General features: G+C 42.0%; 13 protein-coding genes across 28 annotated transcripts in view; 6 read left to right on the top strand and 7 right to left on the bottom strand.

Moving 5' to 3' along the window:
- The window catches only part of c4b (complement C4B (Chido/Rodgers blood group)), a 21,501-nt gene extending 11,546 nt beyond the window's left edge, over positions 1-9,955 (bottom strand). Inside the window, exons 1-14 of the mRNA XM_064946811.1 lie at positions 9,814-9,955; positions 8,366-8,555; positions 8,079-8,244; positions 7,691-7,761; positions 7,414-7,505; positions 7,164-7,246; positions 6,897-6,984; positions 5,434-5,560; positions 5,084-5,225; positions 4,847-4,959; positions 4,589-4,750; positions 4,255-4,425; positions 3,526-3,717; positions 1,468-1,611 (exon numbers count right to left, since the gene is read on the bottom strand). Of these exons, the coding sequence (XP_064802883.1) occupies positions 1,468-1,611; positions 3,526-3,717; positions 4,255-4,425; positions 4,589-4,750; positions 4,847-4,959; positions 5,084-5,225; positions 5,434-5,560; positions 6,897-6,984; positions 7,164-7,246; positions 7,414-7,505; positions 7,691-7,761; positions 8,079-8,244; positions 8,366-8,555; positions 9,814-9,881 (1,809 nt within the window). The 5' untranslated portion in view covers positions 9,882-9,955. The remainder of the gene's footprint in view (positions 1-1,467; positions 1,612-3,525; positions 3,718-4,254; positions 4,426-4,588; positions 4,751-4,846; positions 4,960-5,083; positions 5,226-5,433; positions 5,561-6,896; positions 6,985-7,163; positions 7,247-7,413; positions 7,506-7,690; positions 7,762-8,078; positions 8,245-8,365; positions 8,556-9,813) is intronic.
- A 7,700-nt stretch (positions 9,956-17,655) lies between these two features.
- Positions 17,656-44,661, top strand: tnxba (tenascin XBa). Its single transcript, XM_064945034.1, has 16 exons — positions 17,656-17,714; positions 29,205-29,946; positions 30,060-31,432; positions 31,642-31,779; positions 32,013-33,356; positions 34,031-34,153; positions 36,715-36,858; positions 37,094-37,213; positions 39,104-39,259; positions 39,485-39,597; positions 40,102-40,234; positions 40,690-40,841; positions 41,335-41,431; positions 42,066-42,227; positions 43,257-43,420; positions 44,110-44,661. The coding sequence occupies exons 2-16, from the start codon at positions 29,309-29,311 to the stop codon at positions 44,206-44,208; spliced, it is 4,956 nt and encodes a 1,651-aa protein (XP_064801106.1). The 5' UTR covers positions 17,656-17,714; positions 29,205-29,308; the 3' UTR covers positions 44,209-44,661.
- Positions 44,662-53,174: 8,513 nt separating this feature from the next.
- LOC135520934 (steroid 21-hydroxylase) lies at positions 53,175-69,234 on the top strand. The gene is made up of 12 exons (XM_064946810.1): positions 53,175-53,511; positions 54,338-54,529; positions 54,670-54,759; positions 54,997-55,151; positions 56,080-56,175; positions 59,111-59,221; positions 59,385-59,471; positions 59,628-59,723; positions 60,408-60,521; positions 67,045-67,211; positions 68,215-68,318; positions 68,503-69,234. The coding sequence occupies exons 1-12, from the start codon at positions 53,379-53,381 to the stop codon at positions 68,748-68,750; spliced, it is 1,593 nt and encodes a 530-aa protein (XP_064802882.1). The 5' UTR covers positions 53,175-53,378; the 3' UTR covers positions 68,751-69,234.
- On the bottom strand, positions 68,996-99,414 carry LOC135520933 (choline transporter-like protein 4). Its single transcript, XM_064946809.1, has 22 exons — positions 99,375-99,414; positions 97,703-97,751; positions 97,259-97,332; positions 96,893-96,971; positions 94,524-94,623; positions 93,747-93,878; positions 92,956-93,016; positions 92,623-92,737; positions 92,365-92,448; positions 90,396-90,508; positions 89,947-90,069; positions 89,514-89,613; positions 89,332-89,424; positions 87,442-87,547; positions 87,020-87,279; positions 86,250-86,344; positions 85,944-86,047; positions 85,709-85,782; positions 85,480-85,550; positions 85,126-85,220; positions 84,342-84,426; positions 68,996-69,171 (listed from the first exon to the last, which is right to left on the bottom strand). Exons 1-22 carry the CDS (start codon positions 99,412-99,414, stop codon positions 69,059-69,061), a joined length of 2,166 nt encoding a protein of 721 aa, XP_064802881.1. The 3' UTR covers positions 68,996-69,058.
- Positions 99,415-100,015: 601 nt separating this feature from the next.
- On the top strand, positions 100,016-103,912 carry LOC135520932 (uncharacterized). The gene is made up of 9 exons (XM_064946808.1): positions 100,016-100,150; positions 100,362-100,559; positions 100,654-100,953; positions 101,053-101,325; positions 101,466-101,722; positions 102,326-102,430; positions 102,597-102,628; positions 102,782-103,561; positions 103,675-103,912. The coding sequence occupies exons 1-5, from the start codon at positions 100,042-100,044 to the stop codon at positions 101,615-101,617; spliced, it is 1,032 nt and encodes a 343-aa protein (XP_064802880.1). The 5' UTR covers positions 100,016-100,041; the 3' UTR covers positions 101,618-101,722; positions 102,326-102,430; positions 102,597-102,628; positions 102,782-103,561; positions 103,675-103,912.
- Positions 103,163-109,242, bottom strand: LOC135519821 (uncharacterized). Its single transcript, XM_064945033.1, has 9 exons — positions 109,115-109,242; positions 108,630-108,977; positions 108,210-108,539; positions 105,334-105,393; positions 104,998-105,141; positions 104,842-104,889; positions 104,693-104,755; positions 104,372-104,382; positions 103,163-103,270 (listed from the first exon to the last, which is right to left on the bottom strand). Exons 1-9 carry the CDS (start codon positions 109,221-109,223, stop codon positions 103,163-103,165), a joined length of 1,221 nt encoding a protein of 406 aa, XP_064801105.1. The 5' UTR covers positions 109,224-109,242.
- A 1,476-nt stretch (positions 109,243-110,718) lies between these two features.
- On the top strand, positions 110,719-117,261 carry LOC135520931 (allograft inflammatory factor 1-like). Its single transcript, XM_064946806.1, is given in 7 exon segments — positions 110,719-110,866; positions 111,107-111,168; positions 115,969-116,035; positions 116,144-116,185; positions 116,738-116,903; positions 117,072-117,099; positions 117,102-117,261. Coding segments are annotated over 7 exon segments (441 nt in total). The 5' UTR covers positions 110,719-110,847; the 3' UTR covers positions 117,159-117,261.
- Positions 117,262-126,664: 9,403 nt separating this feature from the next.
- LOC135520930 (casein kinase II subunit beta-like) lies at positions 126,665-131,622 on the top strand. Its single transcript, XM_064946805.1, has 7 exons — positions 126,665-127,013; positions 127,544-127,618; positions 128,099-128,201; positions 128,529-128,644; positions 129,626-129,701; positions 129,930-130,119; positions 130,354-131,622. The coding sequence occupies exons 2-7, from the start codon at positions 127,547-127,549 to the stop codon at positions 130,442-130,444; spliced, it is 648 nt and encodes a 215-aa protein (XP_064802877.1). The 5' UTR covers positions 126,665-127,013; positions 127,544-127,546; the 3' UTR covers positions 130,445-131,622.
- Positions 131,623-131,697: 75 nt separating this feature from the next.
- LOC135520929 (titin-like) lies at positions 131,698-188,408 on the bottom strand. Of its 16 annotated transcripts, none has more exons than XM_064946788.1 (34): positions 188,178-188,408; positions 185,524-185,581; positions 163,909-165,617; positions 160,174-160,461; positions 159,762-159,866; positions 159,419-159,461; positions 159,255-159,330; positions 158,584-158,802; positions 154,515-154,602; positions 153,898-154,148; positions 151,232-151,407; positions 150,998-151,111; positions 149,948-150,160; positions 149,455-149,592; positions 147,922-149,256; positions 147,444-147,686; positions 146,914-147,294; positions 146,478-146,699; positions 146,046-146,261; positions 145,646-145,897; positions 144,148-144,351; positions 143,730-143,942; positions 143,411-143,623; positions 143,020-143,214; positions 142,586-142,753; positions 141,610-141,812; positions 141,194-141,235; positions 140,300-140,362; positions 138,663-138,845; positions 135,999-136,406; positions 134,535-134,657; positions 134,220-134,348; positions 134,074-134,148; positions 131,698-133,932 (listed from the first exon to the last, which is right to left on the bottom strand). In XM_064946788.1, the coding sequence occupies exons 2-34, from the start codon at positions 185,534-185,536 to the stop codon at positions 133,903-133,905; spliced, it is 8,331 nt and encodes a 2,776-aa protein (XP_064802860.1). In that variant the 5' UTR covers positions 185,537-185,581; positions 188,178-188,408; the 3' UTR covers positions 131,698-133,902. The 16 variants fall into 16 exon arrangements, with proteins under 16 accessions (XP_064802860.1, XP_064802867.1, XP_064802868.1 ...); XM_064946795.1 differs by having other exon boundaries at positions 145,646-145,786; XM_064946796.1 differs by lacking the exon at positions 134,535-134,657.
- A 5,579-nt stretch (positions 188,409-193,987) lies between these two features.
- Positions 193,988-199,031, top strand: LOC135520928 (potassium channel subfamily K member 5-like). Its single transcript, XM_064946786.1, has 5 exons — positions 193,988-194,456; positions 196,670-196,781; positions 196,931-197,097; positions 197,560-197,728; positions 197,941-199,031. Exons 1-5 carry the CDS (start codon positions 194,271-194,273, stop codon positions 198,660-198,662), a joined length of 1,356 nt encoding a protein of 451 aa, XP_064802858.1. The 5' UTR covers positions 193,988-194,270; the 3' UTR covers positions 198,663-199,031.
- A 5,452-nt stretch (positions 199,032-204,483) lies between these two features.
- On the bottom strand, positions 204,484-209,553 carry LOC135520927 (serum paraoxonase/arylesterase 2-like). Its single transcript, XM_064946785.1, has 9 exons — positions 209,439-209,553; positions 209,067-209,137; positions 208,594-208,649; positions 208,109-208,274; positions 207,089-207,218; positions 206,749-206,949; positions 206,534-206,615; positions 206,264-206,392; positions 204,484-205,033 (listed from the first exon to the last, which is right to left on the bottom strand). The coding sequence occupies exons 1-9, from the start codon at positions 209,510-209,512 to the stop codon at positions 204,872-204,874; spliced, it is 1,071 nt and encodes a 356-aa protein (XP_064802857.1). The 5' UTR covers positions 209,513-209,553; the 3' UTR covers positions 204,484-204,871.
- A 1,001-nt stretch (positions 209,554-210,554) lies between these two features.
- Positions 210,555-218,381, bottom strand: LOC135520926 (serum paraoxonase/arylesterase 2-like). Its single transcript, XM_064946784.1, has 9 exons — positions 218,074-218,381; positions 217,509-217,579; positions 217,275-217,330; positions 216,984-217,152; positions 216,618-216,744; positions 215,904-216,104; positions 215,406-215,487; positions 214,113-214,241; positions 210,555-212,837 (listed from the first exon to the last, which is right to left on the bottom strand). The coding sequence occupies exons 1-9, from the start codon at positions 218,148-218,150 to the stop codon at positions 212,664-212,666; spliced, it is 1,086 nt and encodes a 361-aa protein (XP_064802856.1). The 5' UTR covers positions 218,151-218,381; the 3' UTR covers positions 210,555-212,663.
- A 2,448-nt stretch (positions 218,382-220,829) lies between these two features.
- On the bottom strand, positions 220,830-230,814 carry LOC135520925 (casein kinase II subunit alpha-like). Its single transcript, XM_064946783.1, has 12 exons — positions 230,665-230,814; positions 230,412-230,523; positions 230,185-230,286; positions 228,688-228,738; positions 228,518-228,577; positions 227,912-227,995; positions 227,548-227,658; positions 227,278-227,379; positions 226,767-226,867; positions 226,209-226,363; positions 221,948-222,037; positions 220,830-221,012 (listed from the first exon to the last, which is right to left on the bottom strand). Exons 1-12 carry the CDS (start codon positions 230,763-230,765, stop codon positions 220,909-220,911), a joined length of 1,173 nt encoding a protein of 390 aa, XP_064802855.1. The 5' UTR covers positions 230,766-230,814; the 3' UTR covers positions 220,830-220,908.
- Positions 230,815-231,492: the final 678 nt, after the last annotated feature.

The following is a 231,492-nucleotide window of genomic DNA, read 5'->3' as shown; positions in this document are numbered from 1 at the left end:
GCAGAGGATAAGTTACCAGCCTCAGACTGCAGCCCAAATAAATGCTTCACAGAGTTCAAGTAACAGACATCTAAACAGCAACTGTTCAGAGGAGATCAGGCCTTCATGGTCAAATTGCTGCAAAGAAACCATTACTAAAGGACACCAACAAGAAGAAGAGACTTGCTTGGGTAAAGAAACACGAGCAATGGACATTAGATCAGATGGAAATCTGTCTTTTGGTTTGATGAGTCCAAAGTTGAGATTTTTGGTTCCAACCGCCGTGTTTTTGTGAGACGCAGAGTAGGTGAACGGATGATCTCCGCAAGTGTGGTTCCCACCCTGAAGCATGGAGGAGGTGTGATGGGGTGGGGGTGCTTTGCTGGTGACACTGTTGATGATTTATTTAAAATTCAATGCATACTTAACCAGCATGGCTACCACAGCATTCTTCAAAGATACGCCATCCCATCTGGTTTGCGCTTAGTGGGACTATCATTTGTTTTTCAACAGGACAATGGCCCAAAACACACCTCCAGGCTGTGTAAGGGCTATTTGTGATGGAGCGCATCAGATGACCTGGCCTCAACAATAACCCAACCTCAACCCAATTGAGATGGTTTGGGATGACTTGGACAGCAGAGTGAAGGAAAAACAGCCAACAAGTCACCAGCATATGTGGGAACTCCTTCAAGACTGTTGGAAAAACATTCCTCATGAAGCTGATTGAGACAATGCTAAGAGTGTGCAAAGCTGTCATAAAGGCAAAGGGTGGTTACTTTGAAGAATCTAAAATCTAAAATATATTTTGATTTGTTTAACACTGTCACGACTTCTGCCGAAGTCATTGCCTCTCCTTGTTCGGGCGGTGCTCGGCATTCGACGTCACCGGTCTTCTAGCCATCATTGATCCTTTTTTCATTTTCCATTGGTTTTGTCTTGTCTTACCACACACCTGTTGTCAATCCCATTCATTACCTGTTGTGTATTTAACCCTCTGTTTCCCCTCATGTCTTTGTCAGAGATTGTTTTATTGTCAGTGTAGTGTGATTGTTGTATAGGTGCGCGTCGGGTCCTCGTACCCATGTTTGTTTTTTTATGTACATTTAGTGTTATGGAGCATACTCCGTGAACTTTATTAAAAGACTCCATTTTACTCTCCTGCGCCTGACTTCCCTGCCACCTATTACACCTATGCATGACAAACACTTTTTTGGTTGCTATATGATTCCATGTGTGTTTTTTTCATAGTTTCTATGTCTTACCTTTATTCTATAATTTGAATATAGCAAAAATAAAGAACACCCTTGAATGAGTAGGTGTTCTAAAACTTCTGACTGGTACTGTATATTCCCCAAAAAAATATATAAGGGGATTAGAAGTTATGCAGACAATTACATTGATGGAAGCTACAATATTTCTGCAATATTAAAGCTGATGTGCCCCCTCCCCAACAAATAAAATAATAATATTAAAATAATAGCTTACCTGTTTGGGGGTGAGTTTGTTGTGGGCATTGAGAGCATAAATAGCCTTGTCCACAGCCAGCAAGGCAACTTTGGCCTTCTGACCATTTAAGTCTATCTCCAGCTTTGCCGTGTTTCCAGGTAGATATTCATCTTTTGATTTTACCTAGAGCATATAAATATACATATACCTACAGCATATACAGTGCCTTGCGAAAGTATTCGCCCCCCTTGAACTTTACGACCTTTTGCCACATTTCAGGCTTCAAACATAAAGATATAAAACTGTATTTTTTTGTGAAGAATCAACAACAAGTGGGACACAATCATGAAGTGGAATGACATTTATTGGATATTTCAAACTTTTTTAACAAATCAAAAACTGAAAAATTGGGCGTGCAAAATTATTCAGCCCCTTTACTTTCAGTGCAGCAAACTCTCTCCAGAAGTTCAGTGAGGATCTCTGAATGATCCAATGTTGACCTAAATGACTAATGATGATAAATACAATCCACCTGTGTGTAATCAAGTCTCCATATAAATGCACCTGCACTGTGATATTCTCCACAGAGGTCCGTTAAAAGCGCAAAGAGCATCATGAAGAACAAGGAACACACCAGGCAGGTCCGAGATACTGTTGTGAAGAAGTTTGAAGCCGGATTTGGATACAAAAAGATTTCCCAAGCTTTAAACATCCCAAGGAGCACTGTGCAAGCGATAATATTGGAATGGAAGGAGTATCAGACCACTGCAAATCTACCAAGACCTGGCCGTCCCTCTAAACTTTCAACTCATACAAGGAGAAGACTGATCAGAGATGCAGCCAAGAGGCCCATGATCACTCTGGATGAACTGCAGAGATCTACAGCTGAGGTGGGAGACTCTGTCCATAGGACAACAATCAGTCGTATATTGCACAAATCTGGCCTTTATGGAAGAGTGGCAAGAAGAAAGCCATTTCTTAAAGATATCCATAAAAAGTGTTGTTTAAAGTTTGCCACAAGCCACCTGGGAGACACACCAAACATGTGGAAGAAGGTGCTCTGGTCAGATGAAACCAAAATTGAACTTTTTGGCAACAATGCAAAACGTTATGTTTGGCGTAAAAGCAACACAGCTCATCACCCTGAACACACCATCCCCACTGTCAAACATGGTGGTGGCAGCATCATGGTTTGGGCCTGCTTTTCTTCTGCAGGGACAGGGAAGATGGTTAAAATTGATGGGAAGATGGATGGAGCCAAATACAGGACCATTCTGGAAGAAAACCTGATGGAGTCTGCAAAAGACCTGAGACTGGGACGGAGATTTGTCTTCCAACAAGACAATGATCCAAAACATAAAGCAAAATCTACAATGGAATGGTTCAAAAATAAACATATCCAGGTGTTAGAATGGCCAAGTCAAAGTCCAGACCTGAATCCAATCGAGAATCTGTGGAAAGAACTGAAAACTGCTGTTCACAAATGCTCTCCATCCAACCTCACTGAGCTCGAACTGTTTTGCAAGGAGGAATGGGAAAAAATGTCAGTCTCTCGATGTGCAAAACTGATAGAGACATACCCCAAGCGACTTACAGCTGTAATCGCAGCAAAAGGTGGCGCTACAAAGTATTAACTTAAGGGGGCTGAATAATTTTGCACGCCCAATTTTTCAGTTTTTGATTTGTTAAAAAAGTTTGAAATATCCAATAAGTGTCGTTCCACTTCATGATTGTGTCCCACTTGTTGTTGATTCTTCATCAAAAAAATACAGTTTTATATCTTTAAGTTTGAAGCCTGAAATGTGGCAAAAGGTCGCAAAGTTCAAGGGGGCCGAATACTTTCGCAAGGCACTGTACATATACCTAGAGCATATAAATATACATAGGAAGAGATTAGGATGATAACACCAAATACGTATCATTAGTAAATGACTCTGAACTGAATTGTAACTTATTAACAGTCAGCATAGATTAAACCTTTTATTTCTCTTTCTTTGTTTTGTGTTTCTAACAGGCTTTGGCCACATTGCTGTCTTATTCTCCAGAACTCTCTCGGTCAATGCTGATGCTGATCTACTCCAGTCGCTGTTCACTCACCTTCACTGTCCCCTCACAAGCATCTTCGACGTCTACCCACACAGAGTCAGTAATGATGTCACCTTTCTGATCATAGTAGTAGCCAATCAGACGGAAGGAGGGGGTCATATCAGGCGTGATTGGAAGCTGAACCTTTGTTAAGTCTCCTGATTTGACAGAACCCTGTTTTGTTAGCACTCCACGGCTGAACACCTGACGATTAAAAACAGAGAAGTGATTGTTTTTCCTCTCAGTTACAGAACTTTTCCACCATGTCCTGTTCCTTGTGATTTCAATTCAATTCAATTCAAGGGGCTTTATTGGCATTGGAAACATGTTAACATTGCCAAAGCAAGTGAAGTAGATAATATACAAAAGTGAAATAAACAATCAAATGAACAGTAAACATTACACTCACAGAACTTCCAAAATAATTAAGATATTACAATTGTCATATTATGTACATATACAGTGTTATAATGATGTACAAATGGTTAAAGTACAAAAGTGAAAATAAATAAGCATAAATATGGGTTGTATTTACAATGGTGTTTGTTCTTCACTGGTTGACCTTTACTTGTGGCAACAAGTCACAAAGTTTGCTGCTGTGATGGCACACTGTGGTATTTCACCCAGTAGATATGAGAGTTTATCAAAATCGAGTTGGTTTTCAATTTTTTTGTGGATCTGTGTAATCTGAGGGAAATATGTGTCTCTAGTATGGTCATACATTGGGCATATATCTCTCACCATGTAGTAAATAAACCCATCATCTGGTGGCCCATTGAAGACTTTGAATACAACGGAAAGGGTTTGACCCAGCGTCAGAATCGCTTGGCTCACGCTCACGCTCAGATAGGTGTTGCCAGGAGACGATGTACGTTTGACGTCTTTGGTTATTTTCTGGTCATCTACAGTCACCTGATGGAAACAGAGAGGGGAAAACAAGGGATAGAAGAAGAGAGAACCTTTAGTCTTTACTTTCATGTGATTCCTTCAGTGTTTAGTTCACAGCCTGTTGCTGTATTGCTTGAAGCTACTGCTAGAAGCTACAGTTTTATTTGGACTATTTTGTTATATTTACCTCCACAGTAATGTCACGATCAAGATTGGGAAGGTTAAAATCGTGCCACACTGCGCCCTGCTGGTTAGTCTTTACAGTTTGGTCTCCATCCTGGAGTTCTGGCAGATGCATTCTCACTGGCTCTCCAACAGCTGGGGAACCATTTGGGAGACGGACCACCACCTAACAGATCACCGGACAAAACAATATACCGTTTATCATTTCACAGATAGACATTGTTCAATCTAACGTATCTCTGTCATCCAAATTGAGGCTTACCACTACACTGAGAGGAACTCCGGGGATGTAGTGAGAGCGGGTACGGGACACGTCTACAGTGTAACGCTGGGAAACAACAGGAAGAAACACCTCTGCTTCCTGTAGCTCACCACCTGGTGAAGGGATAAAGTCAGTACACTACCAATATCGTTTAGTTGTCTTGTACCTACTGTATGACTGTACCACATTTCAAAAGTCTCTTTTTGGTCAAACTAAGAACAACAACTGATGCCTTACTGATGATGTCAGTGACAGACACGGCCATGTAAAGCTGTGCTTCTCTCTGGACCACGTCTGAGAGGGTGGTGTTGAGGTTGGATTTGAGTTGCTCTCGGAGCTTGGATTCCTGGAGAACCGCCGACCCCTCTCCATCTTGTATCTGAGAGAAAAAGGCAAGCGACAGGTTTTTGGTCAAACCATAACTCAAGCTTTGCTTAAACCAAAACGTTGTAACTTTATGTAGAAATAGGTTGGCCGCCACGTCAGTTGTCCTTCAGAGCTCCCAGAGCTTTAGTCTTTGTGAGTCTTCTTCTCTGATCGAAGAGTACAGATATTTTGATTGAAATATGCCACATTTATCCTCTCACCGATCCAGTCAGCTCCAATCCTCTGATGAAGACGATCTTGTCTTTTTCACCATCTGGCCCGAGTGTTTTCTCCTTCAGTCCAAACCGGCAGTGGAAAGCTCCCTTTATACTCTCACCATAGGAGTAGCTGAGGGGGGATACAGTGAAGTCAGACCAACTGACAGAGTTCTAGAACATATTCAGAGATTTCATAAACATTTAGAGGACTTGTACTTGGGTGAATGTCTCAATGAGAACCACATAGCCCAAACTAAAGTTACATTTGCGTGCTCAGTCCCCTCCTGTACTCCCTGTTCACTCATGACTGCACGGCCAGGCACGACTCCAACACCATCATTAAGTTGGCTGATGACACAACAGTATTAGGCCTGATCACAGACAACGATGAGACAGCTTATAGGGAGGAGGTCAGAGACCTGGCCGTGTGGTGCAAGGACAACAACCTCTCTCTCAACATCATCAAGACAAAGGAGATGATTGTGGACTACAGGAAAAGGAGGACCGAGCACGTCCCCATTCTCATCGACGGGGCTGTAGTGGAGCAGGTTGAGAGCCTCAAGTTCCTTGGTGTCCACATCACCAACAATCTAACATGGTCCAAGCACACCAAGACAGTCGTGAACAGGGCACAACAAAACCTAATCACCCTCAGGAGACTTGCCAAGATTTGGCATGGTCCTCAGATCCTCAAAATGTTTTACAGCTGCACCATCGAGAGCATCCTGATGGGTTGCATCACTGCCTGGTATGGCAACTGCTCGGCCTCCGACTGCAGGGCACTACAGAGGGTAGTGCGTACGGCCCAGTACATCACCGGGGCCAAGCTTCTTGCCATCCAGGACCTCTATACCAGACGGTGTCAGAGGAAGGCCCTAAAAATTGTCAAAGACTAGAGCCTCCCTAGTCATAGACTGTTCTCTCTGCTACCACACGGCAAGCGGTACAGGAGCATGAAGTCTAGGTCCAAAAGGCCTCTAAACAGCTTCTACTCCCAAGCCATAAGACTCCTGAACATTTAATCAAATGGCTACCCTGAAAGTCTACCCAGACCCCCCCCCCCCTTCTACGCTGCTGCTACTCTCTGTTATTATCTATGCATAGTCACTTTAATAACTCTACCTACATGTACATACTACCTCAATTACCTTGACACAGGTGCCCCCACACATTCACTCTGTACTTTACCTCCTGTATATAGCACCGTATTGTTATTTACTGCTGCTCTTCAATGATTTGTTATTCTTACTTATCTCTTACTTTTTTTGTTGGTATTTTCTTAAAACTGCATTGTTGGTTAAGGGCTTGTAAGTAAGCATTTCCCTGTAAGGTCTACTATACCTGTTGTATTCGGCGCAAGTGGCAAATGCAATTTGATTTGACATTTTATTTTCAGCACTTTGTAAGAAGCTAGATGTTGTAGTGGGGAAACAGTTGATATCAGGATTAAATCTTACTTGGCTTACTTGGCTAAAATTGTGAAGGTGAACTGTTCAGTGTTCAATAGAAAGTAGCTTTGCTTAGGTATGACGGTCACCTCAAAGCTCGGCAGCACTGAAACAAAACAACAAAACATTTCTTATCCTTTCTCCATGTGTAAGAAAATGTATAAATAATAGCATGAATACAATTTCAGTAAAATATTTTAAGAAAGATTGACTTTAATCTTGAAATATTCAAATGGTAAATAGAGAGTAAGTTGAGCAAAGGAGATAAAAAGAGAAAATATGAACCAAATTTCTTGACTTGAAATTCTCGAGTAACAGCATTCTTTTCATCTCCTTGGTAATGAGCCACGATCCTCCACACACCCATTCTAAAATAAAAACACATCAGGTATGATATTCGGTTGTCTTATTATAATGTATTGTAAATCATGCCATCAATTGACCAAATAAGGATAGTTGCACAATATCAGTCAATTAATAGATGCTAACATTGAATAATTGTGGAATTTCTATAGCAAATAATATGCGACTGTACTCTGAGACATCAGGGATATTAAAGGGGATATTGGTGAATATTCCATCTGTAGCTCTCTTAAGAGTCTTCATTATCCGGTTGCCCTCCGCATTCTACCAAGGAGATACAAATCAGTTACAATACAAATCAGTTACTATTTCACAACTCTTTCAAACATCAAAACAAGCTTTTTGGCATCAGAGATCTCCACCACAATGATAAACATTTTAACACTTCATCGAATGAAATGGAATGTGTAACAATGGAATGTGGTCAAAAATGTCAAGTTTGTACTCACAAAAATAGAGATCTGAAAAACGTCATCATGGGGCTTCATTGAGTGGTTGAGGGTAAATATCCTGTATCTCACTGGTAAAGAAAATATCCTAATATAATATCTTCATTGTAAACCTTTGACCAATATTAAAGTTGTACTTGGGGACTTTGGCAGTGAGGTCCTTGATCTTCTTCCCCAGAGTCAGATGTCTATAGGTGTCTTAGCAGATACGCTAGTTAGCATTGGCTCCTGAAACTACCTCTAACTTGCTTCATACTGGACACAGACACATAAAAATGATACCCACCAGTTCATCTGACTCTGGGGGAAGTAGATAAGGGGCCTCATTGCCAAAATCCCAAGTATCCCTTTAAGATGGGGTTCTATTTCATGTAGACTGTAGATGTACCTTGCTGTTTAGGGTTGTAGATAGGCTGGTCAGTCTGAATGAAGATGTAGCCTCTGTGTTGGGAGACGAGGACCCTCACCATCTTTCTGTCTGACACCCCATCCATCTCAGCCACCAGCAGAAGATAGGGAATATCCACAAAGGTGGGCAGCTTGTCCCTTTCTACCTGCAAGGTGGGAAAAGCATTGAAATTAAACCAATGAGACCTAGTGTATCTCCTTTTTCTGGTTTGTGATATAGTCTGTATGGTCATTCATTTTATCAAGGCAAGTCTCACTAAGTCATACCTCTAGTTCCACAGTTTGGATCTGTCCCTCCTCAGTACACACAGTGCTGCTCTTTTGAGACATCAGATGTGTAGTTTCCTCATGCTCCAGGTAGAGGGTAACACGTTTATTCAGGAGGGCTTTACCCAGCTGGACATAAACACGCTCCTTCACCCCCACATGGAACACATTGGGAGCTGAGATAAAGAACCTGAGCCAAGAGAAGGTAGCATTTAGAAGACTGTATCTACCACCCAATACTACAATGGAAAGTATCACTTTAAGGGCAGAGACAAAAACCTAAAGATGTTTTATGTTTGTCCAACAGCAGTATATCAAAAGGCTAAATGTGCAAGTCATTCAGAGGCATTGAAGTACTCAGATTAATCTGAGTTGAAACATTAGATTAGAATACAACTAATATAAACGTCTCGCACTGTAAAACATATTGTGTTAGTTCCACTTTAAAAAATGTAGGCAACTATTTCCATCAGCTTTTTGAGGATTTCCAACATGAGGTATTTTTAGGTATAATATACTTACATTTTAGTGTTTCACAAACACTAATATATTAAGTCTAGCATGAAAATGACTAAGAGACAACTTAGTGACTTAGTGACTAAGAGACAACTTCATTTGATCTACTTAATCTTTCTGTTTAGTTACTTTCATTGATCGTGTTAAACAGTGTTTGTGCTAAATATGTCTTTATGTATTTCATCGCTTGGCATCTTTATCCCCTGAAACAGGAATTGTTGAGAGCAGAGCTTATTCCACTAGCACTAACTGGAGGTAAAGTTGTAAGCATTGTAGATTTAGGTATTTGCCTCTGTCAAGAGTGGGGCGCATGATCTAACTAATAGTGAGAATGGGTGGTCACATCATTGAATGTCAATTTGCCCTACGGTTTGGATATCCGTTCATCTTGATCCATTACACCTCATAGCATGACAAACTGTTTGATACTAATGTGGAAATGGGATTTTTTCATTCTTCAAACGTGCAAACAACATTGTGTAAAAGTATCGTAAAGTTTTTAAAAAAGAGCCACATGACAAGTTGTTGGAAGAACTTACAATTCTTTAGTTGAAAGGAAATACTATGATAATTGAGTAAGTTAAACACAATTTTCCTTGTAGTTGTTTTTATACACAAACAGTTGTGTAGATGCTGCATTTATCTCATGCTGATTTCATTATTTTTTTTGGGGGGGGGGGTTGATAGAACAAGTAATGTAAAGTACTAATTATATTCAAGTAAAGATGACAACTACGCTTTTTTATGTCAAAATAATTATATTTTCAAGTGTAATTGACTAACCACCTGAATCCTTTTTTACAGTGCATGTGAACATGCTAAAACATAAGTACAAGTCAGTTCAAGTTAAAGCTACATGCACATACAGGACACAGGAAGGCACTGATATTGCATGGTGAAATGTTTCATGAAGATATTGTTGAAACATTTACCTGTCCTGTCCATGTACAGACTCAGCAGCCAAAATGAAGAGCACCACAAGACAGACGGGAGAGCCCATGGTTCTTGTTCACTGTCTCTCCTCCTGCTCTGTCCACAGACCCTATCTTCACAGTTTTATTCACTCAGCTTATATAGATCTCTCCTGTTTCTCTCTTTCTCAATCCCCATGTCAATCTCTTATGCTCCTCCCTTCCCCTCTCCCTCTGAGACAAAAGTTTAAAAAGTTATGTAATTTGTAGTCACTGCCTGATTGAGGCAGGATGCCACTTACTGTCAATCATCAATAATCAAGAAATTGGCACAACTTCATTGAAAAGACAACTGTTCTATAGTTCTCTTCAACTGGTTGGTTCAAGATGGGCAAAAAAGGATTACAACTAAAATAAGAAAGTCATCTTTGGGATATTATTATTCAAAATCCTCTTCACAGGATTAGATCTGGTGTTACAAACAGAGCAGTTTATTTAACTGTTTGGCTGAAGCGGTCAAAACCTGGGGAACTTTGGCGAGAGATTCTTCCATTTCACAATCACAGTCTATTCTCCCATTGGTCAGTGCAATTGTGCTTTTCCCTGAGATCATGTGATTTCTTAGATTTCTGAGGCCTGTTCTAGTCAGTGCCAGCATGATACTATTCTCTGTGTTCTAGTCAGTGCCAGCATGATACTATTCTCTGTGTTCTAGTCAGTGCCAGCATGATACTATTCTCTGTGTTCTAGTCAGTGCCAGCATGATACTATTCTCTGTGTTCTAGTCAGTGCCAGCATGATACTATTCTCTGTGTTCTAGTCAGTGCCAGCATGATACTATTCTCTGTGTTCTAGTCAGTGCCAGCATGATACTATTCTCTGTGTTCTAGTCAGTGCCAGCATGATACTATTCTCTGTGTTCTAGTCAGTGCCAGCATGATACTATTCTCTGTGTTCTAGTCAGTGCCAGCATGATACTATTCTCTGTGTTCTAGTCAGTGCCAGCATGATACTATTCTCTGTGTTCTAGTCAGTGCCAGCATGATACTATTCTCTGTGTTCTAGTCAGTGCCAGCATGATACTATTCTCTGTGTTCTAGTCAGTGCCAGCATAATAATATTCTCTGTGTTCTAGTCAGTGCCAACATGATACTATTCTCTGTGTTCTAGTCAGTGCCAGCATGATACTATTCTCTGTGTTCTAGTCAGTGCCAACATGATACTATTCTCTGTGTTCTAGTCAGTGCCAGCATGATACTATTCTCTGTGTTCTAGTCAGTGCCAACATGATACTATTCTCTGTGTTCTAGTCAGTGCCAGCATGATACTATTCTCTGTGTTCTAGTCAGTGCCAACATGATACTATTCTCTGTGTTCTAGTCAGTGCCAACATGATACTATTCTCTGTGTTCTAGTTAGTGCCAACATGATACTATTCTCTGTGTTCTAGTCAGTGCCAGCATGATACTATTCTCTGTGTTCTAGTCAGTGCCAGCATGATACTATTCTCTGTGTTCTAGTCAGTGCCAGCATGATACTATTCTCTGTGTTCTAGTCAGTGCCAGCATGATACTATTCTCTGTGTTCTAGTCAGTGCCAGCATGATACTATTCTCTGTGTTCTAGTCAGTGCCAGCATGATACTATTCTCTGTGTTCTAGTCAGTGCCAGCATGATACTATTCTCTGTGTTCTAGTCAGTGCCAGCATGATACTATTCTCTGTGTTCTAGTCAGTGCCAGCATGATACTATTCTCTGTGTTCTAGTCAGTGCCAGCATAATAATATTCTCTGTGTTCTAGTCAGTGCCAACATGATACTATTCTCTGTGTTCTAGTCAGTGCCAGCATGATACTATTCTCTGTGTTCTAGTCAGTGCCAACATGATACTATTCTCTGTGTTCTAGTCAGTGCCAACATGATACTATTCTCTGTGTTCTAGTCAGTGCCAGCATGATACTATTCTCTGTGTTCTAGTCAGTGCCAGCATGATACTATTCTCTGTGTTCTAGTCAGTGCCAGCATGATAATATTCTCTGTGTTCTAGTCAGTGCCAGCATGATAATATTCTCTGTGTTCTAGTCAGTGCCAACATGATACTATTCTCTGTGTTCTAGTCAGTGCCAGCATGATACTATTCTCTGTGTTCTAGTCAGTGCCAGCATGATACTATTCTCTGTGTTCTAGTCAGTGCCAGCATGATAATATTCTCTGTGTTCTAGTTAGTGCCAACATGATACTATTCTCTGTGGTCTAGTCAGTGCCAGCATGATACTATTCTCTGTGTTCTAGTCAGTGCCAGCATGATACTATTCTCTGTGTTCTAGTCAGTGCCAGCATGATACTATTCTCTGTGTTCTAGTCAGTGCCAGCATGATACTATTCTCTGTGTTCTAGTCAGTGCCAGCATGATACTATTCTCTGTGTTCTAGTCAGTGCCAACATGATACTATTCTCTGTGTTCTAGTCAGTGCCAGCATGATACTATTCTCTGTGTTCTAGTCAGTGCCAGCATGATACTATTCTCTGTGTTCTAGTCAGTGCCAACATGATACTATTCTCTGTGTTCTAGTCAGTGTCAGCATGATACTATTCTCTGTGTTCTAGTCAGTGCCAGCATGATACTATTCTCTGTGTTCTAGTCAGTGCCAGCATGATACTATTCTCTGTGGTCTAGTCAGTGCCAACATGATACTATTCTCTGTGTTCTAGTCAGTGCCAACATGATACTATTCTCTGTGTTCTAGTCAGTGCCAGCATGATACTATTCTCTGTGTTCTAGTCAGTGCCAGCATGATACTATTCTCTGTGGTCTAGTCAGTGCCAGCATGATACTATTCTCTGTGTTCTAGTCAGTGCCAGCATGATACTATTCTCTGTGTTCTAGTCAGTGCCAGCATGATACTATTCTCTGTGTTCTAGTCAGTGCCAGCATGATACTATTCTCTGTGGTCTAGTCAGTGCCAGCATGATACTATTCTCTGTGTTCTAGTCAGTGCCAGCATGATACTATTCTCTGTGTTCTAGTTAGTGCCAGCATAATAATATTCTCTGGGGCAAAGTAAAGCAGTAGAGTTGCACTTTTAGGATCAACAGTTAAATGGGTTTTGTTTTATATTCTCTTATTCAATTCCACAATACCTTACAATTTACATGAATCAAAAGCCAATCCTGTTAATTATGTTAGTTAAGGCTATTTTGTTTGTATGGGACATTATGTGTGTTCTTAGATTCCTGGTACCATTACATTTAAAAACAAGTGTGTATCTGCTCTGGTTATGGTTATGTGATTCATCCAATGACAAACTCTGGAAACTTTCACTTGTCTGTTGCTGTTATCACACAAATGCCAGTCGGGTGAATGCCAAACTCCGTCTGTCTAAAGTGTAAATATACCTTTGCCCTATAACTGTCAATATCACAGGCCTGTAATGGCTGCAAAAACTGAGCAATATCAGTTGAGCAATGCATCTGTCTGTGCAACAAACAAAACCTGTTGACATTATCCTGTCCTAGGCCGTGGTGTATATATATATTTGTACCTTTATTTAACTAGGCAAGTCAGTTAAGAACAAATTCTTATTTTCAATGACGGCCTACCAGGGAACAGTGGGTTAACTGCCTTGTTCAGGGGCAGAACGACAGATTTGTACATTGTCAGCTCGGGGATTTGTTCTTGCAACCATTCGGTTACTAGTCCAACGCTCTGACCACTACGCTACCTGCCGCCCCATATAAAGTCACATAATAATTGAATTGGATAAAAGTGCAACCAGCATTACATATCACTAATTTCTGGCCAGACACAGCTAAAACTCTACCTCTAACATACTGTATATAGGAGAGTAAAAACTCTACCTCTAACATACTGTATATGGGAGAGTAAAAACTACCTCTAACATACTGTATATAGGAGAGTAAAAACTACCACTAACATACTGTATATAGGAGAGTAAAAACTACCACTAACATACTGTATATAGGAGAGTAAAAACTACCACTAACATTCTGTATATAGAAGAGTAAAAACTACCACAAACATACTGTAAATAGGAGAGTAAAAACTACCACTAACATACTGTATATAGGAGAGTAAAAACTACCACTAACATACTGTATACAGTGAAGAAGAGTAAAAACTCTACCACTAACATACTGCATACAGTGAAGGAGAGTAAAAGCTCTACCTCTAACATACTGCACACAGTGAAGGAGAATAAAAACTCTACCTCTAACATACTGCATACAGTGAATGAGAGTAAAAACTCTACCACTAACATACTGCATACAGTGAAGGAGAGTAAAAACTCTACCTCTAACATACTGTATATAGGAGAGTAAAAACTCTACCTCTAACATACTGTATATAGGAGAGTAAAAACTCTACCTCTAACATACTGTATATAGGAGAGTAAAAACTACCACTAACTTACTGTATATAGGAGAGTAAAAACTCTACCTCTAACATACTGCATGCAGTGAATGAGAGTAAAAACTCTACCACTAACATACTACATACAGTGAAGGAGAGTAAAAACTCTACCACTAACATACTGCATACAGTGAAGGAGAGTAAAAACTACCACTAACATACTGTATATAGGAGAGTAAAAACTCTACCACTAACATACTGCATGCAGTGAAGGAGAGTAAAAACTCTACCACTAACATACTGCATACAGTGAAGGGGAAAAAAGTCCCATCCATGTACACCCTCTCCTCCCCTTTCATGCTTCGCCAGTAATTTAAATTCTGTCCAGTTGACTGGTGTAATTTAGCTTTTACGCCAAACATACTGTACTTATTTTTGTATGTAGTTTTTTCTCTCTCTCTCCTCGAGGCAGTTGAGGACCTGAGAGAGAGAGCTCTCTGTACTCACAGTAAGCCCCCCCCTCCTCCACTACCCTTTACCACCCTCTGCCAACCCCACCACCTTTCCCAGCATCTCGGGTCAGGGTGGGGTAGCTAACACACTACTGTATTGACAGTCAGTCAGTGGATGAATCATTAACTTACAAGACCTAACACTGGGACTGACATACAGGTAAGCAAGCAAACAGTTCAGATATCCTTTATTGAGATGAGGAGAGAGGGAGTGAGGGGGAAAAGGAGGGGTGGAGAGAGAAAGAATGAGAGATAGAGAGAGAGAGGGAAAGAGAGAGGAAAAGAGAGAGAGAGAGAGAGAGGGAGGGAGAGAGAGAGAGAGAGGGAAAGAGAGAGAGAGGAAAAGAGAGAGAGAGAGTGAGAGAGAAAGAGGGAGAGAGAGAGAGTGAGAGCGAAAGAGAGAGGAAAAGAGAGAGAGAGAGGGAGGGAGAGAGAGAGGGAGAGAGAGGGAGAGAGAGAGAGCGAGAGAGAGAGAGAGAGAGAGAGAGTGAGAGCGAAAGAGAGAGAGAAGAGAAAAGAGAGAAGAGAGGGAGGGAAGAAGGAGGGTTATGGGTGGAGCTGCAGAGGAACAGTCCAGGGTTTATATGCTGATATTATTTTAATGTCAGAACCCCGTTCCAATGTAAGCAGCATGGGAGTACTGGCCATCACTTCAATCATAGCCAGGTCAATGGCCGTACTGTTTTTGCCATCGCCATTAGACTTCTCATTAAACGTGAATCAATAAAGGGTAAGCAAATACACACATACCTCAACATCACACATGTTCACTTCAGACAAACCTTATTTGGCTGTTTCTCAACTAACACCTTCAGCACATCTCAAATTCATACATGTTTATTTTTTTCTCCTAAATGGTTTGAATCTAGAATTTGCATCCTGGCATCCACCAGGCTGTCTATGTTGTCTGTGTTTATGCTACTGTACAGTAAACGCTAAGGTGTGTTTCTCTATATACAATATCATCTACATAGAATGTCATTACCTTGACCTTGATCAAACCTCTGTGGTTCTTTGCATGTTATACAATGCCAGACTGTTTGGTGTGTGTCAGAAGTTGGATGATGCTGTATTCACATTACTTGTATAAACATTCCACACAAAAATGGATTCCCAATAACTAGGCCAAGAACAAAGTAGTAGGCATATTCACAATTAAGAGTAGTCATTGGTCCCATTCAGTAGGACTCGATAATAACAATGACGTCAGGACAGATAAAACGACTGACATCTTCTTTCACCACAAGATCTCTAATCAAAGATTCCCAAAGTGCAGTCGACTGCTGAACCAGAACCACGGGACATGCTTGTGATGTCGTCTATAGTGCATTCAGCCATGCCTGTCTGGTTTCACCCATCCTCCAAATGCCAAGGCAAGGTCAGCAGTTGGCGGGTGGTCCATGGTGAGTTAGAGAGAGGAGAGACAGATTGAGAGAGAGAGAGGTGTAGAGAGAGTGAGAGAGAGAGTGATGGAGGGAGAACGATGTGGATGGAGAGAGCGAGAGAGAGATGGGGAGAGAGGTCGGAGTCGCTGTTGGAAGTTGCCACCAGATGGAGGTGCTGCTGAGAACAGACCACCCAAGTGGAGCGTGTGTGAGGTTGACCCAGTTAATTTTATCACTGGAGTCATTGGCTGCATCCCATAGGGACGAGGGTGCCATTAGGGACGGAGCGATGTCTCACCCATAGGGGGATATTATATTGAGGCTGTAGTTTTCCAGTATGTTTCCAGTGTGTTTTCAGTGCAGGTCATTGAGATAAAGGCATTGAAAATGGTCCGGGGGACATTCTGGTGTCGGGAGTGTTTTCAAGAGGCAGGGAGGTGTAAAGATCCATTGTACTGTACCATAACCACTCAGGTTTGTGCAGGTGTTGGTGTGTGGGGGGTATTTGTGTATGTTTGTACCCATTTTGTGCTGTGTCTGTGTGTGTTTATGTGTGTCTGCGTACGCAAATGTGTTTGATTGTGCAAATACGGGTGCGTGCAGGCGTGCGCAGGTGAAGTGTGTGTATGTGGTTTACAAAAGATGGGCTGGTGGGTGGTAATGTGGGTAAAAGACGCAATGCCTCCTTCATACAGCATCTGTTAGATCTGCTAGCTATTCAGTCACTTACATAACACCCCTGCAGTTCTATCCTATTACCTCCAACAGAAACGCCATTCACACAGACAGTACTGCAGGTCTGTGGCACAAGCTCGCCGGCCAATACCTGCGGTTCATTTTCTGCTATTCAACACAGAGAACATTTTGCAGTTTTAAAGCAAATTTCCTGTATTTCAAAAAACATTGCATTGCTTATGACCTATTCATTTGCTATCTGGGGGGACCACCCCCCCCCAAACTAAAAACAGGAGTATTATTATTTTGGGGGGCGGAGAGGGGTTGTGGGCCCCCACGCCTTGTGGGGGCTGTGTGTGTGTGTGTGCTAAATATGCAGTCGTGTTGTTGTTTCACACTCTAGCTAAACATGTTTCTGACTGAACAAGGCTCTAGTCTTAGAGACTAGAGGATGGTGTCTGGATCAGGCTTTCTTTTATTGATGGCTGTAATACATCAGGTTTGATGATGCTGAGTAAAAAACAACACCTGTTGACTGTGAGATGTTTATGTACATGTAAGTGTAGTGTAGAGTAGCATGAACAGTATGGCCAAGTATGGGGGTATATAAGTAGGAGCAGACTTTACCCTCTTTCTAGTGGTGGTCCTATCTCTCTCTCTCTCTCTCTCTCCATCTCTCTCTCTCTCTCCATCTCTCTCTCTCTCTCTCCTTCTCTCTTTTCTCTCTCTCTCCATCTCTCTCTCTCTCTCTCTCTCCATCTCTCTCTCTTTCTCTCTCCCTCCATCTCTCTCTCTCTCTCCCTCCATCTCTCTCCTCTCTCCTCTCCATCTCTCTCCATCTCTCTCTCTCTCTCTCTCTCTCCCTCCATCTCTCTCTCTCTCTCTCCTCTTTCCTCCTCCCACCTTCATGCCTGGGCAGAAGTCTATATGAGGTGGAAAAGACTGGTACACACTAAGTCAAGGAGGGAATTATTGTCCAGGTAAGTTTCACCTTTTCCTACAAACTTATGGATGATCATGTTATTCAAACGTTTTTTTAAATTAATGAATGAACAATTAAAATAACATAGAGTCAAGCATCTATAGTTAAATAAAGTCATAGGAATACTACATTTTAAATACAATGAAATATGGTCATCATCAGTCTATGTTCTTAAATCTGTGGGGTATGTGAGAAGAGAGGCCAGTGCTGAATGATCAATGATCTACATCATTCCAAGTCAGTACTAATGTTAATTGTCATTAATTTACTATTATTGTTCTCCAATTACAAAAGGTTAATGTACTTACTAACGAGTTGTAATCTAATTTCAGAACTTAGTTGTCCATGTAATTAGTTGAGGTACAGTACAATGGAACATCAATGCATGAATAGGGGTGAGAAGCATGGTTGTAGTCTGGGTGTTTTAGTAACGCTTTATCAGTAGCCATAAAACTGTCCCAAAAAAAATATTAAATTAAATTAATTTATTTAACACAGTAGTTGTGGACAACCTTCATAAATGTCATTATATTACAGATGCTCTGTATGCTCCTAATGTACTAGCTACTGCATAGCTATGTGCTTCCTCATTCAATTAATTCCCGAGATTTAAGAAATACATTTAATCTGAACATATTTCTCCTGGTGGTTTTCATAAGGCGCGGGTGTATATGGTGTAAGACATTCATTAGTCAAAGACGCACAGTGAGCAGCATACAGTAAGGCTCTGTTCCACCTCTGCACAGCCTCACCACCGACAGGGCAGCAAGACCAACTAGGTCTCAGTTCCCAGTCCTGACACCTTTTCCTACTACAAAATGAAGTAACTTGCTAGCCTAGGAGGTGACCTGGCCCTATCATTTAATCAGCCATTGGAGTTAGCCATCCAGTGAGAGAAATATTTGTTATTTCTGTCATCAGAGTATCGATGTCTATGTGTAAAATGCTTTCCAGATATTCCCTTGCTTGCCCAAGCTCTTTAACTGTACTGCACTGTACTAAGCATCAGTGGAGGCTGCTGAGGGGAGGACGGCTCACAATAACGTCTGGAACGGACTAAATGGAATGGAATACAAAAGAATTGAAATCATGAGTTTGATGTATATTATTTACATTCCACCCATTTAAAAAACTGGAAGCCTCTTACACTTCAATGTTGTGATCAAAAATCCTGGCGAAATGCATAGCACATAGAATGAAAAGGTTTTACCAGATGTTGTTCATCCTGATCAGACAGATAATATACGGCAATTACTTGAAACAATTGAACATTATGAAACATCAATGATACCAGACCTGGTCTTCATGGCAGATTTTGAAAAGGCGTTTGATAAAGTATGACTAGAATTTATAAATAAATGCCTGGGTTACTTTAATATCCGCAAATCTCTTATACAATGAGTTAAAGTTATGTACAGCAACCCCAGATGTAAAAGAGTAAATAATGGTTACTTCTCAGAAAGTACAGTGCCTTGCGAAAGTATTCGGCCCCCTTGAACTTTGCGACCTTTTGCCACATTTCAGGCTTCAAACATAAAGATATAAAACTGTATTTTTTTGTGAAGAATCAACAACAAGTGGGGCACAATCATGAAGTGGAACGACATTTATTGGATATTTCAAACTTTTTTAACAAATCAAAAACTGAAAAATTGGGCGTGCAAAATTATTCAGCCCCTTTACTTTCAGTGCAGCAAACTCTCTCCAGAAGTTCAGTGAGGATCTCTGAATGATCCAATGTTGACCTAAATGACTAATGATGATAAATACAATCCACCTGTGTGTAATCAAGTCTCCGTATAAATGCACCTGCACTGTGATAGTCTCAGAGGTCCGTTAAAAGCGCAGAGAGCATCATGAAGAACAAGGAACACACCAGGCAGGTCCGAGATACTGTTGTGAAGAAGTTTAACGCCGGATTTGGATACAAAAAGATTTCCCAAGCTTTAAACATCCCAAGGAAAACTGTGCAAGCGATAATATTGAAATGGAAGGAGTATCAGACCACTGCAAATCTACCAAGACCTGGCCGTCCCTCTGAACCTTCAGCTGATACAAGGAGAAGACTGATCAGAGATGCAGCCAAGAGGCCCATGATCACTCTGGATGAACTGCAGAGATCTACAGCTGAGGTGGGAGACTCTGTCCATAGGACAACAATCAGTCGTATATTGCACAAATCTGACCTTTATGGAAGAGTGGCAAGAAGAAAGCCATTTCTTAAAGATATCCATAAAAAGTGTTGTTTAAAGTTTGCCACAAGCCACCTGGGAGACACACCAAACATGTGGAAGAAGGTGCTCTGGTCAGATGAAACCAAAATTAAACTTTTTGGCAACAATGCAAAACGTTATGTTTGGCGTAAAAGCAACACAGCTCATAACCCTGAACACACCATCCCCACTGTCAAACATGGTGGTGGCAGCATCATGGTTTGGGCCTGCTTTTCTTCAGCAGGGACAGGGAAGATGGTTAAAATTGATGGGAAGATGGATGGAGCCAAATACAGGACCATTCTCGAAGAAAACCTGATGGAGTCTGCAAAAGACCTGAGACTGGGACGGAGATTTGTCTTCCAAAAAGACAATGATCCAAAACATAAAGCAAAATCTACAATGGAATGGTTCAAAAATAAACATATCCAGGTGTTAGAATGGCCAAGTCAAAGTCCAGACCTGAATCCAATCAAGAATCTGTGGAAAGAACTGAAAACTGCTGTTAACAAATGCTCTCCATCCAACCTCACTGAGCTCGAGCTGTTTTGCAAGGAGGAAAGGGAAAAAAATTCAGTCTCTCGATGTGCAAAACTGATAGAGACATACCCCAAGCGACTTACAGCTGTAATCGCAGCAAAAGGTGGCACTACAAAGTATTAACTTAAGGAGGCTGAATAATTTTGCACGCCCAATTTTTCAGTTTTTGATTTGTTAAAAAAGTTTGAAATATCCAATAAATTTCGTTCCACTTCATGATTGTGTCCCACTTGTTGTTGATTCTTCACAAAAAAATACAGTTTTATATCTTTATGTTTGAAGCCTGAAATGTGGCAAAAGGTCGCAAAGTTCAAGGGGGCCGAATACTTTCACAAGGCACTGTATTGAGTTTTAAGAGGAGTAAAACAAGGCTGTTCGTTGTCTCCATGTCTATTTATAATGGCCATTGAAATGTTGCTATTAAAATGAGATCCAACAAGAACATCAAAGGGTTAGAAATCCAGGGGATAAAAACAGTGTCAATGTATACCGACGACTCAAGTCCACAATCTGGATCCCTGCACAGATCACTTTTCTAGCCTCTCTGGACTAAAACCTAATTATGACAAGTGTACCATATTATATATTGGATCGTTAAAAAATACATTGTTTACACTACCTTGTAGTGTACCACTTTAATGGGCAGATGGAGAAGTAGACATACTTGGTATAAAAAAAAACACTTTCCACAATCAATTTCAATAGAAAGTTAGCAAAAATAGATACAATTCTGCAACCATGTAACTACTTGTCTATTTATGGAAAAACACATTGAATAACTCTTTGGTTTTATCACAGTTAACTTACTTACTAATGGCACTGCCTACTCTAGAAGACTCATTTTTTAAATCATATGAGCAGAAAATATTTCATTTTATTTGGAATGCTAAGCCAGACAAAATGAAACGTGCCTATTTATATCATGAATATGAGTTTGGGGGGATAACATGATTAAATATTAAAGCTTAAACCTCTCATTAAAAGCTTCACTCTTACCTAAATTATACTAAACCCAAAATGGTTCTCCAGTAGATTATTAAGAAAGGCTCATCCTTTGTTAAAAAATTGCCTTTTTGCCTTTATACAGATTACAACTTCTCATTTCTGACTAATTGAAAATGAAATTTTGTTTAAAGTATTGGCCTTTCTTAAACAAGCCATACAAAGATGGTTACAATTTCAGTTTTATCCTCCAGAAAAGATAAAGCAAATATTACAACAAATGTTATGCTTAAACTCAAACACACTGATTAAAAAAAAAACATCTTAATGGAAAAAATGTTTAAAAATGGTATTATATTTATTCATGATATTATGAATAGAAACGGAGGAGTTATATATATATATGGGAATATCTGCTCAATCCAAACGTACAAATAACTGATTGCAGCACTACCACAAAAATGGAGGCAAGTGGAAAACAGAAATTGAATAATGTGTCCCTGAACAAAGAGGGGGTCAAAATCAAAAGTAACAGTTTGGCCACCAGCTGCATTAAGTACTGCAGAGCATCCCCTCCTCGTGGACTACACCAGATTTGCCAGTTCTTGCTGTGAGATGTTACCCCACTCCTCCATCAAGGCACCTGCAAGTTCCCGGACATTTCTGGGGGGAATGGCCCACGCCCTCACCCTCCGATCCAACATGTCCCAGACGTGCTCAATGGGATTGAGATCCGGGCTCTTCGCTGGCCATGGCAGAACACTGACATACCTGTCTTGCAGGAAATCATGCACAGAACGAGCAGTATGGCTGGTGGCATTGTCATGCTGGAGGGTCATGTCAGGATTAGCCTGCAGGAAGGGTACCACATGAGGGAGGAAGATGTCTTCCCTGTAACGCACAGCATTGAGATTGCCTGCAACGACAACAAGCTCAGTCCGATGATGCTGTGACACACCGCCCCAGACCACGACGGACCCTCCACCTCCAAATCGATCCTGCTCCAGAGTACAGGCCTCAGTGTAACGCTCACTCCTTCGACAATAAACGTGTTTCCTACCATCACCCGTGGTGAGACAAAACCGCAACTCGTCAGTGTAGAGCACTTTTTCCAGTCCTGTCTGGTCAAGCGACGGTGGGTTTGTGCCCATAGGCAACGTTGTTGCTGATGATGTCTGGTGAGGACCTGCCTTACAACAGGCCTACAACCCTCAGACCAGCCTCTCTCAGCCTATCACGGACAGTCTGAGCACTGATTGAGGGATTGTGTGTTCCTGGTGTAACTCGTGCAGTTGTTGTTGCCATCCTGTACCTGTCCCGCAGGTGTGATGTTCGGATGTACCGATCCTGTGCAGATGTTGTTACACGTGGTCTGTCACTGTGAGGAAGATCAGCTGTCCGTCCTGTCTTAGGTGTCTTAGGTGTCTCACAGTATGGACATGGCAATTTATTGCCCTGGCCACATCTGCAGTCCTCATGCCTCCTTGCAGAATGCCTAAGGCACATTCACGCAGATGAGCAGGGACCCTGGGAATCTTTCTTTTGGTGTTTTTCAGAGTTAGTAGAAAGGCCTCTTTAGTGTCCTACGTTTTCATAACTGTGACCTTAATTGCCTACCGTCTGTAAGCTGTTAGTGTCTTAAGGACCGTTCCACAGGAGCATGTTCATTAATTGTTTATGGTTCATTGAACAAGGATGGGTAACAGTGTTTAAACCCTTTACAATGAAGATCTGTCAAGTTATTTGGATTGCTACAAATTATCTTTGAAAGACAGGGTCCTGAAAAAGGGAAGTTTCTTTTTTTGCTGAGTTTATATATATGGGGCATACAACAATCTCAGCTCTGTAGATTTTGCTGCAAAGAGACAGAATGAATATATAATTTATTCTGGTATTGCCCCTATGTAGCTTGTTTCTGGTCATAGGTTCAGGAATGGTTCAAAAATAACAACATGCACTTAAAATGGATCTTACAAATAGCAGTGTTTGGTGATTTGGAAAGCCATAATCAGTTAATAAATAATATAATAATACTCGTAGGAAAGGTTTTCATCTTTAGCTCACAATCTGTAGATACTATACAATTAGAAAGGTTAAAACGTATGTAAAACATCACAGGACAATTGAAAAATATATGGAAACCAATTGAGAGTGGTCTATGGTGATAGATGGGATGGACTGAGAGTGGCTGAGGGGTGGGATTAAAGAGCTGAGGTCTATGGTGATAGGTGGGATGGGCTGAGAGTGGCTGAGGGGTGGGATTAAAGAGCTGAGGTCTATGGTGATAGGTGGGATGGGCTGAGAGTGGCAGAGGGGTGGGATTAAAGAGCTGAGGTCTATGGTGATAGGTGGGATGGGCTGAGAGTGGCTGAGGGTGGGATTAAAGAGCTGAGGTCTATGGTGATAGGTGGGATGGGCTGAGAGTGGCTGAGGGGTGGGATTAAAGAGCTGAGGTCTATGGTGATAGGTGGGATGGGCTGAGAGTGGCAGAGGGGTGGGATTAAAGAGCTGAGGTCTATGGTGATAGGTGGGATGGGCTGAGAGTGGCAGAGGGGTGGGATTAAAGAGCTGAGGTCTATGGTGATAGATGGGATGGGCTGAGAGTGGCTGAGGGGTGGGATTAAAGAGCTGAGGTCTATGGTGATAGATGGGATGGACTGAGAGTGGCTGAGGGGTGGGATTAAAGAGCTGAGGTCTATGGTGATAGGTGGGATGGGCTGAGAGTGGCAGAGGGGTGGGATTAAAGAGCTGAGGTCTATGGTGATAGGTGGGATGGGCTGAGAGTGGCAGAGGGGTGGGATTAAAGAGCTGAGGTCTATGGTGATAGGTGGGATGGACTGAGAGTGGCAGAGGGGTGGGATTAAAGAGCTGAGGTCTATGGTGATAGGTGGGATGGGCTGAGGAGGGGTGGGATTAAAGAGCTGAGGTCTATGGTGATAGGTGGGATGGCTGAGAGTGGCTGAGGGGTGGGATTAAAGAGCTGAGGTCTATGGTGATAGATGGGATGGGCTGAGAGTGGCTGAGGGGTGGGATTAAAGAGCTGAGGTCTATGGTGATAGATGGGATGGGCTGAGAGTGGCAGAGGGGTGGGATTAAAGAGCTGAGGTCTATGGTGATAGGTGGGATGGGCTGAGAGTGGCTGAGGGGTGGGATTAAAGAGCTGAGGTCTATGGTGATAGGTGGGATGGGCTGAGGTCTATGGTGATAGGTGGGATGGGCTGAGAGTGGCTGAGGGGTGGGATTAAAGAGCTGAGGTCTATGGTGATAGGTGGGATGGGCTGAGGTCTATGGTGATAGGTGGGATGGGCTGAGAGTGGCAGAGGGGTGGGATTAAAGAGCTGAGATCTATGGTGATAGGTGGGATGGGCTGAGAGTGGCAGAGGGGTGGGATTAAAGAGCTGAGGTCTATGGTGATAGGTGGGATGGGCTGAGAGTGGCTGAGGGGTGGGATTAAAGAGCTGAGGTCTATGGTGATAGGTGGGATGGGCTGAGGTCTATGGTGATAGGTGGGATGGGCTGAGAGTGGCTGAGGGGTGGGATTAAAGAGCTGAGGTCTATGGTGATAGGTGGGATGGATGTGGCTGAGGGGTGGGATTAAAGAGCTGAGGTCTATGGTGATAGGTGGGATGGACTGAGAGTGGTCTATGGTGATAGGTGGGATGGGCTGAGAGTGGTCTATGGTGATAGGTGGGATGGATGAGAGGGTCTATGGTGATAGGTGGGATGGGCTGAGAGTGGCAGAGGGGTGGGATTAAAGAGCTGAGGTCTATGGTGATAGGTGGGATGGGCTGAGAGTGGCTGAGGGGTGGGATTAAAGAGCTGAGGTCTATGGTGATAGGTGGGATGGGCTGAGAGTGGCTGAGGGGTGGGATTAAAGAGCTGAGGTCTATGGTGATAGGTGGGATGGACTGAGAGTGGCTGAGGGGTGGGATTAAAGAGCTGAGGTCTATGGTGATAGGTGGGATGAGAGTGGCTGAGGGGTGGGATTAAAGAGCTGAGGTCTATGGTGATAGGTGGGATGGGCTGAGAGTGGCTGAGGGGTGGGATTAAAGAGCTGAGGTCTATGGTGATAGGTGGGATGGGCTGAGAGTGGCAGAGGGGTGGGATTAAAGAGCTGAGGTCTATGGTGATAGGTGGGATGGGCTGAGAGTGGCTGAGGGGTGGGATTAAAGAGCTGAGGTCTATGGTGATAGGTGGGATGGGCTGAGAGAGGCAGAGGGGTGGGATTAAAGAGCTGAGGTCTATGGTGATAGGTGGGATGGGCTGAGAGTGGCAGAGGGGTGGGATTAAAGAGCTGAGGTCTATGGTGATAGGTGGGATGGGCTGAGAGTGGCTGAGGGGTGGGATTAAAGAGCTGAGGTCTATGGTGATAGGTGGGATGGGCTGAGAGTGGCAGAGGGGTGGGATTAAAGAGCTGAGGTCTATGGTGATAGGTGGGATGGGCTGAGAGTGGCTGAGGGGTGGGATTAAAGAGCTGAGATCTATGGTGATAGGTGGGATGGGCTGAGAGTGGCTGAGGGGTGGGATTAAAGAGCTGAGGTCTATGGTGATAGGTGGGATGGGCTGAGAGTGGTCTATGGTGATAGGTGGGATGGGCTGAGAGTGGTCTATGGTGATAGGTGGGATGGGCTGAGAGTGGTCTATGGTGATAGGTGGGATGGGCTGAGAGTGGTCTATGGTGATAGGTGGGATGGGCTGAGAGTGGTCTATGGTGATAGGTGGGATGGGCTGAGAGTGGTCTATGGTGATAGGTGGGATGGGCTGAGAGTGGCAGAGGGGTGGGATTAAAGAGCTGAGGTCTATGGTGATAGGTGGGATGGGCTGAGAGTGGCTGAGGGGTGGGATTAAAGAGCTGAGGTCTATGGTGATAGGTGGGATGGGCTGAGAGTGGCTGAGGGGTGGGATTAAAGAGCTGAGGTCTATGGTGATAGGTGGGATGGACTGAGAGTGGCTGAGGGGTGGGATTAAAGAGCTGAGGTCTATGGTGATAGGTGGGATGTGGTCTATGGTGATAGGTGGGATGGGCTGAGTGGTCTATGGTGATGGTGGGATGGGCTGAGAGTGGTCTATGGTGAGGTGGGATGGGCTGAGAGTGGTCTATGGTGATAGGTGGGATGGGCTGAGATGATAGGTGGGATGGGCTGAGAGTGGCAGAGGGGTGGGATTAAAGAGCTGAGGTCTATGGTGATAGGTGGGATGGGCTGAGAGTGGCTGAGGGGTGGGATTAAAGAGCTGAGGTCTATGGTGATAGGTGGGATGGACTGAGAGTGGCTGAGGGGTGGGATTAAAGAGCTGGGGTCTATGGTGATAGGTGGGAACTGAGAGTGGCTGAGGGGTGGGATTAAAGAGCTGAGGTCTATGGTGATAGGTGGGATGGGCTGAGAGTGGCTGAGGGGTGGGATTAAAGAGCTGAGGTCTATGGTGATAGGTGGGATGGGCTGAGAGTGGGAGGGGTGGGATTAAAGAGCTGAGGTCTATGGTGATAGGTGGGATGGGCTGAGAGTGGCAGAGGGGTGGGGGATTATGGTGAAGAGTGGGATGGGCTGAGGTCTGGGATTGGTGAGGTCTATGGTGATAGGTGGGATGGGCTGAGAGTGGCTGAGGGGTGGGATTAAAGAGCTGAGGTCTATGGTGATGGTGGGATGGGCTGAGAGTGGCTGAGGGGTGGGATTAAAGAGCTGAGGTCTATGGTGATAGGTGGGATGGGCTGAGAGTGGCTGAGGGGTGGGATTAAAGAGCTGAGGTCTATGGTGATAGGTGGGATGGCTGAGAGTGGCTATGGTGATAGGTGGGACTGATGGGTGGGATTAAAGAGCTGAGGTCTATGGTGATAGGTGGGATGGACTGAGAGTGGCAGAGGGGTGGGATTAAAGAGCTGAGGTCTATGGTGATAGGTGGGATGGACTGAGAGTGGCTGAGGGGTGGGATTAAAGAGCTGAGGTCTATGGTGATAGGTGGGATGGACTGAGAGTGGCAGAGGGGTGGGATTAAAGAGGAGGTTAAAGGTGGGAGCTGAGGTGGCTGAGGGGTGGGATTGGTGATGGTGATAGGTGGGATGGGCTGAGAGTGGCAGAGGGGTGGGATTAAAGAGCTGAGGTCTATGGTGATAGGTGGGATGGGCTGAGATGAGGGGTGGGATTAAAGAGCTGAGGTCTATGGTGATAGGTGGGATGGGCTGAGAGTGGCTGAGGGGTGGGATTAAAGAGCTGAGGTCTATGGTGATAGGTGGGATGGGCTGAGAGTGGCTGAGGGGTGGGATTAAAGAGCTGAGGTCTATGGTGATAGGTGGGATGGGCTGAGAGTGGCTGAGGGGTGGGATTAAAGAGCTGAGGTCTATGGTGATAGGTGGGATGGGCTGAGAGTGGCTGAGGGGTGGGATTAAAGAGCTGAGGTCTATGGTGATAGGTGGGATGGGATGGGCTGAGAGCTGAGGTCTATGGTGAGGGGTGGGATTAAAGAGCTGGGATTAAAGGTCTATGGTGATAGGTGGGATGGGCTGAGAGTGGCTGAGGGGTGGGATTAAAGAGCTGAGGTCTATGGTGATAGGTGGGATGGGCTGAGAGTGGCTGAGGGGTGGGATTAAAGAGCTGAGGTCTATGGTGATAGGTCTGAGAGTGGCTGAGGGGTGGGATTAAAGAGTGAGGTCTATGGTGGGATGGGGGTGGCTGAGGGGTGGGATTAAAGAGCTGAGGTCTATGGTGATAGGTGGGATGGGCTGAGGTGGCTGAGGGGTGGGATTAAAGAGCTGAGGTCTATGGTGATAGGTGGGATGGGCTGAGAGTGGCTGAGGGGTGGGATTAAAGAGCTGAGGTCTACGGTGATAGGTGGGATGGGCTGAGAGTGGCTGAGGGGTGGGATTAAAGAGCTGAGGTCTATGGTGATAGGTGGGATGGGCTGAGAGTGGCTGAGGGGTGGGATTAAAGAGCTGAGGTCTATGGTGATGGGAGGTGGGATGGGCTGAGAGTGGCTGAGGGGTGGGATTAAAGAGCTGAGGTCTATGGTGATAGGTGGGATGGGCTGAGAGTGGCTGAGGGGTGGGATTAAAGAGCTGAGGTCTATGGTGATAGGTGGGATGGGCTGAGAGAGGCAGAGGGGTGGGATTAAAGAGCTGATGTTTGGTAATGTATTATTTTTATGTGACTGCTTTATATGTATGTAAAATGTGTATGTGAAATGTGTATGTAAAATGTATATGTAAAATGTATGTATATGTAAAAAAATATATATATATTTTTCCTCAAAATGGGTTAATAACAAAAAAAGATGTGCCACTGATTCCGCTCCAGCCTTTTCCACCAGCCTGTCCTCCCTAATTAAGGTGCTACCAACCTCCTGTGTTAAGCATAATGTTCTCATTGAAAGCATTCCAAATAATCTTTGTCAGTTTGGATGTGGGGGTTTGACCTCAAGGAGGACTTCTGGAGAGAGCTACTACAAGTAGTTGGGTTTGTACGGTATAATAGCCCCTTTCTTCACCTGGTGAGGGAGCAAAAAACGAATAGTTTAGGAGCAAAGTGAGGAAAGGGTTCAGTGTATGTGTTTGGAGAAGGAGAGAGGAAACGTCCAGTGAAAATGTATAGCAGCACCGCAGAATATACTACTAGTAGTGAACACAGTGCTTATCTGTTGTGCTCTGAGCCTCTGGCTCGTAGTCACTACATACCTCTACAGCCAATGGCCACAGCACAAACCTAACTTTATGACTTGGTTCCAGAATGGCTTTGCATATGTTAATAAACTGTAATCTGAGTATACACGTCTTGGCTGACTTGTTTTTTCTTTTTCATTTGTAGGATAACTCTGGTGGATTGTCTAGCCTCCTCTCCACTGAGACACTGGGGAAGGAGTTTATAGAACTGTTGGAATTCGGACCCTCCAAAAACTATTCTGCCTCAAAATGCTGTTTTCTCTAGCCCTCCTCTTCCTGCTAACCCCGTTCCCCTCCCTTCAAACTCCAGTAACCAATGAGAAAAGAAACGCCACAGGAACAGGAAGTGAACCGAAACCCTACGTCCTACTCACCCTCTCCCTCGCAAAACCAAAAACCACAGCCACGCTCGTGAAAGTCACCAAAGAGACCCCTAAGCCCACTCTGAAAGCCCTAAACCCAAATGCAGCCAATCAGACACATCCAGCCTCCTCAAGCCCCCTCAAACCTCCAACAGCCACGCTCGTCAAACTCACCAAAGAGACCCCTAAGTCCACTCTGAAAGCCCTAAACCCAACTGCAGCCAATCAGACACATCCAGCCCCCTCAAGCCCCCTCAAACCTCCAACAGCCACGCTCATCAAACTCACCAAAGAGACCCCTAAGCCCACTCTGAAAGCCCTAAACCCAACTGCAGCCAATCAGACACACCCGGCCCCCTCAAGCCCCCTCAAACCTCCAACAGCCACGCTCGTCAAACTCTCCAAAGAGACCCCTAAGTCCACTCTGAAAGCCCTAAACCCAACTGCAGCCAATCAGACACATCCAGCCCCCTCAAGCCCCCTCAAACCTCAACAGCCACTCAAACTCACCAAAGAGACCCCTAAGTCCACTCTGAAAGCCCTAAACCCAACTGCAGCCAATCAGATCCACATCCAGCCCCCTCAAACTCACCAAAAGACCCCTAAGTCCCTCTGAAAGCCCAAACAACTCCAATCAGACACATCCAGCCCCCTCAAGCCCCCTCAAACCTCCAACAGCCACCAATCAAACTCACCAAAGAGACCCCTAAGCCCACTCTGAAAGCCCTAAACCCAACTGCAGCCAATCAGACACATCCAGCCCCCTCAAGCCCCCTCAAACCTCCAACAGCCACGCTCGTCAAACTCACCAAAGAGACCCCTACGCCCTCTCTGAAAGCCCTAAACCCAACTGCATTCAATCAGACACATCCAGCCCCCTCAAGCCCCCTCCAACCTCCAACAGCCACGTTTATCAAACTCACCAAAGAGACCCCTAAGCCCACTGTGAAAGCCCTAAGCCCAACTGCAGCCAATCAAACACATCCAGCCCCCTCAAGCCCCCTCAAACCTCCAACAGCCACGCTCGTCAAACTCACCAAAGAGACCCCTAAGCCCTCTCTGAAAGCCCTAAAGCCAACTGCATTCAATGAGACACATCCAGCCCCCTCAAGCCCCATCAAACCTCCAACAGCCACGTTTATCAAACTCACCAAAGAGACACCTAAGCCCACTGTGAAAGCCCTAAGCCCAACTGCAGCCAATCAGACACATCCAGCCCCCTCTACCCCCCTCAAACCTCCAACAGCCACGCTCGTCAAACTCACCAAAGAGACCCCTAAGCCCACTCTGAAAACCCTAAGCCCAGCTGCAGCGAATCAGACACATCCAGCCCCCTTGACCCCCCTCAAGCCTCCAACAGCCACGTTCATCAAACTCACCAAAGAGACCCCTAAGCCCACTGTGAAAGCCCTAAGCCCAACTGCAGCCACTCAGACACATCCAGCCCCCTCTACCCCCATCAAACCTCCAACAGCCATGTTCATCAAACTCAACAAAGAGACCCCTAAGCCCACTGTGAAAGCCTTAAGCCCAACTGCAGCCAATCAGACACATCCAGCCCCCTCTACCCCCCTCAAACCTCCAACAGCCATGTTCATCAAACTCAACAAAGAGACCCCTAAGCCCACTGTGAAAACCCTAAGCCCAACTGCAGCCAATCAGACACATCCAGCCCCTTCAACCCCTCTCAAGCCTCTCACAGCCAGTGGTCCAAAGATCACAACCAAAGACAAACCCTCCATCACACTGCCGCATCCCATCCCCATCAAGGTGCTCATCACTTCTGACTCTGGCTGCATCGGTAAGGACACCCAGAGCGACGCTAGCAACCGCAACAAGGAGCAGACCCAGACCCATGAGCTGAAGCTGAAGCCTGGCTTTCCTCTAACCCTGACCCACCGCATCAGTCTGGCTCCTACCTCCTGCACCGGGGGATGTGTGGCTGAGATGGCAGCACTGAAAGGGCGTGTTGGCAGGCTGGAGAAAGAGATGTCCCTCATGAAGAGTAAATGTACGACTGGTCTTATTTAGTTACACATAACCGTAACCTCCTAGTCGCAAACCTCTTTCATATAATAACTTCATTCTGATATGGAGATTATCCATGTGGCTAGTTTGAAATAAATCCAACGTCTTTCTGGTAACCAACATTAACATTTCATCTTTTGATGTTTGCTCTGTCTGGTTTCATAGTGTATACTCTCTTCCCCTTCCTACCAGGTGCTTCCTGCTCCAAAGGCCCATGTCCCAATGACTGCAGTGCGAAAGGGAAATGTGAGAAGGGAAAGTGTGTCTGCCTCCCAGGGTTCCTTGGTCTCGACTGCAGTAAATGTACAGCTGGAGCTGACTGCAGTAAAAGTCAGTTACTGTGCCTTCTTCATTTGATCTGACTTGTCTTCTTTGATCTGATTTTCTTCATTGCAATTCAGCTAGAGACATACTAGCAACTCATAATCTAAGGTTAACTTCCATCGCCACACACAAGCACACCACTTAGAATGCCTAATTAGAATGTCTAATATACATTCCTTCATTCTAAGTTGTATGCTTGTGTGTTAATTGGAACACATGTTTTTTTCTCTCATCTCCAGAAGGTACCAAAGACAACATCCAGATAACGGTGCAGTCGGTGGCGTTGAAGGTATCACCTGAGAGCAATGCTATCACAGAGAGTCTGCAGGGGAAGAAGACCAAGGCTGACCAAGTCCTCTTCCAGAAGAAAACAGTGCAAAACAAACCCACAGCCGCCAAAGAGGATGGTGACATCAAAAGCAAAACAAAAGGGACCACAAGTGTAAAAGCAGGGCTCACCAAGACACAAGCCAAACAAGGGGTTACTGTCACTAAAACCAAAACCACCCATTCCAATGCTACCAAGACTGGACTGGGCCGACCAACCGTCGGACAGGTTCTGTTGAAACACCATGGAGGAAGAAAGCAAGAGAGCAAAGGCAGAACGACAGTTATAAAGAAGCAGTCTAAACCTGACCTGAAGTTGAAAGGAACAGTAAAGGAGGAATCTGCAGGTAAAGCCAATGCTGAAGCTGGCAACCTCCAAGACCAGCCTCAAGCCAATGTCACCCAAAGCACTGTGAAGACGTTTGTGAACAAAACCCGGTCAGGAAAAGAGACTCTGGAGCAGTCGACGTTGGCTGAGAAGAATGTGACTCTAACATCTGAAAAGAAAACAGTCAAAAAGGTGAAATTAGTTCAGGGGACTATGAACGTTACGAAGGTGTCATTGGCTTTTGATATCACTAAGGCTGGGACAGGCAAGATCACCCTTACAAAGGACATTAAGACAGAGGCAGACATCTCCTCAGGCACATCTAAAACTACTGTGAAGACAGGGTCAGGCAAAGGGAAGCCAGTCCCACGGAAGAGTCAGTATGTTGTGAACATGACCACTGTGGAGACCACCTCTGAAGTCAAAGTCTTCAGCAACAAGACAACAACTATCCAGTCTTCCAAAAATAGCACCAGGAAAGCAGGAACAGGAGTGGGCCGTGGACTTGGCTCTGTGAAGGTTCAGAACATCACCACGTACGGCTTCACCCTCACATGGTCGGCCCCAACAGCCATGTTTAAGAACTTCACTGTGTCCAGAAGAGAGCACAGGGCAGAGGGTGAGGAAGAGGAGGAGGAAGAGGCGGAGGAGGGAGCTGCTCTCGGGTATGAGGACAGAGTAGCCGGAGTCATAAACTCTACCATTGAGATCCGAAAACAGAGCCCTAATGGAACTGTGGCTTTCCCCACTAAAGCTCCCGGTAGCTCCAGAGGTAAAGCTCACACAAAGAGGGTGTCCGTTGTTCTCCCTGGCAGCGTTCGCTCTGTGGAGTTCAGTAACCTGCGACCTCAGACCCGATACTCCCTGCACATATGTGGCACCACTCCCGGATCCCGCTCCAAGATTCACAGAGTAACCACCATGACAGGTAATTAGGAGAACCAAACCCACATAGAGACTTATTCATAATATTTCACCATAACTTTTTATGAATAACTCCTATAGTAATGTATCTTTTCATTCAATGTGCTTGTTCATGTATTGGATAGCCTGCATGTCTCTCTTTCATTTAAACTGTGGCCGCACTAAATCATCACTTGTGTTGAGACAGAATATCCCATTGTATCTATATTTTCTATACTTCAAATGTACTGGGACTTTAGTGACTTTTGAACCTTTTCCTCCACCACGTTTCAGCCTCATGTTCGTTGCCTCCAGTACAATACCAGTGTTGACATATGTGAAAACGGTGCATTTCCACCTTTTGTAGAAGAAGAAAAATAGAGTCAAAAAATGATCAAAAGGTAACCGTTTTAAAAACACAATGACATTCACTGTGACCTGGGGAGCAAGAAAAGACCCTCCTTCTGGCTAGAAACTCCTTTTGAAAATCACCATTTTTATTACTTTTAATCCAACCCTGTGATGTCACCGAGAAGCAGTTTATAGGGCCTTTCATCTCGTCTTTTTAACACACAGAATATAGAAACTGTTTTCACACATGTTGACACTGGTGTGGTGCTGGAGACAATGAATATGAGGTTCCTTTAAATGTCCTCTTCTGGCCTCTCCTCTTCCTTATTCATTTTCTTCCCCATGCAGGACCTGAGCCACCCACCGAGCTGGTGTTTAGTAACGTGACAGAAGCCTCTCTTTCTGTGTCCTGGTCCAAACCAAAGAACAACATCTCCGGCTTCAAAATCACATACTCTCACTCAGTCACGGGTAAGTTACTGTCACCTTGGCTTTTATCCTGTTATCTACCTCTAAGTCAGGGTTTTTATCCTGTTATCTACCTCTAAGTCAGGGTTTTTATCCTGTTATCTACCTCTAAGTCAGGGCTTTTATCCTGTTATCTACCTCTAAGTCAGGGCTTTTATCCTGTTATCTACCTCTAAGTCAGGGCTTTTATCCTGTTATCTACCTCTAAGTCAGGGCTTTTATCCTGTTATCTACCTCTAAGTCAGGGCTTTTATCCTGTTATCTACCTCTACGTCAGGGCTTTTATCCTGTTATCTACCTCTAAGTCAGGGCTTTTATCCTGTTATCTACCTCTAAGTCAGGGTTTTTATCCTGTTATCTACCTCTAAGTCAGGGCTTTTATCCTGTTATCTACCTCTAAGTCAGGGTTTTTATCCTGTTATCTACCTCTAAGTCAGGGTTTTTATCCTGTTATCTACCTCTAAGTCAGGGTTTTTATCCTGTTATCTACCTCTAAGTCAGGGCTTTTATCCTGTTATCTACCTCTAAGTCAGGGCTTTTATCCTGTTATCTACCTCTAAGTCAGGGTTTTTATCCTGTTATCTACCTCTAAGTCAGGGCTTTTATCCTGTTATCTACCTCTAAGTCAGGGCTTTAAGGGTTTTTTCTGTTATCTACCTCTAAGTCAGGGCTGTTTTTATCCTGTTATCTACCTCTAAGTCAGGGCTTTTATCCTGTTATCTACCTCTAAGTCAGGGCTTTTATCCTGTTATCTACCTCTAAGGGCTTTTATCCTGTTATCTACCTCTAAGTCAGGGTTTTTATCCTGTTATCTACCTCTAAGTCAGGGCTTTTATCCTGTTATCTACCTCTAAGTCAGGGTTTTTATCCTGTTATCTACCTCTAAGTCAGGGCTTTTATCCTGTTATCTACCTCTAAGTCAGGGTTTTTATCCTGTTATCTACCTCTAAGTCAGGGCTTTTATCCTGTTATCTACCTCTAAGTCAGGGCTTTTATCCTGTTATCTACCTCTAAGTCAGGCTTTTTTTTATTCTGTTATCTACCTCTAAGTCAGGGTTTTTATCCTGTTATCTACCTCTAAGTCAGGGTTTTTATCCTGTTATCTACCTCTAAGTCAGGGCTTTTATCCTGTTATCTACCTCTAAGTCAGGGTTTTTATCCTGTTATCTACCTCTAAGTCAGGGCTTTTATCCTGTTATCTACCTCTAAGTCAGGGTTTTTATCCTGTTATCTACCTCTAAGTCAGGGTTTTTATCCTGTTATCTACCTCTAAGTCAGGGTTTTCTAAAACTCGGTCCTAGGGCCCCTCCTTGACAATGAGTTGAGTATTTGAATCCGCTGTGTAGTGCTAGGGCAGGTTTGGGAAACCCTACTATAAGTGACAAGGTGATGAAACTTTGAACACTTTAAAAATAGTTTTTTCACACCCCATTTGTCAGCACAAGGGCTTCACCAGAATCATTCAAGTGGAAGATACAACTTTTGTAGCATTCTTGTGTGCTCCATTAATGGATGACAGATCAGCTGTTCAGTCAAAATACCTCCGTCATCCCCAAACACTGACACTGTTTAAGTGTCAATCATGACAGAAGAGAGTGGTTCTGTGTCTACAGTATGTCTGTCATCAAGACAGAATAGAGTGGTTCTGTGTCTACAGTATGTCTGTCATCATGACAGAAGAGAGTGGTTTTGTGTCTACAGTATGTCTGTCATCATGACAGAAGAGAGTGGTTTTGTGTCTACAGTATGTCTGTCATCATGACAGGAGAGAGTGGTTCTGTGTCTACAGTATGTCTGTCATCATGACAGAATAGAGTGGTTCTGTGTCTACAGTATGTCTGTGATCATGACAGAAGAGAGTGGTTCTGTGTCTACAGTATGTCTGTCATCATGACAGGAGAGAGTGGTTCTGTGTCTACAGTATGTCTGTCATCATGACAGAAGAGAGTGGTTCTGTGTCTGTCATCATGACAGAGAGAGTGGTTCTGTGTCTACAGTATGTCTGTCATCATGACAGGAGAGAGTGATTCTGTGTCTACAGTATGTCTGTCATCATGACAGGAGAGAGTGGTTCTGTGTCTACAGTATGTCTGTCATCATGACAGGAGAGAGTGATTCTGTGTCTACAGTATGTCTGTCATCATGACAGAGAGAGTGGTTCTGTGTCTACAGTATGTCTGTCATCATGACAGGAGAGGGTGATTCTGTGTCTACAGTATGTCTGTCATCATGACAGAAGAGAGTGGTTCTGTGTCTACAGTATGTCTGTCATCATGACAGGAGAGAGAGGTTCTGTTTCTACAGTATGTCTGTCATCATGACAGGAGAGAGTGGTTCTGTGTCTGTCATCCTGACAGGAGAGAGTGGTTCTGTGTCTGTCATCATGACAGGAGAGAGTGGTTCTGTGTCTGTCATCATGACAGGAGAGAGTGGTTCTGTGTCTACAGTGTGTCTGTCATCCTGACAGGAGAGAGTGGTTCTGTCTGTCATCCTGACAGGAGAGAGTGGTTGTGTGTCTGTCATCCTGACAGGAGAGAGTGGTTGTGTGTCTGTCATCCTGACAGGAGAGAGTGGTTCTGTGTCTGTGGATTCCCTGCAGTCCCAGGTGTCTCTGTCCAAGCTGTCCTCGGGGGCCACGTACGAGGTCAGTGTGATGTCCACCATGGGGAAGAGAGAGAGTGATCCCCTCATTGCCATCATGACCACAGGTGATCACCACACTTACCTAGATATAATGTGCTGTAGCAACTCACCATTACAGTACATCATCATGCATTCTGCTTGGATGTGGAATGCAGAACGATCCAGAGGGCATTGGCCTTATTTTTACCCACAGTTTCAGTTGTCTTGCCCTACAATATGACAACAATTAAGTGTTTTAAAACATGACATAAAGGCATAACAATAATTCACCATGTAAAACACATTGTCTTTGGACTGTAGTACCTGCCCCTCCAACTGTTCTCCAAGCAACTAACGTAACAGATACCAAGGCAGTGCTGCAATGGACCCCCGCCATGGGCCAAGTAGACCGCTTCATCATCAGTTATGAGTCTGCAAAAAGTGAGTTCCCTGATGAAAAGATACGGTGAACATACATACAGTAGTAGAACTATAGTTATACAGTTCCTTCAGAAAGTATTCAGACCCCTTGACTTTTTACACATTTTGTCACATTACAATCTTATTATAAAAACAAAATCCTCAGCGATCTACACACAATAACCCATAATGACTAAGTGAAAACAGGTTTTTAGACATGTTTGCTATGAGACTCGAAATTGAGCTCAGGTGCATCCTATTTCCATTGATCATCCTAGTTAAAAAAATAATATAACAACTTGATTGGAGTCCACCTGTGGTAAATTCAATTGATTGGACATGATTTGGAAAGGCACACACCTGTATATATAAGGTCCCACAGTTGACAGTGCATGTCACGGCAAAAACCAAGCCATGAGGTCAAAGGAATTGTCCATAGAGCTCAGAGACAGGATTGTGTCGAGGCACAGATCTGCGGAAGGGTACCAAAAACTGTCTGCAGAATTGAAGATCCCCAAGAACACAGTGGCCTCCATCACTCTTAAATGAAGAAGTTTGGAATCACCAAGACTCTTCCTAGAGCTGGCCACCTGACCAAACTGACCAATCGGGGGAAAAGAGCCTTGGTCAGGGTTGTGACCAAGAACCCGATGGTCACTCTGACAGAGCTCCGAGTTCATCTGTGGAGATGGGAGAAGGACAACCATCTCTGCTGCACTCCACCAATCAGGCCTTTATGGTAGAGTGGCCAGATGGAAACCACTCCTCAGTAAAAGGCACATGACAGCCCGCTTGGAGTTTGCCAAAAGGCACCTAAAGACTCTCAGACCATGAGAAACAAGATTCTCTGGTCTGATGAAACCAAGATTTAACTCTTTGGCTTGAATGCCAAGCGTCACATCTGGAGGAAACCTGGCACCATCCCTACAGTGAAGCATGGTGGAGGCAGCATCATGCTGTGGGGATGTTTTCAGCGGCAGGGACTGGGAGACTAGTCAGGATCAAGGAAAAGATTAATGGAGCAAAGTACAGAGAGAACCTTGATAAAAACCTGCTCCAGAGCACTCAGGACCTCAGACCGGGGCGAAGGTTCACCTTCCAACAGGACAACAACCCTAAGCACACAGCCAAAACAATACAGGAGTGGCTTCAGGACAAGTCTCTGAATGTCCTTGAGTGGCCCAGCCAGAGCCTGGACTTGAACCCGATCGAACATCTCTGGAGAGACCTGAAAATAGCGGTGCAGCAACGCTGCCAATCAAACCTGACAGAAACTCTCCAAAAACAAGTGTGCCAAGCTTGTAGCATCAGACCCAAGTAGACTTGATGCTGTAATCACTGACAAAGTTGCTTCAACAAAGTACTGAGTAAAGGTTCTGAATACATATGTAAATGTGATATATAGACAGTATATATATATGTACTGTCTATATATCACATTTACATGAAAGTATTCAGACCCCTTGACTTTTTCCACATATAGTTACGTTACAGCCTTATTATAAAATTGATTCAATAGTTTTTTCCCTAATCAATCGACACACAATACCCCATAATGACAAAACAATAATATATAGATATTTTTGTTTTGGCATTATGGGGTATTGTGTGTCGATTGATTAGTGAAAAAACTATTGAATCAATTTGAATCAAGGCTGCAGAGGGGAGGACGACTCACAACAGTGGCTGGAAGGGAGCAAAGGGAATGGCATCAAACACATAGGAACTGCTCCAGCCATTACCACGAGCCCGTCCTCCCCAATTAAGGTGCCACCAACCTCATGTAGTATATACTATGTACCATAGCTAGTATAACTACACCTGTACATTATATACTGTTTTACTCACGTTCCAAGCTGTAATCCAGCCTAAGCTGCATCCCCTGTCCCTCCTCCCTCATCTCTCCCACAGCTCCCAATGTAACAGTGACAGTGATGGTGTCTGGTAACTCAGTAGAGCAGCAGCTGAGAGGGCTGCAGAGAGACACCCTGTACACAGTCAAAGCCCTGAGTCAGAAAGACAGTCTGCAGAGCACAGCCATCACTACCACCTTCACAACGGCCAGTGGTGAGTACACAGGGGGGAAACACACTGCACAACATCACATGTAACTACAGCATAGAACCTCAAAGATCTGAAGCTCAGAGTTACGGACTGACTGGTCAAAGTTACAAACATTTCAGTGCTCCACACGACCTCTATTCCCGACTCGTTGGTATTTCTGAGGTCCTACTGTATAGGGAAAAGAACCAGGACAGAACGTACCTGTATGTGTGATGGTTTGTCCTTCAGCTGTAAAGGCCGGTGAGGTGGGCGCTCGCTCTGCTGTTGTATCATGGAAATCCCCCAGTGTTGCGTTCAGCAGATACAGAGTGACCTATCAGACGGCAGGAGAGGAGGTCAAGGTGAGCTTTATTTCTCACATGATACATTCGTATGAACTTAATACCACAACTATACTGCTACTATATTGTGTACCAATGCTACAGATGTAGGATCTTCATTTGAGCCAGTTTGCTACAGCAGGAAAATAATCCTGCCACAACAGAAACTGTGAATTATGTTTATTATAAGTAATGGACATTTTTATAAGGGCTGATACATTTTTTCTTAAGGGAAAATCATGTCTGAAATTGGAAATTACAAGCTTCAGAAGACTTTTTAAACCTCAAATTCCAAACATTTTTTTAAAAATACTATCAAATGAAGATCCTGCATCTGTATACAATGATGCGTCCCAAATGACCATATTCCTAGAGTGTACTACTTTTACCCAGGGCCCATAGTCAGAAGTAGTGCACTATATAGGAAATAGGGTGCCATTTGGGACGGACTATATGAGGAGAAACAACAGTGCATGAGGTAAGACAGTTTCAAACATCTGTTTCTCTGGCCCTCTATCTCCCCAGGAGGTGATTCTGGACTCCACGGTGACGGAGTACAAGCTGACTGGACTGTTCTCTATGTCTAAGTACACAGTGCTGGTACAGGGAGAGAGAGAGGGGCAGTACACATCTATTGTCACCACTGAGTTTATCACAGGTAGGTGTTACAGACCAGCAGTGAATTCTGAAAATGTACTTTGCACATGAGTCTCTCCATTTCATCAACTCAAGGCAACAGGGTTACTTATCTTTTACAGAGAATATAGTAATTGTATAGTAATGTTGTAGTAATCTTATAGTAATCGTATAGTAATCGTATAGTAATTGTACAGTAATGTTGTAGTAATTGTATAGTAATCTTATAGTAATCGTATAGTAATTGTATAGTAATCTTATAGTAATTGTATAGTAATCTTGTACTAATTGTATAGTAATCTTATAGTAATTGTATAGTAATGTTGTAGTAATTGTATAGTAATCTTATAGTAATTGTATAGTAATGTTGTAGTAATTGTATAGTAATCTTATAGTAATTGTATAGTAATCTTATAGTAATTTATAGTAATTGTATAGTAATGTTGTAGTAATTGTATAGTAATTGTATCCCCTCAGGAAAACTGCGCTTCCCATTCCCCACGGAGTGTTCCCAGGAGCTGCTGAACGGAGCGCTCCAGTCAGGAGAGGTGGATCTTTACCCAGAGGGCAAGGAAGGGAAGGCAGTCAGAGTCTACTGTGACATGGAGACTGAGGGAGGAGGCTGGACGGTAAGATACATGGCCTCTCTCTCTCTGTCTCTCTCTGTCTCTTTGTCTCTCTGTCTCTCTCTCTCTCTCTCTCTCTCTGTCTCTGTCTCTCTGTCTCTCTCTCTCTCTGTCTCTCTCCTCTGTCTCTCTCTCTCTCTCTCTGTCTCTCTGTCTCTCTCTCTCTCTGTCTCTCTGTCTCTCTGTCTCTCTGTCTCTCTCTGTCTCTCTCTGTCTCTGTCTCTGTCTCTCTGTCTCTCTCTCTCTGTCTCTCTGTCTCTCTCTGTCTCTGTCTCTCTCTGTCTCTGTCTCTCTGTCTCTCTCTCTCTCTCTCTCTCTCTCATGGGTTTCAATGGGATTGAATCATCAGCCATCTGATTCCAAAGGTTGACAATCACATTTCCTTTTGAATAGCTGGATTTTGTTGGACATAGTACGTGGGGGAATGATAGAATGACTATGAATGTGAGTCTGTCTGTTTCCAATATCAGCTTTGTGAATGTGTTGCATACTGTAGGTGTTCCAGAGGAGAATGAACGGGAAGACAGATTTCTTCAGAACCTGGAGTGACTACACTACCGGCTTTGGAAACCTCAGCGAGGAGTTCTGGCTCGGTAAGGTTCAGCTCACTGCTGCTGATCCACTCAAAGTCCTCAGAAGAGGACAAACAGGAAACTGTAGTTCAGGGATGGGGTCATTTCTATTATCATTTCAGTCAATTCAGGAAGTAAACAAATACATTTTCCAATTTTCTTTAATCCTTCTCTATGAGAACATATTTAAATTGAATTGACTGAATAGAGGACATGCATGAAGATGGTGGCCCCCATGGTACTTACCACAAATACCTCATTTGCTAAGTTCTTCCTATTATACAGTGGTTTCCATTATTCTTGTTTGGAATCTGCATTAGCTTCAGTAAATCTCCAAGATGGTGGCAATTTGAAAAAAAAATGAAAAAGTAAATTGTGCTGATTTACTGGCATATTGAGCCATGTCGCGCTCCGTAGTTTAAAAACTCTGTGAGTAATGGTAAAACAATAACTGCATATCCAGATTCCTCCTTCTTTACGCACCCTCACCATTGAAATGGAATTGACCCCAACAATGCTAACTGCATCAAAAGGGAGGCTACTACCAAAGCGTACAGTATGTACTCTACATAGCTCACAGCTTGAACATAGAGTACATAGTATATGTTTTAAATGATGTCCTAATCTTCTCTCTCTCTATCTCTCATTCATCCAGGTAATGAGCTGCTTCACAACCTGACCAGCATGGGCCCAGTGAGCCTGAGAGTGGACCTGCGTTCAGGCAACGAGACGACCTACGCCCATTACTCCAGCTTCACCATCGACTCAGTGGACAAACACTACGCCATCGAGGTGTCTGGATACACCGGCACTGCAGGTAAAAGGATGTACACTAGCCAAGATAGAATGTGAGGACAGAGCCTAGCAGAGCAGAATGTACACTAGCCAAGATAGAATGTGAGGACAGAGCCTAGCAGAGCAGAATGTACACTAGCCAAGATAGAATGTGAGGACAGAGCCTAGCAGAGCAGAATGTACACTAGCCAAGATAGAATGTGAGGACAGAGCCTAGCAGAGCAGAATGTACACTAGCCAAGATAGAATGTGAGGACAGAGCCGAGCAGTACAGCAAGATAGAATGTGAGGACAGAGCCTAGCAGAGCAGAATGATAGAATGTGAGGACAGAGCCTAGCAGAGCAGAATGTACACTAGCCAAGATAGAATGTGAGGACAGAGCCTAGCAGAGCAGAATGTACACTAGCCAAGATAGAATGTGAGGACAGAGCCTAGCAGAGCAGAATGTACACTAGCCAAGATAGAATGTGAGGACAGAGCCTAGCAGAGCAGAATGTACACAGCCAAGCAGAATGTGAGGACAGACTAGCCAGAAGATAGAATGTGAGGACAGAGCCTAGCAGAGCAGAATGTACACTAGCCAAGATAGAATGTGAGGACAGAGCTAGCCAAGATAGAATGTGAGGACAGAGCAGAGCAGAATGTACACTAGCCAAGATAGAATGTGAGGACAGAGCCTAGCAGAGCAGAATGTACACTAGCCAAGATAGAATGTGAGGACAGAGCCTAGCAGTGCAGAATGTACACTAGCCAAGATAGAATGTGAGGACAGAGCCGAGCAGAGCAGAATGTACACTAGCCAAGATAGAATGTGAGGACAGAGCCTAGCAGTGCAGAATGTACACTAGCCAAGATAGAATGTGAGGACAGAGCCGAGCAGAGCAGAATGTACACTAGCCAAGATAGAATGTGAGGACAGAGCCTAGCAGAGCAGGTGCTTAAGGTTGAGGAACCAAGTTAACATTTTACTGAAGTGGAGGGTGGTATTGATCCCTCACTCTACAAATCCTGAATTGTACTTGTTTCTTTCTTCCCCATCACGTCTATAAGGTGACTCCATGAGGTACCACAACGGGCGCCCATTTTCCACCAGAGACAAGGAACCCCTCCCCCTGGGCATCCACTGTGCCAGGGCCTACATGGGCGGCTGGTGGTACAAAAACTGCTACAAGACCAACCTCAACGGCCTCTATGGCACCAACAGGAACAACCAGGTACCACTAGTACCAGTATCATCCCACTAAGTGCTTTTGTCGTTGCTTTGACATTTTGATTACAGTACCTTTCCTGGTCACTGCTATTGCAAGACAGCACCCCAATGCTGATATGCTATAAACACTGCACCACTTCTCCAGTGTTTCAATTTGATCCATAGAGAATGATAGAGGACTCTTCTTTGTATCTGTTCAATTATGGCATTTGTGAGGGCATGGGCAGCACCATTAAGGCCATCTTCATTTTGAATTCGTTATTTTTTAAATTCTACTACTTCTATGAGTTGGTAAACAAACTGAAAAGGTGCACACTGCCACATGGAGTGTGTTGTTTGAATAGATATAAAGCCAAGGTTGGTGATCTACTGCCACCTGCAGTTATGGAATGTTTGCTCGTGTATAATTCATTGGCTGATCCCTCAGATGGAATTATGTGATCCTTCATTAACCCATAGGAAGTTCCACCCAGTTGACTACTTCAAAATGGTGAAATTTCTCAATGACGATGCCCATGCTAAGACGGGCTTTTAGGCACTAGAGTCCTCTATCTATCTCTATGATTTGAACAGACTTCTTATTTGATGTTGTGTCATCTGCTATCAACTCCTTTCAACTAATGTAACTGAATTTAAGTTTTGTCAACTCAACTTAATCTACTAAATGAACGTAACTCTTGTGCTGTGTTATAGGGTGTGGTGTGGATAGACTGGAAGGGCAAAGACTCGTCCATCCCCTTTACTGAGATGAAGTTCCGATCGGCCGGGATCTCCATCACAACCCACGGATAAGACTGTCCTCTGACTCGTCCACCCCTAAAACCCTTTCTTTGAGAAACAGGAAAGTGGAGCACCAAGAGACCATAAACGTGTGGATGTCGCACTTCCTGGATCTCAAATTCCACCTCAACTTGCATGTCCAGTGGTCTTAACAGCCGTCACGACAGACAGCGTATCAGTCTGTACTTGTACTGTACAGTGCAGTGCACCAGGCTCCTGTTCTGCTGTATCATGCTGTCTCTCTCAGCTGTATTTGTAGACAGGAAATATTTGTGATTGCAGCATTTTGTATAGTATTGTTTTATGACCCAACTCTTTCCGTCTCCAACTCAATGACTGTTCTACTGCTCTGACCCAAAAGCATCTCTACCTGATGCACAACACAAGGTTACCACCCCACTACTACTGTAATAAAACATGCACTGTCTCACTCTATTGCAATAAATGAGGCAAACGAATGCCTGGATGGAGATGGGTTTTTTGTACTCAACTATGTGAGTGGTGTTGTGTGTGTGTGTGACTAATCTGCTAACACGATTATGCAGGTGTTGTCAAGGTTACTCATCACCATGTGTAGTTCACCTGTGCTAGACATGCTTATTTCACATATTTCAGTTCTGTTCACAAATACAGTATTTTGTGAACTGATTTGAAACATTTAGACAAGAAGAGAGAGAGTGCAGGATATGGCCTCGGACGGGTTAGTATCAGTAATAAGATGGTGAAATCATCATTACTAAACACATTTCCAGTTGACAGTTATGCAATATGACACGCACACTCAGGTTGCGGCCCTAATGGCACCCTATTCCCTATGCAGTGCACTACTTTTGATCAGGGCCCATAGGGAATAGGGTGTATATGGCCTATAGGGAATAGGATGCCACCTACACAAACTGAGGCTATACATCCCTGGTGTGTTTCTGTCACCATCAGCATTTTCAATCAGTGACAATCTAACACAATCTAATTCAATTCTCCCTCCTCCAATAGGCATTTAGTTCCTGATCTAACAACTCAGCACACTCTGCTCTGAAATGTCCACTTATCAATGACTCACAGGAAAGAAGATGAATCGATATGGAGCTCAACTCCGTGAGGTGTCTAGCACTGCAGCATCCAGGGGAAAGATAAATGAGGGTGAACGTATTGAACTATTGACCAGACATTTTGCAGCAGAATGGCTTCAGTCACAAAGCTCAGCATTCTACTGGCCGTTGATGCCTATGAAATGAAAGAACAAGGTGAAGAATGCACCTTTTACACGACTCCTGTGGGTGAAGACTACTGGTTGATCACCAGATCCTCAGCTAAAGAGAGTCTGCTGCTGTAAATACCTCTAACCCTTCACCTGAAGAGAGTCTGCTGCTGTGAATACCTCTAACCCTTCACCTGAAGAGAGTCTGCTGCTGTGAATACCTCTAACCCTTCACCTGAAGAGAGTCTGCTGCTGTGAATACCTCTAACCCTTCACCTGAAGAGAGTCTGCTGCTGTGAATACCTCTAGCCCTTCACCTGAAGAGAGTCTGCTGCTGTGAATACCTCTAACCCTTCACCTGAAGAGAGTCTGCTGCTGTGAATACCTCTAACCCTTCAGCTGAAGAGAGTCTGCTGCTGTGAATACCTCTAACCCTTCACCTGAAGAGAGTCTGCTGCTGTGAATACCTCTAACCCTTCACCTGAAGAGAGTCTGCTGCTGTGAATACCTCTAACCCTTCACCTGAAGATAGTCTGCTGCTGTGAATACCTCTAACCCTTCACATGAAGAGAGTCTGCTGCTGTGAATACCTCTAACCCTTCACCTGAAGAGAGTCTGCTGCTGTGAATACCTCTAACCCTTCACCTGAAGAGAGTCTGCTGCTGTGAATACCTCTAACCTTTCACCTGAAGAGAGTCTGCTGCTGTAAATACCTCTAACCCTTCACTTGAATAGAGTCTGCTTTTGTAAATACCTCTAACCCTTCACCTGAAGAGAGTCTGCTTTTGTAAATACCTCTAACCCTTCACCTGAAGAGAGTCTGCTGCTGTAAATACCTCTAACCCTTCACCTGAAGAGAGTCTGCTGCTGTGAATACCTCTAACCCTTCACCTGAAGAGAGTCTGCTGCTGTGAAGAGAGTCTGCTGCTGTGAATACCTCTAACCCTTCACCTGAAGATAGTCTGCTGCTGTGAATACCTCTAACCCTTCACCTGAAGAGAGTCTGCTGCTGTGAATACCTCTAACCCTTCACCTGAAGAGAGTCTGCTGCTGTGAATACCTCTAACCCTTCACCTGAAGAGAGTCTGCTGCTGTGAATACCTCTAACCTTTCACCTGAAGAGAGTCTGCTGCTGTAAATACCTCTAACCCTTCACTTGAATAGAGTCTGCTTTTGTAAATACCTCTAACCCTTCACCTGAAGAGAGTCTGCTTTTGTAAATACCTCTAACCCTTCACCTGAAGAGAGTCTGCTGCTGTAAATACCTCTAACCCTTCACCTGAAGAGAGTCTGCTTTTGTAAATACCTCTAACCCTTCACCTGAAGAGAGTCTGCTGCTGTAAATACCTCTAACCCTTCACTTGAAGAGAGTCTGCTTTTGTAAATACCTCTAACCCTTCACCTGAAGAGAGTCTGCTTTTGTAAATACCTCTAACCCTTCACCTGAAGAGAGTCTGCTGCTGTGAATACCTCTAACCCTTCACCTGAAGAGAGTCTGCTGCTGTGAATACCTCTAACCCTTCACCTGAAGAGAGTCTGCTGCTGTGAATACCTCTAACCCTTCACCTGAAGAGAGTCTGCTGCTGTGAATTCCTCTAACCCTTCACCTGAAGAGAGTCTGCTGCTGTGAATACCTCTAACCCTTCACCTGAAGAGAGTCTGCTGCTGTGAATACCTCTAACCCTTCACCTGAAGAGAGTCTGCTGCTGTGAATACCTCTAACCCTTCACCTGAAGATAGTCTGCTGCTGTGAATACCTCTAACCCTTCACCTGAAGAGAGTATGCTGCTGTGAATACCTCTAACCCTTCACCTGAAGAGAGTCTGCTGCTGTAAATACCTCTAACCCTTCACCTGAAGAGAGTCTGTCTGCTTTTCACCTGAAGATACCTCTAACCCTTCACCTGAAGATAGTCTGCTGCTGTGAATACCTCTAACCCTTCACCTGAAGAGAGTCTGCTGCTGTGAATACCTCTAACCCTTCACCTGAAGAGAGTCTGCTGCTGTGAATACCTCTAACCCTTCAGCTGAAGAGAGTCTGCTGCTGTGAATACCTCTAACCCTTCACCTGAAGAGAGTCTGCTGCTGTGAATAACCCTCACCTAACCCTTCACAGCTGAAGAGAGTCTGCTGCTGTGAATACCTCTAACCCTTCACCTGAAGAGAGTCTGCTGCTGTGAATACCTCTAACCCTTCACCTGAAGAGAGTCTGCTGCTGTGAATACCTCTAACCCTTCACCTGAGAATTCCACCCTGGGTGCAGACTTATGGGATCGTCTAAAAGCTTTCTGTGAATCTGAGGAACAATTCTTATCTCCAGATCAACAACCTCACTCAGTCAGACTCTGGGCATTACAAGGTGTGCTGGACAAATGGCACAGAAGCCAGTTGTGCCATTTATCCAGTTAGGAGAGACAGTAGACCTGTTGTGTGGGACGGCAAGGGGTGGTGACAATGTGACCATCCGGTGGTTATATTTGAACATTTGGGACATCATTAGTTCCCTAGCACATTTCTTGGAGGATGAAATGGGATGGCAAATGGTTGAGAACAGCTCCACTCTACGTATCACCAACTTCACCACTGAGGACAAGATATCTTTTGTTTTAATGGTACTGGAGCCCCAGCAATGTGTTTACAGGGAGTTGATGGAAGTGAGGCCTGAGGCAATGTATCTCCATTGCACATTGGGAGAAAATGCACTGCCTGTCTTTAACACTGACCCCAGTGGAGAAGAGTTGCATACTGGCAGATTTAGATTTAGAATAGCAGTGTGAAAGCACCTCAGAGGAAAACCTCACTGGCCAAGGGGAACAAATGTACATGGTGGATGGAAGAGTGTCAGGGAATTACACCCTGGTCATCCCATCACTGAGGCTGAACCAAACAGGCTTCTGTTTATGTTTTAGGGGTTTCAGGATACTTCAATGCTGTGACCTGCTGGTGTGCTGCAAGTCAGAGTCTTCTCAGAGGGAAGTGAAGCTGCTCTCGGCTGTAATGCGGATTTCACTCAGCCTGCTGAGGTTGTATGGTACAGACAGAGCGATCTGGTGGACGATGTTATCATGGACACACAAAACACACTGTATGTCTGCCAACGCAGAAATGATTTGCGGTATGGAGGGCCGAATGAATGCGTCTCGTCCTCACTCCTCTTTGGTGCTCTCTAACATCTCACTGGAGGACCGTGGGAAGTATTAGTGTGCTGTCATCTATGACGACGTGTCTGTCAGTGACTAAGACCCATCTGATTTACGTTGAGAGAGATCCCTTTGTTGTCGATTCCACTTTCTATGCAGTGTTCTCGTCATTGCTGGGCTGTGTTCTGCTGAGGATGGTCTGCACTGTGATCACTGTGAACATGAAGACCATGAGAAGAGACTGTGCGTCTCTACAAACTCTGAGGACTGCAGCCCAGACACAGGGACAACAAAGCAATGGAGAGGAAGAGGAGAGGGAGGAGAGAGAGGAAAGGGAAGAGAGGGAGGAGAGGGAAGAGAGAGTGGAAAGGATAGAGAGTGAAGAAAGTGAGTTATGAGCGAAGAGAGAGGGGAGGAAGAGAGAGGTGAAGGAAGAGAGAGAGGAGGAAGAGAGAGGGGAACAAAGAGAGGGGGGAGGAAGAGAGAGGGGAAGGAAGAGAGAGGGGAGGGAGAGAGAGGGGAGGGAGGGAGGGTGGAAGAGATAGGAGAGTGAAGAGAGAGGGAAGGAAGAGAGAGGGGAGAAAGAGAGAGGAGAGAAAGAGAGGGGAGAAAGAGAGAGGAGAGAAAGAGAGGAGAGAAAGAGAGATAGGAGGAAGAGAGAGGTGAGGAAGAGAGGAGAGAAAGAGAGGTAGGAGGAAGAGAGAGAGGAGGAAGAGAGGAGAGAAAGAGAGGTAGGAGGAAGAGAGAGGGGGAGGAAGAGAGATAGGAGGAAAAGAGAGGAGGAAGAGAGAGGAGAGAAAGAGAGATAGTAGGAAGAGAGGAGAGAAAGAGAGGTAGGAGGAAGAGAGAGGGGGAGGAAGAGAGAGAGGAGAAAGAGAGATAGGAGGAAGATAGAGGAGGAAGAGAGAGGAGAGAAAGGGAGATATGAGGAAGAGAGAGAGGAGGAAGAGAGATAGGAAGAAAAGAGAGGAGGAAGAGAGAGGAGAGAAAGAGATAGGAGGAAGAGAGAGAGGAGGAAGAGAGAGGGGAGAAAGAGAGAGAGGAGAAAGAGAGAGGAGGAAGAAAGAGGAGAGAAAGAGATAAGAGGAAGAGAGAGAGGAGAAAGAGAGAGGAGAGAAAGAGAGGAGGAAGAGAGAGAGGAGGAAGAGAGAGGAGAGAAAGAGAGAGAGGAGGAAGAGAGAGGAGAGAAAGAGAGAGAGGAGGGAAGAGAGAGGAGGAAGAGAGAGGGGAGAAAGAGAGAGGAGAGAAAGAGAGGAGGAAGAGAGAGAGGAGGAAGAGAGAGGAGAGAAAGAGAGAGAGGAGGAAGAGAGAGGAGAGAAAGAGAGAGAGGAGGGAAGAGAGAGGAGGAAGAGAGAGGGGAGAAAGAGAGAGAGGAGGGAAGAGAGAGGGGAGGATCAAGTTATGAGAGGTGGAGGGAAGAGAGAGGACAGGATAGAGTTATGAGAGAGGGGAGGGAAGAGAGAGGATTGTGCAGATCATTCTCAAAACTCAGCTGAAAACATTTATTTTTCAAATTGCCTTGAATGATTCCTATTAATATTTTTCAATGTGATACTTTGGTCCCATCTTTTGACTTACTTCTATGTGAACTCATGCTGTATAGGTCCCACCTCTGTTCTTATCTGAGTCTCTCCAGCAAAGTAAACATCATCCTCTTTAAAATCACATGTCCTTCAGAAAGATCCTGCCGTGGTGCAACCTAACCTCGGCTGACCAAAGAACTTCAATCATCCTCTTTAAAATCACATGTCCTTCAGAAAGGACTTCAATCATCCTCTTTAAAATCACATGTCCTTCATAAAGACCCTGCCGTGGTGCAACCTAACCTGGGCTGACCAAAGGACATCATAAAGACCCTGCCGTGGTGCAACCTAACCTGGGCTGACCAAAGGACTTCATAAAGACCCTGCCGTGGTGCAACCTAACCTGGGCTGACCAAAGGACATCATAAAGACCCTGCCGTGGTGCAACCTAACCTGGGCTGACCAAAGGACTTCAGAAAGACCCTGCTGTGGTGCAACCTAACCTGGGCTGACCAAAGGACATCATAAAGACCCTGCCGTGGTGCAACCTAACCTGGGCTGATCAAAGGACTTCATAAAGACCCTGCCGTAGTGCAACCTAACCTGGGCTGACCAAAGGACTTCAGAAAGACCCTGCCGTGGTGCAACCTAACCTGGGCTGACCAAAGGACTTCATAAAGATCCTGCCGTGGTGCAACCTAACCTGGGCTGACCAAAGGACTTCATAAAGACCCTGCCGTGGTGCAACCTAACCTGGGCTGACCAAAGGACTTCATAAAGACTCTGCCGTGGTGCAACCTAACCTGGGCTGACCAAAGGACATCATAAAGACCCTGCCGTAGTGCAACCTAACCTGGGCTGACCAAAGGACTACATAAAGACCCTGCCGTAGTGCAACCTAACCTGGGCTGACCAAGGGACTACATAAAGACCCTGCCGTAGTGCAACCTAACCTGGGCTGATCAAAGGACTACATAAAGACCCTGCCGTGGTGCAACCTAACCTGGGCTGACCAAAGGACATCATAAAGACCCTGCCGTGGTGCAACCTAACCTGGGCTGACCAAAGGACATCATAAAGACCCTGCCGTGGTGCAACCTAACCTGGGCTGACCAAAGGACTACATAAAGACCCTGCCGTAGTGCAACCTAACCTGGGCTGACCAAAAGACTTCATAAAGACCCTGCCGTGGTGCAACCTAACCTGGGCTGACCAAAAGACTTCATAAAGACCCTGCCGTGGTGCAACCTAACCTGGGCTGACCAAAGGACATCATAAAGACCCTGCCGTGGTGCAACCTAACCTGGGCTGACCAAAGGACATCATAAAGACCCTGTTGTGGTGCAACCTAACCTGGGCTGACCAAAGGACATCATAAAGACCCTGCCGTGGTGCAACCTAACCTGGGCTGACCAAAGGACATCATAAAGACCCTGCCGTGGTGCAACCTAACCTGGGCTGACCAAAGGACATCATAAAGACCCTGCCGTGGTGCAACCTAACCTGGGCTGACCAAAGGACATCATAAAGACCCTGCCGTGGTGCAACCTAACCTGGGCTGACCAAAGGACATCATAAAGACCCTGTTGTGGTGCAACCTAACCTGGGCTGACCAAAGGACATCATAAAGACCCTGCCGTGGTGGAACCTAACCTGGGCTGACCAAAGGACATCATAAAGACCCTGCCGTGGTGCAACCTAACCTGGGCTGACCAAAGGACTTCATAAAGACCCTGCCGTGGTGCAACCTAACCTGGGCTGATCAAAGGACTTCAGAAAGACCCTGCCGTGGTGCAACCTAACCTGGGCTGACCAAAGGACTTCAGAAAGATCCTGCCGTGGTGCAACCTAACCTGGGCTGACCAAAGGACTTCAGAAAGACCCTGCCGTGGTGCAACCTAACCTGGGCTGACCAAAGGACATCATAAAGACCCTGCCGTGGTGCAACCTAACCTGGGCTGATCAAAGGACTTCATAAAGACCCTGTTGTGGTGCAACCTAACCTGGGCTGACCAAAGGACATCATAAAGACCCTGCCGTGGTGCAACCTAACCTGGGCTGACCAAAGGACTTCATAAAGATCCTGCCGTGGTGCAACCTAACCTGGGCTGACCAAAGGACTTCATAAAGATCCTGCCGTGGTGCAACCTAACCTGGGCTGATCAAAGGACTTCATAAAGACCCTGCCGTGGTGCAACCTAACCTGGGCTGACCAAAGGACATCATAAAGACCCTGCCGTGGTGCAACCTAACCTGGGCTGACCAAAGGACATCATAAAGACCCTGCCGTGGTGCAACCTAACCTGGGCTGACCAAAGGACATCATAAAGACCCTGCCGTAGTGCAACCTAACCTGGGCTGACCAAAGGACATCATAAAGACCCTGCCGTGGTGCAACCTAACCTGGGCTGACCAAAGGACTTCATAAAGACCCTGCCATGGTGCAACCTAACCTGGGCTGACCAAAGGACTACATAAAGACCCTGCCGTAGTGCAACCTAACCTGGGCTGACCAAAGGACTTCAATCATCCTCCAACTGGGAGCCATATTTCCACCCAAATGCTGACCAAAGAACAATCATAAAGACCCAGTGCTTTGGTGTCAGGTCAACATGGGCTGACCAAAGGACATCATAAAGATCCTGCCGTGGTGCAATTTCTCAGCTGTTATTTTTTTCCACCATATAAATACATTGAAATAATAGTTGGTTATCCAGAGGGTCAAGACAAGACAATATTTACCATGGGCTTGACCAAAGGACCATAAAGATCCTGCTGTGGTGCAACCTAACCTGGGCTGACCAAAGGCTTCATAAAGAAGACCAGAGTGAAAGGTGATTTTTGGGGGGACCAGGGAAGGACATCTTAAAGACCCTGCATAATGACAGCATATGCTGACCAGTGGTGATTGATGGGTGCTGTGGTCAACCTAACCTGGGCTGACCAAAGGACTTCAATCATCCTCCAACTGGGAGCCATATTTCCACCCAAATGCACCATGAGAACAAGCCAAATACCTTCAGTGCTTTGGTGTGTCAGGTCAACATGTTACTGAGATATCCAATGGATTTCTTCCTGTATGTACTGTACAATGTCCTCAGGTAATATACAATTTTTTCTTCCATATAAATACATTGAAATAATAGTTGGTTATCCAGAGGGTCAAGACAAGACAATATTTACCCATCCTTGAGCAGGACCATACCAACACTGAAGAGGGGTGGCACATGCAGGGTCTGTCAGGAGTCCTGTATAAAAGGGAAGACCAGAGTGAAAGGTGATTTTTGGGGGGACAGGGAGAGTGAGACTTAAAGCCTGCATAATGACAGCATATGTGTCAGTGGTGATTGTGGGTGCTGTGGTCATGCTTACACTGTTATGGATCCTGCTCATCTACCTCCCTGGAAAAGGAGACAAAGTTACACAGGGAGAACCCAATGGATGTCAGTCAGCAGGTAATCAATACAATGCTCTTTCTTCCTGTATGTACTGTACAGTCTATGTCCTACAGGTAATCAATACAATGCTCTTTCTTCCTGTATGTACTGTACAGTCTATGTCCTACAGGTAATCAATACAATGCTCTTTCTTCCTGTATGTACTGTACAGTCTATGTCCTACAGGTAATCAATACAATGCTCTTTCTTCCTGTATGTACTGTACTGTCTATGTCCTACATGTAAAGGGCCAACTAGCTGTTGAAACACAGACAAAGTCCTCTTCCCACCACTGTTTGATGTGGCTGGAGAAATGCCATCTCTCTCAAATTCATAGACGGAGCTATCCATGATATCAACATGATAGTTGTAACCATGTTTTGATGCTCTACGGTGTTTGTTGACATTCACTTTGTTTACAAACATTGGAGTAAAACAATCTAATATTTTGGGTTCTGATTGGGGAACGACAGTGGAACTAAGCTCATTAAGGCATTTCTAAGTTATATTCTTTAAGAATCAATGGGTACATATCCTTAATATCATACATATGATGGATGTATCAACTGCTGATTGGCCCTTCAAGGGTCCAGGACAATCTATGAGTCTGTTCAACAATCTATCTCAAAAGCTGCTTAACCTGGAACTCTGCTTATCATCAGATTATAGGCTATGAATGGGCCTTATGTAAACCTCAATGTAAATGGTAGTAGGACAAGTCATTTTCCATATGGGCACGTGGCTTCGCTTGATTAGCAATGGTCAGCAGTAACATCATGAAGAGAATAACAACCAACTTTCCCTTTGTGTTCCTACTGTATGTTATCCACCTCCTCCATCCCAGCTGTTGGGTCTAGACTTCTGCACTCTTTCTATCAGTTCTTTCCCCGTTCTCTCTCTCCCTCTCTCCCTGGCCCTCTCTCTCTCCCTCTGCTGGGCAACATGCTGGAGCTGGCACACGACCACCTGCCCAGTCACCTGACCTCCCTGGCACGTCGCTATGGCAACATCTACCGCCTCAAGTGTGGCAACACCAGTAATGAAGTCACTTCACTCAAGTTAACTCTGTTTCAAGACAGTTAGAATAGTTGTTTATACATGTAATATCCTCAGTATGTGAATGTTTTCAGTATTACAGTACGTTTGTCTTGACTCTGTATGTTGTGTTTGCTGCAGCCATGGTGGTATTAAACAGTGGTGACATCATCAGAGAAGCCTTGGTGAAGAAATGGTCGGACTTTGCTGGGAGACCACATTCTTACACTGGTGAAGAACATGTTACTAGAACCACCCGAGTTTTCCCAGCAACCATCACTCACTTCTGTTACTCTGAGCCAACAGTGCTTTTGATTCAAATGATTTACCCTTCACCTCACTCTCTTTCTCCGCCCTCCATTTCGCCCCACCCCATCTCATCGCTCCCTCCATCTCTTCCTACCTACCTACCTCTCTCTCTCCTTCTCTCTCTCTACCCCCCTCCCTCCCTCCCTACCGGTCTCTCAGGAGACGTGGTGTCAGGGGGAGGCCGCTCCATCTCTCTGGGGGACTACAGTGAGGAGTGGAGGGCCCATCGCCGTCTGGCCCATAATGCACTGCAACGCTGCTCCCAGCAGTCGCTCCATGGGGTCATCCAGAAACAGGCCCTCCACCTGAGACAAGTAGAGATGAAACACATGACAGTTCTAAACCTGTTTTTGCTTTGTCATTATGGGGTAGTGTGTGTAGATTGATAAAATGTGTATTTATTTAGATTAAGGCTGTAACGTAACAACATTGGGGAAAGAGAAAGGGTCTGAATACTTTCAGAATGACCTGTATATGTACAAATTCATTGTTTTACACAATATTTGAACACATTTGATCAGTTTCTCAAAGGAAAGATTCCCTGACCAAGATGGATGAATGTGTGTCATGTTGCTAGGATCCTAATCTGGGTTAAACCAGAACTAAAATATTTTGTCATTTGTTCAGATGCTTGATTAGGTTCTGGTGGTAAGCCAGTTAGAAATAAAGATTTTGGATTTGTGAAGTATCCACCCTCACAAAAAGAATCTCTCAGCTTCAGCATTCTAGAGTTCTATATGTAATTATATGGTTGTATGCTCCTGTATGGTTTATTCAAATGTTAACTCCACGAAGACCTTTGACCTTTCTGGGGGTCAAAACATTGTAATGAACTATAATGGAGCATACACCAATGTGCAGGTATTTTGAACCCTTACACAGAACACATAACACTTTCTCTACCAAGGGAGGGAACAGCAGCATGGAACAAATACACTGTGTTCTGAGAAGGAATGTAAACCAGCATGTACCAGTACACTGACTGACTCAACTGGAGATTACACAATGCAACACAACCTCAGCAACATGCCAACCACAACTTAATGATGTATCACTTGTTGTACTTCTTGTTTGTGGCCCTGTGTAATGACGATGTAGTGGTTTCAAATTGGAAAAGTTGCAACCCCCAAAAAGTTGAAGTTACAAGTCAGCGGGGTAACTCATCTTCTTAAGTTGAGGCAATCAATATTTAGTTTACCGTGAGGAAGTTTATATCTGACTATGTAACCTGTGATCCATCAGGTGCTGCTGGACTATAACGGCAGAGCTGCGGATCTCTCTGAGGATTTCACTGTAGCAGCCAGTAACATCATCACCACACTGGCCTTTGGGAAAGAGGTGAGGATCACACCTGGGTTCAAATAGTATTTGTTGTCTGCACTTGATTGAGCTTTCCTGGCACAACGGAATCAATGGAACAGTCCCAAAAAAAGAAACCACACCCATTTGATCCGGCTGCTCCAGGCAGGCTCAATCAAGTATCTGGAAGAAACACACTATTTGAAGCCGGCTATCTGTCAGTTCTTTGAGTCTGTACAGTGTATACACCAGGACTGGCACCCTATTCCCTATATAGTGCACTACTTGGGCTTTGGTGAAAATCTAGTGCACTATATAGGTAATAGGGTGTTATTTGGGACATAACCCAGAATTAGAATGAAGAGAGACACCAGGTTTGGCCAAGGGATAACCATGACGGAAATATAGTCATGTATTTTATTAACCACTGCGTGGGTAAGCTATCTAAAAGCAGAGACACCATAAGCAGTTATATATCACAGTTGGAAAATTGAACCAGGCTGGTTATCTAGTGGGGTTGGTGATCAAATCAAATCAAATCGCATTTGTCACATGTGCCGAATACAGCAGGTGTAGACTTTACAGTGAAATGCTTACTTACAAGCCCTTAACCAACAATGCAGTTTTAAGATAAATACCCAAATAAATAAATAATAAAAGTAACAAATCATTAAAGAGCAGCAGTAAAATAGCAATAGCGAGGCCATATACAGGGGGTACCGGTACAGAGTCAATGTGTGGGGGAACCAGTTAGTCGAGGTAATTCAGGTCATATGTACTTGTAGGTAGAGTTATTAAAGTGACTATGCATAGATAATAACAGAGAAGCAGGCAGGAAGCTTGGTCCCAGTGTTGTACTGGGCTGTACGGACTACCCCTGTAGTGCCTTGCGGTCGGGGGCCGAACAGTTGCCATACCAGGCAGAGATGCAACCTGTCAGGATGTCCTCGATGGTGCAGCTGTAGAACCTTTTGACGATCTGAGGACCAATGCCAAATCTTTGAGGGGGAATAGCCGTTGGGCGAATAGCCGTTGTCGTGCCCTCTTGCGACTGTCTTGGTGTGCTTGCACCATGTTAGATTGTTGGTGATGTGGACACCAAGGATCTTGAAGCTCTCAACCTGCTCCACTGCAGCCCCGTCGATGAGAATGGGGACGTGCTCGGTCCCCCTTTTCCTGTAGTCCGCAATCATCTCCTTTGTCTTGATCACGTTGAAGAAGAGGTTGTTGTCCTTGCATCACACGGCCAGGTCTCTGACCTCCTCCCTATAGGCTGTCTCGTTGCTGTCGGTGATCAGGCCTATCACTGTTGTGTCATCGGCAAACTTAATGATGGTGTTGGAGTCGTGCCTGGCCGTGCAGTCATGAGTGAACAAGGAGTACAGGAGGGGACTGAGCACGCACCTCTGAGTGGCCCACGTATTGAGGATCAGCGTGGTGGATGTGTTGTTACCTACCCTCACCACCTGGGGGGCAGCCCTTCAGAAAGTCCAGAATCCAGTTGCAATGGGAGGTGTTTAGTCCCAGGGCCCTTAGCTTAGTGATGAGCTTTGAGGGCACTATGGTGTTGAACGCTGGGCTGTAGTCAATGAATAGCATTCTCACATAGGCGTTCCTTTTGTCCAGGTGCAAAAGGGCAGTGTGGAGTGCAATAGAGATTGCATCATCTGTGGATCTGTTGGGGCAGTATGCAAATTGGAGTGGGTCTAGGGTTTCTGGGATAATAGTGTTGATGTGATCCATGACCAGCCTTTCAAAGCACTTCATGGCTACAGATGTGAGTGCTACGGGTCAGTAGTCATTTAGACAGGTTACCTTAGTGTTCTTGGGCACAGAGACTATGGTGGTCTGCTTGAAACATGTTGGTATTACAGACTCAGACAGGGAAAGGTTGAAAATGTCAGTGAAGACACTTGCCAGTTGGTCAACGCATGCTCGGAATACACGCCCTGGTAATCCATCTGGCCCCGCAGCCTTGTGTATGTTGACCTGTTTAAAGGTCTTACTCACATCGGCTGTAGAGAGCGTGATCACACAGTCGTCCATGTGTTTTGTGTATGTGGGTGGTGTGCGTACTGTAATAGCCATGCATGGTTTGTTTACTGTTAAGGTTGTGCAACTTTACGCAATGAATGACATCAAATTGACCAACAACACATTTTGATCCAATAAACTTCCCACTGGGCAAAAACTGGTTGAATCAACATTGTTTCCATGTCATTTCAACGCAAAGAAATCTATGTGATGAAGTTGAATCAACTTGGAAAACTAATTGGATTTGCAAAAACTCATCAATGTAAGGGATTTATTTATCCTTTTACCCAACTTTAACCAACTTTAACCTAAATCCAATGACAAGGTGACATTTTTAGTTGATTTCACATTGAATGAACTCAAAACAATGTTGAACTGATGTCTGTGCCCAGTGGGTTATGTAATAGTACTGTATATTGTTTCAGTGATGAAGTAATATCTCATTATATCCCAGTTGAATCTAACAACAACCTGAAAGGGTTTATCAATCCTTTAGGAAAGAAAAACCTATTGGTGCTTTATGAATAATGTAAAATCATGTTATAGAAGGTGGAAAAGGGTTATGCCACATATGGTAAAGCTCTACTGTACTACTGTGTGTACTGTAAATAATAATCATGTTGATAATAATTATGATAATACTAGGATAATGATAATAATAATAATTATGATAATACTAGGATAATGATAATAATAATAATTATGATAATACTAGGATAATGATAATAATAATAATTATGATAATACTAGGATAATGATAATAATAATAATTATGATAATGATAATAACATTAACAAATGGGATTTTTTTAAATAACTTTTCAAGGAAACAAAGACGCTTTACATACAGTAGTATCAAATGGTAAAAGTGGGACTTCCTGTAATATATTGATTCATTTGTCGGTGTTTGTGACCTTTGTCTATTTGTCTGTGTCTTTTAGTATGAGAAGAGTTCTGCAGAGCTGCAGACACTGCATGGCTGTCTTAATGAGATCGTGTCTCTATGGGGCTCTCCCTGGATCTCTGCTCTGGACTCCTTCCCACTGCTCAGGGTCGGTCAAGTTTATACACTCATACTACACTATCTGACAGGGAAACTGCATGCACAGACAGCTACTCTGATACACAAATTAAAATGTCTAAAATGGTGCAAACAAAAGTGGGAATATGTGATTCTATTGTGGAGTTATATTGATCTGTTCCCATTTGTCCAAGAAATTGCCCAATCCTCCGTTCTCCCGTCTTCTGAAAGAGGTGGCCAGGAGAGATGACATCATCAGAACACATCTGGATGAGTACAAGGTTGGTGTGAATACTGTAGCTTCTTTTTCAAACGTATGTTCAAGTAGCCAGCAGCAAACACAAAGACAATCATGTCAAAGTTTGTAAAAAGCATCTATAATGTAATATGGGTCCATTGGTAGCATATGGAAGATATGAAATGTATTGCTGCCACAGATGCAGGTACCGAGCAAAACATCAGAGGAAGACATGGCCATCACAAGCCTTCTCCTCAACGGCCTTGGGAAGCCCCAGGACACAACACAGGGAGTGGTAGGTTCTTATCATGGTTTACAACCTGAACTCAGATGTAGACGTAAGATAGTGAAGTGAATCCAGGACACTACAATTAGTATTATAGGTTACATTTTCTATAGTATGTATAAACTGAAATTCGTACAATATGTTATGAATTTGCAAAAAGTATGATATGTTGCGTATTCTAATTTGTTGTGGCTAACGTTAGCTAGGTGGCTAAGGCTAACGTTAGAAAGGCTTGGGGTTAGGGTTAGGGGTTAAGGTTTGGAGTTAGATTAAAGGGTTAAAGTTTTGGTTAGGGGAAGGGTTAGCAAACATGCTAAGTAGTTGCAAAGCATCTAAAAAGTAGTAAGTAGTTGCACAGTTGCTGATTAGATAAAAGTTATCCGTGACGAGATTCAAACACACAACCCTTGGGTTGCTAGACATTCGCGTTAAGTTACTTTCTTTCTTATGTAACCACACCAAACGTAACATATCATACTAATTTGGATTTTCCAGATTAACGGTTACTATGTCATGTCTCGTCTATGAGACCAGGCTGTGGTTTATTGTGGTAATCAATCGAAATGACATTGCAAATGCTTACAATATAAGCCTACTAATTGCTATAAATGTGTAATATTAAGTGTTATATTGCGCATCCGAATTGGCACCCATATGCTCATGGTCTGCAGTAAGGACATGGTCCATTCACAGGTCCTGACAGACACTCACGTCCACATGGCCACTGTGGACCTTCTGATCGGGGGAACAGAGACAACAGCTGCCTGGCTAAGCTGGACTGTGGCCTTTCTACTGCACAGGCCTGAGGTACACTACAGAACTCTATACACTACACTACACCACAGAACACAATACACTACGCAACACTACAGAACTCAATACAATAAACGACACTACAGAACTCTATACACTACACTACAGAACTCAATACACTACACTACAGAACTCAATACACTATACTACAGAACTCAATACACTACACTACAGAACTCAATACACTATACTACAGAACTCAATACAATACGCAACACTACAAAACTCAATACACTACACTACACTACACTAAATAACTCAGTACACTACACTATAGAATTCTATACACTACACTACATAACTCCATACACTACACTACAGAACGCAATACTCTACACCACAGAACTCTATACACTACCATACAGAACTCTATTCACTACCATACAGAACTCTACACACTACACTACAGAACTCTACACACTACACTACAGAACTCTACACACTACACTACAGAACTCTACACACTACACTACAGAACTCTACACACTACACTACAGAACTCTATACACTACCATACAGAACTCTACACACTACACTACAGAACTCTACACACTACACTACAGAACTCTATACACTACCATACAGAACTCTACACACTACACTACAGAACTCTACACACTACACTACAGAACTCTACACACTACACTACAGAACTCTATACACTAACACTACATAACTCAATAGACTACACAACAGAACTCTATACAATACACTACACTACAGTATACTACAGAACTCTATACACTACACTACAGAACTCTATACACTACAGAATTAGATACACTATACTACACTACACTACACTACACTACAGAATTAGATGCACTATACTACAGAACTCTATACACTGCACTACAGAATTAGATGCACTATACTACACTACAGAACTCTATACAATACACTACACTACACTACAGAATTAGATACACTATACTACACTACAATACAGAACTCTATACACTACACTACAGAATTAGATACACTATACTACACTACAGAACTCTATACAATACACTACACTACAGAATTAGATACACTATACTACACTACACTACAGAACTCTATACACTACAGAATTAGATACACTATACTACACTACAGAATTAGATACACTATACTTGTCACGTTCTGACCTTTATTTCCTTTGTTTTGTCATTGTTTAGTATGGTCAGGGCGTGAGTTGGGGTGGGCAGTCTATGTTTGTTTTCCTATGATTTGGGTATTTCTATGTTTCGGCCTAGTATGGTTCTCAATCAGAGGCAGGTGTCATTAGTTGTCTCTGATTGAGAATCATACTTAGGTAGCCTGGGTTTCACTGTGTGTGGGTGGGTGATTGTTCCTGTCTCTGTGTTTGCACCAGATAGGGCTGTTTTTGGTTTTCCACATTTATTGTTTTGTAGTGTTCGTGTTTATCTTGTTTTTTTTAAACATGAATCAATATAACCACACTGCGTTTTGGTCCGCCTCTCCTTCAAGTAATGAAAACCGTTACAATACTACACTACACTACATAATTAGATACTCTATACTACACTACAGAATTAGATACACTATACTACACTACAAAATGAGATACTCTATACTACACTACACTACAGAATTAGATACTCTATACTACACTACACTACAGAATTAGATACACTATACTACACTACAGAATTAGATACACTATACTACACTACATAATTAGATGCACTATACTACACTACACTACAGCATTAGATACACTATACTACACTACACTACAGAACTCTATACACTACACTACAGAATTAGATACACTATACTACACTACACTACATAACTCTGTACACTATACTACACTACAGAACTCTATACACTATACTACACTACAGAACTCTATACACTACAGAATTAGATACACTATACTACACTACACTACATAACTCTGTACACTATACTACACTACAGAACTCTATACACTATACTACACTACACTACAGAACTCTATACACTATACTACACTACAGAACCCTATACACTACACTACACTACAGAATTAGATACACTATACTACACTACATAACTCTATACACTATACTACACTACACTACATAACTCTATACACTATACTACACTACAGAACTCGAAACACTACACTACAGAATTAGATACACTATACTACACTACAGAATGAGATACGCTATACTACACTACACTACAGAATTAGATACACTATACTACACTACATAATTAGATGCACTATACTACACTACACTACAGCATTAGATACACTATACTACACTACACTACAGAACTCTATACACTACACTACAGAATTAGATACACTATACTACACTACAGAACTCTATACACTATACTACACTACAGAACTCTATACACTACACTACAGAATTAGATACACTATACTACACTACAGAACTCTGTACACTATACTACACTACAGAACTCTATACACTATACTACACTACACTACACTACAGAACTCTATACACTATACTACACTACATAATTAGATACACTATACTACACTACACTACATAACTCTATACACTATACTACACTACACTACACTACATAACTTTATACACTATACTACACTACAGAACTCGAAACACTACACTACACTACAGAATTAGATACACTATACTACACTACAGAATGAGATACGCTATACTACACTACACTACATAATTAGATACACTATACTACACTACAGAATTAGATACACTATACTACACTACATAATTAGATGCACTATACTACACTACACTACAGCATTAGATACACTATACTACACTACACTACAGAACTCTATACACTACACTACAGAATTAGATACACTATACTACACTACACTACAGAACTCTGTACACTATACTACACTACAGAACTCTATACACTATACTACACTACAGAACTCTATACACTATACTACACTACAGAATTAGATACACTATACTACACTACATAACTCTATACACTATACTACACTACACTACACTACACTACATAACTTTATACACTATACTACACTACAGAACTCGAAACACTACACTACACTACAGAATTAGATACACTATACTACACTACACTACATAACTCTATACACTATACTACACTACACTACACTACAGAACTCTATACACTATACTACACTACAGAACTCGAAACACTACACTACACTACAGAATAAGATACACTATACTACCACCAGGGATACGAACAATGTCGTCTGGAGTACGTCAAATAAAAATGTGATTCACACTTTTTAAAAATGTTTTCTGCTTCACATTTTCAAACAGTCCAACGGGGTTATACATTTGGATGAGGTTTTTTCCTCGCCTGATTAACCTTGTTTCACTGCCAAAAATAAAATTCAACCATCTAGTGGTTAACAACACAATGTCAAATACAGGTATCCTAGTCAAATAATTAACATCCAATCACATGAACCGTTATTCTCTCGTTGGAATTCCACTAACGGTCCGTAGCTGCTGCTCATGTTGGTATCTGTACTGATGGCGCAAAAGCCATGACAGGGAGACATAGTGGAGTGGTAACGCGCAGGCAAGCAGTTGCTCCCGATGCCACTTGGCTACACTGCAGCATCCACCGAGAGGCTCTTCCTGCCAAGGGAATGCTTGACAGCTTGAAAGACGTTTTGGACACTACAGTGAAAATGGTTAACTTTGTTAAAGCAAGGTCCCTGAACTCTCATGTATTTTCTGCACTATGCAAAGATATGGGCAGCGACCATGTAACGCTTTTACAACATACAGAAGTGCGCTGGTTATGAAGGGGCAATGTATTGGCATGTTTTTTGGAATTGAGAGACGAGCTTAAAGTTTTCTTTACTGACCATAATTTTCACTTGTCTGACAAGTTTCTCACATGACTGGCCTATCTGGGTGATGTATTGTCTCGCCTGACTGATCTGAATCTAGGATTACAGGGACTCTCCACAACTATATTCAATGTGCGGGACAAAATCAGGGCTATGATGAAGAAGTTGGAGCTCTTCTCTGTCTGCTTTAACAAGGACAACACACAGGTCTTTCCATCATTTTTTGATTTTTTGTGTGAAAATGAACTCAAGCTTACGGACAATGTCAAATGTGATATAGCCAAGCACCTGAGTGAGTTGGGTGCGCAATTACACAGGTACTTTCCGAAGTGGATGACACAAACAACTGGATTGGTTATCCCTTTCATGCCCTGCCTCCAGTCCACTTACCATATCTGAACAAGAGAGCCTCATCGAAATTACAACAAGCTGTTCTGGGAAAATTGAATTGAATCAGAATCAGAAGCCCCTGCCAGATTTCTGGATTGGGCTGCGCTCAGAGTATCCTGCCTTGGCAAATCCAGCTGTTAAGACACGGATGCCCTTTGCAACCACGTGAGAGTGGATTCTCGGCCCTCATGAAAACTAAATAAAGGCACAGACTGTGTGGAAAATGATTTAAGACTGAGACTTTCTCCAATACAACCCAACATTGCAGAGTTATGTGCATCCTTTCAAGCAAACCTTTCTCATTAACCTGTGGTGAGTTATTCACAATTTTAGATTAAGGTTTTAAATAAGGTTTTATACGTAAGATGGTTAAATAACGAGCAAAATGATTGATGATGATTATTATATTATTATTTGTGCCCTGGTCCTATAAGAGCTATTTGTCACTTCCCCCGAGCCGGGTTGTGACAGAAACTCACACTCATTCTTATGTTTAATAAATGTATTATACAGTGTGTGTGTGTGGCAGGCTTACAATGATGGCAAAAGACATTAATATGATGCTAGAGGGGGTACAGCTGGAGGTTGAATGTTTGTAGGGGACTAATAAAAGTGTGGGAACCACTGCACTACACTACAGAACTCTATTCACTACACTGACCTACACTACAGAACTAGATACACTACATATCACTACACTACAGAACTCTATACACTACACTGACCTACACTACAGAACTCTATTCACTACACTGACCTACACTACAGAACTAGATACACTACACATCACTACACTACAGAACTCTATACACTACACTGCACTACACTACAGAACTCACACTACACATCACTACACTACAGAACTCTATACACTACACTGCACTACACTACAGAACTCTATTCACTACACTGACCTACACTACAGAACTAGATACACTACACATCACTACACTACAGAACTCTATACACTACACTGCACTACACTACAGAACTCACACTACACATCACTACACTACAGAACTCTATACACTACACTGCACTACACTACAGAACTCGATACACTACACATCACTACACTACAGAACTCTATTCACTACACTGCACTACACTACAGAACTAGATACACTACACATCTCAATACACTACACTGCACTACACTACAGAACTCTATAGACTACACTGACCTACACTACAGAACTAGATACACTACACATCACTACACTACAGAACTCTATACACTACACTGCACTACACTACAGAACTCTATTCACTACACTGACCTACACTACAGAACTAGATACACTACACATCACTACACTACAGAACTCTATACACTACACTGCACTACACTACAGAACTCGATACACTACACATCACTACACTACAGAACTCAATACACTACACTGCACTACACTACAGAACTAGATACACTACATATTATATACACTACACATCACTACACTATATAACTCTATACACTACACTACACTACACTGCTCTATACCACACTATAATACAATGCATTACACTACACTACACTACAATACACTACACTACTCTACACACTATACTACAATACAATACACTACACTACACTACAGAATTAGATACACTACAGAAGTATATACACTACACTATATAACTCTATACACTACACTACACTACACTACTACACTACACTACACTGCTCTATACCACACTATAATACAATGCATTACACTACACTACACTACGCTACTCTACACATTATACTACATTACAATACACTACACTACAGAAGTATATACACTACACTGCTCTATACCACACTATAATACAATGCATTACACAACACTACTCTACACACTATACTACAATAACCTACACTACACTACAATACAATACAATGCACTGTATTCACCAGTGTCCTCAGACCTTTGATATATGCTTTTACATAGTATTCTATAGAGATGGAACTAGACTGAAACCCACAGATGTGTTGTTGGCTTGCATTCCATTATAGACTGTAAGTCAAAACTTACGTTTGAGATCACTTCACATGGTGAGATGCTTCTCTCTTTCTCTCTCACTCAATCTCTCTCACTCTCTCTCCCTTTATCTCTCCCTCTGTCTCTCTTACTCTCTTTCTCTCTCACTCAATCTCTCTCACTCTCTCTCCCTTTATCTCTCCCTCCATCGCTCTCTCTCTTTCTCTCTCCCTCTGTCTCTCTTACTCTCTCCCTCCATCTCTCTCTCTCTTTCTCTCTCCCTCCGTCTCTCTTACTCTCTCCCTCCATCTCTCTCTTTCCTCCTCCCTAGGTGCAGTACAGAGTGTATGATGAGTTGTGTTCGGTGCTGGACGGGCGCTACCCTCAGTACAGTGACAGACACAGGCTGCCAGTGCTGTGTGCTGTGATCAGTGAGGTGCTCAGACTCAGACCTGTGGCTCCGCTAGCCGTTCCTCACAGAGCCATCAGAGACAGCAGGTGAATAGAAGCTATACCAGGGGAGGCTGGTGGGAAGAGCTATAGTAGGACGGGCTAAAATTGAATAAATGGAACAGAGTCAAACATTTCCATTTACTTGATGTGTTCCATCAAATCCATTCCAGCCATTACAATGAGCCTGTCCTCCTATAACCCCTCCCACCAGTCTCCTCTGAGATATACTTACTGTAGTACAGTATAGCATTACTGTATATCTCTACTCTATATCATTACTGTATATCATTACTGTATAACATTACTCTACAGAGCATCTCAATCAATGCACTATGGGAAAGTACTGTACAGTTATGTGTAACTTTCACCATCCTAAGGGAGCTTATGTTTTCATGCTGTTACTCTGCTTTGTACAGTACATTTGCCTTGCCAACTTCCCTTCTGTGCCGTTTTTCTACCTAAATGTAATACCTCATCATACAGAACTAATGCATGTTTATACACTGAGTATACAAAACATTAAGAACACCTGCTCATTCCAAATCACAGACTGACCAGGCGAATCCAGGCAGACCAGGCGAATCAGTCTAGATGAAGGGGAGGAGACAGGTTAAAGAAGGATTTTTAAGCCTTGAGACAATTGGGACGTGGATTGTGTATGTGTGCCATTCAGAAGGTGAATGGGCAAGACAAAATATTCCATTGCCTTTAAATGGGGTATGGTAGTAGGTGCCAGGCGCATCAGTTTGTGTTAAGAACTGCAACGCTGCTGGGTTTTTCACTGTCAACAATTACCTGTGTGTATCAAGCATCGTCCACCTCTCAAAGGACATCCAGCCAACTTGACACAACTGTGGGAAACATTGGAGTAAACATGGGCCAGCATCCCTGTGGAACGCTTTCGACACCTTGTAGTCCATGTCCCAATGAATTGAGGCTGTTCTGAGGGAGGGGGGGTACAACTCAATATTAGGAAGGTGTTTCTAATGTTTGATATACTCAATGTATTTGCAATGTATAATTTTGTGTCTTTTCCATATGTGTTCAGTATTGCAGGCTACTTCATCCCTAAGAACACTGTCATCATCCCCAATTTGTTTGGGGCGCATCATGACCCTGCAGTGTGGACGGATCCCTATTCCTTCAAACCAGGTGCTGGGCTATTGAGTGTACTGGCAATGTCCCAAATGGCATCCTATTCCCTATAAGGTTCAGGTTAAAAGCAGTGCACTATATAGGGAATAGGGTACCATTTGGGATGTAGCCTAGCATTGCTTTCACTTGGCTCAGCAACATAGTTCCAGCAGCAGCTAACAGTAGACCCTCTCTCTTTCAGAGCGGTTCCTGGAGGGTGGGGGGGCCTCGACGCGTGCTCTCCTGCCTTTCGGAGGGGGCGCTCGGCTGTGTTTGGGGGAGGCCGTGGCCAAAATGGAATTGTTTCTGTTCACCGCCTACTTGTTGCGAGATTTCCAGTTCGTACCTGCTGAAAGCCAGACCTCTCTACCAGACCTGATAGGAGTAGCCAGTGTGGTACTCAAAGCCAAGGCCTACTCAGTCATAGCACTGCCCAGACCTGGGCCTTGACCTCTCACAGAGTTTGTTCATGTACAGTGATCACATTACATTTCTATCAATCATTCGGCTCTAGAGGAAGTATTCTTATAAGAGAAGTCATATATTGTGTAGTATTGTGCAGTAATGGTGAAGTAATTGGAATGTATAGAATAATATTTTCTATTTCGTATAAATACTTCCTCTTTTAACAACGAAGGATGCATGTCTGACTCCCTAAATAGATACACCATAGGTAGCCAGAATAAGAATGCTGATAGGTTTATTGGAAGAGGGTTGGGCTAAAGGTTAGGGGTTAACTCAGGGGTTAAAGGTTACTACTACTCTGGCAGGGCTGTAACAAACGGTTTGGGTTTGCGGAGGATCCTCATCAGGTTCCTGGACATGTAATAAGGCTTCTGCATTGTTCCATCATTCCTCTCTAGATCTTCCACTGTATGATGGAGAAACACTGGAGTCACTCTACTACTCTACTATAACTTACCATACCTTAATATATTATACCTTACTATACTGTACCTTACCATACCTTAATATATTATACCTTACTATACTGTACCTTACCATACCTTAATATATTATACCTTACTATACTATACCTTACCATACCTTAATATATTATACCTTACTATACTGTACCTTACCATACCTTAATATATTATACCTTACTATACTATACCTTACCATACCTTAATATATTATACCTTACTATACTGTACCTTACCATACCTTAATGTATTATACCTTACTATACTGTACCTTACCATACCTTAATATATTATACCTTACTATACTGTACCTTACCATACCTTAATATATTATACCTTACTATACTATACCTTACCATACCTTAATGTATTATACCTTACTATACTATACCTTACCATACCTTAATATATTATACCTTACTATACTATACCTTACCATACCTTAATATATTATACCTTACTATACTGTACCTTACCATACCTTAATGTATTATACCTTACTATACTATACCTTACCATACCTTAATATATTATACCTTACTATACTATACCTTACCATACCTTAATATATTATACCTTACTATACTGTACCTTACCATACCTTAATATATTATACCTTACTATACTGTACCTTACCATACCTTAATGTATTATACCTTACTATACTGTACCTTACCATACCTTAATGTATTATACCTTACTATACTGTACCTTACCATACCTTAATGTATTATACCTTACTATACTGTACCTTACCATACCTTAATATATTATACCTTACTATATTACCTTACCATACCTTAATATATTATACCTTACTATACCTTACCATACCTTAATATATTATACCTTACTATACTGTACCTTACAATACTGTACCTTACCATACCTTACTATACTGTACCTTACTATACTGTACCTTACTATACTGTACCTTACCATACCTTAATATATTATACCTTACTATACTGTGCCTTACCATACCTTAATGTATTATACCTTACTATACTGTACCTTACAATACTGTACCTTACCATACCTTAATATATTATACCATACTATACTGTACCTTACCATATCTTAATATATTATACCTTACTATACTGTACCTTACCATACCTTAATATATTATACCTTACTATACTGTACCTTACCATACTGTACCTTACCATACCTTAATATATTACACCATACTATACTGTACCTTACCATACCTTAATATATTATACCTTACTATACTGTACCTTACCATACCTTAATGTATTATACCTTACTATACTGTACCTTACAATACTGTACCTTACCATACCTTAATATATTATACCTTACTATACCTTACCATACCTTAATATATTATACCATACTATACTGTACCTTACCATACCTTAATGTATTATACCTTACTATACTGTACCTTACCATACCTTAATATATTATACCTTACTATACTGTACCTTACCATACCTTAATATATTATACCTTACTATACCTTACCATACCTTAATATATTATACCTTACTATACTGTACCTTACAATACTGTACCTTACCATACCTTACTATACCTTACTATACTGTACCTTACCATACCTTACTATACTGTACCTTACTATACTGTACCTTACTATACTGTACCTTACCATACCTTAATATATTATACCTTACTATACTGTACCTTACCATACCTTAATATATTATACCTTACTATACTGTACCTTACCATACCTTAATATATTATACCTTACTATACTGTGCCTTACCATACCTTAATGTATTATACCTTACTATACTGTACCTTACCATACCTTAATATATTATACCTTACTATACTGTACCTTACCATACTGTACCTTACCATACCTTAATATATTATACCTTACTATACCTTACCATACCTTAATATATTATACCTTACTATACTGTACCTTACCATACTGTACCTTACCATACCTTAATATATTATACCATACTATACTGTACCTTACCATACCTTAATATATTATACCTTACTATACTGTACCTTACCATACTGTAATATATTATACCTTAATATATTATACCATACTATACTGTACCTTACCATACCTTAATATATTATACCTTACTATACTGTACCTTACCATACCTTAATATATTATACCTTACTATACTGTGCCTTACCATACCTTAATGTATTATACCTTACTATACTATACCTTACCATACCTTAATATATTATACCTTACTATACTGTACCTTACCATACCTTAATATATTATACCTTACTATACTGTACCTTACCATACCTTAATATATTATACCTTACTATACTGTACCTTACCATACTGTACCTTACCATACCTTAATATATTATACCTTACTATACTGTACCTTACCATACCTTAATGTATTATACCTTACTATACTGTACCTTACAATACTGTACCTTACCATACCTTAATATATTATACCTTACTATACCTTACCATACCTTAATATATTATACCTTACTATACTGTACCTTACCATACCTTAACGTATTATACCTTACTATACTGTACCTTACCATACCTTAATATATTATACCTTACTATACTGTACCTTACCATACCTTAATGTATTATACCTTACTATACTGTACCTTACTATACTGTACCTTACCATACCTTAATATATTATACCTTACTATACTATACCTTACTATACTGTACCTTACCATACCTTAATATATTATACCTTACTATACTGTACCTTACTATACTGTACCTTACCATACCTTAATATATTATACCATACTATACTGTACCTTACTATACTGTACCTTACCATACCTTAATATATTATACCTTACTATACTGTACCTTACCATACCTTAATATATTATACCTTACTATACTGTACCTTACTATACTGTACCTTACCATACCTTAATATATTATACCTTACTATACTATACCTTACTATACTGTACCTTACCATACCTTAATATATTATACCTTACTATACTGTACCTTACTATACTGTTACCATACCTTAATATATTATACCATACTATACTGTACCTTACTATACTGTACCTTACCATACCTTAATATATTATACCTTACTATACTGTACCTTACCATACCTTAATATATTATACCTTACTATACTGTACCTTACTATACTGTATTACCATACCTTAATATATTATATACTGTACCTTACCATACCTTAATATATTATACCTTACCATACTGTACCTTACCATACCTTAATATATTATACCTTACTATACTGTACCTTACCATACCTTAATGTATTATACCTTACTATACTGTACCTAACCATACCTTAATATATTATACCTTACTATACTGTACCTTACCATACCTTAATATATTATACCTTACTATACTGTACCTTACCATACCTTAATATATTATACCTTACTGTATTATACCTTACTATACTGTACCTTACCATACCTTAATATATTATACCTTACTATACTGTACCTTACCATACCTTAATATATTATACCTTACTATACTGTACCTTACTATACTGTACCTTACCATACCTTAATATATTATACCTTACTATACTGTACCTTACCATACCTTAATATATTATACCTTACTATACTGTACCTTACCATACCTTAATATATTATTATACCTTACTATACCTTACTATACTGTACCTTACCATACCTTAATATATTATACCTTACTATACTGTACCTTACCATACCTTAATATATTATACCTTACTATACTGTACCTTACCATACCTTAATATATTATACCTTACTATACTGTACCTTACCATACCTTAATATATTATACCTTACTATACTGTACCTTACCATACCTTAATATATTATACCTTACTATACTGTACCTTACCATACTGTACCTTACCATACCTTAATATATTATACCATACTATACTGTACCTTACCATACCTTAATATATTATACCTTACTATACTGTACCTTACCATACCTTAATGTATTATACCTTACTATACTGTACCTTACAATACTGTACCTTACCATACCTTAATATATTATACCTTACTATACTGTACCTTACCATACCTTAATGTATTATACCTTACTATACTGTACCTTACTATACTGTACCTGACCATACCTTAACGTATTATACCTTACTATACTGTACCTTACCATACCTTAATATATTATACCTTACTATACTGTACCTTACCATACCTTAATGTATTATACCTTACTATACTGTACCTTACTATACTGTACCTTACCATACCTTAATATATTATACCTTACTATACTGTACCTTACTATACTGTACCTTACCATACCTTAATATATTATACCTTACTATACTGTACCTTACCATACCTTAATGAATTATACCTTACTATACTGTACCTTACCATACCGTAATATATTATACCTTACCATACCTTACTATACCTTACTATACTGTACCTTACCATACCTTAATATATTATACCTTACTATACTGTACCTTACCATACCTTAATATATTATACCTTACTATACTGTACCTTACCATACCTTAATATATTATACCTTACTATACTGTGCCTTACCATACCTTAATATATTATACCTTACTATACTGTACCTTACCATACCTTAATGTATTATACCTTACTATACTGTACCTTACAATACTGTACCTTACCATACCTTAATATATTATACCATACTATACTGTACCTTACCATACCTTAATATATTATACCTTACTATACTGTACCTTACCATACCTTAATGTATTATACCTTACTATACTGTACCTTACTATACTGTACCTTACCATACCTTAATATATTATACCTTACTATACTGTACCTTACCATACCTTAATGTATTATACCTTACTATACTGTACCTTACTATACTGTACCTGACCATACCTTAACGTATTATACCTTACTATACTGTACCTTACCATACCTTAATATATTATACCTTACTATACTGTACCTTACCATACCTTAATGTATTATACCTTACTATACTGTACCTTACTATACTGTACCTTACCATACCTTAATATATTATACCTTACTATACTATACCTTACTATACTGTACCTTACCATACCTTAATATATTATACCATACTATACTGTACCTTACCATACCTTAATATATTATACCTTACTATACTGTACCTTACTATACTGTACCTTACCATACCTTAATATATTATACCTTACTATACCTTACCATACCTTAATATATTATACCTTACCATACTGTACCTTACCATACCTTAATATATTATACCTTACTATACTGTACCTTACCATACCTTAATGTATTATACCTTACTATACTGTACCTTACCATACCTTAATATATTATACCTTACTATACTGTACCTTACCATACCTTAATATATTATACCTTACTATACTGTACCTTACCATACCTTAATGTATTATACCTTACTATACTGTACCTTACCATACCTTAATATATTATACCTTACTATACTGTACCTTACCATACCTTAATATATTATACCTTACTATACTGTACCTTACTATACTGTACCTTACCATACCTTAATATATTATACCTTACTATACTGTACCTTACCATACCTTAATATATTATACCTTACTATACTGTACCTTACCATACCTTAATATATTATACCTTACTATACTGTACCTTACCATACCTTACTATACCTTACTATACTGTACCTTACCATACCTTAATATATTATACCTTACTATACTGTACCTTACCATACCTTAATATATTATACCTTACTATACTGTACCTTACTATACTGTACCTTACCATACCTTAATATATTATACCTTACTATACTGTACCTTACCATACCTTAATGTATTATACCTTACTATACTGTACCTTACCATACCTTAACATATTATACCTTACTATACTGTACCTTACCATACCTTAACGTATTATACCTTACTATACTGTACCTTACCATACCTTAATATATTATACCTTACTATACTGTACCTTACCATACCTTAACGTATTATACCTTACTATACTGTACCTTACCATACCTTAACGTATTATACCTTACTATACTGTACCTTACCATACCTTAATATATTATACCTTACTATACTGTACCTTACCATACCTTAACGTATTATACCTTACTATACTGTACCTTACCATACCTTAATGTATTATACCTTACTATACTGTACCTTACTATACTGTACCTTACCATACCTTAATATATTATACCTTACTATACTGTACCTTACCATACCTTAATATATTATACCTTACTATACTGTACCTTACCATACCTTAATATATTATACCTTACTATACTGTACCTTACCATACCTTAATATATTATACCATACTATATGTATTATACCTTAATGTATTATACCTTACTATACAGTACCTTACTATACTGTACCTTACCATACCTTAATATATTATACCTTACTATACTGTACCTTACCATACCTTAATATATTATACCTTACTATACTTTACCTTACCATACCTTAATATATTATTCCTTACTATACTGTACCTTACAATACTGTACCTTACCATACCTTAATATATTATATCATACTATACTGTACCTTACCATACCTTAACATATTATACCTTACTATACTGTACCTTACCATACCTTAATATATTATACCTTACTATACTGTGCCTTACCATACCTTAACATATTATACCTTACTATACTGTACCTTACCATACCTTAATATATTATACCTTACTATACTGTGCCTTACCATACCTTAACATATTATACCTTACTATACTGTACCTTACCATACCTTAATATATTATACCTTACTATACTGTACCTTACCATACCTTAATATAGTATACCTTACAATACTGTACCTTACAATACCTTAATATAGTATACCTTACAATACTGTACCTTACCATACCTTAATATATTATGCCTTACTATACTGTACCTTACCATACCTTAATATATTATACCTTACAATACTGTACCTTACAATACTGTACCTTACCATACCTTAATATATTATACCTTACTATATTACACCTTACTATATTACACCTTACTATACTGTACATTACTATACTGTATCTTACTATATTATACCTTACTATATTGTACCTTACTATATTATACCTTACTATATTGTATCTTAATATATTACACCTTCCTATATTACACCTTACTATACCTTACTCTACTGTACCTTACTATATTATACCTTACTTTATTATGCCTTACTATACCTTACTTTATTATACCTTACTCTACCTTGCTCTACTGTACCTCACTATATTATACCTTACTATACCTTGCTCTACTGTACCTTACCATACTATACCTTACTATATTATACCTTACTATATTATACCTTACTCTACCTTGCTCTACTGTACCTTACCTTACTATACCTTACTATATTATACCTTACCATACTATACATTACTATACCTTACTATATTATACCTTACTATACCTTACTATATTATACCTTACCATACTATACATTACTATACCTTACTATATTATACCTTACTATACCTTACTATATTATACCTTACTATACCTTACTATATTATACCTTACTATATTATACCTTACTATACCTTACTATATTATACCTTACTATATTATACCTTACTATATTATACCTTACTATATTATACCTTACTATACCTTTATACCTTACTATATTATACCTTACTATACCTTACTATATTATACCTTACTATATTATACCTTACTATACCTTACTATATTATACCTTCCTATACTATACCTTACTATATTGTATCTTAATATATTACACCTTACTATATTACACCTTACTATACCTTACTCTACTGTACCTTACTATATTATACCTTACTTTATTATGCCTTACTCTACCTTGCTCTACTGTACCTCACTATATTATACCTTACTATACCTTGCTCTACTGTACCTTACCATACTATACCTTACTATATTATACCTTACTATATTATACCTTACTCTACCTTGCTCTACTGTACCTTACCTTACTATACCTTACTATATTATACCTTACTATACCTTACTATATTATACCTTACTATATTATACCTTACTATACCTTACTATACTATACCTTACATACTATACATTACTATACCTTACTATATTATACCTTACTATATTATACCTTACTATATTATACTTATACCTTGCTCTACTTACCTTACCTTACTATACCTTACTATATTATACCTTACTATACCTTACTTACTATACCTTACTATATTATACCTTACTATATTATACCTGTACTATACCTTACTATATTATACCTTACTATACCTTACTATATTATACCTTACCATACTATACATTACTATACCTTACTATATTATAACCTTACTATACCTTACTATATTATACCATATTATACCTTACTATATTATACCTTACTGTATTATACCTTACTGTATTATACCTTACTGTATTATACCTTACTGTATTATACCTTACTATATTATACCTTACTATATTATACCTTACTATATTATACCTTACTATATTATACCTTACTATACCTTACTATATTATACCTTACTCTATTATACCTTACTATACCTTACTATATTATACCTTACTATATTATACCTTACTATATTATACCTTACTCTATATTATACCTTACTATATTATACCTTACTATACCTTACTATATTATACCTTACTATATTATACCTTACTATATTATACCTTACTATATTATACCTTACTATATTATACCTTACTATATTATACCTTACTATACTATACCTTACTATACTATACCTTACTATACTATACCTTACTATACCTTACTATACCTTACTATACCTTACTATACCTTACTATACCTTACTATACCTTACCTTACTATATTATACCTTACTATATTATACCTTACTATATTATACCTTACTATATTATACCTTACTATATTATACCTTACTATACCTTACTATATTATTATACCTTACTATACCTTACTATATTATACCTTACTATACCTTACTATATTATACCTTACCATACTATATATTATACCTTACTATATTATACCTTACTATACCTTACTATATTATACCTTACTATACCTATACTTATTATATATTATACCTTACTATATTATACCTTACTATACCTTACTATATTATATATTATACCTTACTATATTATACCTTACTATATTATACCTTACTATACCTTACTATATTATACCTTCCTATACTATACCTTACTATATTGTATCTTAATATATTACACCTTACTATATTACACCTTACTATACCTTACTCTACTGTACCTTACTATATTATACCTTACTTTATTATGCCTTACTCTACCTTGCTCTACTGTACCTCACTATATTATACCTTACTTTATTATGCCTTACTATACCTTGCTCTACTGTACCTTACCATACTATACCTTACTATATTATACCTTACTATATTATACCTTACTATACCTTACTATACTATACCTTACCTTACTATACCTTACTATATTATACCTTACTATATTATATACTATACTATATTATTATTACTATATTATACCTTACTATACCTTACTATATTATATTATACCTTACTATATTATACTTACTTACTATACCTTACTATATTATACCTTACTATATTATACCTTACTATATTATACCTATATTATACCTTACTATATTATACCTTACTATACCTTACTATATTATACCTTACTATATTATACCTTACTATACCTTACTATATTATACCTTACTATATTATACCTTACTATACCTTACTATACCTTACTATATTATACCTTACTCTATTATACCTTACTCTATTATACCTTACTATATTATACCTTACTATATTATACCTTACTATATTATACCTTACTATATTATACCTTACTATACTATACCTTACTATACCTTACTATATTATACCTTACTCTATTATACCTTACTGTACCTTACTATATTATACCTTACTATACCTTACTATATTATACCTTACTATATTATACCTTACTATATTATACCTTACTATATTATACCTTACTATACCTTACTATATTATACCTTACTATAGTATACCTTACTATATTATACCTTACTATATTATACCTTACTATATTATACCTTACTATATTATACCTTACTATATTATACCTTACTATATTATACCTTACTATATTATACCTTACTATACCTATACCTTACTATATTATACCTTACTATACCTTACTATATTATACCTTACTATATTATACTATACATTACTATACCTTACTATATTATACCTTCCTATATTATACCTTACTATATTATACCTTACTATACCTTACTATATTATACCTTACTATATTATACCTTACTATATATTATACCTTACTATACCTTTACTATATTTATACCTTACTATATTATACCTTACTATACCTTACTATATTATACCTTCCTATACTATACCTTACTATCTTAATATATTACCTTACTATATTACACCTTACTATACCTTACTCTACTGTACCTTACTATATTATACCTTACTTTATTATGCCTTACTCTACCTTGCTCTACTGTACCTCACTATATTATACCTTACTATACCTTGCTCTACTGTACCTTACCATACTATACCTTACTATATTATACCTTACTATATTATACCTTACTCTACCTTGCTCTACTGTACCTACCTTACTATACCTTACTATATTATACTTACTATACCTTACTATATTATACCTTACTATACACCTTACTATATACTATATTATACCTTACTATACCTTACTATATTATACCTTACTATATTATACCTTACTATATTATACCTTACTATATTATACCTTACTATATTATACCTTACTATATTATACTTACTATATTATACCTTACTATATTATACCTTACTATATTATACCTATACTTACTATACCTTACTATATTATACCTTACTATATTATACCTTACTATATTATACCTTACTATATTATACCTTACTATATTATACCTTACTTACTATATTATACCTTACTATATTATATTATACCTTACTATATTATACCTTACTATATTATACCTTACTATATTATACCTTACTATTACTATACCTTACTATATTATACCTTACTATATTATATTATACCTTACTATATTATACCTTACTATATTATACCTTACTATATTATACCTTACTATATTATACCTTACTATATTATACCTTACTATACCTTACTATATTATACCTTACTATATTATACCTTACTCTATTATACCTTACTACCTTACTATATTATATTACTATACCTTACTATATTATACCTTACTATATTATACCTTACTATATTATACCTTACTATATTATACCTTACTATACCTTACTATATTATACCTTACTCTATTATACCTTACTATACCTTACTATATTATACCTTACTGTATTATACCTTACTATATTATACCTTACTATATTATACCTTACTGTATTATACCTTACTATATTATACCTTACTATACCTTACTATATTATACCTTACTATATTATACCTTACTATATTATACCTTACTATATTATACCTTACTATATTATACCTTACTATATTATACCTTACTATATTATACCTTACTATATTATACCTTACTATATTATACCTTACTATATTATACCTTACTATATTATACCTTACTATATTATACCTTACTATATTATACCTTACTATACTATACCTTACTATATTATACCTTACTATACTATACCTTACTATACCTTACTATATTATACCTTACTATATTATACCTTACTATATTATACCTTACTATATTATACCTTACTATATTATACCTTACTATACTATACCTTACTATATTATACCTTACTATATTATACCTTACTATATTATACCTTACTATATTATACCTTACTATATTATACCTTACTATACCTTACTATATTATACCTTACTATATTATACCTTACTATATTATACCTTACTATATTATACCTTACTATATTATACCTTACTATACCTTACTATATTATACCTTACTATATTATACCTTACTATATTATACCTTACTATATTATACCTTACTATATTATACCTTACTATATTATACCTTACTATATTATACCTTACTATATTATACCTTACTATATTATACCTTACTATATTATACCTTACTATACCTTACTATATTATACCTTACTATATTATACCTTACTATATTATACCTTACTATATTATATTATACCTTACTATTATATATTATACCTTACTATATTATACCTTACTATATTATACCTTACTATATTATACCTTACTATATTATACCTTACTATATTATACCTTACTATATTATACCTTACTATATTATACCTTACTATATTATACCTTACTATATTATACCTTACTATATTATATATTATACCTATATTATACCTTACTATATTATACCTTACTATACCTTACTATATTATACCTTACTATATTATACCTTACTATACCTTACTATATTTACTTACTATATTATACCTTACTATACCTTACTATATTATACCTTACTATATTATACCTTATTATATACTATACCTTACTATATTATACCTTACTATACCTTACTATATTATACCTTACTATATTATACCTTACTATATTATACCTTACTATATTATATATTATACTATATTATACCTTACTATATTATACCTTACTATATTATACCTTACTATATTATACCTTACTATATTATACCTTACTATATTATACCTTACTATATTATACCTTACTATATTATACCTTACTATACCTTACTATACCTTACTATATTACACCTTACTATATTATACCTTACTATACCTTACTATATTATACCTTACTATATTATACCTTACTATATTATACCTTACTATATTATACCTTACTATATTATACCTTACTATATTACTATGTTATACCTTACTATACCTTACTATATTATACCTTACTATACCTTACTATATTATACCTTACTATATTATACCTTACTATATTATACCTTACTATATTATACCTTACTATATTATACCTTATTATATTATACCTTACTATACCTTACTATATTATACCTTACTATACCTTACTATATTATACCTTACTATATTATACCTTACTATATTATACCTTACTATATTATACCTTACTATATTATACCTTACTATATTATACCTTACAATATTATACCTTACTATATTATACCTTACTATACCTTACTATATTATACCTTACTATACCTTACTATATTACACCTTACTATATTATACCTTACTATACCTTACTATATTATACCTTACTATATTATACCTTACTATATTATACCTTACTATATTATACCTTACTATATTATACCTTACTATATTATACCTTACTATACCTTACTATATTATACCTTACTATACTATACCTTACTATATTATACCTTACTATACCTTACTATATTATACCTTACTATATTATACCTATATTATACCTTACTATATTATACCTTACTATATTATACCTTACTATATTACTATATTATACCTTACTATACCTTACTATATTATACCTTTCTATATTATATTATACCTTACTATATTATACCTTACTATATTATACCTTACTATATTATACCTTACTATATTACACCTTACTATATTATACCTTACTATATTATACCTTACTATACCTTACTATATTATACCTTACTATATTATACCTTACTATATTATACCTTACTATACCTTACTATATTATACCTTACTATACCTTACTATATTACACCTTACTATATTATACCTTATTATATTATACCTTACTATACCTTACTATATTACTATACCTTACTATACCTTACTATATTATACCTTACTATATTATACCTTACTATATTATACCTTACTATATTATACCTTACAATATTATACCTTACTATATTATACCTTACTATATTATACTTACTATACCTTATTATATTACCTTACCTATACCTTACTATATTTATACCTTACTATATTATACCTTACTATATTATACCTTACTATATTATACCTTACTATATTATACCTTACTATATTATACCTTACTATACTTACTATACTATATTATACCTTACTATATTATACCTTACTATATTATACCTTACTATATTATACCTTACTATATTATATTATACCTTATTATATTATACCTTACTATATTATACCTTACTATATTATACCTTACTATATTATACCTTACTATATTATACCTTACTATATTATACCTTACTATATTATACCTTACTATATTATACCTTACAATATTACACCTGTCTATATTATACCTTACAATATTACACCTGTCTATATTATACCTTACTATATTATACCTTACTATACCTTATTATATTACACCTTACTATATTATACCTTACTATACCTTACTATATTATACCTTACTATATTATACCTTACTATATTATACCTTACTATATTATACCTTACTATATTATACCTTACTATATTATACCTTACTATACCTTACTATGTTATACCTTACTATATTTATTATATTTTATATTATACCTTTATACCTTACTATACCTTACTATATTATACCTTACTATATTATACCTTACTATATTATACCTTACTATATTATATTATACCTTACTATATTATACCTTACTATATTATACCTTACTATATTATACTATATTATACCTTACTATATTATACCTTACTATATTATACCTTACTATATTATACCTTACTATATTATACCTTACTATATTATACCTTACTATATTATACCTTACTATATTATACCTTACTATATTATACCTTACTATACTATACCTTACTATACCGTACCTTGCTATATTATACCTTACTATACCTTACTATATTATACCTTACTATATTATACCTTACTATATTATACCTTACTATACCTTACTATATTATACCTTACTCTTCCTTACTCAACTGTACCACAAGACCACCTTACCCTGTTAGAGTTATAGTGGTGTAGGTTTTGGAGGGTTAGGTGGTGTTGTGGTGTTGGAGGGTTAGGTGGTGTTGTGCTGTTGGAGAGTCAGATGGTGTTGGTACTCACAGAAGCAGAGAAACAGGGTGTCAACACACATGCTGTAGACACTGAAGAAGCCCTGAGCGATGAGGTAGGCTCCGGCCATCACTGTCTGCAGAGCAACATTACGACAACATAGCTGCATGAGCACCAATCAATACACTGCTGACAATACATACAGTAAATGTAACTTTAAAAATACACGGCAGTTAGCAACACAGGCTACTGCGTTAATAGTCTCATATCCGCCTCCGCAGTGGCGCAGTGGTCTAAGGCACTGCATCGCAGTGCTAGCTGTGCTGCTAGCTGTGCCACTACAGATTCTGGGTTTGAGTCCAGGCTCTGTTGCCGCTGGCCGCGACTGGGAGACCCATGGGGCGGTGCACAATTGGCCCAGTGTCGTACGGACTAGGGGAGGGTTTGGCAGGGAGGGATGTCCTTGTTCCAGCGTGCACTAGTGACTCGTGTGGCGTGTTGGGCGCAATGTACGCTGACACGGTTGCCAGGTGTACTGTGTTTCCTCCGACACATTGGTGCGGCTGGCTTCTGGGTTGGATAAGTGCTGTGTCAAGAAGCAGTTTTGGTTTTTGACCTAGCATTACACAGCTGATTCAAATGATCAACTAATCATCAATCTTTAATCATTTGAATCAGCTGTGTGGTGTTCGGGTAAAAAACTAAACTTGCACCCCTATGGGTCCCGAGGACCGAGTGTGGGAAACGCTGGTCTAATGTGTTCATCGAAGATAGAATGTCAATGAAGAACTGTGAGTGTTGAGTGTTTGGTAACAACACTGTTGCATGGACGTACCAGGATGGGAACCCAGTAATAGTTGAGCATCTCGGCCTGGAACGTGTCGCCAGGCAGGCGGATTTGTCCAGAGAAGAAGAAGAAAGCCAACACACCTGATAAAACAGAGGCAGGTCAGCCATTAGATCATTATAATAGTCCTACTTCCTTAGTGAAGGAAAACAAGATGCTGATAATAAACACAACCACTGAAGAGAAAATGGCCAACACAATAGTTATCAGGTTATCATAGTAACAAGTTTGGCATGACAAGGACTGGCAAGTAAAGAAATGTTGGCAGAAACAGACTGGATTTCAGTCTGCTATTCATACTTAAAGTTCAAACAAATGTGAGTTCAGGTAAACTTCTCTTACCAACTATTGCCACCACTAGTAGTTTGCCAAAGAATATGAGCATGTCTGTCACTCTGTCCAGTAGCACCACCCTGTGGACAACAAGAGGATGACACATTAAGGAATCTTGATAACCAGGAAGCATCTTACATAGAAACCAATATCAATGTCTTTGACTATATTGGAAGTAAAGGAACAATAAAAATAAAAGAGAGCAGAAGATCGACCAGCCAAATAAACCCAGTCTTACCGTCCGATGTGCCTCATCAACAGACTGTATGCATTTTTGGCTGACACACAGAAGCTCTCCCCGTAGATGGCGATCTATCAGTCATTCAGAATGATGCATTACTGACATTACTGACGAAGATGAACTGCATGTTGCTACACCAATAATAAATGACCAACTGAGCTAGAAGAGGTGCATGGATGCTAATGGCTGCTAAAAGGAATGCCAGACAGTGACAGACAGTCATGTGACTGACCATGATATAAGCGTTCCTGTTGAGGATCTTCAGGAAGTATTCCAGACACCAGAAGCAGCATCTGAGACAGTTAAACAGGAACCGACCACAGGCACTCTGAGAACCTGGAGACACATCACAACATGGGATTCCCTTTAGTCAATGACTGGGGAATCATACAGTCACATCAATAGGATGCTCCCTTTAGTCAATGACTCATAAAACCACGTCTATTTGTACATACTGTGTGTATGTGTTTATGTGTATGTGTGTTTGTGGCGTGTGGCGTGTGGCGTGTGGCGTGTGTGTGTGTGTGTGTGGCCTTACCCCTGGTCTTATGGTTCAGGTACTCCAGCACCAACCTGACTAGCTGGAAGCAGGTGAGGAGGAGGGCTCCAAATGCCAGAGAGCCCACGTGGTACCTTCCAGGAATGGAATAAATAAACACATTTCATAATGAACTCCATATGAACACACGAGCAGAACCCAACGTCTGCTACTGAAATACACCACATTAGACGCAGTCTAAAAAGATATGACATCAAATATCTCTTCACACTGACCCATCATTATGCTTAGCTTATCTACTACAACTAGTGCCCTCATATTCAAGGTAGGTAAGCTTTGTGGTATTTTGGTATTTTATTAGGATCTCCATTAACTGTTGCAAAAGCAGCAGCTACTCTTCCTGGGGTCCACACAAAACATGAACCATAATACAGAATGACATAATACAGAACATCAACAGACAAGAACAGCTCAAGGACAGAACTACATACATTAAAAAAAGGCACATGTAGCCTACATATCAGTAGATACACACAAACTACACACAAACTATCTAGGTCAAATAGGGGAGAGGCATTGTGCTGTGAGGTGTTGCTGTTTATTAGAGCAATATGTGATGGAAGGAAGTTCCATGCAATAAGGGCTCTATATAATACTGTACGCTGTCTTGAATTTGTTCTGGGTTTGGGGACTGTGAAAATACCCCTGGTAGCATGTCCGATGGGATAAGTGTGTGTGTCAGAGCTGTCTGGCTTAAGGCACAATCCTATGTCCCCACCCACAGAAACCCTTAGTCCCTCATGTCTTACTGTAGAGTGCGTATGAAGCACTGGGACAGGGTGAAGGGTGAGATTTCTGCAGGCTTGCTGAAGGCCCAGTAGTATGAAGCGAAGGTCCCAGCCAGGGTACATTGGCCCAGGGCGATGACAAAGTTCACACACCACAGGAAGGCAAAGACGTTGAAGGCCTGCAGGTAAACCAGGTTCTGCTGGAACAGGCCCGTGTCATCGTACCTGAAGAAGATGCAGCGCACCGACGGGCAGTATGGGTAGGCCGAGGAGTTGAACGTCTGGGTAGGGAAAGGAAAGGACAGGGGAGGAGGAGAGAAATATGGGACAAGTGGGAGGCAGTGTTTCCCCTAGTTTACCTAATTTCAAGGTGGGTTGCAAACATGGGGTTCTGACATCAGAATCATTTGTCAATTGAAACCAATAGAAGCGAAGCCATCTACCTGTGGCTTGCAGGTCTCAGAGCCGTTGATGAGACTACACTTATCTACAGAGGGGTCGCTAAGAGACACCACTCTGTAGAGAGGGGCCCCTGATGTGACCAAGTATCTTTTGGGAGCCTCGAGTCAAGGACACAACCAAACTAAAGGCAAAACAGAACCATCATTTTTTTTGTTTCTGTTCCACTGTTCCGACCAGGAAACAAAAGTTCTGAATCGGTTCGAAGTCATTGTTTATATCGTTCCTTTCTCTTCCTTTTTAAACCTCTGAAATGTTTTTTTTTTACATTTAGCTCGACTTTACCAATCAGTGTGGATAGAGCAGCTTGTTATGGAGAAGGCAAGCTATTTACATGACTTTACCAATCAGTGTGGCTCGAGCACCTTGTTATGCAGAAGGCAAGCTATTTACATGCATTGGACAGACAAGTGTAGGGCGTGAGATGTGACTGAAATTTTGCGGGTGGGGTGAGAGCGAGAGAGGGTGGAGGAGGAGTCTTGAAGCACTGGGCATCTTGCTGTTATGACATGCATTATCTGAACTAGGCCACAGAATTATACCTAGGAGGAGCGGCTTCTATGAAGGAACTTTTAATGTCTTTGAACTTGAGAGTTGGCTTAACGATGGACCACAAGCTTGTGTGTGCAGAGCAGCACAAGAATTAAAATTAATCCAATGTGAAATGTGTTAATAATAGTATCTGAAAAGATGAATCCATTATTCTGTACTAAAAAGCCTCTCTCCCCAATTTCTGAATCACGCTTGTAACGTCAGAAGGCTACAGTAGACTATACTTTGAAGGGGGCGGGGCTACAGTAGACTATACTTCGAAGGGGGGGGGGCTACAGTAGACTATACCCCGGGGGGGGCTCCAGCAGACTATATTTTGGAGGGGGAGTGGCTACGGTAGACTATACTTCGGAGGGGGAGGGGCTACAGTAGACTATACTTCGGAGAGGGGGGGCTACAGTAGACTATACTTCGGAGGGGGGGCTACAGTAGACTATACTTTGGAGGGGGGGGGGCTACAGTAGACTATACTTTGGGGGGGGGGGGCTACAGTAGACTATACTCCGGATGGGGAGGGGTTACAGTAGACTATACTTCGGAGGGGGGGCAGTAGACTATACTTCGGAGGGGGAGGGGCTACATTAGACTATACTTCAGAGGGGAGGGGCTACATTAGGCTATACTTCGGAGGGGGAGGGGCTACATTAGACTATACTTCAGAGGGGGAGGGGCTACATTAGACTATACTTCGGAGGGGGAGGGGCTACATTAGACTATACTTCAGAGGGGGAGGGGCTACAGTAGACTATACTCCGGATGGGGAGGGGCTACATTAGACTATACTTCAGAGGGGGAGGGGTTACAGTAGACTATACTTCGGAGGGGGGAGGCACAGTAGACTATACTTCGGAGGGGGAGGGGCTACATTAGACTATACTTCGGGGGGGAGGGGCTACATTATACTAAACTACCGAGGGGGAGGGGCTACAGTACACTATACTTGGGAGGGGGAGGTAGCCTACACACAGACACTGGTAAAGATTTTCAGTTGGCAGGCAGACACTGGAATACGTTTCTGAGTGACAGAGACTCTTTGCATAAGCGCTTTGTTGTGTTTTTTTGTGGGACTGTAAAAAAATGCCTGGAACCAAAAAGAACGTTATTAACCGGTTCCCATGCTTTTAAAATAACGGTTCTCTTCCAGAACAGTATAGATCACTTTCGTTCCCGATTCTCTCTCTGTTCCTCTAAAAATGTTGTTCTTTTCTCGTTTTCTGTTCTGTTCTAACCCCTGGCTAAAACACACATGACAAAATAAGCAGTGAAAATAACCATTTAGCTTTTGGAAATGGAAACCCCATGTATGATGGGCCAAAGGATACAGGGAGGTCATTCCCCAGTAGGCCACACACACCACCAGCAGAACAAAGGTAAACAGAGGGTAGAGCAGGGTGGACATCAGGTAACCCACCACCCTGCCGACAGAACACACACATTACACATCATTTCATACAGGATAAAACATTAATAAATACAATAAATCAAATCTGAGGCAATGTCCGACCTGCTGGACTCCTCCATGAGAGCAACAGCAGCAGAGAGTCTCCTCCTGAGACAACTAAGCACCAGAATCAAAATGGACTCCCACACGCACAGGATGATCACTGAGGAAAGAAAGAAATAGTGATTTTTATTGAGCTGGCCAGGTTTCCCTTGTAAAAGAGGTCCTCTGACCTCAATGGGACATCCTGGATAAAAAAGGTTAAATTAAATAGAAACATATGCCAATCTTTGGACACAGGAGGCTGGTGGCACCTTCATTTGGGAGGATGGGCTTGTGGTAATGGATGGAGCGGAATGAGTGGAATGGTATCAAATACATCAAACACATGGTTTTGCTTCGTTCCAGATACTATTATGAGCTGTCCTCCCCTCAGCAGCCTCCACTGATATTGGCCCAATATAACCCATAGACAGTACATAATGATCAAACTCACAGAAAGCAAGCCAGGTCTCTTTGACTTGAAGGTAGACTGAGATATTTGTATTGAAGCTTAGATCACCGAACTTCAGTTTAGAAGTGCTGAAATGGTAGTATTCTGAGTAGCAGTGCCATATTCCTGGGGAGGAGAAGAACCCATTATGCAAATTCTGTCATAATTATAGATTTAACAGAAAAACAGACAAGGCTAGTATGTGAGTATAAAATAGTGATTGCTAGACACAAAAGATTGGAAAGTCAAAATAGTCAACAAAAGCATGTTGACCCTTGTCTTTCTTGTTTGCAAGCAGACAGACAGACAGACAGACAGACAGACAGGCAGGCAGGCAGGCAGGCAGGCAGGCAGGCAGGCAGGCAGGCAGGCAGGCAGGCACACACACAACACCACCACTTTATGGCCAGGCCAGCCAGGCCAGGCTGCAGGGCTGTATGAGCCAGACTTACCGTAGCCTCCCACCACCAGAAGTCCCACCATGAGAATCCAGACCAGGACAATGGCCAGGTACCTCAGCAGCAACAGGAACACCACACTGACTAGCAGAGCCAGCGTCAGACCACTGCAAACACAGCACACAGCACACTGTTGGAGAGCAGCTGAGGCATGGTATGGGCATGCTAAATACTCTGACTGACTGACATTAGTGTTGGTTGGTTGACAAGCAACTGTCCAGAGCAACCACCAGACCACTATAAACACAGCACACAGCACACTGTTGGAGAGCAGCTGAGGCATGGTATGGGCATGCTAAATACTCTGACTGACTGACATTAGTGTTGGTTGGTTGACAAGCAACTGTCCAGAGCAACCACCAGACCACTACAAACACAGCACACAGCACACTGTTGGAGAGCAGCTGAGGCATGGTATGGGCATGCTAAATACTCTGACTGACTGACATTAGTGTTGGTTGGTTGACAAGCAACTGTCCAGAGCAACCACCAGACCACTACAAACAACTAGACATCCAATGTCTATACTGACATACCACTTCTAATACATGGTCAACACATTGCTTCATACTAAGTGGTAGGATAGTGTGGATATTGGAACAGAGACAGCTCAGGCATGGTATAGACATACAGTGTAAAACACCAGTGGACTAGTTGGTGCTGGTAGACTGACAAGATTTACTGTTGGTTGGTTTACTAGCGTTAGTACCGGTTGGCTGTTGACGGTTGGCGCGGCTGGTAGCCTAGCGGTTAAGAGCCGGCTAGGGGAAAATCTGCCGCTGTTCCCTTGGGCATGACACGTAACCCTAATTGCTCCTGTAAGTCAATCAGATTTTACTGCTTGTGTGAGTTCCTTGATGTGGAATAGAGTTCCATGTAACCATGGCTCTATGTAGTACTATGGCTCTATGTAGTACTATGGCTCTATGTAGTACTATGGCTCTATGTAGTACCATGGCTCTATGTAGTACCATGGCTCTATGCAGTACCATGGCTCTATGTAGTACCACAGCTCTATGTAGTACTATGGCTCTATGTAGTACCACAGCTCTATGTAGTACCACGGCTCTATGTAGTACTATGGCTCTATGTAGTACCATGGCACTATGTAGTACCATGGCACTATGTAGTACCATGGCTCTATGTAGTATCATGGCTCTATGTAGTACCATGGCTCTATGTAGTACTATGGCTCTATGTATACTATGGCTCTATGCAGTACCATGGCTCTATGTAGTACCATGGCTCTATGTAGTTGCATGGCTCTATGTAGTACTATGGCTCTATGTAGTACCATGGCTCTATGTAGTACCATGGCTCTATGTAGTACCATGGCTCTATGTAGTATCATGGCTCTATGTAGTATCATGGCTCTACGTAGTACCATGACTCTATGTAGTATCATGGATCTATGTAGTACTATGGCTCTATGTAGTACCATGGCTCTATGTAGTACCATGGCTCTATGTAGTATCATGGCTCTATGTAGTACCATGGCTCTATGTAATACCATGGCTCTATGCAGTACCATGGCTCTATGTAGTATCATGGCTCTATGTAGTACTATGGCTCTATGTAGTACCATGGCTCTATGTAGTACCATGGCTCTATGTAGTACCACGGCTCTATGTAGTACCATGGCTCTATGTAGTATCATGGCTCTATGTAGTACTATGGCTCTATGTAGTGCCATGGCTCTATGTAGTGCCATGGCTCTATGTAGTACCACGGCTCTATGTAGTACCACGGCTCTATGTAGTACCACGGCTCTATGTAGTACCACAGCTCTATGTAGTACCATGGCTCTATGTAGTATCATGGCTCTATGTAGTACTATGGCTCTATGTAGTACTATGGCTCTATGTAGTGCCATGGCTCTATGTAGTACCATGGCTCTATGTAGTACCATGGCTCTATTTAGTACTATGTACCCACTGTGAGATAGTTGGAAGCTCAGACTTACAGTAAGATCCAGTACCAGGAGGAGGCAAAGTCCTCAAAGACCCTCACTCCTACGGCCTTTCTGTGGAAGCCTGATATCAGTGAGCTGGAATAATGGAAAGATATAGTAGGTTAGGGGACAGTCCTGTGTCCCAAATGGCACCTTATTCCCTATGGGTCCTGGTCAAAAATAGTGCACTACAAAAGGAAAAGAGTGCCATTTGGGACACATGTCTATAGTATCTACAGGAGAATATTAGTTCATTGGATGAATGATAACCCCATGGCGCTTCTGATGCTGTTGACTGTCTCGTTGACGGAGGCCATTCCGGGCAGAGTGAAGTTGGCAGGAGCACTTTTGAGAGCATGTAGACTGGGCAAACACCTCCCCAGAGCTGTAGTGATTCAAACGGCAACATACGGACGAGTAGAGTGAGGAAAAGGTTCAGAGTGGATTCACCTCAGTTTCCTGCTGTTTCACTTCATCCTCTGTACCATGATTATGTAGACATCCTTTTTATTTTATTGAACCTTTATTGAACTATTATTTAATGTACACATTAACAGTCCTGTCAGTAGATGTGAGGAATGATGCCATGTTAAAGTACTTCACCTGATTTACTTGGAACAAGGAAGGACGGACAAAGTTGTGCATCAAGGATCTCTTGGACAGTCTGAAAGAGAGAGTACAGGACCAAACATGTCTAGAAGGATGGACAAAGTTCTGCATCAAGGATCTCTTGGACAGTCTGAAAGAGAGAGTACAGGACCAAACATGACTAGAAGGATGGACAAAGTTCTGCATCAAGGATCTCTTGGACAGTCTGAAAGAGAGAGTACAGGACCAAACATGTCTAGAAGGATGGACAAAGTTGTGCATCAAGGATCTCTTGGACAGTCTGAAAGAGAGAGTACAGGACCAAACATGTCTAGAAGGATGGACAAAGTTGTGCATCAAGGATCTCTTGGACAGTCTGAAAGAGAGAGTACAGGACCAAACATGACTAGAAGGATGGACAAAGTTGTGCATCAAGGATCTCTTGGACAGTCTGAAAGAGAGAGTACAGGACCAAACACGACTAGAAGGATGGACAAAGTTGTGCATCAAGGATCTCTTGGACAGTCTGAAAGAGAGAGTACAGGACCAACCACGACTAGAAGGATGGCCAATATACAGAAGCACTGTAGAACAGACGCAATCATGTAGAAACTGCATCTGTTTCTAATCAATGCCTCAAATTCAAATGTTTTCCAATCAACCAAAACCTTTAACTCAGAGTGAAAAACAGACATAAGCTTTACTGTAATGTAGCTATGCTTGACAGATTACTTGGGACTAATGGTTCCACACACCCAGTTCCAGTCTCTATAAGCACATTGATAACAGTGTAAAATGCCCTGTACCCAGGTGGTGGTAGTCAGGTTGAGGCTGTGGTCACAGTACTGCTGATGGAAGAAGTCTTTGGGATTGGCGTCGGGGTCATAGGCAGCAGCAGACAGCATCCAGAAGTGAGACGGACACTTAGGGACACACACCTGCAGAGGAAGGGACAGAGAGATGGGAGGGACCAGACATTAGTGTACGGCAAACCTTGATTTCCTGCAGTCTCACATTTGACGTATCACAGGTAACAAAAGTGTGAGTGAAACCATCAGGAGAGAGAGGGAGTCAAATCTGAAATGAAACCCTATTCCCCAAATGATGTGGCCCCATACTGTTGACTATCACATGAAGTGGTATGTGTCCTAAGCTACATGTTGTACCCTATGCAGTATGTCCTACTACGTGACTCTGGTCAAACGGACGGGGACAGGTACGATGTGATCGTACAGATACAGTTTGAGTCTGACCTGTGTGGTGGGACACTGTGTGCCTCCGAGCGCTGCTGCCATCACCTTGGTGGTCGTGGCACACTTCAGTATGTCCTATCTGCTACATCATATGTACTACGTGACTCCGGTCAAACAGACGGGGACAGGTACGATGTGATCGTACAGATGCAGTTTGAGTCTGACCTGTGTGGTGGGACACTGTGTGCCTCCGAGCGCTGCTGCCATCACCTTGGTGGTCGTGGCACACTTCAGTATGTCCTATCTGCTACATCATATGTACTACGTGACTCTGGTCAAACGGACGGGGACAGGTACGATGTGATCGTACAGATGCAGTTTGAGTCTGACCTGTGTGGTGGGACACTGTGTGCCTCCGAGCGCTGCTGCCATCACCTTGGTGGTCGTGGCACACTTCAGTATGTCCACATAGATCATCCTGGGCTGGTCTCTGACAAGACAGAGTTAAAAACAAAGACTGAGTTGTCTCAACTTGATCTCTTTCAGACAGTTAGCATACTGTTAGCATACTGTTAGCATACTGTTAGCATACTGTTAGCATACTGTTAGCATACTGCACGTCCAGGCCACTGTTCCAGCAGCCTGACAGTCACCCTATATCCTTTAGAGTGCACCACCTTATAGCTCTGTTTAGGACTCATCCATGTTTTCTGATGCTTGGCCTGTGGCTAGGTAGACATACAGTAACATAGGACCTATAGCTAGGTAGACATACAGTAACATAGGACCTATAGCTAGGTAGACATACAGTAACATAGGACCTATAGCTAGGTAGACATACAGTAACATAGGACCTATAGCTAGGTAGACATACAGTAACATAGGACCTATAACTAGGTAGACATACAGTAACATAGGACCTATAACTAGGTAGACATACAGTAACATAGGACCTATAACTAGGTAGACATACAGTGACATAGGACCTATAACTAGGTAGACATACAGTGACATAGGACCTATAGCTAGGTAGACATACAGTGACATAGGACCTATAGCTAGGTAGACATACAGTAACTAGGTAGACATACAGTAACATAGGACCTATAGCTAGGTAGACATACAGTGACATAGGACCTATAGCTAGATAGACATACAGTAACATAGGACCTATAACTAGGTAGACATACAGTAACATAGGACCTATAACTAGGTAGACATACAGTAACATAGGACCTATAACTAGGTAGACATACAGTGACATAGGACCTATAACTAGGTAGACATACAGTGACATAGGACCTATAACTAGGTAGACATACAGTGACATAGGACCTATAACTAGGTAGACATACAGTGACATAGGACCTATAACTAGGTAGACATAACATAGGACCTATAACTAGGTAGACATACAGTAACATAGGACCTATAACTAGGTAGACATAACATAGGACCTATAACTAGGTAGACATACAGTGACATAGGACCTATAGGTAGACATACAGTAACATAGACCATAACTAGGTAACATAGGACCTATAACTAGGTAGACATACAGTAACATAGGACCTATAACTAGTAGACATACAGTAACATAGGACCTATAACAGTAACATAGGACCTATAACTAGGTAGACATACAGTAACATAGGACCTATAACTAGGTAGACATACAGTAACATAGGACCTATAACTAGGTAGACATACAGTAACATAGGACCTATAACTAGGTAGACATACAGTAACATAGAACCTATAACTAGGTAGACATACAGTAACATAGAACCTATAACTATGTAGACATAACATAGGACCTTTAACTAGGTAGACATACAGTGACATAGGACCTATAACTAGGTAGACATACAGTGACATAGGACCTATAACTAGGTAGACATACAGTAACATAGGACCTATAACTAGGTAGACATAACATAGGACCTATAACTAGGTAGACATACAGTAACATAGGACCTATAACTAGGTAGACATAACATAGGACCTATAACTAGGTAGACATACAGTAACACAGGACCTATAACTAGGTAGACATACAGTAACATAGAACCTATAACTAGGTACACATACAGTAACATAGGACCTATAACTAGGTAGACATAACATAGAACCTATAACTAGGTAGACATAACATAGGACCTATAACTAGGTAGACATAAAGTAACATAGAACCTATAACTAGGTAGACATACAGTAACATAGAACCTATAACTAGGTAGACATAACATAGGACCTATAACTAGGTAGACATACAGTAACATAGAACCTATAACTAGGTAGACATAACATAGGACCTATAACTAGGTAGACATACAGTAACATAGGACCTATAACTAGGTAGACATACAGTAACATAGGACCTATAACTAGGTAGACATACAGTAACATAGAACCTATAACTAGGTAGACATACAGTAACATAGGACCTATAACTAGGTAGACATACAGTAACATAGGACCTATAACTAGGTAGACATAACATAGAACCTATAACTAGGTAGACATAACATAGAACCTATAACTAGGTAGACATACAGTAACATAGAACCTATAACTAGGTAGACATAACATAGAACCTATAACTAGGTAGACATACAGTAACATAGGACCTATAACTAGGTAGACATACAGTAACATAGGACCTATAACTAGGTAGACATACAGTAACATAGGACCTATAACTAGGTAGACATAACATAGGACCTATAACTAGGTAGACATAACATACGGCTACTCACCTATTCATCCCCACTCCACAGAACATTCCGGTGGAGTTCCTGGGGAAGAGAACATGGCGAGGGTCTCCAAACAACCAGGCTGATGGAGGGAGGGAGAAAGAACCAGAGGAAATCATATCACACACTTCCATGACAGGGGTTTCATTTTGAGTTCCTGTGAACTTTCAGAGTGGTTCGGTCGATGTAGCTAGACCTACTGTGCTGTACACTAAAAAGATGGCCGAACAGTATACAGGGGAATCGTCTCTCTCATTGTCATGTTGACATTGACAATCAGATACTGACTTTTTAGATGAGCAAGGGATAAAACAGATATCATATGATGACAGTCATGCCATCTTCAAACGATGATGAAGACTTTCCTACCCAGAACTCCCATGACCATGTAACCAGCTATGACAGCCAAGAACAGTATGCAGCAGATCAGATCTGTGCAGCTCCTGAAATGACACAAAGAAATGAAATCATCTGATTCATATGCTTGAACAAGGTGGACTTAATCCACATGACAGCTAGCTAGCATGTCCGCATTCAAAAGAGTTGTACACAAATCTAAGATGTAATGTCAGCATGATTTTGTATGTGTGCTTCTGCATATGCTGTGATTTTAGCAGTGCATTTAAAAAAAATCTATACCCGAAGAAAAAAATGGTATGTATATGTCCCAAATTTCAACCAATACAGACCCTGGATAAAGGTACTGCCCTAGTGTAGGGAATAGGTTGCTATTTTGGGACGCAAACCATAAATAGTCCAAATGGAAATCGGGATTGAATGAAGGCAAACAACCAATGACGAGTCTGCACAAACCTCTTGCGTACTGGTCCAGTGAAGAATGGATCATAGGGAGCGGCATAGCCTAAAATAAAAGAGAACAGATTAAGCACACAGGGTTCTTTGGACGGAACATTGGTCAAAGGACTTTTACTTTGCAGCAGTTTTCACTGTTGCTGTAGGTCTACTGTAACTGCAAAAACGAGAAGGCCAACAACATTGGCTTTGGTTTGACAAAAGAATTTCAAATATTAACAGGGGTGTAAAGTACTTCAGTAAAAATACTAGAAAGTACTTCTTATGTCGTTTTTTTGGGTATCTGCACTTTGTTACTATTTATATTTTTGAAAACTTTTACTTTTACTTCCCTACATTACTCAAGAAAATAATGTACTTTTAACACCATACATTTCCCCTGACACCCAAAAGTACTCATTACATTTTGAATGATTAGTAGCACAGAAAATGGTCCAATTAAAGCACTTATCAAGAGAACATCCCAGGTCATCCCTACTGCCTCTGATCTGGGGGACTCACTAAACAGAGAACATCCCTGGTCATCCCTACTGCGTCTGATCTGGAGGACTCACTAAACAGAGAACATCCCTGGTCATCCCTACTGCCTCTGATCTGGCGGACTCACTAAACAGAGAACATCCCTGGTCATCCATACTGCCTCTGATCTGGAGGACTCACTAAACAGAGAACATCCCTGGTCATCCCTACTGCCTCTGATCTGGGGGACTCACTAAACAGCGAACATCCCTAGTCATCCTTACTGCCTCTGATCTGGGGGACTAACTAAACAGAGAACATCCCTGGTCATCCCTACTGCTTCTGATCTGGAGGACTCACTAAACAGCGAACATCCATAGTCATCCTTACTGCCTCTGATCTGGGGGACTAACTAAACAGAGAACATCCCTGGTCATCCCTACTGCCTCTGATCTGGAGGACTCACTAAACAGAGAACATCCCTGGTCATCCCTACTGCTTCTGATCTGGAGGACTCACTAAACAGCGAACATCCATAGTCATCCTTACTGCCTCTGATCTGGGGGACTAACTAAACAGAGAACATCCCTGGTCATCTCTACTGCCTCTGATCTGGAGGACTCACTAAACAGAGAACATCCCTGGTCATCCCTACTGCCTCTGATCTGGAGGACTCACTAAACAGAGAACATCCCTGGTCATCCCTACTGCCTCTGATCTGGAGGACTCACTAAACAGAGAACATCCCTGGTCATCCCTACTGCCTCTGATCTGGAGGACTCACTAAACAGAGAACATCCCTGGTCATCCCTACTGCCTCTGATCTGGAGGACCCACTAAACAGAGAACATCCCTGGTCATCCCTACTGCCTCTGATCTGGAGGACTCACTAAACACACGTTTGTTTGTAAATTATGTCTGAGTGTTAGAGTGTGCCCCTGGCTAAATTTAAAAAACAAGAAAATGATGCCATCTGGTTCGCTTAATACAAGGAATTTTAAATGGTTTATACTTTTACTTTTGATACTTAGGTATATGTTAGCAATTATATTTACTTTTGATACTTAAGTATATTTTAGCAATTACATTTATTTTTGATACTTAGGTACATTTAAATAGTAATTTCCTGGGTGACTTTCACTTTTTGATATATTATGGTATTTTACTCAAGTATGCCTATAGTGAAATTGTTGAGATGGTTAGAATTACTCACCCTTCTCTTCCTCCCTTTTACTGGTTCCTTTCATTTTCATGGCCTTGCGCCGAAGAAACGGAGCGTTTGACTCGAAATGGCCGCGCACGGGTTTATGTTCAAGGCCCAGTTTAGCTTTGTTCAATCCGAACATCTGGACGTCTTTTCCGCGTTGATAAACGGTGACGTCATATAGGTACCTGTACAACCGTAGCCAACAGCGCGACCCTGTCATTATGACATACATTTTGGAATGTTGCTGTATGATCGCTAGGGAAACAGTTGAACTCTTGGCCCCATTCAAAACATGTAGCATCTTCCTGCAATGCTGATTTAATTCAATAAATCAATCAATGAGCAGGCTGAATTTTTTAAATAAATCTAATAAATGTAATATGGGAGAATAGTAGAATATTCTTTACAGTCATGGAATTTATATAACATCCGTTTGGTGGGAAATGCCATAATTTTCTGCATGGTTTATCTCAATTTGTTAATTTTTTCGCCTCATACTGTCTTGTGTTTGTAGGCTAGGTTATAAAACATAAGATTTCAAATAGAACTGAATGGAAAGGGGAAGAGCAAAAAAAGAAGGCCTACTTGGATGAAAAATACCAGGGCATGATGGCTGGAATTTCTACAAGTTGGTGAAAAAAGAGAAGATGAGTGAGAACTTGTAATTTCCTGAATGACAACACATACTGTCAAAAGAGAATCACAAGACGGAGAGATGTGTCTGTCCTTAAAACTGTGTCTCGGCATGCTTTTACAGACTATACTTGGACTCCAGTCATCTGGTAAATAAGATTCCTTTAACATTAGATTTCTTTAAAACATATTTTAAATCAAATATTTATTGATTCCCTATTGATTTTGTTATGAGAAATGTTGTAACACTTGTTTTTACACTATTCAAAAGACCGTAGGCCCACAAGAATCTTTGCTTCAATTGGAGACCATGTGGTACATCCTACATCAATTCCTGCTCCTCTGTTACCTGGAGTATAGTGAAAGATGGGTTTCGTAACCAATTAGAACTATCAGGCAAGGTGAAAGCAGATGGTCCAAACTCAGGAAGATCCAGTCGACTGAAAGTGGGACATGACTGCTCTCTACATATTCAACCTCTTGAAATAGATGATGGAAGAGTTTACACCTGTGGAGATGGGGCTACCAGTTCAAGTGTTTCTCTTCAGCTTCTCAACAGTATGTTACCATTTATGATCAACCTACATTGTCCATCTTTATACACACTATTTCTGAGTGAGTGTTGTCACCATTATTTACATTTTTTTACCAGTTACTCTGGCAACAGACACCAATACAGCACCAGAGAAGGATGTCAAGCTCCAATGTTACCTGAATATATTCTCAGGCCTTGTCCCACAATGCAACCATAGTGAAATAAAGCTGAATTGGCTGAATGAGGCCAATACAGTGCTGCAGGGAGAGAGATTTCAAACCGAACGTTCATCTGCTTGCTTCTCTACGCTGACCATCCGAGGTGTCAGGAAGACAGACCATCACAGGAAGTGGCGGTGTCAACTGATTGAAGGAGAGGTTGTGAAGACGTCCCTCAGCTATATCACAGAAATTACAGGTACGTTTGGAACTATGTATTATTGCATCATATTTGCATTAACACAGTAGTATATTGCAACCAAATTCCTCTCTCTCTCTCTCTCTCTCTCTCTCTCAGGAGGTATAGAGGAAGTGTTTGTCGCAGTGGGTGAGTCAGTATCACTTCCCTGTGCCACCCACTCCTCCCTCGAGGTGGGCAGCAGATTCCAGTGGACTCTGGGTCAAAGGTCACTGTCTCGGTCAGGCGATGTCTCAGCTGGAACTCAGGGTCACCTTCCTGCAGCTCACATCAGCCAAGACGGGTCTTTGGTCATCAGCAATGTGAAAACACTGCATTCTGGGCTCTACAACTGCTCGCAACAGAACAGAATCCTACTACACACTCTGGATGGTGAGTGTCAATGGGTTGTACCATTGAGACATAAATAAGTGCCTTACACTATGTATAAACTTAGTAAATTAGGGTAACGGCACGAAGTACACCACTGCTTTGTCCTGATATCAAGTAGATCTTCTTGTTGTTCTACTCAGTATCTGCAGAGTATGCTACCACAGACGGAAACAATCTCACCCTGACCTGCTCACTCACCTGTGTGGAAGATTGTGGAGACTTCAATTTATCCTGGATTCACAGTGGCCAGGATGGGTTGCAGAGTGGCCCTAAGGACATAACACCACCCTGATCTCCAAACTCTTCCTCCCTGACCGCCAGGGCACAGAGAAGATAGCCTGCGCCGTGCTCAGAGAGGGGGTTGTAATGGCTGTAAAGGAGTGGACCATCCAGAGAGGTAAGACTTTTGAAAGTAGTTTGGAACAATGCATAGCCATGACCTGTGTTGAGGCTGTATTCTTTCATTTGTCAGGACCCGGTTAAGAAACCTGGGTCTCCGGAGTGAGAAACAGTCACTTAACCAACTGAGCCACGAATAGACAGCAGAACCCAGAAGATGAGGCAGACACAGCAGTACTTAAGACGGTGTATTTAATAAAGTAAAAAGGAGAAGTCCTTCAATACAAAAATGGCAAATCCAAAAGGTGGTAGGAATAGCACAAAAAAGCCTCAAGAGATACTCAAAAACAAAATTCCACAAGAGCATCCACCGGAATCGACAAGAATACACAGAACACTAGGGCTGGGTGCTAACATACAAACACAGAGCACAGAACTGAGGGAAACTAAGGGTTTAAATACAATCAGGGGAAACGAGGCACAGGTGCAAATAATAATGGGGAACAAGGGAAAAAACATAAGGTCAAAAAGCACAATGGGGGCATCTAGTGACCAAAACCCAGAACAACCCTGGCCAAATCCTGACATCATTACTGTGATGTTGTGATAAGATATTGAGTTGTAATACAGTGTCTGTGACTTTATACGTCTTTGCAAATAGGTCGTGTTCTACCTGCAGTGGGATGGTCAGTCCTTCTGCTACTGCTGCTCTGTGCTGTTGGAGGGGGCGTGTATTGGAAGAGGCAGGGCAAGGGAAGTGCCGCTCGTACGTATTTGTTCACTGGTTAGATTGTGTGTGTTACAAAACTGCAATTTGGATGTTGCATCCTTGATTAAACCTACAGTAATGAACAGCAGTTTAAAGGAAAGCCATATCATCGGAATTCAATTCATGTGAAATAAAGCTGACATTTGTCCCTCTTTGTCTATAGAAGGAGAAGAACAGCAGACACCTGTTGCAATGGTAAGGATTCAATAAAACACAACAATGTAATTCACTAACAAGTGAAGCCCAATTGAGTATGCCTACAACGTCTTCAGCCATGTCTTCTAACCCTTTTACCATGTTGGTGAACTAAATTCAACTGGTTTTACACATTCCATCTTTTCTTCGCAGACTCATCTCTATGACGAGATTCAAGATCAACCAATTCAACCTTCCGGAGTAACCAACAACAGTTTCTATAATCTTCTGCAGGCTGGGAACTGAGTGTAATGTCATGTTCTCTATCTTTAGGCTATTAGTTGAGTTTTAAATCTAATTTGACTACTTTGTACTTTGCATTGTTTTGTGGTTTGGATTTCCCTTGATATTTTGGAACATTATAAGTGTCACCATGACATCAAGTCTATGCAAGTTGTTTTTTATGGTGGAAATAAATTCATAAAAAGAAAATAACCTCTATAGAATATCACCAGTTACCACAGTTAAAAACCCCGGCGTAAGTTGGTTACAGGAACACATTCAGTATGACTCCTCAGTGTGGGGGGTTGATGGCTAAGTCACCCCACCTCCTGTCTTGAACATCACTCTGCTGACTTTCACATCCCACATGAAACCTGGTAGCTTCTCTTCAGCAGTGTAAAACTCTGTAGATGTATGGGACTGTGACAAGACACATAACACATGAGAGTGAACAGATAAGTGTGTTTATTTAATGCAGGATGGCAGTGTGGGAGCATTAGCAATACAAGTAAAAACCCCAGAACAGCATGTCTCTGTCTGGAACAGCTCCCAACTACACATCATTTGGTGTAGAAAAGCGTCAGCAAAAGTTGGTCCACCATGGGGTGACAAATAAAGGAATACGTCCAATCAAATCAAGCTAAATACAATTGGTCACCTCATCCATTTGATTATTTCACAACTAAGTTGTTATTGTGTAATACTATGTAGGCTATACCAGGGGTTGAAAGATTGTTATTGTGTAATACTATACCAGTATAGGGTTATTGTGTAATAAAGCTATACCAGGGGTTGAAATAATGTTATTGTGTAATACTATGTAGGCTATACCAGGGGTTGAAAGATAAGATTGTTATTGTGTAATACTATGTAGGCTATACCAGGGGTTGAAATAATGTTATTGTGTAATACTATGTAGGCTATACCAGGGGTTGAAAGATAAGATTGTTATTGTGTAATACTATGTAGGCTATACCAGGGGTTGAAAGATAAGATTGTTATTGTGTAATACTATGTAGGCTATACCAGGGGTTGAAAGATAAGATTGTTATTGTGTAATACTATGAGGCTATATCAGGGGTTGAAAGATAAATTGTTATTGTGTAATACTATTTACAGGGGTTGAAAGATAAGATTGTTTTGTGTAATACTATGTAGGTTATACCAGGGGTTGAAAGATAAGATTGTTATTGTGTAATACTAAGGCTATACAGGGGTTGAAAGATAAGATTGTTATTGTGTAATACTATTGATTGAAAGATAAGATTATAATACTATTTTCAGGGGTTGAAAGATAAGATTGTTATTGTGTAATACTGCTATACCAGGGGTTGAAATAATGTTATTGTGTAATACATTGAACAGGGGTTGAAAATAAAATTGTGTAATAAAGGCTATACAGGGGTTGAAAGATAAGATTGTTATTGTGTAATATTTAATGAAAGATAAATTGTTATTGTTATATTGTTTACAGAATATCTAAAAAGCATTTACAGGTGTTTTTGTTGGAAACATTTGAACCTGCCATTGAACTGAAAAAAATAAAAAATACATGTAATGAAATGTTAATTGTTTACAGAACAGAAACATTTGAACCTGACAGTGACCAGAACCTAGATTCAATCCAGATCGCGAAAGATCCGCATTTTAGCATGTTTGATGTTTAAAGGTTATCTCCGATTCAGCTGACATATGCATTTTACCATGAGTGCTATCTCTGCGAACCAGGAAGCATTGCCTTTAAATGACAATTGTGCTATAACACGGATCTACTGTGGTCCGGATTGAATCGAGGCCCAGGTTAAACATTTTTTTACAAAAATAATGTGGGAAAAAACTCACAAGTGCCGAGGTTGTCCTTCTGGTCAAACTCTGCAAGTGAATAGAGACAATTGGGTCCCATTGCTGTGAAAAGAATAGATGAAGACGTTATTTAGGTTGACAGGAGCCCTCTGAGCACATTCAGGATGTGACATAATCAACAGGCTTACCTGGGTCTTGTACATCTTCATAAGTATTCCAGTCAGACTCATCTCCATCTGAGAACGAGAGAGAGGCAGATTCACAATGCAATAATACTGTGTGTTTCAAAACATTTAGCCTTACTTTACCAGGTCAGTATAAACCAGAGCAGTGTCCGTACATACCTGAGTGTCTGCGTCGCCTGAGGCAAATGATCAATCCCAGCGTAAGGGCCATTATGACAATCACACACATGGATGAAGCCACTATAGTAGCCGTTCCAACTGTAGCAGTCGCAACTCTTTCTGGACTCCCCCTGGCAGTAACTGCTGAGTAGAGCATCAATATAATATGATGACAGTCATTCATGGTCTCATTTCATTGAACTGAGTGTAAAGCCTGTCGTGTGTCTCTTGTCCTCTAAACCCAGTGGTGATAAATATGTCCACAAATATATTCAGTAGAATTGTTATTTTAAATAAATAAAAGACACAAATAAGAGAAAAACATTGTACACCTACCAGGGTTTGTTAGTTCAGTTGTGGTGAAAGTCCTAACAACCAGTTTCTCCTCTTCCTGTTCTGATTCAATGGTAGAAAATGATCATTATAGAACATCAAATTGCTAATGCAATGGTTGACAAGGGCTGGGTGCTAACATACAAACACAGAAACTAAGGGCACAGAACAGGTATATATACAGTGCATCTCCGGAGTGAGGTCACTTAACCAAAAGTATTCAGACCCCTTGCAAATCCAAAAGGTGGTAGGAATTTCCCAAAAACATTTTGTTAGGGCTGGGTGTTACAAACACAGAGCACAGAACTTAAGGGTTTAAATACAATCAGGGGAAACGAACAGGTGCAAATAATAATGGGGAACAAGGGAAAAAAATTGCACAATGGGGGCATTTGACCAAAACCCGGAACAACCCTGGCCAAATGACAGAATCATTTTGTTACGTTACAGCCTTATTCTAAAATGTATCAAATTGTTTTTCCCCCATCAATCTACACACAAGTTGTCCCATTAGACAAAAAAAAACATTTTTTAGAAATGTTTGCAAATTCATTAAAAAAACAACAGAAATATCACATTTACATAAGTATTCAGACGCTTTACTCAGTACTTTGTGGAAGCACCTTTGGCAGCAACTACAGCCTTGAGTCTTTGGTATGGCGCAACAAGCTTGGCACACCTGTATTTGGGGAGTTTCTCCCATTCTTCTCTGCAGATCCTCTCAAGCTGTCAGGTTGGATGGGCAGCGTAGCTGCACAGCTATTTTCAGGTTTCTCCAGAGATGTTCGATCGGGTTCAAGTCCGGGCTCTGGCTGTGCCACTCAAGGACATTCTGAGACTTGTCCCGAAGCCACTCCTGTGTTCTATTGGCTGTGTGCTTAGGGTCGTTGTCATATTGGAAGGTGAATCTTCACCCCAGTCTGAGGTCCTGAGCGGTCTGGAGCCGGCTTTCAACAAGGATCTCTGTGTACTTTGCTCTGTTCATCTTTCCCTCGATCCTGACTAGTCTCCCAGTCACTGCCGCTGAAAAACATCCCCACAGCATGATGCTGTCACCTCCCTGACCAAGGCCCTTCTCCCACTTTTGCTCAGTTTGGCCAGCTCTAGGAAGAGTCTTGGTAGTTCCAAACTTATTCCATTTAAGAATGATGGAGTCCACTGTGTTCTTGTGGACCTTCAATGCTGCGGAAATGGTTTGGTACCCTTCCCCAGATCTGTGCCTCGAAACAATCCTGTCTCTGAGCTCTACGGACAATTCCTTTGCATGCCAGCAAAGCCACGACACAACACAACACTAAACAATATATTAATTGCACTATACCAGTGACAAACAGTGCCCACAAACTGGCCTACATAAAGCTGTCCCAACAGCCTACATAAAGCTGTCCCAACAGCAGAGTCCAAAAAGCAGTCCCAACACCTTACCACGGCTACACCTGGTTATCAGCAGAGCCTTGTCTGGCAGCGAAACAGTTCATTCAGCCACATTTACTGCCTTTAAAAAACATAGCTGATATGGCTGACTTGCTTAAACAACTGTGGTTTCTACTGACAATTGATATGTACAAACTAGGGCCTAAGTGGATGACAAGTGCATAAGAGTCAATCCAGAATTTTGATTAAAACATTCATGAGCGAGCTAGGACGGACAGGATCAATATAACTATTTGTTCAGCACTTTTAAAATGTACAGTGACAGAATTCAGAACATTCTTACAGTGATCTCCCTGTACACCAAGTCAGAACCGTAGGATAAATAAAGGGGGCATATAAGCAGACAATGAAAGTTCTTACAAAATTAGATGATTACATTTTAAAGGCTACATGTGCACCACCAAGTCAGAACAATAGTCAAAATTAAGAGGTGAAAATATGCCAAATTATTAGTATGAGGTACATGGGCTACTAACAGCTTACTACACAACATACAGTGTACTAATTTCTTCGCTACACTATACATATCTCCCTGGCATATTACATCATTTATGCAACAGCATGCAATACGTTTTTGGACTCACCTTGTTGTGCTGTGCTCACCTGAACAGGAAGGTGGCCCAGCGGTCCTTCGTGGACATATCGTGGACAGGACTTATTTTCACAGTCATAGCTCGTTTTCCCAGAGTCTTCAACAGATTTTGCAGTTCCGAGTTAACAGTTGTTTTGAGCACCGCACTAATCATGCTTCATTGACAGCATGGCCAATGTTGAACGTTTATAATTTTAAACTAGGAAAAGAGACCATTAATCTTAGACTTGGCACCACACAGCCACTCCACTGAATAGCAGGCTAATGATTGTTTTCCAATGCTTACAGTTAGCCACTGATTCTTTCCAAACCACTCATTGTTGAATTTGCGATTTCCAACTTGTTGTGTAATGTTTATTTCCGATTGCCGATGAGTACTGATATGTTTTATCTATAATTTCCCTTCATTATTTCTCTTCATATGACAAGGATTAAAAATGAATGACTGGTCGCCACTGGGGACTTTATATAGACAGGTGTGTGCTTTCCAAATCATCTACAATCAATTTCATTTACCACACTGCAATCAAGTTGTAGAAACATCTCCAGGAGGATCAATGGAAACAGGATACACATGAGTTCAATTTTGGGTCTCATAGTAAAGGGTCTGAATACTTATGTAAATCATCTATTTATGTTTATGTTTTTTTTTATACATTTGCAAAAAATTCTAAAAACCTGTTTTCGCTTTGTCATTATGGGGAATTGTGTGTAGATTGATGAGGAAACAAAACAATTTGATCAATTTTAGAATAAGATTGTAACGTAACAAAATGTGGAAAAAGTCAAGGGGTCTGAATACTTTCCAAATGTACTGTATATTCCGAATAAGAATGTACTAGCACATACTCACCTTTAACCTGCAGCTTGACCTCAAAGCAGCGTTCATTTTGTCCCATCTGCAACCTACATCTGTACCATTGACTGTGACTGTACTCCACCATGGAGAGAGACAAAGATGCATCTCCTGAACTGAGATTCCCTCCAAAGCTCACCCTTTTTCCTAGGACTGTTTGGTTGGAGATATCTGTAGGGTATTGAAGTATTTGGATCTCACTGTCTCCCTTGATCTCTGCCCAGGTCACTGATGATATTTGGGGATTTCCTGTTGTCATGTTCAACAGGCAAGGCAGGGTAGCTATCCCGTTGGGTGCTGCCATAACTGAATGTAGAATTTTGCATTCTTTGGAGGAGAGGAGAGGCTTACTCAAACAAGGTTGACTCTATTTTTATTTGACACTTACATAGAAAGAAATGGAATATATCATTTTACCTTTCACTTTTAGAGTGATGTTTTTCACATGGACACAACTCCATCCCAACCAGACCTTGCAACTATAAAGCCCTTCGTCAGATTTCCTTACATCTCTTAGAGACAGGGACAGGTTTCCAGCCGCCACAACATCCGCTCCCGACTCGAAGGCCACACGTTCTGATTTATGGGCCACAGATGGATCATCAGGCCACACCAAGATGTCCTCATGTTTAGGTGAACGTTTTATCCATTTCACTCTGGTTGCTGAATCTTTGTGGATTGATATGAAACAGGGGAGGACAACTACCTCTTCCTGAGTAGCTGTGATGAATTGTGGCGCATCTACATGAGAACAAGACTCAGCACCTGGGAAATTATGGAAAAAATGGATCAAATTAGCATTTTAACTAAATTAAATAACTAATTAAATATGCATACTGCTCTAAAAATTACTTTCAGACAATTAAATCAAGTGCAATTTAATCAAAAATGACTCTACTCACCAGCAAACTGTGTTCTGATGATCAACAGAAGTATTGACAACCCTTGTGACTGAAACAGTGCCATTATCCATGTAAGTGTGTGAAGTTCCTTATCAAGGTAGTCTCTCATCTCAGAGTCCAATCTCAGTTCTCCAAGGCCTAGTTTCTATATGTGTCATGAATACACATTTGCGGGGAAACATTTATTGACTTCCCACATAAAAACAATGTTGTTTTGAAGATTATATGCTTAACAGTGCCATCTAGTGTCAAAGACTGAGAACAAGTTATTTGCTTAAAATAATATACATATATTTAAACAGACAAGCCAGTTAAGAACAAATTCTTATTTACAATGACGGACTCCCAATCACTGCCAGATGTGATACAACCTGGATTCGAACCAGGGACTGTAGTGACGCCTCATTCACTGAGATGCAATGCCTTAGACCCTGCACCACTCAGGAGCCCTGTAATTTTCACATTTATCCAATTAGTTATACAATACTTAGCCTAACCGTACTGTTAGATGTTACATCCAGAGTGGCGCAGTGGTCTAAGACAGTGCAAGAGGCATCACTGCAGTATCTGGCTCAAATCCAGGCTGCATCACATCCGGCTGTAATTGGGAGTCCCATAAGGGCTGCACACATCCGGCTGTAATTGGGAGTCCCATAAGGGCTGCACACATCCGGCTGTAATTGGGAGTCCCATAGGGGCTGCATCACATCCGGCTGTAATTGGGAGTCCCATGGGGCTGCATCACATCCGGCTGTAATTGGGAGTCCCATAAGGGCTGCACACATCCGGCTGTAATTGGGAGTCCCATGGGGCTGCATCACATCCGGCTGTAATTGGGAGTCCCATAAGGGCTGCATCACATCCGGCTGTAATTGGGAGTCCCATAAGGGCTGCGCATCACATCCGGCGAGGGAGTCCCATGGGGCTGTCACATTGTAAAGTAAGAATTTGCACACATCTTAACTGGGACGTCCCATAGTTAAGCAAAAATAATTATATGCATTCCTTTCTTGTACCTAAATCTATACGGGGTAGCCTAGTGGTTAGACTAGTAACTGAAAGGTTGCAAGTTCAAATCCCCGAGCTGACAAGGTGCAAATCTGTCGTTCTGCCGAACAGGCAGTTAAGCCACTGTTCCTAGGCCGTCATTGAAAATATGAATTTGTTCTGGCCAGCCCTAATAACCTGGTTTCTTCCTAGGTTTTGGCCTTTCTAGGGAGTTTTTCCTAGCCACCGTGCTTCTACACCTGCATTACTTGCTGTTTGGGGTTTTAGGCTGGGTTTCTGTACAGCAATTTGAGATATCAGCTGATGTAAGAAGGGCCATATAAATAAATTTGATGACTTGCCTAGTTAAATAAATATAAAAAGACATGAAAAGTAATTGCATGTTTTGCTGAAAGGACTTGAATAGTAAAAAAATAAATATGTAGCCAATAATGTAGTGTGCAGTGTTTATGTGGTAGCCGAGTCTAGCGCATGTCAAATGCAAACCCCCTAGTTCATTGTCCCCTCCATAGACTCTCTTCGTTCTCTCTCTGTTCCGTCTGCTGTGAGTGGATGTGAGAGGGGAACTTAGCAAATGACCACACTCTAACTTTAACTCCCCACACTTCCTCTTCTGTCACAAAATACAGACACATACTTTACACTTTCAGTGTTCATGACACAACGCTCAGCCACCCCTGGTCCCTTTGACTACTCTATGATCCACCAAATAACAGCAGATTGACATGGACAAACATTTGCAAGGTAAGTCTCTGTGTCATCTCACGCTGTCAGTCCGTCTGTCTGTCTTTCTGTCGATATGCACTCCACAGATTTTATAAACAATTTATTAAAGAAATAAAGTGTTTTAGCTAAATCAATCAATGAAATCAAATCTGTAAACTTTAGTTAGATCCTGTGAATGTGTGAGGGTTGTGTGGATAGATCACCAATAAGGAAGTGAGTAGTAACACGCTTTCTGAGTTGATCCTCGTATCATTTCAGGAGGAAAAGCATTTGGATTCCTCAAGTCTCAGCAGGATGTGAAACTGAACTCCATCAATGAGGTCTGTTGTTCATCTGTCTATAAATGTCATTATGGTAGTATTATCTAGCTATAGTATTACTGGCATCTGATTATCTATGTACACTATCCAGTGGCGATTTTAGCATGAAAATCTTGGTAGAGGAAAATAAATGCATGGATGCATGCCGGCAAAGCCAATACACAACACTAAACAATACATTAATTGCACAATATCACAGCTACACTTGGCTATCAGCTGAGCCCTGTCTGGCAGCGAAACAATACATTCAGCCTCATTTCCTGCTTTTAAAATATATCTATATATGGCTGACTTGCTTTAACAAATGTGGTTTCTACTGTCAATTGAGATGTACAAACTATGGCATAAAGGGACGACAAGTTGATAAGAGGATGAGCTAGGATGGATGTAGTCGATATAAATATTTGTTCAGCACTTTTTAATTGTACAGTGCCAGAATTCAGAACATGGGCCGTTCTTACAGTGCTCTCCATGTACACCAAGTCAGAACCGTAGGATAAAAAAAGAGGCATAAATGTAATCGATGATTACAATAACAAAAACAGGTTATAGGCTACATGTGCACCACCAAGTCAGAACAGTAGGCAAAATGTTTTAAATTATTAGGGTGAGGTACATGGGCTACTAAGATCTTACTACATGACATACACTTAGTATTACTTTCTTAGCTATAGTCTCCCTGGCACACATCTCCCTGGCACATATTTTTTTCAGCAGCATACAATACATTTTTGGACTCACCTTGTTGTGCTGTGCTCACCTGAACAGAAATGTGGCCCAGCGGTCCTTTGTGGACATATTTTGTCATCAAACTTTGTCATCAAAGTCTGGCATTCTCTGAATTTATGGTTCTTTCAAGACAACTGGGAACTTGGGAAAATCATAATGACAACAGTGATGTTCAGGTCGTAGCTCTAGAAAGAGGGCCGAGTTCCCGATTTACAATTCTGAGTTGGATGAAAGTTCAAAACGTATTTTCCCAGTCGTAGCTTGTTTTTCCCAATTTCCCAGTTGTTTTGAACTCACCAAAGTCAGATTTTGCAGTTTCAAGTTAACAGTTGTTTTGAGCACGGCACGATGATTTCTTTGATAATGATTGGTTTGGAATGCTTGCAGTTAGCCACTGATTCCTTCCAAAACACTCATTGTTGAATTTGCGATCCCCAACTTGTTGTGTAATGTTTATGTCCAATGGCCGATGAGTACTGATACATTTTATCTATAATTTCTCTTCATTATTTCTCTTCACAAGACAAGGATTAAAAATGATTTTCCAGTAGATTGTCGACTTGATGGTGACTGCTAGCTAAGATTTTGAAAGTATGATGTTGACATGATCAGTCCAATCAAAGCTGCTGCTGTAGATATAACATGATTTGTCATGTTATCTGTGGCCAATGACCGTGAGCCTACTTGGATGGGCACTTCTAATGTAACTCTATGGCAGCACACAAGGGGCTTGAATTTTCGAGCTTTACCCTTAGACTTGGCCATGACGTAGTGTACCCATGAGTGACAGAACACTGAGCCAATCACGGCACATTGCTCTATATTTTGTGCTGGCTGCCCCACCACCACAGAAATCACTGAACTAGGCTGAAACACCTGCATTTTGGAGCTGCCTTACTCAAGAAAACAAAAGAAGACCATGTTTGTATGCGACTTTAAAATTATATATATTTTTTACATTGTTTGCAAACTGATATGTGACACGTATTAATGCCAAAATAACATAACATGCGAAACAGGCAAGGGTGCTAAAAATGTGGGTCTCAAAACAGGTGGGGTGCAGCTCCAAATCATGTCCAATCAATTGAATTTACCATAGGCGGACTCCAATCAAGTTGTAGAAACATCTCAAGGATGATCAACGGAAACAGGAGACACCTGAGCTCAATTTAGAGTCTCATAGCAAATGTTCTGAATACTTATGTAAATAATGTATTTCTGTTTTGTTTTTTTGCAAACATTTCTAAAAACCTGTTTTCACTTTGTCATTATGGGGAACAAATTTATCAATTATTGGATGGGTACATCTAATGTAACTCTATGGCAGCACCCAAGTGGCTTGAATTTTCTAGCTCTACCTTTAGACTTGGCGGTAATGTAGTGTCCCCATGAGTAACAGAACACTGAACTAATCATGGTGCAACGCTTCGTATTTTCTGCTGGCTTGTCCAACCACCACAGAAAGCACTGAGCTAGGCTGAAACATCTACATTTTGGAGCTGCCTTACTCAAGAAAACAACAAAGAGACCATGTTTATTAACTCCATGATATATCTTATATATCTATACACTTCTGTGAGCAGGCCTTTCTAATCGACCTGGCCGGGGTATCCTGGAAGGACATTGACCTCATCCCATCAGTAGAGGATGCCTGGTCGTTCTTTAAAAGTAATTTCCTCACCATCTTAAATAAACATGCACCTTTCAAAAAATGTAGAACTAAGAACGGATATAGCCCTTGGTTCACATCAGACCTGACTGTCCTTGACCAGCACAAAAACATCCTGTGGCGTACTGCACTAGCATCGAATAGTCCCCTTGATATGCAACTTTTCAGGAAAGTCAGGAACCAATACACAAAGTCAGTCAGGAAAGCAAAGGCCAGCTACTTCAGGCAGAAATTTGCATCCTGTAGCTTTAACTCCAAAACGTTTTGGGACATTGTAAAGTCCATGGAGAACAAGAGCACCTCCTCCCAGCTGCCCAATGCACTGAGGCTAGGTAGCAATGTCACCACCGATAAATCCATGATAATCAAAAATTTCAATAAGCATTTCTCTACGGCTGGCCATGCTTTCCTCCTGGCTACCCCAGCCCCGGCCAACAGCTCCGCCCACCCCCAGTTACTTGCCTGAGCCTCCCCAGCTTCTCCTTCACCCAAATCCAGATCGCAGATGTTCTGAAAGAGCTGCAAAACCTGGACCCGTACAAATCAGCTGGGCTTGACAATCTGGAACCTCTATTTCTAAAATTATCTGCCGCCACTGTTGCAAGCCCTATTACCAGTCTGTTCAACCTCTCTTTCGTATCGTCTGAGATCCCTAAAGATTGGAAAGCTGCCGCGGTCATCCACCTCGTCAAAGGGGGTGACACTCCAGACCCAAACTGATATAGACCTATATCCATCCTGCCCTTCCTCTCTAAAGTCTTTGAAAGCCAAGTAAATAAACAGTCACTGACCATTTTGAATCCCACCTTCTCAGCTGTGCAATCCGGTTTCCGAGCTGGTCACTGGTGCACCTCAACCACGCTCAAGGTACTAAACGATATCATAACCGCCACCGATAAAAGACAACACTGTGCAGCCGTCTTCATCGACCTGGCCAAGGCTTTCGACTCTGTCAATCACCATATTCTTATTGGCACACACTTTGGTTTCTCAAATGACTGCCTCGCCTGGTTCAAATCGGAGGGCCAGTTGTCCAGACCTCTGGCAGTCTCTATGGGGGTACCACAGGGTTCAAATCTCTGGCCGACTCTTTTCTCTGTATATATCAATGATGTCGCTCTTGCTGCGAGTGATTCCCTGATCCACCTCTACGCAGACGACAACATTCTGTATACATCTGGCCCTTCTTCGGACACTGTGTTAACAAACCTCCAAACAAGCTTCAATGCATACAACACTCCTTCCGTGGCCTCCAACTGCTCTTAAACGCTAGTAAAAACCAAATGCATGCTTTTCAACCGTTCGCTGCCCACACCTGCCCGCCCGACTAGCATCACTACTCTGGACGGTTCTGACCTAGAATATGTAGACAACTACAAATACCTAGGTGTCTGGCTAGACTGTAATCACTCCTTCCAGACTCATATTAAACATCTCCAATCCAAAATCAAATCTAGAATCGGCTTTCTATTTTGCAACAAACCCTCCATCACACACGCTGCCAAACTTACCCTAGTAAAACTGACTATCCTACCGATCCTCGACTTCGGCGATTTCATCTACAAAATAGCTTCCCATATACTACTCAGCAAACTGGATGCAGTCTATCACAGTGCCATCCGTTTTGTTACCAAAGCCCCTGCGACCTGTATGCTCTAGTCGGCTGGCCCTCGCTACATATTCGTCACCAGTCCCACTGGCTCCAGGTCATCTACAAGTCTCTGCTAGGTAAAGCTCTGCCTTATCTCAGCTCACTTGTCACGATAAAAACACCCACCCTTAGCACTCGCTCCAGCAGGTATATCTCACTGGTCATCCCCAAAGCCAACACCTCCTTTAGCCGCATTTCCTTCTAGTTTTCTGCTGCCAGTAATTGGAACGAATTGCAAAAATCGCTGAAGTTGGAGACTTATATTTCCTTCACTAACTTTAAACATCAGCTATCTGAGCAGCTAACAGATCGCTGCAGCTGTACATAGTCTGTAAATAGCCCACCCAATCTACCTACCTCATCCCCATATTGTGTTTATTTACTTTTCTGCTCTTCTGCACACCGTATCTCTACTTGCACATCATCATCATTCTTTTTTTCTATTGTGTTGTTGACTGTACGCTTGTTTATTCCATGTGTAACTCTGTGTTGTTGTTTGTGTCGCACTGCTTTGCTTTTTTTGGCCAGGTCGCAGTTGTAAATTAGAACTTGTTCTCAACTAGCTTACCTGGTTAAGTAAAGGTGAAAAAAAAATGTTTTTGATTGTTTGCAAACTGATATGTGACACATACTAATGCCAAAGTAACATGCAAAACATGTTTGTTTTTTACAAAAAATGTGTGGCTGAATGACAGGTCACCACTGACACGATCTAATCTCAATGTCTGCCTTGTGGTATTCTATTCTTAAGGTTTTTCTCACAGATCCTAAATATGCAGAGGAGGAGGACCTCAGCTCAAAACTGGAAATGTTTAAAAGTGAGATTTCAAGTCTTTTAACTGCACATTGATCAGACAGTTATGTTTCCTTATTGAATGAATCAACAAGAAAATAATAATTGTAATGTGTTCTATATTGTTTTACAGACAAATACATGGAATTTGATCTCAATGACCAAGGAGACATTGGTAAAATTGCCTTATTTTTTTATGACAATCCTGATGAATAACACGATTAGGCTAATCATGAGGACAACATAGTTCACATGGATGGCTCAATCTTTGTCACAGCTCTCTCTCTCTCTCTCTCTCTCTCTCTCTCTGTCACGCTCGGACCTTTAATATCTCTGTTTTCTTTATATTTTGGTTAGGTCAGGGTGTGGTAAGGGTGGGTATGCTAGTTTTTGTATTGTCTAGGGTTTTTGTATGTCGAGGGTTTCGTAGGTCTAGGTATTTATATGTCTATGGTGGCCTGATATGGTTCCCAATCAGAGGCAGCTGTTTATCGTTGTCTCTGATTGGGGATCATATTTAGGTAGCCAATTGCCATTTTGTGTTTGTGGGTTCTTATTCTATGTTTAGTTGCCTGTCTGCATTATCCGTATTAGCTTCACGGTTTGTTCTTTGTTAGTTTGTTCAGTGTTCATTCTTATATTGTTAAAGAATGTACGCATACTACGCTGCGCCTTGGTCTCATTCATATGATGAACGTGACACTCTCTCTCTATCTCTGTGTCACAGACATGATGGGGCTGAAGCGCATGTTGGAGAAGCTGGGTGTGGCAAAGACTCACTTGGAGCTGAAAAAGATGATGTCAGATGTGGTTGGCGGTGCTGCACGAGACACGTTCTGCTACACAGACTTTCTCAATATGATGCTAGGGAAGAGGAATTCCATACTCCGACTGTAAGTATGAAGGAAACTGACACTACATTAATGAAGGCATTACATTTGACCTGAAATGCATTTTCTGAATACGATTCTGAACATTTGTAATCCACTGTATTTCCTTTAAGGCTATATGTCTTTTTGCTACATGACTTGTGTAATAATTTTTGTTTTTCTCTGCTGAAGGATTTTGATGTTTGAGGGAAAGGGAAAGACCAGGAACCCAAAGAGAGTGGACCACCGCAACGCAAGACTTTTTCAGATCTGCCCTGAATGCAATTACGTTATGGATCCAATCTGTTCATATAAAAACTGAATGTCAAATGAACTGGGTTATACAGGTTTCATTGTAAGGAATAAAGAAAGGTTTGATTGATCCATAGGCTTGTCCATTTGTTGGGGAAAACGTGTGTGCAGCTGCAGAACCTCATATCAAGCTCTTGATCGAATATACTTAACAAAGTATATCAATTGTCAGCATTTCTGATAAAATGATAGAATCCCAGATTTGAGTGTTTGTGTAATGGTGAAAAACATCACTCAAAGTGAAAAGTAAAATGATATATTCCATTTCTTTCTATGTACGTGTCGAATAAAAATAGAGTCAACCTTGTTTGAGTAAGCCTCTCCTCTCCTCCAAAGAATGCAAAATTCTACATTCAGTTATGGCAGCACCCAACGGGATAGCTACCCTGCCTTGCCTGTTGAACATGACAACAGGAAATCCCCAAATATCATCAGTGACCTGGGCAGAGATCAAGGGAGACAGTGAGATCCAAATACTTCAATACCCTACAGATATCTCCAACCAAACAGTCCTAGGAAAAAGGGTGAGCTTTGGAGGGAATCTCAGTTCAGGAGATGCATCTTTGTCTCTCTCCATGGTGGAGTACAGTCACAGCCGATGGTACAGATGTAGGTTGCAGATGGGACAAAATGAACGCTGCTTTGAGGTCAAGCTGCAGGTTAAAGATGAATATTTGCTAGTACAGTTGTGGCCAACAGTTTTGAGAACGACACAAATATTAATTTTCACAAAGTCTGCTGCCTCAGTTTGTATGATGGCAATTTGCATATACTCCATAATGTTATGAAGAGTGATCAGATGAATTGCAATTAATTGCAAAGTCCCTCTTTGCCATGCAAATGAACTGAATCCCCAAAAAAACATTTCCTCTGCATTTCAGCCCTGCTACAAAAGGACCAGCTGACATCATGTCAGTGATTCTCTCGTTAACACAGGTGTGAGTGTTGACGAGGACAAGGCTGGAGATCACTCTGTCATGCTAATTGAGTTCAAATAACAGACTGGAAGCTTCAAAAGGAGGGCGGTGCTTGGAATCATTGTTCTTCCTCTGTCAACCATGGTTACATCCAAAGACGTGCCGTCATCATTGCTTTGCACAAAAAAGGGCTTCACAGGTAAGGATATTGCTGCCAGTAAGATTTCACTTAAATCAACCATTATTCAGATCATCATCATCAAGAACTTCAAGGTGAGCAGTTCAAGGAGAGCGGTTCAATTGTTGTGAAGAAGGCTTCAGGGCGCCCGAGAAAGTCCAGCAAGCGCCAGGACTGCCTCCTAAAGTTGATTCAGCTGCGCGATCGGGGCACCACCAGCACAGAGCTTGCTCAGGAATGGCAGCAGGCAGGTGTGAGTGCATCTGCACGCACAGTGAGGCAAAGACTTTTGGAGGATAGCCTGGTGTAAAGAATGGCAGCAAAGAAGCCACTTCTCTCCAAGAAAAACATCAGGGACCAACTGATATAGGACTGGGGTAAAGTACATGTCTCTGATGAATTCCCTTTCCGATTGTTTGGGGCATCCGGAAAAAAAGCTTGTCTGGAGAAGACAAGGTGAGCGCTACCATCAGTCCTGTGTCATGCCAACAGTAAAGCATCCTGAGACCATTCATGTCTGGGGTTGCTTCTCAGCCAAGGGAGTGGGCTCGCTCACAATTTTGCCTAAGAACACAGCCATGAATAAAGAATGGTACCAACACATCCTCCGAGAGCAACTTCTCCCAGCCATCCAGGAACAGTTTGGTGATGAACAATGCTCTTTCTAGCATGATGGAGCACCTTGCCATAAGGCAAAAGTGATAACTAAGGGGAACAAAACATTGATATTTTGGGTCCATGGCCAGGAAAATCCCCAGACCTTAATCCCATTGAGAACTTGTGGTCAATCCTCAAGAGGTGGGTGGACAAACAAAAACCCACAAATTCTGACAAACTCCCAAGCATTGATTATGCAAGAATAGGATGCCATCAGTCAGGATGTTAATTGAGAGCATGCCAGGGTGGATTGCAGAGGTCTTGAAAGAGAATGGTCAATACTACAAATATTGACTCTTTGCATCAACTTCATGTAATTCTCAATAAAAGCTTTTAACACTTATGAAATGCTTGTAATTATACTTCAGTATTCCATAGTAACATCTGAGAAAAATATCTAAAGACACTGAAGCAGCAAACTTTGTGGAAATTAATATTTGTGTCATTCTCAAAACTTTTGGCCACGACTGTACATACTTATTCAGAATATACAGTGCATTCGGAAAATATTCAGACACCTTGACTTTTCTCACATTTTGTTACATTACAGCCTTATTCTAAAATTGATTAAATTGTTTTGTTTCCTCATCATTCTACACACAATTCCCCATAATGACAAAGTGAAAACATGTTGTCAGAAATGTTTGCAAAAAAAACCCACAGAAACAGAAATACCTTATTTACATAAGTATTCAGACCCTTTGCTGTGAAACCCGAAATTGAGCTCAGGTGTATCCTGTTTCCATTGATCATCGTTGAGATGTTTCTACAACTTGATTGGAGTCCACCTGTGGTAAATTCAATTGATTAGACATGATTTGGAAAGACACACACCTGTCTACATAAAGTCTCCAGAGGCGACCAGTCTATCAGGGCAGGTGGAGCCCCACATTTTTAGCACAAAAAAGGGGGGGGGGTTTGCCTGTTTTGCATGTTATTTTGGCATTAATACGTGTCACATATCAGTTTGCAAACAATGTAAAAAATATATATATATCATTGAGTTAATAAAGCCGCATACAAACATGGTCTCTTTTTTGTTTTCTTGAGTAAGGCAGCTCCAAAATGCAGGTGTTTCAGCCTAGTTCAGTGCTTTCTGTGGTGGTGGGGCAAGCTAGCAGAAAATATAGAGCATTGCGCCGTGATTGGCTCAGTGTTCTGTCACTCATGCGGACACTACATCACCACCAAGTCTAAGGGTAGAGCTCAAAACTTAGAAGTGCCCATCCAGGTAGGCTCAAGGTTATTGGCCACAGATAAAATTACATAAAATCACATTATATCTACAGTAGCTTTGATAGGACTGTCAACATCATACTTTCAAAATTTTAGCTAGCAGTCATCATCATGAATCAAGTCGACAATGTACTGGCCAATCCTTTTAATACTTGTCATATGAAGAGAAATAATGAAGAGAAATTATAGATAAAACGTATCGGTGCTCATCGGCCATCAGAAATAAACATTACACAACAAGTTAGAAATCACAAATTCAACAATGAGTGGTTTGGAAGGAATCAGTGGCTAACTGTAAGCATTGCAAAACAACCACACAGCCACTCCTGCTATTCAGTGGAGTGGCTGTGTGGTGCTAAGTCTAAAATTAACAGTCTCTTTTGGTAGTTTAAAATGATAAACGTTCAACATTGGCCATGCTGTCAATGAAGCATGATTTGTCCCACTCCCAAAACAACTGCTAACGTGGAACTGCAAAATCTGACTTTAGTGAGTTCAAGACAACTGGGAACTCTGGAAAAATGAGCCACGACTGGGAAGATAAGTTTGGAACTTTCATTCAACTCAGAATTGTAAATGGGGAACTCGGGCCTCTTTCTAGAGCTAAAACCTGAAGATCACTGATGTCATGGCAACCTTTTTTTTGTTGATCTCCCAGCTGTCTTGAAAGCAGCATAAATCCAGAGAATGCCAGATTTTGATGACAAAGTTTGATGACAAAATTTGCCCATGAAGGACCGCCACACCACCTTCCTGTTCAAGTGAGCACAGCACAGCAAGGTGCTTTTATGCCCCCTTTATTATCTGCTTACATGCCCCCTTTATTCTTTGGTTCTGACTTGGTGTACGGGGAGAATACCATAAGAATGGACCATGTTCTAAATTCTGTCACTGTACATTTCAAAAGTGCTGAACAAATAGTTATATTGACTACGTCCGTCCTAGCTCGCTCATTGTCTTAATCAAAATTACGGATTGACTCTTAAACACTTGTCGTCCCCTTATGCCATAGTTTGGACTTCTGAAATGTCAGTAGAAACCACATTTGTTTAAGCAAGTCAGCCACATCAGCTGTTTTTTTAAAGGCAGTAAATGAGGCTGAATGAACCGTTTCGCTGCCAAACAAGGCTCCGCTGATAGCCAGGTGTAGCTGTGGTAAGGTGTTGGGACTGCTGTTGGGACTAACAGGCCCTAACAGTTTGTGGGCATTGTTTGTCACTTTTAAAGTGCAATTAGCATATTGTTTCGTGTTGTGTTGTATAGTTGTGTTGTATGGGGCGGCAGGTAGCCGTGTGGTTAGAGCGTTGGACTAGTAACCGAAAGGTTGCAAGATCGAGGTAAAACTCTGTTGATCTGCCCCTGAACAAGGCAGTTGGCCCACTGTTCCTAGGCTGTCATTGAAAAAAATAATTTGTTCTTGACTGACATGCCTATTTAAATAAAGGTTAAAAAAAACTATTGTGGCTTTGCTGGCATCCATCAAAGTAAATTGGGTGTTGAGTTTGCCCCACCAATATTTACATACTAACATCACTACTAGTCACAGTGCTTTGTTGACGTTGCAGCTGTCAGGCAACTGCGACTGACTGATTTACAAATCACCTTGCAATATTATTAAAGACTTCTTATTATTTGTAGATCAGTCAGTCACAAGTGACCAATGACACATCACGGTTTTGATGCTCTTGAACAGGGCCACAAATGTGATGTTTTGAGACTCCATTTGGTTAAAAACAAAATAAGTAAAATAATCAGGACTCGACTTTGACAGGAGACTAATGACTGGAAAGACTTTCTTTGAAGTTTTTGACAAGTATTTTATCAGCACATCTGCATGGACAGAGATCTGTATATAATGACGAGATGCTCCTGTCTCCTCTCTTCATTGCCACTCCGTTTGTCCCTTGGTACGTTCCATCGTGAGGGAGCGCAAGTAGAGTTGCAGGCAGTGAATGGACCCTGAGAGCTTGTTTGAAATGGAAAAGATTTGTGGTAGCTTTTGATAAAGAAGAACATCAAGATGAAGCAGCTGCATTATAAGAGGGATGCACTGTTGAGCGCTACATCCCGAGGTGTTCATGCTGATTGTACGGAGATTGTGACAGCCGGTTAAATGGCATCCCTTTAGAAAGCAAGAACAACATGTATGTCAGGAGGAGGAACAGAGGGAAAAAGAGAGGCAGAGGAGGTCTAAGAGAGAGAGGGAGGAAGATGGAGAACTTGAGTCGGTTAAAGATTGTGAGAAAAAAATCGAGATGGTTTGTTAAAGAAGAATGGTAGAAAGTGTAAGCAGAGTGAGCTGAAGATAGGAGGAGAAATGGAAGTGAATGAGGTCGAAGTATCAGAGGTGGTCGGTGTGGTGAAGTTCTCGAAGCCTGAGGCTGGCACTGAGGGTCAGGATAAAGATGAGTCTGTGACAGTAGCAATGGCGTTTTGGAAAAAGTGGACCGGTGCCTTTGGCTGATCCATTAGTGGTTTCAGGATGGGTGAAAACAGAGTTGGGCACTGTGGAATCGATGACGGTAACCAGAAGTACAGTAGTCTTGAGATAATTATTTGAGTTTCTGCTGGTCAGAGGGAGAAGGCACTCTGCATTAAAAGAATGGGGGCAAGAAATGTGAATCGTGTCGCTCTCAAGAATAGGGCGCCATTGAAAGGAGTGATTACTGGGGTAGCAGTATTTTTAAAAGTTGACCAACTGAAGGGGAAGATTCCCGGTGTTTGTGATGCTCATCGTTTGGTGCGATGCAGACAGCGTGGCAAGAGAGGTGAAACAGAAGAATCATTGTCTGCTCTTTTGAGTTTTGATATTGAGTATTTGCCCGACAAAGTGATGTTAGGATATATACTGTAAGTTATCCTGTACAAGCTTTTAAACCAAATACATTGCGTCGTTACAGGTGTCAAGCTTATGGGCATGTGGCAGCAGTGTGTATGAGGGAGGTTCCTAGGTGTGAGAAGTGTGCAGAAGGGCACGAGACAAAGGAACGTGTAGCATTGGTGAAAGTTGGTGAAAGTAGTGGTATGTGTTAATTGTAGGGGTGCTCATGTGGCTGGGTATCAGAAATGTCCCGTGCGAGAGGGGCAGGTTGAGTTTTCCAGGGTTAGAATAGTGCAGAACTTGTCATATGCTGAGGCAGTGAAGAAAGTAGAGGAAGATGGGTCAAGGGGAGGGATCCTGAGAGGAGTGTTGTGAGTAGTAGATCTGTACCAGTACAGAGGGAGGGGTCCTGAGAGGAGTGTTGTGAATAGTAGATCTGTACCAGTACAGAGGGAGGGGTCCTGAGAGGAGTGTTGTGACTAGTAGATCTGTACCAGTACAGAGGGAGGGATCCTGAGAGGAGTGTTGTGAATAGTAGATCTGTACCAGTACAGAGGGAGGGATCCTGAGAGGAGTGTTGTGAGTAGTAGATCTGTACCAGTACAGAGGGAGGGATCCTGAGAGGAGTGTTGTGAATAGTAGATCTGTACCAGTACAGAGGGAGGGTCCTGAGAGGAGTGTTGTGAGTAGTAGATCTGTACCAGTACAGAGGGAGGGGTCCTGAGAGGAGTGTTGTGAGTAGTAGATCTGTACCAGTACAGAGGGAGGGATCCTGAGAGGAGTGTTGTGAATAGTAGATCTGTACCAGTACAGAGGGAGGGGTCCTGAGAGGAGTGTTGTGAATAGTAGATCTGTACCAGTACAGAGGGAGGGGTCCTGAGAGGAGTGTTGTGAGTAGTAGATCTGTACCAGTACAGAGGGAGGGGTCCTGAGAGGAGTGTTGTGAATAGTAGATCTGTACCAGTACAGAGGGAGGGATCCTGAGAGGAGTGTTGTGAGTAGTAGATCTGTACCAGTACAGAGGGAGGGATCCTGAGAGGAGTGTTGTGAATAGTAGATCTGTACCAGTACAGAGGGAGGGGTCCTGAGAGGAGTGTTGTGAGTAGTAGATCTGTACCAGTACAGAGGGAGGGGTCCTGAGAGGAGTGTTGTGAGTAGTAGATCTGTACCAGTACAGAGGGAGGGATCCTGAGAGGAGTGTTGTGAGTAGTAGATCTGTACCAGTACAGAGGGAGGGGTCCTGAGAGGAGTGTTGTGAGTAGTAGATCTGTACCAGTACAGAGGGAGGGATCCTGAGAGGAGTGTTGTGAGTAGTAGATCTGTACCAGTACAGAGGGAGGGATCCTGAGAGGAGTGTTGTGAGTAGTAGATCTGTACCAGTACAGAGGGAGGGGTCCTGAGAGGAGTGTTGTGAATAGTAGATCTGTACCAGTACAGAGGGAGGGGTCCTGAGAGGAGTGTTGTGAGTAGTAGATCTGTACCAGTACAGAGGGAGGGGTCCTGAGAGGAGTGTTGTGAATAGTAGATCTGTACCAGTACAGAGGGAGGGGTCCTGAGAGGAGTGTTGTGAGTAGTAGATCTGTACCAGTACAGAGGGAGGGGTCCTGAGAGGAGTGTTGTGAGTAGTAGATCTGTACCAGTACAGAGGGAGGGGTCCTGAGAGGAGTGTTGTGAGTAGTAGATCTGTACCAGTACAGAGGGAGGGATCCTGAGAGGAGTGTTGTGAGTAGTAGATCTGTACCAGTACAGAGGTTAGGGGTCATGAGAGTGTTTTGAGGAGTGATTTTAGTGAGTAGGGTGGTGTTATTTACATTTTAATTCTTTGTTTTGTCAGTAGTGTTATATGGTAGGGTATTTTTTAATAATTGTTTTAAAGCAAAGTATAGGGAGTTCTATTCCAGTCTAGTAGATCTGTACCAGTACAGAGGGATAGGCCAACAAGTGATATATGTTTCAGTAAGATTGGATTTTTAGCATTTATAGCAATGGTTATCAACTGTACTGCAGGGATGAAATGTAAGTCGCAGAAAATTGAGGTTGTGGTGGCAGCTGCAGAGAGGTATATGGGTGTGTGAGGCTTAACATCAGAAGAGTTACAGGGTGTGTTATGTGGTGATGTCCCATCCTTTCAGGTTGTTGGCATGAGGTAGGATTAAATAGATTTAAATAGTGGAGTAGGGTGGTGTTATTTACATTTTAATTTTTTGTTTTGTCAGTAGTGTTATATGGTAGGGTATTTTTTAATAATTGTTTTAAAGCAAAGTATAGGGAGTTCTATTCCAGTCTAGTAGGTGGCGGTAATGCAACATATTGGATGCCAACCACCGTTAAACTTCATCGAAGAAGAAGTCTCCACCCTAACAAGTCGAATCGTTGTCCCAATGGCGGAAGGTAGGCTACAAGTTTAGGTCCAAAATAAGCCTATAGAAACGCATTGGGCTAATTTACGACAGATTTTGGTGAGAAAGAAACCTCTCGCCTCCTCCACTGGCGTGGATTCCTCTCTAGCAGAAGACCTTTCAAAACAGGTGATGCGGAAGTCTTCCACCTTTCCCAGCACATTGGCTTCCGGAGCCGACTGCAACTCATGTAGTGATGGGCATTCCCAGCACATTTTGAGGGGCTATACAAATTGATGGAAAGACTGGTAAAACTCATTATAAAATCCAGTGATGGGCATTCCCAGCACATTGGCTTCTTCGGAGCCGACTGGAACTCATGTGAAGTCAAATGATGGGCATTCCCAGCACATTGGCTTGCCAGATTCTGCCAGCCCTGACAGAACTCATGAACAAAATAGTGATGGGCATTCCCAGCACATTGGCTTCCGGAGCCGACTGGAACTCATGTAGTGATGGGCATTCCCAGCACATTGGCTTCCGGAGCCGACTGGAACTCATGTAGTGATGGGCATTCCCAGCACATTGGCTTCCGGAGCCGACTGGAACTCATGTGGTGATGGAGCCCATTGCCCATTGGGACAAACACCAAATTGAGACTCTGCATGCACATAAAATGGCGTAGAACACCAAATAATGCATGCAGAGCAGAATTAGGCCGCCAAAACTGGAACATCATGCAGTGATGGGCATTCCCAGCAACTGGTCCTGGTGCTCTGTTCACAAACAGACCCCACAGAGCGGGACAGCAACACTGGAACAAATCATGATAATTAGTGATGGGCATTCCCAGAACATTTGGCCCTAAACAGGAGCCGACTGGAACTCATGTAGTGATGGGCATTCCCAGTGAGCATAGCCTTGCCGGAAAGCCGACTGGAACTCATGTAGTGATGGGCATTCCCAGCACATTGGCTTCCGGAGCCGACTGGAACTCATGGAACCATATTAGAGAGACATATTTCCCTCAGATTACACAGATCCACAAAGATTTCGAAAACAAACCCAATTTTGATAAACTCCCATGTACATAATATGACATTTGTAATGTCTTCATTCTTTTGAAACTTCTGTATGTGTAATGTTTACTGTTGATTTTTATTGTTTATTTAACTTTTGTATATTATCTACCTCAGTTGCTTTTGCAATGTTAGGACATGTTTCCCATGCCAATAAAGCCCCTTGAATTGAATTGAGTTGTCTCGGCCCTCCCTCACGCATCTTTGGTTCATTGGTTGACACTACGTGTCTGATTGACAGGAACAACAGGTGAGGCTGTTAGTCTTAGCACAGTCAGAACGAAAGTATGCGCTTGAGCATTTAGGCCTTTATTTGAATTAGTTAATTATTTTCATTTAAATCTTTGGATTATTAACATCTTATTTTTATAAATAGATTGGTCTCTTCTGATATGCTCTTAGAGCCGACTCGTTCGCGAACGACCCATCACTAATACTCCGCGGTTTGACTGGAACAACAAACTGTTCATCAACACAGTTCGGAGAAGCCGAAGATTCCACCGGAAGTAGCATTCTTGTTTACAGCAGTTAGCTAAGGTGTTAGCTAGTTAGCAAAGTAGCTACCGGTAGATATATCTAGCTAACATAAAAGAGGGTGAGTAAACGTGTGCTGACACAACACATTTGGTTTTACACAGTACTAAATGCATTGTTTACTTTCAAATCAGCATGTATTTCATGCGTGTGGAAAATGTCCGTTACCTAGCTAACGTTATTAAACGAATGTAACTAGCTAGTAAACACGGGGTTAGCTAGCTAGTTATCTATGTAGCTAACGTTAGCTAGCTAGAGTTCTTTATGCATAATTTGACTAATAACAATAGGTTTTTGTTCTAGCCCAGTACTAACACATCTGGGCTTGATGATTTGATGAATTAGTTAGTTAACATCTGGGGCAGAAATAAAGCCTGCAGTGTGCACATACTTCAGGTCCCTGGATCAGAATGGAATACACCACTAGCTAATATCACATTTTATTGGTCACATACACATGGTTAGCAGATGTTATTGCGAGTGTAGCGAAATGCTTGGCCCAGCTAGCTTTATATTCTAGTGCTACAATGGAAATTCTGAAATACATGTAATTTTTGCATGCCGTTGCACCATCACCCCCAACTTGTTCAGAGGATGAGCAGCTCGGAGGAGGTGTCCTGGATCTCCTGGTTCTGTGGCCTGAGGGGGAATGAGTTTTTCTGTGAGGTGAGTAGATAGCTAGTTATGTCAGAACATCAAAGAATGAGAAGGACAGACAGGGGAAATACTATTGCTCTGACTTAGCCAACTGTTTGTGAAGCTAGTTGATCCTTTGAAATACAGAATGAACTGTTACAACTACCAGCCAAATATACCCAAAACACAGATGAAGAATTCCATGTGAAAGAGGACCAAAATACAGTGTTTAAAGTCGTGGGGTGGTTTTGTATTGGTGCCATAGTGTGTAACCATGACATAAGCTTGTTATGGCGTGGTGGTAGCTTCAGATATTCCAACACAGTGCACCGTGTAGGCTACGTTGCTTAATTCTACCTTTAACTCTTCTGCTTGTCTTAATTGCCAATACTGAAGTAATCCGTTTAACCTGTTATGCAATTGACCAACCGTGGCCAATTCATAAAGAGTAGTAGACTGTGTTTGGCAGCTGAAAGCTACTAACCATGTTGATCCATTCCACTTTACCAGGTTGATGAGGACTACATTCAGGACAAGTTTAACCTGACAGGGCTTAATGAGCAGGTGCCTCACTACCGCCAGGCCCTTGACATGATCCTGGACCTGGAACCAGGTGAGCTCCTCACTACACCGTCTGGCATGACTTCACACTGACACTTCCTATAGGCTAATGTATCAGTTCTGTTTGTATTTACAAGTGCCTTTCAAAAGACACAAGGACACAGTAAAGTACTACATACTTTGATTCGGTGCATCTATAGGTTGAAGTCTACCTTGTGTTGATCTGAAAGCCTGACTTATGTGTGTGTATAAAGACAGGAAAGACCTGCAGACGGTATAATGCTTCCTCCCAGTGCTTTATTCATACACCATGTCACTATAGGCTTCTGTGTACCTTGTGTGTTGATCTGAAAGCCTCACAGTCATGTCTATCTGTCAGATGAGGAGCTGGAGGACAACCCCAACCAGAGTGACCTGATAGAGCAGGCAGCAGAGATGCTGTACGGGCTGATACACGCACGCTACATCCTCACCAACAGAGGCATCGCTCAGATGGTAGTAAACCCTAGATCTGTATATATTTGTTCTGGATAATCTGTATATCAGTGGTCTCCAACAAGTAGACTGTGAGCTACCAGTAGCTCGCAGCCCACCTAGGAGTAGCTCGCCAATCAATTCTGAAATTACATACATTTTCTTCATGTGTTCTGTGGCAAACTGTCATAAATGTAAAGCTCCCACCTATCAAAGCCACAGTGACATTGTCCAACCCCTAGTTAGCCACGTAACACAATCTGCCAATTTAATTTCCAGCAATATTGCCCCTGTCTGTTTAGGGCGATCATTTGTCTGAGTCTGTGTAGCTAGTTAGCGACCGGAGTCTTTTGGGTAAACTGAAAAAACATTCAATTAAATGCATATTGCAAAGTAGGCTTATCTGACAGAATTGTCATGATGATTTTTTGTATCAATGAGGGGCCGATTTGTTTTGCAAACTCATGACGTGCTGCAGCAATAGGTAATAGCAGCAACATCACTAGACTGACACATTCCTCTCTTATGAGATGTACAATTAAAGGGTACATTACACTCTAATTAAAATGTGTTCGTTTTTTTCCTAGACCTCAAAAATGGTCTTCTCGTGTGATTTTAAGCTTTGACATGGACTCAGAACTTCCATCTTTCTCTATGAAGAATTGTAATATTGAACAAATTTAAAAAAAAAAAATCCCAAACCAAGGAGAAATAAAACAGTGAAAAGAGAATTCAGGAAAATGTGAAGTATAATTTTATGGGGCCCACTTAGTTGTCTAATAACTTATTTTACCAGGTATATTGACAAAACAACTATTTGAAAGCTATAAAATACAAATGTAGCTCATGACATGCTTCATTTTTTTTGTTTTAAGTAGCTCGTGCTAGAAAAGGTTGGAGACCCCTGTTCTAAATTCTACCTGTCCGTTTATGTAGTTAGTTTGGCCTTCTTGGACTAGCTGTGTGACCATGTTACACACTGAAATAGGTTTTGGTTTGCAGCTGGATAAGTACCAACAAGGGGACTTTGGCTATTGCCCAAGAGTGTACTGTGAGAATCAACCCATGCTTCCTATTGGTGAGTTTGACTTTAATGTATTCATACTCCTGTTCACTTACAGAACATACCTCTTCTCTTTTCATGGAATTGAACCATTTCTCTCCAGTCACATTTTGAACTAGATCACAGATTGTCAGCAGTATTTCACACAGATATGTTATCAATATTTAATTGCCAGCTGACACCAGAATAGACATCTGTGCCCTCAGCGGTGTTACATAGATGTTGATCTCTCTTCTCCCATAGGTCTGTCAGACATCCCAGGTGAGGCGATGGTGAAGCTGTATTGTCCAAAGTGCATGGATGTGTACACCCCCAAGTCCTCCCGGCACCACCACACGGACGGGGCCTACTTCGGGACAGGCTTCCCCCACATGCTATTTATGGTGCACCCAGAGTACCGGCCAAAACGACCTGCCAATCAGTTTGTGCCAAGGTTTATTTCTATAATTATCTTTGCAAATTCATCAAGATGCTCTGTTTGCCCCATTTGATTTGTTTGTGTTATTACATAATTAATGTTCAGCTGGGAACTGTAACAAAAACCATTTGCTTGATTTGAAGATTAATTTTTTTCCCTCGGTAAGGAGATTGAGACATGTTAGCATAATGGCAGCCTTCTACAATCCACACTGTTATTGTGTTGTAATATTTAGTTGTTTTTTCTCAGGCTATATGGCTTCAAGATCCACCCCATGGCTTATCAACTCCAACTCCAGGCTGCCTCCAGCTTCAAGAGTCCTGTGAAGGCTATTCGCTAGAACTTACACACCCGGCCGGGAAAGAGACATTTTGACTTGGTTGGAATGAAAGCAGTGGATTATGTAGCTCAATAAAGGCTTGTTAAAAACACATTCTGACAGATACAATACATACATGTAGATCAGGGATGGGGAAACTCCAGTCATCGTAGGTCACAGTATTACCCCATTCATAGCAAACATAGCTGATTCAACACATTGTATTCGAAACTGATGATCATGATTAGTTAATTATTGGAGTCAGGTGTGTTAGCTGCAGCAAAAATATGACACCAATCAGGCCCCAGAAGGACTGGAGTTGACCATCCCTGATGTAGTTAATGTCACGTCCGGACCAGGCCATCATCTGTTACACAGGATGCTCTTTGGTGATTGGCTCCCTCTGTACAGAGGAGCCAATCATAACCCTACTGACTACAATCGTGCAACTCTTCCCCTCTCCTTGACAGGACCCAATCTTTCAAACCTTTTTTCAGTTTGGCCCGCTAAGGCCGGGTTTTCCAAACTCAGTCCTGAGGCCCCCTCCCCCCCTGCACAGTATTGGGTTGGCTCAGATACATTCTCTACATGGTTTCCTTTCCCGCATGGTTCCATTACCGAGGGTGGACACATAACTTAGCAGTGTGAAAAGGCTGATATAAAACCATCTTCAATGATTTTTCATATCCAGATGATTGGCTGAGAATCCAATTAACAACCGTTTTGATATGTATTATAGATTCCCTAGAGGATGGATGCTGCACAAATTAAATTTAAGACAGAGTTTATTAGATGTATAAGATATGTTCTCAGGGTGAATGGCAACATGGGTTTGCTTTGTGCTGACATAAAATACCGGTGCTGGGACACTCACTGTCCCAAAGTGAAAATGTTCGGGCCACTTAAGCCATCATTCGTTGTGAACATGTCCATGACAGAGCAGAGTTGTCTCTTGACTAGATACTGAGACGCATGGTTTCTCTTGCATTGTGTTACAATATTAAGTGGTGTTGAACACACAGGTCTTTCATTTTGATAACCTATAGCTACAACCAGTTTACATTATGGTACTACATTTTACATTAATAATGTTTTTCTTTCAGTCTACAATTCCAGTGGTAATGCTATTATTGATTTTCTGAAGTCTGTATGCAAGCATCTGGAATTAAGAATTTTTAATAAAATTGTATTTCTTACAATTCTATTGGTCACCTTTTATTAAAAAAATGTCTTATTGTGACTGAAATCCTGCTCAGACAGACACCACACACCACTTGACAATTCATCCTGATTTTATTTAATTTTAAAGACAGGGATATGTCACAAAAGCAATAAGTTTACATATCTAAAAACGAAGGGTTCCGCTGAGATTCTAGTTTATGCCCTCAAGATCCTTCTAGCTAATAGTTTGTGCCACCTTCACAAACTTCTTCAGAGGGGAAGAAAGGTCTGCTACCAATTGTCATTCTCTAAAAGGGTTCTCATACAAGTATCTTTATCTGATCTACAAAAGGAAGGGGACAGTAACTGGAAGAGGAATCTACTCTAAAACAGGTGGTAAGAAAGATTTACAAACTAGATGATTATGAATGTGACTGTGTCTAAAAGCCTGCGAACAGGATCGTGTTTTAAAAAACATCCCAGTACAAAGAATCACATGAAACAGTCTACTTTACAAAGAAATGGTAGAACATGTACAAAAGGACTAAATATGTTCCCCTGTATGAAAGAAAAGCCACATACACTGGGACAGCTGCCTTTTGATAGTGATAAATACATCTTGCACATGTACTACTGTGTTTAAGAGCTGAGAATCATTTGGACCCATCTGCAGGGCTAGAATGTACATTAAGACTGAACATTCTTCATACAATCATATACAGAGGGGTTTTGTCCTGCAGTATTGATAAAGACATACAACCTGAGAAACAGACTAAAGCATTGTTTCATCAAATCAACCACATTTCTATCTAAAATCATTTTAAGGGACAAAACACAGCGGGACTTTCCATTGCTCTCACATTAGACTGCTTGGGGCAGTCCTAGAGGTCAATGGTGCCTTAAAAGAGGAAGAAAAAACAATGCTGAATATGTACTGGGAAACATGGGGACACTCCCAAATTCAAGCTGTAAAAAAACAATGCTGAATATGTACTGGGAAACATGGGGACACTCCCAAATTCAAGCTGTAAAAAAACAAAAAAAGACAATATGATATGAGAAGCTACCATTGAGTAGGATATGAACTTCAATAACTTAAACACCTCATTTTGTACAAATACTATAAAAGCAGTAATGCTATAAAATAGAGTAAACATTTCAAAACAGATAGTTGTCATCACGTCAAAATTTATACTGAGGGTCATCGTGGCCTGACCTAGTAGTATTACACATGTTAACTTGGCTGGTTAAGTAAGAGATATTTTACCTGAGCAGAGAACAAACAAAACAGGCATGGTTGTTGGAGTATGCAATATCTTTGTTCAATACTTTTAAGTGAGGTATGTAATTTCAATTTGAATATTCAATAAAAAAAGAATATTCCTCAATTATAAACATAAACAAACTCAAAGGAGTTATCCCTTTCCAAAAATACATCTAGTTTCTGTCCAGCATCTTAATCTGATTGAAAAAGTCTGATAATGTTATTACTTAAAGCCCAGTTGAAAACGGTGCATTTCTGTCAAAATGAGCATGTTAAAGGGAGACTCAGTAAAATTACGTTGCTCGACCAGCACCGCAGATACAGAGATGAGCGAGATGCAAGACTTTGCTCTCACACAGTATCTGCACATGTGCACGGATTCACTTCACTCTGTTCACAGCGTTGGAACCATGGCACCAAAACAGCGGAGAAGTCGAGCCTCTCGCTTCAACGTTCTTAGTTGTTTGGCTGAAATTGACCCACTACGCTGTTTACTTTCTGCATCTCCGTCATATCGCTGAGTCCACATTTAAACTCAATGACACAGTAGTAGCAATACAAACGACAGAAAAATATGTTGTAAATAAACATTTAAAAGCAAATTACCTAAATGCTCTTAGAACTGAAAAGGTTCATCTTTCCTACTATAATAATAATAAAAATAGTAATTTGGCGAAATATGAGGTTTGAGTGGAATAAACCAAAATTTAGCCACCATACAGTCAGAACAGCAGTATGGAAAGAGAGGACACAATAGGCTTTCTCCCTGGCCAATAGGCTTTCTCCCTGGCCTGTTCATATCCCACTGGGCAGGGAGACACCCGGATGCATCCCAAATGGCACCATATTCCCTTTATAATGCACTACTTTAAACCAGGGCTCTTGTCAAGAGATGCAACCACAGTGGTTCTGGAGGGGACCAGTCAGGACACAATGTCCGTATGGGTTGAGGAGGTGGGGGTGGCTCTGGGACAGGGAGGTTAGTCTGTACTACAAAGCTCTGGTGTCTTGAGCATCAGATCCATAGGGCTCCCTGACTGTGTGTTGAGCTGAATCACATTGCTGTTGCTCCGCCGTCGCTTCCCTGCAGGAGACAAAGCTTCAGTTAACCTCCACCTAGCTGGTTGTACACCTTATGACAAAAATGTGTCACAGAGAAGCATTGTGTTTGACCAGGCCTTGGTGTGTGTGTGTAGAAGGAGCCGACATAGACACCGTACTGTACCTGGTCATCCTCTGAGTCGGCAGTGATGACGATCCTCTTCTCCACTCTGGTCTCTGACGCTCCTCCTTTCACCACCTGGGACAAGAGAAATAGTCAGAGGCCATGACACAGCTGAGGAGTGTGTGCGGTCTATGGTGTGCCCTTACCCTGGAGATGTGAGTGGTGGTGGTAGTAATGGAGGTGCCACTGGTTTCCCTGCTGCTCTCTGAGGTAATGGACTGAATGCTGCTCAGTGCTGTGGCCTCTTTCCCCCCGTCTGTCCCGTCAACTGACACCTGAGAGGAAACAGACAGAAAGAATGGCTCCATGGTAACACCCCAGTCATCGGTGCACTGTACTGAACGTTTCAGAAAGAAATGCCATGTATAGATCCCTGAACACGGCCCTGATTGTACCCTGTGGAGGTGGAACCACAGAGTTCCCCAGCTGTAGCATCATCTATATGATCATGGGGTGGCTACCTCTGCAGACTCGTAGCTGATAGTCTGGGTCTGAACGATAGGGACATCCTTAGTGGAGACGTCAGTAGGGAGGGAGTTGGACACGTCTGTGATGGTGACTGTCTGGGTCTGCACCAGAGGGGGCTGGGGTGGGAGGAGAACACACTCCAGTCAGTTTGACTGAACGTTGCACATCGACATGAGATGAGCCGACATGGTTCCTTTCTTCTATACATGTCAAACAGACATATAGGCTCTATATCATATCATTATATCTGAACCTTACATGATGCTGTGTCCAGTGTTTATATACATTATTGGTTGTGCCCAATTGAACATTGCACAGCTGTAACTTTTCAATGTTTCATCAACCACTCCCCTCAAACCACACCTCTCTTTTCATTCACTGATTGGGTCCCTCGTTCCCACTCCCCATTCTAGTTTTACCAAGATGTCCTTCCCACCACCACGAGGTCAGAGAGAGAAAGACGATTCATCTAGTGTGTCAGAGAGAGAAAGACTATTCATCTTGTGTGTGTCAGAGAGAGAAAGACGATTCATCTAGTGTGTCAGAGAGAGAAAGACTATTCATCTAGTGTGTCAGAGAGAAAGACAATTCATCTAGTGTGTCAGAGAGAGAAAGACTATTCATCTAGTGTGTCAGAGAGAAAGACTATTCATCTAGTGTGTCAGAGAGAAAGACAATTCATCTAGTGTGTCAGAGAGAAAGACTATTCATCTAGTGTGTCAGAGAGAAAGACAATTCATCTAGTGTCAGAGAGAGAAAGACGATTCATCTAGTGTGTCAGAGAGAAAGACAATTCATCTAGTGTGTCAGAGAGAGAAAGACAATTCATCTAGTGTGTCAGAGAGAGAAAGACAATTCATCTAGTGTGTCAGAGAGAGAAAGACAATTCATCTAGTGTGTCAGAGAGAGAAAGACAATTCATCTAGTGTGTCAGAGAGAGAAAGACAATTCATCTAGTGTGTGTCAGAGAGAGAAAGACAATTCATCTAGTGTGTGTCAGAGAGAGAAAGACAATTCATCTTGTGTCAGAGAGAGAAAGACAATTCATCTTGTGTCAGAGAGAGAAAGACAATTCATCTTGTGTCAGAGAGAGAAAGACAATTCATCTTGTGTCAGAGAGAGAAAGACAATTCATCTTGTGTCAAGAGAGCGCTTGAAAGAGAGGAATAGCGACACGGTCCTTCCCATCGCCCCCAACACCAGAGAAAACACCATCACTGTGCACCGCCTCTGCAGCCGGCTCTAGCAGAACTCAACCATCCTGACCAACACCAGTATAACTACAGTACAGATTCAGTGTTTACAGTTTGGATTCCTTGTAGACATGCTGCAGAAGGGTGAGTGTACACTGTCCCCCATGGAATCACCCAGACAGAGCAGAGGACAGGCAGAGTACAGGTAGAGGACAGGCAGAGGAGTCAATCAACAGGAGCTGGTCAGGGCAGAGGGAGGGCTACCTGGAAACAGCGTATGACATGGGGAACACCGCTCACGAAATAGGAGGTGTGGGAGGCTCCAGTTATCCTCCCAGACTGCTCCCCCCTCGACCCTGGGTCTGCCGGCTCCTCCTCCTCCAGCACTGTACCCTGGAGCTGATAGGAGTGGGGCAGCTGTGCCCTCTCCACCTCAACGACAGGTACGTGGCTGGTGGTGGTCCCAGAGCTAACATGCTCATCATCCTGATCACATGGCCCTGCCGCCCCAGGTGCATCATGGGATTTGGAGTCAACCCTATCAGGCCCAGTTTCTGTGCTAGCAGGGCTGGGGCTGGGCCCCCCCGATGGTCTTACAGTGCTGCTGGACTCGTCCTGTTGTAGCGCTGCCTTAGTGTCCAGCTCTTCCCTTATAGGAGTAATACACACACACTAGAGGAAAGACACAGCACACATATATCCACTGTGTGAACAACGGCAGGGAATGAAACAATGTTTTCCACCATCAAACATGTTCAGCAAGAATTTATTGCATTTTTGGGGGGTCAAAATTGATTGTCAAATGGGCATGCAGCAGGACAAAATATATTGCAGTTGACAAGAGTGTTTTACCAAATACCAGTGAACGAAACTTAGGTCATGTATACTATAACATTTGATCAAGCTGCCCCAAAGTTACCTCATCAGTGTCAGATGTGCATACAAAAAATAACAGTGAATTGTGATGAGGTATATACACTGTATACTCAAATATACACTGTAGCTTTCCACTAGTGCTGGGTTAATGTGCTTCTATAGAAGACTTCATACATGAAATACCACAACACGCCACTAACTAATCCTACTATGACATATGACAACATTGATGTCTGTCTGGATGTGTACAAAAACACCTTCTATTAGTGGAACCTGCACATATCAAAACTGGTCCTACTGTAAAAAGCCACCTGTCAACTGTCATTGTCAGATGCACCTCGTCTTGTCCAGATAATCAGATATACAAAAACAGAAGTGGGGTCATCGTCAAGTCTTTAAACTTTTTAGGAAGGAGCAACAGTCAGTAGGAACAGTTAGGAAGAGTTGGGGAGGGGGGGACTGAGCAAGATACACAGGAAGTAAGAGTCACATGACAGGAAGCAGCTTCTGAAGTAGAAGAAGATGATGATGAAGAGCTGTGATGAAGAAGAGAAGAAGAAGGAGCTAGAGGTTGATGGCCTGCCTACACACATCCCTCTCTCTGGTCCTCTCCCTCTGGGCTGGCTTGAGGGGCCCCTAGGATGCCACCTCAGCTGCGTTTAGAGTAGAAGTCTTGCAGGGGGCCACGCGGAAGGCGGATGGCGAACTGAGGGGAGAAGGGTGGGGGTGGAGAGGGGGAGAGAGATGAGAGAGGTAGGGGATGTTGAAATGTCTGATGTAGGGTAATGGATAGGAAGGCTATGCAAAGCTGTGTCATGGTCTAAGAGAGGAAGAATGGAGAATGCATGTCTGAGTTGGACTAGGTGGTTATGGGTAACCTGTGGGCCTTCAGACTCTTGGGGACAGGAGTATCAGTACACGGAATAACAAAGCAAAGTGAGAAAAAGGAAGTGTGGGAAAGCAGAGTTAGGGAAAGAGGGGCAGTATTTAGGAGAAGGGGACAGGATGGAGGACATGAAGCAGAAAACAAGCACATCACTGAGGGAAAGAGGGGCAGTATTTAGGAGAAGGAGGCAGAATGGAGGACATGAAGCAGAAAACAAGCACATCACTGAGGGAAAGAGGGGCAGTATTTAGGAGGAGGCAGGATGGAGGACATGAAGCAGAAAACAAGCACATCACTGAGGGAAAGAGGGGCAGTATTTAGGAGAAGGAGGCAGGATGGAGGACATGAAGCAGAAAACAAGCACATCACTGAGGGAAAGAGGAGACAGGAGGACGAGCACACAGGTCAACTCTTCTACTCCAAGGTCATGATCTTCAAGTCACAGGGTCATGCAGTTTCTCTGTCCAATCAGGTCTGGTTGTCATGCACTGAGGGGAGGGTCAGACTAAGGGACAGCCAATGAGGAGGTAAAGACAGAGCTGGGCTTAGAAACCTGACCAATAGGCTCAGACACCACATGCCTAAACCATAAGTCCCTTCCCCACAACAAACAGCTGAACATCCAGACAGACTGGGCCACAAGGTGAACAGACTGATCTGTTCCAATCAGTCTGGACAAGGTGTTCTTCAGTTGGCCCATGCAAACAGAAATCTTTCCATTTTAGTAGGGTAGTAATGACAGAAAGCCTTTCATAGACTAGATGGGTCCGGTTGAAGACAAAAAGGCCTTGCTCAAAGACATGCAATAAGTGTTTGCATTGCATCAACACAAACCAAGAGGAACAAAAAGTAGAACCACAGGATGGTGTTGTGGTTCTCCACCCCAACACATCAACTCAGAGAACACAACAGACAGCCATACGGAGGGAAACGTGTGGTGGGCTACTTCCATTCAGTCAATTCAGGAATATATTCACACATTTCAATTTCTCCTCATCTCCCAAATTGACTTGCATTGAAATGGAACTGCCCCCGACATTGTGTGCTAACATCCATTCCTACTCTGTGGAATGGGAGAGCTGGGAAGCTGGCGTGAACTACAGAGAGCTGAGGGGAGGGGTGTGTGGTGGGGTACGGCACAGTGTCTGGTCTGAGATGGTACTCACCCCGTCGGCATCAGGTAAAGGCTGTCCGTTGATGCCCAGGCTGCGGAAGGGGGAGTGAGTGGACAGGCGCTTGTCCCATTCGCTGGGCCCCCGGGACTCTGGGACAGACGCCATGAAGTTCCTCTTCAGCTCACTGATACTAGTATGATGCCTGATGAGATCCTCCTGGGGCTTCTCAAAGTCCTGGAGGGAGGGAGAAGTGGGAGGGAGGGAGGAAGGAGAGGGGGAGTGGGAGAGAGGTAGGGAGACAGGAGAGGGAGGAAAAGGGAGGGGGAGAGAGAGAAGAGAGAGGGAGGGAGAAGAGGGGAGAGAGAGTGAGAGAAGAGAGAGAGAGAGAGAGAGAGGAGAGAGAGGTAGAGTGTGAGGTAGAGAGAGAGAGAGCGGTAGAGAGAGAGAGAGAGAGAGAGAGAGAGAGAGAGAGAGAGAGAGAGAGAGAGAGGTAGAGAGGTAGAGAGGTAGAGAGAGAGAGAGAGAGAGAGAGGTAGAGAGAGGTAGAGAGAGAGAGGTAAAGTGGAAAATGACAAACATTTGGTTTGGAAAATAGGTGTGGAGAAGAGGAGTGACAGAGTGTGTAGAAGGTGGAGAGAGAAAGCAGGTGTGTCAGAAACAATGTCACTCATATGAACATGTTTAGATAATAAACAATGTCAACCAAGCAGCAGGTTACTTTTGCTGTTCTATTTAACTCAAAGCTACAGCGTTAAAGCAGGCAGGAACTCAGTTCATCTGATCGATTCAAAAATAAAATGGATTCTCTGAGCCATCATTGATAAATCAACCCGTTCAATTCGTGAGCAGCACTATATAGAATCTGATCAGGTTACAAATCACAGCGGATGAGAGCGAGGTGATGTTAGCACACATTACTTTTGGTCACAGATACAGGTGGTCACTATGCAGCGACAGCAGCATCCTGCTTCTGTGGCTGGATGAATCTTATGGTGATGAGAGCAGTGGAGCTCTTAGAAGTCATTTATTCACAATGACATAAATATATGACTGGGAAGACATCATAAACTAGATTCAGAAAGGGCCACGAATAGTGGACGAGCTGGTGAGTGGAAAGATATGTGATGGCAGAGCAGTGGAGAGGGAAGGTTGGTGGTGGCCTGCCCTATATGGAGGATGGTCTACTGTAGACCGAGGAGAGACCAAGCTGAAACAAGATGTCAGGAATGTAATGGTAATGCTTCTACTAACACTCAAATGGCCGAGCTTGGAGACGGAACAACATCTCAGCTGCATAAGGTGGCCGATCAGTAACAGTATCTACAAACACCACAAATTAAACACTCCAGGCTCCCTTTCATGGAACGTGAATGGTGTGATGTCTGGGGAGAAGAGACCACAATCCCAATCATATACTTTGCAAGAAGCAATCAGGAGATATCAAGTACTCAACAACATTCCCCTGAAACAAGTAGCTTGCTGAGTTGAGTTAATTTCGCCACACACAAAGCAAAGTAGAGGTTACAGTCAAAATCATCTACTAGCAAAAGCAAAGACGCCTATGTAATACACAAGATGTGAATCAGTAATGTCACATGCAAAGCAGCCTGTTGTATTATAGCAGCCAGTAGCCAAAGAGCAAGAAAACAGTGTACAGAGACAGATCTCCAGAAGACGGGGAAACAAACCTCCAACATTAAAAGACTATGTCTGATATAAATTGAGTCACCCTCAGTTCTCTTAGCTCTTTTCTGTGAAGGAACAAACAAGGAGAAAGGTGTGGGTTACACAGGTTCCACGTGACATCATGGCAGACGTCACAACGTGGACATGCATTGTTGCATGGGGAGGGGGGTGGTGAGGGGTCTGCATGCAGAGTGGCCTGGAGCCTCTGGGGGCCACAAGGGCCCTGGAATCCCAGATGTGCAAAGCAGGGGACCCAAGACAGGGCTATTAGAATGGGTGTCTTGAAGGGGTGGGGGGGTAAAGGTGAAGGGTCAGGCAGGGATACAGTACTCAATAGAAACACTAGTCATCATGAAAACCTAGTCCTGTGTCATGCATGTAAATGCAGCAGCCAATGAGGAATCTTCTTTCAACATTCATTCTTCAAAGGCCCTAACTTTTCTTCCTGTCTGGACTGATGTACAAACCAAAAGCATATGTAATGTATCTCATATACGTCATCTCAGTCTGTGCACATGACCAATACCAATGCTGTTGTCATAGACAATGTCTGACTTGAACATGAGGTCAACTCAAAGACCTTGTAGTTTGTGAGCAGTATTCAAATGAGTCTTATGGATGGGAGACTGGCAGTGGTGTAAGCTAGAAACCAGGAGAATAAAACTTATGGATGGGAGAGAGTCTTATGGGTGGGAGTGGAGTGAAGTTAGTCTTATGGATGGGAGACTTGGCAGTGGTGTAAGCTAGAATGGGAGTGGAGTGACCACAATACTAATATAATAAGTTAGTCTTATGGATGGGAGACTTGGCAGTGGTGTAAGCTAGAATGGGAGTGGAGTGACCACAATACTAATATAATGCACAAGCAGGAGTCGGGACAAGGTCAAAGGTCTGACCTTCCTCATTTGAACCGGCTCCTCAGTGTCCGTCTGCTCAGACTGGAGTTACCCCAGGCATGGAGGAGGAGAGAAGGCATAATGGTGTTAGAATCCTCCACTAGGAGCCTCGTCCCCGTCCATAGCAGAGCCACCTGAGGAACTTGTGATCTGAGGTGTGTCTTTGTTACACTATCATTACTGTGACCAATGGAGGGCAGAAATGATGATGCACAGCTATTCTATTTATAACTATAGAAAAATCAGCATTTTATACTTCTCTTATAAATAATACTATGTGATGAATATAGCAATATCGCTGCTGAGACCAGTCTATCTGTAACTTCTATGACCAGTATATCTGTGTGTGAGGGGTGAATGATGATGATCCTTGTACGGCAGGGGATTGTGGGAGTTGTAGTTCCTAGGTGCAGTACCTTGACCTCGGCTGAGCCCTCGTCCACTGCCTCCACGGTGACCTGCAGCTTCCTGTCGTCCTGGCGGGCTGGCAGCCTGATGGGGGTGGAGGTCTGGGGCTGCTGGAGGTCCAGGGGGGCCATGGGGATCCCTGCCTCCATCAGGGCTGCCTGGGAGAAGACTGGGGCGCTGACCGGACGGGCGGCCTTGTGGGTGGCCACCACTGGCAGGAGAGAGACAGGACAGAGGGAGTGTTAGTATTTATATAGATGGTTTTGTATATAGGGCAGGAGAGAGACGGTCTGCGTGCTTTGAGACCATCAAACCCGGTGTAGTGAGAGGTAAACACACTGACAGAGCGCAGAAGAACATCTTGAACATCCACATATACAAAACAAACTTATAATCAACTCCACACACACACACACACACACACTGAGGCCAGGGCACACACACACACTGAGGCCAGGGCACACACAGACTTCGGGTACACACTGTACCTTCACGGGCCAGCTCAGTCTAGTCTAGAATGAGACTAGCAAGGGGAAAAGCTTGGATGAGTTATAGGAAGCAACTGTTCACAATATAGAACAGGCAGCAAAGCATGGCCATTACTTCTCAACCGTAGCCAACGATGCAAATAGCAGAAGTTGTCCTGACTCATTGAGTTAATAACCAACGATGCAAATAGCAGAAGTTGTCCTGACTCATGGGGTGAATAAGCTCACGCCTCACTGTGGTATAGTATTCCTAAAGCCGTTAAAAGGAAAACTAAAGATGTATTTCTTCTATAAAGCAAAGCATAACCAAAGACCCATTGGTTCGTCAAACAACGTATTTTTCAGGGGAAAATCCCATGACAAAGCACAACCACGTTGTAAAAGTGTTGGACGAATGTTAGTCAGCGAGCTTTTCTGGTAAGTTGAGGTTGGAGAGCGGGTGTGAGATCAACATATTGTTTTAGGGCAGCACGCAAAAACTCAAGACGCAAAGTACCTGCAACCGATTTGTTATCCTGCAACACAAACCAATGGTCATCCACATCTCTCTGGGGTTGTGCTGGTCTCTTCTCCTCCTCCACCACCACTCTGGGTTTGGGCTGAGCGGCTGGACCTCTGACCACAGTTATGTCAGTATAGACCTGGAGACGCTCCCGGAGAGCAACTGATACAAACACACAAACAGAGCTCTTATCTAAGACACAGCTTACATGCATCGTTAAAGTATCAGTAGAAGGCCATTTTGCAATTCTCTAAAAAATTCAAACTAGCAATAGTGATCTCAATCTGCGATTTAATTGAATTCCAAATAGATATGCCGGACAAAATGAACTGATGTTTTTGGTAGTTTCAGTCTTTTGGTAGTCTCAGTCTGCAGCTAAAATGAGCAGGAAAAGCAGGGGGACAGGGAAATGAAGAGATGGGGGGTACCTAATTCTTTAGGGGCAGCATCCAGCAGAACAAACCAGTCATCGTCCACCTCTCTCTGTCTCTGAGGCAGCCTCTGCTGCAGGGTCCTCTCCTCTCTCCACCTCTCCTCCACTATCGTCACCCTTTTCTGGGTTCTCTGCTCTGTGCTCGTCACCATCACGTCAACCACAGGGGCAGGTCTAGTTACCACAGCAACTGATACAGACAGACACAGAGTACCCAGGAGACTCGACTATGATACTCTTACCATTCACAAATTATAACACAGAATCTAATTGTGGCCAAAGCTGCACATATCTGATTAGAGACACTTTACGACACATCATTATAAAAAAATATATAGGGGAATGTGAAGCACAACCGAGCTCAGGATGATGCAGTTAGTGGGTACCTGTTGGCATTTTCACAGGCTCTTGGCGAGAGGCTTCAAAGAGCGTGGACCAATCATCACCCTCCCCTCTCTCTTGGGGAGGCAGTGTTTTCACCAGTTCAACCTCCGGTTGACGTCTGTCCTCCACCACTCTATGTGGTTTCCTAGTTTCCTCCACCACAATCACTGTTCTCCGGGGTACCAGCTCTATAACCTCTCTGTCTACATGGAACGCTGAAATAAAACAAGGATAACAGGCTTATCAATGCCAAGTAATACACAATCTGGGTTCAGCGTTTTACCAAAGAAAAGGGGGCAGACGGTGGTCAAGCAGCAATACCCTTGGGTGTGGTCAGTATCTTGGAGGGAGCGCGGTCCCAGAGCACAAACCAATCATCATCCTCTTCTTTAGGTGTTACCACAGGCCCCTCCTCTATCTTAACAGTCTCTTCCATGATCCTCACGGTCTTCGGTGGTTTCTGTTCCACTGTCTCCTTCCCCACCGTAACAGCTGTGGTGCTCCCACCAGAGTAAATCACCACCACTGGTACAGCTGATAGAGACAGAAACACAGCCCAACAGTCCACAAGGGATCAGGTCTTTTACTAGAACATGGAAATATAATAGTGGAATCCTTGTCAAAAGCTTTTGTGGATAGTCAACAGGCTCACACAACAATTGAGAGCCTTTGGATGCAAGAGAAGGGTTGGTATTTGTATTTCGAGTGGCCAACAGCAAGCTTAGAATGGTCAAAGTACCTGCTACTTTAGGGGCAACATCCAGCTGCAGAAACCAATCATCATCCTGCTCTCTCTGCGGTTGTGTTGCCTTACCCTCCAGGGCAACGTCTTCAGGAAGTGATCGGACTGCTTCCACCACAAACACTCTTGGTTCAGGCTCACTGATCAGATGTTTGGCGGGCACAACCTCTGGGTATACCCTATCGCTAACAGCCAGGGAAACTGGAGCAAAAAGACACACAGAGAGCTTGATATACCACAACTACTATTTGAGGGTCCTGTTGATGATTGACCAGTCATAACCCAAGAGATGTCATGTTCCTAATTCACACAAGAAAAACGCATAGGTTTGGTTAGTTAGCTTGTTGGCAGTACTGTATGTCTGAGGTACCTGGTGGTTAGTTAGCTTGTTGGCAGTACTGTATGTCTGAGGTACCTGGTGGTTAGTTAGCTTGTTGGCAGTACTGTATGTCTGAGGTACCTGGTGGTTAGTTAGCTTGTTGGCAGTACTGTATGTCTGAGGTACCTGGTGGTTAGTTAGCTTGTTGGCAGTACTGTACGTCTGAGGTACCTGGTGGTTAGTTAGCGTGTTGGCAGTACTGTATGTCTGAGGTACCTGGTGGTTAGTTAGCTTGTTGGCAGTACTGTACGTCTGAGGTACCTGGTGGTTAGTTAGCTTGTTGGCAGTACTGTATGTCTGAGGTACCTGGTGGTTAGTTAGCTTGTTGGCAGTACTGTATGTCTGAGGTACCTGGTGGTTAGTTAGCTTGTTGGCAGTACTGTATGTCTGAGGTACCTGGTGGTTAGTTAGCTTGTTGGCAGTACTGTACGTCTGAGGTACCTGGTGGTTAGTTAGCTTGTTGGCAGTACTGTATGTCTGAGGTACCTGGTGGTTAGTTAGCTTGTTGGCAGTACTGTATGTCTGAGGTACCTGGTGGTTAGTTAGCTTGTTGGCAGTACTGTATGTCTGAGGTACCTGGTGGTTAGTTAGCTTGTTGGCAGTACTGTATGTCTGAGGTACCTGGTGGTTAGTTAGCTTGTTGGCAGTACTGTATGTCTGAGGTACCTGGTGGTTAGTTAGCTTGTTGGCAGTACTGTACGTCTGAGGTACCTGGTGGTTAGTTAGCTTGTTGGCAGTACTGTATGTCTGAGGTACCTGGTGGTTAGTTAGCTTGTTGGCAGTACTGTATGTCTGAGGTACCTGGTGGTTAGTTAGCTTGTTGGCAGTACTGTATGTCTGAGGTACCTGGTGGTTAGTTAGCTTGTTGGCAGTACTGTATGTCTGAGGTACCTGGTGGTTAGTTAGCTTGTTGGCAGTACTGTATGTCTGAGGTACCTGGTGGTTAGTTAGCTTGTTGGCAGTACTGTATGTCTGAGGTACCTGGTGGTTAGTTAGCTTGTTGGCAGTACTGTATGTCTGAGGTACCTGGTGGTTAGTTAGCTTGTTGGCAGTACTGTATGTCTGAGGTACCTGGTGGTTAGTTAGCTTGTTGGCAGTACTGTATGTCTGAGGTACCTGGTGGAACCCCAGCAAGTTCTTCACGGACGGCATCCAACAGAACAAACCGGCCATCTCCCTCCTCTCTCTCTGCTGGTGGTCTCTGCTCTGGGATGATCATCTCTGACTGAAGGATCTCCTCTTGCTGTCCCCACCTCTCTTCAACAATAGTCACCCTCTTCTTCATTATTTTTTCTATGGTCGTCACATCAACTACAGAGGTGGTCTGGCTTAATTCTGGATATACCGGAGTATGCTCACCAATAGCAACTGATACAGACAGGGGGAAGTCCTTTAGTTTAGGGACTTTACCATGTTCTCCAAAGTTACAAAAATCATAGTTTATTCTCAGTCAAAGCTGGGAAATGTGCACATCTGCAACTGTACAAAGATTGTGGCAATTAAGCAGGAACGGTACCTGGTGGTACAATGATCGGCTCCTCACGGACATCAGCAAACAGTGTAAACCAATCATCATCTCTCTCTGGTTGTCGCTGCCACTCCTCTACTTCCCGTTCCTGTTGTGGCCTCGTCTCCTCCACCAGAACCACCACTGGCTTCTGCTGTTCAGCCTTTACCTCAACCACAGGGCTGATCACATCTGGAGAAACCGCTGTTGGCTCTGCTGGAGCGACTGATACAAACACACATAGTACATTACCCTTCAGATTCAGATAGATGTGTGGGCTCACAAAAAGCCATGTCATCAAAGATCATATTCCCAGATAAACATTCCCAAGTTCATATGGGAAAAGCACTACGGTTAGTCTGCGAGTTTGGTGAGTTGAGTTGGGTATATTTTGGATGGAATCAGGGGCTGAGGCACAAAGCCTTGAATTGTATGGGGTACCTGGTGGTATATAGGATGTTTCTCTGGGCACGACATCCAGTTGCACAAACCAGTCATCGTCCATCTCTCTTGATGGCTGTGGTGGAAGTATAATTTCTTCTTGACGTTGCTCCTCTTGCATTACAGTCACCCTTCTCTCCTCTCTCTGCTCTACTGTAGTCAACTCAACCACAGAGGAGACGCTTTCCTCAGGGTATACTGGAATACGCTCTTCCACAGAAGCTGATACAAACACACATTCCTCAGATACTGGAAGATAATTGAAATAACTACACAAAGCAATGTATCTGAAGCCCTTCTCTTGGTGGATAGTCAAATGTCTTGTTAGTTATTCTTATTTGAAAGTTTTCTGCAGCGTATGAAGCACAGGCTCAGGGGAGATGTTGTTAATATTGTGGTGGGACTGGGAAGCAGTGCATGAAAATCATGGAAATACCTGACGGAATCACAGATGGTTCTCTGGGAACAATGTCCAGCAGAACAAACCAGTCATCGTCCATCTCTCTCTGTGACGGTTTCTGTTCCAGACGGCTCTGGTCTTCCTGTAACTCCACTACAGTCACCCTGGTCTCCTCTCTCTGTGACGGTTTCTGTTCCAGACGGCTCTGGTCTTCCTGTGACTCCATCTCCTCCACTAAAGTCACCCTGGTCTCCTCTCTCTGTGACGGTTTCTGTTCCAGACGGCTCTGATCTTCCTGTGACTCCATCTCCTCCACTACAGTCACCCTGGTCTCCTCTCTCTGCACCACTGTCATCACTTTAACCATGGATGAGATGGTTTCCTCTACGTACACCTGAACTTGCTCTTGCAAAGAAGCTGATACATAAAGACACCATGAACCGTGAGAGACATGAAGATCAAAGCCTAGTTCGATGATTAATCAGTTAATCAGTTGTTTCAATCCATAAAATACCAAAAATTGAGGCATAGCACAAGGAGCAGGGCTTGTTGAAAGTTCTTCATACCTGAAACTGGTGTGGTTGGTACACCTGAAGGAACACGATCAGCCAGGTCCAAGAGCATAAACCAATCATCTTCCTGCATTTGCCGTGGTCTCCGTCCTTCCACCAATCCCCTTTCAGGCTGTTGCTGTGTGTCCTCCACTTCAATGCATTCCCTCTCTGGTGCTTTTTGCTCGACCGTGTCTACTAACACCACAGAGAATCTTGTGGAGACCACAGGCACCAGAGCGGAGTCAGCTGGCATTACTGACAAAGTAGAGACAGCAGTTCTCTCAGCCACACAAATCCATACTGCACCAAAGGCTTATCTTTCAATTGAAATGGCGAGTGTTGTAAAACACACAAGAGCTGGTTAGCTTTGCGGAGGGAATGTTCGAGATGGAATTGTCAGTAATTGTGTGGGTGGATGTAAAGCAAGCGTTTCCATAACGGTTTCAAAGGTGACGGGGAGAAGCAAAGCTGATTGGTTGATGGGACGTACCTGGAGGCTGATAAAGAGTCTTGTGTGGGAGGCGGTCCAGCAGCACAACCCAATCGTCCTTGTCTTCTGGCTGGGATGTCTGCATATTCACTTCCACTACCTCTTCTTCTTCTTCTTCTTGGGGCTTCTCCATTTGTCTGACTCTATGTGAAACCCTCTCCACATCCTTTCTGAATTTCACCAAAACTTCCCCCTCTGTATAAAAACCATCACCCAGCCTTTCCTCTGATAAAATGTCCTCTGATGACTTTTCCTCGAGTGTCTTCTGTGTTCTCCTCATTTCTTCCACTATTCTCACTGTTTTCTTGGTTTTCACCACAGTCTGCTCTCCCTTTGGCAACCTTTCCTCCGACATCTGCCGCATCCTATCCTCTAGACCTCCTTTCACCTCTATCAATCCCTCGCCTGAAACCTTCACCTGTTCCACTCTCTCCTGTTTCTCCTCCCTGACCTTTTCCTGTTCTTGGAGCCACTCCTGCTGAATTGTAACTATCGGTAACCCTAACTTCTCTGCCGCAAATAGTTCATTGAATTTCACCATAAGTTGTCCCTCTTTATAAAAATGGCCTCCTATCTGGTCCTCTGACAACTTCTCAGATGCTTTCTTCTCTAGTTCATCTGGAAGACTCTCATCCTGTGTCACTATAGTCACCTTCTTCCTCCTCCTCCTTTCCACTCTTATCTCTCCTCTCCTTTCCTCAAGCCCCTCTGGCAACCCTTCCACCAAAGCCTGATGCTTCCTCTCCTCTAACCATCCTTCATCCTCTTTCAATCCCTTGTCTGAAACTGCTACCTGTTCCAGCGTCTCCTCCTCCATCCCTCCTTGTTGCCTCATCTTTTTCACTATAGTCACACTATTCTGGGCCCTCAAATCTACTCTCCGTACCACAGAGGAGGTGCTCGCCACATTTGACCACCCTTCTTCAGATTCCTCTGCCTCTTCCATACTCTCCTCTTTTAGTCCCTCATCTTCCCCGGACTCATCTGGCAGCAATCCTTTGAGAAACACCTCTTTTATCTGCTCCTCCAACTCATCTACTTCCTCCACATTCTCTTTCGCTGCCTCTACCACCTCCTCCTCTACCTCCCCCTCCTCTTGTTCTACCCCTCTCTCATCCTCCTGCTGCTGCCTGGCCTCCACCTCCTCCTGTATCCTCTCCTCCAGCTCATCCACCTCCTGCAGCCGTTCTTCCAAAACCTTCACCTCCCTCAGTCTCTCATCCAGCACCTCTACCTCCCTCAGCTTCTCCACCAGGAACACCCCTTCCTGGAGCCTCTTGATCACCTCCCTCCTCTCCTGCCTAGTCTCCTTCTCCAGGGAGACTTGGGGAGAGACTGAGGAGGGGCAGATTGGGGTTATCAGTATAGGAGGAACAGGAGTGTAGACTATTCAGTGTGGTGAAACGTTCAGAATGTTACAGACAGAAATTCTGATTCCCTGTTCTACCAGACAGACAATCATGTCTGTTCTGCAAACTCTATTTCTGTGCTAATGAATAACCGCTAGTGAATGTATATAGTATGACGACTCACATGGAGGTGTGTCTGCAAACTCAACGCTGCGGTCCAACTGCATGACCCAGTCATCACTTTGTTCCTGCCTTGGCTGTAGCAGCCTCTCCAGAATGTTGGCCGTGGCCACCTTTGCCACCTGGGCAGAGCGGTATTTGACTGAGGACATCACAGAAACATTTAGAACAGAGCGGATCCCTTATATATGGAAAAATAACGTAGCACGTGAGCACACTGCAAACAGAGGATCATCAGCAAAGCATACTTACCACAGTATCACAGCTCTACATCAATGAGGGCCAAGCACCATTGATAAGATAGAAACATTAAATAAGCCAGTACATGACAGAGCAACATCTTTAAAGATGTCATCACGGTCAGTGGCGAGCTTAGCAGGTTCACCTTCCATCACTGTAAACTTCTAAAGCACACCTCAACGGAGGATTCATTGTCAAAGCGAGGATGCACACAGTGACAGTAACACCAGGTACAGAATGAGGTTAACAACAGATACCTGGCGGTTTCATCATGGGGTAGGGGACATAGGGAAGGGAGGGTCGTCTGCCCAGCAGGACAAACCAATCCTCCTCTTTCTCCTCCTCCTGTCTCCCCTGCTGCTGTTCATCAGACACTCGTCCCTGCCATGTCTGACTGACAGTCTGGACAGACTTGCCATCATCCCAGCTCTGAGTAGAAGTCTCCACAGAGAAAGTCTCCCCCCCTCTGGCTGTTGATAGAACATGAGGTAATGGTGTTACTGCAGGAGTTAATGGTGAAGTTAGATGGAGGAGAGAGTAAGGCAAAGCTCCCCTCCACAGCTCTGCATTTTGGGGGCTTTCAGAGCAAAGCTCCCCTCCACAGCTCTGCATTTTAGGGGCTTTCAGAGCAAAGATCACTGATTTAGTAAGCAAATGGAATTCAATGTATCTGGCAGGCAGATAGCAAATTAAGTTAGTACGAGACTACCACACAATTCTCAGATCTGCAGAGCTAGACATTTAGTTCCAAGCACAGGAACGGCAGTCTCCTGGACACAATGATGTCCATCATCAAGCACGGACCAAAGAACTGAAGGCTCTCTTTAACAAGCAACACAACACGAACCAAAGAACTGAATGCTCTCTTTAACAAGCAACACAACACGGACCAAAGAACTGAAGGCTCTCTTTAACAAGCAACACAACACGGACCAAAGAACTGAAGGCTCTCTTCAACAAGCAACACAACACGGGCCAAAGACTCAAGAGCTCTGAAGCTGCTGTTAGTCAGTCATAAGCTGTTAGAAGTGAATGGAGCATCAATGTAACTGTAGCTGTGATTGATTGGCAGGTCATTCTGAGCTGCCCTTGGTGAGTCACCAGCGTTGACCCAAGCTGGCCTGAGATTAGGCCTCAGCATAAGGGTTGGAGCTAATGAGATGATGAGAGGACTGACAGAGCGCAGGGTTAGATCAAGCTGACTCAAAGCTACAGTATGTAGTTCTCTAGCAAGGCTGAACTGAAGTTGCTCTATGTAAGCTGAGTCAAAACTTCAATGATGGTCCACATGGTTCCTGATTGGCTACCTGGTGAAAAGAAAGTCTGGGGTTGGTCAGATCCCAGCATGAAGAACCAATCGTCATCCTCGGTCTTGTTTGGACTAGCAGAGAGCTGCGAGGCTTGGAGATCATCATCTCCAGCTATAAGAGTGGGACAAGTTGGTGAGAGACTGATCCTGTAGTCGTGCGCGCTGGCACGAACACACACATTCCCACACACAAAAAGCACATACTGTAATACACGCATACACACACCCACACCTTCGTCGATGGTGCGGGACAGCCTCTTGCTGGCGGACCGTGTGAAGCGCGGGGCGGGCCGGGCGATCATGGAACTGGCCTGGCGGGTCTGGGCCTGGGTACGGCCACTGTACCTGAACTTTGACCCCAGCGCCAGGAACCGGGAGCGGGACGACGGGGGCTCCACGGACGACACCCTGGGGGAGGAGAATCACATAGTCACTCACAGTTTCTAGACATGCTTATTATAATGATTTGGTTTCATAGTTCATAATAGCTTGCATCAATAAATAAATATATATATATCACACCACTGGGCCAGCCAAACTCCAGCTTTAGTAAGAGCTTAGTCATGTTCCTCCAATGGCATACGGCCAGGTGATGTAGACCAATCGCATGTTACCTGAACCATGTTAATCCAGAGCTCCTCCTGTATGACGGACTTGTCATGTACAGTGCTGTGAAAAGGGTTTGCCCTTTTCCTAATTCTATACTTTCTATATGTTAATGCTGAATGTTATCATATCTTCAAACAAAGCACAATATTAGATAAAGGTAACCTGAGTGAACAAATAACACAACAATTACATACTTATTTAGTTTATTTCATGAACAAAGTTATGCAACACCCAATGTCTGTGTGTAAAAGTCATTGCCCCATTACACTCAATAACTGGTTCTTCCACCTTTAGCTGCAATGACTCCAACCAAACGCTTCCTGTAGTTGTTGATCAGTCTCACGTCTCTGTGCAGGAATCCCCCCCCAACAATCACACTACCACCACCATGCTTGACCGTTGGTATGAGGTTCAAACTGTGGAATGCAGGGTTTGGTTTTCTCCAGGCATAATGAGACTTTGACTCATCTGTCCATAAAACGTTCTTCCAAACTTGAGTCATCTTTTTGGACAAGATGGGTCCCATTATGTCTGGCGAAAACCAAACACTGCATTCCACAGTAAGAACCTCATACCAACGGTCAAGCATGGTGGTGGTAGTGTGATGATTTGGTGCTTTACTGCCTCAGGACCTGGACAACTTGCCTTAATAGAAGGCACCATGAATTCTGCTCTGTATCAGATAATTCTACAGGAGAATGTCAGGCCATCCGTCTGTGAGCTAAAGCGTAGCTGAGTCATGCAGCAAGACAATGATCCAAAACACACATTCAAGTCTACATGAAAATGGTTAAAAAGCAACACATTTGAAGTTTTGTAATGGCCTAGTCAAAGCCCAGACCTAATCCAAATGGAGATGTTCTGGAAGGACTTGAAATAAGCAGTTCATGCTTTGAAAACCCACAAATGTCGCTAAGCTAAAGCAGTTCTACATGGAAGAGTGGAACAAAATTCCTCCACAGCGAGAGATGTGGTTGAAGATCTGATAACATTCAGTATCAAAAATATGCACAAATAGAGAAAATCCGTAAGGGGGCAAATATTTTTCACAGCACTGTAGCAGAGGTAAACTACCACCGGTGCTAATAGAGTTACTCTCAGAAAGGTTATGCTGCAGGGGCCAATTAGAATGCACAAGGGATTGGTAACCTGAGAATAGCCGCCTGTTGTCGGGCAGATGACAGAATTAAATAGAACACTTTTATTGTATCTCTAAGGAGCAGATGATCCAGGAAGTGGAGTAGGTAGAAGGTGCCCGCACGTAACCGCTGATATGGGATCAGATATTGTTTTAACGTCCTAATGGTTAAGGTCAGGATAGGGGAGTAGGATAATCTGATCCTAGATCTATGGTTAAGGGTAACTTGTTAGTTGGAAGCAGGGTGAGTAGTGGTGTAGCGGAGGTTAAATGCACGCTGGCTAGACTGAACATTTTAGAAGAAGAGAAACGTTTGCATTTATAAGCCAATTTCCTGAAGTTCTACAAATTTCTCCATGGAGCTAAGAGACATTTTTGCAATTGTAAGGCTAACTTCCTGCAATCCTACACATTTTGCCATGCAGCTAAAAAGTTTGCAGTTTTAAAGCAAATTTCCTGCAATTCTACATATTCAAACATGGGAACAGAGAGATTATTTTGCCGTTTAAAAGAAAATTTCCTGCAATCCTATGCATTTTGCCATGGCTAATGCTGTGTTCTTTCGCTCAAACATAACGACATCTCTACTGTTAAATGAATTGCTTAGGGATTCTTCAATTCTCCCTGACTATCTAGTTTTTGTTTTGCTGATTGTTAGTTCTCAAAGATAATATTATTAGACCATTACAGGCGAAGCCCTGTCTAAGCCGGGGGAGGGGGTCTACTAAGCTATGTGGAATTGCTTTAAGAAGATCATACCAAGGATCATTTAGCTATTTGATTTTCAATTTTAAGACCCTTGAAGTATACATCTTTTTTTTTATTAATGAATTATTTGATGAAAATGTGTATTTGGCCTTACTGCTATTAGCACATAGAATAACAGATACATGGAGCAACAGATAGTCCCCCCCAGAACATCTAAAGGAAGTTTGTTCTGAAGTGTCTGTTCTATATCTGAGAGATAGAAGATAGATCAGGAAACTTTTTTTACATGTATTTAACCCCTAAACAGTCTCAATATATAGTTCCATTCATTTTATCCACTTAAAGTATAGGGAAATGATTTTAGTCACCGTGAACGGCGATCACGGTTGACCCACCAGCTATTTATTCACCACTGATTCACTGAGGGATAGTGAGTTTCTCACCTGAAGAAGGTATGGTGTTCCACTGAGGCCTTCCACAGCTTCTTGGAGGCCTTGTAGTTGGGCAGCTTGAAGCCGATTGTGCTCTCATACTGTTCTTGTTCAGAGGGACGGATCTTGATGAAGAAGCTGCTTCGCTTGTAGGAGATCTTGAGGACTTTGGGCCAGGGGAAACGATTGATCCTCAGCTTGTCCTTATATACCATGAGACCACCAGAACACACCCCTAGAGTGATGTCCACACCCTCAAGATCCTGTGAGCATGTAGAAAAAGTACATTTGGTAAAGATGATCAATATGTTCTATATACCCTCATCATATACACTATAGGCATCTCTCCGTCACTGTTATTCCTGCATTTACCTCAACATGCCACTAGGAGGCAGCCTCGGCTACACTTTCAGCAGCACAGATTAATCTCTTGTTTGATGATGACAGTGATTTTGTAATAAAAAATCTGTGGCTGCTAGAGTTGCCTAACCTTGTTATTCCCAAATCATGCACTTTGATTTGATAGTTTTCTACTTTTTCTGACCGCTCTTAAAAATATATTTAAAAAAATGCTCCTTCTGTAGATAGAAATGTTCCAGTCCTAGATTCCAGAACATTCTAAAGTGTACCTTGGCTTGGTGCAGATCCACTCCATACATAGACAGCTTCTTGGCATTCTCCAGAAACAACATGTCTGCCTGGGCTGGACTCATGGATCTGGAGACAAACACAGAGTTGGGTACAGCAGGTAGCCTAGTGGTTAGAGCGTTGGACCAGGAATTGAAAGGTTGCTGGATTGAATCCCTGAGCTGACAAGGTAAATAACTGTTGTTCTGCCCATGAACAAGGCAGTTAACCCACTGTTCCCCAGTAGGCCGTCATTGTAAATAAGAATTTGTTCTGAACTGACTTGCCTAGTTAAATAAAGGTTACATAGAAGAAGAGGTCATGTAAACAGGTCCGATGTAGAGCATGGTGCTTGCAACGCCAGGGTTGTGGGTTCGATTCCCACAGGGGACAATTACAATAATGTTTGCACTCACAACTACTGTAAGTCTCTCTGGATAAGAGCGTCTCCTAAATGACTCAAAAGTAAACACGTAAGGGTGCAAGTTAGCAACTATATAAGTGCAAGTTATCAGCTATATAATAACATGTTTATGGTGTGTGTCATCTGTGCATACAGTGCCCGTGTACAGCAAGGCTTGCCATGTGTAAAACTAGCATATATGCAGAGTCTGCTGCTCTTTCCTCCTAAAACCCCACATCTGACCTGTGTGTGACATTCTGCCGCTCCATTCTTTATCAGAGCTCAAGTATTTAGTCTGGTCTTTTCTACATTACTCCAGTATATAGTCTGGTCTTTTCTACATTACTCCAGTATATAGTCTGATCCTCCCTGGTCTTTTCTACATTACTCTAGTATATAGTCTGGTCTTTTCTACATTACTCCAGTATATAGTCTGATCCTCCCTGGTCTTTTCTACATTACTCTAGTATATAGTCTGGTCTTTTCTACATTACCCCAGTATATAGTCTGATCCTCCCTGGTCTTTTCTACATTACTCTAGTATATAGTCTGGTCTTTTCTACATTACTCCAGTATATAGTCTGATCCTCCCTGGTCTTTTCTACATTACTCTAGTATATAGTCTGGTCTTTTCTACATTACTCCAGTATATAGTCTGATCCTCCCTGGTCTTTTCTACATTACTCTAGTATATAGTCTGGTCTTTTCTACATTACCCCAGTATATAGTCTGATCCTCCCTGGTCTTTTCTACATTACTCTAGTATATAGTCTGGTCTTTTCTACATTACTCCAGTATATAGTCTGATCCTCCCTGGTCTTTTCTACATTACTCCAGTATATAGTCTGGTCCTCCCTGATCTTTTCTACATTACTCCAGTATATAGTCTGATCCTCCCTGGTCTTTTCTACATTACTCCAGTATATAGTCTGGTCTTTTCTACATTACTCCAGTATATAGTCTGGTCTTTTCTACATTACTCCAGTATATAGTCTGATCCTCCCTGGTCTTTTCTACATTACTCCAGTATATAGTCTGGTCTTTTCTACATTACTCCAGTATATAGTCTGGCCCTCCCTGGTCTTTTCTACATTACTCCAGTATATAGTCTGGTCTTTTCTACATTACTCCAGTATATAGCCTGATCCTCCCTGGTCTTTTCTACATTACTCCAGTATATAGTCTGATCCTCCCTGGTCTTTTCTACATTACGCCAGTATATAGTCTGGTCCTCCCTGATCTTTTCTACATTACTCCAGTATATAGTCTGATCCTCCCTGGTCTTTTCTACATTACTCCAGTATATAGTCTGGTCTTTTCTACATTACTCCAGTATATAGTCTGGCCCTCCCTGGTCTTTTCTACATTACTCCAGTATATAGTCTGGTCTTTTCTACATTACTCCAGTATATAGCCTGATCCTCCCTGGTCTTTTCTACATTACTCCAGTATATAGTCTGGTCTTTTCTACATTACTCCAGTATATAGTCTGATCCTCCCTGGTCTTTTCTACATTACTCCAGTATATAGTCTGGCCCTCCCTGGTCTTTTCTACATTACTCCAGTATATAGTCTGGTCTTTTCTACATTACTCCAGTATATAGTCTGATCCTCCCTGGTCTTTTCTACATTACTCCAGTATATAGTCTGGTCTTTTCTACATTACTCCAGTATATAGTCTGGTCCTCCCTGGTCTTTTCTACATTACTCCAGTATATAGTCTGATCCTCCCTGGTCTTTTCTACATTACTCCAGTATATAGTCTGGCCCTCCCTGGTCTTTTCTACATTACTCCAGTATATAGTCTGGTCTTTTCTACATTACTCCAGTATATAGTCTGGTCCTTCCTGGTCTTTTCTACATTACTCCAGTATATAGTCTGATCCTCCCTGGTCTTTTCTACATTACGCCAGTATATAGTCTGGTCCTCCCTGATCTTTTCTACATTACTCCAGTATATAGTCTGATCCTCCCTGGTCTTTTCTACATTACTCCAGTATATAGTCTGGCCCTCCCTGGTCTTTTCTACATTACTCCAGTATATAGTCTGGTCTTTTCTACATTACTCCAGTATATAGTCTAGTCCAGTATATAGTCTGGCCCTCCCTGGTCTTTTCTACATTACCCAGTATATGTCTGGTCTTTTCATTACTCCAGTATATAGCCTGATCCTCCCTGGTCTTTTCTACATTACTCCAGTATATAGTCTGGTCTTTTCTACATTACTCCAGTATATAGTCTGATCCTCCCTGGTCAGTATATAGTCTCTCCCTGGTCTTTTCTACATTACTCCAGTATATAGTCTGGTCTTTTCTACATTACTCCAGTATATAGCCTGATCCTCCCTGGTCTTTTCTACATTACTCCAGTATATAGTCTGGTCTTTTCTACATTACTCCAGTATATAGTCTGGTCCTCCCTGGTCTTTTCTACATTATCCAGTATATAGTCTGATCCTCCCTGGTTACTCCAGTATATAGTCTGGTCCTCCCTGGTCAGTATATTTGGTCTTTTCTACATTACTCCAGTATATATACATTTCCAGTATATAGTCTGGTCCTTCCTGGTCTTTTCTACATTACTCCAGTATATAGTCTGGTCCTCCCTGGTCTTTTCTACATTACTCCAGTATATAGTCCGGTCCTCCCTGGTCTTTCTACATTACTCCAGTATATAGTCCGGTCCTCCCTGGTCTTTTCTACATGATAGTTCCAGTATATAGTCTGGTCCTCCCTGGTCTTTCTACATTACTCCAGTATATAGTCCGGTCCTCCCTGGTCTTTTCTACATGATAGTTCCAGTATATAGTCTGGTCCTCCCTGGTCTTTTGTACATCATAGTTCTAGTATATAGTCAGTCCTCCCTGGTCTTTTCTACATGATAGTTCCAGTATATAATCTGGTCCTCCCTGGTCTTTTGTACATCATAGTTCTAGTATATAGTCAGTCCTCCCTGGTCTTTTGTACATCATAGTTCTAGTATATAGTCAGTCCTCCCTGGTCTTTTCTACATGATAGTTCCAGTATATAGTCTGGTCCTCCCTGGTCTTTTGTACATCATAGTTCCAGTATATAGTCAGTCCTCCCTGGTCTTTTCTACATGATAGTTCCAGTATATAGTCTGGTCCTCCCTGGTCTTTCTACATTACTCCAGTATATAATCTGGTCCTCCCTGGTCTTTTCTACATCATAGTTCCAGTATATAGTCTGGTCCTCCCTGGTCTTTTGTACATCATAGTTCCAGTATATAGTCAGTCCTCCCTGGTCTTTTGTACATCATAGTTCCAGTAGATAGTCAGTCCTCCCTGGTCTTTTGTACATCATAGTTCCAGTATATAGTCAGTCCTCCCTGGTCTTTTGTACATCATAGTTCCAGTATATAGTCAGTCCTCCCTGGTCTTTTGTACATCATAGTTCCAGTAGATAGTCAGTCCTCCCTGGTCTTTTGTACATCATAGTTCCAGTATATAGTCAGTCCTCCCTGGTCTTTTGTACATCATAGTTCTAGTAGATAGTCAGTCCTCCCTGGTCTTTTGTACATGATAGTTCCAGTAGATAGTCAGTCCTCCCTGGTCTTTTGTACATCATAGTTCCAGTAGATAGTCAGTCCTCCCTGGTCTTTTGTACATCATAGTTCCAGTATATAGTCAGTCCTCCCCTGGTTCTTACCTGTATGTGCGGTGCAACTCCATGACCTTGTCCTCCAGCTCTTTGCCCTGTCCCGGGGCCAGCCTCAGCTCCTTGGTGTAGTGAGAGCCGTGGACCTCTGGATCATACTCCCCCAGCTCAGACTGGGCCGTGTAGGAGCCTAGCATGGCCAGAGTTACAAAGGAGCATGGGAGCAGGCCACTCAGGATGTCTTTACGCAGCTGTAGACACAGGTAGTACCTGTGAGAGGGAGGGAGAGAGAGGGAGGGGTAGATGGAGAGAGAGAGAGAGAGAAAGGGGGGGTGGAGGAAGAGCGAGGGGGGCGGTGGAAGGAGAGAGAAAGGGGGTGGGTGAGACAGAGGGGTGGAGAGAGCAGGAGCAAGAGAGGGGGGTGAAGAGAGAGGGGTGAAGGGTGAGAGGAAAGAGAGGAGAGATGAGAGGTGAAGGGTGAGAGATATTGTGAGGGGGTGGAGGGTGAGCAAGAGCGAGGGGGTGGGGGAGGGAGGGAGAGAGAAAGGGGGGGTTAAGGGAAAAAGAGAGAGGGGGGCGAGGGTGGAGAGAGAGAGAAAGGGGGGGTTAAGGGAAAAAGAGAGAGAGAGAGAGAGAGAGAGAGAGAGAGAGGAATGGGAGTTAACCACTGACACCCTGAAATTGAGTTACCAGCAGATATTTAGATATGTGTGTAGATTAACCTGGTGAGGTCTTCTGTGAGCTGAGCTGGATCAGGAGGGTAGAACTTCACGTTGAAAGTGAACTCGTATGTATAATCTGGAGATGAAAATACAGTGTGAGGACTGTTGGTAATTTGAGTTAGAAACATGTATTAACTGTAGATCATCGTATTGACATCACCCACCTGCCACCTGTTTCCGGATCTCTTTGGAGGCGTCCAGCCATGTCTGTAAATGACAGCGGGAGAACAGACTCAATGAACGCCATCGTACTGTAAGAAAGTCATTTTGCCCTATGTGGTGAAACTGCACCTTCCATCCTATAGGTCCTGTTTCTCTAATGGGAAGAACATGCAGTCAAACTACACTCAAAACGACCCACTCACTGAACAGATCTTTCTCTCCCAGAGGAAATCTCCACAAATGAGATGCCATCTACCCTCCTTTCACTTGGAAGGTTAAGATTACTGTTCCCAACTTCACCCTCGATTAGCACCCCATTCTTAAACCAGGCAAAGTGTACTGTACCCTGGAGGTGGGGGTATCCCAGACGGCCAGGCCACAGTAGTCTCTCTCCAGCAGGTTGAGGTGGTCACACACCTTCACAAACAGATCCGAGCCCGTCGCATGTTTCTACACAGGGAGACAGAGAGGAGACCAATCACACAAACATTCAGTAAGAAAGAAATATTACTGGTTGTACTCACAAACGATCACAAATAAGCATTCAGTAAGGAAGAAATATTACTGGTTGTACTCACAAACGATCACAAATAAGCATTCAGTAAGGAAGAAATATTACTGGTTGTACTCACAAACGATCACAACTATGCATTCAGAAAGATTAAGTCAGGAACAGAGTTGATGGGCAATTATTTGAAGTGTAAGAAAGCCTAGAACAAGGCTGAAAAGACAACGGTGTATTTGAGAAGTGTCTTACACCGAGCTCACACTCAAACAGAGTGTCGTCCAGGAGGGTGACTTTACACTGCATGATCCGCGGACGCTTGGAGGGTTTGGCCTCCTCCGCTAAAGCCATCTTGTCTTCTCCATTAGTGTTCTCCCCTTCCCCTCCGTTCGCCTCTCCCTCCTCCTCCTCCTCCATCTGCTCGGCTGGCTCTTCCTCTGTTTCTTCTTTCTTCTCTTTCTCCTCTACTCCCGCCTTCTCGTCCCCCTCTAACGCCTCCTTCTCTACCTCGGCGGTCACCTTCTGCTCCGCCTGTGCTGGCTAGGGGGTCACAGAAAGGTCATATGACAGACATGTTGTCAGGATGTTTCATTTCTAATTAAAGACAGTTACATTTATGTAATAGACAGAGTGACTCAAAATATAATGCAGTCATTATCCTCAGGAAATAAGGACAAGAGACTTCCAGTGTAGCTGTTAGAGAGAAGAGCTTGGCACGCACTGCAGTGCTTCTTCTGTGTTATAACAAACCACTTTCATACCGCCATGCTCTTCTCTCTTCCAACTACACTACACGCACTGCAGTGCTTCTTCTGTGTTATAACAAACCACTTTCATACCGCCATGCTCTTCTCTCTTCCAACTACACTACACGCACTGCAGTGCTTCTTCTGTGTTATAACAAACCACTTTCATACCGCCATGCTCTTCTCTCTTCCAACTACACTACACGCACTGCAGTGCTTCTTCTGTGTTATAACAAACCACTTTCATACCGCCATGCTCTTCTCTCTTCCAACTACACTACACGCACTGCAGTGCTTCTTCTGTGTTATAACAAACCACTTTCATACCGCCATGCTCTTCTCTCTTCCAACTACACTACACGCACTGCAGTGCTTCTTCTGTGTTATAACAAACCACTTTCATACCGCCATGCTCTTCTCTCTTCCAACTACACTACACGCACTGCAGTGCTTCTTCTGTGTTATAACAAACCACTTTCATACCGCCATGCTCTTCTCTCTTCCAACTACACTACACGCACTGCAGTGCTTCTTCTGTGTTATAACAAACCACTTTCATACCGCCATGCTCTTCTCTCTTCCAACTACACTACACGCACTGCAGTGCTTCTTCTGTGTTATAACAAACCACTTTCATACCGCCATGCTCTTCTCTCTTCCAACTACACTACACGCACTGCAGTGCTTCTTCTGTGTTATAACAAACCACTTTCATACCGCCATGCTCTTCTCTCTTCCAACTACACTACACGCACTGCAGTGCTTCTTCTGTGTTATAACAAACCACTTTCATACCGCCATGCTCTTCTCTCTTCCAACTACACTACACGCACTGCAGTGCTTCTTCTGTGTTATAACAAACCACTTTCATACCGCCATGCTCTTCTCTCTTCCAACTACACTACACGCACTGCAGTGCTTCTTCTGTGTTATAACAAACCACTTTCATACCGCCATGCTCTTCTCTCTTCCAACTACACTACACGCACTGCAGTGCTTCTTCTGTGTTATAACAAACCACTTTCATACCGCCATGCTCTTCTCTCTTCCAACTACACTACACGCACTGCAGTGCTTCTTCTGTGTTATAACAAACCACTTTCATACCGCCATGCTCTTCTCTCTTCCAACTACACTACACGCACTGCAGTGCTTCTTCTGTGTTATAACAAACCACTTTCATACCGCCATGCTCTTCTCTCTTCCAACTACACTACACGCACTGCAGTGCTTCTTCTGTGTTATAACAAACCACTTTCATACCGCCATGCTCTTCTCTCTTCCAACTACACTACACGCACTGCAGTGCTTCTTCTGTGTTATAACAAACCACTTTCATACCGCCATGCTCTTCTCTCTTCCAACTACACTACACGGACTGCAGTGCTTCTTCTGTGTTATAACAAACCACTTTCATACCGCCATGCTCTTCTCTCTTCCAACTACACTACACGGACTGCAGTGCTTCTTCTGTGTTATAACAAACCACTTTCATACCGCCATGCTCTTCTCTCTTCCAACTACACTACACACACTGCAGTCCTTCTGTGTTATAACAAACCACTTTCATACCGCCATGCTCTTCTCTCTTCCAACTACACTTCAACTCTGGTCCTTGATTATAGTGCTGAGAATTGTTGTTGTTTTTAAGTCGGTTCGGTTTCATTATTACAAAATAATCTCAGTTTTTGATTTCGGTTTCTATAAAACATTTTTTTTACAATAAATGCAGCATGCATTATGTGGGTTAAAGGTTGTAACAACACAGAATCAAACCATTAATAAAAAGTCCCATGGTGGTAATGACTGACCTTTGCTTATCACTTATTAACCATTTCTTCACAGTAATAAAATATGTTTTATTTGATGACTTTATTATTTCATTCCAAGTCATCATCTCATCTGTACAGAGCTGCTGTCTATGCTGTCTGACAAAATCACTATTTTAGTAGTTCTTTTAAAGTAAATAAGGCAAACATTTATGCTTAATACAAACTATCAATCACTTAGATGATGTATTTTCAGGTAGAGATACCTCGCAAAGCAACTGCTCTCTATCCCTCTCTCTTGTTCTCTCATCTCTGCTCCACACAGACCGAGACCGGACAAGCAATGGATTATGTTCATTGTAGTTAATTACCACATTTCTGCTGTTGAATTTTGGTCTGTTGGAAACTTCAACTCCCTACTACATCATCACACAAACTGAGCATCAAGTTGTTGTTTTTCGCTCAGCACTACTAGATTTGCAGTACTAAATTACTATGTAACAGCAATGTTACTTAAGTTATTAAATAATTACTTGAAGCGGTACTTTCCTAACACAGACTTGCACAGAGCAGCCTAGTCAGTTCTACTGAGTCAGCAGCCCACCCCAGTCAAGAACCAAACTAGTTGATGTTCTGTCCTGTACCTCTCTCTCCTGCTACGCTGAGTGTCTTCAGTGTAGCTATTCTCTGAATGCTATGTTGTTGATCAGACTCTGGGTAACATGTTCCTTCAGCTTCTGTGCTTGATGTTCACTTCACTTATTTTTACTCTCGTCTCTCACTTGAGACTCATTGGCCTACATCTTCAGTCTGCTGCAATGCAGCCCCTCAATGTGCAAAATAATAACAGCAATGTAAAAAATATATATTAAAAAATGGGAAGGCAACTCATTGACACGTTTAATAATATACTGAACAAAAATATAAATGCAGCAATTTTAGTTACAGTTCATATATGTAAAAAAGTCAATTAAAATAAAGTCAATTCAGCATGGCAACAGCACACTCCCTCAAAACATGAGACATCTGTGGCTTTGTGGCCTTTTATTGTCCCTAGCACAAGGTGCACCTGTGTAATGATCATGCTCTTTAATCAACTTCTTGATTATACCACACCTGTCAGGTGGATTAATTATCTTGACAAAGGACAAATGCTCACTATCAGGGATGTAAAACCAATTTGTGCATACCATTTGAGAGAAAATAAGCATTTTGTGCATATGGAACATTTCTGTGATCTTTTATTTCAGCTCATGAAACATGGGACCAACACTTCACATGTTGCGTTTATATTTTTGTTCAGTGTAGGTATGATAATTCTGCATTTTTGTTTTTTTGCGCACTGCAAAAGCTGTCTCCCACAATCTAAATCAGAAGAAAAAAAACCCCAGCAGGATAGCATTCCCCAAGGAACAGAGTTGTGCACCCATGCCCTAGGTGGGAAATTCACTGTGTCTGTCTCCCTCACTCACCTGTGTCTCTGCACTGCTGATGGAGTGATGGTCCTGGGCCTCTACCAGCTCCTCCTGCCTCTCCTGTTCAGCCTCCCCCTCTGCTCTGAGCTCTGGCTCCGGGGCCGCGATGGGGGCTTTCACCTGCACCTCTGTTGTGGACTGCTCCCCTGCTTTGTGCTCCTCCCCTGCTTTCTTTTTGCCCTTCCGTTTTTTCTTCTTTAACTCTTTATTCTCCTCGTTCTTCTTTACCTCTTTATTCGCCTCGTTCTTCTTCCCCTTCTCCTCCTCTTTATTTTCTTTCTCTTTCTTCTTCCCCTTCTCCTCCTCTTTATTTTCTTTCTCTTTCTTCTTCCCCTTTTGCGTTTTTTTCGTTGTCTTTTCCTCCCCTTTCTTCTTCTCCTCTTTCTTTGCTGCCCCTTCCTCCTCTTTCTTCTGCTCTGCTTTCTTTGCTGACTCCTCTTCGTCTTTCCTCTTCTTCTCTGCTTTGTTTGCTGCCTCTGCCTCCTCTTTCTTCTTCTTCTCTGCTTTCTTTGCTGCCTCTTCCTCCTCTTTCTTTGCTTCCTCTTCCTCCTCTTTCTTCTTCTTCTCTGCTTTCTCTGCTGCCTCTTCCTCCTCTTTCTTTGCTTCCTCTTCCTCCTCTTTCTTCTTCTTCTCTGCTTTCTTTGCTGCCTCTTCCTCCTCTTTCTTCTTCTCTGCTTTCTTTGCTGCCTCTCCCTCTTTCTTCTTCTCCTCCTCCTTTTTCTTTGCTGCCTCTTCCTCTTGAATCTGCTGATCTGCCTCTTTCTTTGTTACCCCTTCCTCTCCTTTTTTCTTCTTCTCTGCTTTCTTTGCTGCCTCTTCCTCCTCTTTCTTCTTCGCTTTCCTTGCTGCTTCTTCCTCCTCTTTCTTCTTCTTCTCTGCTTTCTTTGCTGCCTCTTCTTCCTCTTTCTTCTTCTTCTCTGCTTTCTTTGCTGCCTCTTTCTCTTCTTTCTTCTTCTTCACTGCCTCTTTCTTTGCTGCTTCTTCCTCTTCTTTCTTCTTCTTCTTCTCCTCTGCTTTCTTTTCTGCTTCTTCCTCCTCTTTCTTCTTCTCTGCTTTCTTTGCTGCTTCTTCCTCCTCTTTCTTCTTCTTCTTCTCTGCTTTCTTTGCTGCTTCTTCCTCCTCTTTCTTCTTCTCTGCTTTCTTTGCTGCTTCTTCCTCCTCTTTCTTCTCCCCCCTTTCCTCTGCCTCTTTCTTCTCCTCCCCCTTGGCCTGCTCTAACTTTTCCTCCTTTGTTCCAGCCTCTGCCTTCTCTTTCCTGTCCTTCTCCGCCTTCTCGACCTCAGCCCACTCTACGTCTGAGCACTGCGAGCGCCGCTTGAGGAAGGAGGAGAAGAGGCGTGAGAGGCCCCGGCTGGCTGAGGTGCGCTGGCGGGGCTTCACTAGCTGCTCCTCCTCAGTGGTGGTGGTGAAGATGGGGGTCTCTGTGGAGCCAGGCTCTGAGGCCTGCTCCTGGGTCTTATCCCTCTCTGGCTCCGCTGCTGCTGCCTCTGGGCTCTGCTTGTTCTCCGGTTCTCTCTCTGTTTCTGGCTCTGGGCTCTGCTTGTTCTCCGGTTCTCTCTCTGGGCTCTGCTTGTTCTCCAGTTGTATCTCTGCCTCCGAGCTCTGCTTGTTCTCCGGTCTTCTCTCTGCCTCTGCTACACTGGGCTTCGGCTTGCCCTCGGTGTCCGCCTCGCCCACCGCGCTAGCCTCTGTTGTCATGGTACACACTGCAGAACATGACATGGAGGAGTCAGCGATAGGAAAGAGAAAGCTTTGTGTGTTGTCATGTTGGATGATGCACAGCAACATACACACAAGCAAGACATGATTATGGACAGTCAACAGTGATGCACTGGTGCCATCCTATAGCATGAGCTGCTACTACGCTTTCTCAGACTGGAGTACTCAATCAAATATGCCACAAACACTTTTTCATATGGAGTTATGAGTGTATCCCACTCCACAATGGCACCTCTTGTTGAATGAGTGCGTGTGTGTGTGTGTCTGGGAGGACCTCTTGAGAGACAGGCCGCTCACGACAGTGTATGTCTACCAGAGGCTCATTAGAAACACACACAATGGAGTCTTTCTGCTCCGTAGCAGCCTGGAAGTCTATTAGTACAGCTCCAGTCAGTATCATCCTCAGCACTAACCCAACACGGCTCTTTCATCCGTCCACTGTGGCCCCGCCGGCTTCATACGGTGGGCCAAGATGTCCCAATGTAACATTGCATGACAATGCATCGCTAAATTGGTTTAGAAATTCACAGGACATACAGGGCTTCTGAGAAGTAAATGGCCAGTTACTGTGTTCACTTCACTGTGTGAACTTGTCTTGCAGTTGTGAGGCTGTCATTGAAAAAGTTGCAGCAGCATCAACGTACTTGTATTAGATCATAGCAGTTCATCATCATGTATAGTAGCCCTCCATGCAGTGTTAACAGAGATTGCATCTACTTAGCCCACTGTTAGCATCTAGGCTAGTCTGATGCTGCTAGTTGTTGTCATTGTTCAACATCTAGGCTAATAGTTCATTAAAATGTCTAGGTCTGCCATACAGTGGGGGGCAGGGAGACACTTCGCTAGACAGGATGGCAGATCTTCCAGCTGCACACACACGGCTGTCCTTACCCCAGAGGGTGCCTGACACACACACAGTGCTCCATCGCTATAGGGACAGCAGGGGTATGGGGAGGAGAGGAGGGGGGACCACAGAGACCAAATCCTCTTTAGTCCTCCCATTGTTTGTGTCTAGTGACCAATAACTGTGGTGCACTCTAACTAATCCAGCCCTTCCCTTCCCCCACCGCAACAACCCCCCATAGGCCTGTTCCCTAGGTCATCCCAAACACACACACACACCGAGCAGCGTGGTGTACGCCTCAGTGCTCAGGATCTCCTCTGGGTCTTTTAATGCAGCGTAATCTCAATGGTAATAGTCAGGAAACAGACATGGTGTTAATGGACCAGATGAGACGTCTTGTGTCTGCTGCTGCCTCCTGCATGACTGCCTCCTCCATTGTCTTCACTAGGTAACATCTAGATTCTCTGCTAAAGGCCAGGTGAGCAGCTCTGGTCCGGCTTCTAACCTGGGGAAGTAACAGGGACTCTCACAACCACACTGTGTCCCAAATTGTACCCTATCCACTATGCACTACTTTTGATCAGGGCCCAACTACTTTTGACCAGCCAAAAATAGAGCAATAAACAGGAAATAACGGTAGTTCTGCCAATCTTGATCAAACTGGTGCCCTTTTGAAAACACTTTTCCATAGTGCATAGAGGCCCTATCATTTCTCACGTCTATAATGTTCTACCTCCAGTAGGCCAGCTGACATCCCAATCATCATTACTACTGTATAAATCAACCATCATTACTCCTGTATACATCAACCATCATTAGACTAACTAGCTGCCAGAGATAAAGATTGCCCTGCAGAAATGGGTGAACAGCGTGTTCAGCTGTTGGGTCAGGTGCACGTCAGATGCTCCGACCATCTGTGTGTCTCCCAAATGGCACCCTATTCCCTTCATAGTCCACTATGGCCCTGGTCAAAAGTAGTGCACCATGTAGGGAATAGGGTGCCATTTGGGGTGCACCTATGACTAAAGAAAGGGAAGGGGGTTTGAATAAGATGCTATAGGAAAGGAGTTAAGATGACGCCGGAGAAGAAGGCTGACGTTTTACGTGTTTCTATCTAATTGTGCTTTTGTTTGTTTCTTTGCGTTGTTTGTAACTTATTTTTTTACTTATTTTGTACATAAATGTTGCTACTACCGTCTCTTATGACCGAAAATAACTTCTGGACATCAGAACTGTGATTACTCACCACGAACCGGAAGACATATTTTTTTTCTTTAACGAGTCCGACGTGAATGACATACTGCTTTCCCGGGAACAGGCCCAGATCCCTGTCATTTGCGTGAAGAGAAGGCTGAGAAAAAGGGGCCAGAGGGCGGGCTGCCTTCTGAGAATTAGTAGGCGATCGAATAAACCCCCACTGCCTTCCATTCTGCTAGCAAACGTGCAATCTTTGGAAAATAAAATCGATAACCTACGCAGAAGATTAAAATACCAACGGGACATTCAGAACTGTAATATCTTTGCTTCATGAAGTCGTGGCTGAGCGACCACATTATCAACATACAGCTGGCTGGATATACGCTGTATCAGCAGGATAGAACAGCCGCGTCTGGTAAGACAAGGGGTGGCGGACTATGTATTTTTGTAAATAACAGCTAGTTCACGATATCTAAGGAAGTCTCAAGGTTTTGCTCGCCTGAGGTAAAGTATCTCATGATAAGCTGTAGACCACACCATCTACCTCAAGAGTTTTCATCTGTATTTTTCGTAGCCGTCTACATAACACCACAGACTGATGCTGGCACTAAGACCGCAATAAATTAGCTGTATTCGCCATAAGCAAACAAGAAAACGCTCACCCAGAGGCGTCGCTCCTGGTGGCCGGGGACTTTAATGCGGGGAAACTTAAATCTGTCTTTTTTTAACAGCATGTTTCTATCAGCATGTTAAATGTGCAACCAGAGGAGAAAAAAAAACTCTGGACCACCTTTACTCCACACACAGAGATGCATACAAAGCTCGCCCTCCATTTGGCAAATCTGACCATAATTCTATCCTCCTGATTCCTGCTTACAAGCAGATGCTAAGCTACATGAGTGTTCTGGTAGCAAAGACTGGAATATGTCCAGGATTCCTCCGATGGCATTGAGGTGTACACCACATCAGTCATTGGTTTCATCAATAAGTGCAACGATAATGTCGCCCCCAAAGTGACCGTACGTACATACCCCAACCAGAAGCCATGGATTACAGGCAACATCCGCACTGAGCTAAAGGCTAGAAGAACGGGACTGTATAACCCGGAAGGTTATAAGAAATCCCGCTATGCCCTCCGACGAACCATCAAACAGACAAAGCGTCAATACAGGACTAAGATCGGATCGTACTACACCGGCTCTGACACTCGTCGGATGTCGCAGGGCTTGCAAACCATTACAGACTACAAAGGGAAGCACAGCTGGGGGCTACCCAGTGACACGAGCCTACCAGATGAGCTAAACTACTTCTATGCTCGCTTCGAGGCAAATAACCTTCAAACATGCATGAGAGCACCAGCTGTTCCGGAAGACTGTGTGATCACGCTCATGATGTGAGAAAACACAAAGCCGCAGGGCCAGATGGATTACCAGGACATGTACTGCGAGCATGCGCTGACCAACTAGCAAATGTCTTCACTGACATTTTCAACCTCTCCCTGTCCGAGTCTGTAATACCAACATGTTTTAAGCAGAAAACCATAGTGCCTGTGCCCAAGAACACTAAGGTAACCTGTCTAAATGACTACCGACCCGTAGCACTCAAGTCTGTGGCCATGAAGTGCTTTGAAACCCTAGACTCACTCCAATTTGCATACCGCCCCAACAGACCCACAGAGGATGCAATCTCTTTTGCACTCCACACTGCACTTTCCCACCAGGACAATAGGAACACCTATGTGAGAATGCTATTCATTGACTACAGCTCAGCGTTCAACACCATCGTGCCCTCAAAAGGTCATCAATAAGCTAAGGACCCTGGAACTAAACACCTCACTCTGCAACTGGATCCTGGACATCCTGACGGGCCGCCCCCAGGTGGTAAGGGTAGGTAACAACACATCCGCCATGCTGATCCTCAACACAGGGGCCCGTGCTCAGTCCCCTCCTGTACTCCCTGTTCACTCATGACTCAATGGACAGGCACGACTCCAACACCATCATTAAATTTGCTGATGACAACAGTGGTAGGCCTGATCACTGACAACGACGAGACAGCCTATAGGGAGAAGGTCAGAGACCTGGCCGTGTGGTGCCAGGACAACAACCTCTCCCTCCCTCAACGTGATCAAGACAAAGGAGATGATTGTGGACTACAGGAAAAAGAGGACCGAGCACGCCCCCATTCTCATCGGCAGGGCTGTAGCGGAGCAGGTTGAGAGCTTCAAGTTCCTTGGCGTCCACATCACCAACAAACTAACATGGTCCAAGTACAGCAAGACAGTCATGAAGAGGGCATGACAAAGCCTATTCCCACTCAGGAGACTGAAAAGATTTGGCATGGGTCCTCAGATCTTCAAAAAGGTTCTACAGCTGCACAATCGAGAGCATCCTGACTTGTTGCATCACTGCCTGGTATGCTCAGCCTCCGACCGCAAGGCACTACAGAGGGTAGTGTGAACAGCCAAGTACATCACTGGGCCAAGCTTCCTGCCATCCAGGACCTCTATGCCAGGAGGTGTCAGAGGAAAGCCCTAGAAATTGTCAAAGACTCCACACGGCAAGCGGTACTGGAGCGCCAAGTCTAGGTCCAATAGGCTTCTAAACAGCTTCTACCCCCAGCCATAAGACACCTGAACATCAAATGGCTAACTAGACTATTTTCATTACCCCCACCCCCTATTTTACACCGCTGCTACTCTCTGTTGTTATCATTTATGCATAGTCACTTTAATAAATCTAACTACATGTACATATTACCTCAATTACCTTGACTAACCGGTGCCCCCGCACATTGACTCTATATACAGGGGGGGTACTGGTACAGTCTCGCTATTGCTATTTTACTGCTGCTCTTTAATTACTTGTTACTTTTTATTTTAACTGCATTGTTGGGTAGGGGCTGGTATGTAAGCATTTCACTGTAAGGTCTATATACCTGTTGTATTCGGGGCATTTGACTAATAAAACTTGATTTGAATGAGAAGGGGGGTTTGAATAAGACACTATAGGAAAGGAATGGGAAGTGGTGTTGGATAAGATGCTATAGAACAGGGAAGGGAAGGGGGATTGGATAAGATGCTGTATGACAGGAAAGGGGAGGGGGATGGATAAGATACTGTAGGACAGGAAAGGGAAGAGGGGTTGGATAAGATACTGTAGGACAGGAAAGGGGAGGGGGATGGATAGGATACTGTAGGACAGGAAAGGGGAGGGGGATGGATAAGATACTGTAGGACAGGGAAGGGAAGAGGGGTTGGATAAGATACTGTAGGACAGGAAAGGGAAGAGGGGTTGGATAAGATACTGTAGGACAGGAAGAGGGAAGAGGGGTTGGATAAGATACGGTCGGACAGGAAAGGGAAGAGGGGTTGGATAAGATACTGTAGGACAGGAAAGGAAAGGGGTTGGATAAGATACTGTAGGACAGGAAAGAAAGGGGTTGGATAAGATACTGTAGGACAGGAAAGGGAAGAGGGGTTGGATAAGATACTGTAGGACAGGAAAGGGAAGAGGGGTTGGATAAGATACTGTAGGACAGGAAAGGGAAGAGGGGTTGGATAAGATACTGTAGGACAGGAAAGGGAAGAGGGGTTGGATAAGATACTATAGGACAGGAAAGGGAAGAGGGGTTGGATAAGATACTGTAGGACAGGAAAGGGAAGAGGGGTTGGATAAGATACTGTAGGACAGGAAAGAGGGGTTGGATAAGATACTGTAGGACAGGAAAGGGAAGAGGGGTTGGATAAGATACTGTAGGACAGGAAAGGGGAGGGGGATGGATAAGATACTGTAGGACAGGAAGGGAAGAGGGGTTGGATAAGATACTGTAGGACAGGAAAGGGAAGAGGGGTTGGATAAGATACTGTAGGACAGGAAAGGGAAGAGGGGTTGGATAGGACAGGAAAGGGAAGAGGGGTTGGATAAGATACTGTAGGACAGGAAAGGGAAGAGGGGTTGGATAAGATACTGTAGGACAGGAAAGGGAAGAGGGGTTGGATAAGATACTGTAGGACAGGAAAGGGAAGAGGGGTTGGATAAGATACTGTAGGACAGGAAAGGGAAGAGGGGTTGGATAAGATACTGTAGGACAGGAAAGGGAAGAGGGGTTGGATAAGATACTATAGGACAGGAAGAGGGAAGAGGGGTTGGATAAGATACGGTCGGACAGGAAAGGGAAGAGGGGTTGGATAAGATACTATAGGACAGGAAAGGGAAGAGGGGTTGGATAAGATACTGTAGGACAGGAAAGGGAAGAGGGGTTGGATAAGATACTGTAGGACAGGAAAGGGAAGAGGGGTTGGATAAGATACTATAGTACAGGAAAGGGAAGAGGGGTTGGATAAGATACTGTAGGACAGGGAAGGGAAGAGGGGTTGGATAAGATACTGTAGGACAGGAAAGGGAAGAGGGGTTGGATAAGATACTGTAGGACAGGAAAGGGAAGAGGGGTCGGATAAGATACAATAGGACAGGAAAGGGAAGAGGGGTCGGATAAGATACTGCAAGACATGAAAGGGAAGAGGGGTTGGATAAGATACTGTAGGACAGGAAAGGGAAGAGGGGTTGGATAAGATACTGTAGGACAGGAAAGGGAAGAGGGGTTGGATAAGATACTGTAGGACAGGAAAGGGAAGAGGGGTTGGATAAGATACTGTAGGACAGGAAAGGGAAGAGGGGTTGGATAAGATACTGTAGGACAGGAAAGGGAAGAGGGGTTGGATAAGATACTGTAGGACAGGAAGAGGGAAGAGGGGTTGGATAAGATACGGTCGGACAGGAAAGGGAAGAGGGGTTGGATAAGATACTGTAGGACAGGAAAGGGAAGAGGGGTTGGATAAGATACTGTAGGACAGGAAAGAAGGGTTGGATAAGATACTGTAGGACAGGAAAGGGAAGAGGGGTTGGATAAGATACTATAGGACAGGAAAGGGAAGAGGGGTTGGATAAGATACTGTAGGACAGGGAAGGGAAGAGGGGTTGGATAAGATACTGTATGACAGGAAAGGGAAGAGGGGTTGGATAAGATACTATAGGACAGGAAAGGGAAGAGGGGTTGGATAAGATACTGTAGGACAGGAAAGAGGGGTTGGATAAGATACTGTAGGACAGGAAAGAGGGGTTGGATAAGATACTGTAGGACAGGAAAGGAAAGGGAAGAGGGGTTGGATAAGATACTGTAGGACAGGAAAGGGAAGAGGGGTTGGATAAGATACTGTAGGACAGGAAAGGGAAGAGGGGTTGGATAAGATACTGTAGGACAGGAAAGGGAAGAGGGGTTGGATAAGATACTGTAGGACAGGAAAGGGAAGAGGGGTTGGATAAGATACTGTAGGACAGGAAAGGGAAGAGGGGTTGGATAAGATACAATAGGACAGGAAAGGGAAGAGGGGTTGGATAAGATACTGTAAGACATGAAAGGGAAGAGGGGTTGGATAAGATACTGTAGGACAGGAAAGGGAAGAGGGGTTGGATAAGATACTGTAGGACAGGAAAGGGAAGAGGGGTTGGATAAGATACTGTAGGACAGGAAAGGGAAGAGGGGTTGGATAAGATACTGTAGGACAGGAAAGGGAAGAGGGGTTGGATAAGATACTGTAAGACATGAAAGGGAAGAGGGGTTGGATAAGATACTGTAGGACAGGAAAGGGAAGAGGGGTTGGATAAGATACTGTAGGACAGGAAAGGGAAGAGGGGTTGGATAAGATACTGTAGGACAGGAAAGGGAAGAGGGGTTGGATAAGATACTGTAGGACAGGAAAGGGAAGAGGGGTTGGATAAGATACTGTAGGACAGGAAATGGAAGAGGGGTTGGATAAGATACTGTAGGACAGGAAAGGGAAGAGGGGTTGGATAAGATACTGTAAGACAGGAAAGGGAAGAGGGGTTGGATAAGATACTGTAGGACAGGAAAGGGGAGAGGGGTTGGATAAGATACTGTAGGACAGGAAAGGTTGGATAAGATACTGTAAGACATGAAAGGGAAGGGGTTGGATAAGATACTGTAGGACAGGAAAGGGAAGAGGGGTTGGATAAGATACTGTAGGACAGGAAAGGGAAGAGGGGATGGATAAGATACTGTAGGACAGGAAATGGAAGAGGGGTTGGATAAGATACTGTAGGACAGGAAAGGGAAGAGGGGTTGGATAAGATACTGTAAGACAGGAAAGGGAAGAGGGGTTGGATAAGATACTGTAGGACAGGAAAGGGGAGAGGGGTTGGATAAGATATTGTAGGACAGGAAAGGGAAGAGGGGTTGGATAAGATACTGTAAGACAGGAAAGGGAAGAGGGGTTGGATAAGATACTGTAAGACATGAAAGGGAAGAGGGGTTGGATAAGATACTGTAGGACAGGAAAGCCATGATCCCTTATTGATGTCACTTGTTAAATCCACTTCAAAATCAGTGAGACTTGTGTATGTGTGCTATGCAGAGGATGAAATGGCAAGACAAAAAATGTAAGTGCCTTTGAACGGGGTATGGCAGTAGGTTCCAGGCACTCCGGGTTGAGTCAAGAACTGCAACGCTGCGGTTTTATTTTATTTTACACTCAACAGTATCCCGTGTGTATCAAGAATAGTCCACCACCCAAAGGACATCCAGCCTACTTGACAACTATGGGAAGCATTGGAGTCAACATGGGTGTGTGCAACTGTGTGTTGAGCAGAGCTTGTGGAGAACGGGTATAGTTCTCAGGATGTTGTAGACGCATTAGGATATGTCATGTCACTGACTGCAGTGCACACACACGCATTCCCTCACAATTTCGCTCTCACTCAGACGTAGACACACACACAACACTAAGCAGTGTAATCTAAATCGGTGGTATCAGGCCGAGGACATTTCTTCATTCATTCATAGTTGTTGTGAATCTGAGTAGCAGCCACCCCCATCTCAACCACATCCCCCAGCACCAACACTAATACCGCTGGCCCTTAAGCACATTGGATCATATTTGCCCTACAGGGGAACTGAGAAACAGAAACATGCGTGGTAGGTGCTGAGAGTGAATTTAGTGAGTGGGATTTAGCCTGGAGTTTAGTGTTAATCAGGCTCCAAGTGAGATTATCTCTCTTCCTCCCCTCCCTCCCTCCCTCTCCTCTTTCTATTCTCTCTCCCCATCTCCTCTTTCCCCCCCTCTTCGCTCTCTCCCTTCTCTCCTTCTGTTCTCGCACTCTCTCGCTCCCCTCTCTCTCTCAGAGAAAATCTGGCAGGTTGTGATCAGCTGTGCTGATTCATGGTTTATGCTAAGTCCCACCCACCTATTAGCCCCTCCCACCTGGCCAAAAGTCAAAATTAAAAGGAAATAAATGCCAAAGATATCTGTAAACACATGCGCTTGCGCAGCGGTATAGAGGCAGGCTCTCACATGCCCACGCACAAACACATTTACAAACAAACATGCATCCTATCACATGCCCACACAGATACTCACCGATTCACGGCTGCAGTCATTCACATAGACATACACACACACACAAAAATGGAATATGCTAATTGCTTCAAAAGAACATTCCCAATGCTCTCAGCGACGTTGATATAGAAACCTCTAACACTAAAACCCATTGATTTAAAACAAAAAAGCAGTGCAAAGGGCTTTACACTGGTTAGTTCTTAAACTCTCAGCTATAATGGCTACTGTCCCATGTCGGTCTGTTGGTCTTCTAGTGTGTAACTTTATCTCCAGCTCTCTGTTTCAACCTAATCAATACCCCCACAGATGGTTCTGATGTTGTAACGTGAACCGCTTGGGGACCAGGCTGAACGGCGTCATCCCATTGATCGACTGTGGTTGGGCTGAAGGAGCAGACCAAGCCTACACTTAAATTCAATCCAGTTTAAACCGGACTTCAGCCAAAGCCAATTGATTGAAGGTGAAATCTGTATATTAGTGGAACATTATTTCAGAAATGTTCATGTCTGTGTGTCTTATGGTACCAGAGAGGATTCATATTCGTAAATGAACAGTTTCCATGACGTGTCTGTCAATGGGGCGACAGGTAGCAGGGGGTTAAAGTGTTGGGTAGTAAGCAAAATGTTGCTGGTTTGAATACCCGAGCGGACAAGGTGAAAAATCTGTCGATGTGCCCTTCAGCAAGGCACTTAACCCTAATTAGCTCTAGGGGTTAGATCCTGTAAAACAACACATTTCACTGCACCTTTCCAGATTTATGTGACAATACAACATTTTATTTTTTATATGCTGTAATTGTCAATGGATAATATCAATGTGTTTGTCAATAATACATAATTGTAAATGTAAAGTATCGATGACATGTGTGTCAATGATCGTGCCTATAACAGTTTCTCGACATGCTGTGGATATACAACAAGTTCACAGTCCACTCCAGTCACATGTGGAATAAAGACACAGTGGCAAGAAACCGTATGTGAACCCTTTGGAAATACCCGGATTTCTGCATACATTGGTTATAAAATGTGATCTGATCATCTACGTCACAACAATAGACAAACACGGTCTGCTTAAACTAATAAAACACAACAAATTACACGTTGTCATGTCTTTATGAACACACATTCACAGTGCAGGGTGGGGAAAGGATGTGAACCCTCAACCAAACATTTTCTGTAGTTGCGGATCAGAACTGCACAACGTTGAGGAGGAATTTTGGACCATTCGTCTTTATAAACCGGTTTCAGTTCAGCAAGATTCTTGGGATGTCTGGTGTGAACTGCTCCCAAGGTCATGCCCCAGCATCTCAAATCGGGTTGAGGTCAGGACTGACTGGGCCACTCAGGTTGAGGTCAGGACTGACTCGGCCACTCCAAAAGGTGTATTTTCTTCTGTTGAAGCCATTCTGCTGTTGATTTACTTCTGTGTTTTGGGTCATTGTCCTGTTGCATCAGTCAACTGCTGATTCAATTGGCCGACAGATTCATTCTCCTGGAAAATGTCTTGATAAACTTAGGAATTAATTTCTCTGTCGGTGGTAGCAAGCTGTCCAGGCCCTGAGGCAGCAAAGCAGCCCCAAACCTGTTGTTTTGGACCGCAGTGGCTTCTTCCGTGGTATCCTCCCATGAACACCATTCTTGTTCAGTGTTCTACATATCGTAGACTCGTCAACAGAGATGTTAGCATGTTCCAGAGATTTCTCTAAGTCTTTAGCTAACACTAGGATTCTTCTTAACATCATTGATCATTCTGCGCTGTTCTCTTGCAGTCATCTTTGCAGGACGGCCACTCCTAGGGAGTAGCAACAGTGCTGAACTTTCTCCATTTGTAGACATTTTTTCTTACCGTGGACTGATGAACAGCAAGGCTTTTAGAGATATTTTTGTAACCCATTCCAGCTTTATGCAAGTCAACAATTCTTAATCTTAGGTCTTCTGAGATCTCTTTTGTTCGAGGCTTGGTTCACATCAGGCAATGCTTCTTGTGAATAGCAAACTCACATTGTGAGTGTTTTTATAGAAGGCAGCTCTAACCAACATCTCCAATCTTGTCTCATTGATCAGACTCCAGGTTAGCTGACTCCTGACTCCAATTATCTTTTGGAGAAGTCATTAGCCTTGGGGTTCACATACTTTTCCCAACCCACACTGTGAATGTTTAACTTATATATTCAATATAGACAAGAAAAATACAATAATTTGTGTGTTATTAATTTAAGCACACTATGTTCATCTATTGTTGTGACTTAGATGAAGATCAGATCAAATTTAATGACCAATTTACACAGAACTCCAGGTAATTCCAAAGGGTTCACATACTTTTTTCTTAACACTGTACAATTGGAAACTCTAGATCTTATCAGAGAAAAAAACATCACTCTTGAAAAACAGAGCAAGTGACTTCGTATCTTGTACTGTGTGGAGTATTGGCCCTTGGCACGAGGCTCGGGCGTTAGACTGTATACACCGTATACCAGGGGATTTGGAAATAGCCATGGGATGGTTTTTCAATACCTCTTTGAAGGTTTAATATTGGTGACTACTTTAAGTAGATACCTGCAGTCAACTTGTGCAATGTGTTAGGAGATCAAGCAGCTCGCTTTCTTCCTTTCACCTTTCACATTATGAAGCTCAGCGTAGTTCCCCAGAACAGTTGAGCCAGTCACATTATTGTACATTATAAAGCTCACCGTAGTTCCCCAGAACAGTTGAGCCAGTCACATTATTGTACATTATGAAGCTCACCGTAGTTCCCCAGAACAGTTGAGCCAGTCACATTATTGTACATTATGAAGCTCACGTAGTTCCCAGAACAGTTGAGCCAGTCACATTATTGTACATTATAAAGCTCACCGTAGTTCCCCAGAACAGTTGAGCCAGTCACATTATTGTACATTATAAAGCTCACCGTAGTTCCCCAGAACAGTTGAGCCAGTCACATTATTGTACATTATGAAGCTCAGCGTAGTTCCCCAGAACAGTTGAGCCAGTCACATTATTGTACATTATGAAGCTCACCGTAGTTCACCGTAGTTCCCCAGAACAGTTGAGCCCCAGAACAGTTGAGCCAGTCACATTATTGTACATTATGAAGCTCAGCGTAGTTCCCCAGAACAGTTGAGCCAGTCACATTATTGTACATTATGAAGCTCACCGTAGTTCCCCAGAACAGTTGAGCCAGTCACATTATTGTACATTATGAAGCTCACCGTAGTTCCCCAGAACAGTTGAGCCAGTCACATTATTGTACATTATGAAGCTCACCGTAGTTCCCCAGAACAGTTGAGCCAGTCACATTATTGTACATTATGAAGCTCACCGTAGTTCCCCAGAACAGTTGAGCCTGTCACCTGTTTGTTCGTAAAACAACAGGAGAAAACGGGAGCAGGTGAGTCCAGCTGTGTGTTGACAGGGGTTGTGTTTTATATTGAAAGTCAAGTCTTTTTTTGCTTCAATAGAGTGATCAGGGACGTGCAACTATAATTTTCCATTGGTGCAACACATTCAGCAGAAAATAGCTTCATTTTCATCAGATGACAACAGAAGTGCAACGCTATCTGGCTGGCAGCCACACAAGTAAATGAGCTTACAATGAAAAAGTCAAATCCCTTTGAATGAGTTATTTACTTGCGTTTTTTCCTCCTCTCTGTTCTCAGCCCGTCTCCTCCTACCCCCTATTCTCTGAGCAGGCATGCCATTGCCCTAGCGACTCCAGACTCCACACAGACACAGCATGTAGCCTACACATGCTGCTCCAGAGCCTGTGCTGTTCTTTCTTCAGAGAAGCATGTGTCAAAACTTTGTTCATTTGCACAATGTCTCTCGTTCACAATCACTTGGAAATGTACAAACTCACCAAAAAATGCCATTCGCTAGTTCCTACCTATATATGTATAACTTTATGAGCTGGATTGCCTGTCTTTGCAATTTGTTTATTCTCATTTCTGCATTTTAGCATATTTAGCTAGCAGCCTCCATATAAATTAGCTTTTACTAGTGCTAATTTTGTTAGCATTCTAGTAATAGACGCCCAATAGGTTTGTTTTGGCGTCCCCTTGTGTACAAAACCAGTAATACCATAAATCCCAGGACGACAGAAGGAAGGTATGACGACATGAAAATCTAGTGCCCAACCCTACTTGGCACAAAAAAACACACAGTAGTAATTTACTAAACTAATGCAACATCACTCTTTCTCCTTCCTAACTCTTCTTCACCAGTCCACTCTCACTAATACACTAAAACGTTCTCTCTCTCACACACACACACACTTGCTCTCTCTCAGATCTCCCTCTCGTTCAGGTGTCTCTCTCAGTGTTCTCTTGCCCCTCCCGCATCATGTTTTCATCCCTTCATAACAGATTATCTTGCTATATATATACACATATATATCCAAGCAGTATCAATGGAGGATGGGTTTACTGGATGAGTTCCCCTTCAGTGTGTTACAGGCAGCAGCAGCAGATACACAACAAAAGACACTAAGGTTGTGGGACACTTTCCTAGACACAGAATAAACCAATGTTCTTGTCATTTTAGCAACAAGGCCAGGCTCAATATTTTACAACCACAGGGAAAATGGAGTAAAGTTTCAAAGTCTTCAGTCTGATTTCCCCCCCCACAAAGTTATGTCAAGTGCAATGGTAAGGTGTGATGATAGTCGGCATGGCCCGGACTGCTTCTGAGCTCGACATAGGACCTTTTCCTGCCCATGTTTTTGTGTTGAAAATCTGCACACACAAAAGCCATTTAACTTCTCATCAAGAGATTGATAGTAGGCTAGTGATGGCCAATGGGATGAATGACTATTGAGCACAGTTAACATACAGTAGTAGATCACTCCATCTTGCTAAAGAAAAGTCAAAAGAAGAAAAGGAACCAGAAGTGTTTGTAACATTGTAATATTTGAATAAATGCATGTCCTCATTGTCCTGATTTTAATCCAAAAACACTGCACTACAAATAGCCATCTAAAAATGTTAGGAAATTGTATTCAATTATTGTAAGAAAAATGTTGAATTAGGTCGAGTTATTTATTTCACATTCATTGGGCCACAAATAAATGCCACACGATATGGATAAAAGACCCTGGAGCAGTGAGCGGCCAGGCAAATGAAATACCCTGGCGTGCCTATTCTAATCATCATGACCATTCATTCACTTGTTTTTAACTGAAGATATTGGAATTTGGAGGTAGCCCAAACGCAGATGTCTTTCAACTTTTACAAAACATTGATTTATTTAAGGTGTGATTTTTTTTAACACTATCTCCCGTGTGCGCGTCAGCTACACCGCGATGCTTATCGCGCAGGCATTTAAATCATCTTAGTATGAAAATGGCGCCGAATGTAGAAAACAAATAAACACCAACTCTAAATCCCATCAGCCGCCAGAAATACATTCAAAAGTGCGCTTACCTAAAATAGAAATACCATCAATGAAGAACTATAATTAGTTAAATCCAACGCAAGCGAATATTCCGTACATCCAGTGAAGTTACAATAACGAAGTTATAACGTTGCAGAAACCGGACGCATGCTTTGTTGTGTTGAAGATGCTTATCCGCGCTAGTAAAGGGGAGGAGTCACCATACTGAAGTATCGGACTTTGTTCACCGTATGCACCAATTGAACACTGCTAAATTCTAGATTCACCTATGGGAATTGGGGGAGATGTTGAATCATATGGTCCATTTCGATAACGATGTTTGAATTGAGTGCTTCATAATTAATCACAAAATTCTCAGAAATGATCCTGAGAGTTTGGTCCAACACCTATGACAGGATGAAGCGCCGAAACAATAACCTATTCTATTTCTCGGGTTTTTCTTATCTATATTATTTTATTACTGCATTGTTGGGAAAGAGCTCGTAAATGAGCGTTTACTGTTTTACACCTGCTGTATCCTGTGCACGTGACAAATAAACTTTGAAACGTGAAACTAAATAACTGTAAATAAGAATTTGTTTTAAACTGACTTGCCTAGTTAAATAAAAGGCCTATAGCGATAATTCACCAGCATTATCCTCCCAGCCTCTCACTTCTCAATGAATCACCTCATTTTAATATGCAGTAAATCAATTACACTATCAAATGAATCCACAGCAGCACATGTATCCACCATCCTCCCACTAGGCAGGGCTGGCCAATGAATGAGCCGGCCTGGGTTAGACACAGCAAGCAGCCCAAGAACAGGAGGGAGGCAGATAGAGAAGCATCAGGAGAACTGGTCTACACTACACAACCCTCCATCCAAGCCCTTTTCAGGCAGCGCCCCAGCACTTTTCTTTCTGCTGTAGGCTACCATGCTGTGTGAGAGTCACCACCTAGAACTCCCTCTGCTGTAGGCAACCATGCTGTGTGAGAGTCACCACCTAGAACTCCCTCTGCCTACCATGCTATTGAACTCCCTCTGCTACCATGCTGAGTGAGGGAGTCGCCCCCTAGAACTCCCTCTGCTGTAGGCAACCATGCTGTGTGAGAACTAGAACCCTCTGCTATTGGCTACCATGCTGTGTGAGGGAGTCACCACCTAGAACTCCCTCTGCTGTAGGCAACCATGCTGTGTGAGAGTCACCACCTAGAACTCCCTCTGCTATTGGCTACCATGCTGAGTGAGGGAGTCGCCCCCTAGAACTCCCTCTGCTGTAGGCAACCATGCTGTGTGAGGGAGTCACCCCCTAGAACTCCCTCTGCTATTGGCTACCATGCTGTGTGAGGGAGTCACCCCCTAGAACTCCCTCTGCTATTGGCTACCATGCTGTGTGAGGGAGTCACCCCCTAGAACTCCCTCTGCTATTGGCTACCATGCTGTGTGAGACAGAGACACATAGGATCTGCCTGCAACCAATCCTCAGAAGTGTCTCCCCATTTTCAAGTGTAATGGGCCAGCACTGCTCATTTTGTGTAGTGCCCCCTGCTACACACACACACAGACTCTCTTTATTGGGGATGACATGGTCCCCACCCATCTGTCTGACCCCATTAGTGCCATACGGCTCATGGAGAGGCTGGGGTTGTGGAGGCAGGGGGAGAGGGAGGGGGTAGACAGTCGGGTTCAATATTCTCTAAACAACCCATAGAGGGAAAGAGTACAGGGTACAGGTTTTTGTTTTTTATATATATATATTATTTAACCTTTATTTTAACAGTTAAGAACAAATTTTATTTAACTAGGCAAGTCAGTTAAGAACAAAGTGATGCAGCCTGGATTCGAGTTAGGGTACAGGATACAGGGTTAGGGTACATGGTCAGGATACCGGGTACATGGTCGGGGTACATGGTCAGGGTACCGGGTACATGGTCAGGGTACCGGGTCAGGGTACCGGGTACATGACTATGGTACATGGTTAGGGTACATGGTACATGGTCAGGGTACATGATCATGGTATATGGTTAGGGTACCTTGCTAGGGTACATTGGGACTCCTATGGTACAATGGTTCACGGCCAGAAGTGATGCAGCCATGGATTCGGGTTAGGGTACATGGTTAGGGTACAGGATACAGGGTTAGGGTACATGGTCAGGGTACATGGTTAGGGTACATGATTAGGGTACATGGTTAGGGTACATGGTTAGGGTACAGGGTTAGGGTGGTTAGGGTACAGGGTTAGGGTACATGGTTAGGGTACATGGTTAGGGTACATGACTATGGTACATGGTTAGGGTACATGGTACATGGTCAGGGTACATGATCACGGTACATGGTTAGGGTACATTGCTAGGGTACAGGGTTAGGGTACAGGGTTAGGGTACAGGGTTAGGGTACAGGGTTAGGGTACAGGGTTAGGGTACATGGTTAGGGTACATGGTTAGGGTACAGGGTTAGGGTACAGGGTTAGGGTACAGGGTTATCCACTGTCACCTTTGTCTCTCCAGACCAACTTCCTGTGGCATGAGATCACAGACGACTGTCAAACTGGGCCATGTGGCATCTGGAAATACTACAAGTCTGTTCCTGTTTTTACAGTATTGAGACTGACCAAATATGGGGCAAATCAGTTTCTGTATCTATCATTATAACGTTGTTACTGACCTCAAGTGCAGAGCTGGAAACAAGGGGGAATGTTGAAATGGCATTAACAAGCCTCTGGTGTATATACGGATACAGTATACAAGAATATTGTTATTTTTTACTCTGATGTCGTACTGTAACATAATCCAAAAGAATTACTGGACATGGTCACAACATGACAAGGGCAGAAGGAATGTAGACAGACAGATAGGTGTGTTTTACTACACACACCCCTCCCTCCACCCTCCAGTTGCCTAGAAACCCCTCCCTTCCCCTCTCCCTAATGCAGGGAGCAGGTGCTGGGCTGGACCCCAGAGAGATGAGGAGAGGGGAGGGCACCACTCACAGATGCACCCTCCCCAGAGACTCTGACAGACACAGACAGCCAAGACACAAAACCTCTCACTCTAAGAAAATCACCACACACACACACACACACACACACACACACACACACACACACACACACACACACACACACACACACACACACACACACACACACACACACACACACACACACACACACCTTTAGTTGGGCACATGGAGTGTGTTTATATCTCTCGTCTTCATCCCTCTCTTTGGCTCCATCACGGATTACATAACGGCCCCTATACCCCTCCCTCTCCCCTCCCGTTGCCTTCCTTCCTCTGTCCTGTTAGCTACTGCATCATGGTTAGAGACATCTAGCACCTTGTTTTGCATCACACAATATATCTATAATACGTAAAACAATATTTGCGGCTGTGAACATCTGGTATTCATAAAATAATGCCAGTCGGCACATATAGTACTGTCTGTAGCATGCTTAAGGAGACTTAGTTTGTGGTTGGAGATCTAAGCTCTAGAAAGCACTAAGGGCATGGATGGATGGATGGTAGGCTAACCGCACATTAATATTTATAGTGCACCATTATGGTATCAAGTATTAATGAAGCAGGAATGTTCCATGTTTCTGCAGTATTCTCCCAGTAGATAGCATACTACAGGAGCAGTAGCTGTGTTGCTCATGCCCAGTTTGGATGCTTCAGGGAGACGTGCTAGTCTAGTTGCACAACATTAGGGTCATCATGTTCAGTAGGAACCAATGAGAGAAAAACATTTGAAGGGGGGGGGGAATAAAATAAATGGTTATTGAACAAGCTCAGGTAGTATCTGCTCTGTTTCAGTAAGTTTTCTCCCGGTTCACACCCACTGAACGCACCCGAGGTTTTCTTACAGAGCTAAACATTTAATACAGACAAGTGAGATGACTGAAAATAGCCACGCCAATGAAAACGTCTGCCCTGTCTGCATCACTGAGATCAGAGGGTTTCTAAAACCTTGGTGATGATGCACGCTCTCAGATTCAACAACAGTCAAAGACACGGGCCTGTGTCAAGGCATTGCTCCATCTATTATGAAACAGCTTAATCCACTTTATAGGCATTATGAAGCTATGTGCACCACAGCCTTTGTGTTTATATATATTCATGTTCTTGCTGTATTCAGTTTTCATCCTCCTGTATCTGTGCCAGTAGAATCATCCCTGAGTTTGTGCTTCCACCTGGTGGCTAAAGAGACAATGACAGTTCTTGGCTCAACCACATACAGAAAGATTCCCCTAAGAGTATTCCTGACAGGGTTGTCTTTGAAAGTGGTGTTGGCCTTCTTCAGCAGAAATGCTCCATTGCATGTTATGTTCTGGTCAGTTATATGTGATAGTTATTACTACTCTAGAACACACAGTTATTTAGATGAAATCCACATTAGATAAAGACCAAAATTCTGGCACGTTGTGTGCTAAGAGCACCAGTTGAGAGTCATAGGGGAAACCCATAGAAGGGAACACTTTTTCCATTACGCCACGATGCCGCAATGCATGTTGGGACGGCAAGTGTTTGGGAGAGATAAAGACGCCAGAAGGTCTCAGCCAGATGTGATGCCACCACTCCCTACTTCAGCCTGGGTGAGCAGCACCAAAGCACAGGCATGCCAGAAGACATACTCACACATCAGATCAGTTGTAGCAAACTGGCTCAAATTAAGATCCTACATATGTAGCTCTATGCTTGGTGGGATTAGGAATACCTAGGATAGGATAAGTAATCCTTCTCCCCCCCCCCCTTAATGATTTAGATGCACTATTGTAAAGTGGCTGTTCCACTGGATGTCAGAAGGTGAATTCACCAATTTGTAAGTCGCTCTGGATAAGAGCGTCTGCTAAATGACTTAAATGTAAATGTATTAGAGCTCAAATATTCAAACAAGGGGATATTGTATTTCTGACTCCCATAGACCAAAATACAGGCCCTTCAGTCATGTTCCTGTCTGCCTACAAGTAAAACATTTAGCACATGATGTTAAATAAACACATGAAACAGCCTACTCCAATTATTCGAAATAGCAGCTTTTAGCAGCACTGAAAATAGAATTGGATACTCACCAAACATCAGCATGGAAACACAGGAGACATCCCAGACAGGACGAGGTACAGGGATCCACTCCAGACGAGTGAGAGAAAGGAATAGCATCAGTAAAATAGATCAGGAAGGGTTGAAATATATATTATAGCTACCTATTCCCTGTGCACTACCAGAGCTATGGGCCCTGGTCAAAAGTAGTAACTATATAGGTAATAAGGTGCAATTAGTGACATATACGGCATATTCCTTCCCAATGAATTCTATTTCACAAATGTTCACAATTTTATGTATGAAATACATATAATATTACAAAACTGGCCATCTTGCATTGCATAGTTGTATTGGTCAGCTTTTCTCTGTGTAACGTCCGTGCCTTCAGAATGTATTCACACCCCTGGACTTTCACATTTTGTTGTGTTACAAAGTGGGATTCTTCTTTTTAACCTCTATTTAACTAGGCAAGTCAGTTAAGAACAAAATCTTATTTTACAATGACGACCTTAAAATGTATTTAATTGTCTTTTTTTTGTTGACGATCTAAACAAAATACTCTGTAATGTCAAAGTGGAAGACAAATTCTGACATTTGTAACAAATTAATGAAAAATAAAACACTAATATATCTTGATTTGATAAGTATTTGCCCCCTGAGTCAATACATGTTCAAATCACCTTTGGTAATGATGACAACAATCATTACAACAAACAATTACAGTCTTTCTGGATAAGTCTCTAAGAGCTTTCCACACCTGGATTGTGCAACATTTGCCCATTATTATTTTCAAAATTCTTCAAGCTCGGTCAAATTGGTTGTTGATCATTGCTAGACAACCATTTCCAGGTCTTTCCATAGGTTTTCAAGCAGATTTAAGTCAAAACTGTAACTCAGCCACTCAGGAACATTCACTGCCTTCTTAAGCCACTTGTGTAAATTTGGCCTTGTGTTTTAGGTTATTGTCCTGCTGAAAGGTGTATTAATCTCTCCTCTAGGAATTTCCTCCATTTAGTTCATTCTTTTATCCTGAAAAACTACACACAGTCTTTAACGATTACAAGCATACCCATAACATGATGAAGCCACCACTATGCTTGAAAATATGGAGTGACACTCAGTTATGTGTTGTATTGGATTTGCCACAAACATAACACTTTGTATTCAGGAGAGAAAAGTGAATTGCTTTGCCACATTTTTTTGCAGTACTACTTTAGTGCCTTGTTGCAAACAGGATGCATGTTTTGGAATATTCTTATTCTGTACATGCTTCTTTCTTTACACTCTGTCAATTAGGTTAGAATGGTGGAGTAACTACAATGTTATAGATCCATCCTCAGTTTCCTCATCATAGCCATTAAACTGTTTTAACGTCACCATTGGCCTCATGGTGAAATCCCTGAGCAGTTTCCTTCCTCTCTGGCAACTGAGTTAGGAAGGATGCCTGTATCTTTGTAGTGACTCTGTGTTTTGATACAACATCCAAAGTGAAATTAATAAATTGACCATGTTCAAACAGACATTCATGTCAGTTTTATTTTTTTTACCCATCCACCAATAGGTGCCCTTCTTTGCAAAGCATTGGAAAACCTCCCGGTCTTTGTGGTTGAATTTGTGTTTGAAATTCACTGCTCGACTGAGGGACCTTACAGATAATTGTATGTGTGGGGTAGAGAGATGAGTCATTCGAAATCATGTTAAACACTATTAGTGTAAGCTAAAATCCACGCTAAGCACATTTTTAGGCTTACCATAACAAAGGGGTTGAATAGTTATTGACTCAAGACATTTCAGCTTTAAATGTTTAATTAAATTGTAAAACTGTCAAGAAATAGTCTATGGCTCCTCTGCTCTGTGGGTACTGGACTCTGGGTAGGGTAAAAAAAAAATACAGACACACCAAAGAGGCCTATATTATATATATATACATTTATATTTTAGTCAAATAGCCTAATACAAATTAGCAAAATATGAAAAAACAATAATAACAGGTATTATTGTATTAAACGGAGGTATTCCAAATATAAGCAAGTGGACTGTCTTGACAAGGCCAAGCGCAAAGGCTTTCTGTGGTAGGCTCAGAAACACCTGTTCAACATCAATGGAGAAATAGGCTAGTAAAGCAAAATTCGGATCTCAAAGGGAGGCAAGTCTGATAAATGTAATCGTTATTATTGAAATAACACAACGTCTAGAGCTATATTTGGATCAATTGCAACGCTGTTTGTCAAGAAAAGCGAAATATTTTGACTAAACGGCTGAGTAGTCAGACACCATCCAAATTGTAGTCCACCAATGACACGTTTGGACACCATTTACTAACATTCTTGTTGTCTCTGTACGGGTCTATGGGCCAGATGTCAAACAAGATCAGTCCAAACAACGAATAAAAATCCCAGAACAGCAGTCCACCATTCTTTGGATGGGAATAGCATTCGATCATTTATACGTTTAATGTCCCTATATTTTTTATTTCCTTACTTACATTTAGAAAATAAACTGCAATATCCCTTTGGTGTTTGACATAGTCTCACCCCCCCATTCCCACAAACACGGCGCAATTTGAACTTCAAGCGAACTGAATTAACGGCTGCGCAAAAAAAGAAACCGATTTTTGCCTTCCATATTAGATTATATTAGACTTTCGATGTTTCCCTAACATGGCACTCTCGTTTTTATTTACCTGAGAGGTGAGACGTTTCTTCCTGTTTTCTTCCTGGTATTATTCCGCCATCATAATTCAAGTGTTTCCCGACGCCTTCAGAAGTTACAGCATATTGATCCGAGTATTCCAGTGACGCGTCTTGCAATGACGAAGCACGTCTCTGCTGGTCGCAGGCAGCTGAGGGTGGGTGGGGATACCCCTGTGGACTAGGTCAGGTGCTCACTCCAATAGAAACCAAACCTTGAGCGATACTAGATGATATACGCTCTACTTGCGGCGTAAATAAAATAGATGGTAACCTAATGTTGCTGGATGGGAGCATTGGAGCAGGTAGCTTTTCTTGTCAATGCTGGGATAATATTTACCTGACCACCGTGCCATCAGGTTTATGCAGTGGAGTGCATAACAGGTTTGGAATGTGTTGTCAAAGAACTCTTTGTTCAACTGGGCCTTGTGCCAGCGTGATTTCTCTCTCTGTTGTGGGATCTTCAGTTTTAATCCCGCTGTGTATACGGGGTATAACACACTTGCACGAATCTGCATGTCAAGGAGACAATACTTTTTGACTTCAAACTATCCTGGATTCCGCTACCCTCGTATATTTTAATAACCTTCGTAATAAGGCTAGTGTATTCATCTAAAATAAAATGTTAAACTTTTTTCATTCACAATTAATATGATGAAAAATGTATGACAGTCAGATGCACTCCTCAAAGATGTATGCATTTGAAAGCCCTCAAAGATGTATGCATTTGAAAGCCCTCAAAGATGTATGCATTTGAAAGCCCTCAAAGATGTATGCATTTGAAAGCCCTAACATATGTATACATTTGAAAGCCCTCAAAGAGGTATGGATTTGAAAGCCCTCAAAGAGGTATGGATTTGAAAGCCCTCAAAGATGAATGCATTTGAAAGCCCTCAAAGATGAATGCATTTGAAAGCCCTGTCTCTGGGTAAAGCAGTGAGCACTAAGCACAGTTCAAGCAGCTTTAGGGACATTTCATTTAAACAGCTGTGCTGTCTGAGCATCTGTCCCAATATTACTACTAAGTCCCAGTGGCCATTCCTGGCACATTCTCTTGGTACAAAAATAACACAATGACATAGCCTATATGCCTGGTTCAGCACCAAATAAAAGGTAAAACAAATAGTATATGGTATTTAATCTGACCTGAGTGACAACATTAATGCTCTCTTTTCCCCACCTGACCACATTAATGCTCTCTTTTCCCCACCTGACCACATTAATGCTCTCTGTTCCCCACCTGACCACATTAATGGTCTATTTTCTCCACCTCACCACAGAAATGCTCTCTTTTCCCCACCTGACCATATTAATGCTCTCTTTTCCCCACCTGACCACATTAATGCTCTCTTTTCCCCACCTGACCACAGAAATGTTCTCTTTTCCTCACCTGACCATATTAATGCTCTCTTTTCCCCACCTGACCACAGAAATGTTCTCTTTTCCCCACCTGACCACATTAATGCTCTCTTTTCCCCACCTGACCACATTAATGCTCTCTTTTCCCCACCTGACCACATTAATGCTCTCTTTTCCCCACCTGACCACAGAAATGCTCTATTTTCTCCACCTGACCACAGAAATGCTCTCTTTTCCCCACCTGACCACATTAATGCTCTATTTTCTCCAACTCACCACAGAAATGCTCTCTTTTCCCCACCTGACCATATTAATGCTCTCTTTTCCCCACCTCATTAATTTCTTTTCCCCACCTGACCACATTAATGCTCTATTTTCTCCACCTCACCACAGAAATGCTCTCTTTTCCCCACCTGACCATATTAATGCTCTCTTTTCCCCACCTGACCACATTAATGCTCTCTGTTCCCCACCTGACTATATTAATGCTCTCTTTTCCCCACCTGACCACATTAATGTTCTCTTTTCCCCACCTGACCACAGAAATGCTCTATTTTCTCCACCTCACCACAGAAATGCTCTCTGTTCCCCACCTGACCACATTAATGCTCTATTTTCTCCACCTCACCACAGAAATGCTCTCTTTTCCCCACCTGACCATATTAATGCTCTCTTTTCCCCACCTGACCACATTAATGCTCTCTTTTCCCCACCTGACCACAGAAATGTTCTCTTTTCCTCACCTGACCATATTAATGCTCTCTTTTCCCCACCTGACCACAGAAATGTTCTCTTTTCCCCACCTGACCACATTAATGCTCTCTTTTCCCCACCTGACCACAGAAATGTTCTCTTTTCCCCACATGACCATATTAATGCTCTCTTTTCCCCACCTGACCACATTAATGCTCTCTTTTCCCCACCTGACCACAGAAATCTTCTCTTTTCCCCACATGACCATATTAATGCATTCTTTCCCCCTCATCTGCTTTTGTCCTAAACCTTCTTGTTTTCTCTATGAATTATCTGAGTAAGATTAGGGCCTCATTCTTATTTTCCACAACACTTTGAGAATGCTATCGTTTAGAAATATACTACTAGTAATATGCATAAATATATATGCGCATATATTATCAACTGTTGATAACTGTTATAGTTTCATAAAATAAGATATACATTTTCTAATATGAGTTTTCAGAGGTTTCCGGTATAGGTTACATTAGTTGTTTTTTTACTAACAGGAAAGATGCCAAACAGTGAGTGACCTTTTCAAAAGCCCTCATTAGAGAAGATACACCTCTCTCACTTGTTTTTCAGTACAGTGAGAAAATGTGTGTGTGTCATGACGGTTGCTCTTATCTCTGTGTGTGTTTGTGTGTGTGATTGTGTTTGTGTGTGTGTGTGAGCTCCAAAAGGGCTGGTCAGTTTAGAAGCTAATCTACCCAACACAAGGGCGATTCTCCCCTGCTCAACACGATAATGGTGAATGGGGCGGTCCCTCCCACTGACTCCAGAGTGAGTAATATTGTAATGTTGAGAATGTTGAGCCCCACAGTGGAGGTGTCATAATACCCACAAAAACCTAGCGGTCAAACTGGGAAAGGGGAATACCTAGTCAGTTGTTCAACTGAATGCATTCAACTGAAAAGTGTCTTCTGCATTTAACCCAACCCCTCTGAATCAGAGAGGTGCGGGGGGCTGCCATAATCGACATCCACGTTTCGGGCGCCCAGGAAATGGTTCCAATAATTTTTCAACCATTAATCTTTACTATAGGGGATTTTAGAAACACTAAAAATAAGGCCTGTGTTACTTGTAGGATTTTAAACATCTTATTTAACCGTTATTTAACTAGGCAAGTCAGGCTTACCATGGCGTGATGTTTTGACAACCATGTAAATCTTTTTCAGACAAGGTGACTTTCATCAATATATTCGGCTTTATTTACACTCAGATTCCAAAGTGCTAATTAGCATCAAATTAGTCATCATGCAAGACTACAAATCCCTGCAAGCTCCTGCACGTCATCTGTAGCTGACATCTTTGCTAACAGGTATTGTGTCAATTTCAAACTTGCAAAAGACAGTTCACAGAGTTGTCAAATGAAAGAGATTTAGCCAATTTATGAATTACTACATTTAGCTAACATTTGATAGTTAATCCAGATATTTTTTTTTTAACCTTTGCCTCGATTTGGCAGGCTCGTCCAGATCATCATGGGATTTGGAGTTCTTTATGATAGCCACATTAGCAGCTAATTTACATTTCATTTGGGGGGGGGGGGGGGGGGTAAATACAGTCAAATACATTGATAAAAGTAGCTTTGTCATAGAGATATTTACACTGTTATCAAAATATCACACCAGGGTAAGCCTACACAAAACACATGCCTCATTTGAAGTGTTTCTAAAATACCTTATGGGGAAAATGAACTGGTAGAAAAACGATTGGAACCATTTCCCTGTTTGTTATGGGTATTATGACTCATACTGTGGTACTCTATAGAGAGCTATAGTAAATGGTGTCTTTTTGTAGGCACTAACTCCACAATGTCTCGTTGGCCCAAACATATGTGGAAATTCATGTTTTGGGAGCTCTTATACCTTTTGTTCTATGAGATAATCTCAGCTAACATCACCTTTTGTGAATCTTGAAGCATTTATGTAATCAAAACAAGCACATAAAGGCTTCATAATTCATAGTCACGTTAACTGACTGATATCTCATAAAAGAAAATGTATAAGATCTCCTGAGTCTGTGTTAGCCTCAGACCTTATTTTTGGCGTTTTTCCCAAAAACCCATTCTTTCCCGATTCATTTCCCTCCATAGCTGAACGAACCAGAGGTAACTAATTTCTGTTTTTTGGGACTACAAGCTGGCCAACTCTATTAGTGCCTCTATTGTGCACTTGTGTGTAGGCAATGCCTGCAAGTAAATGTGTGTGTGTATCTGTATTTTATTAGGCAATAATGTAGGCTATTATGTTATTATAGCCTACATATAATGTTATTATATGTCAATAATGAGGCCTACATATAGGTTAATAACATTATACATGTCCAGTAAGCAAAATGACACTGTAAATACGTATTTTCCTGACGTTGAAGTTAAGTTCATTTTAGGTTCTAAATGAAAGCTCAAAATACATATTTTCCTGCCGTTGAAGTTAAGTTCATTTTAGGTTCTAAATGAAAGCTCAAAATACATATTTTCCTGACGTTGAAATCAGGTCCATTTTCAGTTCTGAATGAAAGGTGAAAAGACATCCTTGACCAAATTTAAACTGTACACACATTCTCAATGAAGTAAACGTAATATCACAATAATACATTTGAAATCCATTTAATATAGGAAAGAGGAGCCAAGCGAAGATTGCAACATAGAATATATATTATTGCTCCCACAAATACTTGCAAACTGGAGATTATACTAATGAGCTTCGGCCCCCAAACAAGTACAAATGTGGTTGCTCCGGACCGGACCAAATCTGAACGAATCATAGACGTCTAGGCTATGCTTCACAAATTTGAACAGCACAGTACGACACAGTTCAGTACAGTAGAGCACAGGATAATACAGTACAGTACAGTAGAGCACAGGATAATACAGTACAGTAGAACACAGGATAATACAGTAGAGTACAGTAGTTTAATTAAGTAGAGTAAATAGGATACAATTCAGTACATTATACTGTACTGAACTATACTGTATTGTACTGTACTTTTTTAATGTAATGTACAGTAGGTTACTGTATAGTTCTCTACTGTACTGTGCTGTCCAAACAAAATTTAGTCATCTGTGTTGGCGGGCAAATGGACCAGACCACATCTCAACCAATTATACCCTTACAAAAAAGAGTACAGTTTTGAAACAGCCGTAAAAGTGCAGTAACTGCAGTCAACTTTGGTATTTTGAAGCAGTAATTGCAGAATAACCAGTGTACTGAAGTTGAACTGCAAATACACTGAAAAATGACTGCAGTAAAAAAACGGTGTTATTTTGGACGCAGTATTTGCAGCATAACCAGTGTACTGCAGCATACACCAGTTATACTGAAGCATACACCAGTTATACTGAAGCATACACCAGTTATACTGCAAATGTTTTCCGTAAAGGTAGACGTCTATGTGACTGTTTTCCATAAACACATCCCCAGACAGAGACTTTCAATAAGTCAAAACTCAATAAAGATATTTAATTTGAGACCTTTAATCCACATAACATTACATCTGAGATCAGCATACAGTGAACAGTGCCACTGGTCGCGTTGCTTATTGATTTTGCTTTGATTATGAAGCTTGAGAAGTACATAATCTGCTGTTCTATCGCACTACAATGATGTGCAATGATGTCCGAGGGGGGAAAACAGGGTTCGTTGTTTGTAGCTAGGCTAACGTGGCAGTTTCACAGCTACGGATTCCAGCTTTAATTAAACCCATATAGCTCGGTTGTGGAAATCAGAAAGGCACATTACGTTTTTCTGTCTCTTTGAAAATGATACTATAGGCTAAACAATGGCGCACACCTGAAACGATGTCTTGTATGTGGACTGGGTTGAATTTGTCCTCCTCCGTTGTATTATCACAATCCCAGTCTCCCACGTTTGTAATTACCCAGCACAGGAACCAGGAAGAGAAGTTTGAATGCAACACGCGTCCTATTTTTTGTTTTGGGCAACAATTCTGATGCGAGTTTTATAATGAGGATTACTTTTAAGTGATCGGCAATGTCTGATAAGGGTCCTGTATTAACGTCAGGAATCATTTTTTACCTATCGATCGGGGCAGCAATATTTCAAATACTTGAAGAACCCAATTGGAAACTGGCCAAATCCGAATATTCCCGTCAAAAGGAAAACATTCTTAAAACATATCCGTGCTTGACTAAAGAAGATCTGAACTATATTTTGGGGGTATGTAGGGATTCAATTTAGAATACATGTATTATATTCCCAATCGGCGTTTTAATGATGATCACTACTGTGTTGTCAGCTTGGTCAGCATTGGAACTTTATTATGTCTCTAAAACTGTATTTTACACTATGGGCGATTCCAAGGTGTACCAGCTATTGCTGAACGTCGGATTTTTCACTTTCAAATGTATGTCAAACAAAAAACAATAATTGCAAAGTTAAACAAACCGTACAACTCTATGCACTTTTGTTCTTCAAGCAAATGTATTGTAAACATTTCAGTGGGAGTTGTTAAAAGTTGTCCTTGTGCATGGAGTTGTGTGGTTTGTTGAACTTTTTTTGCAATCATTGTTTTTTGTTTATTTTAAAGTGAAAAAATCCGAGTCTCAGAATCCCTCTGTTACCGTAGAATTAGCACTATGTTTTAGGCCTACGACAACTATTTAGGCCCATGGACGTTGTCCCTGGATAATAAACATACCCAGGTGCTGAATGAAAGCTTAGACCTCTGGGACCTCGAAAATACGTGTTATATGGATGTCAAAAATACTTATTTTCTGGACTTTGAAATCAGGTGCAATTTAGAGGCTGAATGAATGGAAAAAAATATGTATTTTCCAGACGTTGAAAATATGTATTTTTCAGATATTGATTCTATGGCAAAAAATTAAATGCTATACATGTTCTATTAAGAAACCAAATATGTATTATTGCTCCCATCTATCACATGCAGTAATGTTAGCTTTTTCAAATGCTTTAAAACTGGCTGCAATGATGATCAAAGTAGGCCAGCATACAGAATGAACCAACAGACCACTTTAACTACAATAACATTCTGAGTAACGTTTACAGAATATGTTTTTCTTGCTATGACTGTGATATGTTGTTGTTTATCTACCTTAGTTGAATACACTGACTGTAAGTCACTCTGGATAAGAGCATCTGCTGAATGTCCAAAATATACATGTAAAAACAAACACGAGCTGGGTATTCTAATGATAAAGTACACATCTGATCTGTGTGGACCAGATCCATGTCTGTGTTTGGGCCAAATATAGGCCGGTCCGGACAACAATGATTGGTTCAGATTTGATCCGGACTGGACCAAAAGTTCACGTTCGTGGACATTGAAATCAGGGCTCCAAAAAAATACCCCCAAAATATGGAGGATCAGAAAAAGACATCCAAAAGGCATCGCCTGATGTCAAATGCTTTGTGGGTAATTGTACATGAAAAAATAACATTGTAGATCATCTGAAATTATTTAATCTAAACAAAGCTTGTCAAGTTAGGACATTTCAGTCCTTGTCAGTACTGATGTGGCTATGTTATTGATAATAGATGTGCATATTTTTATTTTTATATGTTATTATGAATATATTATTTTCACTGTTGCAGTAAAAGCTTGGAGTACTACTACGCTTATAAATCAAGTTTCAAGTACAGCATCAGAACACATCACTGATGAGCCTACATGCATTTTCATCATCTCTGTGCTCTTTAATGAAGGAGCCAAGTCAGCATGTTGGGACAGTTCAGAAGAACTGGTTTGCCATTTTCTTTGCTCCGATAACAGTGCAGATGCAACGTTGGTAACAGAATGACGTCAGAAGATTGTAGTCATTATGTTGCAAAACTTTGCATCTGCACTGTTCTTCAAGCCAATATGTTTTCAGTGGAAATTGTTAAAAGTAGTCCTTGTGCAGAGTTGTATGTTTTGTTTAACTTTGCAATCATTGGTTTTCATTTGACATACATTTTATCGTGTCAAATCAGAGTCTCAGTGCCACTCTGCTACCGTGGAATAGCCAAGGGGCAGCATATTTTCAGAGGGCGTTGTCTCTCTAGATATCCGGGTTGCCTCCAATGTTTCAATGCCACTGCTGTCTAGGGTCGTGTTTACGAGACTACAGAGGGCGTTGTCAGTCCATTCATTACGGTTGTGTCCTTCTATTTGAAGGTTCTGGAAATATATAACAGGGGTCGATTGTTTGTGTGTAATGACTAAAATATACTTTTCAAACAAATCAAAGTGGGAACATATTATATTTTTATTTGCTCAATCTCAGTGAATTTAGATTCCCAAAGTAACTCTAGAGCTGTGTTTACCTAGAGTGTGAAGACTCCTGAAATTGATCCCAATGAAACCCGTTAACATTTAAGACCCCAATCAGCTCTGTTTGTACAGTGTGATAACCTGCTCTGTTCCCTAGGTGGTGTCAGACGCTGCTGGACAAGGTGTGACCATCACTGGAGAGAATACCTACAACAACTGGGACTGGACCAATTCGGTTGTCTTTGCTGCCACTATTGTCACTACCATAGGTGGGCAATATCTTGAATACAACACTGGAAACATTGAATCATGTTCATCTCTCTCCGATAACAGCTGCTAACTCAGTTACCCAATGTCTAACCATAGCAGAAATTAAGCTGCCACCCCGTCTGAAAGCCTATACGTTTTTGATTTGCAGGTTATGGGAATGTTGCCCCAAAGACGGCTGGTGGCCGTATATTCTGCATCCTGTATGGCCTGTGTGGGATCCCTCTCTGCCTCACCTGGATTAGTGAGCTGGGCTCGTTCTTCGGAGACAGAGCCAAGCGCCTGGGACAGGTCCTGGTACTCAAAGGCCTTAGTGTGGTAAGACTCACTGGGAGTCTCTCAGCACGTCTAATGTGCTCATTTGGATTTCTATCAATGACTTCTGGGGAGGTGCAATACATGACTTAAGCATTTATTAACAGCGGATTAGCCAATGGTAAGCCACATTTAGCCACTGTAGCTGCGTACTAATGACTGAATCCTGTATGGTCCAACTAATGGAGAAGTGTTAGCCTACAAGACATGTTAGCCTTATCACCAGATCTGGTGGAACACACAAAAATGACAATTGACATGGTCAAATCAAAGGGATTGGTCTAACATTGTCACTTGTGTCACATGCCGTTGCTTGTTCTTCTCACTGTGCTTTAGCTGCTGCTTTGGTTGCTCTCTGGGGTCTAGGCCGGCTCACTGTGAAGCCCTTTTTACATCAGCAGTTGTCACAAAGTTCTTTAAATCCATTTGAATGATTGATTGATTCTCCCCGTGTGACGTCTGCAGAAAAAGGTCCAGTTGATCTGCACGGCCATCTTCCTCCTGTGGGGTCTGCTGGTACACCTGGTGATCCCCCCGTTTGTGTTCATGTCCCTGGAGGGATGGTCGTACCTGGAGGGCTTCTACTTCTCCTTCATCACCCTCACCACTGTCGGCTTCGGGGACTACGTCGCAGGTAGTTACATAGGCTTTTCATGAAGTAGATGGCATTCCTCAGAAAATATTAGTTTATGTTTAAGAGATATCATGATATCACCTAATTCACGTTAGAGGATCATAAAGTTATTTGGAGTTGGATTCATTGCCTGGTGCAAAATCCTGCTTTGTCCAAGCTGAAGAAAGTTGACATATACTTAATTAAACTATGTTCTCTTTTTGACTCCACAGGTATCAATCCAAACATAGACTACCCAAGGCTGTACCGGGTGTTTGCAGAGGTGTGGATCTACATGGGTCTGGCCTGGCTGTCTCTGTTCTTCAGCTGGAACGTCCACATGGTTGTGTCGGCTCACAAGGTCCTGAAGAAGAGAAGGCAGAGACACAGGATGGACCACCTGGACCATCGATGGCAGCTCGAGAAGGACGACATCCGCAGCCCTCGCCGCCTCCCCACCGCCGTCGACATCTTCAACTTCCTGTCTGAGAAGCATGAGGACTACAGCACCGCCATCAGGCAGATTGGCGCTGCCGCGAAGCCGAAGCCAAAGACGGAATTCAAGGAGTTGAGTCGTTCAAAGAGCTGTAGTGACATCCTGGGGACGAATATCCAAACCCTGGAGCATTCCCCACGCCGCCTGAGGCGCCACCTTAGCATCAGTCACAATATGTTACTAAGCAGCTTTGGGATGGGAGAGGAGGGGCAGAGGCTTATCGAGGATGACCCTGTCTTTATGAAAGACCCTGTGTTTGAGGAGAACTGTCTGGATAGGGACACTAGAGCGAAGGCTGTTTATGTGTCCAACTCAAAAGAGAACCTAAACCCCGCCGATCTAGGTCCGAACATCAACAAAGAGGAGAATGTTCAGAATCAAGATGGTGGAGAGAATAGGTTTACTGTATCAAAGGTAGTGGAGGGGGATTCGGGAGAGGAGAATGATGAGAAAGGCTGAAGCCTGGGATCCATCCTCTTCATGGAGAACTGAATGATGTCATCAAAAGGGGACTATCTCGCTCTCATAGAAGTTTGGTTGGTGCAGAAAACCTGTGAATTCAGATAAAGTAAATGGTATGATGGGTCTGTGATGGGTCCGCAGAGCATCACAACTTTTTATTTATTGTACCCATCACACCTTTTAATTTATCACCCCATCACACCTTTTAATTTATCACCCCATCACACCTTTTAATTTATCACCCCATCACACCTTTTAATTTATCACCCCATCACACCTTTTAATTTATCACCCCATCACACCTTTTTATTTATCACCCCATCACACCTTTTAATTTATCACCCCATCACACCTTTTTATTTATCACCCCATCACACCTTTTAATTTATCAACCCATCACACCTTTTAATTTATCACCCCATCACACCTTTTAATTTATCACCCCATCACACCTTTTTATTTATCATCACATCACACCTTTTAATTTATCACCCCATCACACCTTTTTATTTATCACCCCATCACACCTTTTAATTTATCACCCCATCACACCTTTTTATTTATCACCCCATCACACCTTTTAATTTATCACCCCATCACACCTTTTAATTTATCACCCCATCACACCTTTTAATTTATCACCCCATCACACCTTTTAATTTATCACCCCATCACACCTTTTAATTTATCACCCCATCACACCTTTTAATTTATCACCCCATCACACCTTTTATTTATCACCCCATCACACCTTTTAATTTATCACCCCATCACACCTTTTAATTTATCACCCCATCACACCTTTTAATTTATCACCCCATCACACCTTTTAATTTATCACCCCATCACACCTTTTAATTTATCACCCCATCACACCTTTTATTTATCACCCATCACACCTTTTAATTTATCACCTTTTAATATATCCATCACACCTTTTAATTTATCACCCCATCACACCTTTTAATGTATCACCCCCATCACACCTTTTAATTTATCACCCATCACACCTTTTAATTTATCACCCCATCACACCTTTTTATTTATCCCCCATCACACATTTTAATTTATCACACCTTTTAATATATCACCCCATCACACCTTTTAATTTATCACCCCATCACACCTTTTAATATATCACCCCATCACACCTTTTAATGTATCACCTCCATCACACCTTTTAATTTATCACCCCCATCACACCTTTTAATTTATCACCCCTTTTAATTTATCACCCCATCACACCTTTTAATTTATCACCCCATCACACCTTTTAATGTATCACCCCATCACACCTTTTAATGTATCACCCCATCACACCTTTTAATATATCACCCCCATCGCACCTTTTAATGTATCACCCCATCACACCTTTTAATTTATCACCCCATCACACCTTTTAATTTATCACCCCCATCACACCTTTTAATGTATCACCCCATCACACCTTTTAATGTATCACCCCATCACACCTTTTAATATATCACCCCATCACACCTTTTAATGTATCACCCCATCACACCTTTTAATTTATCACCCCATCACACCTTTTAATTTATCACCCCATCACACCTTTTAATTTATCACCCCATCACACCTTTTTATTTATCACCCCATCACACCTTTTAATTTATCACACCTTTTAATATATCACCCCATCATACCTTTTAATTTATCACCCCATCACACCTTTTAATGTATCACCCCATCACACCTTTTAATTTATCACCCCATCACACCTTTTAATGTATCATCCCATCACACCTTTTAATGTATCACCTCCATCACACCTTTTAATTTATCACCCCCATCACACCTTTTAATTTATCACCCCTTTTAATTTATCACCCCATCACACCTTTTAATTTATCACCCCATCACACCTTTTAATTTATCACCCCATCACACCTTTTAATGTATCACCCCATCACACCTTTTAATGTATCACCCCATCACACCTTTTAATATATCACCCCATCACACCTTTTAATGTATCACCCCATCACACCTTTTAATTTATCACCCCATCACACCTTTTAATTTATCACCCCATCACACCTTTTAATTTATCACCCCATCACACCTTTTAATGTATCACCCCATCACACCTTTTAATGTATCACCCCATCACACCTTTTAATGTATCACCCCATCACACCTTTTAATTTATCACCCCATCACACCTTTTAATGTATCACCCCATCACACCTTTTAATATATCACCCCATCACACCTTTTAATGTATCACCCCATCACACCTTTTAATTTATCACCCCATCACACCTTTTAATGTATCACCCCATCACACCTTTTAATGTATCACCCCATCACACCTTTTAATATATCACCCCATCACACCTTTTAATTTATCACCCCATCACACCTTTTAATTATCACCCCATCACACCTTTTAATGTATCACCCCATCACACCTTTTAATGTATTATTTATCACACCTTTTAATGTATCACCCCATCACACATTTTAATGTATCACCCCATCACACCTTTTAATGTATCACCCCATCACACCTTTTTATTTATCACCCCATCACACCTTTTAATTTATCACCCCATCACACCTTTTAATTTATCACCCCATCACACCTTTTAATTTATCAACCCATCACACCTTTTAATTTATCACCCCATCACACCTTTTAATTTATCACCCCATCACACCTTTTAATTTATCACCCCATCACACCTTTTAATTTATCACCCCATCACACCTTTTAATTTATCACCCCATCACACCTTTTAATTTATCACCCCATCACACCTTTTTATTTATCACCCCATCACACCTTTTAATTTATCACCCCATCACACCTTTTAATTTATCACCCCATCACACCTTTTAATTTATCACCCCATCACACATTTTAATGTATCACCCCATCACACCTTTTAATGTATCACCCCATCACACCTTTTAATTTATCACCCCATCACACATTTTAATGTATCACCCCATCACACCTTTTAATGTATCACCTCCATCACACCTTTTAATTTATCACCCCCATCACACCTTTTAATTTATCACCCCTTTTAATTTATCACCCCATCACACCTTTTAATTTATCACCCCATCACACCTTTTTATTTATCACCCATCACACCTTTTAATTTATCACACCTTTTAATATATCACCCCATCACACCTTTTAATTTATCACCCCATCACACCTTTTAATGTATCACCCCCATCACACCTTTTAATTTATCACCCATCACACCTTTTAATTTATCACCCCATCACACCTTTTTATTTATCCCCCATCACACATTTTAATTTATCACACCTTTTAATATATCACCCCATCACACCTTTTAATTTATCACCCCATCACACCTTTTAATATATCACCCCATCACACCTTTTAATGTATCACCTCCATCACACCTTTTAATTTATCACCCCCATCACACCTTTTAATTTATCACCCCTTTTAATTTATCACACCTTTTAATTTATCACCCCATCACACCTTTTAATATATCACCCCATCACACCTTTTAATGTATCACCCCATCACACCTTTTAATGTATCACCCCATCACACCTTTTAATGTATCACCCCATCACACCTTTTAATTTATCACCCCATCACACCTTTTAATTTATCACCCCATCACACCTTTTAATGTATCACCCCATCACACCTTTTAATGTATCACCCCATCACACCTTTTTTTATCACCCCATCGCACCTTTTAATGTATCACCCCATCACACCTTTTAATGTATCACCCCATCACACATTTTAATTTATCACCCCATCACACCTTTTAATTTATCACCCCATCACACCTTTTTATTTATCACCCCATCACACCTTTTTATTTATCACACCTTTTAATTTATCACACCTTTTAATATATCACCCCATCATACCTTTTAATTTATCACCCCATCACACCTTTTAATGTATCACCCCATCACACCTTTTAATTTATCACCCCATCACACCTTTTAATTTATCACCCCATCACACCTTTTAATTTATCACCCCATCACACCTTTTAATTTATCACCCCATCACACCTTTTAATTTATCACACCTTTTAATTTATCACCCCATCACACCTTTTAATTTATCACCCCATCACACCTTTTAATTTATCACCCCATCACACCTTTTAATGTATCACCCCATCACACCTTTTAATGTATCACCCCATCACACCTTTTAATATATCACCCCATCACACCTTTTAATGTATCACCCCATCACACCTTTTAATTTATCACCCCATCACACCTTTTAATTTATCACCCCATCACACCTTTTAATTTATCACCCCCATCACACCTTTTAATGTATCACCCCATCACACCTTTTAATATATCACCCCCATCGCACCTTTTAATGTATCACCCCATCACACCTTTTAATTTATCACCCCCATCTCACCTTTTAATGTATCACCCCATCACACCTTTTAATATATCACCCCATCACACCTTTTAATGTATCACCCCATCACACCTTTTAATTTATCACCCCATCACACCTTTTAATGTATCACCCCATCACACCTTTTAATGTATCACCCCATCACACCTTTTAATGTATCACCCCATCACACCTTTTAATGTATCACCCCATCACACCTTTTAATTTATCACCCCATCACACATTTTAATTTATCACCCCATCACACCTTTTAATTTATCACCCCATCCATCACACCTTTTAATGTATCACCCCATCACACCTTTTAATTTATCACCCCATCACACCTTTTAATTTATCACACCTTTTAATTTATCACCCCATCACACCTTTTAATTTATCACCCCATCACACCTTTTTATTTATCACCCCATCACACCTTTTAATTTATCACCCCATCACACCTTTTAATTTATCTTTTAATATATCACCCCATCACACCTTTTAATGTATCACCCCATCACACCTTTTAATTTATCACCCCATCACACCTTTTAATTTATCACCCCATCACACCTTTTAATGTATCACCCCATCACACCTTTTAATTTATCACCCCATCACACCTTTTAAAATATCACCCCCATCGCACCTTTTAATGTATCACCCCATCACACCTTTTAATGTATCACCCCATCACACCTTTTAATGTATTACCCCATCACACCTTTTAATGTATCACCCCATCACACATTTTAATGTATCACCCCATCACACCTTTTAATGTATCACCCCATCACACCTTTTAATGTATCACCCCATCACACCTTTTAATGTATCACCCCATCACACCTTTTAATCCATCTGAACTGAATGATGTAGAAGCATCATAACACAGTCCTGGGACAACCAGAGACAATGGCAGAGTTAGGATTGGTCACATTCCCCTGTGGTGAGGAGTGGAAACACATTTTCAACGGTTTTCCTTAACATCATGATCAGTGAAATGTATGACCCAAGATTATCAAGGCCTAAGATCATGCACACAGTCTGGACAACTTCCTGTCTTTGTTATCTTTATCTCGATGTTAAACACACATTTTGGTCTGTGGGAAAAGTAAAAGAAGGAAAATATAGCAAACAATGGACTCCTTAGAGTTGCCAGTGTGATTTACCTGACTCTAAAATGAGAAACTGAAAGCAATGGAGTTTGTCTATTGTTACAAACTGCCTTCAGAATTAAAGTTTACATGAGTTTTTATGTAATTTCCATGTTTTTTTATATGAGTAGATGTAGTGGTTGTGGACTTGAAAAAGGAGATATAAGATATAGAATCATTTTGTATTTTTTGCTTTGTCATTACCCCCCCCCCCCCCTGAAAAATATTCCCCCAAAGATCGATGATCAACAATATGTCAAAGTAAAATAATGAAATATAACTGTTTAATCAATACAAATAGTCCACCATTTTCGACAGTGTGCAGGTCTCTCATCTTTTCCAGTATTCTTATTTTGACTTCTACGCACCTGGAACAGACACTATTGAGTACTAAGGAACTTAAAAGAGCGCAGACTGCCTCTTATCATTTAACATAATTACACATGCCATGCATCACAGCAATTGCAGTGTTATATTGTGGCAACCATGTGGAATATTTATACTTTTCAATCATATTACACCAGACAAGATGTACTATACAGAAACAGCACAGACTTTGAGTACAATACAGTTTGAGTGTCATTACTGCATCTATATATACACACACAGACTTTGGAAATCAGATGTCTGGAAGGAATCATTGGCTACTTTAGATCACAGACCAGGGCTTTGTGGTAGACTGTTCCTATGAGAAGCTTTCCTTCATAGGGAGCTGCTACAGAGGATCCCATGAGCACACTGCCATCATCAGCATAGACCTGGGTCACCACTGGCTTCTCAGAGTTGATGTCCTGAATCCTAATGACCTATAAAACAAATTATGATAAAGAAAACCAATTAAAGCTTTTGGTACATGGGCTGTGTCCCAAATGGCAGTCTATTCCCTATACAGTGCACTACACTACTTTTGGCCAAGGCCCATAGGGAGTATACTCTATAGGGCAGGTATTCCCAAACTGGGGTGATATATACTCTATAGTATACTTTTTAGGGCAGGTATTCCCAAACTGGGGTGATATATACTCTATAGTATACTCTATAGGCCAGGTATTCCCAAACTGGGGTGATATATACTCTATAGTATACTCTATAGGGCAGGTATTCCCAAACTGGGGTGATATATACTCTATAGTATACTCTATAGGGCAGGTATTCCCAAACTGGTGATGTGATATAGCGAAGCACCTGAGTGAGTTGGGTGTGAAATTACGCAGATACTTTCCCGAAATGGATGACACAAACAACTGGATTCGTTATCCCTTTCATGCCCTGCCTCCAGTCCAATTACTGATATCTGAACAAGAGAGCCTCATAAACATTGTAACAAGCGGTTCTGTGAAAATTGAATTAAATCAGAAGCCACTGCCAGATTTCTGGATAGGGCTGCGCTCAGAATATCCTGCCTTGGCAAATCATGCTGTTAAGACACTGATGCCCTTTGCAACCACGTACCTATGTGAGAGTAGATTCTCGGCCCTCATTAGCATGAAAACTAAATAAAGGCACAGATTGTGTGTGGAAAATGATTTAAGACTGAGACTCTCTCCAATACAACCCAACATTGCAGAGTTATGTGCATCCTTTCAAGCACACCTTTCTCATTAACCTGTGGTGAGTTATGCACAATTTTCAATTAACAAATAAGGTTTAATATCTAAGATGGTTAAATAAAAAGCAAAATTATTGACTATTATTATATTATTATTTGTGCCCTGGTCCCATAAGAGCTCTTTGTCACTTCCCACGAGCCGGGTTGTGACGACAACTCACACTCATTCTTATGTTTCATAAATGTATCGTATAGTGTGTGGGTGGCAGGCTTACAATGGTGGCAAAAAACAACATTTGAGAGTGTGCTGACCCTGGTGCTAGAGGGGGTACACAGCTGGAGGTTGAATGTTTGAAGGGGTATGGGACTATAAAAAGTGTGGGAACCACTGCTATAGGGAATAGGGTGCCATTTGGAACTGAGATCAGAGTGATTTATTCCTATAATATAATAGAACTAGAGAGGACATAGTAAATTACGTACTAACCTCGGATCCAGGTAGATCCTCAGGGTCATATACTGCTACCTTTGCTCCATTAGGGTGACAACCCAGCCATATGTCACCTGTTACATGGTCCACCTCGATGTTGTCACAGAGAGACCCAACGGCTACATACTGGTTGGAGACAGACATCATTAGGAATGTGATGGCTGATTGTATTACAGCGGCTGGACCATCTCTAGAAACAATACAAAATATTATATTATGCCCGTAAAGAAGTTTGCGTTCATATTTGATGTAGTGAAAAAGTTTTACCTTGACATGTACCAATTCTTTGTTTTTCTTTATCTCAAAAACAGCAATCTCATGGTCCAAAATAGCAGACACGTATAGATACCTGGGAGGAAAAAACACATTTATTGTTTTACTGCATAACACACTTCCAAAGAGCACAACCGATTTGTACATTTTGAACTGTTCGATTCTCAATTGTGTAGACTTTACTACAATTGTGGAAACAAAGAAGGCACCTTTTGTCGGGTGACATGTTGATGCCGTTTGCAGATAGGAAGCCATGGCCCACTGCCTTCACTCCTCCAGGGCTGTAGTAAACCACATCAGCCCAGGGTAGACCCAGGAACACAGCCAGCATGTGTAGCACTGCACTGGGATAGGAGTGATCGTTGGTGGCATAGAAGCTCTCCACTCCCACAGCCACAATGTCATTCACACTGAGAGAGTAAAGGGCAAAAACATACAGAGTTAGCCAAGCAGAAACACACCACGGTGGAACTCTCACTGGTCATACTGTACAGTCCATAGCCAATGTGGTTCATCCACATCATGTAAATGTAAACATCTCACACCTACCTATGAAGGAGATCATGCTTTATAGTTTTCAGGTGCACAATGGTGTTGTCCTCTTCGACAAATAGAAAGATCTCTACCTGGCTTATGTAATGTTGAGGGTGATTGACAACAAACAGATGGATGGTTTTATCTGGAAGGAGATGGGAGTTCAGCAGTGAGAAATATCGTCTCTACTGTCTCCTCTGTTGTCTAAGGCTCTCTATTGATTGACAGGGACACACACACACACACACACACACACACACACACACACAGTTGTGTTCATAATTCCATAGGCAATGGTCTGAAGAGTGTTCCAATTTGGGATAATCTGGTCTGGAATGGAGGAATTTGCTGCGATTTCTGACTTGAGTAACTAGAATAATTGCTGACACATGTTTTATACTGTACTCTTTTACTGTGTACTGTTGTACTGTATACTGTATTGTTGTACTGTATACTGTATTGTTTTACTGTATACTGTATTGTTTTACTGTATACTGCACTGTTTTGCTATACAGTACCAGTCAAATATTTGGACACACCTACTCATTCAAAGGTTTTTCTTTATGCCAAAGTGTGCAAAGGGTGACATCAAGGCAAAGGGTGGCTCATTTGAAGAATCTAAAATATATTTAGATATGTTCAACACTTTTTTGGTTACCTCATGATTCCATATGTGTTATGTGTTAAACAGAAAAACCCTTGAATGAGCAGGTGTGTCCAAACTTTTGACTGGTACTGTATATTGTACTTATATTTTATGAATAAAATGTATTATAAACATATCTTGTGTAATTTCCATTTTTGTATGTTGTTTAATCAAACAGCTGGCCATCACGGTCTAGCCGCTCTTGTTGAGGGAAAGTGTCTGGCAGAGAGATTCACAGGAAAATTGTGTCTCTATATACGCTGTGGATTTTATTGGTTGGGTGGGTGATTACACAAAGCTCACTGGTCCACTTTGAGAAGTTATCACATGTCCGATGTTTTTGAAACAAACTAATTTCATATGTGAGAGCAAAATCTCCCATACTTTACCTGTCTCGTCAATGTAGACACTGATTCCATGGGGGTTGAAGGAGTCCCGGTCCAGGTCTCCTTTGATTGTCAGCTCCACAGGGATCAGTCTGGGGTCCAACAGGTCCAGGGTATATATCTTGCCTGGGTCATCAGAGAAGGAGGGCATTCCAGGATATTTCAAGCCCTGGGTGGGGGTATTGATTTGACATGAGTGACAGGGTTAGGTTCTTGATGGCACCCTATTCCCTACATAGTGCACTACTTTTGACCAAATTAGTGCACTGTGGGAATAGGGTGCCATTTGGGATACAAGGTGGTGTATGTATTGTATTTTTAAAAACAGCCATTTTATTCTGTAAAAATAGTTATTTTATCATAGGTGTGAGGGAGGTATGTTCAACAGGCAATATTATGAATTGAGGACAATATTTTAATTATTCAGTGTGCCTTACCAGAATGTGCTTGCCATGAAGGATCGCATCATGACAATGGATATTACTTACGGTGCTTATGATGGCCAGTCCATCTCGAAGTATGGTGAAGTCCTCTGCTCCATATTCTGTACATATAGGATTGTCCACAAACCATTAGCAATAGCCTATATCAATGTATTATTTTTATCCCATAGGCCAAAGGCCTTTATTAAACATAACATCATCATCATGACACCAACCAAAGCATGCTGGGACACGTTGATACTTGGACTATTAGTCTAATGGACTTCAGCCCTGACACTTGCCCAACCAGTGGTTATACAGCCTGATCTCATCACACATACTGAGAAGACTCATTATTATGAGCCTACTGGAATAACTGGAACAGGCTCAAAGTAGAACAGGCTATTTCAACATTACATTGGTATCTATCTCACACCGATGTAGAAGAACATAGAAGAACTATACTATAGGTATTAATTAAAGCATGAACTGTTATAATGTCAATATGATTACAATTTAATGGACTGGTTCAGACATACCTATATTCTTTAATAGGTGACAGTTGGGGAGGCGTTTTACAGGCACTTCTCTGTTGGCAAGGGCTATTTCACTGCAAATAGAACCCGGTTAATATTACTTTGGTGTGAAAGCAAGAGCAACACAGATCATTCTGATTTCAGCTTTTGACACTCACACCACTGCTCAATTCACCTAAAGTAGTTCACTTCAAAGTTGCTAAAAGCCTATTTTTCAAATATCACTTTTAATGTCTGAGGCCTCTGTTGACAATGCCAATCAGGTCAATATTGTAAACTCTGATCAGGGAAATGTAGCATGATTCCGAAGAAGACATTCCAAAGAAGATACACATGCCCTATAATGTTAAAATGTTCAGCAGCCATGCAGCCTACCTCAATTTAAGAAGTCTTTGCCCCAAAAGAGCTGCCAATGCAGCAATGCAGATGGTAACAAGCACCCACTTCATGGCAGACAAACTCTTTCCCTTGGTCAAAGGTTATGAAAGCCGTGTGCAAAAAGGTGGGTGTGTTGTGTACAGGCAGAGTGTAATTGCACAGTTGAACCATGGGGCGAGCTGTAGTTTAGCAATTCCTAGAGGGAGGTCAAATCTGCAGTCCCAAAACTGTGATCAATATTCAGTTACATCACAACTGAATCTAGTTCCCTTTACAAAGAGGGTAAAAAACATATCAAATACTTGTTTTCCATGTCAAATCAGTGAGATGTACCTGTAATTTAAACATGACTTTAACCTCTACGCAGGGGTGTAAAGTACTTAAGTAAACATACTTTAAAGTACTACTTAAGTTCTTTTTTTGGGGTAGCTTTACTTTATTATTTATATATATTTTTAAACTTTTAACACTACATTCCTAAAGAAAAGAATGTACTTTTTACTCCATAGAGTTTACCTAACACCCAAAAGTTACATTTTGAATGCTTAGCAGGACAGGACAATTACCATTTCACGCACTTATCAAGACAACACATGGTCTTCCCTTCTGCCTCTGATTTGATGGACTCACTAAACACAAATGCATCTTTCGTAAATGATGTCTGAGTGTGCCCCTGGCTATCCATACATTTTAAAAACAAGAAAATGGTGCCGTCTGCTTTGCTTAAAAGAAGGAATTTGAAATTATTTACACTTCTACTTTTTCTTTTGATACTTAAGTATATTTTTGCAATTACATTTACTTTGGATACTTAAGTATATTTATAACCAAATACTTTAATACTTTTACTCAAGTAGTATTTTACTGGGTGACTTTTCCTTTTACTTGAGTAACTTTCTATTAAGGTATCTATACTATTACTCAAGTATGAAAATTGGGTACTTTTTCCGCAACTGCCTCTATGGGATCGGTCCCCCGAACGGGACAGTTGAAATAAAGCGCTAATGTGATTAGCATGACGCTGTAAGTGTTGGTCAATCTCTTCAACAGATGATCAGGTCTATATAATTATCAAACATACATTAGTAATGGAAAGGAAACACAGACTCTTAGTTTAAGTATTAAAATACTCATTTTAGTAATACAATTGTAGGCAGAATTTGGTACAGAGTACAGTATAGCAGTACATGATAGTTCTCCCCAAGTTCTGCAAAATGTGTAAGACATCCTGCAACTCAAATAGCCTCTCCCAGTCCTCCTTGCATGAGTTTCCCTGGCAACAACATTTTAATAAATCTAACCTCCCTGACAGCAGTAACCATCTTATCATCTCATCTTATGTCTGTAGCTTGTGAGGTGTGGAAACACTTTGTTGCTTTTATGAATTTTGTCTTGCTGCTTTTTGTTCTATGTTGCTCTGTCTGTATGCTACGTCTTGCTTGTCCTATGTTGCTATGTCTTGCTTGTTCTATGTTGCTATTGTCTATATTGTAATTGTTTTTAATAACCTGCCCAGGGACTGCGGTTGAAAATTAGCCGGCTGGCTAAAACCGGCACTTTTGCTGAAACGTTGATTAATGTGCACTGTCCCTGTAAAAATAAAAAATAAACTCAAACTCAAATCAGCAATTAAAAGCTCAGAAGTGGGTTTAACCGAAACTTGACCTGTCATCACAAGTATGAACGAGTGTAAGCATCTTCTGATAGGTGGCTGGTTTTATCAGGTCTGTGACAGCCTTGTGTTCTCAGAAAACCAGACCACCACGGTGGGATCCAGACAGGAGGAGTCTGAATGTAGACGCCTTCTGATGTCTGAAGGTCACATCACTCAAAAACAGGTTAACACACACACAGAGGTCTCCTGAAGAGGAGACCTTACAGTTTATCATAACATACTTTATTAACCCTTTAAAAGGTATAAGGCCTTGATTTAACCCTCTTCATTAGTAACAAGAACATTTCCCAGGACATAGACATGTCTTATATGGGCAGAAAGCTGAAAGTTTAAATTCTTGTTAATCTAACTGCACTGTCCAATTTACAGTAGCTATTACAGTGAAAAAAAGACCATGCTATTGTTTGAGGAGAGTGCACAACAACAAAAACATTTTTATCACAGCAACTGGTTTGATATATTCACATCTGAAGGTAAATAATGTACTTACATTCAGAATCTTGCTCTGATTTGTCATCCAGATATAAAATGTAGCTTAGTTTTGTTTGATAAAATCCATTTTTATATTAAAAACATCACATCTAGATGTGTGAAGGTTGGTGTCTTTTCTGTAGGGAAGCTAATTATCCATAATTTATGACATTCCTAGAAGTGTATAAACTTTTTTTTATTACCATATCATTTGTGTATGTTCTCTATAGTTATGTACTTGTGTCATTTGACCAATTCGGCACATTTGGGCAGACTTGAAACAACATTTTGAACAGTAATGCAACGGTTCATTGGATCAGTCTAAAACTTTGTACATTCACTGATGCCATCTAGTGGCAAAAATCAGAATTGCACCTAGACTCCAAAGTGAGATATAAGCCTTTCTATTGCATTTCAGAGATGGGGGGGGAGTTCTTCCCCCCTTTGTATTATCTTTTACCAGATCTAATGTGTTATATTCTCCTACATCAATTTCACATTTCCACACACTTCAAAGTGTTTCCTTTCAAATGGTATCAATAATATGCATATCCTTGCTTCAGGTCCTGAGCTACTGGCAGTTATATTTGGGTATGTCATTTTAGGCCCAATTTTTTTTAAAGGGTCCTTAACAGTCAGATTATTCTAATCAAGTAATTTCTCCTGTCATTTATCAACTTTGATACAATGTGGCACTTGCAACATTACTATGTATCGTTACAGGTCTTGTACACTGCACCAGCGTTATCTTTGACATATCATTTTGTCAACTTTATTGCAAATCTAACTTCCTGTGATTAGACAGAGCGTGCAATGAATGAACTCTAAAATGTTTGTTTTTTTACTTGGCAAGTTGAACCCCACAGGCCACGGCAGAATTCAGTACGGCACAACATTGAGGAACTTTCAGCTAGATATATATTATGCAGAACAGACATCCCTCCCTGTCATATAGAGTAAGGAATCTTGTTAACTCTATTCATTGCATTTCCATCTGCAACATTCAGTATGTTGCACACTTGCACTCTTCCAACCACAACCCACGTCGGAAGCCTGTTTTCTACATAGAGCATTGGCTACTGGTCTACCTTGGCTAGATCACAGACCAAGGCTTTCTGGAAGATTGTTCCAATGAGAAGCTTTCCTCCGTAGGGAGCTGCTACAGAGGATCCTATGAGCACACTGCCATCATCAGCATAGACCTGGTTCACCACTGGCTTCTCAGAGTGGATGTCTTTAATCTGAATCACCTGTGAAAACAATATCATGAAATGTAGATGTATACCAGACAGTGAGCATTACAGAGAAAGACACCCACGCCAGGTCCAGTCCAAGTCCACCCCAAATTCAGTTTTAGTCCACCCCAAGTCCACTCAATGACCACTCAATGTCCACTCCAAGTCTACTCAATGTCCACTCAATGTCCACTCTTAGTACACTCTAAGACCATTTTAAGTCCACTCAATGTCTACTGCAAATCCACCCCAAGTCCACTCTAAGTCCACTCTGAGTACACTCCAAGTCCACTCCAAGCCCAGTCCATGCCCACTCCAAGACCACTCCAAGTCCACTCCAAGTCCACTCTAAGCCCAATTTAAGTCCAGTCCATATCCACCCCAAGTCAACTCTAAGACCACTTTAAGTCCAGTCCATATCCACCCCAAGTCCACTCTAAGACCACTTTAAGTCCAGTCCATATCAACCCCAAGTCCACTCTAAGACCACTTTAAGTCCAGTCCATATCCACCCCAAGTCCACTCTAAGACCACTTTAAGTCCAGTCCATATCCACCCCAAGTCCACTCTAAGACCACTTTAAGTCCAGTCCATATCCACCCCAAGTCCACTCTAAGACCACTTTAAGTCCAGTCCATATCCACCCCAAGTCCACTCTAAGACCACTTTAAGTCCAGTCCATATCCACCCCAAGTCCACTCTAAGACCACTTTAAGTCCAGTCCATATCCACTCCAAGTCCACTTTAAGTCCAGTCCATATCCACCCCAAGTCCACTCTAAGACCACTTTAAGTCCAGTCCATATCCACTCCAAGTCCACTTTAAGTCCAGTCCATATCCACCCCAAGTCCACTCTAAGACCACTTTAAGTCCAGTCCATATCCACCCCAAGTCCACTCTAAGACCACTTTAAGTCCAGTCCATATCCACCCCAAGTCCACTCTAAGACCACTTTAAGTCCAGTCCATATCCACCCCAAGTCCACTCTAAGACCATTTTAAGTCCAGTCCATATCCACCCCAAGTCCACTCTAAAACCACTTTAAGTCCAGTCCATATCCACCCCAAGTCCACTTTAAGTCCAGTCCATATCCACTCTAAGTCCATTGTGCTTGTGTGTTTCCTCTCGTACAGTAGTTGGAATGTACTGTAGTCCAGCAGCTTTTACCTATAGCATAGTAGAGGCGTGAACATGTGAAAACAATGTTGGTGTATAGTACAGATACACTGCTGGTATATGATCCAGAAAGCAGTTCACTCAGGAAGTTTCAATAGCGGCAGGTGTACGAACCTCAGATCCAGGAAGATCCTCAGGATCATTTCGAAATAGTTTCCAGCCATTAGGGTGACAACCTATCCACAAGTCGCCAGTCTCAGGGTCAACATAAATGTTGTCAACAAGAGAGCCCACTTCCACGACCTGGTGACAAAGAATAATATCACGTAAGCTATAAAAAATAAAGAGTCACACACTCTATTTATATAAACTCCCAGTCATTTATTGGGTAAAACACCTAACGTTTCGGCATCACTGTGCCTTCTTCAGGGTGCCTGAGAGCAGAGGGTGCCTTCTTCAGGGTGCCTGAGAGCAGAGGGTGCCTTCTTCAGGGCGCCTGAGAGCAGAGGGTGCCTTCTTCAGGGCGCCTGAGAGCAGAGGGTGCCTTCTTCAGTTGAGAGCAGGGTGCCTTCTTCAGGGTGCCTGAGAGCAGAGGGTGCCTTCTTCAGGGTGCCTGAGAGCAGAGGGTGCCTTCTTTGAGAGCAGAGGGTGCCTTCTTCAGGACGCCTGAGAGCAGAGGGTGCCTTCTTCAGGACCCCTGAGAGCAGAGGGTGCCTTCTTCAGGGCGCCTGAGAGCAGAGGGTGCCTTCTTCAGGGCGCCTGAGAGCAGAGGGTGCCTTCTTCAGGGTGCCTGAGAGCAGAGGGTGCCTTCTTCAGGGCGCTTGAGAGCAGAGGGTGCCTTCTTCAGGGCGCCTGAGAGCAGAGGGTGCCTTCTTCAGGACGCCTGAGAGCAGAGGGTGCCTTCTTCAGGACGCCTGAGAGCAGAGGGTGCCTTCTTCAGGGCGCCTGAGAGCAGAGGGTGCCTTCTTCAGGGCGCCTGAGAGCAGAGGGTGCCTTCTTCAGGGCGCCTGAGAGCAGAGGGTGCCTTCTTCAGGGTGCCTGAGAGCAGAGGGTGCCTTCTTCAGGGTGCCTGAGAGCAGAGGGTGCCTTCTTCAGGACGCCTGAGAGCAGAGGGTGCCTTCTTCAGGGTGCTTTCTTCAGGACACAGTTAACGTTGTTTTTTTACCCAATAAATTACTGGAAGTTTATATATATTCGGTGTGCGACTCTATATTTTTAGACATAGTTTATTTGCCGTTAGTCAGCACCTCTACACTAAATCATTTTCTTTGGGTGTGCGCCAGCTCATGCTTTTTAAAATAATAATATCATGAAATGAGTTTTAAAGAGCCTATTCTGGATTCAGATACACAAGCAATGGGAGAGAATAAACACATCAGATTTAGGCTTTCAACAGAGCAGCATGTTTCAATAGTCCATTTGACTATTTACCAGGTGTAAAACAAATCTGCCATTCCCATATTTTACCTTCACTGGTGCCAAACCATTGCTTTCCAGTCGCTCCAAAACATGTATGTTGTGGTCAAATAAGTCAGCCACATATATGTGCCTACATGAAAACATAAATAGTTATATGTTACATAACATCACATTAGTTTCATCAACAGACCTTATCGTGTCAACATGTGATATCCACTCTATAATCAAACACGTAACAGGTTTGACTGCCCATATGGACAGGATTATTGAACTGTGTGTACACAGGGCAGTACTCAAAGCGCTTTGAGATTCTTTATGTCATTATTTGTTTAATTGTAATTTTATCAGACACCCTTATACAGAGCGACTTACAGTACTGAGTGCATACATTTGAGTACTTTTTTTTTTTTTTTAAATGTCATACTGGTCACCAATGGGAATCCAACCCTCAACCCTGGCGCCATGCTCTACCAACTGAGCTACACGGGACTGAATACTTGAATAGCGCTATAGAAGTTGAATAGATTATTTATCTAATTATTGTACCTTTTGTCAGGTGAGATGTTGATGCCATTGGCCATGTAGAATCCCTCAGCCACTACGTTGACCTCTTCAGGGCTGTAATACACAACGTTAGACCAGGGCTGAGCCAGAAGTACCTCCAGAGTATTCAGAGGGCCTCCACTGAAATAGCGATCGTTGGTGGCATAGAAGCTCTCCACTCCCACAGCCACAATGTCATTCACACTAAGAGAAAACCACAGAACAACTTAAAACACCATTTACTCTAAATGGCATATTAAAGAACTATTAAATGCATAACAACATGACAAAAGAAAAATGAGCACTAGTTTGTGCTCAGTTCAAATATCCCTAATTTCTCCAAACTCTCAGTCTTGAGAGTATATTTTTATTTATTTTACCTTAATTTAACTAGGCAAGTCAGTTAAGAACAAATTATTATTTTCAATGATGGCCTAGGAACAGTGGGTTAACTGCCTGTTCAGGGGCAGAACAACAGATTTGTACCTTGTCAGCTCGGAGGTTTGAACTTGCAACCTTCTGGTTACTAGTCCAACGCTCTAACCACTAGGCTACCCTGCCGCCCCAGTAGACAAGTTTAAGAGGATAGGCTACAGTTCCATATTGTTACCATGTAATGGACACTTTTAGCCCTGCTGTAATATGAAACTTTACCGACAATCTAGGTAACAAACCAAATTGGTTTGAAGCAATGACATGACTTTAGCTCTTGCATACCTGTGAAGGAATTCATGCTTTATGGTTTTCACATAGACAAGGGAGTGGTCCTCCTCAACAAACAGAAAGATCTCCACTTGGGTTTTCTGTTGAGGGTGATTGACCACAAACAGGTATACTGAGTTATCTGGAAAGTGGAGAAAAGATTCAGCTCAATCAATTGATCCATCTTGTGTTTTTGACAGTTCTCTTTTCACGCAAGAGAAGATTGGGAAGAGCAGCAGATGCATTTCAAAACCTGTTTGCGTCCCAAAATGGCAACCTATTCCCTATATAGCGCACTACTTTTGACCAGAGCCCTATAGGGAGTAGTGTGCCATTTAGGGAATAGGGCGCCATTTGTGACAGATTATTGGTTTTATTTACCCGTCTCATCTGTGTATACACTGATTCCATGTGGATTGAAGGAGTCCAGGTCAAAGCCTCTCCCCATGCGGAGCTCCACTGGTTTCATCCTAGAATCTTCACTCATATCAAGGGTGTACATCTTTCCAGGGTCATCTGAATAGGACGGCAATACAGGATCCTTCAAGCCCTAGTAATTCCAATCATATTAAGATTAACATGAGGATATGTTGATAGCCTAATACATTTATTTACGACTACATTTTTTATGTTGCGTGTTTCATATAGGGCCAAGTCAATGTTGTAACTCACAGTGCTAATAATAGCAAGTCCATTGGGAAGTATTGTGAGGTCCTCTGATCCGTACTCTGTCAGAAATTAAATCACATGTGTTCAGATATGGCTTTACAGGCAAACAACGTTGTACAGTTACTTCATATAACATGAACATGTGGCATAGAGCTTATGGAAAGGCCTGCCTTTTATATCCATGCCAGCACTGTTAAAGGTCCCAATGTCCTGGACATTCATGTGTATTGTACGTACCAAGGCTTTTGATTGGATGGCAGTTTGGGAGGTGGGTTTGGACAAGCTTTCTGGAAGCAAGAGTCCTTTTCCTGCAACATGTAAAATAAGGTTCATAGTTACATCCCTTCAAATGGTTCAAACTCCAGAATAACACTGCGATTTTAACACTGTAGTTATGACTTAGGGCATTTTTATGTGTCTATGTACAAACAATCATAAATATAGCCTAGTCAGCTATCACATTTAGTATAGCCTCAGACTACTGTAACTTGAGCAGAGATCAGATTTGCTTGGCGCACAGCATTGCTGTTTGTCAACAACATGTAGTGACCCTCAATCTCTCAATTTATAAGTTCAGAAAAGTGAAAATAACCCAAACCATTATTACTCAGTAATAAAGCACTGGCTAATAAAGGAAAGCTAAATAGAAAAACAGGTTAGTTGGCTTATATTGCTTGCTGTCAACAAAACAACTTTTTGAGGTTGCTAGCAAAAACACTAAATTGGCTAGCTAGCTACTATAACAGTTAGCATGCAATTTTATTCCAACTAAAAAGGCTACAACTACATAAACACAGCCTACCTTAAGTTAATAATTCTCTCTCCAAGAAATGCTGATAAAGCAGCAACAAAAAGTGATATGACAACCAGCTTCCCCATTTTGAATAATTAGATAGTAGTAAATTGAGCAACTTTCGAGATAACTTCACATGTTCTGTTGAAGACCTGCCAGTCTCCGCCCCGCCCGGCGGCGACCCCTGTCTCACGCAGACACTCACTGAGCGGCAACAATGCAACTGTAGTTGATGTCAAATGTTTCCACTGAATGTGTGCGATGTGCATTCCAATGTTGTGTATAAACTCTGGATGCCTAACAGGGAGCGCGTTATTGAAGCCATCTTGGTATTCCTTCTCCGTTGTACTTTTTATTTTGGTAGCTATAGAAATGCATGTATTAATGTCTACATTCGTTTGTGACATTTTTATTCTATTCCAGACACCTTCATACATACTTTTAAATCATATGTGAGCTAAACATACATGAAAAATATATTAAAACATCTCCATAGTTGTTTTTTTTAGTACCGTTACTGTCCACACTACAAGAAAAAAAATACATAAATACATGCAATTTTTTCCTTGAAACATTGAATTGAAATACTGTAGAATTCCATTCATTCCTATGGAGAACTGCTCCCACTGAGGAGAGCCAATATGGTGGCTTCAAAGCCTCTCAATGGCCAATAGGAGAGGGTCAGCAATCCGGGGCTTAGATACATTATTAGTGCATACACTACTGATGTCAGTGATATAGTAGACTTTTCCTTGGTACCAGAATATTACCTTACATTATAGGCTATTCAATCAATTACAGACTCTCCCCCCAGAACCAATATAACATATTTTAGGACAATAGTGAATTTGATTTTAAAATCTCAATCTGCACATGAACAGCTGAAATCACTCATAGAACAGAATACAACATATCCTGTTATCAATACACTAGTGGAAATCAATAATAATATATCCTGGTATCAACGCAGTAGGAAGGTGGCGATAGGTCACCATGCAACAATGCTCAATGTGTAACATACAACATACTGTTGTGTGGGAAACAATTTTGGGCTTTTTTCTTGAGACAAATAAAATGCGGAGTAACCCAATTAATTACCCCTTCTTGAACACCAAAGTACTCATTCTCAGTTAAATCTGTTTGCAAGGTCCAAACTATTTGATATTTTACAAATTCCATGGCATTAGTGCCAGTGAATTTAAGCTTCAGTGGCGCAGTGGTCTAAGGCACTGCCTCTCAGTGCTAGAGGTGTCACTAAAGACCCTGGTTTGATCCCGGGCTGTATCACAACCGGCCGTGATCGGGAGTCCCATAGGGTGGTGCACAATTGGCACTGCGTCATCCGGGTTAGGGCAGGGTTTGGCCGGGGAGGGACGTCATTGCAAATAACAACTTGTTCTTAACTGCCTAGCCTAGTTAAATAAAGGTTAAATAAAATAGAAAACATTTGTTGTTTAGACTCCATTACATAATACGTTAGGCTGGGCTAGTTGAAATAAATTAATCTGTCTGTGTTGCTTTTACACCAATCTAACCGTGCATATATTTCCCAGGGTTTCTACAGCATCAATGTTTGTACATTTCACAGAAAGAACAGAAAACATACAACGATAAAGGACTAATCATACCTGCCTGTTTAAAATTGTTTATTTATGAAGTTGATTTTTTTTTTGCAAGTGATAAGACTCCTCCCAAAATAAAAACAAAAAGTTACAAAATTGCCTATGTATTCAAAATCATGTGTAAGAGACCGCATTAAAAAACAAACAAACATGTATACAGAAGTAAAAATAACACCAAATTGGCAAACTATTGACCCTGTGATAGTCAGCATTTGGTGCATGCAACCTAACAGTTACTGTAGAGTATCTACAGATGTCCAATCCAAGTACGATAGCTTCTAACAACTTCAAAACACCGGAAACTCCTGCACTTAACAGTAGTGTGTGAGCAACTATCCAGCACTGCCAAGTGGGGGCTACATCAGAGAATCCTGTCTCGTTTTGTGAATTTGTCTACAGGTTCAGTGTATTGCAACAGCAGGAATCCCCAAACAAACTGTTTCATGCTAGACTGTATATTTGAGACATACTAAATAAATGTTTATTATCCATTCTCCTCTTCTTCTTCATCATGTCTACATTGTATTAGAATTCCTAGACCAAATCATCCAGACAGGTGTGACAAATAAAAAATGATGTCAAGTCCAGATCTCAAAATATAACTGAACAGGGAAAAGCAATTTCAACATCTTTTCTCTGTCATTCTTCTCAATGTCATAAAAAAGAAACCCACTGGACAGGCCAACACATAGTAGAGTGGGCTGAAACGACCCACGGGCCAGGCCAACAGATAGTAGAGAGTGGGGTGGGCAGAACCAACCCACGGGCCCACACAAACATAGGTGAGGAGGTCCCATGAGGAGGTGGTGGTTTCAGGGCTGTGCTCCGGCGGCTGATGGGAGGTGAAGGTTTCAGGGCTGTGCCCCGGCAGCCGCTGGGAGGAGGTGGTGGAGGTTTCAGGGCTGTGCCCCGGCAGCCGCTGGGAGGGGGGGGTGGAGGTTTCAGGGCTGTGCCCCGGCAGCCGCTGGGAGGAGGGGGTGGAGGTTTCAGGGCTGTGCCCCGGCAGCCGCTGGGAGGAGGGGGTGGAGGTTTCAGGGATGTGCCCCGGCAGCCGCTGGGAGGAGCCGCTGGGAGGGGGGTGGAGGTTTCAGGGATGTGCCCCGGCAGCCGCTGGGAGGAGGGGGTGGAGGTTTCAGGGCTGTGCCCCGGCAGCCGCTGGGAGGAGGGGGTGGAGGTTTCAGGGCTGTGCCCCGGCAGCCGCTGGGAGGAGGGGGTGGAGGTTTCAGGGCTGTGCCCCGGCCGCTGGGACTTGTGGGGCCAGAGTGTTGGGGGCAGAAATGACAGGTGATCCAGCGTTGTTAGCCAGTGCCTTTGTGGAGGTGATACCTAGAAGAGATAGTGGACACATTCTCACCAATGACTTCTACTGTCAGTACACTTATTGACAGGAAGTAAAAGAAGAGAGCAGTGTGATCTATGGTCAGCAGTAGGGCTGTGGCGGTCACAAAATCAGCCGGTGATTGTCATGCAAATAACTGTTGGTCTCACGGTAATTGACCGATAATTAACAAACACATTTAGCATCTTCTGGCTTCCACACATAGCCTTCAGGCCACTGATGTAGATGTTAGGGACATTTACATTGTAAAAAGTCTAATAAATATAGCCTACATCATCACAATAAATACATGATTTATTTTAGACAGGTCTAAAGCCAGGTAGGCTGGCTGGCATGAAAATGTTGTAAATAAATGTTGTAAATATAAACAATGTTCTTAATATTAGGGAAGTTGAGAAATAAAGTAGGCCTAGCCTATATAAAGCTGACGGGATCCTCCTCTATTTAGTAGAGGCCATCACTCTGTTTTCTCGCACAATTGCATAGCCTACAGAAATGTTGCGCACCATGAGCTCCCATAAAATGTTTCATTAGATTTTCGATTACATTTACATTGATGTCAGAGTGATTAGAGGGACAATAGAGTGCGGAGTACCAGGCAGTTAGCAAGTTTGGTAGACTACTAATGACCAGCAGCAGCATTAGAGCTTGGAGAAGTCTAATTACTGTGACTAAACGGTCATGTAGAATTTGACTGCCTTCATGACTCGTGACTGCCGGTAATATGATCACTGCAACAGCCCTAGTCAGGAGTACTCACCATAGATCACAAATAAAACACTGGTGTTGGGAAACCATTCAAACAATATACAAAGTGTAATGATAACAGCACATCTTCCCAGGGAGTGGCACCCTATACCCTAAATAGTGCACTACTTTTGACCAAAGCCCCAAGACCAAAATGCAGTGTTGGATGACTTACCTGCCATCATACTGGAAGAGCTGACTGGAGTGGAGCTGGTAACTATTCCTCCAGGAGTGCTGCCCCTTCCCTGATCTTTAACAACGGAGTCTGGCATCAGAGAGAGACAATCAGATATCTTCTAAATCAACACTCATTAACCCAATCCACCAACAGCTATGATAGCAACACTCATTAACACAATCCACCGACAGCTATGATACCAACACAATCCACCAACAGCTATGATAGCAACACAATCCACCGACAGCTATGATACCAACACAATCCACCAACAGCTATGATACCAACACTCATTAACACAATCCACCGACAGCTATGATAGCAACACTCATTAACACAATCCACCGACAGCTATGATACCAACACAATCCACCGACAGCTATGATACCAACACAATCCACCGACAGCTATGATACCAACACTCATTAACACAATCCACAGCTATGACAGCTATGATACCAACACAATCCACAGCTATGATACCAACACAGCTCCACCAACAGCTATGATACCAACACAATCCACCAACTATGATACCAACACAATACTATGATACCAACACAATCCACCAGCTATGATACACACTATGATACCAACACAATCCACCTATGACAGCTATGATACCATCACTCATTAACACAATCCACCGACAGCTATGATATGATGATACCAACACAATCCACCGACAGCTATGATACCAACACAATCCACCGACAGCTATGATACCATCACTCATTAACACAATCCACCAACAACTATGATACCAACACAATCCGACAGCTATGATACCCACTCATTAACACAATCCACCGACAGCTATGATACCAACACCAACACAATCCACCAACAGCTATGATACCAACACTCATTAACACAATCCACCAACAGCTATGATACCAACACAATCCACCAACAGCTATGATACCAACACCATTAACACAATCCACCGACAGCTATGATAACACCAACACAATCATTAACACAATCCACCAACAGCTATGATACCAACACAATCCACTGACAGCTATGATACCAACACTCATTAACACAATCCACCGACAGCTATGATACCAACACGACAACTATGATACCAACACAATCCACCGACAGCTATGATACCAACACTCATTAACACAATCCACCGACAGCTATGATACCAACACAATCCACTGACAGCTATGATACCAACACAATCCACAGCTATGACAACAGCTATGATACCAAACACAATCCACCGACAACTATGATACCAACACTCATTAACACAATCCACCGACAGCTATGATACCAACACAATCATTAACACAATCCACTATGATACCAACACAATCCACCGACAGCTATGATACCAACACAATCCACCGACAGCTATGATACCAACACTCATTAACACAATCCACCGACAGCTATGATACCAACACAATCCACGACAGCTATGATACCAACACTCAGCTATGATACCACAATCCACCGACAGCTATGATACCAACACCAACACAATCCACCTATGACAGCTATGATACCAACACAATCCACCGACAGCTATGATACCAACACAATCCACCAACAACTATGATACCAACAGCTATGATACCAACACAATCCACCAACAGCTATGATACCAACACAACACAATCCCAACAGCTATGATACCAACACAATCCACCGACAGCTATGATACCAACACAATCCACCGACAGCTATGATACCAACACAATCTATGATAACACAATCCACCGACAGCTATGATACAACTATGATACCAACACCAACAATCCACCGACAGCTATGATACCCAACACAAGCTATGATACCAACACAATCCACGAACTATGATACCATTAACACAATCCACCGACAGCTATGATACCATCACTAACACAATCCACGACAGCTATGATTAACACAATACCAACACAATCCACCGACAGCTATGATACCAACACTCATTAACACAATCCACCGACAGCTATGATACCAACACAATACAGCTATGATACCAACACTCATTAACACAATCCACAGCTATGATACCAACACAATCCACCGACAGCTATGATACCATCACTCATTAACACAATCCACCGACAGCTATGATACCAACACAATCCACCGACAGCTATGATACCAACACTCATTAACACAATCCACCGACAGCTATGATACCAACACAATCCACCGACAACTATGATACCAACACTCATTAACACAATCCACCGACAGCTATGATACCAACACAATCCACTGACAGCTATGATACCAACACAATCCACCGACAGCTATGATACCAACACAATCCACAGCTATGACAACTATGATACCAACACAATCCACCGACAGCTATGATACCAACACAATCCACCGACAGCTATGATACCAACACAATCCACCTATGATACCAACACAACACAGCTATGATACCAACACACAATCCACCGACAGCTATGATACCAACACAATCCACCGACAGCTATGATAACACAATCCACCGACAGCTATGATACCAACACAATCCACCGACAGCTATGATACCAACACAATCCTATGACCGACAGCTATGATACCAACACAATCACAATCCACCGACAGCTATGATACCAACACAACCAACACTATGAATCCATTAACACAATCCACCGACAGCTATGATACCAACACAATCCACCGACAGCTATGATACCAACACAATCCACCGACAGCTATGATACCAACACAATCCAATCCCGACAGCTATGATACCAACACAATCCACAGCGACAGCTATGATACCAACACAATCCACCGACAGCTATGATACCAACACAATCCACCGACAGCTATGATACCAACACAATCCACCGACAGCTATGATACCAACACAATCCACCGACAGCTATGATACCAACACAATCAACACCGACAGCTATGATACCAACACAATCCACCGACAGCTATGATACCAACACTCATTAACACAATCCACCGACAGCTACAATGATATGATACCAACACAAACACAATCACAACTAACAGCTATGATACCAACACAATCCACCGACAGCTATGATACCAACACAATCCAATCCACAGCTATGACAGCTATGATACCAACACAACCAACACAATCAACACCAACAGCTATGATACCAACACAATCTGACAGCTACCGACAGCTATGATACCAACACAATATGATACCAACACAATCCACAGCGACAGCTATGATAGCAACACAATCCACTGACAGCTATGATACCAACACAATCCACTGACAGCTATGATACCAACACAATCCACTGACACTATGATACCAACACAATCCACCGACAGCTATGATACCAACACAATCCAACACATGATACCAACACAACCGACAGCTATGATAGCAACACAATCCACTGACAGCTATGATACCAACACAATCCACTGACAGCTATGATACCAACACAATCCACTGACAGCTATGATACCAACACAATCCACTGACAGCTATGATACCAACACAATCCACTGACAGCTATTATAGCAACACTCAAACTCTCTGACGTCAAGAACAGACCGGTTATGTCTTCTTTTTCCCCCAGAACACTTGAGCGTGTCATCTCTGACCTAGTTCTCCCATGTCACCTGGTCCACCGACAGCTATGATCCTCCACTGACCTATGATACCAACACAATCCACTGACAGCTACGCCACTTGCTTGACCTAGTCGAATGCTGGCATCATCTCCAAGACCCTGATGCTTGACTACGCAGCAGCAAGATGAACTGTCCTTCCCTACCATCAGGCTTATTTGAAAACCCTACATCCCAACCCGAGCCCTCCGTTCCACCACCTCTGGTCTATTGGCCCTCCCACCCACACTTGACGAGGGAAAGTGTACTTGATATGATTGTGATACGCCACTTGCTCGGTGAGATGCGACAATACATCTTAAGATGAATGCACTAATTGTAAGTGGCTGTGGATTAGAGCATCGGCTAAAGGGCTAAAATGTCAAATGTAAACTGTAGTCACATGAACTCCTGTGAAGAAACTGTAAATATCTGTTCAAAAGCCTTCGCTTCAATGTGTTCAATGGCTGCAAGAGAATCCACTGAATATGAACCTTCTTCTTTTAGCAAGTACTTAAAAGAGAAAAGTGTATTGTATTGAGGTATAATTTAGCACCATAATCTTAAGATCAAGCGAGGGTTCTAGCACTTAAACATTCAGTTAGGTGTCTTATGCAGCAGGCCTATGTCTAGAAGTCTGAGTGGAGGCGGAGGGGAAACTCACAGAAGTATGGGTGTTCCATGGCCTCCCGGGCCGTGAGGCGTTCAAAAGCGTTGTGGTCGTAACGCAGCAGCTTGTCCAGGAAGTCCAGAGCCTCGGTGCTCACCAGGTGCTGGTTCTCACTGTGCACAAACCTCTCCCACCTCTTACGGGAGTGTCTGGAGAATGGACCAGGAGAGAGAGGTCAATGCATAAAATCAAGTCAACATTCATTCAGAGTGTAGATTCACAAAGTTCTCTCAATGCACTTTACAAAGATGTTTGGGGGAAAAGGAGACAAAAACAAAATGAACAAGTCATATGAATAGATGGAAAGAGACTGGTGGCCAAATGGACTGTACCCATGAGTACTCTGTTAAATTGTCATGTCTGAGGGGCTTTTGCCGTTCAACTCTTTCTATTAAAATGGGTCAATATATTGGGCATTATCAACCTGAATTACTCAAGGCAGGGGTCAGGTATACATTGACATTCACATTGAGTATTTGGACCATTTAGTAATACATTCTGAAGCCCAGTTCTGTTGAAGTAATCTGACGATGAAATGTTGGATATTCTTACCTGCCCAGAATGTCATTAAACCGTGGGTCTAGTTCAATGTTGTACTTGTCGATGTAGTCATACAAGTCCTCTGTGCCGAGGACTTTAGCAATCCGTACGAGCTGTAAAACAGAAACAGAACATTTTAGAGGGAAGACAAACGAAAACAAAAGCCTAAGGCCTAAATCTGGAATTCAACTGGCAGTCAAGTAAGAGGGCTAGAAGTTTGCACTAAATATCAACCATCAGCCTTGTTGTAAAGACTGTTGTCTCATCATGATCAACACATTGTTTGAGGGTTGTTCATCAGCACAGAGACTCAATTCATCTCACCTGATTGTAGACAAACCAAAACACTCAACCAAAATACTTACTTGTAATCCTACAGAAAGTTGCAATTCAACTGGCAGTCAACTCGGAGAGCAACAAGACATCAACTTGATAGCTCAAATCAGTGCTGTTGTAGTAGAGACTGTTGCATCAGGATTCAATATCCAGACAATGTGATCAGCACCATGAGAGACAGTTCTACCTGGTCGTAGTTGTCGTGTCCATGGAAGAAAGGCTCCTTCCTGAAGATCATGCTGGCCAACATACAGCCCAAACTCCACATGTCTAAACTGTAGTCATACATCTGAAATAAAGAGAGGGGGGTGCACACTCTGCTTAAAACAACAATGACTACATTACTGTACCAACTTAGACCTACATTAACAACATGCTACTATAGATGTGTGGCCAACGAGACTAGTTAGTTTCATGTTTATAACTAGTCTTGTCAGACTGTATTGAGTGGTCTCACCTGGTAGTCTACCAGCAGCTCAGGTCCTTTGAAGTAGCGCGAGGCCACTCTCACATTGTACTCCTGGTTAGGGTGGTAGAACTCTGCCAAGCCCCAGTCGATCAGACGGAGCTACAAGAGAATAGTCATTATTCTTTGTGTTTTTTAGTTAATAAGTTCTAATTCCTAATTCTGAGTTCTAGTTCTATGACAATAACAATATTAATACACAGGTCTTATATAGAGCTTTTCTAAAAACGCAAAGACACTTTACAATAAGCAACAACAAGGAAACAAAAACGTCTAACAAAGTGGGCTGGTTAATTATGGTAGTGATCCAAGCTATAGTAACAGAATGAATGAAAGGAGGAGACTGAATCCATACCTTTCTGTGTTCATGATCAATCATCACATTGTGTGGCTTGACATCTCTGTGCATGATCCCCATACTGTGACAGTAGTCAAGGGCCTGAGAAGAAACAATTAGGTCATGGTTTAAGCTAACAGTAGTCTCAATGCGAGATGTATCATTGGGATCTAAGATTTGATTTGATTTATTAGGATCCCCATTAGTCGACTTCAATGGAGACAGTCTTATTGGGGTCCGACATAACAGACATTACAGACAAAATACATAGATTTAAAAACATTAACATGTAGTGTGTGTGCATCTATCAGTTACACAGGTCACATGTCAGTACATACACACAACCAGTAGGTCACATGTCAGTACATACACACAACCAGTAGGTCACATGTCAGTACATACACACAACCAGTAGGTCACATGTCAGTACATACAGGTACACACAACCAGTAGGTCACATGTCAGTACATCACACACACAACCAGTAGGTCACATGTCAGTACATACACACAACCAGTAGGTCACATGTCAGTACAAACACCCAACAAGTAGGTCATTTGAGTAGGTCATATGGGGAGGCGTTGTGCAGTGAGGTGTTAATTTGTCTTTGAAACAATCCCTTACCTTCAAGATTTCAAACATGTAGAACCGTATGTCGAAGTCTGATAAAGTTTGATACAGTTGCTGAAATACAGAGAAAAAAATCTATCAAAATGAGATGGCTGGACATTGGTTCAGAATGTAAGGTTTATTAGAATTCTGTACAGACAGATGAACATGGTCTCTCTCCTCACCTTGAAATCAGTGTTGTTGACATGCTCAAAAACCAGCGCGGGAGTTCGCGACTGAGAAGACATAAGAAAAGGCATGAGGAACTACAATAACTACAATCATTCACTCAACCAGAACACACAAAAAATACATTTGAAAAAAAAAAAAGAAGAAGAATCGGGATGGAAAAACGTTTTCAATGTAAACTCAAATGATTAAAACCAGGTATAAAGTAGAAAAGTGATATATTTTAAATTAAGATGATCTTTGACAACTAACAACCACCAAAATAAAAACTAGCCAGTCAGAGAGAATAAAAAAATAAAATAAAAATGACATGGCATTGATTTTATTATAATGTTTGAGTCTCTCAGATAGCAGAAGAACAAGGCATAAGCCATGGCAAAATGTGGAGAATTACAGGAAATTAGCTTTAAAACTGCACATCTTCTACAGGTTTCCAAAATGTGTTGAATTGCAGGAAATTTGCTTTAAAACTAGTGATGCACCGATATGACATTTTTGGCCGATATCCGATATTTTCCCCGTCAAAAACAAACAATACCGAAAACCGATATTTAAAATTTTAGCGGCCTTTTAAGCATTCTAGTACAGTTAAATAGTTAACACACACACATGGACGCAGTGTTGTTCATCCGTTTCATTCTCAAGCAGGATTTCTTCGGAACCCCTTGTTTGTCTTTGCGTGTCAAATAAGCTTGTTGACCAATCAGGACCTGAATATGACTGCACGTCAAATAATAATTTGCCGTCAAATAATAATGACCTAGCTGGCTGCTCCGGTAGGGCAACATCTGAAAAATAGAGCAATTGGTAGTGTGTACCGGTGCTCGACCAGTCGCCAAAAGCCAATATCACCCACGACAGAGAACAGTTGGATTGTCAAGGGCAATTCATTCCATTATTTTGGCTTTAATGGATTTTGCGTTTGAGTTGTCTCGCTGAAATTTTCTTACTCTTTCATATGACCGCTCGACTTGTTGACTGCTCGATCCACACAGCACACATTGTGGGCTAGGTTAGGAATGCTGTGTTGCACGTGTAGCGCAACATTTTACGCGGCGTCATTACGTCATGTACCTACGTTATATAGGTATGCACGTCAGCTTTGCACACCGGTTTTTAACATCTGCTTTAATCTAGACATCGGGCCGATACCAGCGTTGGCATTTTTAGCTAACATTGTCCGATTCCGATATGTTCACTGATATCTCATGCATCCCCATTTAAAACAGCAACATTTTGTCTCTGTGGCTAAGAGGGCCTCTAAACCGCCATTAGTCACGCACCGCTAACTTTGCCACAGCTGCTGAAAAAAATCCTAGGGGAAACTCTGGATGGAGGTAGCTGAATATGAACCACATTGTTTCTGCTTAGTGATTGGACAACAGCCATTGTAAAAAAAAAAAAGGCACACAAAAAACAAGCATGTTGTTGTGTTATGATTTACACTTTACTAGGACAGACGTATAATAATTAGGATCATGAGCTCCACTCACCACAGGATCCTTGACGATATCTAAAAGTGAGATGATGTTGGGACCGCCTCGCAAGTTTTCTAGAATCTTGATTTCTCTCTTGATTTTCTTCTTTTTGACTGGCTATCGACAAGCATAACAAAATACCATCAGGACTTCATACAGTATGTCTCTTTGGTGAGGAGCGAAATTTGAGTCAGGGGATAAATGCCAACACTAAAATCAATTAAAATGAATATGGTACCAACCTTGAGTATTTTGACAACAACCTTCTCATTGTTGGTGATATTTATGGCTTCAAACACCTCACTGTATTTGCCTCGTCCTAGTTTGCGCACCAGCTGGTAGTCATCTTGGTTCCTACATAATCAAGAGAATTGGCAAGCAATGTGATGGCGTGACAATTTCAGCTAGGTAACACCAACTAGAATCTAACACACATATCAGAACATGCAACAGAAAACAATGTGTTCAGCTTTGAACCACACACGCAGTATGTACCCCCATTCCACCACATGGGACTCGTAGTCCCAGTACTCCCGAGGCCTCTGTGTGTTTACATCAGGGTAAACTCGAGAGCGGCTTGGGACAGAGCCGGACATACTATACACAGGATGTTCTCTGGATCACCTGGGACATAGAAAACAGACACCTATTAGAATAAAAACAAACATGATAGGGGTGGTGTATGTGAGTCAACATCGCACTTCGCAATGTCATTTTTTGCCCCCGAAGGACAAAAACAAACTTTGTTTTTACAGCTTTTTCTTTTGTTGTTACATGAAAATCATTCACTTTTTTTTTTTACAGTAGTTACATAGCAAAAAAAATCAATAATTTGATATACTTTACATCTAGATAGATAGTAATTATACATTATAAATTGTGATTTAGTCATAACTATTATAAAACATGAGCTTTTAACCCCACCCCTCAGCTCCTCTCAGTCCATCCCACCTATCCCCAGCTCCCCCTCCCCAGCTCTATCTCCCCACCCCTCAGTCAGTCCATCCCACCTATCTCCCCAACCCCACCCCTCAGCTCATCTCCCCAACCCCACCCCTCAGTCCAGTCCACCCCACCCATCTCCCCAACCCCACCCCTCAGCTCCTCTCAGTCCATCCCACCTATCTCCCCACCCCTCAGCTCCTCTCAGTCCATCCCACCTATCTCCCCAACCCCACCCCTCAGCTCCTCTCAGTCCATCCCACCCATCTCCCCAACCCCACCCCAGCCCAGTCCACCCCACCCATCTCCCCAACCCCACCCCTCAGCTCCTCTCAGTCCATCCCACCCATCTCCCCAACCCCACCCCTCAGCTCCTCTCAG

The sequence above is a fragment of the Oncorhynchus masou genome, chromosome 29 (assembly GCF_036934945.1).
Source record: "Oncorhynchus masou masou isolate Uvic2021 chromosome 29, UVic_Omas_1.1, whole genome shotgun sequence".
Classification (NCBI taxonomy): domain Eukaryota; kingdom Metazoa; phylum Chordata; class Actinopteri; order Salmoniformes; family Salmonidae; genus Oncorhynchus; species Oncorhynchus masou.
This window is presented reverse-complemented; position numbering and strand designations above follow the sequence as displayed.

What these genes read in the sequence shown, in the direction of transcription:
- tnxba (XM_064945034.1), top strand. Translation starts at nt 29,309, where the DNA reads ATGCTGTTTTCTCTAGCCCTCCTCTTCCTGCTAACCCCGTTCCCCTCC. An exon ending in CGGCAGGAGAGGAGGTCAAG is followed by an intron (nt 39,598 to 40,101) that starts GTGAGCTTTATT and finishes CTATCTCCCCAG; the next exon opens with GAGGTGATTCTGGACTCCAC. An exon ending in GCACCAACAGGAACAACCAG is followed by an intron (nt 43,421 to 44,109) that starts GTACCACTAGTA and finishes GCTGTGTTATAG; the next exon opens with GGTGTGGTGTGGATAGACTG.
- LOC135520934 (XM_064946810.1), top strand. Translation starts at nt 53,379, where the DNA reads ATGACAGCATATGTGTCAGTGGTGATTGTGGGTGCTGTGGTCATGCTT. An exon ending in AGGCCCTCCACCTGAGACAA is followed by an intron (nt 55,152 to 56,079) that starts GTAGAGATGAAA and finishes GTGATCCATCAG; the next exon opens with GTGCTGCTGGACTATAACGG. An exon ending in CACTGGCCTTTGGGAAAGAG is followed by an intron (nt 56,176 to 59,110) that starts GTGAGGATCACA and finishes TGTGTCTTTTAG; the next exon opens with TATGAGAAGAGTTCTGCAGA.
- LOC135520933 (XM_064946809.1), bottom strand. Translation starts at nt 99,414, where the DNA reads ATGAAAATGAAAGGAACCAGTAAAAGGGAGGAAGAGAAGG. An exon ending in CTGAGACCTGCAAGCCACAG is followed by an intron (nt 87,280 to 87,441) that starts GTAGATGGCTTC and finishes TTCCCTACCCAG; the next exon opens with ACGTTCAACTCCTCGGCCTA. An exon ending in TGCTTCATACGCACTCTACA is followed by an intron (nt 86,345 to 87,019) that starts GTAAGACATGAG and finishes CATTCCTGGAAG; the next exon opens with GTACCACGTGGGCTCTCTGG.
- LOC135520932 (XM_064946808.1), top strand. Translation starts at nt 100,042, where the DNA reads ATGACAACACATACTGTCAAAAGAGAATCACAAGACGGAGAGATGTGT. An exon ending in TTCTCTTCAGCTTCTCAACA is followed by an intron (nt 100,560 to 100,653) that starts GTATGTTACCAT and finishes TTTTTTTACCAG; the next exon opens with TTACTCTGGCAACAGACACC. An exon ending in CTATATCACAGAAATTACAG is followed by an intron (nt 100,954 to 101,052) that starts GTACGTTTGGAA and finishes TCTCTCTCTCAG; the next exon opens with GAGGTATAGAGGAAGTGTTT.
- LOC135519821 (XM_064945033.1), bottom strand. Translation starts at nt 109,223, where the DNA reads ATGAGAGACTACCTTGATAAGGAACTTCACACACTTACATGGATAATG. An exon ending in AACTGAACTAACAAACCCTG is followed by an intron (nt 105,142 to 105,333) that starts GTAGGTGTACAA and finishes TGCTCTACTCAG; the next exon opens with CAGTTACTGCCAGGGGGAGT. An exon ending in CAGGCGACGCAGACACTCAG is followed by an intron (nt 104,890 to 104,997) that starts GTATGTACGGAC and finishes TCTCGTTCTCAG; the next exon opens with ATGGAGATGAGTCTGACTGG.
- LOC135520930 (XM_064946805.1), top strand. Translation starts at nt 127,547, where the DNA reads ATGAGCAGCTCGGAGGAGGTGTCCTGGATCTCCTGGTTCTGTGGCCTG. An exon ending in GGAATGAGTTTTTCTGTGAG is followed by an intron (nt 127,619 to 128,098) that starts GTGAGTAGATAG and finishes CCACTTTACCAG; the next exon opens with GTTGATGAGGACTACATTCA. An exon ending in ACAGAGGCATCGCTCAGATG is followed by an intron (nt 128,645 to 129,625) that starts GTAGTAAACCCT and finishes TTTGGTTTGCAG; the next exon opens with CTGGATAAGTACCAACAAGG.
- LOC135520929 (XM_064946788.1), bottom strand. An exon ending in CCAGACTTTCTTTTCACCAG is followed by an intron (nt 150,161 to 150,997) that starts GTAGCCAATCAG and finishes TTCTATCAACAG; the next exon opens with CCAGAGGGGGGGAGACTTTC. An exon ending in GGATAACAAATCGGTTGCAG is followed by an intron (nt 141,813 to 142,585) that starts GTACTTTGCGTC and finishes CTCTCCTGCCAG; the next exon opens with TGGTGGCCACCCACAAGGCC.
- LOC135520928 (XM_064946786.1), top strand. Translation starts at nt 194,271, where the DNA reads ATGTCTGATAAGGGTCCTGTATTAACGTCAGGAATCATTTTTTACCTA. An exon ending in TACTCAAAGGCCTTAGTGTG is followed by an intron (nt 197,098 to 197,559) that starts GTAAGACTCACT and finishes TGACGTCTGCAG; the next exon opens with AAAAAGGTCCAGTTGATCTG. An exon ending in CTTCGGGGACTACGTCGCAG is followed by an intron (nt 197,729 to 197,940) that starts GTAGTTACATAG and finishes TTGACTCCACAG; the next exon opens with GTATCAATCCAAACATAGAC.
- LOC135520927 (XM_064946785.1), bottom strand. Translation starts at nt 209,512, where the DNA reads ATGAAGTGGGTGCTTGTTACCATCTGCATTGCTGCATTGGCAGCTCTT. An exon ending in AAGCATGATCTCCTTCATAG is followed by an intron (nt 206,950 to 207,088) that starts GTAGGTGTGAGA and finishes TTACTCTCTCAG; the next exon opens with TGTGAATGACATTGTGGCTG. An exon ending in AGGATCTACCTGGATCCGAG is followed by an intron (nt 205,034 to 206,263) that starts GTTAGTACGTAA and finishes TTTGTTTTATAG; the next exon opens with GTCATTAGGATTCAGGACAT.
- LOC135520926 (XM_064946784.1), bottom strand. Translation starts at nt 218,150, where the DNA reads ATGGGGAAGCTGGTTGTCATATCACTTTTTGTTGCTGCTTTATCAGCA. An exon ending in CCATCCAATCAAAAGCCTTG is followed by an intron (nt 217,331 to 217,508) that starts GTACGTACAATA and finishes AATTTCTGACAG; the next exon opens with AGTACGGATCAGAGGACCTC. An exon ending in ATGGTTTGGCACCAGTGAAG is followed by an intron (nt 214,242 to 215,405) that starts GTAAAATATGGG and finishes CTTTGTCACCAG; the next exon opens with GTCGTGGAAGTGGGCTCTCT.
- LOC135520925 (XM_064946783.1), bottom strand. Translation starts at nt 230,765, where the DNA reads ATGTCCGGCTCTGTCCCAAGCCGCTCTCGAGTTTACCCTGATGTAAAC. An exon ending in ATATCGTCAAGGATCCTGTG is followed by an intron (nt 228,739 to 230,184) that starts GTGAGTGGAGCT and finishes ATGTCTTCTCAG; the next exon opens with TCGCGAACTCCCGCGCTGGT. An exon ending in GACACGACAACTACGACCAG is followed by an intron (nt 226,868 to 227,277) that starts GTAGAACTGTCT and finishes TCTGTTTTACAG; the next exon opens with CTCGTACGGATTGCTAAAGT.